The 288,358-nt window shown below is 41.6% G+C and overlaps 3 protein-coding genes and 2 long non-coding RNA genes across 13 annotated transcripts in view; 3 read left to right on the top strand and 2 right to left on the bottom strand.

Moving 5' to 3' along the window:
* Positions 1 to 344: 344 nt before the first annotated feature.
* On the bottom strand, positions 345 to 174,036 carry LOC307224435. 2 transcript variants are annotated; one of them, XR_013842515.1, is made up of 7 exons: positions 174,023 to 174,036; positions 14,601 to 14,838; positions 13,296 to 13,404; positions 10,461 to 10,839; positions 8,659 to 8,758; positions 5,349 to 5,425; positions 345 to 1,875 (listed from the first exon to the last, which is right to left on the bottom strand). It is a non-coding gene; the product is annotated as an uncharacterized lncRNA (long non-coding RNA). The 2 variants fall into 2 exon arrangements; XR_013842516.1 differs by having other exon boundaries at positions 8,659 to 8,763.
* Positions 22,966 to 67,058, top strand: SMARCAD1 (SNF2 related chromatin remodeling ATPase with DExD box 1). Of its 2 annotated transcripts, XM_079990759.1 has the most exons (24): positions 22,966 to 23,200; positions 31,722 to 32,060; positions 35,501 to 35,669; positions 39,400 to 39,556; positions 40,465 to 40,528; positions 41,698 to 41,789; positions 42,690 to 42,773; positions 43,698 to 43,782; positions 48,297 to 48,691; positions 55,761 to 55,963; positions 56,487 to 56,577; positions 57,068 to 57,167; positions 58,014 to 58,073; positions 58,249 to 58,324; positions 59,972 to 60,107; positions 60,415 to 60,552; positions 60,861 to 60,956; positions 61,133 to 61,250; positions 61,391 to 61,512; positions 62,869 to 63,057; positions 64,088 to 64,206; positions 64,845 to 65,027; positions 65,395 to 65,504; positions 66,526 to 67,058. In XM_079990759.1, exons 2-24 carry the CDS (start codon positions 31,808 to 31,810, stop codon positions 66,585 to 66,587), a joined length of 3,102 nt encoding a protein of 1,033 aa, XP_079846885.1. In that variant the 5' UTR covers positions 22,966 to 23,200; positions 31,722 to 31,807; the 3' UTR covers positions 66,588 to 67,058. The 2 variants fall into 2 exon arrangements, with proteins under 2 accessions (XP_079846885.1, XP_079846886.1); XM_079990760.1 differs by lacking the exons at positions 22,966 to 23,200; positions 31,722 to 32,060; positions 35,501 to 35,669; ... (4 more) ...; positions 43,698 to 43,782; positions 48,297 to 48,691 and adding an exon at positions 48,954 to 49,343.
* Positions 113,248 to 159,903, top strand: LOC307224237 (melanopsin). 4 transcript variants are annotated; one of them, XM_079990927.1, is made up of 11 exons: positions 113,249 to 113,724; positions 114,039 to 114,244; positions 134,814 to 134,950; positions 137,844 to 137,977; positions 138,339 to 138,542; positions 141,884 to 142,055; positions 143,270 to 143,428; positions 144,646 to 144,753; positions 151,632 to 151,806; positions 156,980 to 157,126; positions 158,512 to 159,903. In XM_079990927.1, exons 3-11 carry the CDS (start codon positions 134,823 to 134,825, stop codon positions 158,908 to 158,910), a joined length of 1,626 nt encoding a protein of 541 aa, XP_079847053.1. In that variant the 5' UTR covers positions 113,249 to 113,724; positions 114,039 to 114,244; positions 134,814 to 134,822; the 3' UTR covers positions 158,911 to 159,903. The 4 variants fall into 4 exon arrangements, with proteins under 4 accessions (XP_079847055.1, XP_079847053.1, XP_079847052.1 ...); XM_079990928.1 differs by having other exon boundaries at positions 113,693 to 113,724; positions 114,064 to 114,244; XM_079990926.1 differs by lacking the exon at positions 114,039 to 114,244.
* Positions 174,037 to 185,131: 11,095 nt separating the features above from the next.
* The window catches only part of PDLIM5 (PDZ and LIM domain 5), a 126,850-nt gene continuing 23,623 nt past the window's right edge, over positions 185,132 to 288,358 (top strand). The window contains exons 1-17 of one of the 4 annotated variants that reach the window (XM_079990793.1): positions 185,137 to 185,458; positions 190,821 to 190,956; positions 220,798 to 220,949; positions 242,070 to 242,112; positions 249,936 to 249,952; positions 250,795 to 250,809; positions 251,848 to 251,865; positions 253,546 to 253,718; positions 255,121 to 255,157; positions 258,871 to 258,900; positions 263,589 to 263,699; positions 265,015 to 265,119; positions 266,039 to 266,167; positions 267,893 to 268,102; positions 269,996 to 270,142; positions 271,549 to 271,686; positions 280,013 to 280,197. In XM_079990793.1, the coding sequence (XP_079846919.1) occupies positions 190,861 to 190,956; positions 220,798 to 220,949; positions 242,070 to 242,112; positions 249,936 to 249,952; positions 250,795 to 250,809; positions 251,848 to 251,865; positions 253,546 to 253,718; positions 255,121 to 255,157; positions 258,871 to 258,900; positions 263,589 to 263,699; positions 265,015 to 265,119; positions 266,039 to 266,167; positions 267,893 to 268,102; positions 269,996 to 270,142; positions 271,549 to 271,686; positions 280,013 to 280,197 (1,606 nt within the window). In that variant the 5' untranslated portion in view covers positions 185,137 to 185,458; positions 190,821 to 190,860. Of the gene's footprint in view, positions 185,459 to 187,376; positions 187,431 to 190,820; positions 190,957 to 220,797; positions 220,950 to 242,069; positions 242,113 to 244,617; positions 245,061 to 249,935; positions 249,953 to 250,794; positions 250,810 to 251,847; positions 251,866 to 253,545; positions 253,719 to 255,120; positions 255,158 to 258,870; positions 258,901 to 263,588; positions 263,700 to 265,014; positions 265,120 to 266,038; positions 266,168 to 267,892; positions 268,103 to 269,995; positions 270,143 to 271,548; positions 271,687 to 280,012; positions 280,198 to 288,358 lie in introns of all 4 variants that reach the window. The other 3 variants (XM_079990792.1, XM_079990794.1, XM_079990791.1) reach the window with 3 other exon arrangements.
* Positions 208,434 to 213,588, bottom strand: LOC307224461. The gene is made up of 3 exons (XR_013842548.1): positions 213,124 to 213,588; positions 211,056 to 211,166; positions 208,434 to 208,752 (listed from the first exon to the last, which is right to left on the bottom strand). It is a non-coding gene; the product is annotated as an uncharacterized lncRNA (long non-coding RNA).

Below are 288,358 nucleotides of genomic sequence, written 5' to 3' on the forward strand. Positions count from 1 at the left end.
GCATAGTAAAAAGCAAACGCACCAACCGAGTGAAGTCTCCTAAATAAAATTACATGACTATGAGACACATAAAGCTGCCTTATAGCAGGCCAGGCGATTGGTCCATCTATCTCTGTGCTTAATTGACAGCAGTTTTCCAGACCAGGAGCAGGTCACCAAGGGAGGCAAGGGCATTAGCAATAGTCTCCCAGCAGCAAAGTTTCTGCCACTTATCAGGAAGGGGAGGGACAAGACCGCAGGGTGGGTGGGGCTGTGCAGGTGCATTCATGGATTGGCTCTGCCAGGATGTCTGCAAAAGCTCAATCTCTCCCACTCCCAGTAAGCAGCCAAAGTTTCGCTGCTGCAGCAATCCCACCCAAGGAAATGATCACAAACCCCACTGGTTGATCCCCTCTTGCTCCAAGACATAAGAAAACCAGCTTTCCTGACCCTATCTGGAAATTCAGTTGACTTTGTACCTGCAGCATAGGTGCTCTATCACTCAGTTGTGGCCCTTCTCGACTGCCTAATCTAACGCTTGATGTGATAAGTGATCAGGTGGAGGGAAAATTGATAAACTCCGCAGTGCTTGCAATCAGCATTGTATCACAAGCCTTCAGCTGCTGAGATAAGAGACACCGGATTGGCTGTTGTCAGCAAGCACAGCTGTGCTTTCCCATGTATTTCACTTGGAGACCATCCACATGTTCAGAAGAGGAATGTGGTGAAGCTACTGTTTGGAATGCAGAAGGGCTATTCCCCCCCCCCATGGGCAAAACTACTCCTCTCCCTCTCTCTCCTGCAACACATTGCAAATTAAAGAAGATCTAGTTCAAAATTTTGCACTGAGAAACTCGGGTGAATTGGCCATAATATGGAAAATGTGTTTCAGTGTAAAGTGGTCCACACAGCTTTACTCAGAGTAGACCCACTGCAGTGAATGAACATGACCAAGTTAAGTCCATTAATTTCTGCCCAGGACATCCATACACACTGTCCGTGCTTGTGCCCCGGGGAGGTCACTTCAGGGATGCTAACACAGCAATTTGGCTTCACCCTGGAGGTGCACTCCATTGTCTCTCAAGACAGACTGATGCCAACAACAACAAACTATGAGTAAAGCTTAACCAAAAATGCATGGATTTTTAGTCATAAGTGGGTTTTTTAAAATGTACTAATAAATTAGATACAAAATGTTGATCAAAATACTTTTAATTGATTATTCTGTCTGATTAGTCAACCAGAACTCCCAACCCTGTCTGAAAAATGATCCAAACCGATCTTACAATACTTTCACAACAGCGTTTTTGAACTCCTTCTGTATTTTACTCCCTATAAACTCTTAAGATGCAACCACACACCTATTTGCACAGATGTAATCACTGTGTTTAAGGGGGCTTACTTCCAGGAAAACTATGCTTAGGATTTCAGCCTTAATTAGGAATTCTAGACTTAGGAGGCTAATTTTCTTGTACCTTTATGATTAACACAGCTTCCCTTCCCTTTACTAGAGTAATAAATGTCACACCACGTTCTCATAAAACTAAGCAGGTCAAAATGCATAGCGTAACTAGTAAACACACACTCTTTGTGTTTAATCATGAGGTGGATTCAGCTTGAGAACGCATGAAGTTAAAATGAATACTACAAACAACTCTTTAAACATCTTCTTGGTAGTTCCACTTCACAAATCTTATGGTAGATTTGAAGGAGGAGATGCTTTTCATTTGTAGAGTCAGGCTTTCCAGTCTCCTTTTTCTTAATGTATGTTGGGTTGTGTTTCCAAAAGCATTCAACCATGTGATCTTCAATGCTGGTTCATTTATATCAGATGAAGTGTGACTGGAAATAAAGCTCTGTCTTCTTTTTTTTAAAAAAAGGACAGTCGTCTCTGATCTATATTCCAAAAGGAAAATAGACAGGCGCATTATATTTTAGTCCCTACATTTCATCACGGCCCTTCTTTCTTCTTCTTCTTCTTCTTCCTAAGTGAAGGCTAACGTAAGGACAATTGCTAAAGAAGCAATCATAATATCCCTATACTAGTGAAATCCAGACTTACGGCTACTCAGGCCAGATATACATGACAGTTCCATTGTTCTCTATTAGCAGGATATTGTCCTAGCATAAAAACGCATGCAAACTTTGAAAGCTCTGAATATTTAAGGCAGGACACTAGTGGCTCATCCCAGTGGGAACTACCGAAAAGGGGAACCTGATTAAATTTAATGTCATTGTCACTTTTTTTCCATTGCTAAGAATTATATACGTAGCCATAGCTACCGCACTGTTCAGACACCATGACCACAATATTCTCCCTCAGAGGTTGGCGTCAAGGGCCGAATTGTTCAGTCAAAGAATGTAAATTCATTATGGGATGTGATTCTTATCAATTAAAAAGATTTGTCAGTATCTGATATATGTTTGTTTTGGGTGTGCATGTGTGTGCGTGCAGAAATCACTGTGCTTAAACCAGGAAAGCAATTTGTTTTCTTTAGCTGAGCAGCTCATTGGAAGTGCCTTTTGCAAAATGTCCAAGTTGCTCTGTGTAATTAGAAATAATAATAAATCCTTCAAGTCATGCACTTCAACACAACCACCTCACGGGAAGTTTGCTCTTATTTTGGCTGTTAGTCCTGCCTACTGTGAAGCAACACAAAACACACACAATATTTTTTTAAAAAAAATTACAGCTCTACAACAACTTATAAAAGATCAAACTAAAATGAAAGTAATAGATTCGGAGGAAACTACACATAAAATATGGAGCAGTAAATAGCTTCTCCATTCCTTCAGTACATGAAAATGTACATAAGCCTATCCTAAACAGAAAAGCAAATGTCCATTCTAAAACATTACTTGGCAAGGAAACATCTACAAAAGAAATTCAATTTCACATATTAGAAATCTTACAAACAGGATATATTGTTGACACATTGCTTTACTCCATGAAAATTTGCTACAGAACAGAGGGATATCCTGGTCCTACGAAGTACACAACAATGGCCATAAAATATCAGCTACATCAGACTTGCTCTGTACTGGAATAGAACAACTATTCTTTAGCTGCATGGATTAATTAGACTAATTTCCATCCGAAACAAGTTGAGCAAGCATGCCTCATTTACCACTCACTGAGATGCATGAATAAATAAATGTCTCTATCTTCCGAAGATGGCACCATTATAAAAAGGAAAACAAATAACCGGGTTGAGACTAAAAGATCTTTGCTTTTGTCTCCAATAGCTATGATGGGTAACGTTTAATGCTGACTCACACTTTCCATGGAGAGTAAACTCTATTGCAGCAACTCTAGGTTTGTTCACACATACAGAAATGTAGGGAATCTCTACATATGTACAAGTGTTTGTGTGAAAGAGTGTACAGGGTGTTGATTTGTACAGCTCAGCTATTATGCACACAGACTGTACACTCATTGAATGATACATGTGAATAACTATATGAGTGAACAGCTCAACTGTTTGCATACACAGGGACACAGATTGTACACTTGTTGAATGTAATGTGTGAACATTCCTCATGTTGTCACCCATTACATATCCCCCAGCAAAACCCCTTACAATCAAAAGTGAGACTCTGCGTTTGCAAACACGGAGTGGACAAGTTTCAAGGATATGCAGCCAATTTCAGTCGTACCTTGGTTCTCGAACACCTTGGTACACGTACATTTTGGCTCCCAAATGCCAAAAACCCGGAAGTAAGTGTTCTGGTTTTCGAACGTTCTTTGGAAGCCGAACGTCCGACACAGCTTCTGCGGCTTCCGATTGAGTGCAGGAAGCTCTTGCAGCCAATCGGAAACTGCGTCTTGGTTTTCGAACGGTTCCGGGAGTCATACGGACTCCCGGAACAGATTAAATTTGACAACCAAGGTACGACTGTATAGTTCCTCAACAATGTCCATCTGCAGCCTATTCCAGAGAGGTGCAATTCCAAGATTGGTATAACAATCAATCCCTCTTCCTAGGCAAGACTTTACTATTTTGGGTAACATTCCTTTCCCTTACTTGCTATGGACAACAGTTTGAAAACGGGGAACATGAGGGAGGAGTCCCTGCGTAAGAAATCTACCAAACCTCAGAAAAACATGTCCAGGGACTATCATGCTAGGTAATTTTATCTTTGCTATAAATTAACTGGAGAAATCAAAGTGTTTTTCTCTCCCACCACCCTTCCTTCCTGGCAATATCCCCCATGAAGAAATGAGAGAAAGGGCTTTTTATTGTTTGTTAGACAAAATAACAGTTGGAAATGGAGCAGACCACCCTAATACAGTACCTCTAGTTACGAACTTAATTTGTTCCGGAGGTCTGTTCTTAACCTGAAACTGTTCTTAACTAGAGGCGTGCTTTCGCTAATGGGGCCTCTTGCTGCTGCTGAGCCGCCGGCACGATTTCTGTTCTCATCCTGGGGTAAAGTTCTCAACTCGAGGTAACTCTTCCAGGTTAGCGGAGTTTGTAACCTGAAGCGTTTGTAACCTGAGGCATTTGTAACTCGAGGTACCACTGTAGTCTAACTCTACCCTCTTAAACCTTGCTTTCACAGCCAAGACATGGAGACTAACAACCTGCATGAAGAACAACTCTGTTTATTTAATTCAAAATCCCCCTTGGTCCAAATCACCATTATTGGAGTGGACTCAGAAAATAATTAAAAGCTAGGCCTGTCTGTCCAAAGGAAAGATCCCCCTCCCTCTCCCTCTCAAGGTCAGAGTGTTTCCCAACTCAGCATGCTTTCACTTCTCAGAAAATAAAAGGGGGGGCTGGGAGAGAATAAAGCCATCCCTGTCCCACTTTGAGATGCCTTGTTAATGGTGCCATCTGACTCAGGAAAGTGAGCTCATGTCCCAAATCACCCGAGGTGGAAGGGTAGGTAATAGATAAACAAACAAACAAAATTTCCCTCATTATATGGAGTACGCATAAAAGCTACGCACCCTCTTAGTTGTTTGTTTTTCGCCTAGCATTTTGGTCATATTTGAATTTCATTGTTGTATTCTTCATATGAATTGACACTGATTTCTAATCTCTGCCCTGTGATTATACCACTTAGGGGCTCCTTTTTATATATTAAGCAGTAAATGAATACGTTCTATTTTTTTAAAAAAAGAATATTTGTTGCCAATGCTGCTGCCAACCTCATTCCCACTTGATGAGTGTGGTGGCACTCTATAATCAGAGGCTGCCATGCCCAGGGAGATCTTTGAACAGTGAGTTGGCAAGCGTTTCAAGGAAGGGGTTAAGAAGCACCCAGCATGGGCTTTTTCAAGAACAAATCATGCCAAACCAAAAGATGATGGAACAGGTGCTAAGCAGAGAGAGAGAGAGAGATGTGCCAGGGCTTATACTTGCCTAGAAGCCAAATCTACTGACATAAAAACCTTCCCCTTGAATTCTAGGCTTGTAAAGACTGCTTCTGGTTCCTCAGCCTGGAGGAAAAGATAATCAGAATGGCCTTTTGTCTTGTTTTGTTTTAACTTTTTCTGTTATTACTTCATATCTTCCAAAGCTACACGGTGGCATTCAAAGCAGATCGAGGTCTTAAGTCCTGGCTCAAAGCAAGCTTTAGGAAGGACGGGGCCATAAGCTCTCTTCTGGCATTCACTGTGGCAGGGTCTTGTGGGAATGCGCAAGGCTAGCTTTGTCCCCTTGAGGACACTGGGCACACTAGCAACCTCCCAAGATCAACCAGAAGTCAGCCAGTCTGTGTTTAATGAGGATTTAATTTCAGGTAAATCTACATGCATAGATACTGCCTGAGGTAAATATAGGGTCCTACACTTGGGGAAGGCTTTGCTCTTCTTTCATGATCCGAGGCAGTATGTTGGAAACCACAGGGGGGAAAGGGCTTTTGTGCTCAGGTCCTACTTGTGGGTTTCCCACAGGCCTCTAGTTGGCCAGTGGATGAGATGGGCTATTGGCCTGATCTAGTAGGCTCTTCTTATATCCTTATGGGGTTCCTAATCTGGCATTTGTGACCAATATGGCACCCTTGTTGCCAGCCAAGGCCATGTGACCCTCCTATTTATTTTCTTTTTTAAAAAAAACAACAACCAAGGATTTTGTTGGATTCCTTTTTGAGGGGGTGGGGAGGAGTAGCCTGCTTTCTATCTGTGGTTTTATTTGGGCGGCGGGGTTGTAGGTATTTTCTAGGTGTTGTTGGAGGAGGGGGAGGTTCTGAGCGTTTTTCTCCTGTGAAACAGGTATTTCGTGCTGCTCACAATAGTCCTGGATCATAGGGATCGGTGACTCCTACCCTGCAGACACACACACACACGACAGAAGGCAAGGAGGAAAGAACATTTGGAAAGCTGGTGGCTACAGAATAGCCCCTTTTAAACAGCGTTTTTATTGTTTTTAATCTTATAAACTGTCTTTGTGTTATTACCAGTGCCAAAAGTGGCACACAACAGTTTAAAAACCAAAATGACCTAATTCTAAACAAAACAGTCTGACAGTAAAGTAAATGGGCAATCGAAACAAAACCTTCAATGACAAACCTGTGAATTCCTCTGCTTCTCTTAAATGGGCACTTTTGAGTCTACTAGGTATTCAAATACGCCATTAAGCTGATTACCCACCCTTTTAAATTCTCCCTCTCTCTGCCCCTGTCTATCAGTGCAATCCTATACATATCTACTCAGAGGTCAGTCCCATAGAGTTGGACGGTGCTTACTCTTGGGTAAGGGGGTATAGGATTGTAGTATCTCTTCCCTTGTCTCAGCTTACATCCTTCTCGCTCACTCCATTCGGCACAAGCTCATCTATAGTTACTTTCCTGAATTTCCTTCTCCCACTCCTGCCTCTGCACCTTCTTTTCAGTATGCAGCACCACACTTTACCCATCCCTCTGCTGCCACAGGAACATGGAAAAGTGCTTTGTACAAAGTCAAGCCATTGGTCCACTTAGCTGGGCGTTGTCCACACTGACAGGCAGGGATTCAAACCCAGGACATTCCAGAGATGGAACCTGGAATCATTTACAGCCCTGACACTGAGCTATAGTCTTATCACCTGAATCTCCCTTGCTGCTTCCCTATCACATCCCTTATTTATCTATCCAAACACAGAATATTCATCCTCTAGTAGCAAGCTGTTTTGTTAAAACCAGCTGTGAGTAGAAGACAAAGTATTGCCCACATGTTGACCACTGCTAAGGCATTGCTATTCCATCACCAGTGATCCAGTTAAGAATATTTGATTCTGGGTTTAATGGACTTGTGGGAGAGTGATGTTAAGAGTCTAGGCAGTCTTACTTGAGTGTAAGTCCTATTTAACCAAGTGGGTCTCGCTGAATCCATAAGATCAGGCTGTAAAAATGGTTCAAGTTTTAGTGATTTATGAATTTGGACTCAATCCTATGCACCACAGAGAAGTTTGTGTGTGTGCATTTATTTAATCCCACATATGTACTGTGGGATTGTGTGCTGTATGTGTGTCTGTTGTGCTTTGGGCAGGATTCCAACATTCCAGGAAGAAGGACCACATGATCCTTGCAGTCCCTTCCAATGCTACAATTCTATGATTCTGTGATGCATGTATGTGTGTTATGCGTGTCTGCACACAAGAGTGTGTGGGTGGCATGCTCACTTTACCCACTTTTGCATAGGGCCCCTGGAGGGTTGGCCAAGAGGCAATGTGGCCCTTGACCCCAATCCAGCAGCTGTTACTGATGAAAGAAAACTAAGATTAGGACAGAAAAGTCTTCTGGGAAATGTAATGTTTATTCTCAGTCTGAAATTCCTATGGCCTCATTTAGAGGGAAACAGCAATCCTTTGCATATTCGCCAATGTTAAACAAGTGCAAGTCAAAGCCCTTACTGACCTACTCTGAACCTAGTGATCAATCAGAAAAGCCTTCTTTTTTACATCGTATGTGTAATATTAATTTTCTGAAGTTATCTGTGCCTGGCTAATTCATAAAAAATAATTCCTTTCTGCCATTATGGTGGCAGAATGCAGTTATAAACAAGGCTGTGAATATGCCTTGGTTCTGCAAGAAAAGCACAGAATAGGAAAGTGTCTCCTGGGCATGTCTGCTTTCTTCTCTTTCTCTCTTTTCCTTCCTCCACATTTCCATGGGACCTGTGACAAAATGTTGCGCCTGCTTAGTGTTCCAGCCATGCAGCCAGCCATGTTCCCATCAGCATGCTCCATTCCATCTCTCCCCCTCAACAGATAGTCAGCATTCCATAGTTATGTTTAGGGTATTTTTCCTTATGATTTTTTTTTGGCCTTTTGAAAAAATTGGGGTTCCCCTAAGCATGCAGATGCCTCTCTCTTTGGCACTCATGACCTGAATTCACCACTGGAAGGAATGATACCTGAAAGTGTGAACAATGCCACTTAAATACTAGCAGTCAGCATGGATGCTACTGAGTAATACATTCAGTGGTTGTGGACAGGGCTTGCTGCTCCTGTGTCTTAGCAATTTCAAAATGCTAAATATTTTTACACATCTTCTCAATTTGTATAACTTAGGAACTATCCAGTTTCACAGAAACAGGATTCTTGGGAGCAGAATATTTTTTTAAAAATGGGGGGGGGTGCATGCAAGTATTACATCTGAGACGCTCAACAGAAGCAAAACACAAGGACTCAGTTTCTTTTCGTATTTGCAAAACTTGAAACAATGTGAGAAAAATTGATTGGTTTGACTTACATGTGGCAGAAGCAGTGTATCTTGCAACCAATGATCAAACCATCTTTTCAATCAACCATCCAATAAATATACGAAACATCCAAATTAAGTCCTAAAATCCCTGTGCTTAAAAGAAAAAACCCTGAGTGTCAATCCATAAATTAAGACTCTAATATAGTCAAAGGTGTATTTTAATTGCAACACATATTCTGTTTTGTTTTTAATAAAAATCAAAGGTTTATCATATTTATAAGCGCTTCATTTCCAGGGTGTAGAATTCTACCAGGTTAAAAGAAATGAAATAAAGCATGGAGTATGGACACAGCCCTGTCTACAAAGGCCAGCTCCAAAACCCTAGTAACCTCAGTGGAAAAGGTTGGTTTCTTTCTGCCAAATAGCTGTGTGATGTTCCCTGAAGCCCATAGCACTGCTGTTCTGTGCAAAGGAAGCCTGGCATCTAGTGGACATTTAGCTGCTGTGTCACAAACCCAGCACACTTGAACAAGGTACTTAGAAAGTTGCCTGGAACAAAAGGAGACCTGTGGCCAGGCTGGTGTTGTTGTTGTTGTTGTTGTTGTTGTTGTTGTTTTTGGGGGAAATCACTGTAGAAGAACCTCAACATAAGGACTAATAGCCTATTTGATTTAACTGTATTTCTTCCTAGAGAGCAATTGATAGAATACAATGTGCCGTATGCACTTAAAAAATAATAATTCTTTTTTCTTTCTTTCTTTCTTTCATAAAATTTATACACAGCTTGACTGTAAGCCCCCCCCCAAAAAAAAAACCTCAGTGGTTTACAAAATGAGTATAACAATAAAACTATCAGTAAACAGTTAAAAACAACTATTTAAAACATGCCCAATTAATTTTAGCGATAAACCAAAACCACACTAAAACACACATCAACATTCTATACAGGGTATAGCCACAAGTGAAAGGTTTAAGCTGCATTTCCATACACACTTTCCAGGAATAAAGTCCCACTGAAACTCAGTGGGACTCACTCCTGTCTGGACATGTATAGGATTGTGCTGTTAGGGCTCGCTCTCACTTCCACATGCCTAGAAAGCATGGGTATGAGTGGTTTTCCTTTTGCCCCGTTCCTCTTCCAGGAAAAACCCGCTCTCAAACAGCAATCTGCAGAAAACCCGAATTGCTGTTTGCTCTGATTGAGCGCTACAGAGCAATTTCCCCCTATGGAAAATCAGCAGGAGAAGAAGTAGTGTGGATACGCTTTGCAAGACTTAAAATACTTTTTTTGAAAAACCAAAGCTGAAAATTCAAGGAAGGTCTAGTACATGGGTGGGGAGTTGGGGGCCTTTCAGATTTCGTCTATCTCCACCTCCCAACAGCATGACCAATGACATAGGAGTTGTAGTCCAAAAACACTGGGAAGGCCACAAGTTCCTGGCTTAAAAGGAACCCTGCTGCAATATTATTAACCTTCAGGATGAATTTGGAAAATCCCCCTTTACCTTGGCATTTGTTGGCTGAAAAATACTCTTCCTAGCAACCCCAAGATCATTGGACGGAAGAAGTTTGTAACTGTAACCACTTTTCAAATGTTTTTAATTGTAATTGTTTTTAGGGTGTTTTAACTGTTCTGCTTTTTTTTGCTTTGCTTTTAAATTGCAAATTTCTTTGCCATCCTGGGCTCCTTCAGAGGAAGAGCAGGATGTAAATTCAAACAGACAAGGAAACGACATAACAATGTTAATAAACTTGTTCCAAAAACCTGCATTAAGGCTGAATTAGTAGCCAAGGTTCAACAGAAAACACTCAGTTGTCCATTTTTATGCTTGTGGTTTAAAGTGCTTCACCTCAGTGATACATATGATGGGGCCACGGGCGAGACTTTTCTTCCATGGTTATCCTCCTGTTCATTTCTTCATACGTTTCATTTCCAGCACATCACATCCACCGGCATGACCAAACAATAGGTGTTAAAGGATTGCACACCTCACTAACTCTTTCTTTTTTGTCCTATCGCTAATATGTGTCCAACCAAACGTTCTGCACTTATCCAAGTGATTACAAGACCACACATGGAATAAGATATTTCTGTTGTGGTCATATATGTGCACTCTGAGAATTAAGATACATGATTGGCATGTTCACATGATGCACCTGCTCCTAATGGATACCACTTCAAAGTGCAGGTGTGAAGGCTTCTACACATGGGTGGGTGGGTAGACTTCCCTGCAAATGCAAAGTTAGAATGTGAAGTTAGGATATCTATCTGCCATTTTGAAATATTTCATAAAGCAGTCACATAAAATACCAGTGGGGTACAGAAAACAAAAAAATAAGTATAAAACACACTCCAGAATTAACTGTTAAAATAACATCATAGCACCAGAAGGGGATCAAAGGAGAAAATTTAAATATTTCAGTTAGAAAAGGTTTAGGTATTTTTTTAAAGAGTTAAGCTTACATCTGAACAATTCGACTGGTTTGTGTGTACACACAGACACACACAGAGATGGTTGGTTTTTTTTGCAAATTAAAGGTGACATTGCTAAATGGGAATAATAATGTATAATTCTAGGATATGAATTTGAATCACAAACCTTTCTCCCTCTAGTGGACATTAAAGAGTACGTTTTTTAAAAATGTGGCTTTTCCTAAACATACACTCTACAGATGTGCATTTTGTAACTAAACACACACAGACATGCCGACCCTGTAAAGCAAAGGTGGAGAACCTATAGCCCTCCAGATATTGTTGGTCCCCAACCACTAACTGGCCCAACCAGCACTGCCAATGGTTGGGGATGATGGGAACTGTAGCCAGGGCATGCCCAGAAACTTGCTGCCTGGAGCAAAGGACAAGATGTTTCCCTCCCCACATTCCACATACAGAAACAGACTGGACTGAAAACTAAAACTTACAACACCAATAAAATGATGGTCTCCTCCACTGCACCCAAACCAGCAGGCTAATTTAGGGTGGGCAGAACATGTAATGGAGCATGCACAGCTCCGTTCTCCAACAGATGGGATGGTAAGGGGGTTTAGGAAGAACGTCCAAGGTGCTGCTGCTACCCCCCTCCCCCCAAAAGAAATCTGCTGCCTTAGGCAGTTGCCTCATATTACCTCATGGTAGGGCTGGCCCTGGCTGCAGAAGGTTCCCCATGCCTTGTTTTCAAAATCCAAGTTGAAGTGATATGGATTAAAAAGAAGGGCTATGCAAACAAGGGGCAGGCTTTAGTCAATGAAGTCAATGAAGTGAATAATCTCTCCTCGACAGTTTTAACTGCACCACTCTCTCCCACCACCATTCCTGCAATAGAAGTGAACAGCTGTCAGCTACTCTAAGTGAAGAAGAGTTTGGATTTGATATCCCACTTTTTCACTACCCGAAGGAGTCTCAAAGTGGCTAACATTCAGGTAGGATTCCAGGTGGAAAAATCAAAGTTAGAAACTGAACTATTAGAACCCAGCTCTAAGATACTTGCAAGAATGTATAATTTGCTGTTAAAATGGAATACACAGGATGAAACGGTCAAATCAGCCATGATAAAATGGGCACAGGACATAGGGTATAACATCATGTTTGCTGACTGGGAAAAGTTATGGACCACAGGTTTGAGATTTACGGCATGTAATGCCCTGAAAGAAAATATTATGAAAATGATATACAGGTGGTACATGACCCCAGTCAAGCTTGCAAAGATTTACCATGTGTCTGATAATAAATGTTGGAAGTGTAAAGATGCTGAAGGAACATTCTTTCACCTCTGGTGGACTTGCCCTAGAGTGAAGGTTTTCTGGGAAATGATTTATAATGAACTGAAAAAGGTATTTAAGTATACCTTCCTTAAGAAACCAGAGGCCTTTCTCTTGGGCATTGTTGGCCAGAGTGTGCAAAAGAAGGATCGAACCTTTTTTATGTACGCTACAACAGCAGCAAGGATACTCATCGCTAAAAGCTGGAAAACTCAAGAACTACCCACACTGGAAGAATGGCAGATGCAACTGATAGACTATATGGAACTGGTGGAGGTGACGGGCAGAATCCGAGACCTGGGAGAAAAACTGGTGGAGGAAGACTGGAAGAAATTCAAGGACTATTTACAAAAATATTGTAAATTGTATGATTGTTAAGAAAGATGTAAGATTAGCAAAAACATGGCTTCAACAAACTAGTTATAAAGAATATAAATTTAAATTCAATTGGAAGATGAAAAGATAAATTTGGGATAAGTAATATTTTATGATTAAGCTTCAATAAGAGTATGTTAAACCCCAAAATTAAATTAAATATTGGAAAATTATATTATATGAATTAAATTAAGTTAATAATTTGCTGGTAAAATTTATGTTTAGAAAGCAGGAACAAGAGATGTGAGGAAGTCCAAAATTGAGAATGAAATGTGGATAATGGAAAATATTATGTTATTATGTATGTTTTTTATTGGTTATACAAAATTTAATAAATATTATTATAAAAAAACCAACAAAGTTGCTAACATTCTCCTTTCCCTTCCTCCCCCACAACAAACACTCTGTGAGGTGAGTGGGGCTGAGAGACTTCAGGGAAGTGTGACTAGCCCAAGGTCACCCAGCAGCTGAATATGGAGGAGCGGGGAAGCGAACCCGGTTCACCAGATTACGAGTCCACCGCTCTTAACCACTACACCACATAGTTGTACTTCGGGATCCTGTTACAGTGATGCAAAGCATGGGGACAGAAGGCACGATATTCCAGAAAGTCCCCGCAATAAAAATAATCCTTCAATCAATACACATATTGATGGGCACCTTCCTTTTTTAAAAAAAAAAAAAAATTATTAACAGGCCAATCACATCACATTATCCAAATCACATTAGTTCCAAATTATACAGCCAAATTTTAAATTTTGTTGGGGGTACCCATACATCAAGCTCCGCACGAGTCCAAAACTCCGAACGAGTCCAAACATCACTTATATTACTGCTTTAATTAGACAGTTCTATCCAGTTCAATCCAGATAGTCCTTTATTACTTTCTTTCTCTTCTTGTTGTTATCGTATATTCCTTTCTTTGCGATCTCTGATAATTTTCACAAGCAGATTGAAAACAGGCATCCTCTGTGTCGGTTTTGTACTCTCCAAAGATCATATCGCTCAGGGACAGCCTCTGTTCAACGCTTCCATAAAAAAAAAAAAATTAATCTTCGGTCTGTCCTTTACTTTTCTCAGGCTTGCCAAATAAATCAAATGAATCAGGAGGCTCTGTCAGGTCAAGCTTGCGTTCCAACATTCATTCTCTTTTGAATGATCCTGATTCTCCTCCCCCTGTCCTTCTTTCTCCGGCAAGCCTGTCTTGGCGAGACGCCATTTTTAAACTCCGTCATAAAAATTTTCCTCTTTCTCACCGTTCACCAATCCTCTCTCCTGTTATAATCCATCCCACACAGTTCTTGAATTCCTGCTTGTGATTAGTAAAAACGCAACGATCTTATTTCTATCTGGGGTGAAGGGTTATTAATATCACATCGTGCAAAGAAAAAAAAAGTTTTTTCCTCCACCCCCCCTTCATTCCAAACATACAGTCTCCTAGTGGTGATTCATCAGAAGATTTACTTATCCATCCGTCACTCCCGGTCACAGAGATCCATTAATCAGCAGTCTTATCTCTTGAACATTACTTGATGTATGTGCTTCAGCTTCATTCCAATAGTATGTCTCCAATTATAATTCCGAGCTGAAGCTAACTAGCACGCGCTAATTGGAATCGGCGTCAGGAAGATCTGACTTCACCGAGGGCTCGTGCCAAGTGTTCGGCACCCCCATCTCTCGGATCAGGGGGTGCATTGTGAACATCGCTGGCAAGGCAGCGCCCCCCGTCTCCTGGGGGGGGTAGGAAGACTGCATACTTCCCATAGCAGCCCCTTAATTACCTCGTATGGGTCAGAGAGATGTTATTGTCGGCCATCTTCCAACGCGCCACCTGGTGGCCCCCTTTTGATGGGCACCTTCCATACTACCTGTTGACTAAGCATTCATCTGGATTTTTGCAGGGATACTAGACAATGTTGGCTCCGAATAATGGTGCCTTAGTCAGAGCAAACCCATTGAAATTAATGGACCTGTTAGTTGTGACTTCTTAATGCCAATGGGTTTGCTCCAAGTGTGACTAATGTTGGGTATTGCTTATTCTGATTTGTTTGTGGGGAGGGTAGATGACATTGCATCAGAGCAACTGTTACCAAACTTTCCGGTGCATTTCCCTGCCACACGCTTTACTCCCTCCCCTCCCAATATCCAGTATTTCTGGGAAAGTGAATTTGTTCCCAAGACCTCCCTGTCAATTGTAATTGTAGAACCTGGATTTCAAGTGCGTGATTGAATCCCCACCTGAAAATAATGACAGTCTAGAAGTGCCCCTATTTAGCAATACAAGTGATAATATGCACACTCTTGACTGCTGTGAATTGTAGAAGATCACAGCATGTATTGTATTTATATCCCACCTTTCTAACATCACAGAACTCAAGGAAACATGCATAGAGCTCCAAGGTGGTCTTCCCTCTAGACACTGACCAGATCAAGATTTGCTCGATTGCAGCAAGCATGTTGCACCATCTTTGCATAGCTGCTTTTTAGAACCTTAAGCAGGAGAAGATCCTAGTGAATCATGAACATAAGAAGAGCCTGCTGGATCAGACCAATGGCCCATCTAGTCCAGGATCCTGTTCTCACAGTAGCCAACCAGTTGCCTATGGGACACTCACAAGCAGGATTCGAGCACAAGAGCACTCTCAGCTCCTGTGGTTTTCAGCAACTGGTGTTCAGATACATTACTTGCTCCAACTGTAGAGGCAGAGCATAGCCATCACATCTAATAGCCATAGATAGCCTTCTGCTGCATGAATTTGTCTAACTCTCATGGCCCATGCTTCTCAGTATAATTAGCTGATTAGTTGAAACTCCAGCAGATGTTTTGCCTACTAAAAGTGAGATGTTAAGGAAGAGACCTGGAGATATTATTGTAAGTATTATTATAAGTCCTCTGGCACTTACCTCCCTGACTTAAGGTGCATTATAAGAAGATAAGCATTTCATCAATCACTTTGGACTAGTTCGGGCTAGTAAACATTCACTTAATAGAACATTAAGAAATAAAAGGGATGTTATTACCACTAGGTGTGGTTCTCTGGGTGGATGAAAAGAGTGTGGCACTGATCTTTGTTGGTAATGCAAACCATGAATGCAACTAGTCTGACATTATGGGAAACAGCAAACTCTTACTAATTTTACTGGACTGAGTCCAATATTTAAATATTTATTATTTTTGCTAGAAATCAGTTTAATGCAATTTCCTTATGTCAATTTCCTGTTCTTGGAAGGTAATGCCTAAACTTGTATCAGAGAACTGGTCCTGGCAAGGGCCGGTACATTTCTGTCCACACAGCATCCCTGGGGAGACTATGAAGAGGACTGCACAGTTGGCTTGGATCTTCACATGGCCATTTGAAACCCACAGATTTCAACTCTCTCAGAAGCACCCTGGAGAGATCAGATATGACAGCCTTTGCCAACCTAGTGCCCTCCAGATGTTTTAGGCTACAACTCATATCAGCTCCAGCCATCATACAGGACATCAAGTTGGTAAAAAAAATTAATCAACGAAAAGTTTTTGCAGTTATGAGAGGAAGTGAAATATGTTGGCTGATGTTTCCAGCAATTTTCAGAGGATAAAAACATAAAAGGAGCCCTACTGGCTTAGACCAAAGGTCTGCCTAGTCCAGCTGTGGCAAGGAATTGATAATAAAACTGCCATTATACAAATCTATGGTGCGACTGCATTTGGAGTACTGTGTACAGTTCTCCAGTCGCCTCAACTCAGCTCCCCTATGAGGGAAGGTTACAAAATTTGGGGCTTTTCTTAGTTTAGAGAAAATGTAAGAGGTGACATGACAGAGGTTTATAAAATTATGCTTCACATGGAGCAAATAGATGGAGAAATATTTTTTCTCCCTTTCTTATAACATTAAAACTTGTGGACATCAATGAAGCTGAATGTTGGATCCTTCAGGACGGATAAAAGAAAGTACGTCTTCATGCAGTGCATAGTAAAACCATGGAATTTGCTTCCCTGAAAAATAGTGACGGCCACCAATTTGGATGGCTTTAAAAGTTCAGGCAAATTCAGTGGCTATGTTCTACCTCCACTGTCAGTGGTGGTATGCGTCTGAATACCAGTTGTTGGGAATCACAGGTGGGCACAAGTGCTGTTGTGTTCATGTCCTGTTTGCAGGTTTCCCACAGGCTTCTTCTGGTTGGTCACTTTGAGAACAAGATGCTGGATTATATAGACCAGGGCAGTCCAACTTTCATACCAAGTAAGCCACAAGAGTACTTTGAGACAGAACCCATAGGCCGCACACTGCCTTGTTATGGAAACAGCGGGGCACGAGGCCAAAATTGGACACCTCTCCAGCCAAAGCTGGCTAAGTGAGGCACTGGGCAGAAGGAGTGCCAACTAGATTTTGGAAAGGCAGAAGGAGGGCTCAAGGGCCCTGGCAGAGCTCTCACACCTCTTTTCCAAAGCCCAGCACCTCGCTTAGCATGACGGCTGAAGGGGGGGGGGGGTAATCACATTTTGCCAAAGGGCACCAACAAAGGCCTCAAGGGCCACATGCAGTCTTTGGGCCACATGTTGGACCACCCTGACATAGGCCACTGGCCTTATTCAGCAGGCTCTCCTTATGAGCCCTGGGAAGTGTGGCATAATATTTGATGCATTGCTGCATAACCTCCTTGCATAGAAAACCAGGATGAATGCTCAATAAGCAGGTAATCTGGAAGTGACCACAATCTCTCTCTCTCTCTCTCTCACACACACACACACACAGCGCTGGGGGGGGGGGCGTTCTTCAAAGCGTGCTTTACAAGAATGATTTATCAACAAGCTGTACTGGCATTTGTTGGGAAAGGCTGGTGGTGGAATTAAATGGTTTCCCATCACCCCACAGACGACTGTAGGGAAGGCCCAATTATCATTTGTATGGCCTGTCTGCTGATTTTAATCCTAGAAGCATGAAGAGAGTTAGTTGTCAGCTTGGAAATTTTCAAGAGGAAAGTAAAAAGAGCACTCTTGAAACAAAAGAGATGAGATAGTATGGGACAGTTTCAACCTGAGGCCCTCTTCTGTCTGTACTCACCAATCGCTCACTTCAAAACACTTATGATTAAGGTATGGTGTGGTTGCCACAGCAACCTCATGTACGGCACATGGAGTTGCTCACCACTTTGCCAACTACAGATGTGTGAGCTAGTTTAAACATCTTTGTGTGTGTGTTTTAATTGGCAATCAAGTACAAGCCCATCTGCCGTTGACAGCCTGTCTTGTTGCTCACAATTTATAACACTAGATGTACCTCCCACCAATTCTATACAAGATTTGGAAGCAGGCCCTGACACGTACCTTTCAGATTCCACAGAAGACCCTGTGTTGCGGTTCAGTCTCCTGCAATAACTGGATTCAGAGCAATTTTTAAAAAATTCAAGCAAAGAAGTTACTTTTTTTTTTACAGTGCCAACTGGCTATTTGCAGAGAGGAAAACGAGTAACTAAACCATAATTGAAAGAGTATAATCACTGCCATCATCCGAGATTATTTTCCCCTCTATATCAGGGATTCTTAATCTGTGATCCATGGACCTCTAGGGGCTCCATGGATGGGCTTCAGGGGTTTTGTGAACGTGTGGAAAAAAATAAAACATTTTTTCCAGCTCAATAAAATAAATTGTATCCAACAACCACCAAAAAATGTGTATGTGCTTACATGAGGAGCACTGTCACACCAAATTATGGTACATATTGTTACACACCACCCTAATATTTGAGTGCAAGATTCCAAGGGCTTGTTTCCCTTTGGACAATGAGGCACAGCAGAGACTGAGGTGTCTTTATGGTATATGATTTATTTACACACATATACAACCTGAGTCTAGGTGGAGAGAGTTTAGAGCATTCACATTCCAAGAAGGTTTCTTGCTTCTCCCATAGTGGCAGTAGGTTTGGATCTTGGGACAGAGAAATCAGCCGTTCTGTCTCTTTGTTACAGCCTGTCACAGCTAGTCCACATGATGCTCTTTCTTCCTTGTCACCACTAACCGGCTGAAAAAGTATTTCTCCCCAGCCTACATCACCCCAAAAACCTAAAATCCTAAACCCTTTTTGTTTCTGCCCATTAACACACAGTTGGAGGACAGGCTCCACCCCACTTGCTGTCTGGCACTGAATGTCCTGATGGCTCATTTTGATTACTTTCCTGTGGTGGCTGGCACTATCGTTACTAGATTTTTGATGCCAGACCAAGTGCATCTGGCTTGGATTTACAATAGTATTTCATACTTCTGCTGTAAATGCTTTTATTGTATTTTAAATCTTTCCTTCTTCTTAACTGAAGTTGTTTGCATGAGTCTGTAAACTGTAAGCCACCCTGAGAGCTTTTTTTTAAGCAGAAAGTTATTGGCCATTGCAATCATTAACCAGAAACTAAGAGCAGCACTTGAATCTAGAACAGGTGGATACACTTCCTACCCTTGCCACAGACTTATCTCGATAGTTGCTACTACCTGGCCTAAGACCCTTGTATGAAAAACAGGAGTAATGGTGAGCTGTTGCTGTTAGGGAGCATCTGATAAAGATTTACATATTAAAAAATCATGGATGCAGTTGTGCACAATTCAGCATTTAACTCCTGTTAATTTCAACAATGCTCATTTTATATAGGATGAGTTCATTTGCACCCTAAAGAAGTGAAAAGTAAGTTACTTCACTGGTTTGGGTGATTTGTTAATGGGACTGAAAAATCTATCTCCAAGATAAAATTTCCAAATAGTTCTGCTGATCCCCCATGCATTTTCTCCTCATTTTGTTACAATGTCCCTTCTTTATATTTTTAGGACATCTTCTCCAAAAGACAAGTCTTCAGTTCTAACCTGTTGTATTTCAATTTTATACTAGCACCAACAAAAAAATCCAGAAATCGTTGGTTTCCCACAAAACAAACCTTTGACTGATGCACCTGATCCTTCAGTTGGTCCTCTGTTCACTTTGTTTGCCAGGAAGTCATCTCAGATAGTAATATTTATAATCATAATAACAGTGAGCAATTACAACAGTATAAAAGAATTGATCTCTCTACTGCTGGGTTTTTCAAACTTCCACTAAGTGTTGTTTTATTATCTAACAAGTTTTGCCTTGTTCACATTCTATTTATATGTTTTCTTAATATTTAATCTGCACTTTCATTGTGCCTTTACCCTTCTCCACACCAACGCTCTTCCCAGCATCCTGCCATCCTTCATTGGAGGCTTTTAAGCAGAGGTTGGATGGCCATCTGTCATGGATGCTTTAGTTGAGATTCCTGCATTGCAGGGGTTGGACTAGATGACCCTTGGGGTCCCTTCCAACTCTAAGATTCTATTATTCTATGGTCATACTTCAGAGTTTCCTGCTATACTTGGCAAGACAAAAGGTATCTACATGAAACTGCTAGGCCCAATACATTTTGGCAACTGAGGCTAACCACAAAATGGTATCCCCTCCCACACCAGGGAAAAGGGGATGAGTGAAAATCTACATCAGGAACAAGTGGGGAATAAGGATTTACATCGGGAATGAGTGGGGAATAAATATCAACAGCAGGGAGTACATTCCTTGGAGGCCAGTTCTATGGATCCTGCCACCTGAGGCAGTTGACTCACCTTACCTCATGGGTGGGCTGGTCCTGCTGTTGTAAGTTGGGTGTGATTACTATTCTTATAGGAATTGTAAGGTCCTATATATATATATATGTTCATAAACGTACAACGCAAACACATACGTAAGTATATAAACCATGTGTCTGAAATAGTACAGGAGAACAATCCTGAAGCCATTTTGACTCTCCCAAATTGACCTCAAATATTTCTCTGCAAGGAGGAAGAAAATGTGAAACGTTTTCCAATTGTCTTTGGACAGTAGGGGCTTACACCTCCCTGTAAATACAGTCTGGCAAGTATCTGTTAAGCTGAACACAAGATCAATATGCGTAAGAGATTCAGGAACTAAGTATTTACCATCTCAAAGGAATGGGCAGGCTACCCAGAAAAGGCAATCAGATAAGGTATTTTCAGATATCCTGGCAGACAGGAGAGAAGCAACACACTCAAATTTCTGCTGGGGACCACCTCCTTCTGTGATGTATGTATGATATTTTGGGGGATGGTCTTGAGCTACAGGGGAGGCAATTTCAAATGTCTATATAAGAGCTTGGACACAATTGTTCTGGTTGTTCCTCTCCTGCATGGGGTGAGTGGGGGACCCTGTTGCAACAGTTTAATAAAGATCATGCTTACTAGCTGCTTTGCTTCTCAATATTCTCTGTTTGGCCTCTGTTATTTTCTCCTACTGATAGAAAACCTACATAAGGACTCTATACGGGCTCTTGGATACCCCATAAGGGATAAAGGAGCAGTTTTTTCTTATAACACTATGCTGATGACACTGGATTCTGTTTCTCCATAACATCTGACTCCGGAAAGGCCATGCAGGCCTTTGACAGGTGCCTGGATGAGGTGGTGGGATAGATGAGGGGAAATAAGTTGATCTTGGACCCTGGCAAGACAGAGATACTATGGTTTAGTTGTTCCAATATCTGATAAATTGGCCAATTTATTGCCCTGGGTGGGGTTGTACTCCCGCTTAACGGTCAGGTACACAGTTTTGAGGATGCTTCTGGCCCAAGTTACCTCAGGAGCTAGAAATGTCTTTTACCTGCTGCAGCTGGTGCAACCAACTACAGCTGGAGAGCTTGACCACAGTAATTCAGTCACTAGTGACTTCAAGGTTGGATTACTGCAGTGCACTCTATGTGGAGCCTCCCTTGCACTTCATCTGGAAGCTGCAGTTAATGCAGAATGCTGTGGCACAGTTGTTGACAGGAGTAAGACCCTGTCAGCATATAATACCTCTGCTCACAGATCTATACTGGTTGTCTATTTGCTACCAGGCAATGTTTAATGTTTTACAATTAGTATATTAAACCCTTAACAGCTGGGATCAGTTTACTTGCCTATGCCCACTTCTACCTGTGGAACTGGCTGTGTTACAGCTGCCATATAATACACAATCTGCAAATGTATTTTAGCATGGCAGCACCTACACTTCTGAACTCCCTGCCTATAAGCATCAGGCAGGCACCTTCACTATATTTATTCATTGCATTTATATACTGCCTTTTTCTCCAAAGAGTTAAAGCAATATATATGGTCGTCGTCCCCCCCTTCATTTAATCCCACAACAGCCCTATGAGTTAGGTTTGGCTGAGAGGCAGTGACTGGCCCATTGAGCTTCATGGCAGAGTGGAGATTCGAACCCTGGTCTCCCACATCCTAGTCCAGCACTAACCACTACGCCACACTAGCTCTGTTTTCAGCACCTGCGTAAAACATTTTTTAGGCAAGCCTACCCAGACATGTAAAAGTTGAAGGTGTTTTGTTTCTTTTTTAGCTAGTGTTGATTTTGATAATCCCTTTGATGTTTTTAATACTTGTTTTAAATTATTTTTATCAGGAATTTTAATGTTTTATATGGCAAACTGTTCATTTTTTTATAATCCGATTCATTTTTGTTAAATAATTACACACACATACATATGCACACTATATACATATTACATACATACATAATCTTCTCTCTCAAGAAAGCACCCACAATCTCACATCTCCATGCCATCACATCTATCTATATATAAATAATCAAGCTCACTTTCCCTTCATTTCTGCTGTCTCCATCTTGAAAATTTAAAGGCAGATTTATGTGGATTTAAGGACTCCTTTAAACTCTTGCCTAGGACTTGGCAACCCAGAAGAAACCTTCGAGTCGAGGATCTCGGGCAGCCAACTGCCGCCACGCGGGTGCACCGTAAGGGGCTGCGGAGGCCTCTGAGCGGGCGGAATTAGCCAGCTGAATTTATTGAGTGCTTTTGGGGGCGAAGTGCGCGCGCGCGTGTACATATATGTGCACGCGCGTCTGAGTGCGCATATATATATATGCGTGTATGTATTTTGTGTGTGTGTGTGTATTTGTATTTGTTTCTCTCTCTGTATAATGCATATATCCCGTCACATGTAGGACACGAAGAGCCATGGTGGATAAATATCTAAATAAATAAACAAGCAACAAAAAAGCCGGATAGAGAAAGAGAGGAATGCTGGGAAAAACGAAGGGAACTCAGTGAGGTCATCACTAGGCGCCGCTTTTGGGGTACAATCCTCCCTTTCTTTCTCTCTTTTCTCAACGCCCCCTCCCCCCCCCCGCCCCATCCTCCCGGCTCGCCTCTCTCTCTCTCTATCCCTCTCTCGCCTTTCTCTCCCCTCCGTCTCTATCGTTCGCCTTGCCGAGCTCGCTGGCTGAGGCCGGCCTTCGCCGTCATTGTCGCCGCCGCCGCTGCCGCCGCCGCCGTCATCCCTTCGGCACAGCCCGCTCTTTCTCCCCCCCCCCCTTCCCCTCCCTTTTTGCCGTCGCCGCTGGCCGGCGCTCTGGAAAGGCTCGCGCGCCTCCTCGGAGCGGGGGCGGGGTAAGGAAGAAGCACCCGGTGTTGTTGTGAGGGGGGAGAGAGGGAGGGAGGGAGGGAGGGAGAAAGAGGGTGGGGGGGGCGGCGCCGGCCCCCTTTTCCTCCCCCCTCCCCCCATTCCCATCTTTTGTTTGCCTCACAGGCTATTTGCTCGACGGGGGGAGCGAGGTGGTTTGTGAGGAAATGTGCCTTAATCTGGGGCGGAATGTCTTCCTCACCCTGCCCAGGCGACAAAAGTGGCGTTTCCCTCCCCCCCCCCCCCTTTCTCGCGAGGGAAGATGGTGGAAGGCAGGACGACTATTGTGTGGGGAAGAAGGAGAGGCCGGGATTTGGAGGGCCGAGCGATAGGGGGGCGTTGGGATGTGTGTGTGTGTGTGTGCGGACTCTCGGAGCCTAAACCCCCGAGGCATTGGGGGGCCGGGTGTGTGTGTGTGTGTGTGTGTGGAGGGATTTAAGGCCGGCCGGATTATGGAGGCAGAAGGAAGCGCTGCCGAGCGAGTGTTTACTTAGAATGGAGGTTTTACCTCTCTGTCGAAAGCTCTACCTCTCTTTTAAATCAGAACCAGTGATGGTGGTGAAGATCCTGTGTGGCTGGTTGGAGGATGGATGGCGGCTAACAGGTTGAGGTTGAATCCTGACAAGACAGAAGTTCTGTTCTTGGGGGACAGGGGGCGGGCAGGTGTGGAGGACTCCCTGGTCCTGAATGGGGTAACTGTGCCCCTGAAGGTGCACAGCCTGGGAGTCATTTTGGACTCACAGCTGTCCATGGAGGCGCAGATCAATTCTGTGTCCAGGACAGCTGGACATCAGGTACGCAGGCTGAGACCCTACCTGCCCGCAGACTGTCTCTCCAGAGTGGTGTATCTCCCACTTGGTCTACTGCAATGTTCTCTACGTGGGGCTATCTTTGAAGGTGACCCAGAAACTGCAACTAATCCAGAATGTGGCAGCTAGACTGGTGCCTGGGAGTGGCTGTCGAGACCACATAACACCAGTCCTGAAAAACCTACATGCTCCCAGTACGTTTCCGGGCATAATTCAGTGTTGGTGCTGACCTTTAAAGCCCTAAACGGCCTCAGTCCAGTATACCCAAAGGAGTGTCTCCACCCCTGTCGTTCAGCCTGAACACTGAGGTGCAGCTCCAAGGACCTTCTGGCGGTTCCCTCGCTGCGAGAAGCAAAGTTACAGGGAACCAGGCAGAGGGCCTTCTCAGTAGTGGCACCTGCCCTGTGGAACACCCTCCCCTCAGATGTCAAAGAAATAAACAACTATCAGACTTTTAGAAGACATCTGAAGGCAGCCCTGTTTAGGGAAGCTTTTAATATTTGATGAATCATTGTATTTTAATATTCTGCTGGAAGCCACCCAGAGTGGCTGGGGAAACCCAGCCAGATGGGCGGGGTATAAATAATAAATTATTATTATTATTATTATTATTATTATTATTATATAAAATATTCCCTGTTCCCCCCACTCCTCCCCACGCTCACTCTTTCTGTTGCTCTGATGTTGCCGTGTGAGCCGGTTTCTAAAATAAATGTCAAGGTGTGTGGAAGCTTGAAGAGATCTTGCCAGACTTTGCATTTGCTTCTATCACTAGTGAGCAGCTCTCAGACATTGATGCTTCGGTTGAGATTCCTGCATTGCAAAACGGGGGGCGGGGGGAGTTGGACTGGATGACCTTTGGGGGTCCCTTTCAGGCAGATTGAAACCTCAGCCTGATAAAACATGAGGAAATCGCAATTTAAAAGTGCCCTGAGATCTATGGGTATAGGGCGGTATACAAGTATAATACATTTAACAAATAATAAATTTAATAAATAATAATTTTAAAAAAAACAGAAGTGCCCTAAAACTGCCTCACAGCTGGAATCCAGCATTTTAAAGTCAGTACAGACTAGGACATTTTCCATTTGTTTTGTTTGAATGCTCTATGTGTTAGGGAGGATGCTGCCTATCTGTTCAGAAGCAGTTACAGATAGGTAGCCGTGTTGGTCTGCCATAGTCAAAACAAAATAAAATTTTTTTTCCTTCCAGTAGCACCTTAAAGACCAACTAAGTTAGTTCTTGGTATGAGCTTTCGTGTGCATGCACACTTCTTCAGATAATAAGTTGAATTGCAACTTATTACCAAACTTAAAACCATGGAGAGACCTGGTCTGAACAAAGACATTGGATTCTTATCTCATTATACATGACAAAGCCATTTTTCACCTTCTCACCCCTTGCTTTTTCCTGTAAAACCTATTGCAGTCATTAAGAGTCGTCAACAGGCTCATCACAGCTATCTGCCAATCACCCAATCCCACCACCCTTCTGAGTAATACCCCTCCCCACCTTCTCACTATATAGAAGGGTCTGGTGACTTCTGTTTCAGTGTATCTGAAGAAGTGTGCATGCACACGAAAGCTCATACCAAGAACTAACTTAGTTGGTCTTTAAGGTGCTACTGGAAGGAATTTTTTTTTTTATTTTGTTCAGAAGCAGTTTAATATTGGTTTAGGACCCTAACTCTTTTCAGTAGGCACCCTTAGCTATGTCCTGTAGCTGTGGTGCTTTCACAAAAATTAACTTTATGCTATTTCTGTGATACCACGCAATACTTTGGGCTCTGCTTGGAATGTGTGGATTCCATCCAGTTGTAGAGTAAAGCCAGTTTATTGGTATTCCAAGAAGCTGAGGATGATGAGACAGCAGGGCTGATGATTAGAATGAATGGTGGAAGATTCATAAACAATATGACTGAATACAAGTAAGAGTTCATTTTCAGTCATTCTTCATTGTGGTGATGTAAGTGAAAAATACTGACTTTTCCATCACCATTGTGTTTTCTCAATGCCATCCAGTAGTGTTTTTTTTTGGGGGGGTGTAGACACTGGGTTGCAAAAACTGGAACCCTTGAAGGCCCACTGTGATCAGTTTGCTTGCACATTTCAGTTATAAAGTTGCTTGCGTATGTGCTGACTTGGAAACCATAGATTTGACGTAGTTTGAAATAGATGGGACTAGAACAACTTGAAGACAGTACCACTCTTTGCAGGATTGAGGCCTACCACATGTTCTAGTGATCAATGCCCTTCCTAGTTACTAAAATTTGTTTGGGCTGGGCTGGAACTATGGATCTCAGATAGTTACTGTCCAGTTACCTGCCATTAATGAACAAGATGCTGGAGTCTGTGATGGTTTATCAACTCCAGGTGATATTAGATGATGCTGATGATCTGTTTCAGGCTGATTTTGAAACAGCCTTGATTGACCTGATGGATTACTTGCATTGGAGAATGGATTTAAGGGGTGGAGAGTCCAGTCCTATGTGTTATTGACCTCTCAGTGTCTTTTAGTGCTATTGGCCTTGGTATTTTCTGAACTATCAGTATGGGTTGGGCTGAGGAGGCGCAGTGTTACTGTGGCTTCAGTCCTTTTTGGAGGATAAGTCTCGGAAACTGATGTTAGGGAAGCTTCCACTATGCATTATACAGTGGTACCTTGGTTTAAGGACAGCTTAGTTTATGAACAACTTGGATTAAGAACGCTGCAAACCTGGAAGTACAGTGGTACCTTGGGTTAAGAACTTAATTCGTTCTGGAGGTCCGTTCTTAACCTGAAACTGTTCTCTTTTTTTTAACTGTTTTTTTTTTTGAAAACTTTTTTTTTTTTTTTTGAAACTGTTCTTAACCCAAGGTACCACTGTACTCTTATAGAGTTCTGGTCGCCTGGTAACCTGAAGCATCTGTAACCTGAAGCGTCTGTAACCCGAGGTACCACTGTAGGTGTTTTGATTTGTAAACTTACCTCGCTGCCCGTTGAGTGTGTTCCATTTGTAAATTGAGTCTCCGGCTGCTGTGGGAAAGCATGCCTTGGTTTAAGAATGCTTTGGTTTAAGAATGGACTTCTGGAATAGATTAAGTTAGTAAACCAAGGTACCACTGTATCTGTTAACATATGTAGTGCCTTATAATGAATATGTATAGTGGAGCATCTTGACTCTCACACATTTAACATCTGCATGAAACCACTGGGGGAAGTTTCCTGGAGGTTTGGGCTAAAGTGTCATCACTATGCAGTAGACACTCTACCTCCATATCATTTCCATCTATTCATTCCATGGAGGTTATGGAACTCTTGCCTCACTGTCTGGGAAGTGGTTTAGAGCTGGATAAGAGTGAATAGGCTGGGGCTTAATGCAGACAAGGAAATACTGTGGGGTGGTAAATAGAGTTCTCTGGATGGAAGTTTGCTGCTGTTAGATAGGCTTGCACTCCCCTGAATGACGAAGTATGGAGTTGGGGAGTTTTGGACTCAGCACTAAATGGGAAAGTTCAGGTGGCAGGAGTGGCCAACTGCTTTTTACCAATTTAGGCTGGTGTGCCAACTTCGACCCCTATTTAGAGAGGAGAGACCTTGTCTTAGTGAACCATTCACAAGTGATAACCAAGCTGGACTACTGTAAAGCATTCTGTATGGGCCTGCCTTTAAAGATGGTTTAGAAAAGTCAGTTTGCAGAAAATGCAAAATACTGAGTATTGGTGAGGGCTGGTTGGTCAGTATGTGGTAAACCTATGATCCAGTTCAAAGTGCTGGTATTTAATTTATGCATTTATATCCCATCTTTTTCTCCAATGAGCTCAAGGTGGTATGCATTGTTCTCTCCCTCGTCAATTAATCCTCACAACAACCCTGTGAGGTCAGTGTTTGGCCCAAGATCACCCAGTGAACTTCATGCCCAAGTGAGGATCTGAACTCTAGTCTCCTGGGTCCTAATCCGAGACTCGAAGCACTGCACACCACCCTGGCTCCCTTAAGGCCTTAAATGGTTTGTGGTCAGGTTACGTGAAATAATCTTCAGTATTGGGCTGCTTGTATCAGGGTCTCTACTTGTGTGCCCATTTGTGAAAGCAAATAAGCAGGTGGGCACAAGGGATAGGGACTTTACGACAGTGGCCCAACACCTGTGGAACCCGGCTTCCATGGAAATACATAAACCACCTTCACTTTTTGCAGACCTTTAAGCAGGCCCTACATTTGCCATTTCATAAAGAAATGTTTTATTGGGTTGCTGTATATCATCATCATTTTATTTGTATGCTACCTTTCCATAGCTAAAACCATGCTCAAGGTGGCTTACAACATTAAAGGATTTACATAATTACAAACCTAACAAAAGTAGTAATAAACAATAAATAAAACACATCAAATATAGACAGCCAAACTGAACAATTGCCACATAAATCATGAATGATAATAAGATCTAAAAATAAGGATACGAAAAATAATAATAATCAATAACAGCAACAAAATCCCCCAGCAAAAACTCATAAACAATATCCCAACTGCATTAGTTTTAGTTATCTGATTTCATTCATACTGGGACAAATGTTGTTTGCAGTTAGTGCTTATGCTAGTTCTCTTTGTTTAGTAAAGTTAATTTTATGGTGTGTTGTGGGGTTTTTTAAGTCTCTATTTTTATTGATACTTATCCAAAGATATATGAAAGTTCATACCCAATACAAAGTATCTTTTTATAATACACCAGAATAAAAGAAATACTTTAAAAATCTAATCTAAAAGGAAACAGAATCACAAAGGAGAAGAAAGTAGAGGGAAAGGAGAGAGTGGGATGTGTGTGTGAAAAAAAAGGTTAAAAGACTTCCAGTTCTCTGTCCTTCATCTAAATATTGTATAGTATTCATTCATTAACATCCAACGGTGCTATTTTCTTTAAGCCAATATTTTGTCAATCTTCAAATCCAGATATGACAAGTTCATTTTGTCATTCATTCAAAATGTTCATAAGAAATTTCCAATCTTTAATAAATATCAATAATGATTTCTCTCCAATTAAACACGTTAACTTTGCTATCTCAGCTATGTCCAATAATTTTACTAACCATTCATCTATAGTAGGTAGGGCTGTATCTTTCCATCTTTGTGCATATAACAATCTTACTTCTGTAATCATATATTATAATAATTTTCCATAGTCCCTTTTCAGTTGTGCATCCTATTAATTAACCCTAAAAGAAAAAGTTATGGCTTCAATAGAATATTAACCTTTAAAATCTGCTGTATACAGCAGGTGTTTTATAGTTTTAAAGTTACTGCTGATTATATCTTGTGAATCTACATGTTGGAAATAATTTTGAGGGGGGTTGACCTTAAAAGGTAGCCTACAAATATTTTAGAAAGGTAAGTAATCATAGTATCCTGTGTTTCCATGCTTGCCATAGAATAGGGAAATCGTATTCTGCAGCCTGCATGGAAATGCAGGGTATTAATTGCTTAACAGGTGTGGATTGCCAACAGGCTGCTGGAGAAAGCGAAATCCATCCATTCTCTGCCAACCCACTCATGTACCTTGGTCACAGCTGACCAGGGTGGTGACTGAAGCATATGTGGCACACATTGTATAGTAAAAGGGCACAGGTGAGAGCACATAATAATGCCTGCCATATGGCAGCAATTGTGACAAATAAAATATATATGCCCTCTTCCATTGCATCATCAAGTAACCATCCTGCAGAGCTTTTCCAAGGTGAAAATATCAAAAACCCTCAGAGGCTTGTTGTGATAAATTTGTAAGGCACTTTAAGGGAAATATGGGCAATTAATAAAACTCTGGGGGAGTTTCCAGATCATCAGCTAATCAAGTTGTATGGGATCCTTTCAAGTTCTTGTGGACAAGGCACTTGAAGGTGTTTGGCCAGCTTCGTGCGCTGTTGATCCTTGCTCATTATGACTTATGAAAGCTAAACGGAGAGATTGACTTGGGGGTGGGGTGGGGGTGTCCAAGAAGATGTTAAATCTTCTCTTCTGAAGGTGTGTGAGAGATCCACCAAGGTGCAGGACTGTTTCTAGAAAGTGGCATTGGGTGACTACTGCCTGACTACCTGGCACTTGCACCATGGTGTATTGCAAGGTTCCATCTTGTCCTCATGCTTGTTAACATCTATATCGGCAATGGGAAACCTTTTGGACAGGGTGCCTGTCTGCCAAAATCCCTTTCCCCCCAATTTCAGCTGGATCTCCCTCCCATTTTCTTTTATGCCCAATGTTTCTTTGATCTTTAAAGAGAGAGGGGGAGACTCCAAAAGGCTTTTGAGAGTTTTGCAGAAGGCTTTGGGAGTCTCCCACTGCTTTTTATGATCACAGCAAGGCCCTCTTAAGATTATAATGTCAGCCTTACTACTATGAACTCCTCACTTAGGCTTCTTCACCTCTGTTTGGAGTCTCCAGACCACACAACGACTGCCACCTTTATTCCCTCAGGAGTTCTAATTCCGATAATTTTCTGCACAAGGCAGCAGTCACCACAGCTAAAGTGAAGCACCTTTAACCCATCCTTTCTGCTGCTGGGGAAGGGGACAGAGATTTAAGGATGGAATTTACCTTGATTGGATCATTTCCCCCTGTATAGGAGTGGGATGGGGTGAGGTGAGGAAGATCCAGCCTATTCAGACTTCCTCCCAAGCGCCCTTTAAAGAAGTAGGGAGGCACTGAAACAGCACTTTGAAGATAAGCATTTTAATATAATAGCCATGCCTCCAGTGGCAAAGTGCCATTTGAATCAAACTTCCTTTTCCTTGAAGGATGGGGGAGGCTGGTTCAAACAGTGCTCTGCTTCTCCTTTAAGCAGGTGTAGAAAGAGGGGGAAAGTAATGAGTGGAGATTTATTCCTGCCACCTAGACTGCTTAGCCGTTGCAGCCTGTGTCACTAGCAGATGCATGGCTATGCATGGTTTGGGAATAACAGCCTGGTGAGCCTAGTTGACCCACAGACTGAAGATTCCCCACTCTGATCTATATGAAGTATCTGAGTGAGGTCATCCAGGGATCTAGGGCACAGCATTATCAGTGTGTGGATGAATCCCAGCTCTAGTTCTTCTTTTTCATCAGAATTGTTGGAGACTGTACAGGTTAGCTTGGAGGCACTAGTGAGTTGCTTAAGAGCCGTCATGTGTCTTGGAAGTAAGTAGATGACCTGTTCTAGACAGGATTGCACTTTCCTTGAAGTAGCAGGTTTGAAGTCTGGGGATACTCTTAGATCCATCAGCATCACTTGATGCTGAGATGGCATCAGTGGAATAGCACTTCTTTTTCTAGCTGTGGAAACCTGCCATAGCCCAGAGTAGAGGTAACTGTGGTTGTTCCTTTTCTGTGCTGGCATTCTGGTTATGGAACTCCCCCTGGTCAGAAATGTGGTTGATGTCTACATTGGCAATAGTTGGAGATACATTAGTTCACTAAGGCATTTGGGAGTAGTTAATCAATGTTGCCCATTTATAATTGGAGACTGCTTTCTCCTCTTTTGTACATGGCCTAACTTTTTACTGTGTGTTTTATAGTTTCAATACATCTTAAGTTTTATAGGTGTAAACTACCCTGAGGTTATTCATGACCCAAGACAGTATAGAAATTTATTGAATGAATGAATGCCTACAAATAAGGATCTTCCATTGTATTTTCTTGCTCTATCATGTATCTCCCACCTCACCCTTTGGGTTTTGTTTTGTTTTTAGATCTCTAGCTACTCTTGATTTATATGGTGCTATCGTAAGCCCGAGGGATTTTAAATTGAACTCCATAATCTGTGACAGAAGTGGAAGGCCAATCATGAGTCTGCTTAACCTGAACCGCTTTCGCTTTGAAAGGAAGTCATGTGTGGAGGAAGAGAGTGCCCCTTCCCCTGGCCTTTCTGCAGATCAGGAGGAGGCTTCTTCTACTTCTTTGGATGCAGTAGATAAGGATACCACATGTTCTCCTCCTTCAAAAGATGGTGCTGCATCTGTTGGTGAAGAAAATGACAATGTTCCTGATCACATTAGTAAACCAGCCACCCCAGCATCTGATGTGTCTGAGAAAACTGGTGAGTTCTCATATATGTGATTTATAAATGAAGGGAAAGTCTATACACAACCAGTTTGATTTAGTCTGCAGTACTCGTGCTGATAGCTTAGTGTTTGATCTTCACTCATACAGCTGAATGAAGTTTTGATAGCAATGTGGCGGCTGTATCTTGTTATATCTTTTACAGCTCTTAATTTCTAGAGCAGTCTTTGAATTCCTCTAGTTATGTGCAGAGTATTCCTGTGGTTGACTAGACATTCATTTTCTCTGGTATCAAATATCATGTTCTCAAAAGCATTTAGGAAATCTGGGTTAATTAAGAACTTGCAAGAAAATCCTATAGGGCTTGACCCTCATAACTTAACATTCAAACTGCTTTGCCAACATCCTGATTCATTGACGTTGTTTTGGTAGGAAAACAAAGCAGACAGTCCTTTGATATTTTCTACATGTGAACATAAGCATTCACTGTTGCTATTACTACTGTACAATAGCTTTTGAAAGCCATTTTTATTGGTCAGTGATAATGTCGTCTCTCCCATCTCCCATTCCCTGAGCAGAGGGTACCACATTAAGAGCAATGTATGGTTGTATAGATACTTGCTTAGTCCTGTGCTAAGGAAATAAATCTAATCAAGATGAAAAGCTTTTCTACCCCACCCCAAAATATGAGAGAAAACTTTAGCTAGAGTTTATTATTAATATGGGATAATAAGCTGTTGCATAAAACAGACAATTTTCACGTTTATAGGTAAAGTATGCACTTAAGGTGCTTTTTTTAATGCAGTAGATCTTTTTGAAAAAGGAAACTTAGAAATGGATTTAAATCTGTCTCCATAGAAACTGCACAAATAGGGATGGTGTGGCCCAGTGCCTAATCTCTCCTAGCAGAAACTGGTCTGCTAGTATATGGTAAAAAAATACGAGGGGAGCAACAAATACAATGGGGGAAGAGGATAAAAGCCAATGAGGAGCAATATAGTAAATGGTTTTATTAACCGAATTAGTTCACCACATCTATCCCTTGTAACCCTTAGCTATTATCTCTCTCCCTTCCCCCCCGAAATTGCAAAAATCTAGATTGTAAACTCTTTTGGGGAGGGGGTGCTTTATTTATAAAGAAATAAAATGATAATTGTTTATGGATGAGTGGGAACATTTCCCCACCAAATGTAGAATGAGTTTGTTATGGGAATTACTTCAAGTGTCCATAGGTAATAATTGTATAGTCATATACATTTCATTGCTTTTGCTGAGTCAGGGTGGGTTTTTTTTGTTCAATGGAAACAACTGTGTCTGCTCCTCATTTGTTAGTGAGGTATCATCCAGCTTATTCCTTGGAATGAGCTGTTGTAGTAATAAGGCTTCAGAGAGCTATGACACACATTATGCAGTGACAAACCAAAGCTTTCCAGTGACTTTGTGTGGGTGATTCTGTCTCTGCTTAATAGTCTCTGCTTAATAACAAGCATTTTGCCCATGAGCACATCCCCTTTTCTCATGGCATTCATTAATGAAATGTGGAATCTTGTAACTAACTATAATTTATTGGTTTTGTTTGAACCAGGAAATTATGGTTGCTAACTTCAGGAAAAAAGCCAGAAACTTAAACTAACTTGAAGATTTTAATTTTTATTCACACATTCATATCCCACTTCTTAAAAATAATTTGTTATGGACAGCACAGGTAACGACCGATTCATGCGTGTCTGAATAAAATGCAACTGAACCTGGAAGTGACTAAAAAATGTCACTAAACACATCGCTAAAAGGGTGTGGCATGGCATAATGGGGCAGGGCGCTCTTATGCGTACTCCGCTGACAAACGTGGTGGCTGGAAATGGCACCTCAGTGCGAAATGATCATTGACTGTGTCTAACAGGGCAGCTTAATTTGGAATGTTCACACTAAATTTAGTCTGTGGACTGTATCTCAGTGATACAGCAGTATAGCTCAGTGATAAAGCAAACTCTTCTGAATGTAGAAGGTCTTGAGCTCCAGTTGCCACAACTTCACCTCAGATTGCGGGTCTTGGGGCTGGAAATACTTCCGTCTCAGTCATTGGAAAGCTGCTGCCAGACAGAGTATGCAGTACTCTCAACCAATTATTTTAGGCTAGATAGACTATAAATAAAATGCCATGGAAGTAATGGTCCAAGTGCCATAATATCCCTGAGTTTAAAGCAAACAAGCTAAGTAGAAATCAGAATGTCAGTTGTGCTATGGTGATAAGAGCAATGGAAAGTTTGTCTCTGTACTGTGGACAGATGAAGCAAATAACAATATATGGACATGCAAAAATAGCTATGGCTTTGGGATTAAGAGCAAGCTGCGAGAATGTTTGCTTCACCCCTTGTGCTGTCTTGTGCAGCTCTATTCCCTATTCTCTATCCTTAATCGGTACGATATCTGACTGTTGCTTGACCCTGATGAGTTTAATATGTCTCTAATTAGGCTTGGTGATGGTCATATGAAGCATTAAATATTGGTGTGGGGGGAGCATGTGGTGGTGTCGTCTGATTTCTGTAGTATCCTGGTTTTACTTTTAAACAGAGCAGGTGTGTGAGCTGCATTTTTCTAATTCAAAATCTACTGCTAAGTTGCAAGTTATTTCTTGATATTTTTTCGGGGGGGTGGGCGTTATCCCCCTACTCGAATAAATATATCTAGTTCTAAGATCCTGTTACCATATGGCAGTACAATTTTACTACGGCGGTGGGGGGCATGCCACAGCACCCAGTTTCAAAGTTTACTTTTCCAGTGTCAGTCACTTGCTCGGGGTTATAAAAGCTCAAGATTTATTGACGTTTCCATCAAACACCTCTCAAGCACTTTCAGATTATTTAAAATTTATTTCCAGTAAACTTCTGTCAGGCAGCAATCCTATTTTGCAGCTGCTGTTCTCCTGTGTGTGCTGCTGTCTTTCTCATTTTGCCCTCCAGGGTCAGAATGCTTTAGCCCTGAAACGGAGCCATGGATGGAACCATAATCTTTTCACTTTTGCCCCTACCTGCTTTTAGGGCTGTTAGCTGTTTCAAGCAAGAGCATAGCAGAACACAGAAGCCCCTTCTTTCCATTTGATGCCAGAAGACCTGTGCAGGCCACACTGTAGTTCTGAGCCTACGTAAGGCTGTGATTTTAGCCCATGTGTGTTCACACTTTTCTCAGCAGCCATTGAGTTTGGAGGCATGCTGAGTTTTAAGGATGCCACAACTTGAAACAGATCTTCAATTAACCACCCAACTATACCACCTTTAACACACACGTTTTCAAGGCAGTAGAAAAACTCATTAACTTAAATTACATAATTCTTAGACTAAACGTGCCCCCAAAGCACATTTCTAATTAATTTGGTGTAATCAGCGTGGCCACTTCTGATGATACCTCAATCATAGTAAGACTTGTACTCTTGTTTTTCTGTAACATGTGTCTTTTTTATCCTTTAAAATGCTTTGACAGATGATTCCAGTGTTCCAGAAACCCCTGAAGCAAAAAGGACAACACAATCATCTTTTTTTAAGTGTCAGAAAGATGTTATTGAATTGTCATCAGAAAGTGAAGAAGAAGTGGCACCAAAATACTCCCGTATAAAGCAATTTGCTGCTCCCAGGAAGGATGTGATTATTATGTAAGTCTTAGTAATGCCTGTTTATTTATACATATAAATTCCCTTATTGATACTCATAAATTGATATTAAGTCCATATTTCTGATTACTACTTTCTTACAAGCAAATATTTTTTTTGGGGGGGTCGGTATAAAAAACAATAAAGCTTGTTATCATTAACTCCATGAGAGCTCCTAAATAGGTTTCATTTCATTGCATGTTTAATTTGTATACCACCTTTCTTTATTGCAATACGCAAGGCATTTTACAAGCCAAAGAAGCAACAAAATATACAAAATCTATTTTACGACTGCCTGATCCAACGCATATGTCATAATAAGAAATATGGCTTAAAATAAACAGCTTTATCAAACAGCATGAAACTATTAATCCCATGGTCATGGGTTTGAGCCCCACATTGGGCCAAAGAGTCCTGTGTCGCACAGGGTTGTACTAGATGATCCTTGAGAGCCAGGTGACACTGGAGAGCCAGTGTGGTGTAGTGGTTAAGAGCAGTGGACTCATAATCTGGTGAACCGAGTTCGCGTCCCCACTCCTCCACATGCAGCTGCTGGGTGACCTTGGGCTAGTCACACTTCTCTGAAGTCTCTCAGCCTCACTCACCTCACAGAGTGTTTGTTGTGGGTAGGAAGGGAAAGGAGATTGTTAGCCTCTTTGAGACTCCTTAGGAAAGCGGGAGATCAAATCCAAACTCTTCTTCTTGTGGTCCCTTCCGACTCTGTGATTCTATTCTATTCTATAGCAATATTCAGTATTCCATTAGAATCTAATAGTGCACAATAAAATTGACTCTCAAAATACCATCAAATAATTAAACAGAAATTCACTCTCAACAATAACAATAAATCCTTACTAAATTATGATCAATAAAAATTACAGTACTTAAAAATACCACCATACAGTTTAAAAGAATTAAGTAACAAGGTTACATAACTTGTAAAATGATTAATCCCTCCCCACCCCACCAGCTCCTCTCTTTCTAATTGCTTTGCTGATCTTCAAGCCATGACCTGGGGGCAAGGAAGCTGTTGGACAGATGAACTTGATTGAGGATGGAGGAGGAGGGTCTTTGGCCCTTCTTCACACTTCTAGCCAGAGGAGCTGGCAGGGCACTGAGGTAGCTGTTTAAACGAGATGGAGTAGCAGGTGTTATGACTACTCACATCTCCATGCCTCTCTTGGGAGCAACCACGTATAAAGTGGCCTTACAGGTTACTATGACATTGAGAATTCTGGTGCCTTGGAACTGAAGGCCTGAGGGAAGGCAGTAGTGAGCAGGATGAATTGATAAGTAAATCAATCAATCCATCAAGGTTTTTGCCCTGTAACTCACTCCTAGGTTAGAACTATCCACTGAAGAAAATGAATGTTCATAGTAAGTCCAAAATTCATTCCATTTTCACCAAGTTTACCATTTCGTTAGCCAAAGACTGTAGGCCCAAGAACATATATTATTTACTTATTAAATTGGTATGCCAGCATTGATCTCAGGGCAGTTCACAGCATAAAAATACAAGAAAACAAAACACATAATAAAAACATAAATAAAACAATCATCCCCTCGCACACCAGCATAATGACAAACTGCCCACTCAAAAGGGTTGGTTGGATTGTAATATAATGATCTTAGGTACTGCAACATTACTATTTAACATATACAGTGGTACCTCGCGTTACATACGCTTTAGGTTGCATACGCTTCAGGTTACAGACTCTGCTAACCCAGAAATATTACCTCGGGTTAAGAACTTTGCTTCAGGATGAGAACAGAAATCGTGCTCCAGCAGCGAAACGGCAGCAGCAGGAGGCCCCATTAGCTAAAGTGGTGCTTCAGGTTAAGAACAGTTTCAGGTTAAGAACGGACTTCCGGAACAAATTAAGTTCTTAACCCGAGGTATCACTGTACTCAATAAAGTTCATAGAGTTAAAAAGAAGTGAATCTCAGTTATTGAAACAAGCATTATTTATTTTAAAATCTCTCCTGATTATAGATGCATTCCTCCTTCAATCTGAATTTTAAATGCATCCGTTGTTTTTAACTATGAAAAATAATTCTTGGTATCATTAAATAAATTCTCAAAAAATACTTTTTTATATGATACATGGAGCATTTTTTATTGTTTCCATAGAGCTTTGTTTAATTATGTACTTACTTTTTATGATCTTTAATTACACAGCATCTTCAAGAAAAAGATATTATAAATGACAACAACTTGATAATTAGATGAGCATTTTAACATGCCCTCAGGCATTCGGTTTTATAAAAAGATTTGGAAGATAATGTATTATGAGTTAAGTTTTCAAATAAATGAATGGAGTTTTGAAACTACTTTTTATCTCTTGTAATTAATGCATTTAATTCCTTTTCCCAAGGCAACGCTAAGGCAAATTAACAAGTGTTTAACACCTCTTGAAAAGGGCTGCTTCATTTTACTGTGGTCAGGTGTTGCGGTTCAGAATCAACTTCCTAGCTGAGTGTGTAAACTAGATGGTATTCGATAAGGCCTTATTTCTCTTTGTTAATAATTCTGTTATTGCTCAAGTGTACTTGAGTGACTCCTGTAAAGTATTTGCTGTGCTCATGAGATAGAGAAAACGAACTTCTCAGTCAATAACTAGGCCTTCCTAGTGTGTTCAGAACCTTTTTTTGTTGAACAAAGGAACTAACCTAATCTTTGTAAATAGCTAGTCACTTATGGCCATTAAGTGGAGCCACTTACGGAAGCATTAGGTGCTTCCAGTCCACATAATTATTGTCAGCCCACAGAAGCATCTCTTTTGTTGATCAGAGTCTGCTCAGTCTATGCAAGGTAGCCAGTGTGATGCTGTTGATCTCCCAGTTTCCATTAGCCCTGGCCAAACTTGGTCAAGGATGATGGGAATTGTAGTCTATAACAACATCTGGTCAATACCACATTGGATATTCCTGTACAACCACTTTTGTGTGTGCGACAGATGCATATACATATTGTCTAGGAATTCTTGTATCAACTGTGCTGTACAACGTATGTGATTTTTAAGAGCTTCGCTGTGTACCTATGAAATCTTATAAGCTATCCACACACTCTCTTGAGTAGATGTAACCTTAAAAGCCAGTAGGGTTGGAATACAGAAACATTGGCACAGAACAATGTAGAATATAGGTAAATTAGTTTTGACAATATTTTTGAGATTTCTTAGATGCAACTCAGAATGTTCAGGGATGGGTAATGTTGTATGGGGTAACTGGCAATTTTCTTGAAAGCTACTTTGACATCAGAAAGGCATAATCTTAGAAAATTAGGTTTCACCTTCTTACAGAGAAAATGTTGCATCTGCTGCAGCAGAATATTCCAGAGAGTAATGCAGATAAATTCCCTAGACAGAAACGTAGCCTATAAACAGCTCCTGTGTTGGGTAAGTTTTTATGATAAGGCTAGAGCTAATTGCTTGCTTTCCCAAGGCTCTTGACAGGGCAGCTGGTTTTAAAAGTTAGATTCCAAAGGAGTAGCCCTATCAGTCTTTTTGCAGTAAAAAACAATGAAGAGTGTTGTGCACCTTAAAGACCAGTTTTAAGATGGTATACCTATTCAGAGATTACAGTTCACTCAATCAGATGTGTCCATGAAATCCTATGACATAATAAATTTGCTGTTATTCCTACCAGTGCTACTGTGTTTATATAATTATAGAAAATGCAATACTACGGTGCTTGACTAAAATGGTGTAAATATTTTTACCATGCACGACAGCTCAGAGCCTTCAGATAGTGAAGAGGATGAAGGCAAGCCATCAAAATCTGTTAAGGAAAATGAAGAAGAGGAGGAAGAGGAGGAGGATCTGAACTATTGCAAACTCCAAACACTAAAGGAACTCTTTCCACAAAAAAGTGACCAAGAGTTATTACAAGTACAGTAATTTACTTTTGAATTGTTAGCTAATTTGAAAGGAGCACCAGTCATAAAATATTGTGAAGAATGAAGTACAATATTTAGTCTTAAAGCAGTGTTAGTGTTCACTTGGAAGTGAGCTACTTACTCTCACCTTCTCATTCTCTCACACACTGTGACTCAGGGAGTTTTGTTTTCAAATCTTGCATTTTCTGTGAACAGAGTAGGTGATCTTGGATAGGCAACTCTTCTATATATAGTAGCCTGAGAACTTAGTCTCTTATACTATCTACCTTTCATGAGTTCATTCGTATTAGTATGTATACTCTTGCCATTTTGCCCTATAAAGTATGATTCCCTCTCCCCCCCCCCCCCAGGGCACATAAAAATGATTAGAAATGCAATCCATAAAATAATAGCTTAAGTAAATGTTATTTAAGTAGAAGCTTAAAGGCTTGCTGAGCTGGTCCATGGAAAGCTCTTTGAAACTCATAGCAGCATATAATCATTAAATAGTGCCAGTGAAAGAATTGTAGAGTGGGCATGCAGAATGTAGCAGCTTCCTGAGAAGCTCTGCTTTCCCTCTTAAACAAGTTTTTGACCCATTGTGACTGTCATGATGCAGTTGAAATAATGTGGGCAATGTCTCCTAACAGCTCAGAAGGCAAATGGATTTCCAGTGTACTACAGTGTATTGCATAACTCCTCTCCCTTTATCAGTAGCAAGTATTCCCAGTTTGTATGGATTGCAGAATTCATATTTTTTGGGGTGGACAATTTGAATACAGAAGAACTTTCAAAAACCATGCATAGGATTTCACTGTAAATTCTTCAGAATATAATTGAAATTCCTCTAATTTTAATAAAGAAATGTTTGTTGACTTTTTTGTCCTTTCTCTCTCTCTCTCTCTCTTTCTCTCTCTCTAGCTGATATCATCAACTGCTACAATGGATGAAGCTATAGCTGAAGGCTTGAAGTTGAATGAGGAAGGTAAGAAGTACTGGTACTTTCTGTTAATAGTTTCCAAGCAGTTTTTTACCTAGCACTTTAGCATTGGCTGGCACAGAAAATGCTATGCAATTCCTTTTTGTTTTAACCACTCTAAATAATTTGATGTCATCTGCAAATACGGATGCCCAACTAGTTACCCTTAACCCTAGATTATTTATGATCAAGTTGCAAAGCACTGGTGCCCATTCCATCTTTGCCCATACCCATCTTTGGGGACCTAACTGTCTAAGGCCCTCCATTGCTGATTCATAAATTCAGATATAATTCCATCTACAAAGCATTTCTATGCCTAATTTTGCATATGTTCACATGAATATTGGTTAAGTTCCATTTTGTGTACTCCATTTGCTTCATATTATCAGGATCAGTTTGAAGGCTAGGTATTGGCAAATGCAGTCAGTGGTGATCTCACTTGTGATAGCATACAGATAAGTTGGCATCATCTGTGGAAGTCAGTTCTACTGAAGTTAAGGGGACTTGCAACACACTCTTGCACATATTAACTCAGAAGTAAGAATTATCTACATAGTATGGTCTTGGATTTTGGCTACAAGTTATTTCAACTGTACATCTCTTGCATGTCTCAAAATGGCATTTCTTTCCTTGTTTGTTTTTGCTCCTTGACTTCCCCTTCCATCCAATTTTCATTTTTTTAAAAACTGAAATTTTACATCTTTTTATAGCCTCTCGAATGTGTATCTTTTTTAACAGCAAACTTTTGTGAAAAACATTTTGGCTAGTCGTCCTGTGTATAAAATAATAGACATGAAGAAACATGCCTGAACATAAGGGCATGATTCCTTTGATTCTGAGCAAGTTTTAAAAGAAGGAGGAATTTCTGAACATCTGCTATTTTTTTTTTTTTTTGTCTCAGTGGGTTTGTGTGTGTGTGTTTGGTGGATGGGTGGGAGAGAAAAAACTGGCAAAATTTTATTTATTTTATTTCTTATGAACTGCCAACTCATAACAAAAATGTTAGTATACAATAAAATTTCTACATTTTTTACTGTTTGGTTAATTTGAAGTAAAAAAACAGTTTTTGTTTTGATTAAAGGGCATTTAGATTAATTGCTAAGCAACAAAGTGCTTTGATACTGGACTGCAAGAAGTTGCCAATTTTTTAAAGATCCCCTTTTTAATTTCAAAAGGCAGCTCTCGCAAAAGGAAACTTGAGGAAAGTGCCAACGATGGTACTGAAGATGAGGATGACCAAAATACGAAAAAGAAAAAGCTTGATCCTGTAAGTAGCTGGTTGTAACTTCCTTTACATACAGAACCCCCAATTAGCACTCGTTGAGTAAACACCTTGTCAAGATTTTCCATGTGTGCTCAGTTCCTGAGCTAATTATTTATGAGATGAGTGCTAGAGCATTGGAAATTAAACGTTCTCCTAATCATATCTCTTTCATACACTGAATTTTCTGTATTTAATGCATGACTTGGTAGCCACATGTCCGAGTTAGTTCACAGGGGGGAAATCACAGATGTTTGGGCAGCTCCAATTCATCTAAGCCATTTTGTGTGGCCTCTGACCGCTTTCTTTCTAAATACACAGATGAAGTTTTCAACCTTAAGTGTGCTGAAAATAATCTTTATGAAGACATTAATCCATATCTGGCTAAAATAAGTGCTGCTGATGAATCTGGAGGTTTAGCTGTATCTGCTACACCAGGGATAGGGTACCTTTTTTCAATCTGAGCACCATGTTACTTTATGGGCAGCCTGCCAGGGGCCACATTCTGGTAATTGAGGAAGAGTGAGCAGTGCAGCAAGTGTAAATTTTTAACATTTGTACAGTAGGCAATGTCTGAGAAACACTCACACACTCTTCTCTATTCACTACCCAGGCAAGTAAAAGGCATTATCAGATTTGAAGGACATTTCCAACCACACAAACACTTGAAGGAAGGTGTGAAGCAGGACTAGTCGGGGGGGGGGGGGGAGGTTGGGACAAAGTTGTGAAGGACAGTTAGGAAGGCTTGCAGGGGGCAGCCTTTGGCCCCAGGCCTGAGGTTTCTCACCCATGGACCACACACAATTGTGGTTCCTTCAAGTTACCTTTTTCATTCACTGGGTTGTGTGTTGTCTAGTTAGTGGCGTAGGATAAGTCTAAAATTAATGAATCTTTTCTGAACTGTAGTTGCAGAGTCCTGAGAATCAATGGGAAAAGCGTGAAAATCTAGTAAGCAAACTGCACAAAGAATTTCCGAGCTTGGATAAAGAGGTATGTTACATTCACCCAAAAATGTGTTGTATATAACCCTCTTACAAAAATTAGTCCACATTCTAGTTACTGTTATTAGCTCTCTTCCCTTTGCATAGGAATTTGGAATTGTGTAAAAGAGATGAAGTGACTTGATCATGAGTACTTTTTTTTTAGGATACTCCATTCCATTTTCCCCCATCCCCAGTTTTCCATTATCCTCCCTCCCTTCAGATACTCAGTGCTCATCAACCCTCCCTTTAAGCCAGTGATGGCCAAACTTGGCCCTCCAGCTGTTTTGGGACTACAGTTCCCATCATCCCTGACCACTGGTCCTGTTAGCTAGGGATGATGGGAGTTGTAGTCCCAAAACAGCTGGCGGGCCAAGTTTGGCCATCACTGCTTTAAGCTTTTCTAAAGTCTTTCGTACCTCTGCCAACATTGGGATTATCCCAAGCCTGCTGAAACTTTCTTCTTCTACATGAATAGTGTCATATTTGCTACATAAGCGTAGACACTTGGAGAATGGATTTATTGTTAGTGTAAATAATATATATAATAGTATGTGTAATAATTGAGCAATCTAGGAATAGATCCAGCAGTCAGTCCACATCATGAGCTAGAATAGACAGTTAATATTACAGTAGAAGATAGTGTTGTAAAGAAATAATGTGAGGCATTCTTGAATTTGGAGCTAGTGATCTGGAGTACTTTCAGCTTTAATTGTTGGATAAAATGTAAAGGTAAAGAGCAATTTTGTACTGGGCAGTAGTAGCCACAATGTATATTGTATGTTCTCATAGTTGCTGTAAATGAGAAGGTTCCTTGATTGTCTTCTTTGTTTTTATCTGAATAGATGTTTGTCTAGTTGTGATAATACATTGATATTCAGAGGCTGTTAATTCTGTGACTATATAGGATTTCTGCTTACTGTTTCTTAAATAGGAGCTGAGAGATGTACTTCGGGAACACAACTGGATATTTCAGGAAGCTTTTGAATCTTTAAAAGTATTCATGGAAGATCATGAGGGTAAAGAGTATTTCGTTTTCATACACACACACACACAAATATATATATATATACACACACACACACACACACACCTACACCCATATAGGCTTTATCATCCCAAGGAGTTACATGTCCTGTTGTAAGTAATATGTGAAATATTTTTAAATAGAAAAAATGACCAAGTCAGATGCTGATGTAAGAATATATCTTTTATTATCAATGATTCTGTGATGGAGTAAAAGTTGAGGAATTCTAAGTGATGTAAGGCTTGAGTGACAATTGTGGGCAGAACTATTGCAATGTATTTTCAATCCTGCAATCTCTTACCATTTGGTGAGAGCCTTGTGGATGTATGCTTAAGGTCTTCCTAGACCAGGCATCCCCACACTCGGCCCGCCAGGTGTTTTGGGACTACAATTCCCATCATCCCTGACCACTGGTCCTGTTAGCTAGGGATGATGGGAGTTGTAGTCCCAAAACATCTGGAGGGCCGAGTTTGGGGATGCCTGTCCTAGACAGACTTCAGAAATTGCTGTTCCTGCTTGTAGTCTCTCACTCATGTCAAGCAACACTCTGAAATGTTCTCTGACGTCCCACAAATGACTTCAGGAGAGGCTTTAGTGATAGAGGTTCTACTATGCAACAAAGAGCCCAAAATGATATGAGCAGAAGCAACTTAGCAGCATTGCTCTCTTCCCTGCCATTCTTTCTGTTTCTTTCCTTTTCTTCATGTTTTCCTCCCCAACTAGGGATCTAACATTGGGAAGGGTCACAGCTCAATGGCAGCACACATGCTTTTCATATAGAAGGTCCCAGATTCAATTCCTGGCATCTTCAGGTAGGGAATAAAACAGATTCCTGTCTGAAACTCTGGAGGGCTGCTGCCAGCCAGTGTAGACTGTACTGAGCTAGATGGACCAGTGGTCTGACTTACTATCAGGCAGCAACCTTTGTCCCTAAGAGTGGAGCTGCAGTGTAAGCATTCTGCATATTTCAACTAGCCACCTTCATCCTGCATTAATGTCATTGTACTGCTGCTATTACAATTAAAATATTTTAGATTGTAAACTGATGGAAGGAACCTGTTTAATTCTTTGTAGAATACTTAATAGAGACTGCCATACCGCACTGCCAAGAAGGATGCAACATTTTTCACATCCTCCCTTTCTTGATTGTTACTAAGCACTAATTCTGACATTCAAATGTACTGTTTCCTGAGCTTTGAAGTCAGTCTTGTTGGTGATCGCTGATGCCATTTAAGTAGACTTTCATATCCCTGCTAGAGAGCTGCCATATACTGCTGCTGCCACCAGCTTCTTCCCAGCCTTTTGGTTCTACCAACATATTCTCTGCTTGATTTTTTTAAAAAAACAACACCATCAGCAGATCAAATTGCTAGAAAAGCAACAACAATGAAAATGACTGCAATTTGTTATTTGTTCTAGAATATACTTTGCAGTAACCAGTTGAATGAGAGCTTTTTTGTTGTCTGATTTTGTGTTCAAAGCTGATTATTTTAGTTTTGGAGGCATCTTCAAAAATAGTATAGTGATTTCATAATGACCTCTGCTTATTGACTTCTGCTCCATTTACACAATGGGGTTTTCCTTCCCTCCCCTTCAGACTCCTGTAGTAATAATAAAAATAATTGATTTATACCATGCCCATCTGGTTGGGTTTCCCCAGCCACTCTGGGCGGCTTCCAACAAAATATTTAAAATACAATAAAACACCAAACATTAAAAACTTCCCTAAACAGGACTGCCTTCAGGTGTCTTCAAGTCAGATAGTTGTTTATTTCCTTGACATCTGATGGGAGGGCATTCCACAGGGCAGGTGCCACTATTGAGAAGGCCTGGTTCCCTGTAACATCACTTCTCGCTGTGAGGAAACAGCCAGAAGGCCCTTGGAGCTGGACCTCAGTGTCCGGGCTGAACGATGGGGGTGGAGACACTCCTTCAGGTATACTGGGCTGAGGCCGTTTAGGGCATTTAAGGTCAGCGCAAACACTTTGAATTGTGCTCAGAAACATACTGGGAGCCAATGTAGGTCTTTCAGGACCGGTGTTATGTGTTTTTGGCATGGGAAGCTGTACAGGAAGGCTTGTGTGGGCAAGGGTACCTTCTGCTTGAGCTAGAGGACCTTGGGATCCAAGCCCAAGTGATGCTTCCAAATAAATGTGTTTGCATTCCAAGCCTAGGCCAATATCCAGAAGGACCTTATATACATGTGCAAGTGCTTTCATGTGTGTCTCTCCTCCCTGCTCTGTGTTAGAGGTAGCTCCCGAAGTTCCCCTAGGACAGTTTTGGGAACCACAGTGATTTTCTCATGGCTCAGCACCTTTGTAAATCGGATCACGTTTTATATAAATAAAATGTTTTGGTTTATAGTAATGCGCTTAAAATAGTAAATTTATGTACCGAGAAAGTGTTTGGGAAAGAGGCTAGGCTTGAGCATCTTGATTATAAGTGTCTGGAAGATAATTGCAAATAACAAGAGAAATACTGGAACAAATTCGTTTATTTCCTGCCTTTCTGCTTGTCACTGGCTGGTTGAACTATGTAAAATGTCAGTATCCTGGACCCTAATTGTTACTGCAGCTGCTGCATTTCTGCAGTAGCCATGGGAAGTGTTCTATAACAACCAGAAATGGGTAGTACCAGATATTTTTTGTACTATGGGCGTGGGGCATCTCATCTCCTAAGCACTTTAACAATTTGAAACTGCTGGCTTATTCCAGCAGCAGGGGACTTAGGAATGTCCTGTGATGAACAGTGATGTACAATGCCCCCTCAAGTTCTCACATGTTACTGCTGGCGTTCTGCTTGCTTCTCTTTTTAAAAAATGCATTACTAACACTTCATTAAATAGAGGCATAATATTTTAGGTACCTTATAAAATGATGAGCACATTTAAAAGCTGAGGCCAGGATCCAAATACTTTCTTGTGTGAACACAGGAACTTGTAGCAGCCTAGTAGAATTTTTCATTTCAGCAGCATACTTACACACCTTACTCTCCATCATCCCCACAAACACACAATGTCACAAAGTGCTGTCATTTTTAAAAGCAGTTTGCCATATGTGTGAGGAGCTGCTCTTTGAGAAGTACAAGTCGAAAAGCTTCTTATAGCTCACCGTTTTTGTCCTGACCTTGCTACATTAGAACACACTACATTATCTATTCTGGCATCTGCAAAAAGACTCCTTTAACTTTTATTTTAAGTTTTGTGTGAACTGAATTAATTGCTGTGACTCCATAGTGGGTGTTCCACAAATACGCATTACCAACTTTTATTTAGGAATATAGGTGCTTGTTATATTTGTAAGCCATCCATATAACATAGTTCCCTAGGGTGGTTTATAGACCTACTGTATTAGAAATAAAAAAGCAGCCCACAGTTTAAACAGTAAAAACAATTATAATTAATACAAATTAGAGCAGGGAAACCTAGAGAACCAGCTTAGACATAGCAGCTAAAACTGTTTAAAACTGTCAAAAAGATAATTTGGTTCAAGAGTCTAAAAGAACCAGATAAAAGTAGCCTTTGTAATTAAAAAGTCTAGAAGAACAAAAAGATAAGCCTCTCTAGGGACAGCGTAAGAGGAGGTGAGCTGTCTGAAAAATACCCTTTTCAACTTCTGTTGTTAAATATAACAATGTACTGCTACTTGCATTCCATTTACTTCTAATAAAAGTCTTTAATGTACACTTATACTGTAATAATAGGTGAAATAGCTAAGCTGACTTTCCTAACAAGGCTAAAATACAAATCCCTTTTATTATGGAACTATTTACTGTTTTACAGTGAATTCTTCTAATATAATTGAATTATTTAACTCTCCTTTAAGCAATATTTCTTACAACTATGAAATATTAGAAAGTAGCAAGATATTTAGTTACATGACAGCTAAAACTATGTCTTCTCAGAAGCAAGTCCTATTTAATTCAGTGGGGCTAGGATTTCAGCCTGTTACCTTATTTCCAAAAGAACTGAATTTGAGATACTGAAAATGTTTCATGACTAAGATGTCTTTAAAAGTACAGAATTGCAAAAAGTGTTTTAAATAAGCAATACAGGCATGTTTTACTGTTGCTGAATGTGTCGTCATTACATTAAAACAGATTTGGGTACAAAATAACAGATCTTGCTTAAAACTATTAACAGGTGTCCTGTTCTGCAAGACATTAGTGAAAAGCAATGGCTGTTTAATGTCCTGATTTAACCAGTTAATATTTATTTAGAGCTTGAGAAGAAAATGTCTGTTCCTCCACCTGTATGTGATACTAACAATAATATTTAAGCTTTTAAATAGGATTGTGCAATGTTCTGTTATGATTGTCAGATATCAGAGCAGCACAATGCAGTCATGGGAATAGTGCCAAATATTGGATAAAATGTTTTTGAGTAAGGAAATGAAAGCTTATTCCATAAAGTAGGCACTGGTTCTGTGCAGCTCTCTCCCCCCCCCCCCATCATTACTGTCTTCTTGTAAGTTCTCTCTGTGTTGTTTTTTTTTAATGCATATACAGATACCCAATACCCCTCCAAAAGTGAAGTTTCAAATGGAAAGGGGGTCTCCGTTAATAACAGCCATTATCGCCAGAATGACACTAATGTGAAGCTCAAAGAGAAATCCTCCACACGAACTGAGAACGGCTTCAGAAAGAAAGATAAAAAGAAAAAAATCTGGAGTACTAAAAGGGACTCTCAAGATTTGGAGTACGAGTCTGCTTCGGAAGCTGGCAGCTCCCTTGATGAGGACTACGGTGGTAGTGATGATGTGATGGAGGATGGTTACAAAACTAAAATTCTTAGTTTCCTGCAAGATGCTTCACTGGGTGAACTCACTTTGATCCCCCAGTGCTCTCAGAAAAAGGCTCAGAAGATAGTAGAGCTCCGTCCCTTTAATAGTTGGGAAGCTCTGGTAAGTCTGCATTCATTCTTTAAAAATATATATATATACAGCAAGTAATATAGTCAAGGATGCCTTAAATCCAAAAAGACATAGATGGGTGGCCTTTTCCTGATTAGGCTAAAACACTATGCTCGTTCTAAGCCAATAGCATTTCAAATAGTGTCAGATGACCTAATTTTGAATGAATTAAGGGGTGATTTTCCTGAAAAACCCAAGCTGATTGGCTGGCAACACTGTCACTCACTCTTGAGCACCGAAACTTGGTTCATTTCACTGTAGAAGAAGAATTTAGAGCTTTCATTTGGGAAGCTGTTGTTTGCTAGCCTGTTCTGATCTGCTGCAGCTGAGAAACCATGCAGAAGGCAAGAATGTGGCAGTATTTCTGCTGCAACTACTTCAGAGAATCAGCAACCGACTTCCAGGGTTGCTCCATGATTGAAGATGCCAGGATGGATATTTTAAGCTACACTGACGAAACGGTTCCTTTGATGATTTTCCTGGTGGTTGTTCCTCCTTTTAAATCTTTATGCTCTGTCTTTTTAACACTGGTTTTATTAGCTGAGCAATGTGGCCATTTTATGGAGTGCTATAGCTTACAGTTTTCAAAAGCAATGTCAGAAAACCTTAACATAGGAAAGGAAAGAGTAAAACCTAGCTAATGGTGAGTACTTGGTACGGTTTCCCAGTCATTGGACTATTTATTTTTCAAATGTTTGCTATAATTGTGTGCTTCGAGCTATGTATGTTCCAGGAAAGTGAATAGCCTCTAGCCAGAGCAGTCTGATTTTGTGTTTGAAAATGCTAATAATTCAGAAGAAAAGTTGTGGAATTACAGTATTTTTAACTTTGTGATTTCTGTTTGATGTGGTTTTAGAGAAATAGTAGTAAATGGGCCCTTTTGACAGTTAGGTGTTGTACCGACTGTATTTTTTAAAGTAGTATTTTCAGGTGAGGGGGGGGAGTTGATGGGAATTGCATTTTTATGTATATGTTCAGTTTTGTTTTGTTTTGATTTTAAAAGACCCCTATTATATATGCTGCGTGCTAGTGCTATATATGCTAGTGGTCTTTTAAAATAATGGTGCATTTCATCATTAGTTCCTAGGATGACTTGGTCAAGTTTTCAAACTTTTATATTTTAAAGAGTGTACGCAAATTCACAGAAGTGCAGCTTTACTGAAATGCTGCTCCGGAGACTGTTTTGCCTGAAGCCTTTGACTTTGAACAGAACATCTGTCTGTTCTGAAACATGTCGAGCTTCGCCGAGACAGATTCTTTGCAAAAGTATTTGCTAAAGGGCTGCCATCCTCTGAAATAGTTCCATACAATTAAGCTGTGTGGGCCTGTTTGTATTAAACAATCCCTTTCATAAGAGCTCTTTGTCAGCACCCGGAGAGCTGCATAGTTGCTGTAACTACATGCCCACAGTTTTAATAAAATGCAGCAAATTGGAGATCTTGAAAGTTTGAAGGAGTAGCTTTTAAATGTGCTTAAGGCCGACTCTGCAGAGCAGGCCAAACGTTTTTGCTACTAAGTTGTAATGCTAAATTTGAAACATGTTTAATTCCAGCTTTATTTTGCTGAATGCAAAAGGTAACCAAACAGTTTTAGTCTACATCCAAAAGGCACATGTTAGAAGTATTTAATTTTATCTTAGTGTTTCCATATTTAGTCCATGTTTTTAAAATTTGCATGCTTCCTTCATAGTCTAAAATACCTTAATTCATGGAAACTGTAAATTTAGATTAGGCTTCTTTAATCTGTGTGTAAAATCATGAATTTAATTAGTGGGAAATGTGCCTAATTAGTGGCAAAGTCATTATTTACTGTATTTTTCCGTGTATAAGACTAGGTTTTTTTAACCAAAAAATTAGGTTTAAAATTGGGGCTCATCTTATCCACGGGTAGTGCTGAGGGGTATTTTCCTAATTTAGAGTCCCCAAAAATAGGGAGTGTCTTATACATGGGGGTGTTTTATACATGAAAAAATATGGTAAATATGTTGGGTTATATCCAAATTTCCTTTCCTCCAACAGAAGGGGTTCTCTCCTGAGGAAGAACACCTTTGTGTGCAGGTCATTTTGCCTGCTTATACTCTTATGTAAAGAAGACGTGTCTAAAATTTGTGAAAGGGTATTAGTGCTTATTACAGAGTAGTGGGGACCTCATCTGAACTATTTATAATTATGTGTAGCTTATTTTACTCTTCCGGGGGAGCGGGGAGAGAAAGCATGAAGTCTGTGAAACTAGTGTGTATATTGTTACTCTCCCCCCCCCCAAAAAAAAACACCTAATGGAAAATGTGAAACTTTTTCTGTTAGACAATATGCATGCAAGATCCAGTTCTCCGTAACAGTCCGGCAATCACAGGTTAAAATGAAATGTGTATACAGAGACCTTAGTTCTGCAGATCTCATTGGAAAGAATAGAACTTGGCTAAATTGAGGGCTTGATTCAAAGACTTCAGAGACATACACAAGCTTTGGGAAGTATTGAGCTCAAGCTACCTATAGGTTGGGGTGCTGCAGCTTGGCAGTAGATGCATTGCATGCAGAAGGCCCCCAAGCTGAATTATCTTACATCTTCAGTTGAATAATAATAATAAGAGAGAAACCTTGGAAGAACCAGTGGCATTCAGAAAGGGCAACAGATCTGTGCAGGGGGTAGGTGGGTGGAGGCAGCCAGGTACATTTGCCCCAGAACTCAGAGGGCTAAGCTGGCAAGGGGACCCGCCAGGGACTGGCTGCCTTTTTTGTTTTGTTTATAACATTACTCTAATTAAGACTGCTGCCCTGGGCCTCCAACAACCTCTGCACTTAACTATAGACATATGAAACTGACCTAAACCAAGTCGGATCATCTTGTCCAGTACTGCCCCAGAGGCCCCTGCTGAGGTTTTCTAGGTCTTTTGGTAGTGGGACTTTAAAATGCTGAATTGTATCCAGATTGCAGTTGTACTTATCAAATGGACAAACCTGAGCAGCTTTTGCATAAACTGCTTATCATATTGTTCATGAGGCTCAAGTTGGAAAACAGCTGAAGGTTCTTCTTGTTGTAACTTGGAAACAGATGTTAACAATCTGACATGAAACAAAATGGGTGGTTTTTATAGCAGATGGTTTCACTTGAGGTGCATTATTTAAAGATTATAAGTTTTATCTTTATGCCAACCTGAGCTTTAGGCATCTAGAATAATTAATAGAAATCTCCTGTTTAAAATAACTTTGTGGTTGTTTTTTTTAAACAAACAAACAAACACGCTTTTCTACTCCTGGTGGTTCAGTGTTGTTTAAATTTCAAAGTATTCTGTTGATGTTTAAACTTACTTTCAAAAAGACTTCACCACAACAGCCAAATGAAGCTACCGTGAATGTACAGAAATGCACTTTTCAAACGAGGTGTTCCTTTCTAATGGAAATTAGTGGCAAATAGATTAGTCAGAAATTTAAGACTTCTGCACTGTTTGCTTGCTTGCTTGCTTGCTGGGAGTTCTTGATAGGTATCACTCTTTTAATATTCTTCTCCCATCTGGCTCATTCTATCTCATTTTATTTATTTTTATACGAAAACTTTTAGCTACCCTTCATCATGCATGCTAGGGTGGGTTACAGTACAGTAAAACAACTGTACAAGTAAAGCAAATTCAACACAGCTTCCAAAGACACCAAAATACTGGGTTTTCTATAATAAAGCCATCCTCCTAGTACAGGGGTTTCTCCCCACATGTCCCCATACCTCCCCTTGCAAATCTACTTGTGGTGGTTGAAGAAAACCACAGAACAAATGTGAGGGGGAGTGAGGGAGAGAGAAGTACAAATGAGGCAACTTCTTTGGATACAACACAACGAATCACAATTTCGATGCCTTACTTGCAGCTGTAACACCCCCCCCCCCCCAAAAAAAGCGCCTGGGCAAACCAATGTGCCAAAAGAACAGAAGTGTCAGTGCCACTATGCATCTGCAGGAGGATATTCCACTGTCAGGGTGCCTACATAGAAAATGTATTTGTCCTAATGGTGGAGCAATGAGAAGGGCCTCCCATGATACGACACGATACGATACGATACGATACGATACGATACGATACGATACGATACGATACGATACGATATGATACGATAATCTTTATTGTCATTGTCCCATACAGAACAACGAAATTGAAAAAATCTACTTCAGACATTCAAAAACCAACAAGCCTGCTATCCCAGCCTGGTTAACCCCCTAGAATCTCTGATACCCCATAATTAAATACAGTATTTTGTGTCGGCTATAAATAATTCGTCCTAACAAACCCTGACTCCTCTCCATGGAGCACTCAGTCACAGTGTCTGCATGTGCCACCATCTTACATACTTCTTGCATCTTGCATGAAGAGTACCTGTAGGCCAGGCTTCCTCAGACTTGGCCCTCCAGATGTTTTTGAGACTACAGTTCCCATCATCCCTTGCCACTGGTCCTTCTAGCTGGGGGTGATGGGAGTTGTAGGCCTAAAAAATCTGCAAGGCCGAGTGAGGAAGCCTGCTGTAGGCTAATGCAGAGAGAGTTGGTCATTCAAGGATTTGGGTGTTCTACCACCTCATTCTGCTACAAGTGTAGACTATGCCATGCTTTTTTAGTACAAAGGAAACAGAGGAGTTCCTTTTTAGCTCATGTTGATTTTTCAGAATGCTTTGAATAGGCTTTATAAGCAAGCCATGGTTGTGAAGCAATCCTCGCAAAGCAAAATAAAACAAAAATACCTTTTCATTTTACACATTATGCATGAGATTAAGATGCTGTATTGTACTCATTTGCAATAGTGAGCCCGACAAAAGGCTATTATAGCTTTGGGATTAGGAAAATATTAGCTTGTTTTTCATTCTGTTCCTCATATCCTTAAATTACTTCCCTGTTTAAACAAGTATGGAGGGTGGTTCTCTGCTGCTAGAGGCAGTCTTAGAACTGTAGCCAGATCTGTGACAAGTATTGTCCATGTTGATTATCTTGACACTGAGAGGGCCTCCCTCATGCTAGGGAGATGCAGGAACATGAAGGCCATAACTACTCATGTCTGTCTTATGCCACAACAACCCACATTGCAAACTGGTGGCACAGCCTTCAGCAGATCAGAGAGGCCATCTACAAATACTTGGAAGGCTTGAGTCAAAGACTAAACCTCTTGGATGCAGCATTGAATAGCGTTAACTTTTTGTTGCTTCTGCATCACACTGTTGACTCATATCAAGTTTGTGGTCTACTAAGACCTTTCGTTCCTTTTCACATGTTGTTGTTGTTGTTTAGTCGTTTAGTCGTGTCCGACTCTTCGTGACCCCATGGACCAGAGCACGCCAGGCACTCCTGTCTTCCACTACCTCTCGCAGTTTGGTCAGACATGTGTTTTCACATGTACTACTGGCAAACCCAGTTCCCCATATTTTATTTGTTCAGCTGGTTCTTCCTGCCTAAGTGTAGAACCATACATTTTTCCCTATTGAAATTCATTCTGATAATTTGGGCCCAGTCCTCCAATCTGTTAAAGTAATCTTGAATCCTTATTCTGTCTTCTGTGGCTTTAGCTACCCCTCCCAGATTGGTATCGGCTACAAATTAAATGACCATCCCCTCAGTTCCTTCAGGCAAATCATTTATATGGACGTTGAAGAACAACAGAACCCTTCAGTACTCCACTTGTCACTTTTTTTCCAGGATCATGAGGAACCATAAGTGAACTCTTTGGGTTTAGTCAGTCAACTAGCTACAAATCCCCATAACAGTTCCCTCACCCAGCCCACATTTTACCAGCTTCTTCACAAAAGCAGGATTTTGTCAAAAGCCTCACTGAAATCAAGATACACTAGAAAGAACAGAAGCTGATTTGTTTAAAGTATCTAATGCTATATTTCAAAAATATATGAGTAGGTGCAAAAATTATACCCCGTTATACTTTCAGTAGCACATTAATTCTGTTTCTTGTAATTGAGAGAGATTGTTTTGAAGGTTTTTTTGTGTAAATAAAGATCCTTTATCTCTCATTTGGAGTTCAGCCAGGCACAATAAATAAAAGCATACACACTTTTTTTAAAAGTATAGTACAGCAATTTCAATGTAGTCCAGCTTATCTTTAGCTCTGTGTTGCCCTCTGCTGTTGAAACATGGATTTTCAGTTTTCTTACAATGTTCTAAATGTGATCACTAAAAATGATATTGGTGTCGAAAAATTGAGTGGGTTGGAGCCTTTCCATGAACAGAAGATAACTCCGAAACAATGGATGCACCTGCAAGAGAAAGAGGGGGAGGAGGCAACTTTTTCTCTTGCAGCCCCTCAATAGTTACACTGTCCTGGAGCAGCTTTTTAAGGAGCTGCAGAAATAGAGAAAGAGAAGGACTCCTAGTCCCTCCTCTGACAGAAGTGGCTTGTGTGTGGAACTGGATCAATGCAACCCCATATTTTTGTGCTTCTTGATGTGAGATAGCTCACCCTAAAAATGCATGAACAAATTTCTGATTATATACACAATGAATGGGATTCAACTAAGTTTTACTTGGATTGTACCCATTGAAATTAAGTTACGAGGTCCCCTAATTTAAGTGGTTCTACTCTGAGTAAAACTTAGTTGAATACCACCCATTCATATTTTGTGGGGGCAAGAAAATGGAGATAACATGCTATTCCAGTTTTGGTTTTTTAATGAAGGCAAAGGCGATCTGACAATCACCCAAACACCACCCTTCTAACCTCAACGTTGCCTGTTTTTCCTTTGTCTCAATCTCAAGCATTTTTAAGCTGGCAGCTGAGTTTTCCATCTTCACATTGCCTTTTCCTACTGCGAAGGAACTCTTTCAATGTAGGAGGGTTGCTGGGACAAAATATCAAAGTAATAAAAATGTGTTCACTGATAAGTAAATCTTCATAAGCTTTAGATGTATGCCTACCATTGCAATTTTAATTAATGACTATCATGGTATTTTGGATGAATAATTGAGTAATTTGGGGCACCAAACTACATTTGAGTTTCTTCAGGCTCAGTTTGATTTTGCTGTCTTTATGTTGAAGTAATGCCTTGCTCTCTGCACCCCCCCCCCCCATGATCTCTCATAGTTCACAAAAATGTGCAAGACCAATGGGCTGTCAGAAGATATTATATGGAACTGCAAAATATTACTAAGAGAGAGAGCCGTCGTGTTACAGCTAATGAACAAATGTGAAGAGATCTCAAATAAACTGACCAAACAAGTGACGAGGATCACTGGAGATAGTGGTAGCGGATGGAACATTGATCAGCCTTCCATTCTGAATTCAAGGTTGGTAGGATTGCTCTTAAGTGAATGTTACATAAGTACCATAAAAGAAAGGTGTATGTAATAGTTGCTAGAAGTTTGGGTTCCAAATCCTCAAAGTCTAGATGAGGAGACTGGTTTTGAAAAATGGCCAGCATCATGTTGCCCTATCCATATGAAGCAAAACCACTACTCTCATTCTCTCTCCTTGTGAAAATTGCATGTTTTGGAATAGCTAGTCCAGAGGTCCCCAACCTTTTGGCAAGTATCTTTGGTAATCAAAACTGTCATGAGCACCACTAAATAGCTATTTCACAGAAGAAGAAAACTAGTGATGCTTAGAACCCCCTCCCTAATGGGCAGAACACACATTCACATCCCAAATGAAAGACAGACCCCCCCCCAAAAAAAAGCAAGCCACCCAAATAACATAAAAGCTCCAAATACCTTATTTTAAAAAGTACTGTACTACATTTCTGGTAAACATCAGGTCATTAGGTTTGAGTTTCCATTCGTGTTAATGGTGCATTTTCTTCTTTATTATCAGCATGGAGCTTAAGCCTTATCAGAAGATTGGTTTAAATTGGCTAGCACTTTTGCACAAGCATTCGCTAAATGGCATATTAGCTGACGAAATGGTAAGTTGACATTATTATCACTTCAACTAGTCATTAAATTTATAACTGCATGGCCAGCGTGACATCGCTGCTCTGGCGAGCCAGAGTCGCACACGGAAACGCCGTTTAACTTCCCGCTGGTAAGCGGTCCCTATTTATCTACTTGCACCCGGAGGTGCTTTCGAACTGCTAGGTTGGCAGGCGCTGGGACCGAGCAGCGGGAGCGCACCCCGCCGCAGGGATTCGAACCACCGACCTTTCGATCGGCAAGTCCTAGGCGCTGAGGCTTTAACCCACAGCGCCACCTGCGTCCCCTTTAAGAACCTGGTTATGCGGTTCTTAAAGAGTAGGCTTTAACAACATAATATTTTTCAATACAAACCTCCATGCTCCAGTTTTAAAACCCAAAACTAGCTTGAGAAATATTATGGGCTAACATTTCATTGTTTAACTTTATCAGTACTGTAAAGGCAATAGTATTTTATTTTAAATTATCTCAACTTTTACACAGGGTTTAGGAAAAACCATTCAAGCAATTGCATTTCTGGCATATCTTTACGAAGTGGGTGATGTAGGTCCACATTTGATTGTAGTGCCTGCGTCAACAATAGGTAAGTGAGGAATTTATTTTCTTTTTTTTAAGGCTCCAATTATAAACAGGCTTTGTGGGATTAAAAATCAATAGCAGCTTACTTAAAGTAAACATGTATACTACATATTGCATTACTATAAAAGTAAAGGTAAAGGTAAAGGTACCCCTGCCCGTACGGGCCAGTCTTGACAGACTCTGGGGTTGTGCGCCCATCTCACTTAAGAGGCCAGGGGCCAGCGCTGTCCGGAGACACTTCCGGGTCACGTGGCCAGCGTGACATTGCTGCTCTGGCCAGAGCCAGAGCCAGAGCCGCACACGGAAACGCCGTTTACCTTCCCGCTGGTAAGCGGTCCCTATTTATCTACTTGCACCCGGAGGTGCTTTCGAACTGCTAGGTTGGCAGGCGCTGGGACTGAGCAGCGGGAGCGCACCCCGCCGCAGGGATTCAAACCGCCGACCTTTCGATCGGCAAGCCCTAGGCGCTGAGGCTTTAACCCACAGCGCCACCTGCGTCCCTTTGATATAGTAATTGATATAGTAATTGCATTACTATATCAATGTGCATAGCCTACTTTTTCATCAAGGAAGCTCAGGGCAGCACACAATAGTGCTTCCCCAACTAAACTCTCAATTAGATACGTTGGGATGAGAGATAACAACACTGGATGAGTTTCAGAGCTTAGTGGGGTTTTGAATTGAGGTGTTCTTCAATGAAGTCCACTCTTTTGGCTGTACAACAGCGATTGTAATCCACACAGTATTCTCGACTTGTAGTTTAGTAAAAACAAAACTGGGACTAACATTAATCTGTATGTACACATAGCATACTTCTGTAATTATTTAATTCATTTTTTAAAAAAAACAGATAACTGGATAAGAGAAGTGAACCTGTGGTGTCCTGAACTCCAAGTTTTATTTTATTACGGTAAGAAATTATATTGTTTCAGAGTAAAACATTTGTAGCTAAAATGCAGACAGTACGACTTTTTACATGTGGGTATCAAAACTCCCTAAACAACATTGTGAATTGCAGAGAAGTTTGAGGCTTTATAAAGCCATTCTCTAGAATTGGGGGAAAATGAAGTCTTATTTCTGTCTAGGCTCTCAAGAAGACAGGAGGCATCTCAGAATGGATATCCATAATAAAGTTGCAGATTTCAATGTCATTGTGACAACGTAAGTACAAGGACTGCGTGAAATTTAGCCACTTGCTGTTTCCTAATCAGGCGCTTCTTTCAAACTATCCCACATGCTGTTCAATTTAAATCTGCTAAGTCAGTCCCAAACATACCTATGCAGAAACCAGGCTGGGGCTGTACAGATGGGAGTAAGCTGGATTCTCATTGCCTAGGATCACATGTAACATGTTTTTTTACTCCAGTGGTATCCCCACAGGCACCCTTCCCCTTCTTCTGTGTACAGGCAGCTTTCCACTTGCACAGGGTTTGTGCTCCTGGCTGCCACACACATCAGCGGGACACATGTAAGTCCACCCTGTTCCACCCCTTTGCAGCACCAAAAATGGGGTCGACGGGTGCTGACTGTGTGCAAGTGGGTTGGTGCCTGTATAACAAAATGTGTATTGTTCGCTCCTTTGGGGAAAAGGAAAAGAAAAAGAAACATTACATTGGGGGAAATCATTACAGCGAAAAGACCTCTGTTCTCATGGCACTCTGTGCTCCAACCCCTCCCCACTCACAGGGGTCCCAGAAGGGCTTACATTGCGAGTTACTTGGCTATGTACAGAGCATGCAGAGATCGTATTTCCCTCCAGGAATATGTGCTATATAAAATATATTTCTTCATACACAATAAGTCGTTGCTCATAATGTTGGGTATTTTCTAGGACTGAGTCAAAAGTCATTATAGGATTTGGCATTGGGGGAAATCAGACGGTATTTTGGCAACATCAGTCTTTTTAAGCACATTGTATATAGTAAGTGCATGCAGAGGTGTTGTCTGTAATAGTTGAAAATTCATATAAAACAACTAATTGCTGGGTTTTGACTTCCTTCATTTGATCCTAATTTCAGAGTCGTGTGTTGACTATTGAGTGTTACTATAAAACAGTCCTGGCACTCAATACACAATTTACCACTTGGGGGTATCCTCCTATGTGTAGGAAATGAGCTCTGTTCATGTCATGGAAATACTGTTCTACATTTTGTGCTACAGCATTGCATGAGAAGTGAAACAAAAACCGAGGATATTCTTGAAAGCACAAGAGGTGCTGTAGCACTATGCTAACTCACTTGCCGAAATGTTTGCTGAATAGTACCAGCAGTTACTTTCCTTCTGCTCACGTTTCCTTGGATCTAACACAGGGTTAAGTTACTGTTGCCTCTAGATTCGGTGGAGGGCATTACGGTGAAAAAACGCAACCCTATGTTATCACAGCAGTGTCTCCTGGCCTTTCTGAATGTCAGAATATACTGTATTTGTAGTTCAATTTTCCCCTTCTGTGTTAAATCAACTTGCATTGGGGAAGGGATGAGAACAATCATGCTAGCTCTGTTACCATCCACCCTCCATGAGTTGGAAGAATAATTTCTGAAGCAAGGCTCCTGCACTACTAATGAAGGCTTCTTCCATGAATGAGAAGCCTACCATATTGTGGGACACATACACAAGTAGGAAAGGTCCCCTGCTGAAGAAGTCCCCCCCCAAAAAAAATTCATGGAGGGCAATGGGGGCAGATTTAACACACTAGTCTTGCTTCCCCTCTCCTCACGTGTTGGTTTTACATGAGATATATGTGTGAGAGGGAGAGAGAGAAATAAAAAATATATAGGGATATATGCTCATAGTTCATTCTCTTGATAGGTATAACTGTGCAATTAGCAGTCCAGAAGACCGCAGTCTGTTTCGTCGGATGAAAATTAATTATGCAATCTTTGATGAAGGTCACATGTTAAAAAACATGGGTTCTGTTCGCTATCAACACCTGATGACAATTAATGTAAGATTTTTATGCCCTTTACTACTCTTGGTACTTTCTTGTAAATGTTGTCTTAAGTTTTCAAGTATTGTCTCAGTAAAATTGTGTTAAAATGTGCATGAGTTGCATCCTGATTTTTGCTTTACAAAATTAAGCTGTAACTCTAGGCATACCTATCCTGGGTTTATAAGGGTAATGATAAACTGCAGTTAGTTTGAGACTATTTGATTGCTCAACAGTAAAATCATTCTCCTGTTGAAATGTCATTTTGAATAGATGATCTCATTTTATATCTGCTAATGGCTTTCATTTTTTTTTATGAAAATAGGCAAAAAACCGTTTGCTGTTAACAGGGACGCCAGTGCAAAACAACCTTTTAGAACTTATGTCGCTCTTGAATTTTGTCATGCCACGGATGTTCAGTAGTAGCACTAGTGAAATTCGGAGGATGTTCTCTTCTAAAGCAGTAAGTATACTTGAAAAACATTTTTATGACTTGGAATCTTGTACATTTTTCATAATGAGCACTGTCTTTATAACTTACGGTATCCTTGCAGACTACCTAAAAAGTCATTATGTAGTCTTCATGCATACCACCACATAATACCCTTGTTTTGGGCTAGTGGAGCTATAGTAAATGCTTTAGAAATCACAACCATTCACTACAAAACATTCACATTCAGAACATTCCTTTTTATTAAATGGTAAAACTCTTTCTCAGCAAACTTGATCGCATCCACTGTATGCAATTCAGCATATGTTCTTCCTCTCTAGAAAGCAACTGAGGAACACAGTGTATATGAAAAAGAGAGAATTGCACATGCCAAGCAGATAATAAAACCATTCATCCTGAGAAGAGTAAAAGATGAGGTATGTTTGGTGATTTGTTTTTGTTATTTTTAGCCTATACTGGTTGCTTTAGACTAACTTAAATCACCTGAACACAGGTTTCTTTGAACAGGAACAGCCTCCAGCTCAGTACGTGCTGGTTCTAAGTTCAAATGCTTGGTAGCCAAATAATTCAAAATGTTGTTTTCTCCCACCAGGTCCTCAAACAGCTGCCTCCCAAAAAAGATATTGTTGAACAGTGTGAAATGTCTGAGAAGCAGGAAAAGCTATACCAAGATCTGTTCAGCTACTTAAAGAAATCAATTGACAGTCATGGTGCGTTGGTGTTTACATCTTCCTCTGTTCCTTTTATCATATATGGAGCAGAAATACTGAGCTAGTCTATTGTTGTGGGTATATTGATAGAAAATATCCACTGGATATATACATATATATCATTTGTTTTGTAACCCTAGAAAAGAATTCAGAAATGGGCAATGTCATGATGCAGCTAAGAAAAATGGCCAATCATCCTCTTCTTCATCGTCAGTATTATACAGCAGAGAAACTTAAAGTGATGTCAAAACTTATGCTCAAGGTAAGGTGCTGGATTTTAATAATCCAGTAGGCTCTTGGTGCATTTTAATTTGGTTATTAACAAATTGGTATTTGCACCAAATAGTTATTGTTCAACTATGTGTCCTGCATTTGGTAAATTATATCATTTAATGTCTCAAACTATCAGTAGAGAATAGAGAAAGCTTCCTAAGGAAAACATTGCTGGAATTCTAAATGTGTCACAGATTGAGGGATGAAACAAGACAAAGGGTCCAGTTTTATGTGATCTGCCCACACTAGAGGAAACAGATGGGAAACTTTAAAAATAATTTATCTCTGTAAATGAAATTGAATATGTACCAAAAACATGAAAAGCACAAGTAATAGTTAGATGTCATTCAGCAAAATGCAACCAAATAAAAACCAGTAAGGCCAACCCTTTCTCTCCCCCTTCCCCAAGTTACAAGACTAAATAATTTTGTAGCACCTTAAAAACTGACAAATTTATTGAGCATAAACTTTGATGGACAATAGCCTCCTTCCCCAGAAACAAGAAGTTCTAAACTATGTGTGTGTGTAACTAAGGAAGTAAGTATAACATTAAACAATAACACTTTGTATGTGTTCGTTTTCTCTCCCTTTCTCTTCCCACTCACACCCCAGCAAATATCTCACAAGGACCATTCTTCACTTGAGCAGGTGGATAAGGGAGGAGTGAGGCAGTGCACTGTCCCCCTTTTTCTCCTGTGCCACCACTTCATTGTAGAATACAGTTGTTTCTGACCTTCGTTGTAAACTCACATCCTGCTGTTTGGATTATGATTGCTCTTGGGAAGCATGGTTTTCAAGGCATGTGTGGTATACATAGCTAACAAGGCAGGATTTGGCCTTGCCATTTCTTGGTTGCATCACATTTGTACAGAAGTTGACATTCCAAATCCAATCCCTAATCTGCCAGGTCTGAGAAATAATTCTTCAAGAGCTAATTGTACTCATATGAACCACACTGCAGGTAGTTTTATAACTCTGTGTATACAAATGTCACAATCTTTTCTCCAGCTCTAGGATTAGTCCCGATTTTCTGCTGAAAAGACAATCATAACATTTTTGTTATGATTTTTACCTTCCGTGTAGGCACGACACACATGTTTCCCCCCCCCCTTCAAAAAGCAACTATATTATCTAAGAGATGAGTGGGACAGGGAGGTGATTGTTGCCTATTCTTTTGGCTTATTCTTTTTGTTTCTAACATGTTATGACTATTGAATGTATCTAAAATTTTCTAACAGCAGATACACTCAAAAATCCATTAGTAAACTTAGAAAAGAAAACTTGATGAAATATTGGCAATTCCTAAATAGCTTGCTTCATTTTGATTTTTGATTATTTGTTTTAGGAGCCTACACACTGTGAAGCAAACCCTGACCTTATATTTGAAGATATGTCTGTGATGACAGATTATGAATTGCATTTGCTTTGTAAACAGTATGCAAATATTAATGACTTCAAGCTTGAAATGGATCTGATTTTGGATTCGGGAAAATTTAGAACACTAGAGCGCATTTTGTCTGAATTCAAAGAAAAGGTTTGTTCTAAAAGTATATTTTGGACATCCTAGAACATACACACGTCTTACTCATAAATGTGCTGATATCAGTTGTGCTGTGTTTTAATGTCACTAAATCCTGTAGAAAGCTGTTTGAGTGTTAGGCTTGGATGTCAGAAGACTTACCTCAAATTCCTGGCAATATGAGGATGGATGGGAGTCAGAAATAATCCTAGTCAGAGTTCAGAAGTCAGCAGATTCCTTCCCCTCCATCTCCCCACCAACACCTTGGCTTGTAATTAACCCTGGTTAAAGTTCTTGCCTGCTCCCCAATTTACCCCTTGCCTTTATCTGCATAGGGTGGCCTTCTCCAACCTGGTGCCCACTAGATGTCATGGAACTTTTAACTTGCATTATCCCTGACGATTGATCATGCTGACTGGGGCTGTTGGGGGTTGTAGGCCAAAACATCTGGAGGACCCCAGGTGGGAGAAGCCAGCAGGGACTCAGGTTTTCATCCTTCACCCTAAATTGGCACTCCATTGTCCTTGAAGAGTAGGAAGCATACCTATGTAACAAAAATGGACTCAGATATTGTTCAAATATTTGTTGAATTCGTTGGCTGTTGAGTACTCAGTCAAACAAGAAACATAAAGGCTTGTTTTTAAAACACCTGAACTTTCCCGTCTTGAGATCTAAAATACACATTGAGCTGCTGAAACTTGGTACTTCAGATCACAACATATTGTTGTGCTATGTAAGCCAGGGTAAAGTAATTGAATCCTGGGGCATTTTCTCTCTATTCCTGTGTTTCATTGTGAATATACTGGTTGCTCCAAGTATAGTCTTGCCTATGGCTTCAAATCATTACTTAGCACTTGTAAGTTTGCAGCCCGTAAAAAGGCCAGCATTCTGTTTATCTCCCGATTGTTCCGTAGTGTTGAAGAGAATTTGAATCTTACACAAGGTGGCTTTTTGTTCAAGTGCCTGAATTCTGCGGATATGTATAAAACAAACTTTCAGGTGCATGCATGGGTTTTCTCTTAAATACTGCTCTTCCTTCCTTTAGGGTGACAGAGTTGTCCTGTTCAGCCAATTTACTATGATGCTAGACATCCTAGAGGTTCTTCTGAAACATAAGCAGCACCGATACCTGAGGCTGGATGGAAAGACACAAATTTCAGACAGGTAGGTGAAACTTCCACAAGAACACAAGGAAGCATTATCAGGTCCAACTAATAGTCATTTCTGCCTCTATTCGAGCTTGACTCTGGGAAATGCTGGGGATTAGAGGAGATCTATAAAACAGCTCAAGTTAATGAAAAACTCTTGAAGCAAGATTGTGAAAATTTCTTCCCTTCATATAATGCATAGAATGAAAGGAACTGGAAATAATTGCTATAAAGCCTAAAACAAAGATAATAATTACACAGTGCACAGTTGATTGAGCTAACTGTAGACATGCTGTCTGGAAATCATAATATAAATGAGTAATGAGCGCCGAAGCATGGAGCCTATACATGGCTGAATTCTCTGTACCCCGACTAGCAATTGACAGAGCAGTGTTTATTCAGAATGAAGTCCCACTGTGTTCCAGCAGAGTTTACACTCGGGTTAGTGTGCATGGAATTGCAGTCTGAATGTCTGAACTGACTCCATTGAAACGTATTGTATGAAAGGAATATCCGTAGGGTATGATCTAAAATGGTTTGCTTGTGAGCATGCTTGACTTGAGCATACCTGTGTGTGTCAGCTCAAATAGTTGAAGGCAAAACAACAATAGGCTTGTATACTGATGACTGCTTTGCTTTCTCTCTTTTTGGTAGGATACATCTGATAGATGAGTTCAATTCAGATATGGGTATATTTATCTTTTTGCTCTCCACAAAAGCCGGTGGTCTAGGGATTAATCTGACCTCAGCCAATGTGGTCATCCTCCATGACATTGACTGTAATCCTTACAATGATAAGCAGGCAGAAGACCGATGCCATAGAGTAGGACAAACTAGGTAAGTTTTAGTTTATGAGGAGAAACTTTAGTTGCAAGTAAAATAAATTATCCACGATACACTGCATCAAGTATTCTAAATCTTTAGAAGAGATTTTTTTGTGTAGAGGTGTAAGCAAGCTGGTATAACTGGTATATTGTTGGATAAAACTTGAATTCATTTCCCATTAATTTTATATTGGGATATTATTTTTTCACAGAGGTGTACGTGATGAGAGACTTACAGTCTTCATTAAAAATAATTAAAGTGCAAGCACTGTTGTTTTCTGTAGAACTGCTGGAAATTTAAATGGAAATAAAACACTCATGACAAAATCGGGATTTACAGAATTGTATGAACAAACATGTTCTTTTTATTTTATTTTAAGAGAAGTGAAAGTGATACGGCTCATAAGTAAAGGGACTATAGAGGAATCCATGCTGAGAATTAGTCAGCAGAAATTAAAGCTAGAACAAGACATGACAGCAGCAGATGCAGGTAAGCTCTTGCAGCACCATTTTGAATATGCTAAGTAGAAGCAGCTCTGGGCCCCAAACTGTGAGAGAGATCAAAGAAATACAATATTTAGGTTCATTGTGCCAGGAGACCAATGGGGAAGAGAAATGAATAATTTATGGGCAGTTTAAGTTGTGACTTTTTGGATTAAGATGTTAAAAAGTAATGCAAGAAAGCAGAATATGCAGTTAAAGCAATATTTAATTTCACCAATTTGTCAACACATTGCAGCGCTAACAGCTGGTGCAATGGCAGATTCATCACAGTACTTTAAATGTAATGGATGTTGGAAAAGATCTCTTATATTTCTCTTCTTCAGACATACTTCTAAAACATTGTTTTGGAATAAGAATTCTAAAGGACAAGAATTTAATGGGGAAGGAATTTAATGGGAAAACAAGTAGCGTATTGCTGTTTGGACAAACTTGCGAATTCAGTTCCAATGCAACACATTCCTTGTACCTTATTTCCAGAGTAGAAATCTCATGTTGATTAAGGGATATCTGAAGCTTTTCCAAAGGCAGGAGCCTGGGTAATGTGCTCAGTGTAGCATTTTGAATACTAGCCCACTGCTTTGATGGCTTTCTTAAGCATTATACTATACCACTTTTTCATATTAGCTTTTTCACATCTAACTGGATGCTAGATGCTTGCAAGCCAGATATTTACTGTGCCACTTACCATATTGGATCATAGCTTATGCAAGCATAGTATCAGGCTCAGCACAACAGTACAAAACCTAGAGACTTGCATGGTTCGTGTCTCTGGTTTTGCAAGTACATATCCAAGCTACTCTTTACATCATTAGTCCTTAGCCATAATGTAACACCCAAATTGATTTGAGGTCACTTGGACCCCTCACTTTAAGAAGTCAGCAAGGTTGCAGAAGGGGATGGATTATTATTGGTTGCAGGTTTTTTAGCTGTGTAGAATGCTGATTATTTGGTTGCATGAAATGCTTCTTCACAAATACACCTCTGATGCATTCTTTTTTATTCTGCAGGAGAAGAAGGGGCCATTCCAGCAGATATAGCAACGCTATTAAAAGCATCATTAGGTCTCTAATAATAATATAAAGAAAAGTGTTGTAGATATCTTTTTAATTTGAGGGGGGAAATTAAAATGTGGTGCTTCAAGAATTTCTTGTTATTAAAAACATTTGTATGGACATTTATAACTTTTTGTAATTTCCTTGTATTACTCATGGTATAGTTTCTTTTCCTCCCCACTCTGCTACTCCGAAGCAAAAAGTAGAGTTGCCACAAAAATGTAGTGCATAAAATGCCACATAAGCTATCTTACCTATCTTATCCTAGTTTGAACTGAACTGCTAATGCTTAAAATTGTTCCATATTTTTGTAATTATTTCTACCTCCAAATATATATATAGAACCTGTCTATTTCACTGGATGTGTGGGGTTTTTTTTACATGTGCCTTATTTGAAATGCCCATATTGTTTGTCTCTCTGCTTGTTTTTATTTGAAGTACTGTAATGTTTTGTATCAAATTGTTCACAAAATAAAAATTGAACCTTGGCTGATGGTGTTTTGGTAAACGGTTTTTTGAAACCCAGAAGGAGTTTCATTTCATCTGGGAACATAATGTCATCATAAGTTTAAGTTCTTCAAATATACTTTTTATTAACTATGGGAGAGTTGTGCTGAGGTTTTCTGGGCAAGGAACTGGGCAAAGAATTTCAATTGCAGTTGGTTTTAGAAAGTAGTGGACAACAGATCTGTTCTCCAGAAACTTTGAAACTAGTGAATCACATTTTGTTTTGATGTCTTGTACAGATTAGTTTGTCTATAGATTATATAATAACATTTACTGACTTTTATTGTTTATACATAGTTATATTGTGGATAAAAACTTCCTTGAATTTTGTTGGGAATAAACAAGATTATGATAATTGTGAAGTGCTTAAAATGTTAGGTTGCTTTACAAAATACATAAAAAGGACAGGTTATACCCAGTGGGTTTGCAAGCTAATCTAAATATATGTTGTTACCAGGCTCCTATCTTTTCATTGCATGGATATGTCTCTTCCCAATTTCTTCCTCCTTCCACAGCCCCAATATCTCAGTCACTAATTATTTTCTTTATTTATGATATGTATTATCCCACCTTCAGAACCATATGAGACCTGCATAAGTCCACAAGGCAGCTTACACATAAAAACAGTGTTAGGAATATGAACAATAACTAACAGAACTCCCCATGACACATCAACTCACAAAACTTGTCAGCATGTCAAAACTTGGATAGCAAATATGCTGCCCTTCAGATTTTATTGGACTGTGGCTCCAGCCAACATGGGCAGTGATCAGAAATTATGGGAGTTGTAGTACAACAAGGCAATAAGTTTTCTGCCTTTGTTGTAATCCAACAACATATTGGAGGAGTGGGAGGAGACAAATTCTGTATAGGAAAGCTTTTTAATTTTTATTATGTTTTTCTATATGGTATGTTGGAGGCTGTCCAAAATGGCTGGGGCAACCCAGTCAGATGGGCGGGGGCACAAATAATGAAATTATTATTATCCCCCAAACTCTTGAAAACAAAATTGTGTCTCCCAACCTTTGGGCTGATGTTTGAAAAGGCCCTGATCAATTTCACCAGCCACAATGGGCAGGGTTCAAGAGGGCACAACTCCACAGCCCCTTGTCCATAGCATTGGGCCTCATAAACTAAAATTGACCCCACAGAGTTAAGGAAGACATAGCAATGGACACCTCTGCTTGAATTGGAACCATATTGGTAGCACATAAATTGCTCTGAAGTCAAGCAACTTCATCCTGAAAATTATGAAGCAAATTATCTCAGCAGGCTTCTGTTGGCTCCAGAGGCACATCTCCACCAACAGGTGAGACCAGATTCCAGTTGACCTGCAAAAGCGTTGCTGGACTGTTACTTGAGGACCCATTAGAGGCCATGAAAAAAAGAATTATTCGCTGCCCTTATTGATGCTGTAAACAGTGCTTGTTGGGCCTTGGAAGCAAGTTCTACCCCACCAGTGCTCTAGCTGTCATCCATCTTGTTTTATCACACAGAATTCACTAGAATACCAGAGGGCATTGTGGACTCTACAGCACTGGAGAAGGTCACTCAAGAGTGATTGTGTCAATAGTCCTTCAGAACTCACCATTCCACAGTGAGATGAGAGCCTCAACTGGATCACCTCTTTCTACTGGAAAATCTCCCAGAGCATTCAGTGATCCATCATCTTCTGTATGTCTCTGAGCACAGGCCATCTTAATTGGTCCTCCACTCTTGCAGAAGGAACAGTTTATGAAGAGGGAACCATCTGCAAAAGGCATCCACGTGAAGTCCCCCAGGACGCTTCCGGCTGTGTGCAAAACAAACCTTGTTTCTCTCACTGGTTACACCATAACTCCTAATGTCATGGTGGAATGCATGCAGAAGGCTCCGGGTTAAATTCCCAGTGTCTCCAGTTTAAAAAATTAGGCACCTGGTGTTGAGAGAGACCCTAGAGAGCCACTGCTAAAGTATACAACACTGGCTGAAATGAACATATAATACGACCTCTTGTAAGGCAGTTTTTTACATGTCAAAAACACAATATATAGATGAATGTCTGAGCTGTCAATTATTGTCTTTCAGGTCACAAACTGAGCCCAGATAATTTTTTCCTTTTTCTTCCGGAAATTTGCTTGTATATGGCTGACCAATGCTGGTCTCACTGAATGAGAGGAACCAGGCTCTAGATTAGGAAAGAAGATCCTCCTTAATTCTTCAGTGCAGTGTAACCCTTGCCCTTGATTCACATGGCCATACACGCACAGGAATATCTCCACATATTCCCCTGCCAAACAAATGGTTCGTAAAATGACCCTGGGGCAGTGTGGGAGAGGCCTGGCTTCAAAAATTCTACAAGATGCTCATTGCAAAATGCTACAAAATGTGGCCAGCTTCATTTCTCCCAGAAGGTGGCAGCATTGGAAGTAAAGTGAAGGAGGTCAATGGGAAGAAAGTGGAATTAATTTGCAAAAAGAAAGGGAGATGGTCAAGGGTGGTGAGAGGTGTAATCGAAAACATCTAGGAGGTACCAGTGTGTGGACTGTGATCATAGGAAGATGACTGAGGGCAGCCACCACTTATACCAATCTTCACCAGTCTGGTGCCTTCCAGATATTTGGGGCTCTGACTACCATGGCTATGCTGGCTGGTGCTGATTGATGCTGTAGTAGTCCAAACCATCTGGAAGACACCAGCTTGGTAATGTTGCAATTCAGTATTTATTTACTGCTTGTAATGTATGAGCACGGGACGCAGGTGGCGCTGTGGGTTAAAGCCTCAGCGCCTAGGGCTTGCCGATCGAAAGGTCGGCGGTTCGAATCCCTGCGGCGGGGTGCGCTCCCGCTGCTCGGTCCCAGCGCCTGCCAACCTAGCAGTTCGAAAGCACCTCCGGGTGCAAGTAGATAAATAGGGACCGCTTACCAGCGGGAAGGTAAACGGCGTTTCCGTGTGCGGCTCTGGCTCTGGCTCTGGCCAGAGCAGCAATGTCACGCTGGCCACGTGACCCGGAAGTGTCTCCGGACAGCGCTGGCCCCTGGCCTCTTAAGTGAGATGGGCGCACAACCCCAGAGTCTGTCAAGACTGGCCCGTACGGGCAGGGGTACCTTTACCTTTACCTTTAATGTATGAGCTCTTGGGCTTCCTTTAGTCTCCTGACTTTGATCCTTGGAGGGTGGGGCCGGAGGCAAAGGTGGGGCGGAGCAATATCTGCAGGTTTTGCCTTTGAAAATTAGGCTAGTCTTACACATACTTCTCCTTTCTCCATCCAGGCAAGCAAGAGGGATGGCTAGAGCTCAACGAAACATCAATTAGGCAAAAACGCTCCAGGTGGGTGCAAAGCAGACTTGCTGAGAGGTGTGGCCTGGGGAAGGGGTGTGTGGCTGAAGAAGTGTAGCCTGGAGTCTCGGGGGTCAGACAGAGAAGACTGAAGGGCCACATTTGCCGCCGCCCCAGCAGAGGTAGAGTCTTGCCAGAACTACTATATGCCTTATATATGTACTGTATTTTTCGCCCTATAGGACGCACCGTCCCATAAGGCGCACCTAGTTTTTTTGGGGGGAAATAAAGGGGGGAAAATTATTTCCCCCCCAGGCGCGGGGCTGGGGCGGGGGAAGTCCGAGCTTCCCCCGACCCCAGCCCCCAAACAGGCAGCTCTCTGCAAGCCGTGGGAGCCCAGCGCTGGCTCCCGCTGCTTGCTGAGAGGTCCGCGAAGCCTGGAGAGCAAGAGGGGTCGGTGCGTACTGACCCCTCTCGCTTTCCAGGCTTCAGCGAAATCCTGCATTCGCCCCATAGGACGCACACACATTTCCCCTTCATTTTTGGAGGGGAAAAGGTGCGTCCTATAGGGCGAAAAATACGGTATTTTGTCTCTGATCGCCTCTCACTGTGAATGCTTCTTTCAGCCTGACCTATATTAGAACTCAATTACTAGCATATCCTCCCCCACCTCCTTTCTTTACCTTCCCGCCTCCTTTCTCCCTCTTTCACATTCCTTTAGCACTGCTGCGATCTTTCCCCTTCGGTGTCCCACTTTCCCGGCTTTCCCCTCCCTTTCAGCATGCTCATCGTTCTGATCCTCCTGACGTGAGTTGCTGTGCCCCCCACTCCCCTTTTGTCTGCATTAAAGCCGTTTTAATAAGGTGGGCAGAGGTTAAGCCAGCAGAGGTCACGTCCATGTTAAAGCACTCACGTGGGCCCCAAAGCCTCATTCACTAATGGTGCAATCCCAGCAGAGTAGAAAATGGGGGGGGGGGGAGAGAGACGACTGTTAAGTGTGTGTTTTCCACCTCCCTAGTGTGCAGAAATAATGCTTCATTGCCGCGCCCTCTTTACCTTCCCCTGCATGCAAAGACAGGCTCCGGCAGATTGAATGGGCGAGACCAAAAGTGGGTCCAACTGTCAAGAAGGCGGTTTCTGCATCTGCTGCAGAGAGAAGTGAGGGGCAGATGGGACTCGTCAGCCTCGGAAAGTAGCCCATCTAGGGGATGGAAAACTCATCCTAACGCTCCACTGCCTTGCAGGACCGCTTCAGGAGAAGAAAAGGCAAAGGACTAAACACTACACAAATCCAGAGTGGAGTCCCTAAGATGGTTCGATGGCACCTTGTATGCCTCCTTCCGGCAACTCCAAGCTGGTGCCAACCAAATTGCTCTACTTTCCTTTAGACCACCTTGGTGAGGCTGAGAGGGGGAGTTTTGTCGTCTGGGCAGCCTAGGCCCTCCACACACACTGCCCATGTTTGTCCTGGGGAGGTCACTTCACCGCTGCTAACACAGCTGTTTGTCTTCAGCCCTGGAGGTGCATCTCCACCCCCATCTCCCTTATGAACCACCCCAGATCCTGTGATCATCATCTGTGGCTCTTCTTCGTGTGCCTCCTCCATGGGAAGTCCCAGGGGAGAGGGGAACAATACCAGAACAGGCCTTTTGTGTAGTGGCTCCCTGTTTGTGGAATGCTCTCCCTACAGAGGCTCACCTGGTGCCTTTATTACATAACTTTAGACACCAGGCCTGGGGCTGATTCAACAATCTATGGCCTTTAAAACTGTTGGGAGGTGGTATTATTTTTGTTTGCAGCTAGATTATGTATAGGGACGCGGGTGGCGCTGTGGGTTAAACCACAGAGCCTAGGGATTGCCGATCAGAAGGTTGGCGGTTCGAATCCCCACAATGGGGTGAGCTCCCGTTGCTCATTCCCTGCTCCTGCCAACCTAGCAGTTCAAAAGCACAAAGTGCAATTAGATAAATAGGTACCACTCCAGCAGAAAGGTAAACGGCGTTTCCGTGCGCTGCTCTGGTTTGCCAGAAGTGGCTTAGTCATGCTGGCCACATGACCCAGAAGCTGTATGCCAGCTCCCTCGGCCAATGAAACAAGATCACCGCCACAACCCCAGAGTCGTCCACGACTGGACCTAATGGTCAGGGGTCCCTTTACCTTTTTAGGTTATGTATATTTGTGCCTTTCTATTGCAAACAGCTCTGTGATCCTTGGATGAAGGGCAGTATAGAGATTTAATAAGTAGCAATAACCTCTGTCTCCAGATCCTACTGCTGTGGCATTGCCAGGGTCTCCTAGGTCCCAGGTTGGGGCCCTGAAATCTGAGGGTCTGGGATGCTAACCCTAAACTCACATGTGGTATTAATTCTTACTTGGAAGCAATGGGTGGGATAGCCGTTCAGGTAAGTAAGTAAGTAAGTAGAACATTTCACCCCACCCTCAGCACTGCATCATTGTGCATTGGTTGGGCATGGCTCTCTGCTATGAGCAGCTGTTCACATTCAGAGGCTCTGTGACCAGGACGGTGTGGCCTCAGCCTTTTAAAGTGAGTTTATTTGTTGTAGTTTTATTAAGTGAAACTAGTGCTTGAGCCTTCTCTGTTTTATAGTATATTCTGAAGGCAAAGCAGATGCTCTGCCACTGAACTTCAGCCTTTCCCAAAGCATTGGAAGGCACCAGGTGGGAAGAGGCTGCATCATAATCTGGACACATCAATGCAAGAGTACTCCTGGTACATGTTTTCTTCACCACTAACCCATAAATGCTTATTTCAAGGCAAAATGGTAAGATGGAGCCAGCAGAAGCGCTGTAGAGGTGGCAGGCTGTTGTGAGGAAAGGGCAAGGAGAGCTGCAAGGAAAAGAGTTAGTTATTTACCTGGGCGTCAGATGCTGATTCTCTTAAGATTTGCCTGCTTCTCACTATGGCAGAATGAATTATCATCACGCAGAAATTGCCACTCTCTGCAACTTTGCCTTTGGGCATATCAAACACACTTGGCAGCTCTTCTGTATCTCCTAAGAAAGACTGTTAAGTGGTGGGGTTTTTTTTAAGATCCCACAATAGCAAGGGAGAAGATATGCAGCCCCCGGATCCATTTTTTAAAATGGGAGTTATTGGGAGTCAAGTGTCATGAGCCAGGAATCGGCTTCACCTGCTGAGTAGCAGCCTGAAGGAGCAGATCAGCTGATCAGCCTTCTTGCTCCTGATGTGAACCAGCTGGCTCCAGCTTTCTTAAGGAAGGTTTCCAGCCTCAGTCAGTTGCTGGAAACGACATTCATTGTTCCTATCCAGACTTTGCTGCTTCTTCCTTCTCATGACCTTGGACCCTCGGCTTTCTTGACCCCCGGATCGTCTGACTACGTGAACTGAGATACACCTGACCTTAGGACTGGACTAAAGCTTGCATGCGGACTCTGCCTCCAGGCAAGTACCCCCTGAGACTCGGCTGGTTGGCTGGCCGCACAGGACTGTGACATAAAGTCTATGAGGAACTCATTTCCCATTCTCTTCTATACTTTTTCAAGCTACATACAAGCTGAGAGCTATGAATAGAAAACACTTGAGAGAGTACAGCTCTCTCCCAGCTCCTTGGATGGGGCCCACATTGCTTCGTCCAAGGAAGATGTTCCAAGCATTTTCATTTCTCTTTTTGCTTGCCTGCCCAAAGGCATGTCCTTTATATCATTCTGCGTCTGGTTCTCTCTTGTTGAATCCCACTGGGTTTCGAAGGGACATTTCCCATGTTCCCTTCCTTTCATTTTCAGGTTGTTCTCAGGTACAGAGTGGGCCTTTGGGATGGCACCATTTTAAGAGCTGCAATGTGTGAATACTAAACATTATCACCAAAGGCCACTTGATTGCAAAGGCAAATTCCAGTTGGAAACTTGAAAGAAGTTTCTCAGCTGTCATAAATCTGTAGAATGGGATGGCGAACATATGCAGAATGAGGGCCACATTCTCTTCTGAGGGCTGAGTTGCCAATGAAAATGGTGGAGTCAGAGAAAATGTGAGTGGAGCAATGGATGCAGCTCTTATCTTATCTTTGTATAATCCAGCCATGCAAATCATACCCTCCAACATTTCTCTGATGAACATATGAACGTCCTAAGTGCAATGTTTCAGGATCAAATCAGAAACTGAGACTGCTTCTGTAAATCTGGGACTGTCCCTGGAAAGTAGGGACACTTGGAGGGTCTGTGCAAATGTCAGAGGTTTTTACACACACACACACACACACACACACACACACCTCCCTCCATTCAGGCAAACAAAAGACATTATCACAGTTCCTTCAAAAATTTCAGATTTTGCAGTGAGGGTTGTGGACTGGTGAACATGGCCAGGGTCTTCTAAATCTAACCAGACAAGCATCAAGGAACACCAGAAAAATTCTTCAGGGCATTGAACTAGACACCAAAATGCAAGGGTGAGTAATTTAAAGAACAACAAAAGAACCTGTTCCCCAAAACATCACTTTAATGAGATTCTTATTAACAACAGGGGGTTCAAAAAAGATGCAAGATGACAGCCAGCCTCTTCCTTAGGCTGTGGAGAAAAGCTGCACAGGGCTGATTCAGCCAATTCCCCTTCTTTCTCCACAGCCAAGGGTAGGCCTTTTGGGGGAAATGTCACCTTTAATTGCATTTTCCGCTCTTGCAAATTAGTTCCTACAAACCATGTTTGTTTATGCTGCAGCCATCATTAGGAACAAACAATCCCTAATTGTCAGAGCACCCAAAAGGCAGCTTTTTCACAAAATTTCAGGCAATTAAAAGGTCATCCATACTTGGAAAGGAGAAAAGAAAAAAAATATAGTTTATTAGGGTTGCCATATTTCAAACAGTTGTTGAGATTTTTTGGGGCAAAATTGCCAAAAAAGAAGCCGGTTTTGAGCTATGTTTATGGGGAAAGACACTGCTGATGACATGAGCTGCCATAGGTCTGGATTATCCTGAACATTTTGCTGATTCCTGCCTGGACACTGGTGCCAAATGCAGTATTCTGGATGTGTCTGGGAAATTCCGGACGTATGGCAACCCTAAGTTTATTTTTATATAGCATATGTCTTTAAAGGTATTGTAAAAAAGGTCTTGCTCCCACTCATTTGGAGGACAGAACTCTGTGGTTACCTCTTTGACTGCATTCACACTCAATTACTCTGCATCCAGTGCCCTTCTAATGTTTATTTAGAAGGGGGTGTACTCACAACATTAACCACAATCCACATCTATCCTACTTTTAACTTCTATGATTTGATGAATCGTCAAACCAGCTTTGATCTGAATTTAAAAAAGGTAAACCTAGCTGTGTCTTAAGCTGCTTTGATTCTTAGCACAATTTTGTTTTAACATGTAATTAGCTGTCGTGTTAGGGGTGTTAGGAGATTGAGATTGCTGGAAGAAATATCAACAACCTCAGATATGCAGATGACACAACCTTGATGGCAGAAAGTGAGGAGGAATTAAAGAACCTTTTAATGTGGGTGAAAGAGGAGAGCGCAAAATACGGTCTGAAGCTCAACATCAAAAAAATGAAGATCATGGCCACTGGTCCCATCACCTCCTGGCTAATAGAAGGGGAAGAAATGGAGGCAGTGAGAAATTTTACTTTCTTGGGTTCCATGATCACTGCAGATGGTGACAGCAGTCACAAAATTAAAATATGCCTGCTTCTTGGGAGAAAAGCATTGACAAACCTAGACAGCATCTTAAAAAGCAGAGACATCACCTTGCCAATAAAGGTCCATATAGTTAAAGCTATGGTTTACCCAGTGGTGATGTATGGAAGTGAGAGCTGGACCATAAAGAAGGCCGATCGTCGAAGAATTGATGCTTTTGAATTATGGTGTTGGAGGAGACTCTTGAGAGTCCCATGGACTGCAAGAAGATCAAACCTATCCATTCTGTAGGAAATCAGCCCTGAGTGCTCACTGGAAGGACAGATCGTGAAGCTGAGGCTCCAATACTTTGGCCACCTCATGAGAAGAGAAGACTCCCTGGAAAAGACCCTGATGTTGGGAAAGATTGAGGGCACAAGGAGAAGGGGACGACAGAGGACGAGATGGTTGGACAGTGTTCTTGAAGCTACCAACATGAGTTTGACCAAACTTCAGGAGGCAGTGGAAGACAGGAGTCCATGGGGTCACGAAGAGTCAGACATGACTAAACGACTAAACAACAACAGCAAAAGTACCTCTGGTGTTCCTTCTAGGGTAATTTGTCCATCATGTGTCCCCACCCTGCACTCAGCTCTCACCTGTGGCTCCTAGAAGCTGTCAGTATGCAGCAGCAACCACACCTTGGGAACTTGGCTTCAACTGGCCTGTTAAACCAGGTGAGGGTGGCTGATGAGTCTCAAACCCTGCATGAGTTACGGACTTCCCTGCATGCGAAGACAGGCTCTGGTGAATTGAGTGGATGAGACCAATAGTGGGTCCCATGGTCATGAAGGCAATTTATGCACATGCTACAGAAGGAAGTGGGACTCATCAACCTGGGAAGGTAGTTCATCTAAGAGAATGAAAACGCTGATCCTAAACCTTCACTGCCTTGCGGGCTATCTCCGAGAGAAGAAAAGGCTAAGGAGTAAACTCTACACAAATTCAGAGTGGAGTCGCTAAGACAGTTGGCTGGTGCCTCATACTCCTCCTCAGTGCTGCTAATGCAGCGGCTTGACTTCACCCCCATAGGCACACTCCATTGTCTGTCTTGGCAAATGAATGCCAATATGTAATTAGCTATCCTTGTAGGGTAACCGCTTGCACATCACCCAAAAAGGGGACAACAGGAGACGTGGATTTGCATAAAATGGGGACTTACCAATTAATGTGCTTTGATGCACATTCATAAATAGTTATTCTAAATAGAAATGCAATGCATGTGACTATAGTAGGGAAAACTGTGGCCAGATGATCTGTATGCCTTCCAATCTGCTATGCAGGTGCTGTTGATGGGCAACCTCAAAGTTTCTGTTTTCTATACCCCTTCATATTTTTAAATCAGGCCTGGATCACCCCAGTGGAGGGTGGTCCATAAGGGTGAATGGCACACTGCCCAACTCACTCTGCTGACAGCCCCAATCTGTTTTCCTTCGACCATAGAAGCAGCCTACAGGGTGGTGATGTCTGTCAGCTTCCTCCTCCTGTTTTAGTTCTGCCCTCATAGATCTTAGCAGGCAGGAGTATGGGGACAAAGAAGAATAAGTTGGTTCTGTCTCTCATTGGCTGTGGCTGCGCCTATTGTTGGTCCCAGTTGGCATTGGCCATCACTGAATTTAACAGCCTTTCAAATAGAGAACTGTCTTCTGTAAAGCAAGGCACTTGTTCACTCAATACCACATTTATCTGTTCACTGCTAAAGCTCAGATGGTTTCATATGCTAGTATTAACATGCAGAAATGCATGTTAGTGATGTTGCTAAGCTTGTAATCGCTTGATTTGACATGTGACCTATCAGCTTGTAATGCCGTGCTATATTGCTGCTGGGGTTCAGCGAGGTCAAAAACAAGTAATATAATCAACAGTGGGCTGGTGTTCAGGTTCCAGAGTAGATAGATAGACAAGGATTCAAAAAGCCAGAAGTCAGCTTCCATAGAAGCAGATATTAACCCATGGACAAGTTGCCCAGACTGAGGAACAAAGTCAGGAGCAGCAGTTATATAAAGCCAGGCAGGTTGTTATTAGTTCCTCAGGATACCTGATCAGGCAAGACTAATATGCTTTAGTAAACCTCTGCCCATTACGTGGGCGTTGTGAAATAAATAGCAGACAAATAACTTACTCAGCCTTAAAGGTACTCTGGTGGTGCTGGGAGTAAGATACCTAAGCATTTTGGGGAAGAGCTGTGGCTCAGTGGTAGAGCATCTGCTCTGTATGTAGAAAGCCCCCAAATCACCCCCACCCCCCAAAAAAAACTCCATGTACGACTAAGAATATTCCCTTTCTGAAACCTTGGAAAGGCATTGGCAGTCGGTGCAGATAGATGGTACTGAGCTCAACTGGTCTGACAGTGTCCTATGTTATTATTCCCCATTTTGATTCTCCTGGTGCCTTATTGTTACAAAATGGACTATCATTTCTCCTAGAAGTAGAATTAAGTGGCAGAGATGCCCAAACCTGGCAGCTTTCTAAATAAATGTGCAGGCCTTATTTTTTTTATTGTTGAACAAATGCTTTGACAAAACGCTCAGTCACCACAAAACTAGAAACCAGCTGCTCTGTAGATCATGTAGAAAAAAATATTTAATGTAACCTCACCCAAACTCTAGTTTGGAATCAGACCACCCAATGAAGCAACCCTTTCTTTGGTGAATGTCTTTTCTATTTAGGTCAGTTCCCTTGACTATTTCTTGAAAATACTCTGTATTGTCCCCAACTGAGGGCAAGAGCCCTCTTATTCCCAAGAAGAACAGCCTTAAAATACTGAAAATAGAAAGTGGTCTCACTGGTTCACCCCAAATGTCTGGAAGAATAAGAATGTGGATGGGGAAAATTTATCCTTCCCTCATAACAATAGAACTTACGAACATCCAATAAATGTTGGAAGATTCGGGACAGATAAAGGAAAGTACTTCTTGCAGTGCGGGCAGGTGTGGGGGACTCCCTGGTCCTGAATGGGGTAACTGTGCCCCTGAAGGACCAGGTGCGCAGCCTGGGAGTCATTATGGACTCACAGCTGTCCATGGAGGCGCAGGTTAATTCTGTGTCCAGGGCGGCTGTCTACCAGCTCCACCTGGTACGCAGGCTGAGACCCTACCTGTCCACGGACTGTCTCACCAGAGTGGTGCATGTTCTGGTTATCTCCTGAAGTGAAGGCACAAGACAGGTGTTGATCATCATGTGAGCTGCGCACAGGTGGGCTGAAGCGAGCTGCCGACCAGTCCTGTGGAGCCTCCTTTTATGCAAGCTAGGCAGATACATTTTGGCCTGTGACCTTTACACATCTTCCATCCCGAGATCGTGGGGTGGTACAAAGCTATTTTGGCACCTGTTTCCACAGCGTCATTTTCCCCTTGCACAGTGTATGACGAAGGAGACGAAAGGTTTCAGGGACAAAGGTAACAGACAGGACACCGCTGACTGCTGAGACCGCAAAAGGTCAGACATAGGGAATGATGTTCCAGACAGCTGTGGCTTGTCTGGGGGGGGGGGGTTGCCCTGCACCCGAAGGTCACGTGTGCCAGCAGACTGTGGCTGCCTGCTGGTGGGGAGGTGTGCTCCCTCCGGACCCCACTCCCCACTCCGCGATATCCCTACATCTCCCACTTGAACTACTGCTACGCACTCTATGTGGGGCTGCCTTTGAAGGTGACCCGGAGACTGCAATTAATCTAGAATGCGGCAGCTAGACTGGTGACTGGGAGTGGCCGCCAGGACCACATAACACCGGTCCTGAGAGATCTGCATTGGCTCCCAATACGTTTCTGAGCACAATTCAAAGTGTTGGTGCTGACCTTTAAAGCCCTAAATGGCCTTGGTCCTGTATACCTGAAGGAGCGTCTCCACCCCCATTGTTCAGCCCGGACACTGAGATCCAGCGCTGAGGGCCTTCTGGCAGTTCGCTCACTGCGAGAAGTGAGGTTACAGGGAACCAGGCAGAGGGGCTTCTTGTTAGTGGCGCCCACCCTGTGGAACACCCTCCCATCAGATGTGAAGGAAATAAGCAGCTATCTTATCTTTAAAAGACATCTGACGGCAGCCCTGTTTAGGGAAGTTTTTAATATTTAACGCTGTATTCGATTGGGAGCTGCCCAGAGTGGCTGGGGAAACTCAGCCAGATGGGCGGGGTATAAATAATAAATTATTATTATTACTATAGAGCTCATTCCTACAGGAGGCTGTGATGACCACCAACTTGGATGGCCTTTAAAGGGGATTAGACCAATTCATGGAAGATAAGGCTATCTGTAGTTACTAGCCATGACAACTATGTTCTACCAGCACTAAGGCAAAGAGGCTCTGAATGCCAGTTGCTGAGAATCACACATAGGGAAGAGCACTGTTTTAGGCTTCCTACAGGTACCTGGTTTGCCACTGTGAGAACAGGATGCTGTGCTAGATGGGCCTTTGGCCTGATCCATCACGACTGCCTATGTTCCCAGTAATTAGGTAAGCTATATCAATGGAACCTGCTTCCAAATAAGTGTACTTAGTCTGGCTGAGTTTCCATCTAACTAGTGTCACCATGCCTAGAGAACGCAGAAAGTTTCAGCAAGTACCAGTAAGATTTACTTTGGTGGCAAAAATCAAGCCCCCACACCCCTATGTCTGATGTCGAAGGCTGAAGCAAAAAACAAAAACCAGCCCACTCATGAAATTCCTGACCATTTTCTTTACTCAGGCAACTGCTGTGTTCAATTTCTTTAAATTCCTGCTTTTCCCAGACACATTTATTGGCCTTACTTCAGACAACAGCTTTCTATTTCGATGGGTAATTCCAGTTTCATAACTATATATGTTTTTTTCTTATGAACCTCTCCAGGTAACTGAAATAGCACACTACTGGGAGTCACAAATTGTAGCTGCACATTTGCCAAAGAGACAGGACCTGGAAAAGTGTGGGGTGGGCTTTGTAGTTTTTGCTATAATGGCCACAAAGCCAATTTCTGCCATTACATAAACAAAGTGCTGCTGTGTTCCTTAATGGGTTTGTAGTTCAGAATATGCATTGAAAACCATTTCAAAATCACTACTGAAAAGATCTTAACAAGCCTGCTCACTTCTTTGACTATATGTAGGAACGCAGAAAGATGCCTTATACCAATTCAGATCTCTAAATCGTTATCCAGGGTTTCAAGTGGGGGGACATTTCCAGCCCTACCTGGAGGTGCCAGGAATCTGTTGCATAGAAAATAGATGCTCCATCACTGAGCCACAGTCCTGATCCAAAGGACTGTTTGACCTGACAGTCTAAACTCTAAAGAAATGCCCAAAATGTGATAAAAAGGTTTTTTACTTTAAAATTTCCACTTAGGCTGAAATTTGAAAAGGGGGGGGGGGTCCGAAGATGGAGGGACTGAGCACCCTGCCAGACTTATTGTCAGCACAGGAGAACTGAGGGCCAATAGCCATTCTTGCATCCCTCTTTCCTTTTTCGGTGGTTTCCTTTTTTTCCCTTGTACAGTTTCCCTCCCATTGGTATCCATCAGTTGGGAAAACAATTATGGCAGCTCCAGGGATGGTGTCATTTGTTCCTTGTTCCAGGGGAAATGGGAAGGCTGTGGATTCCACAGGCTGGCACCACCACTAAAAAGGCCCTCTCTCCATCTAGCTACCAGTAATGGATCACTTCTTGTATAGCAAAAATAAAAATAAATCCCCAAAGCACCTGCATGATAGAAAATACTCAGAATACCAGGATGAATGAATTTCCTACAGATCTACACAGTCAAACTCCAGGAGCTTCAATATGGAGCCTTCTCCTTACTATGAAAAATGCCAAGCTAGTCAATAAAAATTTGTGAGTCATTCAAATTTATTTTCCAAAAATCACCAGTCATCACAAAAGCTAAGCAAGCAACCAACAAAACAAATTTGGGTCAGAGTGATGCACATCAATTTATTTCCTTCCTGAATTTAGCAGAACTGAAATGAACAGTTGCAAAATTATGGAACACAATATATTTTCAGCAGTTGATGTCAATACTTGTCTTCTAGCTTCAATACATTGAATTTGGAATTGAAATACAGGCTGTGGGAATCATGTCAAAGCTCAGCAGACCAGTTCTATCAACCTCTCTCCTCAGAAGTAAAAACCAAAAAGAATCTTGTGGCACAATGAAGATTAACAAATTTATGATGACATAAGCTTCATGGACTAGAGTTTGTTGGATGCATAAACCTTAGAGCCCCTCAGCAGTGCAACTCTCATTTAAAAATGGTCAAAATTAGAGTGAGTGAGAGAGAGAATTTCTCAGTCAACATGAAGTGCAATGCATAAAAAATCTCTCCTGAATGTAGGTGTCAAAGCACTTGCTCAGTCAAGTACATCTAAATGCTTGTTTACTTCCCATTTAGTGTTTTTTAAAAAACTGTTTCCAATGGGGAATCTGCAGAGATGCTGTTCATATCCTTTTTTTACAAATGTACTTCCCATGCATTTCAAAGATTTCCTATAGTAAATTTGCAGTTAAACAGACTGCAGAGAGAGAGAGAGATCTGCTTTTTAATGGATTCACATAATAATGACCATAATTCATATTAAGGTAAAGGTAAAGGTACCCCTGCCCGTACGGGCCAGTCTTGACAGACTCTGGGGTTGTGCGCCCATCTCACTTAAGAGGCCAGGGGCCAGCGCTGTCCGGAGACACTTCCGGGTCACGTGGCCAGCGTGACATCGCTGCTCTGGCGAGCCAGAGCCGCACACGGAAACGCCGTTTACCTTCCCGCTGGTAAGCGGTCCCTATTTATCTACTTGCACCCAGAGGTGCTTTCGAACTGCTAGGTTGGCAGGCGCTGGGACCGAGCAGCGGGAGCGCACCCTGCCGCAGGGATTCGAACCGCCGACCTTTCGATCGGCAAGTCCTAGGCGCTGAGGCTTTAACCCACAGCGCCACCTGCGTCCCATAATTCATATTACTGGGATGTAAAATTTGGGGAAATTGCCAACAGATGTTTGGGTCACATTTGCACCCTGCTTATTTTCTAAGGGTGTGATATACACATGAATACAGTGTTCTTCAGCACTGGGACCTCAGATGTTGTTGGACTACAATTCCCATAATTCCTGACCAGTGGCCGCATGAGCACAGCAAAAACTGCCAAGTTACAATTGGGGCTTACCCAAGACTGAGGTGAAGGAGAAGATGGTGTCTCCACACATAGAAACACACACTTCCATGTACAGTACCAGGCTTTGGAAATGGGGCAGTTAGGATCCATTTATGTCTCCTAAGTTATGTACGTAAGACATTCAGAACATTTCAAAGAGGTTTCCAGGAAAGGATCAGGCTACTTGCTTACCGATCCCTTTGAAGGGTGTGCAATCATTCTCCCCTAGTCTAAGTGGTATTTGCTTAATTTATTTGAAGATAACTAGGTTAATATCCTAAATTCCTAAAACTGGAAATGATTTGTATTGTGACGTTTGAGACCAATGCACTTAGTAACGAAATAAATGATTTCTTACAGCTTAAGCACCGGGTTAATGTGATCCACCACTGCCCACTATTTCATTCTGCAGCAGATGGTTATCGAGAATGAAAAGGAGAATCCTATAATGTCTCATTCTATATGGCAAAGCAGGCCGAGTGTGCTTCTGAAATGCTGCCGAAATCCTTAAAGCAATTTCTAACATTTGTACAGTGCCCTTAGCATTTTGTTTTATCTCCACAACAGTATGCTTTAAAAGGAGGTTCCACTGAGACAGTGATTTGCCCATGGCCACCCAGTAAGCTCTATAGCTAAAGGCTGCCTCACACTTCACTCGTATTGTAAATAGGTTTCTCCTGACTTTTGCTTCAAGGCAGGCTCCCAATTCTATGCCTTCCCATGGAAGCTGACACCAGAGGAAGTAAAGATTGGTTCTGAATCTTAATGGGAACTGATGCTGAAATCCAGAGTTCTAACTACACAGATGAAATGCTCCTACCCAGAAGCTGCTGTACAAAACAAACAAAAATCCAGTCTCCAAATTTATTTTCCTCCTTCAGTACAGTGGAACCTCAGTTGTTGAATGCAATCCATTCTGGAAGATTGTTCGACTTCCAAAACATTCGACAATCGAGGCGCAAAGGGCTGTTGGCAATTTCAATGGTGAAAATTGAGAAACACACCTCGGAGGCATGTTCAAAAATGGAAGGTTTTCAGCATTCGGGTTCTGAAACATTCGGCTTCTGAGATGCTGGAAAACTGAGGCTCCACTGTAGTTGAATGCACTGTGCTGTGGTAGGCTGCAGTCACGGGTTGTAAGTGTTTGCCCAGGCTTCGTGTTTCCTTTGGAAATGAGGCAAAACGGAGACACTGGTGTCTTTATGATCTATGTTTTATTTACATATATATACAACCTGAGCCTAATGTGGAGAGATTCAGAGCACTGACTACCCAAAAGGGTCTTGCTTCTCCCATAGGCACAGTCCTGGATTCAAATAGGAATCAACCATGCTCTGTCTCCTTTCTGCATCATAAAAACAACCCATTTGGAGTGAATTTTTTCCCATTTTGTTTTTGTAGAGGCAAGTGGTTACTCACGTCCTCCCCATTTTAAATTACATCTCCTTATGCCATTAAGATGCAATGTGATGTCTGTGTGTCCTTTTTTGTCAAGACAGAAGAATGAATCAGCTTTATCCTGACCATACTATCATGGATGTGTCAGTAAATGTTATGGTTAGTGAGCCACTGGTGTGTGCTAATGATTCTCCACGGCCTTTGCTGTTCCCAATCTCTTTGAATGTGGACAGGAGGGGAACATTAAAGAAGATGAGAACATTAATTAAATGGCATACTTTCTTGATGAATTCTGAGGCTCTCTTTATTTGAAAGCACCAACTAAATCCAGAGGAAGTCAGATGGATTAAAATTAAATCCCAAGATTTAGTTGGGCAGATGTTCGTTTTGGAAGGTTTGCAGGCTATTATTGGATCAGCAAATCGTGGTACAGTTCTGTACAGGCTCCTTTTTCGATAGGCCTACAAATATTGTCGAATCACTACCCTGACCCCACCTCACCTCATCTCCACTTCCCCCTCCCCTTCAATATCAGTGGTTAACGGACAAGCCATATTATTCTTAATGCTCATTCCAGTGCAATGCTTCTGAAACAAGGCTGAAGACAGTTCATTCATCTGCAAGAGGTTTACCATAAAGCCTGCATTAAATCACAGCATTTGCATGGAGGGGAGGGAGGAGAACTTGGAAAGTGTTTCTGCTCCTGTAGCTGAATTTTAGCAATAATTTATCCTTTGAGATATACATGGAATTTGGTGCTGTGAACAAGACGTTTTTGGCCATCTGTCACCACTAACTATGTAGGGAGCAGAATGAAAACATTGGGCTTGCTAGGTGTACAGGGGCAGAGCAAATAGCTACGTGTTGAAGACATGTACAGAGCCATAAACGCACAAGGTGCATGGTGCATAGAGGCATCTGATGCATAGAGGCAGTCAAACTGGACTTTACCCACCCTGAGATTGAGTTTTGGGATGGCAAGAGGAAAGCCAGGTATGCTGCAGGCAGCTGGCTGTCCCATGATGGACCAATGCCAATGTGAGGATCATCTCAATGGAAGGCACCACAAAGGATATTCCCTTTGGTGTCTCCCATTCTGTTGGAAAAAAGCCCTGGGTGTTCCTGCAGCCCCCTCTGTCCAAGTGTCCTCCAGTATGTGCAGCTCTGGAAAAGGCATTTCCCTTCTCCAGTGTGCTCAGCGACATATACCAGATGGTATATGCACACTAATCTTTTAGCATCACACAGCAAGAAGCGTGACACATCATACGACTAATCTACGTATTTATTTACACACTATGTACAGATAAAGAATTATGGCATCCTCTCACATCAGCTCTGAGAGAAAACATGCACAGGTAAAAGTGAAAGTACACTACAAAGTACATACAGCGGAAGAGATAAGACTGTCTTCCGTTTCCCAAACTCTTCTCAGACAGGCATGTGATTTACACCAATCACAAATGCATCATCGGAGGAGCGAAATTGCTAACAGATATCACCCCAATGGAAGTGGAAAATAGATGCAGGAAGGACCCCAAGAGGCAAGGGAAGTGAGGATCACCCAACATGAAAGACTAGAAGAGGAAAGGAACACTTCCAAGTCAGACCTGGGATAGTCCGACATTTTCTGTGGGGGCAGAGGGGATTAACAGCTACTTTTGTATAGAGAAAAAATTGTTGTTGTTCTTTAGGTACGCTGATTAGGATTATGATTTCCCCTCCCTGATTTTTAGGTTGTTGGTGTTAAATATGAATTATGTTTTATACCTGTACTTGAGATTACCGTATTTTTCGCCCCATAGGACGCACTTTTTCCCCTCCAAAAATGCGCACCGACCCCTCAGTGCGCACCGACCCCTCTCGCTCTCCAGGCTTCAGGAAGCTATCTGCAAGCTGTGGGAGCGAGCGGGAGTTCCCGCTGGGCTCCCCCGGCTTGCGCAGCGCTGCCTCTTATTCCGAGCTCCCAGCGCGCTGAGCAGTCATGCCGGGGCTTTGGGTAGCTCTGCGCAAGCCGCGGGAGGGCTCCCACGGCTTGCGGAGAGCAGCCTGTTCTGGGGGCTGGGGTCAGGGGAAGCTCGGGCTTCCCCCGCCCCAGCCTAGCGCCTTGGGGGGGAAAATAATTTTTTTTCTTTATTTCCCCCCAAAAAAACTAGGTGTGTCTTATGGGCCGGTGCGCCCTATGGGGCGAAAAATACGGTAATAGGTAATAATTTATATTACAAAACTCTGCATTTTACTGTGTATTTTTTCTTCTTATAAATAACATCTCTCTAATTGTTTCAGTTTTTTGTTCTATATAGATATAATGTTATGTATCGACATGCAGCATGGGATTCAAGTAAGCTGGGTCCCCCCTGTACCCCTAAATCTGCTCTGGTTTAGGGGGATGCTTAACAGGTTTAGGGGCATGCAGGAGGCATTCTGTGTGTGTACTTGATTCCCTATGTTCAGAACCCACTTAGTGCTATGTTGAACACCACTCATGTTGTTTATTATGGTCTGTGTTGTAATACCATATTAGATAAAGTCCAAGCATCCCCTGAGTCCAGTATTCTGTTTCTCACAGTGGCCAACTAGATATCTCTAGGAAGCTCACTGTTATTGTCATCTGTCTGTCTTGAGAGGCAATGGAGTGCAACTATGGAGGTGCAGTGAAACCACTTGGGAATCACAGTGCCTGCTGTGGCTGCAGAGACCAGTAACGTGTAACTGCTGCCTCCCACGTTGTTTTTGATGTGTTAGCATCACTGAAGGGACGAAAAAGTTTGCTTTGCTGGGCAGGTTGGGTCAACAAGTGTTTTCTTTTTCTTTTCCCCTGACAGCAAATGGTTAACGAACGACAGCTTATGATTGGCTGGGGTTCCAGGAGAGGGGGTTGAAAAGGAGAGGATTTGGAGAGACAGTTTTTAGGTTGGGATAGAGGTTGGGAGAATAGGTTGGGAGATAGGAAGTGAGAGGAGAGAGAGAGTTGGTTCTGGGTAGAAACATCCACTCTGAGAAATATATCACAAGCTAAAGAAAGGAGACTCTGAGCTTAGTGTCAAGGACAGTGTGTGGTATCCTGTAAGAATAATTAGGCTAGGAATTAACTGGGAAGCTGAGGCTGAACCAGGAGAAATAGAAGCTATGAGAATTCCAGTCAGGAGGGGAGAGATTCTTCTAGAAAGAGAAGACTCCCAAACCAGTTAAGAGGAGTGTGGTGATCCCTTGGGTCTGTTACTTGGAGTACCTTAGGAGTAGGGTTGTCAAAGGGGTGTGTAACTGACAGGAAGTACCATATTGTTTAAGAACCAAAGTATTAAGTGGCACCAGCTGTGCAACAACCGAGAAAGAACTGAAGTGAAATAACATTATAATCTGAAGTATCCTATGTTTTACCCACTTTGTGTCATAAACTTCCTCTGTTTAATAAAATATTTCTTGTTTATTTGATCAAATTCTGCCTGAGACTACAAATTATTAAGTTTTCCCTCACACAAGTCCCCCACAAAATAATCTGGGGAAGTTTGTAGGAATTCGTGGAATTGGTGTTCTGTGAGGTGGGTGCACTAATATTTAAGTGAGGGCAGGCCCAATGGCGCCAGGGGTAAAAATGCTGTTGTGTCGTCGCAACCTCTCTGGGGCTCAAACCTGGGCAGTGTGTATGGAGGTCCTGGGCTGTGCAGATTCCAAGACATCCCCACCCCTGGCCTTGCTGGTGTGGTCCAAAGGGAAGCAGAGCAATATGTTTGGCATTAGCTTGACTGCAGCTTGCTTTCTTAACGGCCCATCACCTTTCCTTTGTTTTATTAATGGTTGACTATGTCATCAGGAGGGGACGCAGGTGGCGCTGTGGGTTAAAGCCTCAGCGCCTAGGGCTTGCCGATCGAAAGGTCGGCGGTTCGAATCCCTGCGGCGGGGTGCGCTCCTGCTGCTCGGTCCCAGCGCCTGCCAACCTAGCAGTTCGAAAGCACCTCCGGGTGCAAGTAGATAAATAGGGACCGCTTACCAGCGGGAAGGTAAACGGCGTTTCCGTGTGCGGCTCTGGCTCGCCAGAGCAGCGATGTCACGCTGGCCACGTGACCCGGAAGTGTCTCCGGACAGCGCTGGCCCCTGGCCTCTTAAGTGAGATGGGCGCACAACCCCAGAGTCTGTCAAGACTGGCCCGTACGGGCAGGGGTACCTTTACCTTTACCTTTTATGTCATCAGGAAGCTAGCCTGGCTTATATTTTAATGCTTGCTCTGTCCATGAGTTAGAAAGGTCTGGCACCCACAAACCCCTAATGCTGTTTTCCATTTTGTTTGTCCAAAATCATCTGCTAATCAGTTTCATTGGAAACTCTCTGGAATTATTGGAAAGGGAGAAAAATCTATGTTTGTCCCTTTTAGTTGCCCTATATCTAAAATGAAAATTGCAAACTTTTGAATATGTGAGCCAGGCCCGAACAGAGGTAAAGGAAGAAAAGGCAGATGATAAGGTATACCTGCAGCCTACAGACTGGTGGGGTGGGAAGAGTGGAATACAAAAGGAGATTGTCAAGGACTTAAGGTCAAAAGGTTCCCTGGTTGCTGTCTGTCTGCTGGTCTCTTCTTTAATTTTCTTAACAAACTGTAAATTCCCTTGTTGCTCTCTAATGGATGCCTTTTAGGTTATGTTATGAATTGACACTGAGTTTCCCCCTGGCACATGGCCCTTAAAAATGCATTGTCTCGATATGGTTTCTCACTTTAAAAATTAATAGCAGAATTATCTGACCTCTGGAAATGTCAAGAAGAGAGTGACATATAATTTTGCAGGAAAAGAACATGCAACAATAAATAATCTCTGCAATGCATAAAGCCCAACACACTTTGATTAATCCCTGTTTCTGTGAACCATCCGATGTCAAAGGCTTCCCTGGATTTCAAACCAAGGAAGCACTCGTTTTCTTAAAGAGACAAATGTGTCAATTCCCTCATGCATTCTGCAAAGTTTTGTGATTTCACGCATCCTCTTTTTTAGCTGTAGTGTTCTTAATTTTTCACCCTCCATTTAAAAGCAAGTAGGATATAATGGAGGGACACGGGTGGCACTGTGGGTTAAACAGAGCCTGGGACTTGCCAATCAGAAGGTCGGCGATTTGAATCCCTGCGATGGGGTGAGCTCCCATTGCTCGGTCCCTGCTCCTGCCAACCTTCTTAGGATATAATGGAAGTGCAGCATCTCATTTGTCCATATGGACTAAAAGGTAAAGGTAAAGGTACCCCTGCCCGTACGGGCCAGTCTTGACAGACTCTGGGGTTGTGCGCCCATCTCACTTAAGAGGCCAGGGGCCAGCGCTGTCCGGAGACACTTCCGGGTCACGTGGCCAGCGTGACATTGCTGCTCTGGCGAGCCAGAGCCGCACACGGAAACGCCGTTTACCTTCCCGCTGGTAAGCGGTCCCTATTTATCTACTTGCACCCGGGGGTGCTTTCGAACTGCTAGGTTGGCAGGCGCTGGGACCGAGCAGCGGGAGCGCACCCCACGCTGGGACCGAGCAGCGGGAGCGCACCCCGCCGCGGGGATTCGAACCGCCGACCTTTCGATCGGCAAGCCCTAGGCGCTGAGGCTTTTACCCACAGTGCCACCCGCGTCCCTTATTGGACTAGTCTCCAATAAATCAATCAACAAGTTGGAAGGGAAGTTGGAGGTGATCCAGTCTAACTCCTTGCTCAGTACAGGATCTGTGATGCAGCAGGATACAACCACAGCATCCCTGACAAAAGGCTGTATAGTATTTGCCCCACATTGCATCAGAATGCAGCAATCTCCAGAGTCCAGAAGCACTTACTGCAATGATATCTCTCCTAGTGTTCAGCTGAAATAGACTTCCCAGCAATGTCCTCCCTTGGGTTCTGTGTTCTGGAGCAGTAGAGACATCTTTAAGAAGGTACAGGCAGGATTGGGTATTGTGGCTATGTGTGACTCCTGAGACAAAGATGTACAACTGGGGAGTTCATGGTAAATTCAAGAGTTTCAACCTCATTTTTTTTCTTGTTATTATCCCTAACTTTCATGGCTGCAAAGATATGGGGGAAATCAGGAGTTAAGCAATCAAGCAAGCAGTAAACTATGGAGCTTTATTATTATTTTAAACTTTATCATTATTTTTAAGGCACATGGTATAAACTGTGTGATGTTTTAAGTTGCAATTCTTCTCCCCCACTTTTTTGGAATAATGTCAAAATAAGGATATTCGGGGGGGACTTGGGGTGCTTTCAGGGTGCCATTTTTTTGGGGGGGATTAAATCACATGCTGGCAAATTCAGGTTGATTTATTAGAATTGATCAGAAGGTCTTGTGCAACAACCCACCCACCCCCAAGTTTGGACTTTCAATGGGAAGTGTGAGAAAATGCTTCTTTTGATGCATCATGAAACCATACCACAAACAGATAAGAACAAATGCTTGTTAATAGCTAGCATTGACTAACCAGGCTGAATGCTGAATAAACAGGAATTCTGGGAGCATCACTGAACATGTCCTCTAATTGACAGCTAACAAGGAGTAACATTACGAGGAAGCCAGAACGGGGGAGTCCCAGTCAACCCTTTGCTCCTCCTGTATTTCAAATTACATGCAATTTCATTTTTATTTCACGTCCAATTTAGCCACAAAAGAATTGGACCCAAATCATCTCATCGTACATAAGCATTTCATAGCATAACAGTAAAAACTCTGTCAGTGCTATCCATATCTACTCATTGAGCTCAGTAGGACATAATCCCAGGAAAGTAGCCATAGGATTGCAGCTGTAGTGACATGTGGTTAACATTTCACTGAAGAACATAAGAAGAGCCTGGCTGGATCAGTAGCAACCAGATCCCTGTGGGAAGCCCACAAGCTTTAAATAAGCATAGTAACAATACATCCATATGCAAATTAAATAAGCAACTAAGCATTATATTACCATCTCACTGTAAATGAAATATATCACCATTTCAGTAATATTCGATCTGATCAGCTCTGCAACAGCAGCGGGGTGGGGGTGGGGGGATGCATAGACGAAAGACGGAAGTAAAAGAAGCAAAATCATTTCCAGTGAAGTAAATTGCATATGAAAATCAATCAGCAGTGGCAAAGTTATCATATAACACTCATGGAAAAGTAATTGGCATATTTTTTTTCATAAGCAAAAGTGGCGTGTGGAAAGCAGCTTTGCTTCATATGCAATTAATCCTCATGAGTGTATATATGGATACCGTGACACTGAATCAAATTATTCAGACATGCTGGGTGAAACAGAAACATTTTCAGGTGACACGGTATCACAATTGTAGGTGCCGATATGATTTCAATAGGAACAGAGTTCCAGGGTATTTGTGCCATTATGCTAAAAGCAGGTATATATATAGGAATCTGATTAAATGCTTTGAAAATGACCCCTGCTACTGCACAGATTTCTATAGTAGTTCCCCCCCCCCAAGTTAGACCAGAATGGTATAATGACTTAGATATAAACATGGGTTTCTCCTTGACCCGTGGTGTAAGAAAGAACTGAAGATGGAAAGGTTAGTTCAGCACCTCCTTATATGTATGGAGAAGTAGAAAGAAGATCTGAAGAGGAATTTAAAGTCCAGTTTGTCAAGGATATTTGCTGCCCGCTGGAGAAGGGTTTCCAGATGGGCATTTGGGTCTTTTTTTGTCTCTGTCTGTCTGGTGCTGTTGCCATGCAGTGAGGCAAATGTGTGAAGTAGTACATCACATCTTTCCCCTGCAATATTCACCTTCCACATATCACCAGGGACAAAGTGGTGGTGTTTATCTTTTTGGCTGCCCTTGCTGGATTCAGTCTATCCTTCTCCCGCTTCCTCCTCTATCTTATACCATCTGTTTACCCAGGAAATGGTTGTCTTGTTTTCATTTCAAATGCCTGTCTTTCTTTCTTGACCGTGCTTTAGCTTTACAGCCTATTTCCCAGATGGCTGGTGGAGATCAACAGGCACTCAGTTGAACCTCTGTTCACATCTTCCTCCACACTGTGTATAATGGGGCCCTGCTTCCTGGCCCCACCGTTCCCATCCCACTTCCAGTGTTTATGAGGTCTGCTGTGAGATGCCTTCTCAAAGAGCTACAGGTTCTCCATGCAGTTGAGAGCACCCCGTGATTCAGAATCCTGATCTCATGGACCAATTACACCTGCTCATTTAAACACACATAGCCGCCCTCTGAACAGAGAGATACAGTATTACAAAACTCGGTCAACATAGTCCTGCTCCATCCTCCACACATTAGATCCACACATGGAGAGCTATATGATTAGGGATCACGTCTCATTGCAACATATCACTGGTGCTCTCTTTTGAAGAGGGTGGTGAACCGCCAACTACAGGCTTTCCCACCCCACCATAGCTGCCCAGCAGAAAAATGTATTGAGTTTTTGCTAATGTGCTGAATGTCCATCCTAAACCTGATTAGCACAGGTGGTCTTCAGCAGAATTTACTGAAGTCAATTGCTTTTTAAAAAATGTAAACTTAAAAAAAATTATGTGCAGGTCAGTTTAAGGTTGTTGGCATCCATCCTTCTTGGGAGACAGTGGAAGAGTGTGCTTTCCTTACTCCTTATGGGGAAGACTCCTAACGGGGTCCTCGCTGCGAGATCACATTCATCCGGTGCTATACCAGCTGCACTGACTCCCGGTGGAGTACAGGATCAGGTTTAAGGTGCTGGTTTTAACCTTTAAAACCCTATACGGCCTAGGACCCTCATACCTACGGGACCGCCTCTCCTGGTATGTCCCACAGAGGAACTTACGATCTTCAAACAAAAACATCTTGAAGGTCCCAGGCCACAGAGAGGTTAGGGGGGGTCTCAACCAGAGCCAGGGCTTTTTCGGCTATGGCTCCAATCTGGTGGAATGCTCTGTCACAAGAGACTAGGGCCCTGCGGGCCTTGACATCTTTCCGCAGGGCCTGCAAGTCAGAGCTGTTCCACCAGGCCTTTGGCCAGGGCACAGCCTGACTCCCTCCTTTGGCAATCCTCACAGAACTCTAGCCCAATGGTTGCCTGCAATTTGATTTGAATTAATTTTATAATGAAATGATTTTAGAATGTTGTATTATTTTATTGTTGTTAGCCGCCCTGAGCCCGGCTTTGGCTGCGGAGGGTGGGATATAAATAAAAAATTATTATTATTATTATTATTATTATTATTATTATTATTATTATTATTTCAAGGGTAAAGTCAAACTGTTGGAGAGTTACAGCGCCTGCAGTGGCTGTAGAGACAGGAGAGACAGGTTTTATTGCAGGTGGGGCAGATGAAGGCGTCCAGTTTTGCTGCCGCAGGTTTACCATGACATTTCTTCTGTCTGCACTCCTCCCAGCAGTCATTCCTCCTCTAGTCACTGCTGTGGATAAATGACCTGACTGTCCACCAAAAGCATACGAATCAATCTGGCTAACCTGATTCAAATACATGCACACACACACACCACTCACACACAAAAACAAATCTCACTACAGCTACCCAAATACAACCAACCACAACCGAGGCCAGTTCCCAACCTCTCTCACCACCAAGGAAGCACAACAAGCAAATAGTAAGAGAACCCACACAAGTAACACTGACACAATATCCCACACATACACTAAGTAGAAGACTGGAAATATAACCACCCCACCCCACTCACCCCCCCTTTTCTTCCTAACCTAACATTGTATGTAACACTAATGTCTCACAACAAATGAAACTGAATTGTAGAAAGCACAACTTGAAAAAAGAGACAACACACGTGTTTTTGTACACTAAGAAACTTTTAATTATATATATATATATATATATATATATATAATCACCTGTCTCCAGGCACATCTTCAAGTGATTCACGTATGGTTGGGGTTAATGTTGGCAGCCTTCATATCATGTTTGCAGACTTCTTTGTAACACAGAGTTGGTCTGCCAGCAGGCCTAGTGCCTGAAGCACTAGGTAAACCCCTTGGAACTAGGCTGGGGGTAGGAAATCAAGCCAAGGGATAAAGACTTAAAGCTCATCCTTCTTTAGAAACAGCAGGTGGGCCATTAATATAACAAAGTGCCTTGACTGCATACAGTAGCTGCTCTACAAAATCAATTAAATATCTGTAATATTGACTTATCAGGAAGTAAGCGCCGAGAGCTCTTTAGCATTTGCATCAGAACCTACCAGCCCTTTTTGACATTATATTTTATGTGCAGCAGCCATTGCACCACAATTCCTTGCTGCACTGGGAAGGTAATGTCAGGAGTTGACATGAGAGGAGACCATTTTGCCTGCTGCAGAAACTGGTTCAGTGCTGGCATGAGAGGGACCTGTGTTATGGTCACAGAGTCATCCCTGTGACCTTGGACTTCTGATATTACCTCCATGATGTGAGATGGAACACCACTAAAGTGAATTCCACACAGTCAAGGAAATTTCAGAAGGAGCCCTAAAAGAATCATAAAAGGTAGGAGGAGGAGGAGGAGTTTGGCTTTGATATCCCACTTTATCACTTCCCTAAGGAGTCTCAAAGTGGCTCACAATCTCCTTTCCCTTCCTCCCCCACAACAAACACTCTGTGAGGTGAATGAGGCTGAGAGACTTCAGAGAAGTGTGACTAGCCCAAGGTCACCCAGCAGCTGCATGTGGAGGAGCGGGGACGCAAACCCAGTTCACCAGATTACGAGTCCACCACTCTTAACCACTACACCACACTGACTCTGAGATATGATCAAATGAATGAAAGTTTTGCTGATAATGAACAAAGTTTATGGGTAGAGAAGATGAATCCTAAATTTATTTCAGCTGACAAATTGTTCCATGACTGGAACTATCTTTGACCTAGCTTCCTACATGGCCTATTAAGCCAACGTTAATCAATGAGAACTAATTGTGGTTACTCATGGGCCTGTGAAAGCTCTTCTCCCCATACTGTGCAAATCGATGTAAGCATATGCAAAAGCAGCTGAATCGGAGTAATTCAAATGATACCAGATCTGCTCAGGCTGCTATTAAAAAAAGATACAACAGATATTACTCCACTTCAGAAATGTTTCGTTTCATTCCTTCACCAAAGGAAAATCTAACTTGTTCCTTAAATGTATATGAACATCTTTTCCAGTTAGAGTATGGAAGGGGGTTCCTTTTGAGTCTCAGACCCCAGCACATCTGATAAAGGCCTTGAGCTATAATTGTCTGTCTGGGGCGGGTCTTACAGCCCCTTGATCCACCAGTCATTTAAGTCTTATTCAGTCATTTTAAAAAAAAAGTCTGATGAGTATTTGTGAGGGATCTAGGTTTCTGCCCTTTCCACGTGTGTTCAGTGAATGCCTGAACAGAGCTTCTGCACATACAGCTGTAAATGGAAGCAGTCTCAGATGTTTAATGAACACACGTGCTGAGGGAGAGTAGGAGTTTCCTACTGCAATGCCGTTCCCTCCCCTTCTACATGCATAAATTGAATACTGTTGTTGAATGAGTGAACAGGGCACCAGTCAGAAGGGGGATTCCTCAAAGACCTTCCGGGGTGAAGAATGCCTATTATGGCAGCTCAGGTAGAAGGAGAGACAGAATCATCCCTCCAAGGAACTCATTAATTAGTGCAAAATTCAAAGCCAGTCAACAGCAACAAAGGCCTTGGCTGTTTTCTTTTTAACTTTTCAAACCAAATACGTTTTAAGTAACTTTTTTTTTTTGTTAAGAGAACACAACAGATTGATTTTACAACCAACCATGAAATTAGACAAATCCAATAGTTTTGTGAGAAACTGTGTCTGATCTAATTAAGATCAATGTAATGGGCTGCTTGCAGCCTAGAAGCAAATAAGTAATTCACTTTAATTTGATTGCATTTTGATACAACTCTGGGGTTGTGTATGTTTCAACTTAGAAATATTTGTCACTAAACTACAGTAGTTCAGTTTGACATAGGATACTCTCTAACCTCATTATTTTTGTCCTACAACTTTACTAGCAAACAGCTTTATTTCTCGTATTATTTATTGTTGATGTTAGTATAATGTTGATGTTAAGGTAATATAATTTCTATTATTTATCAGTAATGAAACATTGATAGTATTGTTGTTGTTGGAATCTGCCTGCCTCGAGAGACAATGGAGTACACCTCCAGGGGCGAAGTCAAACCAGGAGTAGCCAGATGGAGGTACTCTGGATTTGTGTCAGGTCTACCCCCTTAGAATTTTCTTCGCTAACAATATCTAGAAGGCTATTGTGAGAACAGAATGTTTGACTGGAAGGGTCTTTGGTTTGACCCATATGGGCTCGTCTTATGATTCTTGTCTCTGCTCTTAGGAAGCCCAACCCCTCTTCAATAATTAATAATCAGGCTGTGCTGGTCCAGGGGGGGAGGTTACCGTGGGGCGAGGTCCAGGACCTGAGTTGAGGGTTGGCAGACAGTCCTCCTCGGGCGAAGCGGGGTCCACAGAGGGAAGCTGGGCAAGGACAGGAACTCTGGGGGAACAGGACTGGATGCTGGCCGAAACAGCTGTTCAACGATGTTGCTCCCGCAACCTGGGACCGGGCTGACTGGCCTTTATCTTCTCTGAGGCCAGGGGCGGTCCCGGCCCCCAGGAGACCCGCCTCTCCTGGCCTTAAGGCGAGCACTCCTCCTGGGAGAAACCAGTTCCCTTCGCCTCTCTGCCCTGAGCCTCTGCAGTTCAGGAGAGGCTGAAGGGTTACTGGGCCCAGGGGGAGACTCACCTGTAGGCACTGAGTCCTCAACCACCTCTGGAGCCAGAGTGGATTCTCCTGGTTCCTGCTCCTGAGGATCCGGCACAGGTGCAGGCGCTTCAGGATCAAGGCCCTGCCCCAGCTCAGCCGGCCCTGGAGGCGGGGACTCCTGTGCAGGCTGGGATTCCTCCGGTTCAGCCTCTGAATCGGATTCCCAGGCCATCACACAGGCAGAGGGAGGCATAAACAGCATCCTTTGATCACCTTCCTCCCCACACATCCTTGTTCTAATTTCATTATATCTAATACCCAAAAAGTAATATGATAGAATAGGCCCAAAATATGTGTTCTTTCCTGTCCTACTTCCCAAAATGCAACCCTTACACTCCTTTGTACACATTTATAAATAAAAATGTATTTGTTGGGAATACTAACACAGAAGCCTTTTCCTCCCCCCGCACAGTTCCAGAGGATGAAATGCCTAACACCTGAGAGTGAGATTATTGTCTCAGTACCTGGTTCTCTAATCGAACAATTGTGGAGCATTAGATGAGAAAAGGACATAATAGCACTTCTAACTGTGTCAAAGTGCTGATCCGCTTACCACATAAGCTGTGCAGCCATTTCTGCATACTTCAGCCAAAGTTATGTCTATTTCCCTGCCGACGGGCTTCCCAGAAGCACCTGTCTGGGAAACAAGATGCTGGACTAGTTCTAGCAGACTCATATTATGTTCTTTATTTCACTTGAACCAACCCAGAACCTCTGATAGTCATCTGGGACCTCTCTCTGTATGCCTATTCCATAGGAGGTCTGGAGGGTAGTAGTACAAGAATGGGCCTTTTCAGTGATGGCTCCCTGCTTGAGAAATACTCATCTCGGGGAAGCTCACCTGGTGCCATCTTTTTCTGTTTTTAGGCACCAGGCAAATACTTTCCTTTTTATTTGTGTTTTTGGCCATTAATTTGAAGGGATTCCTCTATCAATGGGGCGGGATCTGCAAGACCTGTCTTTTGTTTGGAGAAATGTGGTTTTAAGGTTGTGTTTGTTCTAACTGGTTTGAATGCTTATATTGTGTTTGCAAGTAGCTTTGGGTCATTATCATTATTAACCCTGCAAAGGCACTTACGTATATGCCTTATCTAAGTATTACAGTAAAGCATAGGAGCTGAAGTAGCCACTGCAATCTTCCAAGAGCAGCTCTGCCTTGACATTTTTTGAGTGATCTCAAGGGATCTCTGATCTTCTGAGAATTCTTTCCATGTGCATTTCTTTGCTCAGGTAGGCATAAGCAAAACACTTCTTATCTTCTGCCCAGATTCTATATTTGTGTTTTGGTTTTCCACCATTGTGGCTGCTGATTCATCATCCCTCTTGATATATACCCTACAGGATATCTAATCTGACCTCAGTATGCCCTTTTGCGACCAATATTGCTTCAACAATTCATAGCCTCAGAAAGGAATTGAACAATATTTTGCTGGCTGATCAACTTGAGCAGCTACAAGGCCAGAAGCTCAGCTGTGAGTGTTGAACTTTAGCTGCAAACGTTGAAACACTGATTCTCCCTGACTTCAGAGGCTGGTGGTAAAGAAGCAAATGGTTCAAAATAAAATGAAAGCTAGTGCTTAAAATTAAAAATATTTTGAAGAGTGAAACTTCACTATGCTACAGAAGAAGCCTTTGTCTTTTGATTCTCTAATGACTTCTGCTAGACTTCAGTTGTTATCTTGGCAGCCCCAATGAAATTTCTGTGTCTGGGCATTGCCAAATCACCTCTGGCAATCCCAACTTCCACCTTAGCTGGGATTGTGGCTCATTTCCCAGTCTGCCACCTCCGCCCCAATTGCCTCTGAGAGCTGCTTTGTCCCTTCTCACACAGGTCAGCCCAGCCCTTGCCTCTCCCATGGACCCCCACCCTGCGGTGTCTTTCAGTGTCATGGGGTGGTCACTTCAGTGCTGCTAACACAGCAGTTTGACTTCACCCCTGGAAGATCACTCCATTGTCTCTTGATACAGATGAATGCCAACAACTTGCAAAATTCAGTTAATTGCAAAATTTGCTATTGCAACTTGCAAAATTCAGATAAGTGCAAATTTTGAAGGATGGCTATGCTTTGGTCTGTGCATTGTTTCAGGAATTGAAAATTAAACCTAGTTCACCTTTAACTGTGAACTGGTTTGGATGTCTCCCCCATCTCTAGGTAGCCAATATCATGCCAGCACATTGATGGGCACCAGTTCATTGACCATTGGCCATGCTAGCTAGAGTTCAACAATGTCTAGATGGCATCATTTGGCTGTCCCCAGAACCACTGTCTTGTCATTGTCTTCACTCCCATTGATCCGCATTTGCTTGTAACCTCTTAACAGTGCTTTTGAGTTTTAGAAAAAAAATGATGGAACGTAACACAGGATTGGATGTAAGAACTCGTTTGGCAACTAAATAAGCCAGAAAACTGAAGGAGAATTTTGGATGAGGGTGAAAAAACGACACAGCATATTTTATAGAATTCTCTCTGTGTGCCAGTTTCCCTTTGTATGAAAGAGACTTGGTTTCCTGCTCAGTGAAATGTTGGCAGTTCCCTTCTTTTTCTCTCACTGTAGATGAATTCATTAGCTTGCTTTTTGGTCTATCTCACTATTGCAGCATTCATTAAGCCTTCCCAAAGCTGTGCCCAGCTGGTTGTTGGTATTCAGAGTGCAGCCTGGCTCTTGGATTGATCCTTGTGTTACACTAAAAAGCTGTAATTTTCAAAATGACAGCTCCTATTAGGTGGCTGCTTGCTTTAACTAACTGTGCAGTGCTGGACATACTGAACATAGCCCAGGGAAAATTAACTGCATATTAAGTCTCACTGAAATAAGTGTCCAATTTAAAACTTTATTATGATTTATTTTTGGTGGGAACAAGTATTCAGGCATTGTGAAGTAACTGTGCACTGCCCCTTAAGGACAACCCAGCCTGCAGGCTTGCCTCCATCTCCTTCTCATTTCAACCTAGGAAAAGCCCTGCTGCAGTCCTGGATAATGAGTCCTGCCAGTGAGTTGTATAGAACTCTGTGTATAAACCATTTAAGTTAGAATCAGCATGGAGGCTGCCCATTCTTACACTGTATTTGGAAATAATTTCAGTCAAAGATTTCATAAGTTTCATATTTAATCATGAGTTTGTTTTGTGAGTTGTACATCTCTGGCAGGAACAATTACGAAGGTGAATAGTGCCACATTTTATAATAACAATTTAAATGGTGATGTTGTTCATATCGCAGTAGGAAGATGTATAATTTGATCTGAATAAATCCCATGGTAAATGTTGATGGTGTTTGGGGTGTGTGTGTATTACTTCAGTCATTGTTGAGCATCACCTTCAATGAGATGGAACTTTGGCCTAGTTTATTTGGTTAAAAGAACATCTTTATAAACTATTTGTCTTCACTGGGAATAGCGAATGCATCCTCTGTAAATCTGTTCTTTGGCTTTACAAAAGTTCTGCTTGTGTTGGAAGCAGCTGTATCTTAAACCCCTAACTTCCTATTTAGCATTCTGCAGAATGGGACAGAAGTACTATCTATCTTAGTGCCCAGCATATCTCCACCAAAAGGAGGTCATTAGTCCTCCCTAAAATGGCCTTAGAGGATTAGACAAATTGATGGTGATGATAATAAATGTTAGACCAATTCTATCATAGAAATTAATACTCCGCCTTATAGGCTTTGGTCCTTTGCACACACACCCATAAAATATTTGAGGGAGCTGGGTGACCCCAAAGTTGATGGGCATTGCCATTCAAATGGTGTGCATGTGCCGCATCTTCTGATTATGTGGGGTGGAGCTTCCCTGCCCCCCCCCCAAATATTTGATTCAAGTTGGCATCCCTGCTCACACTTCAGATAGTAAAGCTGTCTGGGAGTATACTAGATCCTTGTCATAACTATGCTCTTGCCATGGTTAACAGCATTCTTGAGCAGCATGGTGGCCTAAGAGAATACTTAGTTCTGAGCTTTATTGATTAGTTTATTGAACTCTCTGTGTGTGAGTATTTACACAGCACGTACAGGAGCCGGTTGTGCAACAACGTAAGGCTAACTCAGAAACTTTCCATGAGTTCTCTGCAGACAACAGGCCACTGATTTTATGTTACAGGAATTCAGGTGGCAAAGTCGTGGGGCCTCTTTTCTTTATATTTCACAATGAACAAAAGACATTTCATAACCTTTACAAATAAGGAAGAGGTGGGCCAACTTGTGCCACCGGCATTCTGGGCTATCTGGCATTGTATAATTTTTGTATTCAGCAATGTCTTTGTACTTAAATTGCTTAACCCATGTAATAAACAATACTTACATTGGCATTGTTGTGTGCTGCATACTTTTCCCTGAGGGGGGAGCTGAGTTTTTATTGTAAACCGAATAAACATATAAAAAAGTAAAACAAGGAACAAAGAACTAAGATGCTCTCTTTTGTATGCCGAAGGTCCCAGCTTAAATCCTCAGCATCTCCAGGTAAAATTGGGACCCTGGAAACCATGGAGAAATGCTGCCAATCAGTGTTGACAATACTGAGTTAGTAGACCGATAGTCTGATTCAGTATAATAGAGGAATCTCCTATGCTCCTGACAGAACTGCTGCTTTTAAAAATGGGGCGGGGGGTTTCACCTCTAATGCTGTGGCCTTCATAGCTAGAATGACTTTATTAGGAGTGAGATAATTTAAAACAAGGGACATAGGTGGTGCTGAGGCTTAAACCACAGAGCCTAGGACTTGCCGAACAGAAGGTCGGCAGTTTGAATCCCCGCGACAGGGTGAACTCCCGTTGTTTGGTCCCAGCTCCTGCCAACCTAGCAGTTTGAAAGCACGTCAAAGTGCAAGTAGATAAATAGGTACCACAACAGCAGGAAGGTAAACGGCATTTCCGTGTGTTGCTCTGGTTCGCCAGAAGCGGCTTAGTCATGCTGGCCACATGACCTGGAAGCTGTACGCCGGCTCCCTCAGCCAATAAAGCGAGATGAGCGCCGCAACCCCAGAGTCAGCCACGACTGGACCTAATGGTCAGGGGTCCCTTTACCTTTACCTTTAATTTAAAGGCAAGAACAAGCTTAAGGATCCTGGCTGGCCCTGTGGGAGGAGAAGAGAACAGAGGGAGTCTGCATGACCTTGAGGCAGAATATTGCTCTTTCTTGCTGATGCATGTTGTATCATGTCATGCCACATGCACATTGGACCAGCAAATGAATATAGTATTGGAACAGGAACACAATTCACTTAGTTGCTTGCTGATATCTAGTCCTGATAGTCAGTTGATGTTATTTTCTAAAGCAAAACTGAAGTTGCTTGTTCAGTGGCTTTCGATGGGTAGATTTTTCTTCAGCAAGATTGTTCTAAATCTCACAGTATATAAACTCAGGGATGCTAAGCCTTATGGTGCCTGTCCCCTTTACGTTCTGGGCAGGCTTCTCCAATAAGGGGGCTCCGTCAGGTATTTTGTATCAGCTTCTCAGCTGGCATGATTGGCTCTCATTTTAGAAATAAGCAAAACTGTACTGTTTTGCTTCAGGGGACTTGTTCGGAGCCTCCAGTTTGCTGCTGGAGTGCTAAACTGATAGCACTCTGCCGATGTCCCTATCCTATAAGTGCCAAAAAAAGAAAAACATCATCACAGGATTTTAAGAACCATTTGTTTCGAGCAAGGAAAAAAGGAAGAGATAAAATCTTCCCAGCATTATACTGGTGCTAAGTGTTTATAGTGAACAGTTGGAATTTAGCCTACAGGGTTTGTTGCTTTTGGTGTTGCTGCTGAGTGGACAGAAGCTGGGCTGCTAAGATCCCTGCAATGCACAGTGAAGTCAGTGCGATGTGGGGGGCTGGAATATTGAGTCCTATTGAATTCAGTGGGGCTTTCTACAAATTAAGTGGGTTTAGGATTCCAACCCAAGTCATGCTTAGCATAACCCCATTGAAATCAATGGAACATAATGGCGCACTTAACTCCCACTCATTTCAAAAGGTGTACTCTAAGCATAGCCAAGGCTGGATCCAATCCATTAATTGGGCAATGCATCTGCCTCTCGTTTAATATCAGTGTCTTATCAATGCATCTGCCTTTCATTTAGTATCAGTGTCTAAAATAACATGTTCTGCCATATGATCATCAGAAACTGTAGGTCAAGCTGATCTTCATTTTTTTTAAAAAAATGCTATGCTTCCTGCTTGTATTTATGCAGTGTTATTCATTTGCCTTCTGTGAGGCTTGATAAAAATTTAAACCTGACAACCCTTTTAAAAAAGCAGATTCAAATATATCTAGAACACAACTGGAAACTCAATGGGGTAGAACTATGTGATTAACATTCATCTGATTAGCCTTTAGGGCTAAAACAAAATCAATGAGTGTCTGTTTGGTTGATGGGTTTTGGACAAGGAGGTAATTTTTAAGGATCGTTCCAATCAGATCTGCATCATTGCTAAGACATTTTAATCACCTTCTGCAAAGACATGATGGCGATTATGAGCGTTTACTATGGAAAGTGTTTTGCTTTTAAAATCACCCAGCGGAAGCTTGGTCCATTGTTAAGTCTACTTGTAGGACTCTTCTGACATAAATCCATGCTTCTACAAATTGCCAGAAATCAGGAGCTGTGATGTCATACCTCTAGCTATGCCCACTCAGCCATGTATTCTTAGTACTGGCAATCAAGTGAATGATTTATTCCACCTTCCTCGTACTTGTTACCTTGGCATCAACTTGGAAAACATAACACAACCACAGCCCTGCACATGATGCATGTTACACTGAAGCATTGGATTACTTTTATATGGTAGGGACTCTGCACAATGTAAGACTAGGGGAAAAATAATGATTGCAAATGCTTTTTACTTTTTGGTGATATAATGGGGAAGGGTATAATTTATGTGCCTTTTTGTGGCATCTACTAACTTCAAATTGTTAACATAACCCAGAAGCTGTGGCTCTTTGAGGAGCTGGGTGGGGAACTGCTGTTTTGCCAGCACAGGTAGGGCATGCCTTCTATAGGATGGTTTCATTCTTTCCTGGTGTGCAGCTGGAATGCAGATGAGGTCCCTTGAGAAGGTAGGTGCATTTGAAATGGAGTGACCATTGCAATCGCTCAAGCTGCGTATGAGAGAAGTAATTTGTCACAGATCTTTGCCCTGCTGCTAAGCTGTTGGACCAAGAAATTGTCACACCTCTTGAAAAACATTCATATGCAACCACTTCATTTGCAGCTAGATCTGCTACTATTTGCAAAATGTATACGAATGCATCTATAATAAACACTGGGGCACTATCTTAGATAACTATCAAAGGAATAATTACATGAGAAATATTCATATGCAGTATTTCAGATGCAACTATAGCAAATAGTTAAGAATATAAAGACATAAGAAAAGCCTGCTGGATCTTTGCCTCTTTCACCAAAGTTGTACTCTGAGGTCACATTTACTAGAACCCAATGGTTTTTGCCCCACCGTGAGTTGAAAGGCAGCACCCCATGTTGATTTGATTGCCGTTCTGGGCATTAGTACAATACTGCTCACACTTATAAGTCATACATTAAGACAAGCACCCTGCACATCAGCTTATTGACTAGATAGAATAACTGCTGCTGCTCTAATCAGTTAATGCTCATTGCAGTCACTCCAGCTGGATATGAGGAGAAGTCATTTGTTGCAGATCTTTGTCCTGCTGCTAAACCGTTGGACCAGGAAATTGTGGCACCACTTGAAAAATATTGATATGCAAGCACTTCATTTGCAGCTGGAGCTGCTACTATTTGCAAAATGTATATGAATGCATCTTGGCAAACACACATCTATAACAAACACAGAGGGCACTATCTTTTTTAAAAAAATAAATCATCAATTAGATAACTATAAAAGAAACAATTGCTTGAAACAAAAACAAAAATAAATAAATCACTTCTTAGACTACATAGCTATATTAACCAGCTGTTTCTATTGGACCAACACCTTGGCTTTTTCATGATTTAAAGCACTGCACCAGAACTACACCAGATGATTGCAGTGTCTGGAGGGAGACAATCAGGTTGTGTATCCAGAGCAGGAATGACAGCTGGAAGGAGTGCAGAGAGAAATGTCATAGTGCATCTGCACCAGTGAAACTGGACTCCTTTATCTGCACTACTTCTACAGCCACAGCAGGTGCTGTAACTCTCCAATAGTTTTCCTTAACCCCCGAAGGAATCCTATTCCGTAGACAGGCGGATGCCAATCAACAACCAACACAGACACCTGGGTCTTTCAGGAGTCTTCAATAGAAAGTCTGTGACCTCTATCCAATATATAAAATTAAAAGCAAAGGCATAAAACCTTCTAACAGTATAGAGACAGGAGCTATAGTAGTAGATTTAGCAGCAGGACCATATTCTGATGGATGCTTAGAAATCCTGCAGTGCTTTTTGCAAGATGAGGAGTGATAGCCCATCATTCTGAACAAATTCCACTGGTGGTAACTTTACTAAGCCTTCAGACAGTTACTCTGTTCTCTTCATTGGACAGAGTAGTCTCCCACCTGCCAAAATGCACCCCAGTGAGGACAGCTTTCTGTAGCTGATGAAATAATACTCCTTGCTAAATTTGCTAAGTACTTTGGAGGTCTTCAGGGGTGAGAGGTGCTATAGAAATGGAGACTCCTTCCTGATTCGCTGAACTTTCTTTTCCAGAATGAAAATAAAAATTGAAGGGATGTTGTTCAATATGTGAACAAGAGTGTGCACACCTATGCACATGTTTTACAACTCTAAAAAATCTGGAATTGGATTTTATTAATATACACATTTTTTCCTCACGTGTTGAAGCATGTGACAGTGAGAGAGCGGGGCAGGCAACATTCTGAATCCAGAACTGTCAGGGAACTGCCATCGGCTCAGGGGCGAGAGGGGAAAAGCCGAATGGATTACAGAGAGCCCCCAAAGATCGTGGGAAGCAGCACTTCCTCAGCGGAGGAAGGTAGCCATGCCTCTAATGGAGAGGGGATGCAGAGCTCGGAGGCGGCGAGGCAGTGCCAGGACACCTTGCCTGGGCAAAGCGGGGAGGAGAGAGGTCCTCCGTTACCCATGCCTTCCTTGCACAGTAGGCTTCCACGCAGAAAGGGGAGGTGCAGACTGGGTGTCAAGAAACTACTCTGCTGGGGAAGGTTTAAGGACCGCCCACTCTCAGATTCTGCCAGTGAATGAGCAAGACACGGGATAGAGGCGCTCTGCTTTCCAAAGGTTTTTAGCACCGATAAGAAAGCTTTAAAACAGATTATTGCAGCATATTGCCTGATTGGTCTATACCTCTAACAAGAACTCTCAATCCATTAGGGATAGGGACCCTCCAGTACTCTGTCTTGCCCACAAGATTCTCCTCAGGCCACACTCCCACTGCTCCTGCTCCACACCCTCCTTGACCTGCAATAACATCCTTCAGCTGTGAAAATGCCTCTGGCATGCCAGGTGGAAGACGGAAATTTACCGTAGGTGTGTGTGAGTCATTTGGTAAAAATGCATACTAGTTGCACTCCACCTTTCATCTTGCTTTGAGATGCTATTTCCTTCCCTTCAGCTGGGGTGGGAACCTGTGGCCCTCCAGATGGTGTTGGACTTCAGTTGGCATCAGTCCTAGGCAGTGTAAGCCAGTGGTAAGGGATTAGGGGATGTGTTGTCTCACAACTTCTGCAGAACAAGTTACCTCAGCCCTGTTTCAGAACATCACTGGTTGGACAAAACATTACCACTGGACAAGAACATTGGTGATACCCAATATTACTCATACTTATAGTAGAGTACATTGTTTCCTGCTTGGCAGGGGGTTGGACTCGATGGCCCTTGTGGTCTCTTCCAACTCTATAATTCTATGATTCTATGATTCTATGACATTAATGAGTTTAACTAACAATGAATTTCACCCCCCCAAAGGAAAAATCTGTGGGTAAACAAATGGCTATGATTTCCTTAAAGTTATCTTGAAATCTGCCTTCACGTTGGTAGCTCTGATGTTATACTTCAGTGCCTCATTCTGTTTGTTGATACTTGATCAATTAATTTCCCATTTTGCTATATCTAAAAGGTCTAAATCATCTTGCAAATGATAACACTTATTTTTTAAAAATATTTTTTTTATATAATAATTATAATAAATGCAACTTTTTACCACATTATTGCTTCAAATACCCTCCTTCGCAGGGCCAGCCCAAGACATTGGGCTGCCTGAGGTGAAAGGCAAAATGGAGCCTCTCTCCATTCCATGTCCATATGCTGACCAGGCTGGCCATAAAGCACTGACAATCAATAAATGTTCTCCAGTACACCTGAGTGCAGCAGGTTTTCTTAGGGGACATAGAGCAGGAAGTACACACCACCTTCTGTCTAAGGCAGCTGCCTCACTCTGCCCAATGGTAGGGCCAGGCCTACCTTGCCACAAAGCTTCAAGTGGTATTTTATTCAACACATCACAGCACTGTTTATAAATTTAAATTTCAGAAAAATCTTCCTGGAATGATGCTAAGCAAATGAGGAAAAATCTCGATGTAGAAATGGTTCGTTCAAAACATGTACTTTTCCAACTTGAAGTAGCTTTGAACAAACAATGAAAATAATGATGAATGGCTCTGAAAAGCAAAAATGTGGATCATGGGGATCAAGGAGACAGATGTGAAGTAATGCCTGAAGCCTGAGGAACATGCCAAGGCACAGCTGGCTGCAAAAGGGGAAATTTAATGGAAAGAATAAGCTGTCAAGTCAAACAGTTGATTGGAAATAGCTTTCAATAACAGTAATAATATATGCTATTCTTTCTTACAGTACAATTTGTCTACTCAGAAGTAAGTTCTGCTGAATTCACTTGCGATTCCTTCCAGGAGTATTTTTGGACTCCAACTCCCATCATCCCTAATCATTGTCCAGTCTGTCTAGGACTGAGAGGAATTGGAGTCTACCAACATCTGGGTCCCCATACCAGGTTTATATTTAAACTTTAGCCCTATATCACTCATCATTCACCCTTATTTTATCTGTAGCCCCCTTTTATTTACGTCCAAAAGGAAATCCAAAGCAACAAATACAGCAATAAGAAGCAAATGATATGAAACTGTATATGACAATTCAGTTAATCACAAAATACATAAAACAACAACAACAATTTATTTATACCCCACCCATCTGGCTGGGTTTCCCCAGCCACTCTGGGCGGCATCCACAAAAGATTTAAAATACATTAAAACATCAGTCATTAAAAACTTCCCTAAAATGGGCTGCCTTCAGATGTCTTCTAAATGTCTGATAGTTGTTTATTTCCTTGACACCTGATGAGAAGGTTTCCACAGGGCGGGCGCCACTACCGAGAAGGCCCTCTGCCTGGTTCCGTGTAACTTCGCTTTTCACAGTGAGGGAACCACCAGAAGGCCCTCGGTGCTGGACCTCAGTGTCCTGGCTGAGTGATGGGGATGGAGACGCTTCTTCAGGTATACAGGTATAAACAAGAAAGGAATAATGAAATAATAGCCCATATTTTAACTAAAAATGCACACATATCCCTTCTCCAAAAAGTCAGCCTGCAAAACCATTCAGATACAACATTCAGGAAGACAAATGTACCCTACTGCCAGTGGAAGCCAATGGCTGATAAGGATAAAAAGGGCCACTGCATACCAAAAAAACCCTTCATTTCACAACAACCTCCTACACCACAGCTGAATACAGAGGCTTCATATTTAGTACCTTTTAAAGTGCTTCCTGAGATTGAACTTTGTGTGAACTTTGCAGAATGGAGACAGTTCAGTAACCTGTTGACCTCATGCCACTAAAAAACAGACATAGTGCACTGACTTTAAATCTTCATAAATAGGATGGCAAAGAAAAGGCAAAGGGATTATTGTGTCCATCAAAGCTTCCCCTTTGGCACTATAGTTGTGCTCTGCAAGCAAGAGAAACTCTAAGTTGCCTTTTATTATATTGTTATGGTTGTGCAGATTTCCCAAGATTCTTAAATTTAATAAATGCTAGACACTGGATTTAGCAAAGTGCTAAAATATAGGTGAGACCAATTTCCTGGGACCAGGAAGCTACTTGACAGAGGGCCCACGAGGAAGTGATTAACCTAACAAGAGAAGGAGACAAGTGATCAGCATAACTAAGGCTGTGCGCCAGCCAGCAATTGGCTGGGTAGTTTGGAAGGCGGAAATTGCCAAGGTTACGGGAGTAATTGCATAGGAAAATTGTGCCTTTTGCACCAAGTTTGAAATGGCTGAGGCTGAAGGGGAGGGGCTGCATTTGGCAGGGAGGAAGGACAAGGAGTTGGGGACTGAAGGGAAGCAGACATTAGATCTGGATGGAAAGCAGGAATAAAGAGATGGTGCTTAGGATGGCTGCGTTTCCAAACTGAGCTGCTCTGCAGGACTCTGAGTATATTTCAGCTGCTGTGAAGAACAAGTTGCTCTTGAGATGACATTGCTGTAAGATCTGCAGCCCCTTCATCTAAATTCAAGCATAAATATGTGTAATTAAACCATATTTCTTAAAGGCAGCCTCCACTGCATCTTACTTCTCAATGGAAATGTGACCCAGGGTGAGTCCCTGGGACCCCTTTGTATCTTGGCAGAGATTGAGGGAGTGGTGTGAAACCTTTGTAACAACAATAGGTGCAAATAATGGTTGTACAGTTAAGAGTGGCAGACTTGGGGTTCTCAAATGTCAGTGGCGCCCTGTGCAATGCTAAATTGTGGGGCACCTCCCTCTTCTGCTCTGTTCTACAGCATTGTTGTGGTGCCCCCTGGAGCATGGCACCCGGTGCGGCCAAACCAGTTGAGCTACCCTAAAACCACCTCTGAAGTTAATTATTGGATCTATAAACATTAAGTACATAGAGCCCGTCCACACTATACATTCAAAACCTAATGCTTCCCCCAATGAATTCAGGGAACTGTAGTTGGTCATGGGTGCTGGGAATTGTGCTTTAAATGTGCTTTAAATGTATGGTGTGGATATGACAGAGAGTGATCGACTGGCCAAAGGTGACCCAATTAACTTCATTGCTGAGTGGGCATTTGGATTTAGGTCTCCCTAGTCCTGCATTCTGCTATGCCATTGATATATGCATAAAAATGTTAGGAAGATAATATTGCCATTGTGATATGTGTTGCTCCCAGTCCATTACTCTACTGTATATGTAAAGTGAACATAATAAGTATAGATTCAACTATTATTTCAGACAATGGATAAGATTAATGGATAACTTCCCTAACTAAAAATAGCATGACATCAAACTTTACAAGACATTTGGGCAAAAAGTGAGACATATGATGATATCAAAATGATGGATTTATTCTCTCCTAAAATCTCTCTGACCAAGTTTTGATTGGTTCAGCCAGTATCTTTGGACTTTTAAATCTCTAGGGACTTGTTATTTTCCCAGGAATATGATTCGATGGTCTGACTTTTCTTGCTAGGAAATAAGATGTTGAAAATAAAATAAATACTGGGGTGAAACAACAAACACTTTCCACAGTTCTCATTATCTGCAAAAAGAATATCTGCAAACTTTACATCATGAGACACTTGGGGTTTTGTATCCAGCTGCTCCAAGTACACTAAATGAAATCAATGGGCTTACTCTGGGCATTGTTATGAGGCACAGGTATCACCCCACTTAGGTGGGGGATATGTCCCGGGCCCCCGAGTGCATAAGTGAAATTGCATAGAGTGAGGACCCTCAAAAAAGCCTCTAAATGTCTATTTTCTCCTGCTCTCTCTCCTATCCAGAACAAAATAACTAGAGTTAAAGCTCTGGGACCAGCTGGAGGCTGGAGGATGCATGGGAAAGCAGCTGCTGCTGCTGCTGCTGCTGCTGCTGCTGCACTACCCCGCATATCAGCTGCTAAGTGGAGTGAGTGAGAAGCCTAAACAAAGCCCCAGTATGCCTCAGGTCTCTTCAGGGCTTCCTCCACCCTCAAGATGTCCTCTTCGGGCTCTGGGGTCTCCTCGCAAGCCACGAGGACTCTCCAGCTCTCTCCCACCATTTTCTGGTAGGATTCTATTTATTTATGTATTTTCCAGCGCCGCAGATATATGCCGCCTTGTGTGAGTAGAACACAACTAAGCACCTGTATACATCAGATCCACGTATGTATCTACCATGTTTATAGATCCAATGTACACTTTTGAGAGGAATGGAATCTTTTGTGGGGAGTAAGGACATTTGTCCATTAAAAATGTGTGCGCACCTTTAACCGTTATGCCCAATAAAGAACTTGTCACACCAGGAAATAGAAGAAGATTGATTTATTACTCAGAAATGAAAGAAACAAGAGGATATTTGTGTTACTTTAGACAGCAAGGTTGCAGGTATGTGGGGAGCAAAATAATCATTCAAGGCATACTCACACCTTAGTCCTAAAGTGTAATAGAGTCTTGAACTACCCCAAAGTCTAGAGAAAGTGAGCGTAGTGATGTCCCACAGTAGTCACACAAAAAGAAAGAAAAAGAGGGTAGGGTATACCTGACATTTGAGCAAGTGGAGCACAAAGTCAGGAAGTTGCTATGTGCCATCTTCAAGAGTTAAGCTTCCCCCACAATTTTGAAATCCTGTATCAGCAAGGCAACAGAGTCTCTCACCAATTCCTTTCATCTGTGCGGTTCAGCATAGGGTAGGGTTGATCCCTGAGATCCCTGAAGAGCAAAGAGGGGGTTCCCTTTGGAATTGTGAGCTGACTAACAATTGAAAACCTGTAATTTAAGTATACCTTGATTCTAACTTCTACGGACAGGGGCTTCCTTTGAACTATTGTGTCTTCATTCTAGTGTACTACAGTGGTACCTCAGGTTACATGCACTTCAGGTTACATACGCTTCAGGTTACAGACACCGCTAACCCAGAAATAGTGCTTCAGGTTAAGAACTTGGCTTCAGGATGAAAACAGAAATTGTGCTCCGGTGGCGTGGCGGCAGCAGGAGGCCCCATTGGCTAAAGTGGTGCTTCAGGTTAAGAACAGTTTCAGGTTAAGAATGGACCTCCAGAACGAATTAAGTACTTAACCCGAGGTACCACTGTATTGTGTTTTGTGAGATACATTTGAATTGAAGAGGACATTGCCTTAATTTTGGGAAGACCACATCTTTATCTTTGCAGTTAAAGTCATAAAGTAACTTTAAAAGATTTTCATTTTCTGTTCCTGCTAACAGGAGATTGGTAACTAGATATTTACGGCAAATACAAGGATTAGTGTTCCGACCTTTTCTGCAATCTATATGATCAGGGTGTTATCATAAGTGATAGGAGCTTGCACCAGGTTTACATATAGCTCATGAGTTTAATTTTATACAGTGGTACCTCGGGTTAAGCACTTAATTTGTTCTGGAGGTCCGTTCTTAAGCTGAAACCGTTCTTAACCCGAGGTGCCACTTTAGCTAATGGGGCCTCCCACTGCCGCCATGAGATTTCTGTTCTCATCCTGAAGCGAAGTTCTTATCCCAAGGTACTATTTCTGGGTTAGCGGAGTCTGTAACCTGAAGCATCTGTAACCTGAGGTACCACTGTATTAGGTATTTATTTCTTGCATTTATATCCCAGCCTTCTTCTCCAAGGAGCTCATGGTTCTCCCCTCCTCCATTAATCCCCACAACAACCCTGTGAGGTAGGATAGGCAGAGAGACAGGGAGTGGCGCAAGGTCAACCAGTGAGCTTCTTGGAATTTGAGCCCTGGTCTCCTAGGTCCTCCTAGTCCGACACTCTAACCTGCGCGTGCATGAAGCTCCTAGCAAACGGCTAGAACCAGCCATAGCAAGCCAAGGGCTGGGCTAGAACTTCGCTGCCTGGTATGTGTGTGTGCGCGCTGCTTTTCAACTCGCAAGGAGAGTTCCTCATAAGCGAGAACCTTTTTTTAAAAAACTGTTTCGCTCTCAGGCGGCCCAAGGGCTAGAGCGCTTGAAACCACCTCGTCGTGTGACATTGACACAAGAGAAGCATCTGGCGCTGGTGCTTGAGACTGAGCACGCCACGCCTCACGTCCTTCCGCAGCGGCGGCGGCGGCGGCGTCTCCCTCTCTCCCTCCTCGCAGCTGCTTCTGCCCTCATTTGCTTTCCCGCCTGATGGGCCCTCGGGGAGTTTGGAGGCGCGCGAAGCGGCGCGCGCGCAGGAAGGGAGGGGGAGAGAAGTGCGTGGAGAGCCCCAGCCGCGCTTTTGCCTCTCATTTATTATGATGACCAGCGCGCTGGCGAGGTTAAATAGTTGCCAAGGCGCCAGCAGTCCGACTCCATCTCCTCCTCTTCTCTCTCTCTGTCCGGGCGGGAACTAGCGACCTCACACACCAACTGCTGCGAGAGGAGAATCACGTTGTTCGAAACAGCTTCGCCTTCCTTCTCCCTGAGGCACTTTTCTCCCTGGCCGAGCAGCTCGAGGCGGCGGCGGCGGCGAAGCCGGCCACGGAGGTCCCCGCCCCCCAGCCCCCTGAGGAATGGAGTCGGGGGAAGAGTGAGAGGGGAAGCGGGTGTCGTTGGCTTCGCTCCTCCGGCGGCGGCGGCGGCGCGGGAAGCATGGCAGAGGCGCACGAGCAGGTAAAGGCGAGGCGCGCGGGCAGGTGGGAAAGGGCATTCGGGACGAAGAGGCTTCCTCTTCCTCCTGCGGGACCCAGAAATGGAGTTTTCCTCCTCGGATACGGGCACGTAGGTGGGCCGAGGGAGATGCATGGGGGGGGGCGACTTTCTTTCCCCACCCACCGGCCTCTTCGTGGGTCTGGGGCGGGAGCGAAGGAGTTGCAGCGTGCCGAAGAAGAGCGCCCCAAAGAGCCAATCTCAGGGGCGCGCTGCGCTGCGAAAAAAGGGTCTCTCACTGCGTCTTTTTATTTAATGCATTATATATTTATTTAAAGGGACTTGCCGCCCTTCTCTCTTCAGTTTCAAAACCAGATGGTCAGAGCAGCTGGCGTCGAAAGGCAACAATTAACCACAAGGACCAGGTTTCTGCGAAGTTCCTAACATCGCAGCAGACTCCCAACAAGCTGCACACACTCTTGGCCGCACCTGGAAAACTTGTTCCACAATAGCACAGGGCATCTCTGTGTGTGGTTGCTCAGAAGTAAGTCCAGCTGGGTTCAGTGGGTCTCCTTTCCAGGTAAGTGGATACAGGAATGCACCCGGACAGTGCAATTCTAGCCATGGCTACCTGGAAGGAAGCCCCATTGAGTCCAGTGGGATTTACAGGATCACAGCCTTATTCTTTTAGTCTTTAAGGTGCTATATGACTTAACTGTCAGGGGTCCTTCACCTTTACCTTTTTGACTCTTGCACACTGTGCATTTGTCTTTACTGGTAGGATAGAATCCCATCTGCTCTCATTTCTACTGATGGGCGATTAGAGGTGTTTCTCCTGAGCTGGGGATTGCTTTAGAGGGAACTTGGGCAATTTCTTAGGGAAACAAGGTTTGCGCCACTTGGCTTCATAGCTCAACATTTGCATAGACTTTTATAGGGAGACTCTGCTCTGCACCCTTTGTGAGTTGTAAATCATTTTGAGGAGGAGTCTTTGGAACTTGGTGGTGATGAAGTGGCAAAGTGATCGAATTGTTGCGTGGCATCACTGAGCTCATCCCTCAGACTGGCTGTGGTGTCCAGTTCAGTAAAAAAAACCAATCATTACATAAAAAGGACATGAACATTATTCAGAGCGGATTCATTCATTCATTCAGAATTGATTTTTATGCTGTATTTGAGAGCATTCCTAAAAATCCTCTTCAAAGCAGCAGAATAAGTGACTGCACTGTGGTCCTTAAGATGTTGCAGGTTTCCCACTTCCATCAGTCCAAGGCAGCATAAGAGGTGATAAGGGATGATGGAAGTTGTATTCCATTAACTTCTGTGTGTGTGTGTGTGTGTGTGTGTGCAGGTTCTCCCTTTTTTTTTAACACTCCCCTTCTCCAAAGAATGGCTTGCTCTTTTCCCCTGATTTTAAATAAAAAATTGTGATTATGTGATAATATATTTTTTTTTAAAAAAAAAAAACCCACAGGAATATTCACTAGGAAAACTTAGATGGTTTATGGGTCATGTCTGCAGCACAGAAGAACTCCTGTCCTAGAGTGGCAGGGACAACCCAGTCAGATGGGCAGGATATAAGTAATAAATTATCATCATCTGACAGGCTAGTGAACCATTGCAAGTCCTTGTGTCCATGTTGTGGTTTATAAAGTTGATGGGAGGATATGAATATTTTTGTTGTTTAGTCTTTTAGTCATGTCCGACTCTTCGTGACATCATGGACCAGAGCATGTTAGGCACTTCTGTCTTCCACTGCCTCCCGCAGTTTGGTCAAACTCATGCTGGTAGCTTCAAGAACACTGTCCAACCATTTGTCCTCTGTCGTCCCTTTCTCCTTGTGCCCTCCATCTTTCCCAACATCAGGGTCTTTTCCAGGAAGTCTTCTCTTCTCATGAGGTGGCCAAAGTATTGGAACCTCAGCTTCAGGATCTGTCCTTCCAGTGAGCATTCAGGGCTGATTTCCTTCAGAATGGATAGGTTTGATCTTCTTGCAGTCCATGGGACTCTCAAGAGTCTCCTCCAGCACCATAATTCAAAAGCATCAATTCTTCGGCGATCAGCCTTCTTTATGGTCCAGCTCTCACTTCCATACATCACTACTGGGAAAACCATAGCTTTAACTATATGGACCTTTGTTGGCAAGGTGATGTCTCTGCTTTTTAAGATGCTGTCTAGGTTTGTCATTGCTTTTCTCCCAAGAAGCAGGCGTCTTTGAATTTTGTGACTGTTATAGAACCCCTAAAATGATTTATAGACTAGTAAGCTGGGAATAGCATTAATTGATCTGATGGAAAGTAGCTATTAATAACTATAGTGATTTTTTTTTAAACCACGATTGAAAACAAACATTGTTCAACTTATAATGAATATACAGTCGTACCTTGGATCCCAAACGCCTTGGTACTCAGACGTTTTGGCTCCCAAATGCCTGGAAGTGAGTGTTCCAGTTTGCAAACGTTCTTTGGAACCTGAACGCCCAACGGCACTTCTGTGGCTTCCGATTGAGTGCAGGAGCCGTGTTTTGGTTTCTGAACATTTTGGAAGTCCAATGGACTTCTGAAACAAATTCTGTTCAACTTCCAAGGTATGACTGTACCCTCTTAGGTTTTCTAGAAGTTCAAAATCTAAGGGCAGCATTACTGGAATCATTATTATTTTTTATTAAATTTGTATATCACCCTTCATCTATAGATCTCAGAGCAGTTCATAACATAAAAATACAATATAAAAGAACAGCTTTACAAAGCCTCACAAACCATCATGATGATTCTTTTGTACTTTTTAAATGGTGTTTTAATTTTTATTGCATACGTATTGTTGCACATTGCCCTGACAATTTATGAGATGGTGGGGTTTAGATACTTTTATAAATAAATATCAGCAAGGCTGCAGCTATGATCATTTGATTTAAACTATTTTAATGCTGTATTTTATGTTGTTCTAACCCACCCTGGGACCTTCTCATGAAGAGTGGTTGATAGTAGTAGTAGTAATAGTAATAATAATAATAATGATGATCATGATGATGATGTAGACTGTGTGTTTAAATAGGCACTCTAAATAAGAATATGTCTTTAGATTTCTACTCTGTCCTGTCACAAGCATTTTTCATATATCCTTTCATGTTTGTTTTTAAAAAGAAGAGAGATGGATGTTGCTTTATGCATGACTTAGAGCAAAATTTCTCTATTTTATAAATTACCCTGCCAGGAACAAATCTAGGTTTATTCTGTGGACTCTCCAAGGAGCCAGCTCTCTGATGTCATATTTGAATTTCAAAAACACCGTACCTAAAATAAATAGCAACATATGAAAAGGCCCAAAGTGCCAAGTGAGCCTCCTTTGAGAGCCGCAGACAAGTGGTTAATTTCCACCCCATTGTGTTCATTGAATGGGCTGGAAGACCTTCCCATTCTGCTCATCACAGGAGTCTCTACCCCTATGCTTTGTGTGAGTTATTTGTGCTGGGAATCAGTGTTGAAATGTTCCTTTTCTTCATAAGGTTTTGTTTCCTTTGGGCTTTATCCCTTCACATTTTATACTTTCCTTTTTTTAAAAAAATAGATATTTATTAAAGTTTTTAACAAAATACAGCAAGAAAGAAAAAGACACAAAGCAAAAAAATACACAAAGCACAAAAATAAGTAAAAGTAAAAATAAAAAAGGAAAAACAACCGTTATTCTTTTGCTAACTTTAAAGTTCATGTCCTTCTTTTCCTGACCTCCTCACACCTTCCCTTTTTGTATTCCCATTTACAAAATCAGATCAGCAAATCCTTACCCTCTTTTATTTATCTTAACTCTATATCTTAACGTATCAAAATTCTATGTTTTCACCCATTATCAATTCACTTATTTGCATACTCTTTTTAACTTTGTTGCTAATACCACTTATTTTCAATCCAACATCGTTTTAACATTCATTAATTTTGTAATACTTCTGCAGATAGTCTTTAAATTTCTTCCAATCTTCTTCCACCAACTCTTCTCCCAGATCTCGGATTCTGCCAGTCATTTCCGCTAATTCCATATAATCCATCACCTTCATCTGCCAACACATTTTATACTTTCCTAGGTTCACCAGGCTCAGTTCCTTCTCTTAACCTTTACTTTCATTTCTTTTAAAGGGTAACCACTGGCAGGTTAAAACATTTGTCATTGTTTTGTCCCATGCTTGAAGAATCAAAGAGCACAAGAAGAATCCTCCCGGTTCATACCCAAGGGTTCGTCTAGTCCAGTATCCTGTTCTAGTCATCCAGTTACTTCTAGGAAACCTACAGGGTTTGAAGGCAACAACTCCACACTGTCCTGTCTACATTGCCTCTGAAGTTGGAGCTTCCATTTACTTATCATGGCTAATAGAGGTTGATAGGCACCCTCCATCAATATGTCTAATTCCCCCCGTAAATCTATCTAAATCAGCAGCTATCACCATGTCTTGTGGTAGCAAAACTCATACCGTTTCCCCCTGAAGATTTTGTTTGTTTAAAGGCTGTTTAGGAGACAGGCTTGGACTGAGTTGGCTGGAAGATTTTGTTTGTTTAAAGGCTGTTTAGGAGACAGGCTTGGACTGAGTTGGCGAGATCTATGGACCAGCAAGATCACTCTCTGCTTATATAAGAGAAAATGCACATAAGGTTTGTCACGGGTGGTGTATGACCTTGGTCAAAATATTTCGTGTTACTTCCAAACTAGCTCCAGAATATTAACATGTCTGTGGTGGCTTGGGTACCTATTTCCACCTGTGGTGGGGGTGTACTCCAGTGCAGAATCTTTGGTCTGCAGTATTCCGGGAATCTGATGCCAGATTGGCTAATTAGAAGCAGCATTTGGAGAACTGAGCTCTAGCTCCCCTTTAGTATGTGATCCTAAAAAGACACTTGTCCAAGGAAATTGCCCTGTGTGGAGGCTTTCCTGGGCAGGTGGCATACTGAGGCTGTTGGTTGCTGCTGTCCTAGTATAAGAATCATTGCTAGTTTCCTACACCAAAGTAAGAAGGTGTTTTAATCTAGCTGTATCCCATATACATTTGTGGACTGTTCTTATAGCTCTGGAGAGGGGATGAAAAGCATTTGTGTATGAAGGAGTCCCTGATATTTTAACTGGCATGTCTTCATACAATAGCACTCCAAAATTATCCGTCTCTTTTTAACATTAAAAATATTGTTTGCTCGCAAGACTTCTGTAGATGGACTGGTCCATATTATCTTAGCTTGTTGCAAAATACAGCTTAAAAAATCTTCTGTTGCTGCTGCTAATGAGAAAAAATAAATTATTCAGTCCCTTGGAAAACTTTAAGCATACCAGGGTTGGGCGATGGTAATCTCTTAAATCTTACCAGTATGATTAATTGGTCTTAGTTCTGCTCCCATTCAAAGATAATAGAAAAGGAAATCTTTACATATCAGAAGATAAGACTGCTGGAATTGTGGTTCTGACAGAATGAGCATGGTGAGAAGTTTGCCATTTAATTAAATAAGAGAGCTATGATTTTATCTGTGAAACTGAAATGGCAAAAACTGATCAGCTACAATACATTCTACTTTTAGAAGCATCACTGTGGTCTGTTCACAAATGGATGTTGGTAATAATCCTTGTTAAATTTAAGGACAACAGGTGAGGGAAAGCTGTGCGAAAACTGCCAGCAGTACAATCAGACAGTGCTTAAAATACTTAGGCTCCCTCTGGATTCTTAGAAAAGCTGTCATTCTTCAGCCAGACATGCTTGTTAGGCACCATTAAGAGTTGGCTGCTAAGTAGTGCAATTCAAAGCATGCAGTCAACAACTTGCCATTACAACTTTACAGTATGATGAAATTTTTTTTGTTTGGCATCGTTTCCAGGCCTTTGACCATTTTGGTTGCCCTCCTCTGGACACGTTCCAGTTTGTCAGTGTCCTTCTTGAACTGTGGTGCCCAGAACTGGACACAGTACTCCAGGTGAGGTCTGACCAGAGCAGAATACAGTGGCACTATTACTTCCCTTGATCTAGATGCTATACTCCTATTGATACAGCCCAGAATTGCATTGGCTTTTTTAGCCGCCGTGTCACACTGTTGGCTCATGTCAAGTTTGTGGTCAACCAAGACTCCTAGATGCTTTTCACATGTACTGCTCTCAAGCCAGGTGTCACCCATCTTGTATTTGTGCCTCTCATTTTTTTTTGCCCAAGTGCAATACTTTACATTTCTCCCTGTTAAAATTCATCTTGTTTGTTTTGGCCCAGTTCTCTAATCTGTCAAGGTCGTTTTAAAGTGTGATCCTGTCCTCTGGGGTGTTAGCCACCCCTCCCAGTTTGGTGTCATCTGCAAATTTGATCAGGATGCCCTTGAGTCCATCATCCAAGTCGTTGATAAAGATGTTGAATAAGACCGGGCCCAAGACAGAACCCTGTGGCACCTCACTAGTCACTCTTCTCCAGGATGAAGAGGAACCATTGATGAGCACCCTTTGGGTTCGGTCAGTCAGCCAGTTACAAATCCACTGAGTGGTAGCATAGTCAAGTCCACATTTTACCAGCTTCTTTACAAGAATATCATGGGGCACCTTGTCAAATGCCTTGCTGAAATCAAGGTAGGCTACATCCACAGCGTTCCCTTCATCTACCAGGCTTGTAATTCTGTCAAAAAACGAGATCAGGTTAGTCTGACATGACTTATTTTTCAAAAATCCATGCTGACTATTGGTGATCACAGTATTCCTTTCTAGGTGCTCACAGACTGTTTGCTCCAGAAGCTTCCCTGGTATTGATGTCAGACTGACTGGGCGGTAATTATTTGGGTCCTCTCTTTTCCCCTTTTTGAAAATAGGGACAACATTTGCCCTCCTCCAGTCTGCTGGGACTTTGCCTGTTCTCCAGGAATTCTCAAAGATGACTGCCAGTGGTTCTGAGATCACATCTGCCAGTTCTTTTAATACTCTTGGATGCAGTTCATCTGGCCCTGGAGACTTGAATACATCTAAACTAGCCAAGTATTCTTGTACTATCTCCTTAGTTATTCTGGGCTGTGTTTCCTCTGCTGAATCATTTGCTCCAAATTCTTCAGGTCGGGCATTGTTTTCTTTATCGGAGAAGACTGAGGCAAAGAAGGCATTGAGGGGTTCAGCCCTTTCTGTGTCCCCTGTTTGCATTTCACCATCTTCTCCTCTGAGTGACCCCACGGTTTCTTTGTTCTTCCTTTTGCTACGAACATACCCATAAAAGCCTTTTTTGTTGCTTTTAACCTCTCTAGCAAGCAAGTTTGAATAAGAACAAAACAATAATATGTGTGTCTTAAGTACTAATTAATATAAGCAGACATTGCTCAGTTATCTGATCCTAATGGTAAATATTTGTCTCCTAGCTCAATCTGCCTACAGCACTGGAATAACATTTTTACAATTCCAGTACAACTGCATAGTTTGTGCCATTACGCTTGTGCAGGATCAGTGTGCCCTAGTCTAACATGCTGCATTGCTTTGTTTAAATTTATGTATCCAGTTCCTGTGCTTTCACTATAGAGTTATGATGATGGAGTTGCACATCCTCTCTAATAGTATCACAGAGATAAGTTTTTTATGCAAACATTAGCTCTTAGTATCTTATATTGAACTCTGTATCTACCTTAATATGAAAGTAGGGGGCGGGGATCGTTCTTTCCTGGTGCTCAGAAGAGTCAGGAGGATTTTTATTGTCTTACAGAATGAATCTCAGTAGTCAAGAACAACTTGTGATCTGTGTAGTCAAACACAACACATGAGTCATGTATGGCAACCCAGCAGAGGTTTGACAAACTTTCTATATTTGTTGCCTAATTGAACTTCAAAAAGAAAAAGAAAAAAAGAAGGTTTTAAACACTTGGCACACTGCTTTGGGTAGTTGAAAGGCTAGATTCTGCATATTGAGTCAAAGAATGTTTGCAGAGGTTGCTTTAAAGTATTATGCCCTTATTGTAAAGCTTTTGTACAAAAGACATGTTTCCCCTTTTGTACTTGTCTGTTTATTTGGTTTGGTTTCTGACCTCGACTCTTTTTATGCTGAAGTTCACATACAAGAAGCAGCTATATTAACCTTGGGAATAGTCACATGGATTGGTTTGTGACCCAAACCTTGCTGATAATATTTGGCAGATAGGAATGTAGATGGGGAAATGACACATTTCTAGAATAACTTCAGTTTAGGGTCCTGTATTTTCCTGCAACACCAATAAACCATGGTTTAATTATCATGAATAAGCCCAAGTCTTGGGTTTCCAACATTTCTTCTCTCTTCATCATTTGTGCGTGAGAGTAAACTATAGTTCCATGTAACATACACACTTAGAACTGTGTTTTGTTCAAACTCTAGTCTGTTAACAAATCTGGTTATCAAACCATTTTTTTATTAAGTGGAATTCTTGGCTTGTTTGCCGTAACCTAAACCATGGTTTAGGAGATCTTTTGAATTTAACTTGTAATTTGCAGTGAGTAGTTTATATTAGTTAAGCCAAAGTAATTGGATTTAAGCTTATGTTGTCCCATTGATAGCATTAGTGCAAAGGGATGATATTACTTTACCCGGGTTGTAGATCAGGATGAATGAAAGCTTTTCTGCTAGGGTTTATTACAATTTCTGAATGGAGGTTAAGAGAAACAACTGGACAATGGCCAGCAAATCCCACTGTATTTGCTGTTCTTACAGTTTTTTGAAGTCAGTGGTGGAGCTAGCTGCTCTGGCACCTGGAGGGGGGCAGGGCGAATCACCCAGGGGGGTGATCGGCGCAGCGATGGGCACCCCTTGGGGGCGATCAGCACAGCAATTGGCACCCAGGGGGGTGCGGCGATCTACCGAGGGGGGATTTTGTCACCCTCTCTCAGGGATGACACCCGGGGCGAGCTGCCCTCACCGCCCCCCTTCCTATGCTTCTGTTTGGAGTGAGCTATGACACTTGTACTGGCTCAGATTTGAACCATTTGCCTTACTTAAATCATAACCATTGAAGTTAGTGAAACTTTTAGGTATGTTATGGGCTACATGTTATTTACAGACAAGACTACGAGAAACTAAGCCAGATATACCTTGTGGAATTATGTTGGGCTAGACTGAGTTAAATCAAACCCTGGTCACTTCATTAGTCAGACCATTGGTAAATTTGGTATTATCTACACTGTCTTGCTCAGACTTCCTGTTTCAGACAGAAGTCTTTCCGAGCCCTAAGTGGAAACTCCAGGGATTGGATCTGGGGCCTTTTTCATGTAGTGTATCAATGAAGTACTCCCCCACCTCAGATTGTCACCCCCATGCCTGAACCAGTGTCCTATCAAATTTTAGCACTTTAACTTATACTCTCCCCCCCCCCAGTATTGTAAACACTTCCTTTGACATGTATCTATGACCCTGCATGCAACACTTGAGTTTTTTTTTAATCTGTTTTATTATTAAACAAACAGTGGCCAGTACAAAGGTTTATCTAACTCTTTCCCAGCTTTGATCTAATGGAAATAAAGGCTCAAAGGAAAGCAACTGCAAACTTGCTTCAAAGATTGCTTCTGTCTCCAGAGATAGCACAGTTTCCAAAGCTAAATACAAATGAAGCAGAAATATAAACAGCTCTTTGGTTATCAAATTAAAAACTTTCAGACGTCTGCAGGCTTATTACTTTTAGTTCTTAAGCTCTAAATAATTATGTTGCAGTTTTTCTGTTGTTGATATTGGCCAGGAACCAAAAATAGTGTGGATTTCTGCACATAACACAGTGGCCCATTTTGTATGTGGTTTCAAACCATCGGTTAGCAGTATGTGTAAAACTCTTGCCAGTCCTGCAGTCTCTGACTTCTTCCTCAAGTGCAGGCACAAGGAGTCTGAATGTGTCCAATTCTGCCCCAGAAGCTAGAATTTGTCAATGGCTATGTTTGTACAGTATGTAAAGCTGTATGGTTAGTATTATAAGGTCAAGCTACAGTGAACTTGTGCTTCTTTTTTATATTAACTGCAGCTTGTGATGTCTGGGCTTTGAAAAATTGCAGTTTGTCTGTAGTGAGCTACACACTATACATAGTTATGATAAACTAGTTAATACAATTTAGGGTTCAGGAATAATGCTGAAAGAAGTAAAAGCTTCATACTTCCTTGTAGCTGCACTGGACTAGGGGAAAATGAAGAATATGAGCCAAAAACACCTTGTAGCTCATTTTTGTTTTGCTAAACGACAGTTTTGTATTGTGTGCAAACTTGGTCATTATATCCAAACTTAGGAGAACACCGGTTAGTTAAAAAGCTTTGGATTTCTTAATGAGTATGAACCATGGTTAATGAACATAACTGATGGTTTGATGTTGGCTTTCTTGAGCAAATCATTGTGTCCACACTCATTTCTGTAGTGCTTAGCAATAGTTAACATTAGTGTTATCAAGAAGGTACCCTCAGCAAATCTTGATACAAAGTGTTAGGGATGAGACAGTGCCTAAGACACAGATGGGGAACCTTAAAGTAGAAGTGGGGAACCTGTGGCTCTTAAGATATTGCTGCGCTGCAGCTCCCATCAGCTCTAGGCAGTGTGACCAGTGGTCAGGAATGTTGGGAGTTGTAGTCCAGCAACTTCTGGAGGTCCATGTGTTGTGTATCCCTGATCTAATGTGTGTTGAGCCCACCCATGAGGCAAGGTGAGATGACCACCTCAGGGATCAAGATCCACATGACAGCAGATCCCAATGCAGATCTTTATTCCCCATCTTGTTTCTGATGTAGATCTTCACTTACCCCATCTTCCCCGGTGCAGGGGGCAGGGGTTACCATTTTGTGGTTCGCCTCAGGCGCCAAGGGATCTTGGACCAGCCCTGGTTGAGCTTTATCCTTTTAGGGATTAAAACTCATACCCTGGATGTTGACCAGAGGAGGACAGAGAGTCAGTGCAGATGTTGGAGTACTAGCATAATGCACTGACAGATTCTCAGCCCACTTACAGGACATGCTCGTTTTTGCATAAACTATAGTTTCCAAGTGGATTTCAGAATGTGTTTAAGACACTACAAATGTAAATGAAGAATGTAGGGACTTCACAACATAGAAATGATTATGCATAGTGGGTAGGAGGTGTTCCTGGCTATTTCTGCACCTGTCATAACATTATTTTATCCCCTGATTGATCCTTTGCATTTTGAACATAGAAGACATTTTCAAATGTTCTTTCTTGACAGCTATATTTCATTTTCAGCCTCTCCCCCTCAATTCTCTCTCACTTCTGGGCAATCCACTATTGTTTTGTCATACCTTTTACCCAGAGCATTCATTAAACAGCTGTGTAAAGTAACAAGCCACATACCTAGTGCAATCCAGTGTCTTTAAACGCTGCTTTCTTAACTCAGTTGAAGCTGTGCTACAGAGAAAGTGCAAAGAAGATGATGAGGGATGTGTGAATTTGAAGTGACTGCTAAAGAGCCCTTAAAGACAGCTACTACACACATAAAACACTAATGAAAAGCAAGATGAACACCAGTAAGGTGTCAAATGGAATAAGAATTTGTCTGCGTGCAAAAAGAGAGAGAAGGAAATCCAAATTGTCACTGGATAAGGGTATGTGCTAGCTTTAATTTGGACATGCACAAACATCTGCACACTGGCATAATAAAACAACCTGATCTTATGTATGATTACCACCAAACAATCACCAAATCCAGTGAGGCTCACCAAGTATAGAACCGCAGCCAAAATCCTTTTGAGGCCTTGGTGGGAGAACAGTTATAAGTTAAGAAAATCATGGTTATGAATTTGTACCTCTTATAACAAATGCATCTTTCTCAAATAGATGCCTTGCAAATATTTGCAATGAGCATGCAAAATTCTGCCTTCACTCACCTTCGCCCTTTCCTCTTCCTTCAACTTCCAGTTTAGAATTCAGAGTTATTTTTATTCACATGCTGTGGTAATTGCATTATGGGAAAAGCTGGGGGCTGAGTAGATTTTCTGTTTTGCAGTGTAATTTGCAAATCCATGCTTTTTTTGGAAGAGATTGTCACAATCGTGGGCCTGTTCCCCTAATTGTTTTGCCTGCTGTTTACAAATAGAACCATCGCAGAGAATAAATCCTCATTCCTTGTGATACACTCCATGCTGCATTAGACCTTTGATATGCCTACTATTCATTGACTACGTAACAGGATTATATACCATTTATCAATTTATGAATTGCATGTGTTCTTATGTAAATGCATTTTTATTATAATGTATTTTTGTTTATGCTCTTAAATATGTTGTGACCTAGAGTCATTTTTTGTGTAACGAGCAACTAGCAAGCTACAACAATAACAATCTCAAGGCACGTTCTAAACTCACAACCAGCCTTGGACATGGAACTGAAGAAGTCATGTGCTTGCAAGGAGGATGAAAACTAATTTAGGGATAAGCAGATGGAATCCTTTGTGAAGAGCCTGTCTGTCATGTGTAGACCCAGGAACCAGCAGTCAAGATGGCCTGAGTTTTACAAGAAGTCACTTTGCCTTTTGTCAAGATCTCTTGTTCACCTGTTCTTTCTTCCCAGACATATCAGTAGACCTACAGAGAAAGTGCAGAATAGCAAAGAAGTGCTTGGCATTGGGCTGGGAGTACTGAGATCCATTCATGAATGAATTTAAGGGGCTTGAATGGTTCCTTGTTGCTCTGGAACAAGTTGTCTCCTGCCTGGGAACCCTCCACAGAACTGCTGATTACCTGCTGCTGCTACCAAATTTCTTTTGGTGGTGGGCTTCCTGGAAAGCTATTGCCATCTCTGTTTGTGGAGCTCTGGCTCTGGGTCACAGCCATCTGCCACCACCTATTCATCTCTATTTGGCTTTAGTCAGGCTTCAAGGACTTTGTCGTGCTGCCTGTAGGGCTCTGGCTAGCCAAATCAGGCACCAAGCCAGCTCTCCCCAGCTGTTGACAGGGATAGAAAAGGGGTTATGTTACTGTTCGCCTGCTTAACCCCTGTGCTTCTTTCTTCTTGACCTACATTTGACTCAAGTAGGGCTGTGCATGGTGCAGCCACATCAGCACAGCTGAATTTGCATGCATGCAATGCCACCACTTATTATTTTGCATTGGTTCAAGTGTTCCTGTATTTAATTTAAATTTGCACTCTAAACAGTAGGATCAGGTTCTTACAATTGCAACTTCACACTAAACATTCTGGACAGAACATTTAAGATACACTCTTTGCAACTTACTTCTAGATAAGCATGTTTATGGCTGAGTAGTAAAATAGTGTATTTTGCTGTATATAACACGTCCCCATGTATAAGACAACCCCTATTTTTTTGGACCGCAACAATTTCCTTTAGCTTTTTTTTTGGGGGGGGGGGAGATTTCCCAGAGTTGTTGAGCTTTTTTTTGGGGGGGGGGTCACCACCACCAATTGCTCTACAGCCTGCCTGCCAATGTAAATCGCACACATCGCCACGGCCACCAATCGTACAAACGATCGCTACCAAAACTCCACCTGCCCATTCGATGCAACCACAGCTGATAGCATGCATGCCTCACAACTGCCATAAATCACACACCCAATTGCTGCAGCCAATCGTCAGCAGGCCTTATCACAGCAACCAGTCACATGCCCAATTGCCGCTGCCAGTCTGCTGGCTGCTGCCACCAATCACCCATCGCCCCTCTGCTATCTATGTATAAGACGACCCACAATTTTTGCCTACTATTTTAAAGGAAAAAATATCGTCTTATACACGGAAAAATACGGTACTTCTACTTTCTATATGTGATCTACTTCATGAGCTTAGATTTCAGTATATTCTAAATCTGAAAAGAAATGCTGTATGTGTGAACTTTGTCAAGTCTCTTAATGTTAACTCTGTATACCTAGACCATGCTTTGAAGGACAAACAGGTGAAAAACAACTGACCCTGTTAGAGTTCATTTTGCTGAAGTCAATATATTTTAGCTTCATGCTCATAAAAATTCATGAATACTCAGGTTCTGTTGAATGTCTGATTGACAGGAATTGGACAATAAATGTTTAAATGGCAGACCTTTCCAAATGCCATGGAAACTCATAAGTGAAATTTATTGTTGGCTCTAGATAGCACTTCCACAAAGTACTTCTATATTATTAAGGTCATGATCTGATGCACAAACTATAAACATACCTTCTGCTACAATTAATCTTCAATAGATGTTAAGTAACCTACATGCACTAATGTATGCCAGAAAATGTTAAATATTCTTCAAAGATGGTGAAAATATTAAGTGTTGGGTGTTTTTCTTTGATTGCTGCCATTTAGTGAAATAATGCAATTCAGACTTAAGCGTAATCAGCTTTTGGCAGAGCTGACCCTAACATGAAGCTGGCTGAAGTGATTAATTTGGGTGGCACCATGAGAATTGGAAGAAGATCACAGAAGTCAGGAAATGGTGTCTGAATGGTACATCAGATGCTGGAATAGCTCAGTTGGTAAAGCAAATGGATACTCGTAGTCTCAGGGTTGTGGGTTTGAACCCCATGTTGGGCAAAGATTCTTGCATTGCAGGGGGCTGGGCTAAATGATCTTCATGGTCCCTTCTAACTTTACAATTCTATGATTCTTTATTTTTAAAAATGTTGGTCTACTAGACTGGGGGCATTTGGGCTGTGCTGCTGTGGCACAATGTTTTGATTCAGCCCTAGCATTCAGCCAGTAGAAGGAAGGGCCAACAGTGTAGCCATAAGCTGCTCAGGCACAGGAAATGTTATAAAAGGGAAAAACAGATGCAGCCACATCAAAAGCCCTGCTCTATGATACTGTGCAGCAGGCTTCTGATCTCTTTGGAATTTTCTGGAGAAGCTGTGAGAAGTGAGAGGGAAAAGTTCTAGTCCTGCATCCCCTAGTGATCCATTATGGTCCAGTTGTTCCTCATAAATTGTTGTTAGATTTGAAACTGATTTAATACAGAGCGTTGACTTCATGAACCTTCTTCCCTCCAAAGTATTGTCTACTTCATCACTGAGCACATGATTGTTCCTTTTTAAAAAAAGGTTATTCCCAATGCAGCAATCTCTCTCTCTCTCTCTCTCTCTCTTTCTTTCTCTCTTTCTCTCTTTCTCTCTTTCTCCCTCCTTTCCTCTACTTGTCCACTCCTTCATCATGGAAAACAGGTCTACTGATGCAAACATCCAGCTCTTGTAAAACAATGGGAGAGAATCTTTGTCCTGAAAATGGCCGGTGGGCCATACTGGATGTGGAAGACATAGAAGGTTTTTCCATAAAAGCTCATTATTCATTACTGAATATGTTAGTCTTAAGACATGTAAATTAGCACATTGCAGGAAACCAAGCTTCAAAACTCACATGCTTCTAAGGTGTTTGATTGAATATGCAGCTTAGTTTCTGGAAATTTATCAGCAAAGTTCTCATTGGCTCATTGGATTATAATAATAATTTATTATTTGTACTCTGCCCATCTGACTGGGTTGCCCCAGTTTTACTCTGAAATTATTACCCTAAATTTCAAAAAAAATACAATTCTAAATTATCTCTGATCTGAAGAGTGGTAAAAACAATACACTTTGACAAGCCGTCAGAAATAAGGTAATAAAAGAAATCACTTTACTGTCACATGTGCATTTGTGGGGCCCCAGAAGTGGTATTTTTTTAAAAGTGAGAATTGGGATTTTGATGGCCGTTTTAAACCATCATTCTGACATGATGATGATGATGATGATTTAGTGCATCAAGTGGGGCTGTTTGGTGTTTCAGATGAGTCATATGTTCCTGTTCCATCAATTCAGTTGCTGTGCAAGGACAGCTCCTGAGCTAGGAAAATTGGGAGGAAGCTGTGCAAGTGGGGGAAAGGGGAACATCGTTGGTTAGATGGTCCTTCAGTTTCTTGTTTATTTAGAAAGTGTATTTAGAAAAGTTATGTCCAATCCTTCCACTAAACAGATACAGTGCTGATAATGGGTTGCACATTGATAACAGGGCTAGGGAACCCTTGGGTCAATTTTCAGGAGAACTGAGTGTGTTGGAGTGCTCCATCCTTTCTTCTCTGCATCAAGCCCCTTGCAAGATCTTCCCCTGAACAGTGCACTCAACGTATATGCATGACAACATTTTGTTGCAGAACCTAAAGTGTGTGTGTGTGTGTGTGTGTGTGTGTGTGTGTGTGTGTAACCCTTTTCCTGAGTTCCTAAATAAAAAAGTGTGTTAAAGAGGAAGAACTCAACAAACAGGAAAACAATAACATCAGTAGGTGCCTTCTTTTATTTGTATTGATCAGCTCTGTGCACCGTGATGCTTTGATGCGAACCACATTTATAGCTGTCATGTTCTATTAAATACAAAAGAGCTGAATTCAGAAAGAACCTCACACATTGATTCATGAGCGTCAATATCTGAGGGATCCTGGGGTTACTGCTGGGTGATATTGGTTGTATAAATTGAGCTGTTCTGTTCATGCCCTGCTAAGTTGAAATGCAGTATTAATTGGTATCATTTGTTAATTACAGTTATATCAGTTTGCTTGTCTCAGAATAGAGATAATGCTTTGCAGCCATTGTCTCTGTGTGATCTTGTGCAGCATCATTATTCTCATTGAACAGGTTGGTAATTGAAATTTACCAATTAACTCACTGAAGCTTTTGTTGTTATGGTTGTTGTTTTGTTCCCTCCTTTCCCAAGTCCGAGGCAGCTGAAAGAAAATAATAATAAAAAAGTATTTATTTTATTTAATTGCATTTCCATCAACCACACTCTTTGGGTAGTTTGCAAAAAAACGTAAAATATAAAAATGCAACCCAAGCGTCAGAATAGCATACAAAAACAGCACAAAAGGCATAAAAACAGACCAGCACAATGTCAGGATAAAAACTGGAAAGTAATTTAGTGCCCGTATCTTACTGCACTAAATCATGTAATTAAAATGACTGGAAGAGTACAAAAGAAATTCTTCACCTGACACCAAAAAGCCCATAATGTAGGCATCAGGTGATTGTTTCTGGAGAAATGATGGTCACCAACCTGGATGGCTTTAAAACAGGATTAGACAAATTATGAAGGATAAGGCTATTAATGACTACTGGTCTCAATGACTTTTGCATTCAGGTCCTGCTTGTGGGCTTTTCATGGACATCTGATTGGATTCTCTGAGAAGATGCTGCTGAGTAGATGGGCCTTTGGGTTGATTCAAGGCTCTCCTCACATTCTTAACTAATGTTTTATACATTAAAAACCAACATTAAAACAAAGGGAGTTGCTTGATTGTTGCATTATTAAGAGCCACAGCAATAAGACACGTTTCTGCTTAAAAGCATTATAATAGTCTATGGGTGTGTTTGTGTGGTAAAATGAGTTACTATAGTAATGCTGTAGTAACTCCTTTTTTTAATCATTTTTATTAAGTTTCCCACTTTAACAATCCAATCAAATCACATTGAATGTTCCAAATTATAAAAATACATATCAAATAGTCCAAATATTCTGCCTAAATTATAAATTTTTGTTGGGACTTCCCATGCTTCAAGGTCGGGGGGGCTCTGATCATCTCATGTCTCTGCTGCCTTGAATAGTCTTTCCAATAGTTCCTTTAAATCTTCCTGTTGTTAACCTTCCTTCTTTCATGGCCTCTGAGTTGTTTCCACAAGTGAGTAATGCTGTAGTAACTCCTGATCTCCGTAATCCACTACTGAAATCGTATGGTAGCAGAATGTTTGATTCTTCTATTTCTGTTGCTCCTTGCGCTACTCTTTTAAAGTTATATGGGTGTGGGAAGTGTGTGCCTGTGCATCTGTGCTAATCTTGCTATGAAACAGCAGCATACATCACTGAATTCCCAGCATGTTCTGGCAGAAATATGTATGTGTAGGGCTTTTACCGGAAGTGCCTTTTCTTTGCGTCTTCAACAGCTTTCAGGGTGTCCTGGTCTTTACTTTTTGAAATATGGCAACCTAGTTGTGCATTCATGATATTGGATTAGGCAGCTACTGTTGCACTCCAATAAAATAAATTCATGAACCAGGGTATCTTGTAAATATATGTATTGGGGATAAAGACTCCTTGGTTTTTATCACTTACATCTGACATAATTTGCCAACCATAGCTTTTTCATTGTGGTCTTTAAAAGTTAGCGTTTTTCAGTTTTGTTAGTATAAACAAGAGCCTTACACAAATTAGAAGTCCTAGGGATGGAATTACATCATTCATTCATTTAATTTCTATCTTGCCCTTCATCCAGACATCACAGGGCAGTTTACAATATAAAAATACATACCACAATAAGAAACAGAAACAATACCCCCCTATATTATTATAACCATATGGAGCAAATTCTATGATTCTTTGCAAACAGGGAGAGATAGCAAGAGAATGCTGTGATTGAACCCTCTCCTTCTCAGCCACTTGTCAACTCACTCTCTTCCATGCTTTTATCCTTGAGATATCATAGATTCATAGAATTGGAAGGGAACACAAGGGTAATCTAGTCCAACCTCCTGAAATGCATAATTTTTTTTGCCCAACCTGGGGCTCAAATCCAAGACCCTGAGATTAAGAGTCTCGTGCTCTACCAACTGAGCTATTCCAGTATGGCCTTTATGTTTTATGTCTCAGTGAGAAAAGCATCTTGGAAGTGGTTGTTTTGCTTCCTATATCTGCCATTCCACTGGTCACTCTGAAACTCCCTGTTCTTTCCCTGCAACAGCTTTGCTTGCTAGAAAGAGACCGTGAGGAAAAGAATAGCAATTTGCCACAAAAAGGTGTTCTCCGCTGAGATTTTATATATATTATATGACTGAAGAGTTTTCCATTTGTGGTATTGAAACCTGAAGGTGGCAACTCCATCTAAATGTTTTTTACATGATGTTTTGATTGATGTAGCAGCCACCAATCTAGTCTTCTTCTTTTAAATCATTCTTTGACAAATTAGAGTGTGTAAAGCTTTCTGGCATGCAAGCAGTCTGCTGACAAAAGGTTTTTAGCCATGAATGCATTACAGCGACTGTGATATAAAGTAGAGGTTTTAGCACCTCTGTGTTATATTTTGGCTCCCACACCCCTTTAAGCTTCATATTTCAGGTATCTCTGAATGGGAAAATACATGGATTCCTCAACTCTCACCACTAGCATTTTTGTGCAGTGCTCTAGGTGCTTATAGAAAGGAAGATACAGACTCCTTAGGGGTGTGTGATTTTTTAAAATAAAAGATATGATACAACTGGCTGCATGAGCATGTGCTGTGTAGTTATCTTAAAGCTGTCTTAATTTGGTTCTGGTTCAACCAAGAAGGGTTTAGTATCTAGTTTGGCACACCTTAACTAGTTCAGCTTACATGGGGGAAAGTAAGCATAGTTCATGTTAGGAATGTGAATTGCAAAGTAAGTTGAAATAAGTTAATGTGCCTAATTCTTTGGCAAAACAACTATAACTATTCTGGCCTTTAGGCCAGAGAATAGAAATAAAAGGTTTTGTCACCAACATTAACAGTTACAGAGACGGAGTGGTCATTATGGCATGGTAGAGGCACACCAGAGATCTTACCGCATTTCTCTACCGAGCTTTTCATCTTTGCAATAGGCAGGGAATTCCAACAGAGTAGAATTCTGGAAACGAGTAGACTGTCTTGCTTGTTGTTTTCCAGCCCATTAAGAGCTCTGACTATAGAAGTTCAGATGAGCCATAAAACTATATTATTCAAACATAGCTTTATCCAGATACTGGGTTTTTGTGTGGTCTGTATTCTGTTTGAAGCTAGCAAGTATACTACAACATCATTAGTTAGCTAGTCCTGTCCTTATTCCACATCATTATTTATTCTTTCCCCCCAAATTTGGGTTCAATGATGTAAATACGTTCAGGTTCTACTCCAGTTAAAAAAACCCCAAAGAGTTTGCACTAGTTTTTAGTTCCCTGCTGATTAATTACATATAATTTTCATATATTTGTGGAATACTTCACTTATTACAGTATTTTCTTTTATTTGAGATAGTGGGTCCCATCACTTTTTATCATACCTCTGATATGTTCACCAAATAACAGGATAGTTTGGTCTGATTCACTCTGTATAGCTAGGTACGCAAGATGCTCTCTAGAAAGATGGGTTACAAGCTTCCTCCTGACCCATTTCCCCACCTCTCCTCCCATGTACCAGCCTGATGTCTCTGATACCTGGTGTCTTCCCATCAACTCTGATCATTGGCCATGTTGGCTGGAGCTGGTTGGAGTCCAGGCATCTGGAGAGCACCATGCTGGAGAAAGCTGCCATATGCCATTGCATATGGAAAATAATGTCTAAATAAGGAGACCCCTTATTTGGGATACCTCTTACCGTGGATGTTGTTGCACTTAGACACATTTAACTTGTGTGCATTTAGCTTTATGTGCTTGGCAAAAAGGGGAAAGGGGGTGGGTGATCGGAGTGGGGGGAAACTTTGGCAATCCCACCTGCTATTGAACCTGATATGTTTTAGCTTTACGTGACTTTGTAAGTTGGCAGTAGGGATACGGGTGGCGCTGTGGTCTAAACCACTGAGCCTCAGAAGGTTGGCAGTTCGAGTCCACGTGAGCTCCCATTGCTCTGTCCCAGCTTCTGCCAACCTAGCAGTTCAAAAGCATACCAGTGGAAGTACTGTAGATAAATAGGTACCACTGTGGAGGGAAGGTCAGTGGTGTTTCTGTGTGCTCTGGTGCTCGCCATGGTCCTCCATGTGCTAGTAGCGATTTAGTCATGCTGGCCACATGACCCAGAAATCTCTCTGTGGACTAACACTGGCTCCCTCAGCCTGAAAAGCAAGATGAGCATCACACCCCATAGTCGCCTCTGACTGGACTTAACTGTCCAGGAGTCCTTAAGTTGCGTGTTGCCTGTATTTCATAATAAACTCATACCAGCTGCACTGATATCATAATCCATAGAAATTAACCATGTAAAAAGTCCAGACCAGCACCCATTGTTACATATCCATTCCAAGGGATTATTGAAGTGTGCTTATATGAGAATAACATTTGTCAGCTTTTCTGTTGTAAACTCTCCTTTCCATGGTTTTTTTTAAAGCTATAAATATTTGATTGACTAAAATACTGCATTTATCTGTGGTAAGTAATGTTGCATGGCATGTTTTAATCATTTCAATGAAAACACATAGATTGGGGTGACATTTTGTTTCCTCTTCTGTTCCTTCCCCCTCTCCCGCTTTCAGACACAGAATATGGGAACTCAGCACCGAATAAAAGTAGATGTTCCTGATTGTGTTCTTTACACTGTAGGCTCCTGTGTTCTTGTCATTGGTTCTATTGGAATCACAGGAAATCTCCTTGTCCTCTATGCATTTTACAGGTATGGTTTTCTCAGGCTGGGGATAAGTTTGAATAGGGTGTTTTTTTTGTACTTTTTAAATGAAAGGGGGAAAGCAACAACTTGAAGGGCTGTTGAGGTACTGATGTGTCTCTGGTCTCGCCTCCACATGCAGGGAGATATGGCTCTTATACCTACCTGCAAGTTGAACATTCAGGATCAGGGTATATCCCTGCTTACTGCTGTTTGATGATTAAAGCAGTGGTGCTGTATTCAAAGGGATGGTGGGAAAACAAGAGGCTGGTTCAAAAGCCTGCTTGGAAATATAACCAACAGGCACCAGAAAGCAACAAAGTGAATATGAGAGAGGTATGACTAGGCAGGAATGGGAGATGTGCAGCATTTCAACTAGCACCCTGAAAAGCACCATTATACCAGAGAAGGGAATGTACACAGGATTGCAACCTCTCTGTGAAAAGGATGTGCTTTATTTTATTTTATTTTTAGAAAAATACCAAATTACTGGCATGCCCTATCTGTTCTAGCATTAATACTGCCAACACAAGTAGGTATTTGCACATATAACTATGAATAAGGTTTTTAGACTGTCTATATTGTAGTGGAATCCTTGATGAAATTCACATTCCAACTTTCTATTATGTTTTTGTTACCTCAATAATATACAATGGTAAACAGAAATACAGTGGCCAAGTTAACCATTCATATAATAATTTCAGTTTTGAGACTTTCTATTGTGAGAGATTGAAATGACTTATTTTAAAAACATTTTCTCTGATTCCATATAGGAGGTCAGAATTTGCCAGGTAATGGTTTTCCTATTGCTGAAACAAGTTGCTCATTATCTTTTAACATTGCTCTGAGCTCAGCCACTGAAAATGAAAGCATGTTTTATTTTAACATCTTACTAGTGTAACATCACAGTGTCACACATAATCTTCATGAAAAGCTACCATAAAAACAGTGATAGACTGTTGTGAAAATATCACTAGAAATTGAGGGTGATACCTCCTAGGTTCTAAAATTGCCACAATATTTTGAGCCAGTGATGGGATGTTCTTTTGCACAACAGCCTTGTTCTGCATGTCACGTGTTCTGTTCTTTTAAATCTCGTCAACATTTCCTCCCAGCAAATCACACATTTACAAAATATATCTATTTAAGTGGGAGAGAGACAACTTGAGCTTGGGATATTTTAGAATTTGAGTTCCAAAAGTAGTAGCAATGGGGGCAAATGTACCTTCTGAACATTAATTTGTTTATGACTAGGTTGCCTTCCAGATATAAGGGAGTTCAGGCGCTGTGCCCTGATATTCTGATGAACTTTCTGTGGACGTTGACAGCTGTGGCTTTGAGTTCTAGGTGAACTGAAACTGCTGAGTAATTCCACATGGATCACTGAGCAGCAGTCAGATAGTAATGACTTTTGCTCATGCTTAGACAAGGAAAGATTTGACCTAGTGACCTAAAGAAGCAGTACTAGAGTTCATAATTTATTCTCTATTCTTCTGTTTTGCCTTTGCCTGCTAACGCTGCAGGGTCTGTCAAAAACAAGCACAACATCAAAGAGTAGTATATCATGCCAGCATCTGTAAATATGTGGCTCAGGAGCTACCCAGGCTACCTGCTGAAAAGATGTAATGTGGTATGAAAGCAATGGAGTGTTATGGAGCAGGTCTATAAAAATAATTTACTGATAGTCTTGGTAAATTTTCTTGTACTGTGATTTTCTGTACAGGTAGGATTCAGAAAATCAGGGACATTTTTTGCTTCAGGGGAGAGTATCCCTATCTTTTAAGGTGAATGAGAGCATAAGGTGATACATAGGAATTCTAATGTGAAATGATGCACCAGTAGCACCCATGGCAAATAAATGGTGGATGGTTTTAACAGTTGCGCCAAGGGATAGTTTAACCTACCAATTTTGCACTAATGTTTCCAGTTCAAAAAGTAGATTCACACATGCCTACAACATACTCAGGTCGATGCCCCCCTCCCCAATTTCTTTGTAAGTATACATTACATATAGACATTCAGGCAAAAGTTCAATTTCCATTCAGTTCTTCATGCATAGAGAGAGCAAAGCAATGAAAAGCAACTTGTATTATCTCCATGTTAGCAGAAATGATCCAGTCACACACATACACCTACCTATATATGTGGTGGGATAAACATTTCCCAAGATAGATAAATATGTAAAATTCTGCTAAGCTGAATCCAGTATAAAACTACCTTAATGGTGCTTTGAGTCTGAAACAGAAGCGTGGAATAAGTTTATACAGCATTGCTGTTACAACATTTTAGTACTATGATTGTCATGGTGATACTATGTTTGAAGCATCCGCAGTGTCCTGTTCTGTGGATGCTTAAGGCTGTGAAGGTAAGCAAGTATATTGTACATGGTTTGAGTAAGGGGTGGTATAAGAATACCTGTATAAATTAATGAATGAATGTCCCAGAAAGTTGAGGCATGTGGAGTCAAAACAGGCAAAGTCAAGTGAGTCACTTCAAACAATGATCAAGTTCAAACCAAAATAGGACCTTGGATAGCTCCAAGTGGATTAAGCTCTCTTCTAATAAGGTAACTGTAGGAAAATATTGTCCACATGGAGAGGAAAATCCAGCTGAACCTTTTTTAGGCTGATAAGCTCCCTGGTATGGTTAGCTCAACAACCCTGGCTGGGTTGTTGAAGAGGTCCTATCTAATTTTGGAGTCCTTGACATTTGTGAAGAGTGGGGAGATTGAAGTGCTGTAAGGAACTCATCCTCTGAGTCTTGAGTATGGTGACAGGGTTTATTTAGCAAAACTAAATAAATGTGGTTTATTTTATTTTATAAACTGAATTATAATTAAAGATAAACTCACTGTTTTGCTTTCTTTCACCTTTTTTGGGGCACCATGATGATGCTTATTAAGCAACAAGCGGCTGAGGACACCGGCAAACTATTTCATAATGAATTTAGCAGCAAGTGATTTTCTAATGTCTGCAACTCAAGCTCCAATCTGCTTTCTCAACAGCATGCACACAGAATGGATACTCGGAGACATAGGTACTTTTCCAATGCTGTTTTGCACATGAACCTCTCCCTATTTCATGCAACTTGTCTTTGTGGCATGAGAAGGTTGTTGAAATCTATTTGCTGTTATAGACAAACTGACCCTGTTTTAAAAGTTACTGAGCATATCTGCCTTTTTGTCACTAAAGTCAGTTCCTCCTTCCTTCTGCTTCTTTTTAATAAAACCGCCTGTAAAGGTGGACCCAGCAATACAGTGTCCCCACCCCAGTACCATCATAATATATAAGCAACCATGTCAGTCTGTGAAAAGATATGCACGATTGTTTTGTTTTGTACTTTCTCCCTCCCCGCATTTCAAAAATGAAAATCTTGCACTCTCTTCTTTCTGTTTTAGGCTGTAACTTTTATGCTTTTTGTGGGGCACTCTTTGGAATAACTTCAATGATGACTTTATTAGCTATTTCAGTTGATCGCTACTGTGTGATTACTAAGCCTCTGCAGTCTATAAAAAGGTCTTCAAAGAAACGCTCGTGCATCATCATTGCCTTTGTCTGGCTCTACTCGCTGGGATGGAGTGTATGTCCTCTCTTTGGATGGAGTACGTTACTTACTCTTTTCTTAATGTATATACTGTCTTGTGTGCATTGTCTTTGCTTTCTTAAATATGTGTGGGACAGCCAGGTGACATTAGCAAATGGGGTGACAGTTATCATTTCTAGGGCATTATTGCCAATGAGAAATCTGGTTCTTTTATAGTGGTGGAGTCCTTATTTTCAAAGTGAATCAGCTGGCAAAAGTAGATGAACAGGTTTATATCAACACTTGTCCTAGCTAGCAGAACCGGTAGGTGTTCCTCAGGTTCCTCATTAAGAGAGCTGCTGCATCAACAGAATGCTTAAGTGCAATCTGACTTACTCTGCATCTCTTAGCTCCGTAGCTCTGTAGCTCTGTAGCTATTTGAAAGAAGAGCAGGGAGAGGAGGACTTTAATAAAGAATGGGGGAAGCCTTACAATCTATTTGAAAAACTATTGTAAACAATGACACACATTGGTAGGATTGACATAAAACTTGTAGTAAAAATTTGAACTATGGAATGATAAAGGCTTTACAGGAATAGAGTTATGAAAGAGATGCAGAGGGGGAAATCGTTATATTAAGATCCACAACAGGGTGGGTAGGGAAATCAATGGGGATTTTATGTTTGTTTTTATTTTGCCTGTATATGTAAAATAGAAAGGAAGGAAGGAAGGAAGGAAGGAGCGAGCAGGAAGGCATTAGCTGCAGGAAAATAAGGGACAGAAATCTCAACGTGTCAAGTTATTTTTCATGGGCAGTCTTGCAGCTCTGTGAAGTATCCAGGCTGTAATTGAAACACATTTTGAAACACATTTCCTGTGAACCTGTGGATCCTCTTCCTTTCCTTTCACCTGTATCTATTAAATTGCCATATTTATATAAGCTGCTTTGATAGGCAGGTAAGGTGGCTCTCAAGATCCTTTCCATCTCTACAGTTCTATGATACTTGCACTGGGATAATCCCACAGAGGTCCCACAGTTAATAAGTCTGACAGCATATATCTAGTAGCATAGCTGTCAGTGTTGCCAGAAACTCTGGTTGAGGGCTCTGTGCAGTCAGGTGTGGGATAAGTAAGAGGGATGGAGTGCATCCCATGAAGACTGGAGCAGCAGAATGGTGCTGTTCCACCCACCGCTACCTTCACAGCTGGCACATGCCAGTGAGGAAGTGATGCCCTTCCTCAAGGTTGTATCCAGTACTGAATGAGCAGCATTCTGTTTGTTCAATGGGACTTTTCTTTCTGCTTGCATGCCCCCAAAATCTTATCCAGAGGGAGCAGATTTTGAGGGTGCACAGGAGGCTGCTGGAGAGAGAATGAAATTGCATGCACAAGCAGAAAGATGTTGCACAAGTTGAATGGCAGAGTTGCACACAACCCAAAGCTGCCACTTCTCTGTGGAAGCTTTCAGCTTCCTCCTGCCCCCACCTCACCAGCTGCCACTGGTTGTATATGGAGGGAAAACCCTAACAGCTGAAGAAGCCTGAGGGATTTTGTTCTCGAGTTCTGCTGTGTGTTCCTGCTATGTCTATTTTGTTCTATTGTTAGAAGTGTTTTTAACCTGATTTATATTTTTTTTACTTGTAAGCCACTCTGGAGTAGTGAGAAATGTAACACCCATAAATGTAAATATATGACAGATAATACCATAAATATTACAAATATTTGGAAACTAAAGATATTTATATCATTGTAATATCATTATAAGAAGCACAATTATTATGCACTTATTATGCACATTAACCTCTCAGTTTAACATCCCCTATAGATATAGAAAGATAGATTTCCAGCATATCTTTTTGAAAGTTCAGGGTTGTCGAATCAATGATTTATGATTTAATTTAGAACAAAAGCCCCTGCTAGAAAAGCCTTGAAAGACCCATAATGAAAATGGCATTAACCACTGGGACATGCAGAGCAGCCTTATTAATAAATGCTATCAAATTTGTCTATGAAAAAGGAGTTGACCCTATCTCTATTTGCCAGCATCATTTTCAGAGGGTTTCTTGCCTCCCAGGAAGTATTCAGCGTGACCATGTGAAGATTTTAAAAGGTTGCTTGTGGAAGATTGGCAGTTTTCTGATTACTTGTGCATAATACATTTGTTCGTAATAAGAATTGATCTTAATAAGGCCCAGTTGGGTGACTGAATGCATGCCAGTTTTAGATAGCAGAATCATAACTGCCTTTTCTAGGACAGACTTGAACTCTTCAGCAAGAAACCAAACATACTTCTCCCTGAGACTGAAAACTTTTGTGGGGGATGTACCATCAAGCTTCAGACAAGTGTTTGCATGGCTAGCAGGTGCAAACCCATGCACATTGATTCTACATGTCTATTCAGAAGTAAGCCCCATTGAGATCAATGATATTTACTCCCAGGTATGGGTAGGATTGTGGCCTTAGACTATCACTCTGTGTGTCACTTACCTTAGAGTAAATCCAACTGAACTCAAAGGGGCTAACTGTCTAGTAGATATGTGCATAATTTGATGCACGTTATTGATTTTATTCAAATCGGGGGCAGTAGACACAGTGCCCTCCAGATGTTGCTTGAATGCATTTTCCATCACCCCTGATCATTATCCATGCTGGTGGCAGTTTGGGAGTCCAACAGCTTCTGGAGGACACCATATTAGCTGCTCCTGATTAAGATTACAGTGGTACCTTGGGTTAAGTACTTAATTTGTTCCAGAGGTCCGTTCTTAATCTGAAACGGTTCTTAACCTGAAGCACCACTTTAGCTAATGGGGCCTCCTGCTGCCACCATGCCGCCGGAGCACAATTTCTGTTCTCATCCTGAAGCAAAGTTCTTAATCCGAGGTACTATTTCTGGGTTAGCAGAGTCTGTAACCTGAAGTGTATGTAACCTGAAGCGTATGTAACCCGAGGTACCACTGTATTTTATCCTTTAAGAACCACTTCTCCCCAGGCAGCTCACAAATGAAAGATCAGAACAACACACAACAAATAATAAATTTAAAAGCAGCAGTTAGATTAAAAGTGAAAGCCAGTCTGCAGTATGAAATGGCACAGCCAATGAGAATTGAGCCTAAGACATCCTTTCTTACAAGCAACTGCCACTGAACTATTTCTGAGTAACTATGCATAACAACTAAGTTATGCCATTGTGCCATTATTCTATTATGGCAAAATGGCTAGAAGCTGTCTTTCACAAGAAGTGATCTCTGGCCCTTGAAAGCTTATACCACAATAAGTTAATAGTGTCACAAAATTGTTTGTTATGTTTACTGCAGCAGACTATAACAGTCTCCCGTGAAGTAGTGCTGCTTTTTCTTAATTGTCAAGCTCCTGCATCTGTTCTTTTTTATGCATTGTATTAATAATCATGTTTATTCTCAGGTTCCTATATACCTGAAGGTTTGATGATATCTTGTACATGGGACTACGTATCCTATTCTCCAGCAAACAGAAGTTATACCATGATGTTATGTTGCTTTGTGTTCTTTATCCCTCTGATAATAATCTTCCACTGCTATCTATTCATGTTTCTGGCCATTAGAAGTACTGGCAGGTAAGCAGAGCACTGAAAAATATTCGTATAAATAGATAATTATTTTGTAGGCTGTTTCTTCTTTTTAATCACAGTTAACTTGCTGCTTATTTTTCAAGACTTTGTTGAGGATCAATGTCAAGAGATATCTATTTTATGGGAATTACTTTCCTTTCTGTCCCTGATGACTTTTGACTTGGGCAGAGCAATCCAAATTCCTGATCTGCTGGAATGAAGGGAGTATGGGTGAGACTTCTGGAGGTGTCCCCTCAGCCTGGCTGTGCCTGGCTCTATCAGTAGGGAGACTCTACAGCAGACATCCCTCTGCTGACTGCCCAAAACACAGATGGGCAGAAGCTACTGTCAGCAGAACCCTTGTCAGCGATAGTCAGGAAGTGGGTGGACCTGAGTCAGCCAAGGAGCTGCTGGACCCTAAACTGGTCTAGCTACCAGCAAACTGTGGTGAGGGGCCCAATCCAGGCTTGTTTGGGTGCAGGAAACATGCACACTTTCCTTCCTCTCCACCTTCTTCTACCTTGGTTGGCATGACCAGTGGGGTGGTGGTGTCTGGATGCGGTGGTGTCTCTGCCACTCCACTGAAACCTACTGTTGCCTACCAGGAGTTAGAAGTCTGTCCTTAATTGGGCAGTCTTTTTAAAGGTGTTTGGACTTATTGGTTGGGTATATTTATTGTATCGGTCTAAGAGAATGTGGATACAAAGGAACTTAGGTAATACTTTTCATTGAACCATTTTCTGTAAATATGGAAGAATCCTAGCTTCATAGAACTAGGCTGGAATAGTGCGAATATGCATATAACAATTCCTTGTTCTCCTTGCATCTTTTGCAATACTCCAAAGTTCCGCAGCCCTCTTCATTGTGAGGTGTGCATGTTTTTGATGCAAATCTTACCATGTGCAACAGCCACTTTACAAACCTTACGAAGAATGTAGGGAATGGAAGGAGCAATACGTTGTACTTCCTGTCCTGCTCTCACCCACCCCAAAGCTGCTACCAATGTAAGCTATCTCACAAAAGTTCATAAGACCAGTATATCAGGTGGGGGAGGGGAACTAAATATAATTAGGAGAACACACATACGCGTTCTCTGCCTCTTTTTCTGAAGTGCTGCTTTAAGAGAAGCTATGCACCATTGCATTTACTGCTAGTAATGCCTTTCATACGCTGAATGAAGTGTTTATTCCTTAAAATACCTCCTGCTGTTTCTTTCACAGGAACGTTCAGAAGTTAGGATCAACCTATAACCGGAAGTCGAATGTTTCACAGTCAGTGAAGAGTGAATGGAAGTTAGCAAAAATTGCCTTTGTGGCTATTGTAGTGTTTGTTCTGTCCTGGTCCCCATATGCTTGTGTCACTCTGATTGCGTGGGCAGGGTAAGTGGCAAGCCGCCAATGAAGCAGTTTCAGTCAAGGGTGGATAAGGATTATGTGTGTGTAAGCAATGCATCCTGAAACTTCAGTTCGCTTGAGGAACATAAGAACTTTTTCCTCTCTGGTTTGCTCTGTGAATGAGGCATAATTGTAATAAATGCTACCATCTATAAGGCTAAACATCTTTACAAGTGTCCCCCCACTTAGGCGTAATAGACTCACGTGCGACCACATATACGCATGGTACCAGGAAGTAAATGAATAATTAGATTCAAACCTGGGGATGGTGGGAGAGACCTGGGGAGTCCTCATTGCTCACAAGGAAACCCTCCCTGGAGCCCAAAGAGGATGTCAGTGATGGCAGAGGATGCCCCAAAGAGACGGGAGGTGCACCAGAGTTTTGTTTAGGCTGCTAAGCCTCCCCGCCGAACAGCTGATGCTCGCAATAGCGCAGCAGCAACAGCAGCTGCCACTTCTCCATGTATCCTCCAGCCAGCCCCAGAGCTTCAATTCTAGTTGTCAGTATTTTTGTATACAGTGTTTTTGGTCCGGATTGGAGAGAGAGCATCAGAGAGGGCTTTTAAAGGTTGTTTCGAGGCTGCTCCCCAATTAAGCGATATTTGCTTGTTGTATAAGAGCCTGGAATATAACCCCTGCATAAGTGGGGTGGACAACTGTATACAGAAGCTAGAGTAAACACCTAGTTAGAGGTGAATTACCCCCCCCCCCCCCCGGAATATTCCTGCAGAGAAAATGGAGTGTGATGTGCCATTCTACTTCACATTAAAGTATCTGATTTTCTGCCTGTTTTCCTATGAAAAAATGTCCACCCTCACCTATGCAGATTTGTAGATAATTGCTTGTGCATGTAATAACCCACACATTCTGATTCAAAAACAGAATGCTGCAAGCAATTGCAAAATGCCTACCGTCTTTTGTTTGGAACCTATAATGTGATATGCAGTGAAGAAGAATAAAAGACACCTAGAGTGCACTTGATATTGGGCATGTTTTCATACTTCTGGAGTAATTGCTCTTCTCGCAGAAATCCTGAAGTTTAATACCAGAAAAAAAAAAATCAAATGTGGCCCTCCACCCTACAGCATTTCAACCTCACATCAGTCAGGAAATATTCAAACTATTTTGTGCTTCGTTGTATGTGTTGGTCCTTTTAGTTATTACCCTTGTATTTTAATGCTGTGTTTTTTTCTTGTTTCTAGCTACGCCAAGACCTTAAACCCATATTCTAAATCTGTGCCAGCTGTTATTGCCAAAGCTTCTGCGATCTACAATCCCATAATCTATGCAATCATTCACCCAAGATACAGGTAGTGTGAATACATCCGTATGATAATATTTTATACAGAGATATGTATTGTTTTGAATGAATTCACCGTTGGATGGTAAAGAGAATGTATTACTTGAATCACTGCACTGTGAGTGTTTCCTTCCATTTGGATGTGTGTACATTCATGGGCACTCATTCTGCAGAATAGAGTTCCACGCTGGGTATTTGGTGAAGAGTGTGTCACAGACCTTGCAAGGCCAGGCAAATTCCTAAGTATAGAAACCTAGTAAGCTTCTAGCCAGGCCATTGGTCCATCTAGTTCAGGGGTCAGCAAACTTTTTCAGCAGGGGGCTGGTCCACTGTCCCTCAGACCTTGTGGGGGAAGTGGACTATTTTTTTTGGGGGGGGGATGAATTCCTACTGTATGCCCCACAAATAACCCAGAGATGCATTTTAAATAAAAGGACACATTCTACTCATGTAAAAACATGCTGTTTCCCGGACCATCCACGGGCCAGATTTAGAAGGCAACTGGGCCGCATCTGGCCCCCGGGCCTTAGTGTGCCTACCCATGATCTAGTTCAATTTTGTCTACACTGGTCAGCAGCAACTCTGCTACACTTCAGGCAAGAGGCTCTTCCAATCCTACCTGGAAATGTGGAGGACTGAACCATCTGCATGCCGGGCATGTGATCTAACACTGAGCTAGAGCCCTTCATTAAGATACTTCACTAAGATTGTACATTTCACTCCTCCCTAGTACAGGGCTGCATGATGGCCTGGTGCATACCTGTGATGTAATCAGAAAGCCTAGAAGCCTTGACAGCCATCAGCCTTCTCTGCTTCCCTATGGCGTGGTCCAAGATAAATTGGGGCAGGGAGCAGCACTTTGTACCATTAGGTTTATACAGTGGTACCTTGGTTCTCAAACGCCTTGGTACTCAAACAACTTGGAACCCAAACACTGCAAACCCGGAAGTAAGTGTGGCAGTTAGCAAACATTTTTGGAAGTCGAACATGCTCCTATTTGAGTGTTATGCTTCTGTTTTGAGTGCCACACTTCCGTTTTGAGTGTTACGCTGAGGTCTGTCTGTTTTTGCTATTTATTTTGTGTTTTTGTTTTAGCGGCTCTTTTTTTGTTTTGTTTTTCTGACTGTGTGGAACCCAGTTCAGCTACTGACTGATTGATTGTGTGACTGCAGTGCATTGTTTATTGCTTTAATTTTATGGATCAATGGCCTTGTTAGATAGTAAAATTCATGTTAAATTGCTGTTTTAGGGTTTTTTTCAAAAGTCTGGAATGGATTAATCCATTTTGCATTACTTCTATGGGAAAGCATGCTTTGGTTTTGGAACAGACCTCCGGAAAGGATTAAGTTTGAGAACCAAGGTACCACTGTATTAGGTTCTAAGGCTCTGAATGCTTCTGTAAGGATCATGTGAATATGACTTGAAATCTTTTACTCCAGTTTGCTATCGCTCCTTTTTCAGTTCAGCAGCCAAGTCTGGTTAACAGTTAAAAGACAAGTAATTTGTAGCGTCGAAACACAGTAAAACTGAGTTTTCTGCTGAGCTTGAAATTGCTTCTATATTCAGAAACTAATGGATTCTCTTAAAAAAACTTTACAGTTCAGGTATCTCCCTTTTAAACTCCCCCCCCCCCCCCCAGGATGTGTTCCTATTTTCCCAGTTGCTGGGAGATTTTTGAACACAGAATCTTTACTAGCCCAAATACTGCAATGCATTTTTCTCCCATTTAGGGAAAAGCAAGTACAAGAGCAGAAACTAGAGGGGCCTCCATTATTCTTAACTCTTTGCCATGACTAACAGAAACAACATAAATTGTGCGCAACAAGAAAATATATGCATGTTTGTTTGAACTGTATATAGAATTGGTTTGCCTTGGTGTGTAGATTTTTTATTCTTTTTTATCGCTTTAAGTTGAGAGTGGGGAACATATGGCTTGCAGACCAAACTTGGTTTTCCAGGGATTCAAATTTGGCCTTGAAGGGCATTTTCCTCAAACTGCACCTGACAGAGATACGGCTGCCAGTGCACAATCAGAAGCCTTAAAGCATGGATAGGCATACTAAGGCCTGGGGGCTGGATGCAGCCCAATCGCCTTCTAAATCCGGCCCAGGAATCACCGTGTTTTTACATGAGTAGAAAGTGTCCTTTTATTTAAAATGCATTTCTGGGTTATTTGTGGGGCATAGGAATTCGTTCATTTTTTTTTTCCTTTTCAAAATATAGTCTGGTCCCCCACAAGGTCTGAGGGACAGTGGACTGAAAAAGTTTGCTGACCCCTGCCTTAAAGTGTGCTCTGAATTGTTCATTGGCAAAGGAAAGCAGGCTGCTCATCATCTGGTTGAGCTGAAGCCAGGCAGCTTGGTTGCACAAGCAAGTTTCCCATTGGGAAGGGTGCTGTTGTGCTGAGGTGTTGCTTGCAGGCATGGAGTGGTTGCCCACTGTAATAACAGGATGATGGACTAGATGGGCTATTGACCTGATCCAGTAGGCTCTTCTTATGTTCATAAATGGTGTGTATGTGTGTGAGAGAGAGAGAAAAGGAAGAAAGGAAGGAAGAAAGAGATTCTGATTCTGTCACAAACAAACACTGGCATTGCACCATCTCCAGAGTTATTAGATTCAAGGAATCATGGCCAATAGATAAATGACTTTGTTTTACTTCTGTTTTACTAAAAGGAAATGCTGCACAAAAGTTTTAAACAATAGATACATGATTCTGCCACAAGGTGGCAGCATAAATCATTTGTGTGATTTTATCCTTGGCAGCAAAAGTAACCACTTAACAATCTTTTATAAAAGGTTTGTAGTATGCTAACAGCATTCTGTGACACATAATGGCCATTCTTTTCATCACATGTTTGGGTTAATTTCTTCGTAACTTTTTGTTTGTTTATCAAAGCATTCATGCATTTCAGAATGCAAAGTTTCTTAAATTTGGGTATAGCAACAACAACAACAACAACAGTAATAACAATAATTTATTATTTGTACCCCGCCCATCTGGCTGGGTTTCCCCAGCCACTCTGGACAGCTTCCAACAAAGATTAAAAATACATTACAATGTCACATATTAAAAACTTCCCAAAACAGGGCTGCTTTCAGATGTACCATTTATTTACGTTGCCATCCTATATTCCTCTTAGGCCAGCTGGATGGATGCAGGAATAATTGAAACATTAAATTTGAATTGTGAGAGCTTGATATTTCCTAAAATGTTCGGCTGATTCTATACGTATTGACTGATGCATCCTAGTTTTATTACTACTGATGTCCCACAGATTCCTGCAGTGATTACGCAAACAATCAGTTGCAGAAGTTCAGCCTTTGGGCTTCTCTAAACAACCTATGTATCCCTTATTCATCCTGATTTGTTTCCGCAAAACTTATGTGGAGATTAGATTATATCATATCTTGTCTTCCATTGAGCATTTGTTCTGGTGTGTTTGTGGGGCTATTATGAGACAACGGTTATTCTGCACTCATCATGGTTTGCTTGCAGGTTGTTCACTTGGTCATTTGTTTTCCCCACACTTTTTGAAGCATTTCCCCATCACATTACAAACCACAAAAATCTTGTTCTTTTTAAAAGGGGTCTTATTGCACTTTAACCCTCTTTAATTAAGCAAACCTAAAGTTATGGTATGTACTTGAATCCCTTCTGTAAAATAGTGAGGTGCTCTTGTGTTTTTACTCTATTCCATCTCCCAAAGAATCAGGGCATGTAACTATAGTTACCGCAAAGCCCCTTAAAAATAAATATTGGGATGGATCTAAAGGTCTCCTTTCACTCACAGAAGAATTATTTTATATCTTGAGCTAGAGGGGGTTGCACAATACAAGTGACAATCTCAGTTGGCAAAGCATGAGACTCTTAATCCTAAAGTTGTGGGGTTGAGCCCCATGTTAGACAACAAGATTCCTGCATTGCACGGGGGATGGACTAGATGACCCTTGTGGTCCCTTCCAACTCTACAGTTCTGTGATTCTAAGCTCTGCCTGTGCAAATGGAAGAATAACTTGTTTATGGAACAGACACGTGATAGCACTGTGTGAATAAATGAGCTCAGAACAGGTGTAGAGGGGAGAGAGGCTAGTTACATAGACTCATTTATTTGCAAGCAATTCATACTCTGATATTTGCATAAGCCATTCTTCTGTTAGTTCTGATTAATGAAAAATATGTAAATACAGTTGTCTGGGGGCTTGTTCCCAAATGGTGGGAAGAGGTTAATTTGTCACGCAACTTCTTTGGAATGAAAACCCACCCCACAAAGAACTAAAGACACACTCTGTTCCATGCACAGCCAGCAGTCAATTATTCTTTAGTAGCTTACAGACCATTTTTGCCTTCACTGTAGAATGGTGCAGTGGTTAGAGCGCCAAACTATGACAAAGGGAAACTGAGTTCCCTAGGAAGCCCACTGCATGACCAAACCTCCTCTCTTAGCCCTGTCCTCTACCTCACAAGAGCATGAAAGAGAATGCTAAGCATGTATGCTGCCCTAGGGCTGCTTGAAGGAAAGCTTGAGATTAAAATGAAGTCAATAAATAATACGTGGATAGGAGGCACAGGAAATGTCATTGATAAAAAGTTCATGTACAAGTTCATTCTGTTTCTGTAAAGCCCAAGGAAGTGACTGCTTTAGATGAACTTAATTTTAAAAAACGTGCAAAGTAAGAAATAGTGATGTTGTAGTCCTGGGAAAAAGGGGTGTATTATTCATACACCTGACATATTAAGGTAACAAAGCTGTGAGCAGAAGCTTTGTTTGTTTTATTTTTGCAGATGAAGTGTAGCTCAGTAGCAGAGCATTTGCTCTGCATGCATAAGATCTTTGGCTCAGCCTACAGGTAGAGCTAGGGGCATGGGTGGCGCTGTGGGTTAAACCACAGAGCCTAGGACTTGCTGATCAGAAGGTCAGCAGTTCAAATCCCCGTGACAGGGTGAGCTCCTGTTGCTCGGTCCCTGCTCCTGCCAACCTAGCAGTTCGAAAGCATGTCGAAGCGCAAGTAGATTAATAGGTACCGCTCTGGCGGGAAGGTAAATGGTGTTTCCGTGCGCTGCTCTGGTTCGCCAGAAGTGGCTTAGTCATGCTGGCCACATGACCCGGAAGTTGTATGCCAGCTCCCTCGGCCAATAAAACGAGATGAGCACCACAACCCCAGAGTCGGCCACAACTGGACCTAATGGTCAGGGGTCCCTTTACCTTTACAGGTAGAGCTGGGAACATCCTCTGCATGAAAATCTTAGAGAGGCACAGCCAGTCAGACTAGCCAGTAATGAGCTAGATGGACTAACCAGGGGTGCCACGTCCTGTTTCACCCTGCCTTGCCAACCACCCTGCGAAGTGGCAGTGGCTGCAGTTTCCAGCACCAGCACTGATTGCCAGCCAGATCTCATGGGAAATGGGTGGTGGGGCAGATAGTGGGTGCCCTTAGGGGCTTCCACTGTCCGAGGTGGTTGCTTCACCCCACCTCATGAGTAGGCTGGCCCTGGGACCAATGGTCTGAACTCAGCATACAGCAGCCTCCTCATTTCCTAGGTTTTGGATGAGTGGAATAGATAACCACCAGCTTACGATGCCTTGCAAAAATTAAAGATTTGCCTGCCTTTTGTTCATGAACAGTGGGGTATGTGAATGAAACAACATACATGTTGGTGATCTTAGGTGAGATAGCCATGCAGTGGAAGTTGCTCCCAGTACCAGTCACCACATGGAAGCCAAGTAAGGTTCAGATAGTTTAATGTTGCAGAAAATAAGGCTCAGTAAAACAGTTCTGGATGCAGATATAGACAAATAAGTTCCAGCTTGTCGACTTTTGCAAATGCAGATATATATACAAGTACAAAATATATCTGTTGCTCTAAATAACTCTTAACAATTCAAGATGTAACACTGGACAAGTAATAGACTCAAGACAGACTTACCCACTCACTACTGAGCTGACATACATTGATCACAGATATAGTCAAGGCATTAGGCAGTTGCCATAGCAACTGGCTCTACTGACCATGCACCTGCGATTAGCTCATCAATGGGGTAATTTATGCTCATGAATGAAATTAACCTCTTCTCGTGTCCAGTTACTCCAACAACACCCACCAAGGAGTCACAGCCACACTGAAGTTTGTTGTTGCACTTTGATTTTGCTGATTCTCAATAAACAAGAAACAATACAAGTTAGAACAATATGCTTCCTAAAGTCCCAGTCTGTTTCAGCATATTCTTATGCTTTCTTCCACCTTGTAGATGTTGGCCCTCTCCAGATTGGCAGCTTGCTCCCGCTGCTGTTTTGTGGATGCATTCTTCCACATGTCCTTGATGCAATAATAGCGCATTTGTGGTAGATTCATAGTGGCCCACCATCCATGCATCATACTGCTTTATCAGTTGTTCTTCAGTGTATCCCTAGTTATCATACTTTTGCTGCCTGGCTGGGCACTCTTGCATTGTAGCACAACAAAAACAAGGCAAAAGGAAGTCTGGAACATTTCTGGTATAAAATGTTTCAGGAAGAAGTTACAGGACTGATTGGAAATGAAGCAGTATGTCCATCTCAAAACATTTTCAAGCTTTTTTCAGCATTGAAAAGGGGATTGCATGGAACACCCCCACAATACCACCACCCGCAATACTGCCACAAGAACAAATAATCATGAATAGACAATAAAAAGGACTTCTGGAGATGCCTATAGTCTTTGAACTGGCTCTTACATAGATGGGGTTAAGAGAACCAAGACTTAACTCTTTTCTATACCATACAGCTGGGTCTCCTGAAATGTGCAGTCTGTTGTTTCTTTCTAAGTATTCTCCAAACTCTGTTTTCATTCACTGCATATATTTTTTTGCTGTTTTGTTTCACAGTATTTTTTATTATGTCTTTTAGGAGAACTATTCGAAGTGCTGTCCCTTGCTTGAGATTCCTTATACGGATCTCACCAAGTGATCTTTCAACAAGTTCTGTGAACGAGTCGTCATTCAGGGCTTCTATGTCCAGCCGTCACTCTTTTGCTGCCAGGAACAAGAGCAGTTGTGTTTCTTCCATTTCTGCAGCAGAAACTGTAAGTTTGGCATGGGTGACCGTCTCCCAGGTCTTATCCTTTTGCTTCACATAAAGGTGGCAGACTAAACCGCTGGATGGCATGCACCAACCTGAGTTCACTATTAGAAGGAGTGATGATAGGAAAACTCATATTCATTAAGCACTTCCAAACCTCATTGAGAATCCTTGGGGTCCCTTCCAATTCTACAATTCTATGGTTCTGTGATATTAGTGGTAGAATCAGACATGTGCTTCATTTTATCCTTTAAGCAGCCACAGGATTCCTTGCTCCCCACCCCCTTGCAAAAAGGTTAGCATGGCTACACACTCACACAAACACTTACATTGCAAGGCTTTGTGTGCCTGATAAAGTTTGTCTGGTTAAAAAATCAATCTGTGGGGAAATGGATTGACGGGGTGGAGTGGGGTGATTGCCACAAAAGCCAACTAATTTGATATTAATATAACATGGTTTTTGTGAGAAACGGGAAGAACCAATTTCTCCCAAGCTTGGTTCTTTGGGCAAAAGTTTCCCAAAAACTATGAAATTTGCGGCAGCTAGACTGATGACTGGGAGTCGCCGCCGAGACCACAAAATACTGGTCCTGAAAGACCGACATTGGCTCCCAGTACGTTTCTGAGCACAATTCAAAGTGTTGGTGCTGACCTTTAAAGCCCTAAATGGCCTTGGCGCAGTATACCTGAAGGTGCGTCTCCACCACCATCGTTCAGCCCAGACACTGAGGTCCAGCTCCGAGGGCCTTCTGGCGGTTCGCTCACTGTGAGAAGTGAAGCTACAGGCAGAGGGCCTTCTCAGTGGTGGTGCCCGCCCTGTGGAACATCCTCCCATCAGATGTCAAGGAAATAAACAACTTCCTGACTTTTAGAAGACATCTGAAGGCAGACCTGTTTAGGGAAGTTTTTAACGTTTGATGTTTTGTTGCTTTTTAATATATTCTGTTCGGAGCCTCCCAGAGTGGTTGGGGAGACCCAGCCTGATGGATGGGGTATGAATATTATTATTACTATTATTATTTCACAGATTTAAGCTGCATGCAGCCTTGAGACTCCTTTGTTTGCATATACCATCAAAAAGCATCCTTCCGTTATAGTTTTCCCACAGCAAACTAAATGAGGGAGATTTTGTTTTTAAAAATGAATTACTACAAGAGATTGATTGGTCAGTAAACTCTGGCAGTGAAGCTTCACATTGTTCATGGTTTGGAAAAGAAATTATTTTAAGAGGAAAAGGGGTTTTAAGCTACCCAGTTATTCATATACTGGAAACCTGTATATGGGCTTACTGGTAAAATACTGCAGGGCAAGTTCATTAAGAAAGATGTGTAAAAAAGAAAAAAGTTGATAGTGTTCATAAAGAAAATATGAACAGACCATTATCCATCAAGAAAAAAAAGTTGTATAAAAAAACACTTTGAGAAATAATTGCAGTTATGAATAGTTTATAAATGAGTGGTCTTTAGAAAGTTTTAAGGATTGTGAACTTTGACTGTGGTTCTGCACTAGGTTGGTTTCAGTGGCTCTGTACATAATGGAGTGCAGGATTACAATGCAGATCGGCTGAAATCCAAGGTTCCTGAATCCTAGAATTTAAATACACCCACTGAGACAAAGCTGCACCAATATATACTGATACAGTAGGGATGTGAGATGATTTCTCTGTTTCAAAAAAAACCTAATCTATCAAAGTTGTGGCATATTGTGATAACTTATCAGCCATGTCTGTCTTAAGGAGAATGATTGCAACACGAAGGCAGAATGATCACTTGCCAAGGTTGCTGGAGCCTCTCCTCTCACCATAAATTATAGACCAACCTGCCGTAGAAATTGCTGCTCTAAAATGATTTCTTACAACAGACATGGAGAACCATTGGCCCTCCAGATGCTCTTGGACTGTAGCTTCCGTAATTTATTTTTACATATGTGTGTGTGTGTGTGTGTGTGTGTGTGTGTGTGTAAAAATAAATTACTGAATGAATAAGTTTAATGAATCTTGCTAATTCATTAAAAAAGAACAATTGTACATAAAAACAGTGTTAATCTCTGAACGCACCCCTGAAGATACAAACAGATCCACCATAATAATACAGTGCCTCTGATAACCCCTCCCACTGTGTCAGTCCAGGAGCATACCATGGTCAATGGTACCAAAGGCCACTGGGATATCGAGCAGGGTCACAGTGTCCCATTCCTTTCATAATAAAGGTCATCCATCAATCGGGCTCATTGGAGTTGTTGCTTGTCTAGAAGTCATTAGACTCCATCTTATATATAGCTAGGCACCAACATCCTGGAGGCTCTGATTTCCTAAAGGGACCCCTGACTATTGGGTCAAGTCACGGACGACTCTGGGGTTGCGGCACTCATCTCGCTTTACTAGCTGAGGGAGCCGGCGTACAGCTACCGGGTCACATGGCCAGCATGACTAAGCCGCTTCTGGTGAACCAGAACCATGGACAGAAACGGCATTTACCTCCCCACCCCCACCCCGAGCAGTACCTATTTATCTACTTGCATGTTGACGTGCTTTCAAACTGCTAGGTTGGCAGGAGCAGGGACTGAGCAACGGGAGCTCACCCCGTCGCGGGGATTCAAACCGCCGACCTTCTGATCAGCAAGCCCTAGGCTCTGTGGTTTAGACCACAGAGCCACCCGCATCCCATTCTGATGTCCTATGCAACCTTAAAGCCCAATTCTATGCATCTTTACTCACAAGTCAAGTCCACCAAATTAAATGCAATTTCTCTTTCCCAAGAAATGGTATATAGAATTGTAGCTTCCAGGGTTTTTTGCTCTAATTCAGCATTTGTTCTATGTGTGATAGCTCCAGAATAGCTACCAACAAGGGGCATATTCTACATTTTCTTTAAGAGAGAGGGGTGTGTTCTTTTAATATATTCTTTTGCTTGCAGGACTCAGGTCGCTCTGTTTAATTTAAAGGGGACTGGCAGGAAGACATCTGTGCATGAGGATAAAGGATCACACAGAGAATTAGGGCATTTATCTGCAGTGACCTGCCTTGTTATGAGAATCAGTGAAAGTACTTTGCCAAAATAAATTATGGTAGCCATAACATGGGCTGCTTGAATAAAAAAACAGTCATGCACTTAACTACTTTATTGAATTTCTTTCTATTATTTCATCCTATACTTAATTTTCTTTCCAATCACCAAGCATCAAACAAGATTTTAAAGTGTTACACAAGAGTGTCTTACTCCATGTTTCTTATCCGTGCTCAGGCCTTGTAAAACATGTTTCCTTTCATTACAATGGATAATGTTTTAAGGTCTCAGTCTTGTCTAATCCTTGCTCACAGGGTTCCAATAAACAGACTTACTGGTGCAGCTCTGTTTTTAAAGCTTTTCGAGTCAAGCATCTGTGATGTATTTCAGTCTAACGGCATACGTTTTGCATAGGTAAGATCTTAGGTTCAATACCTGCCATCTCCAGGCAGAGCTAGGAAAGACTCCTGCCTGAAACCTGTAGAACCCCTACCACTAGATATTACTATGGGAGGAAATATAAATATATTAATCCCTGTGGGCCCACATATGTAGGCGAACAACAAAAGAAAATGGCTGGGTGCCTAGATTCAAAATGTGGGGCTTTGCACTCTCTCCTGCAGGGAGAGAGCCCAAGTAGCAGAGATTAAACTTACAAAAATTAAGCAGCAGTATAGCATTATGAATATAGGTTGTTCAACCTTTTTACCCCATTCAGCTGCACATAGCAGCTGACCTCTATCCTACCCCTCTCACAATGTGCAGACCACACACTGTTAAGTATACTTTACTTACAGATCCAAGGTCTTAGTCATGCATTGTTCCATGGAGCAGCAAGGATAATACAAGCAAAATACTCTTGGGTAGACAATACAGAATATAGTTCTAAACAGGTGCTGTAAGCTTGGGAGCAAGCTTACAGATGTCCTCCTTCATTGGTTGGTTACATGATGCAGAGAGGAAGAGAGAAAAAGGAAGAGTAAAGAAGCTTCACTTCCTCTCCAGAGGAGAGGGCACATGACCTATCTAGCAATGCAACTCTGTGTTCCTTAATCCCCTGCTGCACTAACCAGGAGTCATGCATGGTTATGTTTAGGGTTGCTATATTTCAAAAAGTAAAATTCCTGACACCTGCAAAGTTGTTGAGCTTTTTCTATTGTAGGAAGACCCCAAACATTTAAACTACAGTTCCCATGATTCTTTGGAGGATGCTTTAAATGGTGTGTATGTAATCCTGGTTTTAGTTTTGTGGGAGGTGGGGAGAGGTCTGTTCTTCCTCATGCTACTCGGTCTGCTTTTTTTTTACTGTTCGTATTTATATCTTACTGTTTACATCCTCTGTGGATGGTTCGATTTTTGAACTAGAAATATGCAATATATGCAACTCCGTACTTGCTGAAAGACCTGAGGACCCAGTGTGTTGTAGTGGTTAAGAGTGGTGGACTCGTGATCTGGTGAACCAGGTTCGCTTCCCCGCTCCTCCACATGAAGCTGCTGGGTGACCTTGGGCTAGTCACACTTCTTTGAAGTCGCTCAGCCCCACTCACCTCACAGAGTGTTTGTTGTGGGGGGGGGAAGGGAAATGAGATTGTTAGTCGCTTTGAGACTCCTTAGGGTGGTGATAAAGCGGGATATCAAATCCAAACTCTTCTTCTTCACTTCAGCAAACACATTTCATAGGGAAATCTCACTATCCTATGAGGAAAGGTTGATGGAACGTATTGTGCTTAGTCTACAGAATAAAAGATTGAGCTGGAGTGGGATGAGTATATGATAGTATTCTTAAAAATGTAAGAAAAGCCTGCTGGATCAGGACAATGACCCATCTGCTCACGCATGTTTCCACGCCCTTGCCAAATCTGCTGTAGAAGCCCCACAACAGGCTTAGGGCAAGTGCAAGGGAAGTCCTGCTGCACAAGTGTAAATCTTTCTGCTGGTGGTGTGGCTGCTTAGCACTACATTTGATACAAGCCTATGATTCTACATTTCGGTAGTTGAACACCTCATGTACCCTTGTTCCCAGTGTAGTGCAAGAGCAATATATATATATATATATATATGTGTGTGTGTGTGTGTGTGTGTGTGTGTGTGTGTGTGTGTGTTGTGTGGGCAAGAGGCAAAATTGCAGCCTATTGATTGTTCGTGTATAAACATCTCACTTTCCTTTTTTAGGCTTGGAGTGACATGGAGCTTGAGCCTGTGGAAGCAGCCCATAAGAAACAGCAACCCCATCGAAGCCGCTCTTTCTCAAAACAAGCAGAAGAAGAGACTGGGTTGCTCCTAAAGACCCAGAGCTGTAATGTGCTGACTGGAGAAAAGGTTAAAACAGCAACCATTTTTAATTCTCCTTAATAATAAAGTGACTGATCCTCAGCATATGCATACAACCTGGACTCTGTTCTCCCTGATTATTCCTACCCAGCCCATTACAGTGATGTCCATATGTTACTGTATTAGAAATGGTTTACTAATCCATTTCAGTATGCTTTTGTCTTGTGTTGCCCGAAAGGGCAAGGCAAAACATATTATCCAAAAGTCAAATCAGATGCTCCTCCATATATAGGTGAGTCCAACAATCATATTGCTTCTCCATAGTGCTTTGATCTCCAACATTTCCATTCTCTGTAGTTCATTTACTGAGTTTCCAGTAAAGTTAGCTTTACCTCCCATCTCCTTCAAATCCCATCTTGGGAATTGATACAAAATGGTGGGACCTGCTTTCTTTTTAAAAAAGAAATCTTGTCTTTGAGGGGGAAGATGAGAAAGAAATTCCTATTTCTCACTGACAGTGGGAGACTCTGGCAACTTCCACCTTCATGAAACTGAAAAGGGTGAGTACCGAATGCATCATCCATTGATGCAAAGAAAGGAACTGATGGCTTGTTGGCCACAGTTCAGTGTCATTTTCTGAAAGGTTCCTTTGCACAGTTGGAAACTTCAGGCAATGACATTATGGCCCGTGTGCAACTTGCACACACTGAATCCAATTCAGGTAGCGCTTCTGCGTTCCTTGTTTCATTTTGCCACAAAGGTGTAATGTAGATTAACAGTAATTATATTCATTGTCTTCTTGCATCTATATTTCCCATACAGGCAACTCCCACTTAAGAAAAACAAGTGGGGGCCCCGTAGCAGATAAAGAACCACAGGAAGAATGTTTAGTTTCAAAATTCCTGGGTGAAAATTGCTCTGCTGTCCTCCAAAGTTTAGCCTTGACAAAAGAGTTAGTGCAGTTCAGCTTCAAAAGTTGGTTTTTTTTTAAAAAAAAAAAATAGAGCGAAAGATAAAGGCTGGTATTCATCTTCCCATCCTTTCTATCTGTTTATTTTATTTGATGAGATTTATTATATTGCTTGGATGAACAAAACCTTCGGGGGGGGGGAATCAAAAGTTTTAAAGCAAACATACACAATAAAATTTCATGTCTGGGGTGGCATTTCTAAACTGAAAACAATGCAATGAAGACAATCCCAGGATGTTAGTGAATATTGCACAATTGCACTCAGTTGCACAAACATTGTTGGCCCCATACACTCCCAGAGGCCAAAAAGCAGGGGTTGCCACTGTCAGCTGAATGGGCCAACTGAATATGACAGGTATGTAAAATATGTAGCAACTGTTCTGGAAGGACTGTGTGATTACTGCTGAAGAAGGCTAAGTATGGAATACTGATTCTCTCCCCATCCCCATTTTCTTTGTCATAGGTTGCATTGTCCTCCATCAGTCTGCATGACCCGTTTGAGAGATCGTTTGGAGAGAATGCCCCAGAACTGCTGCTCAAGCCTAGTTGTTTGAGAACATCATCTCTTCCATTTGGCTTGAATAGTAGCAGCACAGAAGAGAATGCAGACACTTCTGACATGGAAGTTCAAGAGGAGCAAACAGATGGAAGCCTCAACTCATTAGTGAGCCCCACCATCCCACAAATAGTTATCGTTTCTACCTCAGAGACCACCCTCTCTGAGGGGCAAGATGAGCTGGAAAATGGACAAGCAGAAAATTCCGGTGTATTATTTTCTCCAGGAAAGAATCACCTGTTGGACATAGGAAGGCTTAGCCCCTCTACCAACCTCATTGAAGCAATTGAGAAGCTTCTGTCCTAAATATGGAAGAGAACAACTATTTGGTCTTTTTGCTGCTTCTTTGCATTATTATACCAAAAAAAGGGGGGAGGACCCACATGAAGAACTCTGAGCCTTGTAGATTAAGCAGATAACTTTATAAATATATTTTTTTGTAATGCAATCTTTAGCCCTTCTTGAATTTTATGCACTTTGCAGAAGCAAAACAACAGCAATAGATGCTGAAGGCGCAAAGCATCCATAGCGTAGATAACAAGTGTTTGCCAACCAAAACACCTAGTAAATATTTCTCTGTATCTGTATTCAGGATAAGTTTTCATGCTTGTAATACCTTTCCAAGCAGTTCCATTGCTGGAGTGCCCAGCAACCACAAGCCCTGCTGTATTTCCAGATACTAAGATTGGTTCCGGAAAGAAATATCAGCTATGCGTTCCTCAATAAACCTGGTCCAGGAATTGGTCGTTCTCCACTACTTTAGCCACCAACTGAAAGATGGTAGATCAAGTGGAGATGTTTGAGGTGGCACAAGCAGCCATTGTCTAGCAACCAGAAACCAGTTGACTTTTTGTCCTGACTCAACACAACAGCTAGTTTGCCATCTGTTCTTTGTAACTGAAGCTATGACTAGAGGAGGAAGAAATGAAAGTAGCAAGAAGATGAGCAACCCTTAAGACTAAACTTCCCATTTACTCACAGGTTAAATGAGCCCACTTTGAAAACAATAGCCCTTGGGAATGAGGCCAAAACTATGCACAAGAAATGTAATATAGCTTAGCACTTGTTAAGTCCAGATGTAAAGATCAGTGTCAATGCTTCTCAGTCACAAGGGAAAGTGAGACTGTTGTGCAAAGCTAATGCAGTCATTCCTGTCTTATCCCCATAGGGTGTCAACAGTGGCAAAAAAAGTCACCTTAGGTTGTGGTTAACAATATGTGTCAATAGTAATGAACTCACTGTTGAATTCTCACAATAAGCTTTACTCACGAATAACAATAAAACCACTTAACTGCTCTAGTACAGTTGTCTCTTTAGGATTGATTGCAAGCTTTTCATGTTTCCCCTGGGAGCTTTTTTTTTAAAAAAAATAATCCACAGATTTTGCTCTAAACGAAGAAACAGGGACAACTGTCTATTTCAGCCTTCAGAGCTGCATGAGGAAGATGGAACAAAATATGGGTGACCTACAATTAGTTACAGTTCTATAACTTATAATAATAAAAGTGGAAATTTATTGGCTCTATACGTATAGGCATCCATAGGTTCAGAAACAATACCTGTTTGGATCAGCAATTCCCAAATGCGGTCCAAGTATTGACAGAGTTGTCAATGTACTTATCACTAGGGAAAATATCCTATAAAGCTGCAAACAGGTCTTTTATCACTTATACAGTGCTTTTGGGGGGTAAATAATAATAATAATGAGGTGCTAGTACTCATATTTTGGATGCCAGCACAAAATAACTGGCATGGGCATCAAAAAATAAATAAATGCTGGTATTCTACGGTGAATACTATCATGAAAAAGCACTGCACCTATGTCGCTATAACTTTATTGTGCACTCTGGTTCTTTGATAGTTGACAAAACGGCAGCGCACCTTCAGCAACTTTGCTGTGCCCTTCCCATTCCCTCTCCTAAACTGGATAGATATATGATTGTGCTCACTTGCAGTGCTTTTGATGCCTTCTTGTGAGGGAACTGGCTTAGCTCTGGTGCTGCAAGCCTCGTTAGGGGCCCAACAGTATTGGAAATAATCACCCCACTTTCATCTTTACCCATAAATAATAGCCACAATAAGAATATCCTTATGTTGAACAATAATGGAAACATTCGGGCCTCCTTTTTGAACAATTTGTTCAATTATAAAGCAGTTAAAATGGGGTTTTACCATCATTTAGGTATTCTGCTTTGGCAAACATCCTTCGGTTGGGAAAGGCTACCTTAAGGGGTATCCCTGATCAATACTATCTCTGATATATTTGACTCTAAATTGGAAAATAAATTATCCGGACGCTGTGTTCCTTTCCTGTGCTATTTCCTTCATGATCATCTCTGCTCTACTGTCAGTAAAATAAGCCAGCTACAAAACCAGATTCCAATTTCCTTTCTAAATTCTGATGAGAAAATGCTTCCTAAACAGCACCCTGGAGGTTGAGACTGATTGCATCATCCCTTGTAAGTAAGGATCAGAGTGAGCGAGAGAATAATTAAAAGGAAATTGATCGTAGATAAGCTTCAGCAGCTGATGAGGATTTATTTTTTATGATGCGCCACTAGACCAGAGTAATTCCACATCTATTTAATCATCAAGAAATGCCACAGAAATCAATGTGATATACCTACATACCATATTTTTTTTCCATGTATAACACCCCATGTATAACATTTTAAACATGTATAACATGTATAACTGGGGGGGGGGGGAACGACTCCAAATTAAGAAAATGGGGGGAGATTGCCTAGAGTTGTTTTTAGGGGAGATTGCAGGAAATTGTTCACCCGCTGCCACTCACACGGGTTGCAAAAGCCAGCTATCATTTGTCCCATTCCCATTGCAGACAGAAGCTGCCAATTGGCCGCCCAATTGTCACGACAGCCAATCAACACCAGCCCTTGCAGCAACAAGACTAATAGCCACTGACAATCTCTGGCTCGCGGCAGCAACCAATCTCATATCCCACCAATGCACTATCAATGTATAAGACGACCCCAATTTTTAACATCATTTTTAAATTAAAAAAACCTCACCTTGTACACAGAAAAGTATGGTATATATCTTTTGCTGATCTGTACGGAGGCAACCTTTGTACAGTCCTTACTGAGAATGGAATACCTAAGTCGACCAACCAGAAACTTGGGATGCTCCACCACTTACCTGTGATCCTTCCCTTATACCTGTGCTTCCAGTGGAGGACACAACTTGTCTTGAGATTTTTACAGGTTGCAATGTAGTAGGAAGCCTAATCCTAAAACTTTCACAATTGAAGACGATTAGAGTTCGATTTGCAATGTTGTGATGCCCCTCCCTCCCTCTTACACACGAACATTCCTACGTACAGTTGCTCCTAGGTCCATTAGACCAACTATCCATACCTTTGCAAATGTTTGTTTGCCTTTGCAAATGGCAAAAGGAAAGTGGAAAAGTAGCTCTAGATTCCTCTTCAATTAGGCATATTTTATGCCTGCTCAAAGTAGGTCAAATATACTTTGAAATTACGTGGCCACTAGATGTCATCAGCGGAGCGGCTTTCAAAGTAACTACTGTTCACCAGCATTGCTACTGCTGATAAGTTGGGGGTTCCCCCACCTCTCTCTCTAAAGATGCCCATTAACTTTTGAAACTTATTTTTCAGACAGGTTGACCAAGATTTTAAAGTTAAACCATATGCCTTCTAATGCAAAATGATGTCAAAGAATCAGAGGCAGTCCACAACAGGCTTTGCCATCTAGTTGCTTGAGCAATTCTTCACATGGATAAACCAGCTGCTAATGTCCATGCCAGCAAACATGCGAATCAAGCACCCAGAGCTAGGGAAACAACTTAAGGGAAAGAGCTATTTTGTCTAGTGCGTTGGGCTGCAACTGGTGGGTCGGGATCTGCTACCAGGTCACAGTCTGATCTAATGTTGCTCTTAACAGCAGCACTGCCACCATACAAATATATGATAAAAGATTAAAAACTGAGGGCCCCCCCAATGTATGTTTGGGTTAAAGGTGGGTCCTGAGTTGGTAAAGGTTGAAGGCTATTGATCTCGTGCTCAGTAACAATCTGTGTAGTGAAGAACCAATCTCAAGCATTGGTTCCAAGCCTCCCAGTTAACAAACAAACAAACAAAAAACCCTACTTAGCATGCATGTTAAGCACAGGGAAATGGACAAGAAAGGAGAATGGAGAGCTGAAATGTCTAAGCACGGTGAGCCAAGGAACATAACATACTTGATTTTTATGTACTGGACAGCGGGCTGCTGAAATTGTGCAAACTGGCTCCATCCAAAAGTATTTCATTTGAGGTGATAGAAATGCTTTTATCTCTGATACCGAGTGTGTAATTAACAGCCCATTCAGACATGCAAGCCAGCACTTAATGTGGCAGCTATCAAGTTATGAATGTATGCATTTGGTCCAAGCTGAAATATGCAAGAATATACTTACATAAATGTCTGGCAAGAGACATTTCGAATCATACAAGATTGAGGGAAATAATAACTTTTAAAATATTTATATTCCAGAGCTATCTTGGCCTGGAAGATACAACCCTTTGACAGATGCTTGATCATTCAAATCAGCTCTTGTCAGAAAAGATGTTCCAGCCTTGGGATTCCTTCATGTACGCTTGCAAGTCTTGGCTCTACATGTGATGCTTCTCACCCACCTGTCTACTCCTTATTAGCTTAGTCTACTCTGCTTCTCCATCTTGACCTGTTTTATGTGCTTTCTGCCCAGAGGACTTCTGGGAACATTTGAGGTTTGGCCTTGCCCTCTCTGCCATGCTGACTTGCATTGAATAATACAGTTGTACCTTGGTTTGACTTCTGAAAAGTTCAAAAACCAAGGCACGGCTTCTGATTGGCTGCAGGAGCTTCCTGCACTCAATCAGAAGCTGTGGAAGCCATGTCAGATGTTTGGGTTCCAAAGAAAGTTCGCAAACTGGAACACTCATTTCCAGGTTTGCAGCGTTTGGGAGCCAAAACGTTCAAGTCGCAAGGCGTTTGTCAGCCAAGGTACGACTGTACATGAAAAGCTTTGTACTTTATTCATTCAGCGTTTCCGTGGGTAAGTGTCCTTCCCCTAGTACGAGTAAAATCTAGTTTTCTCACATTAATGTAGCAAGGCCTGGTCTATACATGCAGCATATGAACAAAGGAAGCTGCCTTATGCCTCATATCTTTCCCAGTCTGCACCTATACTGGAATTGTTTTTAGATGTATTGATTGGTTCATTGTGTGTTGGCCGCCCTGGGCTCCATTAGGAGGAAGGCTGGAATATAAATGTATTAATAGCTAGTCACACCATTGGTCTGTCTACCTCAGCATTGCCCACACTGACTGGCAGTGGCTTTCCAGGGTTTAAGATGGGCAGCTTTCCCAGTGCTTCCTGGAGTTGTGGAAACCTTCTGCATGCAGAGTAGATCCTCTACAACTGGGCTATAATACAAGGTGGCAATGGGGGGGGTTTAAATGTTATCTTACCTGTGCAGGAGCTGCTCACATAAATCTTGCTCCCACAAAGGGCCACAGAGTGTTGACTTCTGGGAAGAAAGAATGGCTGCACTACTTCAATCTGCACCAAGATATTCTATTTTCAATCCTTCCCTCCTGGGAAAGACTCCTCTCGAACAGAAGAGGGAGAGGACCAGCATCAGATGCCATAAAGAGCTCAAATTTCCCATATGAACCAACCCAGACCCGAGAGGAAAGGGGCTGCCTAATTAGATGTCTTAATTCTTCCCCAGGTGGCCAATCTACTGACAGAGAAAATATACAGGGCCTCCATCTCCCCTCCTCTAGATAAGAAAAACCTGAAAATAGATCTTCCCTGATCCTCTCATTATTTTGACCTCCTGTTGCTGCATTAAAAAAATGAGCTACCCATCACCTCTCATTTGGGAGAAGTAAACACCCTTAGGATCACGCTTTTAGGATTATCAAAGTAACTAAGATGTCAGCAAAGAGTGATACAGGAACCGGTTGATTTCCTTCCTGCCTCTGATTTGCCTTCACATATTTCATCTCTACAAACGAATAATGACGCTGGCTATTAACTCTCTGGCAAGACATGAACGATGATTTCTATATTTGAAATGTTAACCATGGGAGTGTCTCATTTGTTTATTTGTTTCTGTTCTGGGACTCAGATCACTAAGGGCTCTTTTTATCCTGAATTAAAATTCTGGGTGTGGTGGGTATGAGCAGCAGAGGCACCAGAGCTTCCTTGACTTGGCACTCGCTGTGCCAAACCTTTTTTAAAGCTTTGGGAATGTGACAATCTCAGGTTCCTTATGAGATGGGGCACCTGGGAATGGTGCCGTCTCAGGCCACATGTGCCTAAGGGACATGCCTTCTGACTGGTGCCACCAGTAGAATGCAAGCCAAATGTTTCTGACCTGAGTCCATGGGGCATGAGGCCAGCTCAATCAGGAGGTGGGGTGAGCTTTCTTTTATTTATTCATTTATTGCAGGATGTATAAACCACTCTACTGTCCGAGAACACATTCTGAGTATGATGGACAGAAATAGAAAATAGCATACAAAACAGATCATGGTATTAAAACATAAAAACCCACAAGAATTAAAAGCAGCAGAAATAAAGTAGACTAATTTCAGAAGGCTGGTGGGGGAGCGGGGAGAAAAGTTTCCAGCAAACTCTGATAATGTGTTGAAGGAGCCCAGGGCAGGAAACACAAAAATAATAATAAAATCCAAAGATGTCTAAAAACAATTCCAATACAGATGCAGACTAGGAAAGATCTCTCCTTGGGGGGGGGGGGGGAAGGTCTTTGGTAGGTGGTGAAAAAAACAGCAGAGACAGTGCCTGTCTGATATTTAATGGGAGGGGATTCCAAAAGGTTGATGTCACAATACTAAATTTCTATATTGTGTGGAATGGACTTTGCAGAATGATGGGGTTTGCTTCACTTTTAAGGGTTGTGCAACACAGAAAACGCAAGATTGAGTAACAGCATGCTTTACTGCAGGGGAATGTGGTCCCATCAATGGATCTCCATCCACAGATCTAAGTGGCAGATGGCATGAGGACTGTAGGGTGAGAGATGGTATCTCACATGCCTCATCCTTATTGTGATCCATTGGCTGAGAGATAAGTAGTCACAAGCTTTTCTTTCACATTATCAAGAGTTCTTGCTGCTGGATATTAGTGAATACTACCACATACAAAAAACCTCTCATGTGTTATCGACAGGGACTAAGTTTAAAAACACCAAAAATCAATTCACAGTACCTCAGTCCCATCTTTGAGAGATTTGCCACACCTTACACTTGACGTCATTGTGATTTCAGGTGATGACAGGTGAGCAACCCTGCCCACCAGTCACATTTGGCCTGCAAAGTCAATCCTGATGAGGATCTGACTCGTGGAGTCCAAATGATTCCTTGCCCCTGGATTGGAGCATCTGAACTCTTAAGTCTAAGCATTCAAGAAAGAAGTTGGTGGTGAAGTATGAACAAGCTCACAAGCAAGTCTAGAAACCAAGCCTTATGAGGAACAGTTGAAGGAGCTGTTTATGTTTAGCCTGGAATTGAGAAGAGTGAGTGGAGGTAGGATAGTCATCATCAATATCTCAAGGGCTGTCACATGGAAGAGGGAACAAGCTTGTTTTCTCCTGCTGTGGAGGGTAGGACCCGAACTAATAGCTTCTAGTTACAAGAAAGGAGATTCCAACTAAACAGGAAGACCTTTCTGACAGTGAGAGCTGTTCAACAGTGGGAGGTTGTGGACTCTCCTTCATTGAAAGTTTATAAGCAGAGGTTGTAATGCCATCTGTCTTGGATGCTTTAGCTGAGATTCCTGAATTTCAGGGGGTTGAAATAATTGACCCTTGGGGTCCCTTCCAACTCTACAATTCTATGATTCTAAGAAAGTGCGGAGATAGGGCTAGTCTTCAACGAGATAGGGTAGGCAAAAGATGACGACGATGGAATCATATGGATACAAAACAAGAGAAGGCTCTGGAGACCAAGGGCTGGGCTGCAGTATGCCAATCATTCTAAAAATTCTTTCCAGGTTAACAAAGCCTCCATAAAATCTCACAATAAATAAATAAAACAGCTCATGATCCATTTATTCATTTGGTGGTGACCTCCCTCCTTTCGCACAGCAGTTCTGTCAATCATCAGGATTGGCCCCCACAAGCTTATAATCCTGGTGCAATGTTACTGCTTTTGACGCTCATAGTTTCAAGCAATCCTTTTGCGTTAGTGGAGAGACAATCTACAATTCCTCCCTCTGTAATTAAGCTTCGTGTAGAGAAAGGTCAGCAATGAAAGGGCATAGCTTCTGTTTTGTTTTTAGTTAGTGACATTGGCTCTCTCCATAGGCCTATATGGGAAAGACATCTGGTAACCATTTGTCCATTATGTTTTCATGATTTATTAATGCAGATACACACACACACACACACACACACACACTGGTGTAGAACAAAAAAGGCAAAACACAGAGCCAGCCAAAACAATAGTATGCTCCTGGATGCTAAAACAGAACTATTTTCAATACACATAGAGCAAAACTGCAACAATTCTTTTCACCGTAATTCTGCCGAGGGCCTGTCTTATGACTTGGGATGCAGCTGCACAACAGAGAAGTGTTCGCACATTACACTGTGTTCCTTCCATCCTTGTGGAAGAGCTGTAGAATGCAAAAAGCCAAGGTTCAATTTCTAGACAGACCCTTGTTTGAAATCCTGGAGAGCTGCTTTCTGTCCATGCTCACATTATTGAGCCAAATATACCAGTGGTCTGACTTGCCATAACTTAGCTTCCTATGCTGTTAGAACATACCCCTCAACTGCCCCAATTAAATTGGGACATGCCATTTTGTGGGGCTGTGCTCTCCACATTTCTTTAGCAATTTGCAGATTTCCTTTTTAAAATAAATGGCCATGAAAACTCTTCAGCATTTTAGTGTAAATTTATCCAAATAGTCAACACTGCATGCAGAAATGCGTTTAAGGCACACATTTTTGCAGTTTCTCATAGTATAATGCATGCTTATATATATTTTTTCATTGGTATGTTGATTTCGATGCATACTTTTCGTTAATACATGCACTTTTGGAAGCAGTCTTTTATTGGAGAACTGCATTGCAAAATTCAGACATGTGCAACTTTCAAAGGATTTTGGTTCTCATATTGTTTTAGAAACTGCAAGGTCAGTAGATTCAACTTAAAATGCAGCCTTCATCAGATTCCCCTCCCCTCCCCCCATTCCTATGTGCAAACCAGTATGAGTAAAAAAGAGGGGGGGGAGTGGCAAAGATTCTTTTAGCACACATGCAACCTGTATCCAGGTTAACTAACACACCTCAATATTATCCCCTGCAAGTTGCATTTTCTGAAGAGACCAAAGACATGGAGACTATACAGTAAAAGAAAAGAAAAAAGGTAAAAGACCCCTGACAGTTAAGTCCAGTCCCAGACGACTCTGGGGTTGTGGTGCTCATCTCACTTTACAGGCCGAGGGAGCCGGCGTTTGTCAACAGACAGTTTCTCCGGGTCATGTGGCCAGCATGACTAAGCCAGTTCTGGTGCAACAGAACACCAAAATCAGGGCAGCGCATGGAAACACCATTTACCTTCCTGCCGCAGCAGTACAGTGGTGCCCCGCAAGACGAATGCCTCGCAAGACGAAAAACCCGCTAGACGAAAGGGTTTTCTGTTTTTCGAGGAGCTTCACAAGATGAATTTCCCTATGGGCTTGCTTCGCAAGACGAAAACGTCTTGCGAGTCTTGCGATTTTTTCGCTTTCCCCCCCTTTTTCTAAGCCGCTAATAGCCGCTTAGCCGCTTTGCCGCTTTGCCGCTAAGCTGCTAATAGCCGCTAAGCCGCTAATAGCTCTAATCCGCTAAGCCGCTAATAGGGTTGCTTCGCAAGACGAAAAAACCGCAAGACGAAGAGACTCGCGGAACGGATTCTTTTCGTCTTGCGAGGCACCACTGTACCTATTTATCTACTTGCACTGGTATGCTTTCAAGCTGCTAGGTTGGCAGGAGCTAGGACAGAGCAACGGGAGCTCACCCCATTGCGGGGTTTCGAACTGCCGACCTTCTGATCATCAAGCCCAAGAGGCTCAGTAGTTTAGACCACAGCGCCACCTGCGTCCCATAGTAAAAGAAGCCCCAGTCTTTCTCTGCTCCTGACATAAGAGGTTGCTTTTTGGGGGGAGGGGGAAGGCACCACTATAACAGCTGGGGAAAGTTAGAACTCCATATGCTCTGTAGTTTTGTCACATGTAAAAAGCATTTGGGGGAGACAGAGAGTCACACAGGGCGTTTCTTCTTAGTGACTGATTCCCTTCTATGTCTCTAGAGTTTGGGCTGGACATCATTGCATCTTCCACAGAATTTCTTCATTGGACCATGCAAACAGTGATTATTCTGGCTGTAGAACCAGATTACTGACATATTCATTGCAAAAGCTCCCTGGCAACATCAACAGAAAATATAAAGACCAATAAATAAATGCTCAATATCAGGATATTTTCCCTAAGGTGCAAATTAATAAGACAAAAAATTCTTCCACACCTATGATGTGCAGGTGTGGATAATAGACATTCCCATTGCATTCCAAAGTATCCCAAGACTCTGGTTGACCTTGGATGAACTCTTTTGGGGAGGCTTGCAGACACTTCATTATATTCATTGTTGTGGCATCTGCATGAGTACAATTTAAGCTAGGAACAGGCAGGTCTCTGGCTTGTAGGATCTACTTTGTCTTTTACTACAACCCCAAAATACACCAGCTGGAGCCTGGTGCAAAAGACATAGACGTAGAATTAAAAAATTATGAGCCCAGGAATCAGTTGTGAGTGTCAGAAATAAACACAATTCACAGTTCTTCCACACAAAAATAAGACTCCTGGTTGCTCCAAGCTGTTTTCACTTTAGCAGTATAATTGAGGGTTGGGGAGAGTCCTGTTGCTGCTATTATTAAACACTTTGGAGTCAAGAATTATTATAAATGCAAATATTAAATTAGAATCTCTATGCAGTGTGTTAATCTGCTAGGAATATCCCTTTTAGTACTTATTTCTCCTTTGAAGGAGTATTATTTGAATATTAGGGACAACTGCCCCTACCCACGTTGCTCACCACCCCTGCCTAACCTGATTATACTTCGTCGAACTTCCACTTCCCTAACAGCTCGCACCAAACCAGCCCTGCCCTTCCCATCCCTTACAAACAAGTGGAGATGTTTGCAAAGGCTTTTCAAAGCTCTGTGGGGTTTTGAAAAAGATGGAAGAAAGTTCCCATCTGCCCATCACCTGATGGGCAGATGGTTGCAAAACCTTCAAATATCCTCCTCCATGCTTTAACTTCAAACCTCTGCAGGGGGTTGAAAGATAAATAGGGGGTGGGGAGGGAACATTTGCAAGCCTTGAGAAAAGCCCACTCTCAACACCCATCAGCTGATGGGGGTGAGAGAGTACCTTCAAGCTCCCCCCACCCACATTTCTCCTTCAAACCTCCTGTTGTTGAAGGCTTTCTTTTCATGGTTCTTTTCCATCTCCTGTCCCTGCAGCTGCACCAGCCAAACCACTCTCTGAAGTAGCGTCTCTCTCCTGTTAACGCCACTCCAGTAACAGCGGATGGACACTGCTCCCAAGAGGGGTTTGGCTTTTTCTGTGGAGAGGGCAGCACCACTTCAGAGAATAGTTGGGTTTTGCAAGGCTCCTGGCTCACCACACCCTTGTCAACCTCTGCTGCCTACTCCATGGCGCTCTCCCCCCCCCCCATGTTTTTTATTGGTTTTCCAAATTTGTAACAAACATAAACAAAAAAGAAAAAAAAACATTACAATATAAAAAACAAACATACAAACATTTATCCTAACTATTATAATCATATTTTTATTACCATTATTGAATGACTTCCTCGAATCCCTCAAGCTAAGTTTCCAGATAACTCATTGTAGCAGTTTTCCAATAAAATTAACTTGATCAATTAACATATTTCTTTCTTATCCTATTCACTTATATCCATAATATTATACAATTTAAAACATATAACTCCTAAGCCAATTTGGTACTCACAAATGGTACTACTTATGTTATCTTAGAATATTTTGCTAAATAGTCCTTAAATTTCTTCCAATCTTCTTGGAATCTCCTCCTTCTGTTCGTGGATTCTGTGGCCTCTGCCAGCCTCTGCCGTCCAAGCACCTACTTTCTTCCTTATTGGCCTCCACTGCGCAACCGGCTACCCACCATGTTCGTCTTCCTGATGTACCAGTATTTGGCAGCACCAGCTATCAGAGGCCATGCAAACTGCAGTGTGACAACTTTTCTAAAAAAAGAATAATATTATACAGTAAGAAATGTAGGTGCATTAAAGATTGTAAGACATTCGCAGACTATGTAAATCACACTATCTCGTCTCGCAATCTTTTTTGGAGAAAATCATAAATGCCTATCCATTATTCTTTTGCGGTTCTGCCTCTCAATTAAGCCCTTTGGCTTGGGAGGGGTGCATATAGTTCTCTGTGCGACTCCTGTACATTTTAATATTTGTTGTCAGGAGATCAGAGTTTTTATTGCCTTTTCCTACCCTAAAGCGATGTTGTTATGCAGGGAGTTGCTGACAGTGGAGCTCTATGAGAACCTGAGCAGCGAGGTGCAGCTTTGTAAATTAGTGTTTACTTAAAATATTTCTTAACCACTGTTGATAAAAAGATTTCAGGTGGGGTGTGTGTGTACAAAAGTGTGGAAACAATTCACACAACATATTTGCAAATGGGTAAGATGGGGCCAAAAGTACATGTAAATACATTCAGGAAAACCCCTTTCCTCTGGAGATTCACTGAACCTGAAAGCTGCTAATCTTCAGAAGTTGGGCAGAAGGCTGATCTACTGGCAGATCCCTGGGTGATTTGCAACAGATCAACAATGGTTTCTGACCATTGTTTAACAACAACAACAAGGCTTTCCCCCTTCCATCTACAGGGTGAGTCTTTTAAAAGAGGCCCCATGGAACATGTGTACAGTGGTACCTCAGGTTAAGAACTTAATTCGTTCTGGAGGTCCGTTCTTAACCTGAAACTGTTCTTAACCTGAGGTACCACTTTTGCTAATGGGGCCTCCCGCTGCGCTGCCGCCACGCAATTTCTGCTCTCATCCTGAAGCAAAGTTCTTAACCTGAGGTACTATTTCTGGGTTAGTGGAGTCTGTAACCCGAAGTGTCTGTAACCTGAAGCATCTGTAACCTGAGGTACCACTGTACTCTGTATCCATGGGGCCTCTTTTAAAGGACTCGGGCTGTATTTTAGTCAACTGAGGTGAAGAAAGTTGCGTATGTGTCAGGAATGATTTTGTGTGTGTTGCTTGTGACTGGTTTGTGGGCTCAGCTCTGCCCCTGAAAACAAATTCCTCAACGGAACATGTGCTCAAAGGCACATTATTCCTTAATGCAAACGTAACAAATGTGGCACAAGGCCAAGTGCAAGAAAGTGACTGAGAAGAATATACACTTAGGCTGCGTACACACCATGCATGTAACGTCCACAACTCCCCCCAAAGAAACCTGGGAAGTCTATATTCTGCACAATCACTATTTTGCACTTGGCTTAGGATGGTGGATCTCAAGAGTTCTAGTGAAAAGCAAAGCAAATCCCAGGAGCCTGAAAGTTACCCACTCTTCTTCTTCAAGTAAAATAAGAGAAGAATATGCCTCCCCCATTAGTTTGTTTGTTTGTTTGTTTGCCCTAGCCTGCATATATTGCTGTACAGTACTGCATGTGTATGAAATGTAGTTAAGCTCTGGGTTGCAAAGCACAGACACATTTACAAATTCATGTGTTTGTGTGTGTTTGTGACCGACAAATTCCAGAGCAGGCCATCCTGTTAGACTGCAATGGATTGCTTTGAAGTCATTTCAGCACCAGGTGGCGAAAAAAATCACCCTGCAATCTGCCCCGGTCCTGTCCTTTATTTTGCCAGAACAAAGATGGCAACCCTAGGATAACTTGTGCCCATGGCAAGTAGCTGTATTGGCGCCCCTGGCAAAGAGCTATGCGCCCCTGGCAAAGAGCTATACGCCTGGACTTGTGCCCTTGACAGGGGCTGGTTTCACAAACCCCTGGGTGCACAACTGTATCTGGCAGCTGCTACCTATCATGTGAAGGAGGCTGTGAGGCCTCCATCAATACCTTAATTCCCCAGTCCTCAAAACAAGTGCAAACGATCAACAATGAAAGCAGCAGTGGGAAACCTCTGTCCCAGCAGATGTTACTCCAGTTCTTAGCATTTCTGACTATTGGCCATGCTGGCTAGGACTGATGGGAGCTCCACAATATCTGAAGGACCTTTGGCTCCCCTTCCTTCCGCTAAAGGTTTGGGCCTGCCCTGTCAAACTGATAGCAACAATTGTGCCTTTCCCAAAACCGGGCTCTGTAACCCAAACGCAGTATAAGAAATAGAAATGAGTGTGTGTGTGTGTGTGTGTGTGTGAGAGAGAGAGAGAGAGAGAGTGCTTTTTGGCAATTCCTGATGAACAATATCTGTCTTAGGAATAGCTATTAAGTATAGCCATGCTGTTATCCAAACCTCATAACCTGTTATTAATTTTGGAAGCCTCAAAACTTTACAACCTGTTATTATTTCTAAGGAGTTGGTTTATTTTTCCCTGTCCAAGGCTCTAAAAGCTATCCCATTCCTTTTCAGTGTCATTAAAGGAGAAAATAAAACCCCAGCAGAAGAGCCAGTATGTTCCATGGAACCCAAGTACTGGGTATATTTATAGAACGCACTGCCTTGCTCCATAGGAGTCTGTTAGGATGCTTCTAATTCCAGAGATTGTTGGCCAGTCTTTTATCGATCCAGAACGACTGACATCACTCCTGCTATCAGGTTGGGCTGATTTCATGTTGGAAACAGGTAATGCCATTACTCTCGTTCTCCTTGAATTAGCTCCTGTAGTCCCAGACGACAAACAATCAGGTATTCAAAACAGGTCACAAAATTTAACTGGGCTCAGCAAGCCCAAGATTCTTGGTGTACAAGCATCCTCTGGAATTGGGAGATGACAAATGTTCCTCAGATAGATGCACATAAATGACCACCACTGGGGATATCAAGCTTACAGAAATGGGACAGAATGAATTCATGAGAGAGGAGCGTGCCAGTTTTAAACTTCAGGAAGGACAGGTGAGTCCCACACTTGTCACCCAAACCAGCTCCTTTCAGCTTGTTCCTATTACTTTTACGGACACATGACATGGGATACTGCAGGATGAATAAGACAGAGGGCTGTCTTCCAGATAACCTGCTTGTTCAGTGTTGGTGCTGATTTGTTTGCACAAAGTTTGCACAGAGTTTGTAGGATGTCCATTGTTTCTTGAGCATTCCTTTTTTTTAATTCTCACACATGAGTAGACAACACTGTGTCAAGCAATTGTTATTCCACACTTTCCAGTGCATTTTCTCATCGCTTTCCTTAGTGCAAAAGAAAGGGTGTTGTTTTTATCTTTTTGTAAAGCAGGTTTTTCTGCAAGTGCCCAATTCATTTTCATTGTGCAACCTAAGTTTGCTTGTATATGACTGATACAGCTTACACACCATGCATTTAAAGTGCATTGCCCCCACCCAAGAATCACAGGAACTGTAGTTTACTCCTCACAGAGCTACAATTCCCAGCACCATTAACAAACTGCTGTTCACAGGTTTATTTGGGCAGGGGAAAGTGCCTTAAATGTGCTCTAAATGCATGGTGTGTATTCAGTCAAAATCTCATCTCAAGGCTTCCCAAACACTGACAATCAGCTGATTGTTGGGGCTATGGAAGCACTGTACATACCTTTTTGCCCACATGGTGTGATCTCAAAGCTTCTTTCACCTGATGTTATTAGCCACCTATCAAACTTGGCCCACAGGTGTGTGTGTAGAAATATGGATCTGGCCCACCAGCCACATACAGTTTCTCATTCTGGACTTAGGGCTTGTCCACTTTTCAGCATTATACATACAGTATAGCTGTTAATCCACTCCCCCTGCAATTGAATTAAATGGAGGTAGTCCACACCTGCAAATACCTGAAGATGTATTTGCAGAGCAACTTGGGTTTCTCCCATTCATACTAATTGGCATCTCCTTTTGTTTTTTGTCCCTGACTTATAATTTGTTGATTCTAGTATTCCGATTAAACATTGACAGGGCATGCATGCAGATAAAAAATATATATGCATGCATTAAAAAATATTCCCATGCAAGATTTGTGCAAAAGCAATTGTAACAATTGCAAATTTGCAGTTTTCTGGTTTTGTACAAATCTGGGAGAACAAAAGAATAAGCTTCTAACATACTCTTATTAGTCTATGCATGCACTTTTCAGAGATTGCTGCCCATTATATCCGTTGCAGAATTTTTTAGTGTGGTTTGTTTGTGCAGTTTTCTGGTATGCAAATTCAACGAGGGCACTGGAAATGAGCGCAGCCAGAAAAAAAATGGAAGCACAGAGGAAGCAGTGGGCAAGGAAAAGGAAGTACCGTAGCAGAAAGTGACAATTGATCCAACCAACCGAAATCACAGAAACAAATCTTCTGCGACCCCCACATGGAGTGGTTTGGAGTCTGATTCCCATAATCTATCAGATTATCCAGTAAACCAGACTTTACGGGGGCAAGCATTGAGACTGGTGTGGTTTAAGAGTAACATCATGCAGTCTCTGCAAATCAAATGTGAACGCAAACAGCTGCTAACACACAGTAAATACTAGTGTGCAAAAGCCCTTAGTAAGAGTAAAAGGTAAAGGGACCCCTGACCATTATGTCCAGTCGTGGCCGACTCTGGGGTTGCGGCACTCATCTTGCTTTATTGGCCAAGGGAGTCGTCATACAGCTTCCAGGTCATGTGGCCAGCATGACTAAGCCGCTTCTGGTGAACCAGAGCAGCGCCGTTTACCTTCCCACTGGAGTGGTACCTATTTATCTGCTTGCACTTTGACATGCTTTCGAACAGCTAGGTTGGCAGGAGCTGGGACCAAGCAACAGGAGCTCACCCCGTCATGGGGATTTGAACCGCCGACCATCTGATCGGCAAGTCCTAGGCTCTGTGGTTTAACCAGTAAGAGACAACCCTGTGAATGCACACATATATGTGCAGCATCATTAAGAAATATGATAGATCAGTCTGGACAGTCCCTAGGGACTAGTCATGTTGGAGAAGCAGGTGTGGAACATAGGAAAAAGAGAAAGAGAAGCTAGAGACCAAGATGGCACAAGTCTACTGAAGAGCAAGACCAAAGCATGGAAACAAGGTGGTCAGATCTTGTATGTTCTTTCCTCCTCCTTCCCAAATCTTTTTCCTTTTGTGCTGTGCATTTTAGGCTATAAGCCTTATCACTGATACTTATATGCTGCTCTGAATGCCTTTTTATTCTGGCTGAAGTACAGGGCAAAAAGTCTTTCAACAAATAAATAAGTTCCCCCCAAAGGAAAAAATTGTACCCTAGGAAGAAATGTTTTATAATGCTTTATATTTGCACCCCCACTCATATTTGCAGACGAAACTGAGGTTATTTTTTCTTAATCCTGAAGTTGATGTTTGTGTGCTTTTCCTTTCCCATTCATATTTCCATATGATATCCATGGAACCTTTGGAAAGCAGGATGAGGCACTGTAATGTCTGTGTGTCTGTGTTGGGGGACGGTGGGCGGGCACTGCCTCATATTCAGGGGTTTTGGGCGCACTGTTACTTGTTATAGTGTGCACTGATGATGGTGGGCTTGAGCTCACCCTGCAATCTGAGATAATTGCATGACCTAGATATGGTGCCAAAAAAGAAAAGAACCAGATCATAATGTCATCCTTTTGGCAGCATGATAATTTATTTTAATGCTAAGAGGGCATGTGGAGGGTGTGCTGGGGGCCTACGATGGGGGCATTTCAGGTGTAGAAAGAGACATGAGGGAGATACTGTACATACAAACCCTTAAACGGGACTTGCTGCTTGGGTGAGCTGGGCTTCCCTCTCCATTGCCCTTCTAATACACTTTAAACAGACTTCTAATACACTTTAAACAGTTCCCCAAGAATCCTGGGAACTGTAGTTTGTTAAAGGGTGCTGAGAGTTGCTAGGAGATCCCTATTCTCCACTCAGAGCTAGTGTTCCCAGAGTTCCCTGTGGAGAGAGACTGGTTGTTAAATCACTCTGGGAATTGTAGCTCTGTGAGGGGAATAGGGCCTCCTAGCAACTCTCAGCACCCTTAACAAACTACAGTTCCCAGGATTCCCTTAGAGAAACCACAACCACTAAAGTGGTATAACAGTGGTTTACATGTAAGGCATACCCTCTGACATTTCTCCAATGAAAATAGGGACGCCCTATTCCATAATGATAATTTTACTATTTATACCCTTCCCTTCTGACTGGGTTGCCCTAGCCACTCTGAGCAGCTTCCAACGTATATAAAAACACAACAAAACATTAAAAAAACCCTTCCCTATACAGGATTGCCTTCAGATAGCTCGGGGGTGGGATAACTCTATACCCTCCAACACTTCTTCAATGAAAATAGGGGCATCCTACCATATCCTCCAATATTGCTCCAAAGAAAATGCAGTTGTACCTCGGATTAAGAACTTAATTCGTTCCAGAGGTCTGTTCTTAACCTGAAACTGTTCTTAACCTGAGGTACCACTTTAGCTAATGAGGCCTCCCACTGCCACCACATGATTTCTGTTCTCATCCTGAAGCAAAGTTCTTAACCCGAGGTACTCTTTTTGAGTTAGAGGAGTCTGTAACCTGAAGCGTCTGTAACCCGAGGTACCACTGTAGAGACATCCTAAGGAAAAGTGGGGCATTCTGGTATCAAACCAGAAATCGGGACAGCTTCTCTAAATCAGGAATGTCCCTGGAAAATAGGGACACTTGGAGGGTCTGGGTCTGGTAAGGTGGTCTGAGTCTGCACACAACGCAATATTCTCTCTCTGCCAGGCACGAGAGACAGGAGACATCTCCCCAACAAGGAAAAACAAAACTTGCAAGCTACATACTGGACAAGACCTTTCAATTACCTGCTTTTCAAAATGCTAATCCAATTCTATTTTACTTGGATTTGCATGTGGCACTTGAGTGATGCAAATGAATCTCTGCCAGGCCCTGTTCTTGCAGCCATCTTCAATGATATGAAGGGGCAGCAAGCCCCTCCTCAGTTGCTTCAAAGCACATAACTTTGCTCATCACTATTATGTTGGCTGGGAAAATCAAATTCGCCTTCCCCATCCCCCCCCCCCCCGCACGATTAGCATTCAACTTACCTGGATGCATTTTCCCTTTCTGCTGGAAGACTTGGGCGTTCTTCATCACTATTTCAGTCTCGGCTGTTATCCATTAGCTACATGTGCTTTCCTTGAGCTAGAGACACATCAGTCCAATGAAGGTTTCGCTTTCTGCTGACGATGCACAGATCAATTTTACTGCAAACATGGTATTTAGCCACCAAGGCAATGGGTGTTTTGATTAACAGTCTAGCTAGGGAAACCGATTTAATCTAGGTGTTTATATTCAGTTCAAGATTTTTTTTTGGGGGGGGGAGGGGAGGGGTTGAAGCAGCCTAACAATGTTAAGCATTTCACACATAAAAATGTAGGCCGTTTCTCTTCCCAGCTCTTGTCAGCTGAAGTTTTATTTACTGTGGGAATGTAGATTTCAGCCCTTCTCATCTCACACCAGTGAGTTCAATAGCCACAAGGGCTGTGACTGTTTAGAATTACCCCCCCCCCAAAAAAAACCCTATTTTATTTCTTCAATAAAAAGTGTACAAAATGTGACAAAATAGACAAAACTTATTTGGTTTTAAGGTTATTTTTATTTTAATGACGTGTTTATTGAGTTTTGTAAAACAGCAGCATACTAACGTAACGAAGAACGTAAGAAAGAAGTTATATGAAAATAAGCAATTGAAATTTCATTTGTTTTTAATTGTTTTCTTTTTCTAAATTTTTGTATTTTTTGTTATTTTTTCTTTTTTTGTGTGTGTCTATGTGTATTATTGAAATGCTAATAAATATTTATAAAAAAAAAAATAAACAGAAGCTTCAGCACACTTTTGTAGACATTTTAATAAAATAGTTTCTGCAAAGGGGCATTTTGGACATCTGGGTCCCATATTGATAAGGTAGCCTTGCCATACATAAGTATGTGTCACTGGGGGCCTACGAAGCATATAAGCAGAGACCATACAACATCAAAACGGTCTCATTTTGTAGCCCCTCTTAGAACCCTCCTGTGATAGGTTAAATACTCAGACAAGGCAATTTCCCACACCCTCTCAAACCAAACATCTCTAGAGGGACCCAATGCAGACTGGCAATTTCAATTCTGGCTACAGCCAGCAGCAGAGCTAGCAGATCCTTGTGAACCAGGGTGGGATTTAAATTGCTTTCGATGGCCACGAGAGCTAATACCAGATCTGGAGTTAAAAATTGGTTTGCAGTCAATGGACTAGGGAGTCTAGGCTAGTTCCCTAAAGGGTCCAAGAACCCTCCCATCACTTTCCCAAAGCCCGCCTGGCTTTTGGAAGGAAGCAGCAGTCCTCCAGCCTCCTGCCTCCTGCCCAAAGCTCGGGAAGCTTCTGTCTGGTTTAGGGAGGCGTGATGCTCATGCGCGTGATGCTGGAATATCAAACAAATGACAACTCTTCCCTACCACCCCCCACCCCAAATCGCCCTTGTAAACTGGTGCTTCTGGCCCTAACTGTTCCTCTATGGAAAATTTCACTGCATGGCACTGAAACATACACCTATTCAGCTAAGTTTGTATGGAAATAAGTTACAGATCAGTCTGCATTTTGGCTCTTTGTGTGTGTCATGTTCCTAGTTCAACACTATGAGCAAGCCACAAAACCAATTATGAGTACTAATAGCCTAAAATTGCAGTCAGATATCAACCAAAGTGCACCTTTACCTTGTGTAAGGCATTTATGATACCTGCTGGCTGTTGTGGTCTAAAAACCAATGCATTCACTAGTTGCCAAGCCCAGTTATTTTAATGCTGCTGCTTACTAATGCCTCTTGGCTGCCCCCAGGGAAGATGCTTAAATAGGAGCCATGCTCCTCCTTTACCACCATGGCATTAGCCTAATCATCTATTCTTTCTAAGCCTATCTATCATCATATATATATCCAGGCAAACAGATATTATATAGTATGTGATTTTTAAAAAGTTCCATCCATCAGCAAAATAATGGCATAAATATACCAGTCAAATGAATTGTTGTTGTTTAGTCGTGTCCAACTCTTCGTGACCCCGTGGACCAGAGCACACCAGGCACTCCTGTCTTCCACTGCCTCCTGCAGTTTGGTCAAACTCATGTTGGTAGCTTCGAGAACACTGTCCAACCATCTCGTCCTCTGTTGTCCCCTTCTCCTTGTGCCCTCCATCTTTCCCAACATCAGGGTCTTTTCCAGGGAGTCTTCTCTTCTCACGAGGTGGCCAAAGTATTGGAGCCTCAGCTTCAGGATCTGTCCTTCCAGTGAGCACTCAGGGCTGATTTCCTTAAGAATGGATAGGTTTGATCTTCTTGCAGTCCATGGGACTCTCAAGAGTCTCTTCCAGCACCATAATTCAAAAGCATCAATTCTAAATGAATTAGGTAATTTAATAAGAAACAAACATTTTGCTAAAGGACCAACTGGAACATTTAGTCACTGACCTGCAAGGGTTGTTACGCTATGTGCACATGCGCATAGCAATTGAGAACATGATGTACTAAACTATTCCTTCTTAACTAGCTTGACAGCTACCTGCCCTTTAAAAATGAAGCAGTACATTCACTCCTTGTTGCTAAAGCAATGGAATTAAACAGAGCAACTTGGCTTTAGTTTTAGAAAGAGGACGGCTGAGGGATACACTTCCTCTCTCATTGCATGTAAGGCCTTGTTGGGATAAGATAGCCTATGTTTCAAACCTCATGAGTGAGACTTGTTAAAAATAAATAAATTGAACAAACAACATCTCTGACTAGCATGAATAATAATAAATAACTGACCCTGGAATCCTGACCAGATTCACTTTTACACTTTTCAATATATTCATAAGTACAAAATCCCTCCTTTATTCCAAATCTGCTTTTCAGATACAAACTTGTGAATTTCCCTGCTCACATTTAAGTAAACGTAAGCATTTCTAGGCCTAAGGGATATATTTAAGCACATGCTTATCTTTTCTGCTGAAATCTGCATGTTTCCACTCAGGCTCATATGCATGTTTGCTCAGAAGTAAGTCCTATTCCATTCAGTGGAGCTTACTCTCAAGTAAAAATGCATAGGGTTCAGTCTTAAATACAGTTAAGTTTATAGTTATAGTTACCATAGTTATAGTTCCCAAATCTGATGTAAGCAGGCCTTTTGTGTGTAGGCAGCCAAGGTGTGTTTGCAGAATTCAATGGATCTCCAAACACATTTTATGCAACTGCTCCATTCTTCCTGAAGCTGCCCCATCCTCATCAGAATTCCTTCATTTGGTTTGATCTCTTATTTTTCTTGAATTCTTGAAGTGTTGTTTGTCCCACCTCAACTCTTTCTGTGTAGTTTTAGAACAACTGGAAGGACCAGTATTTTGTCTGATAAAAATAAATTGATGGCTTTAAAAATAAATTAAAATCCTGGTTGTCTCCACCTCCCTGATGTCTGATGCTATGTATTCCTGTCATACGTAAGGAATAACTTTCACTTGCTTTCCAGAACTTGCTTTCCAGAACATCAAATCAAATACCTTTATTGACATCACAACAACAAAAAACCTGAGTTTACATATTTCTGAGCACAGTTCCAAGTGCTGGTTATGACCTATAGAGCCCTATATGGCTTGGGTCCAAGATATCTGAAAGAGCAGATTCCCTCATACAAACCTGCATGGGTTTTGATATCTACAGGGGAGGCTTTTCTCTTGATCCCACCACTCTCACAGGTATGCTTGGTAGGGACGCAGGAGAAGGCTTTCTCGGTGGTTGCTCCCAGACTTTGGAACTCCCTTCCTAGAGAAATTAGACTGGCTCCCTCTTTGTTCTCCTTCTGCAAGCAGGTGAAGACAGGCTTTAAGGAACTGAGAGGTTTTAAGGAAAGGACTAGTGTTGTAATATTTTTATTGTAATGACCTGTACGTTTTAAATATCTCTTTTAAATATATATATATATATATATATATATATATATATATATATAAATTCTAATCATCTTTAATTGGTTTTTTAAATTATGGCTCCCCACCCCAATGTTTTTAACTGTTTCTATTTTAGTTGTAAGGTGAAAAGGCAGGATGATGATGATGATGATGATGATGATAATAATAATAATAATAATAATAATACACAATGCAACGGCTTCCATGCAGCTCCATTGAAACTGGCGGCTTAGCAGGTGTTTGCCTGTATGAAATAGCATGTAAGGCATGTTCAGACAGGAGTTTTCTGTGCTCCTGATTAGACCTTTAAGTCCACAACTGGAAGCGTCAGATGTGCTCCACGAAGGGAAGGGAAGGATCTTGTTTCACTCACAATGGGAGACCAGTCATGCAAACTACACAGCCCACCTTGGTACTATGTTGGTCTCTGTCAGCCATGGAGACTGGCGGGGGTCTAGTGTCTTCTGAAGCAGAGAGGTAGCTTGCTTAATTACAACAGGCTGGTACATCAGACAATGGATTCCTTTCATTCAGCCAGGAGATGATGAATGCATGCATCACTGTGGGTGGTAAGGAAAGGCTGACATGACCAAGCATGCTGGAAACAGAAGTTATTTTTCAAGCATGGCAATCTAGTCTAGTACAAAGTCAAACAAGACATCAGTCAGCAGATTCAGGACCAGGCCTGCAATTCTAGACCATTATAACGGGCAGGTAGGAGAAACTGCTGTAAACACACTTGACAAGAGCAAATGCTTTGTGTTTATCATCCATTTATTTTCATCCCATCTTTCCTCCAAGGAGCTCACGACATGACCCGTCCCTTTTTTCTTAACAATATAACCCTGTGAAGTAGGTTGGGCTGTGAGATAACAAATGGCACAAGGTGAGCTTCATATCTGAATGGGGATGTAACACTGGGTGTTTTCTGCCCCAGTCCAACCTGCTAACATCCTGACTCTGCATCACATAATTCATAACCATTTACAATACAGTGGTACCTCAGGTTACATACACTTCAGGTGACATACGCTTCAGGTTACAGACTCTGCTAACTCAGAAATAGTGCTTCAGGTTAAGAACTTTGCTTCAGGATGAGAATAGAAATCGTGCTCCAGCGGCGCGGCAGCAGCAGCAGGAGGCCCCATTAGCTAAAGTGGTGCTTCAGGTTAAGAACAGTTTCAGGTTAAGAACGGACCTCCAGAATGAATTAAGTACTTAACCCGAAGTACCACTGTAGTCTAAAAATGAAAGACAAGGCAACACCATGTTATTACTAGATCCACCCTCTCCAGAATGCTTTGCCTTAAGAAAGCCCCATCCTTCCTTTCTCAGAGCAAGACAGGATGGAAGAAGAGCCTCTTGAGGGGCTTCTCTGGACCTGCCTGGGCTAACAGTGCGCAAAACAAGTGGGGACAGCAAGTGCCAGTTCACACACACACACTCAATCTGAGACAATTGTCTCAAATCATGTTCGGACTGACCTGAACATTGGGCACATGCAGTTTCAATAATCAATTTTATTTTGTGATGTGATATCCATTCTTGCATTTCAAAATATTTGAAGCTCCATTGTTTAGGTGTATGAATGCTATTGTGCATTTTATTATCCATTGAATTCAAAGGCTACCATCTCTGTTGAATTCTGTTGATTTTAGTGGGGGAATAATAAAATCAAAGACTTAACTATTAAGGTCCTCTCCAACTCTTTATCAAGTCCAACCCCCTACAATGCACAACTCTCAACTTGATCATGCCAAGGAAGAGTTCACTACTTCTCATGCACTTATTTTCTACAGTCAGACAGCTGTTGCCACCATAAAGTTCTTCTAGATATTTAGTCAGAATCTCCTTTCTTGCAAGTTGAATCCATTGGTTTGGGTCCTACTCTCTGAAGCAGGAAAACAAGCTTGCTCCATCCTCCACAAAGACAGCACTTTAGATATTTGAAAATGGCTATCCTATCTCCTCTTGGTCTCCTCTTTACCAGGCCAAACACACCGAATTCTCTCTTTATGCTTGGTTTCCAGACCCTTGATCATTTCAGTCACCTTCCTCTGCACAGTTCCACCTTGTCAATATCCTTCTGGACATAGTATTCCAGGTGTGTTCTGACCAAGGCAGAACAGAGCAGGACTATTCCTTTCCTTGATGTGGAGAAGTGCCCTGTACCACACTGCTTTTAATGGGTCTCGTTCCCTAATAAATTGCACCTAGACTTGCTATAGGCCGACCTGCTCTTCTTGGGCATGAGCTCCTCAAAATTCAACGGGATCTACCCGGATGTCCACCGCCTGAGGCAAAACAGGAAGGTGCTCACACCACACTGCCCATCCTGCTACCGGACCCCCAGCCTTGCTTCCCAGGGCAGCTGTGGCTTCCAGCAAGATCGCACAAGGCGGTTTTGTAGGACTCTTGCCAAGATCTCACTGGAACCCAGAAACCACCACAGCAGCTTGCAGGCACCCCTTAAAGGCAGACCCCGCATGGATTGCCCCATTCTGGGACTTTCTTCCTTTAGAAGTAATTATAGAATTACACCGCCTTAAATCGAAAGGTCGGCGGTTCGAATCCCTGCGGCGGGAATTTGCATACCAGAAAACTGTACAAACAAACCACACTAAAAAATTCTGCAACGGATATAATGGGCAGCAATCTCTGAAAAGTGCATGCATAGACTAATAAGAGTATGTTAGAAGCCTATTCTTTTGTTCTCCCAGATTTGTACAAAACCAGAAAACTGCAAATTTGCAATTGTTACAATTGCTTTTGCACAAATCTTGCATGGGAATATTTTTAAATGCATATATATATATATATATATATATTGGGACGCAGGTGGCGCTGTGGGTTATAGCCTCAGCGCCTAGGACTTGCCGATCGAAAGGTCGGCGGTTCGAATCCCTGCCGCGGGGTGCGCTCCCGCTGCTCGGTCCCAGCGCCTGCCAACCTAGCAGTTCGAAAGCACCTCCGGGTGCAAGTAGATAAATAGGGACCGCTTACCAGCGGGAAGGTAAACGGCGTTTCCGTGTGCGGCTCTGGCTCTGGCTCTGGCTCTGGCTCTGGCCAGAGCAGCGATGTCACGCTGGCCACCTGACCCGGAAGTGTCTCCGGACAGCGCTGGCCCCTGGCCTCTTGAGTGAGATGGGCGCACAACCCCAGAGTCTGTCAAGACTGGCCCGTACGGGCAGGGGTACCTTTACCTTTACCTTTAAGTATGTGCGCAACGCCAGCTAATAATAGGGCCCGGGCGCGCTTCGTTTTAAGTGGACCGTGCTTTAAAGTTGTTATTTAAGGGAGACCGTAGCCTTACGTATACTTTGCTAGCGTCAGTTACTTCCGAAAAAACGTACGTTAGAGAGAGGGGGGCCGGGGGTCCTGGCTGTTCAGCAAGTTCTGCTGGAGCTCGGCTTCCCTGCGCCGGGTCCCGCTCTCCCCGCCCCCCTCCGGGCGTCGCGCGTCTCTCAGCTTCCCTCCCCTCTCAGCTGGCGAGAGAGCTTCGCCGTCCCTCCTGAGCCGGGGAGGGGAGGAGCCACGCGAAAAGGGGCGGAAGTGCAAACAAGAGCCCGAGGAGAGCGAGCGAGCGAGCGAGCTTCGGCTTGCCGTCTGCTCCCACACGCTCGCGAGTTTGCTGGGAGCGCCTGCGCGTCGTCGGTCTGCTGCCGCTGCTGCCGCTGCCGCTGCTGCTGCCTGTGCGCCCTGAACTCCGCGCGCCTCGGAAGTGAGTGGAGGGCTTTTGTCTTTTGCGCGGGAGAGAGTGGGAAAAGCGGGCTTTTGCCCGAGGGGCCCCCGCGCCGCTTGAGGAGGACGAGGCTCCCTTGCAAAAAGGCAGCGGGGAAGCCCTTCGCGGAGGGCGACGCCTTTGGCCAGGGCGTGGGGCGAGGCAGGGGCTGCTCCTCTTCCTCCCCGCGGCGCCGGCTCACTTGGAGCCGTGAGGGCGTGAGAGAAGCCCGCCGCGAAGGAGACCTGGGTCGGCAGCAAAGTGCGTGCAGAGGAAGGGAATCAAAGCCGGGAGGGAGAGTTCCGCCAACGAGGCTCGAGTGCCGAGAGGCAGCCCTCAAAGTCCGGAATATAAGACATTCAGAGATTTCTTATTTCTTATTTCTCTTTCCAGTTCCACCCATCCACTACCTCGACTTTATCTTTTCAGAGAGGCGCACTCTTGTCCGTGGCAATGGGGTGAAGTCTCAGGAGTGTCTGTCTGCCTGTCTGCCTCTCCCCTCGCCCCCCTTTCAAAGACCGAGTGTGATCGAGTAAACGGGAAGTGAGCAGCCAGCTATAATCTTGTTTGTTAGGTGCCTGCGCTGCCTCTCCTTGGGGTCCTTTCCCCAGCTTCACTTTCCCCTTGAAAAAGAAAATCACATTTCATCAGCAAGACTTTAGCTAGCCGTTCCTGCAGCCTGCTGACTAACCTGTAATCCGGACGTGGCAAAAGACAGCATGGAGGGGGAATGAGTCTTAGGGAACACATTCAGGGCAGGGCAGGTTGAAGGGTGTGGGATTGTTTGATGGCTCTGTTTTTCTGGCCGTTGTCAGGGCTTTGGTAACTAGGCTGCAGCCAGATAGAAAAAGTAGAAGTCCCCTGTGTGTGTGTGCACATACATGCACACCCACATGATATATGGTTAGTGTGGCTTGACCTTTAAGGGTAGGGCTTTTTGTTTTGGTGCCCTGTAGCTGCCATATTTTGTGGTATCCTTAAAAATATAATGCAGTGTAGCAGCCTGTTCCTTGCTAATTTAACTATACAATCTTCATGGGAACAGATGCCCATCTGAGACTTTAGGGGAGCAATGAGATGCAACTTAAACATTCCAAAAATGTTGCGTTGGCAACATTAGCCAAGTGCGAGTCTTTAAATGTCAAAATGAGCATCTAAAGTCTCTTGAGGGGAAACGATTGCAGCTTCAATGAAACACGGAGGTGAAACAGAGATAGCAGATGATGGCGCTAAGCTAGTCTTTAGTACTTGTGTTGTGCATACAGTACATTAAACCAGATAACTACCACCATTAATGCATTAATTTCCAGAATATGACATCCTCAAGTATAGACATGCTGTGTATTAATTGCAGAAAGGGGCAGTGAGCATGTTCTATGAGTGGTTGCCAGTGGAGGTTAAAGCACATCGCTAACCTCTGACATTCTGTGCTTTGAACTCCTGCCTGTAGCAGTGGGTCTCAGGTTTGGTTTTGGGGCTGGCAGAGAAAGAGAAGGCTTTTTCGCAGTAGTAAGTCGCTCTCTTGAAGGAGGTGAGATACCAGTAGTCTTTCAATTTGACAGCCACTAGAAGGATGCTGGTCCAACTATGTACTTGTGTATATGTATTTAGAATTTTGCCTTGATACAGTGTGTCCCTCACCCCTGCCTTGGGGAGGCTTGTTGTGCAGTTTGAGAAACTTTAATATGAATTGTTGTGGTATGCTAAACCATATTTGGGCAATGTTGTCAATGCAACAATAAAAAATGCTACTCGTTTTGTAGTTTTGCCACCCCACACCACAGCAGTAAATATTATTCAAGGAAATAAGAAGTATCCTTTATAACACTCCCCAAATCACTTGGGGTAAATGCAGTTCCACATAAATACTAAGTAACTTTAGTATCTTTCCATACCATGCTTTGGTTTCGTTTTACAGTCTGTGCAGCCTCTCAGCCTTTCCAAATCGATGGGAATGGATAACAGCTTCTACGTAAGGCTCAGTTACAATATTTTATCTCATGTGGTGCTGAAACACTTCGCTTGAACTTTGAACAGCAGCAACAAATCTACCATTAAAAAAAATGCCTTAGGCTTCATATGCAAATATTTCGCTTGCAAAATGTTGGTTTGTGTTATGTAACTTCTGCTACCTACTACTTTGTGTGCTTTAGGAGTTAGGTAGAAGATTTCAAGGGCTGTTTTTTTTTTTACTGCATTAACTTTAACACTTGCTGTAACTGTACTGTAGTGTTCATATGCACGTATTTCTAAATTCATAAAGTCTGAGAAACCCTTTTAAAAATGAAAAATGATATAATTATTCATTTTAAGAATGTATTGTTTTATTGATTCCTTTTATGCAGTTTTAAAAGGAAGTTGCTTTGACTATTGGTCTATAACTTTATTGGTTGTTTAATAACAATAACAATAAATTCAGAGAGCTGCAGATATTTCACAGCAAGAAAGCCAGTGATTAATTATTCATAATTATTTACTATCCTAACCTGATATGTGCTAAGGTACATGCATATGTGTGCAGACCCCAATTCCACGTTTTGCAGTATCATTTCGGCCTAAGCTTAGGGTAACAATTGAATAACCCTTGTGATTTGTAATTATTGTGTAACAATGCAATTCTTGTTGCATTGTATCATTTCGGCCTGAGCTTAGGGTAACAATTGAATAACCCTTGCTATTTGTAATTACTATGTAACAGTTAATGCAATTCTTTATTCTTTCATCTGTGCTCAGATGTTTGCTTTTGCTCACCTTAAGGCAGTGGAAATAGAACCCTTCCTTATCTTGGGGTGACACTAAACATTTAGCTTAATCCTCCATGGTTTGACTGAAAACAAATAAGTGGCATTCAAGGCTTTGGAGAAGCTAGACAGCAGAGGTTCCATCTTGATGGCTTGAGGGCGGTTGCGGAGTAGGAGGAAATGGAACAGCCGCAACCTAGAATCCTTTATGTGCCATGTTTTCAGTTCCATTCTCTTGCGCCTTTGAAGCATTTTTCCTTCAGAAGAGAGAGACTGAGGCAACACCCAGGGCTGAGTTCTGAGGGGACTCGGCCATGGAATCTATTTTTGGAACTGGGCTGAGCAGGGTTCATGTATGGCATTTTTCAGTGTGTACACAAAGCATCTTGCATGTAAACCTAAACACCATATGTGTAACATAGGAAGCTTGCTAGGGGCACATTTTGCTAGCAAATTTGGACTTCTTCCTGTGTGTCTCTGTGTGTGTATGTGTAAAGGACCCCTGACAGTTAAGTCCAGTCACGAACGACTCAGGTTGTGGCACTCATCTCGCTTTACTGGCTGAGAGAGCTGACATTTGTCCACAGTTTTTCCAGGTCATGTGGCCAGCATGACTAAGTCACTTCTGGCAAACCAGAGCAGCGCACGGAAACGCCATTTACCTTCCCACCGGAGCGGTACCTATTTATCTACTTACACTTTGACGTGCTTTCACTTTGACGTGCTTTCAAACTGCTAGGTTGGCCAGAGCTGGGACTGAACAACGGGAGCTTGCCCTGTCGCGGGGATTCGAATATTTATATGTATATGCAGTATCTAGCATCTAACCTTTAGCATAGGAGCTACATCTCTCCAGTCCCCACCCATGTTTAGAATGAAAGAGGAAGCTTTCTGAGCAAAGATGGCTCACTATTCTATCTGTCATTCTGTTGTTTTCCACCTTTCTATTGGTATTGGCAACACAGAATAAGAACATAGCAGTAGAAGTGGAAAAAAGCACCTCGAAATAACACCTAGCACTTGTTTATTTTTATTTATTAAATTTGTATACTGCCCTTCATAGGTGGATCTTGGGGCCATTGACATCATAAAAATACAAAATATAAACACAAAATATATAGTAAAAACAAGGAAAAAAAATGAAACAATAACTCCCTCCACCCTCTTCCCACAAACACATTTAAAAGGATGTAGGCAGCGTATGAGCAAAATACTCAGGGGAGGGAAGCTCTCACTTTGTGCTAGCCTTGGAAGCACACAAGAACATGATGCATCTCTATCTCCAGGTGTTGAGGGCTGTCTGTCGCCACCCAGAAGCTCAGCAGAGAGCGAGAGAAGGACAGCCCCCTTGAGATATTCTTTCTATTTGTGAATGACTTACAAAGTAAGCGCCCATTCCCTCTCTACCCTGAATCCTTTGCAGTGCTGGAATACGGATGCGAGGGGTTTGTTCCTTTGGTCTGTGGCAAATGGAAGGTTCAGGGAAGGGGGAAAGAGAGAGAGATCTCCTTCATGCTCATCTGCAAATAAAATTGACAGGAAAATATTCCTCGTTCACTAGTGGCTAGGCTACCTGGATAGGGATACTACATTTGTGTAACCCTGTGCGATACATGCCTTCCTGCAAAAGGATTTCAAAAGTGCAGCACCATTCCAGGGAAGTCCCTCTTTCTAGCCTGGTGTAATGTAGACTACAAACTTGTGGGTTCCCAGGGAAAGGTCTTTGAAGACCTTGGTGGGGAAGTGGTGTTCCATAAGATACTAGTCTTAGCGCAGGCTTCCTCAAACTTGGCCCTCTAGATGTTTTGAGACTACAATTCCCACCATCCCTGACCACTGGCCCTGCTAGCTAGGGATCATGGGAGTTGTAGGTCAAAAACATCTGGAGGGCTGAGTTTGCGGAAGCCTGTCTTAGGGATTTTAGAGAGAACTGGTCGCTACTGCAACATTTCATGGTTCTCTGTGACTGAGCAACCATCAGTTACGTGGTAGTTGCCAAACAGTCTCTTAAGAGAAGTTGAGTTAGAATTCATTGTGGTAATCCAAGCAGGATTGCAAATTCCCTGTCATGCAGGAAGTGGTGCAGCTGGACAACCAGACAAAGCTAGCAAAAAGCACTCCTGGCACAGATGCAACCAGCATATGAGGAACACGAGGTGTACTTCCAAGCTGCAAGGTCTATTTTTAGGCTGATATTTGCCCTGTCCAAAACTAGCAAGTACTCATCTCCTTATTTTACTAACGTCAGTGTTTCTCTTACAAAGGTTCTAGTTAATTGGTTAGTCAGCTTTTGCAGGGTGATTTGCATCAGAACGTTTTCTGAGGCCCTAGAGTATGGTCTACTTTAGCAGGCTTGTTTTGCTTGTATTTAGTAAACAAAGCTAAAAGCTTTGAAACTTCCAAGCTCACTTAGTATCTGTTTGCAGTGTTGCATCCATTCATTGTTACTATTGACCTTACGAAATACCCCCCCCCCTGAAAATTCACAGGCAGGGCTTTGGACGTTGGTGACTCTCCTCTTAGAGACTTCAAAATGTTAATATCTGAAGGCCGTATTGCAATTGTTCTTTGTATGTGAGTTTCTTCAACTTTCCAAATAATCTTTTAAAACTTATTTACAGGCATTAATTCTCTGGAATTAGACCTTGACTTCCAGACACCATGAACAACTACAGCGTTTCTTTGGTTGGTCCAGCCCCCTGGGGTTTCAGGCTTCAAGGTGGCAAAGACTTCAACATGCCTCTGACCATCTCTCGGGTGAGCCTATTTTGCCTTTTAAAAACCTTTTTGTTCCAAAAGCTGCAGCAACATGTGCCACTTGAAACTAGTGAAAAGGAATATTTGGTAACATTATGTGCCTGCTGAATGAAGAGGCATTCAATTCATTTGGGTGCAATTTGGGCATTCATCTTGTTTTTAAGAGAAGTAGCAGTGTCCCGTCTTAGAAGTGGTAGTAATGGCCTTCAAAAGTTTATTAACTGACATCGTCACTAATTAAAAGAGTATTTCCTGTCCTTTTGTATTTGTGTCAAAATTAATATTTTGCTTGTGTTCTTGCTTTTTATCAGTTGTGGATCTGAATTTCGACATGGTAGGAGAATACACTTGAATGTATTAGTTGTGATAGACATTCAGGTTATAAAATGGCAAAAAGCAACAGCCAGAACCTGATTCCTGAGTGGTGCACTTTCCTTTCCTTTAGTGTAATTGAGAGGTGGAGAGAGACTTCTGTGGGAATGGGACTTAAATTAGGACTGGGGGTTTGTTAAAATGACCAGGTCTTCTCATATCCATTCTTTGGTAGGTAAAGGTAAAGGTAAAGGACCCCTGGATGGTTAAGTCCAGTCAAAGGTGACTATGGGGTTGCGGCACTCATCTCACTTCAGGCTCAGGGAGCCAGCGTTTGTCCACAGACATCTTTCCCGGTCACGTGGCCAGCATGACTAAACCGCTTCTGGTGCAACAGAACACTGTGACGAAAGTCAGAGCACACGGAAATGCCGTTTATCTTCCCCCAGCAGCGATACCTATTTATCTACTTGCACTGGTGTGCTTTCAAACTGTTAGGTTGGCAGAAGCTGGGAACAGAGCAAAGGGAGCTCACCCCATTGTGCAGACTTTCTGATTGGCAAGCTCAAGAGGCTCAGTGGTTTAGACCACAGCACCACCAGTGTCCCCCCATCCTTTGGTAAAAGTAGTCAACTGACTAGGAAAATGCTGTTGAATAATGTATATGTGCCCTGTGAAAGGGCAACCCTATGACTTCTTACCCAGAAAATAGTTTCCTGTTAACTATTCCAGACTAGAATACTTACAACTTTCTTTTGCAAAGGTAGCTCAAATTATTTAATTTATTTTATTTAAAAATATTTAAAAGGGCCCTTGTGTGTGGTGATGGTAGAAAGAAATGCTTCCTGACTTCATAAGATCAGAGAGAACAGGTGGATAGCACAGTCCAATAGTCTTCAATGTTTTTTAACCCTGGACCTTCCTATAACCCAAGCATGCATTTGGGAACCCATGATGGTAATGTTTGTGGTAAGTCCTCATCCACCAGTTGAAGGCCAATGGCATAGACAACGGAAAAACAAAGGAAATGGGTAATATAGCAGAAAGAAAATTCGAAGCAAGCAGTTTAAGATAACACATTAGGGGAGTCAACACTTGGAAAAATGTGTTCTCCAAAGCTGATTATGTTGAGGAGTTCTGAGCTGTCATGGAGTCTCTAGGTTGGATCTATTTTGTAAGTTGTTCTTTTAAACTAGAAAAAATGTGTATTACCATGCAGGGGTCTTTAAAATATCCTAGGGTAAATAAAGGGACTGTTTTCCCCCCATTGCATTTCTTTCCTCTGCTTCCTTAAAAGACCACATTTTTAAAATGGTCCAGCTAACACATTAATTCCCAATACATAACCCACTAGCATCTTGTAACAGCAGTGCTGCCTTGGGCTCCTTTGGGAGGAAGGGTGGGATATAAATTTAATAATGCAAGTCTCATGAAAGCAAATGCAATTTATGCATCATGTTTATGTGTGTGTGACAGGTCCCCAGTGGATTGCATCCATATTAATAAGTATGAACTAGGACTACAAATACATTATACACATACACACACAGTCCAAATGTAGATTGGAGTTAATGTTCAGTGTGTGTTCCTTTGTACGGCATGTTGGAATTAACACACTTCATTCTGGTATGCTGATCAATTGCTCCTCTGATAGTATAATGGAACTGTGTTGTCTTATGGGTACATCAGAACAGGGTGTACAACACAACACTCTTCTCTTCCCAGTAAAGCCAGAAGTGCTAGCTAATTAAATGTTGATAAAGAAATGCGCGAACAAAGGAGCAGAGCTGTTTATGTGCCCTTTACCAAGGTCCTGCTGTCTTGTTGTGACCTTCTTGGGTTTGGGGAAAGTCATGCGTGCAATTCATTCTGTACTGCGAGAGCAAGTTATTTTTATGGCTTTGTATTGGGAGCTGGCATCCCCATACTGCTGCGTACAAAGGGAAGCTTAAAAATACTTTTCAACAGCACTTTTAAACGGCGACTAAATAGAAATTAGTTCCTAATGGATTTTATTATTAGCAAGAGCCATCCATAAAAGCAAAAGTCATATTCAGTAAAGCACCAAGAGTTTCCTTCATAAAAACCGCTGCACTCACAGCTTCAGTAGAATTGGTAGCTGCCTGTTTGAAATGGAAAAAATGATTTCAGCTTTCAAATGTCGGGTGAAGTAAGCTCAAGCGAATGGAGAAGGCTTTGATCTGAGCTAATTGCAAGCTACGAAACTTTAAACAATTTGCCATCTTTACCTTCACGGTTGCCATAGCAAGCCTGCTATTTTCAACCCGGTTTATGGTTCTACAAACTGGATTATAGGGAAGACCCATGGAATCAGATTTAATTTAGGGCAGCCTTTCCAAACCTGGTGCCCTCCAGATGTGACGGGCTATAATGACTGTCATACCTGGCCATTGGTGTGCTGGCAGGGGCTGGTGGGAGATGCAGCCCCAAACATCTGGAGGGCACCATGCTGGGGAAAGCTCATTTAGTGACTAACTTCCTAGAATGGAAGCAGTAAAGTAAAGGTAGTCAGCAAGGAAGAGAGAGAGAATTGGAAAACATTTAATGGGAGTAAAAAGCGGACGGGAACAAAACTGTGAACGGAATTAAAGGGTATTTTAGGAGTACCGTTACATTAAATCACCTTATGCATAATGTCTCTTTAGATTAGGCATTTATTTATTTTGAGTATTTATGCCCACCTACTAAATGAAGTTGTCTAGGTGGCTTATGATATATGGCTTCAGATACAGTAACATAAACAAGAAATATTATAGAAGTAACAAAAAGCCATCATCGTCCCCTCCCCGAGCCCTCAGTTATTCCGGTTGTCATTCTGCTTCTGAATCTCTGGAGCAGATCTTGGAGGAAATGATCCAGACTCGGAAATGACAGCTGAAGTAGCCAGATGCTGGTCCCCTGCAGAGCAACCTCCTCACATGTGCTGCTGCTGTTTTGCCTTGCAGTTCCTGGCTCTGTAGGTAGATGCAAAACAGGAAGCTGCTTTATACTGAGTTAGAACATCAGTCCATCTAGCTCAGCATTGCCTGTACCTTGGGTTAAGAACTTAATTCATTCCGGAGGTCCGTTCTTAACCTGAAACTGTTCTTAACCTGAAGCACCACTTTAGCTAATGGGACCTCCTGCTGCCGCCATGCCACTACTGTGCGATTTCTGTTCTCATCCTGAAGCAAAGTTCTTAACCCGAGATACTACCGTATTTTTCGTCCTATAGGGTGCACCGGCCCATAGGATGCACCTCGTTTTTTGGGGCGGGGAATGAATAAAAAAAATTATTCCCCCCCCAGCCGCGGCTGCTGCCCCAAGCCTTGCACACACTTGCCCGAACCCATAGGACGCACACACATTTCCCCTTCATTTTTGGAGGGGGAAAAGTGCGTCCTATGGGGCGAAAAATACGGTATTTCTGGGTTAGCAGAGTCTGTAACCTGAAGCGTCTGTAACCTGAAGTGTATGTAACCCGAGGTACCACTGTACTGACTGACAACAGCTCTCCAGGGCTTCAGGCAGGGGGCCTCTCCCAGTCCTCCCTGGCTTTTCCTAGGGGTTGAATCTGGAGCATGGAAGCTCTACCACTGAGACAGATACTAGCAGAACAAAGCTTCTGATGCTGTTCCATCTGCCATTCTCAAGACTGTGAAGGAGGTGCAAATGGGCACGAGGCAGTTTTGCTCCTGAAAAGCAAGCACAAGAACCTTAGCCAGTAGATGTAGTTTAAAAAGACTATTGAGTACTTCCAGTATAGTATTGTGATCATTGTTTCGCAGCACTTTTTGTTGAGTAACAGGATGAATTTTACGCTTGAGGAGTATGTATCAAATCTCCAAGGAGGCCTCTGAATCCCCCTTCTTTTGCTTCATTTTCAGGGGGCATATGTGGGTATCCTCCCTATTATAATTAGTTGAGCATTCCTTGTCTCCAAGGGGAGCTGGTTCCTCTGTGAGTCCAGTGAACATACGTTCATGCACCACAATTGCTGGACTGGGATCGAATTATACCACTATAGGAAAAGCAAACATTTTTTCTTGCTCGGCTTCATTCTTAAGTAGGTTGCAAATCTGGACTGTTTAAAATAAGAAGCTTTCAGTTAAATGTCAAATGAAGGTAAGCTATATAGGTTTAAGATGCCTTTCATATCAACTGAAATGCTTGAAAGAAGCGTGACACAGATTCCTGGATCTGTTGTGCACACCTCTCTCCTCACTCCAATAGACTTAAATACTTATGTCCTCTTATGAAATACGTGTAGCAGTAAACTTTGTAGAGTTTGTTTGCTAGGAGTGACTGCCTATAAGCACAACCTAGTGGAAAGAAAGCTTAATTTCACACCTGTAACAAAACAAATGAACGAACGAGTGGAAAGTTGCAGATGCATATGTTTACATAATATATTTGTATGTTTTGACCCCACTTCTCTCTCTCTCTGTCCTCCACTCTTCACACACAAACATGGTAGGTTTAGCCACTCAGTAGTTGTATATGTGCTCTCCATACTTCACTCATAGCTGCTGAACGTTCCACTTATCCGGATATAGGAACACTCAACTGGATGATGCTGTTAACCATGCTAACCTGATGGAGAGGGGGAGAATAGTAGGGTGAGTGGCTTGTGGCTGCAGAGGAGATGGAAGGAAGGAAGGAAGGAAGGGAGGGAGGGAGGGAGGGAGGGAAATGCTGCAGTGGGAGCTGGGAAAAAACAGGGAAGCCTGATCACTTCTTAGATATTCCTTTTTCTGTTCTAAAAAGCAAGGCTTGAACATTTAGGTAGGTGGTGACTCCAAGCATGTGTTCTGCAAGTATTGGCTGTGCTACTGTGGGAAACCTGGAAATAGTGTACACTGAAGCTTGTTTGTATTGGGACCAGAGATAGGTTGGGCATATAGCAGCTCAAGAGATCATACTTCAGCTGAATAGTGGGTGGCACTACTCATTTGTCTTTGTATCAATAGAGGGTTCTCAATGGGAAAGCTTCTGAATGAACTTGCAACCTAATTTGCTCTGTGCAACCAGTTCCACACTAGTTTCAGGGGGAAATAGGACCTTTCTGGGCCACAATGCTGGGGAACACATGAAATGGTGGTGAAACTTGGCATGCAGGGGAACAGGTGCCCAGTCTGTATTTTAAAGGGCAAAGAAGCAGTTTTAATGTGCCCTTTCCTCTACATTATACTGCTTGTTACTAGTTATCTACAATGCAAAATGTAGCATGAGAAACCATCCTAACTGAATCTGTTTCTACCTTATATTCATTTCAAAGAAAGAGCATTAACTGACAGGCAATAACAAAGAAGCAGATGGCTAGTTGCAAAACATCCAAAATGAGCCTTTGGGCAAGTTCCACACAAGTACATTCTGTTTAATGTAAACAAGGAAGAATTAGACTTTGTTTTTCTTATTTTCATACTGAACTCAGAGGGCTGTCCCCACCATTTTGAAGAGCTATTTTTAGTTGAATCTGCTTTCTCATTATTCATTTGTCGATGGTTATCTTTAAGGGCATTGTGAGAAGAGACAGGGAGTTGAAAGGTTTGTTTGTTTTTCTTGGTTGAGTGCCAGGAGATAATATGGGTTCCTAACTTTTTTGAAAGGAGGGGAGAAAGCCTTCCATCCTACTATCCATATAAGGAAATGCATGACAGAAGATTATCTTTTGTTAGCTTAAAATAGTGGGAAAATTGGTATTTCCTTGACCAAATAAAATGTTTTTCATAGTTGGCTTCTGAACTTTAGGAATGCAGCAAAACCCTGTCAGTTTACGCCTTAAATGGATGCATGAAGTAAGGTCTAATTGTTTTGTCTTGTGTCTGAAGATATCTTTAATTTTAAAACTTGCTTAATTTAGTTTACTGAGAGTGTCTATTCTGAGCAACAACCTAATTTTTTACTGCATCATATGATTGATGTACGATACCAATGTGCTTGTCTGCTAGGCAGGAGTGAAACTTTCCCCATCAGAGAAAATCTACATTCATCCATTGGATTCTGTTTGTACTTATGCTCTGTGTAATCCCTTGCCACCTATTTATCTCTTTTTTATTGATTGATATTTTGTACTTTATTTAAAAGCATCAAGAGTCTGGCATACTTCTTTTTTTACCTACTTACTTAAGTGTCCACTTCACAAAATTGGCTCAGACTCAAGACATGACAACTTAGCCTGCAACAAACTTGTTAATCCTTCAGGAGCCACAAGCAGGTCTCTTTGTGCTTGCTGCAATGGACTAACACAACCTCTCTGGAATTAGACACTTGATCAGGAGCTCCAAAATTTCCCAGGTGCCTCACTGCCAGAGCACTTGGTAGTATTGCCTTAGGAATATGTACCATTTTTTTCAGTCTTTACTTGGCTGTTTTGTTGGTTTTCTTTGCATCCTTTAATGCTCTTAGAAAAACATGGTTGTGTCATTCTTACTTTTATTCCGATTTCCCTTGCACATTTGTTTTACTGTTGCATCATATTGGCTTGGCTCCCAAGTTAACTAAAGGAAATTAATTCATGGAAGGAAAGTTTCTCATCCCTTCCTTCCCCTTGCAGTCACCTGCACCCTCTGCAAAGGTGTTCATATGAACAGTGGCCTGAATGATGTGGAATGGGACATGGTGGGTATTATGGGCATGGAGAATTATCCCAAAATTAGGGAATTTTCCTATGTGGACTTACTGAGTTCTTTAACTTCTATTTGGCGATTCATGCCATTGTACTGATGTTGTGAAGATAATCCACAGGGAGCCTGGAATTATTTTGTCATATGCATTCTCTCCCCACCCCCAATCAGTCAAGTTGTAATCACTTCTTCAGGATCTCTTTAGTGACTCACCTTTAGTGTTATAGCCTTAGCTACTTTACATAATTTTGTCATGTATGGATCTTGCACCCAGCCCAGCTTTCTAGATGTGCAATGAATATGAATTTAAGCTCAGAAAGAGCCCATGACTTTTATTACATAACACTCTGTGCATGTTATGCTTAAGTGCTAAAGCAAACACTCTTTACATGCAACCCAAAATATCTTTTAAACATATGGTCTCTTGGCTTATATAGCTTCTTTGTTCTATGTCAGTAATAGATGGGGGTTGAGGGAATTGGTCTTTCCCATTTTCTATCATGTGCTTGGCAGCACTTCTGCAATATACACAATTCATTTGTGGCTCATGGTAGGTAGAGAAAAGGGAGCACTTTGCCTTTCAAAATTAGTAGAATGTATATGGGTTACTCAGATATGCAAGATTAGTCTTTTGGGAGCTGCTGCTCAAGGACATGATGGTAAAATGGTATTTTATAGGACAGTAAAATAGTGTTTTGTGTTTTTTCCCTACTTGCATTATAGTTAGCAAGCTGCAACACAGACATAACAAACTGCATAAGACAAGGAATTGATGTGAAATATTAAAGTTAACCAATACAATAAAAACAGTAACTAAGAGCCACCATTTATCAAACTGATTATTCCAATCATAGTAAGAAGTATTTATTACAAAGGGAAATTGAAATAAATGTAAGCAAGCTGATATATTATTATAGTATCCGTGATCCATCAGCACAAAAAATGAGAGTTTGTGTGGTGCTGTGTTGTGCAACTCCGGGCCATCTACATGAGTTCAGTACAGTGGTACCTCGGGTTACAGATGCTTCAGGTTACAGACGCTTCAGGTTACAGAGTCCGCTAACTCAGAAATAGTACCTCAGGTTAAGAGCTTTGCTTCAGGATGAGAACAGAAATAGTGTTCCAGCGGCGCGGTGGCAGCGGGAGGCCCCATTAGCTAAAGTGGTACCTCAGGTTAAGAAGAGTTTCAGGTTAAGAACGGACCTCCAGAATGAATTAAGTTCTTAACCAGAAGTACCACTGTATAGCAAAGTTTGGGCACAATCAACCTGTGCACCAAGTTAGGCCCTGTACAGATCCCAATTTGTCCTGGCAAGGCTGCGTCTCCTAGGCCATGTCCTCTCACCCCCTCCTGGCAAGTAGAGATGTGGCTGTGAGAGAACAAAAGGAAGCTTAAAAGTGTGCTTCCAATTGTTTGTTAGCAAGCAAGTCTTGCTGTCTTCAATGACTAGGAACTCTGCAGGGCCCTGCTGTCACCACTGATGGACATTGGCGGCAAACCTTGCTTGCCAAAGAACAATTCAAGGTGCTCCCATCTCTAGTCTAGCAACCAAAATTGGAGCAAGACCGCAGCAGCTGTATGTATCTTAATTGTGCCCTTCCATGTCATTGGTAAATTAGGTCATGTTGTTAAACCATTGGTATGGTAATTCTTTTTGCTGCCTTTGGGTTAATTTTACTTCTGGGACTGAGTTCCAGCAGTCATGAAGTGTTGCAAGCTTGACATTGTAGCAGACAACTCTGGATTTAAAATATGGAACAGGCCACTGTTCCTTTGGCTTCTGCTTCCCTCTCTTGTGGATGACAAGGCAGTTTGTAGAATCATATGGTGCTGCCATCATCCTACCCCAACTTAGCCCATGTGGTGGAGTGTAATAGAAGTAGCATCTTACTGAACCAAGGCTGAACCAAGATGCATGATTGTCCCCCATATGACTGCATTAAACAGCAATAAAACATGTGAACCAGAATCACTGTAACAGAGCATGTTGGGTATAACCATCACTGGTTTTATGCAATCCAGAAATTTTCCCTCTGTCTCCTCTGACATTCCAACAGATTTGGGGGCACATATCTTGAACTGCACACTTATTCCTACTTCCTTTGTTATTTGTGGAAGCCTGGCTATTGTTGTTGATCTTTTGGTTAACACAGTACAGATACTTCTGTGGCTGCAGCATACACGATAGACGTTTCAGACTTTTGGAGAAGATTGTGGGCTATAAGCTAAGCCAGTGAGGGTTGTGGTAATCATTTCCAGCTTTGTCAGTGTGGTGCAGAAACTCCAAGTGACCTTCACGATCTTTCCCCTTTGTGGTATGTCTGTGTTTCCCAGTGTTGTTAAGTGACATTCTGGTGCCTAACCAGATGACACATTTCCTTTTTTGGTATTTTGTAAAACAGCTTCTCAGATGAACTTCAGGAAGAAATAGTAGTGGTTTGCATTTTTGTATTGTGGGTGCAGAAGCTGAAGGAACGGGTGTGTTTCAAGAAAAACTGGGTATTGGGACTTTGAATAAAACTATGCTGTCTGAGTGTGGATCACATATCACCTTATGCTTCTGTCATAGAAATATACTACACCAAGGAAACTGAGTGGTTTCTAGGAGGTGTGCTTACTGCTGTGTTGGTGCAAAGTTGCAAGTTGTGAAATTGCAGTAAAGTTGCCTGCAGGTAGACTGGCACAAATTGGGGAGTGGAATCTTTCTAAATTTAATTGTACATTATACAGTGGTACCTCGGGTTACATGCGCTTCAGGTTACATACACTTAAGGTTACAGACTCCGCTAACCCAGAAATAGTGCTTCAGGTTAAGAACTTTGCTTCAGGATAAGAACAGAAATCGGGCTCCAGTGGTGCGGCAGCAGCAGGAGGTCCCATTAGCTAAAGTGGTGCTTCAGGTTAAGAACAGTTTCAGGTTAAGAACGGACCTCCAGAACGAATTAAGTACTTAACCTGAGGTACCACTGTATAGTGAACTGAGCTCTTTCAAAGAAGTTCTCAGAACCAAACTTTGCAACACTTCTTTAAAAAGTGGAATGAGATCCTCTTCCAGTGCCTCTGGCCTTTTGGACTGTCCCAGTTTCCTCATAGAAGATTTCCCCCTCCAGATTGAACTTTTAAATCGAATGCTGATCATGGCAGGATTAAGTGTCATGAACTTGTTTTGATACTTGACCTGGGTGAGACTGCTGCCTTAAGTACTTAATGAATAGCCTAGGTCAGCTCCATAACTGTGCAGAATTAAGTTGCTGTCTGTCACTGACATGGCACCGAACATTCTGTTATCGTTTAAAGCCTTTGTCTGTCAATATTTTGTTCTAGAATTGAATTAGGTCATGTGAATCCATGTTTGCTGGTGAGTTCAGTTATATATGAAATATACTAAAGTGATTTATATTGGTAATCATTTGTATATGTATACTCATGGTATTTTTTCAAGTGCACATATGCAGTGTTAGAAACTCAGATATGTATTCTAGGTGCCAAATGGCTTCTTAAACCAAGGTTACAGTCACCAAAATGGAATGTTTAGTTGCCATTTTGGGACAAGACGGCTGTAAAGTCTTATTTTTCAAAACAATGGGCTGACTGTGATTGATTCTCATTTAAACATCTGTCTATTTCAGATGACAACCTTGAGCTAGTTTAAGGGCTTTGAGAACTTAAAGAAGAAAAGTCACTTTTCCCAGGGACAGTCCACATATATATTGGCCTGTTCTGACCTCTTTCTCTTAGTGGTGATTGCTCCTGCTCAGGCTTCACAGAAATAGCATTTTGGTTCCAGAAATTCATTCCGATTGTGCAGATAAAATATAACTGATAGAATTCTACAGGATGGGGTATTAGTGTGTACAAACAGTCCAGATCCAATGATTACCAGGCATGTATCTCCAGAAGGTGGTAATGTCGGGCACCATCTTGGCGCCCAGGCATCTTCACTTGGTCGAAAGTGGTCAAAAGCCAGGTTCAAAATGCACCTGGCTAATTTTGAACACTGCACCTATGGTCTTCTTAGACTTTCTTAATGGATGTTAAGTATTGAGAAGTGACTTTTCACACAGCTGCCCTATGTGACCTTAGCACCCCGACTTCCACTCTCAGTGATATTCTGCAATTATAGCACTGAAGACTCTTGATATTTAAGGACGGATTGAGGTGCTAGTAATGCTATAGTGTATCACAAAGCTGCATCTTTTTTGGAGAGTTCTTCAAAGCTGTAGTGCTCAGCTGCTGAATACAGTACTTTCATATATGAAGTAACTAGTTCATCTGCAGATAAGGACTCTGCAGTCCTTCTATGAACTTCTATGAACAATAGAGATGTTGGTAGTGGGAGAAGACTATCACTTCCATTCACTCCTTGTGGACTTCCCAGAGGCATCAGTTGTCCACTGTCTGAGGAAGGACGCCAGACTGAATGAACCATTGGTGAAAATGTGACTAAATGGCCTGTCATAGAGCAAGCTTTCATTTTGGAGTGCTGCCGTGTTGGCTCAGCTTGCAGTGTGAATCATGAATCAAGCAGACGCCAGTCTGAAGTTGGTCTGAAGATTGAACCAATGCACACAGGAAACATTGATGGCTACAGAGAAATAGGAGCCATGTAATAAACTGTATTGGTGCAAGATTGGAGCCTACACTGCTGCCATGGCACTCTACTTGGGGACAGCATGGAAACTTCATTTGGTTCTGAATATGATGGCTAGACTTTTGTGGGTGTGGGTGTGTGGAAAGGCAGATCATATCATGCCAGTTATGTTTCAACTTCATTGGCTTCCAATTTGTTTCTGGGCTCAATTTAAGGCTCAGGGATCCAGGGGTGGGGGCACATGCCAGTGGGTGAGCAGGTCAAGAGGCAACAAGGGGAGCAACAGATGTGACTCCTGCCTTTTGTACAATAGACTGCATTCCAGTCATGCCTAGTCATAGGTTTCTACACTTCCACCTGTGTCTCTATCCAGGCAAGCAAGAGACATTAGCATAATTCTAGGACACTTTCCAGCCAGGCAAAAGCACTCAAGAGCGTGGAGCAGGGCCAGTTAGGCATGTGGCCTGGGGAAAGTCCCAAGAGCCAGGGAGACTTGGACTACCACTTTCAACCCTTGGGCTCATGTATCCCTACCTCTGATGTAAAGAACCACCTGAGGAATTGACTCTTTGCCATAAGAGGCTGCCTGAGCTTTGCAGTTCAGTTTCTGAAGCATTCCTCATTGTCCCTTTGCCAGTGAAAATACAGCTGTTGGGAAGCAAAGACAGGGTCTTCTTAGCATATGGAAAAGCGATTGTGTTAAGGTGGACATTTTTTTTTTAGTCGAGCTTTTTATGTTATTGGTCTGCTGCTGATGGTGTGGTTTTTATGATGCTGTTTTACTGTCATTTTTATTGTCTTTAAGAAAACAACATTGTGATTTATATTTATATCATAAGCCTTTGCGAATTGGATTTTGTCGCATGTAAATTCAGGATATAATGTCCAAATAAATAAAAATCGAAGTCAAGGTTAGTTTTACAGTTTATCCAACACTGGGAATACTTTGAGCTAAAATCAAGCTAAAAATTCTTACTTCATAATTTTCAACATATTTGCTTTCCCCCCAGCTTTTGGCAGCTAATGGAGAATTGCCTTAGTTTTGACTTGTTCAAACAGCAATGTCATGTTAATGATAGCTGCCAATCTGATAAGATGGTGGTTAGCATCTTGCTGAAAATAAAATGCTTTCTGAGGCGGCTGATTTGATTCATATAGAGAAAGCCACACTCAAAATAGTTGAATGTGGTAGATTTTGATCTTGTAAACAAACAAAAACATTCAAACAAACAAACAAACAAACAGAGCTAAACTTCCGTCTATTAACTGTTTTCACTTTTCCATGACTATAGCACAGGAGAAGTTGCCAGCCTTTTTGGACCAGAAGGCACAGCTTAGATTTTGAGAGAGTTCTGGTGGCATCTTTCACAAAATAATTGCTCTGTGCAGGTGCACCAAAACACGAAAATAAGAGACAGCCACCATGACAACCTTATGGGAAGTCAGCTACGTCCTGCTTGTGCAGATCACACAATATTGATATCTTCCTCTCTCTTGCACACAAACACTCTGATGCTGTTGTTAACCAATAGCAGCAGGGAACATTCCTCAGTTCCAGGGAACATATACAAGGTAGCCACACGGCACTCGCTCTCATTTCACAGAAATTGCTTTAAAAGTACCTGCACATTTTGACTCATAACTTTCTTTCCAGGAGGACTAGAGACTTACTTAAAACAACAACAACTCAGAGTCTGGGGCAGCTTCCCAGGGCCACCAGTAAAAGCCTTTGCCCACGAGTGCTGGGTTGGCAAGCCCTGATATAGAAGTTGAGGAGAAAGCATAAATATGACAAGTGGTGGTTTGAGTGTTCTTTGTATCTGCAACTTTGACTTACTTTTAGACAAACTCCTCTCCTTTCACAGTCATTGCAGCTAAAGTCTCATGCATCAAGATACAGTGTCCAGTGAAACAATTTTGCTACTAGCTTGCACAGAGCTGGGTTTCAAATATCCATCGGGGTTCAGCTTCTTCCGTCTGTGTGCAATTCTAGTGTACAGCTGGAAGGCTATGAGCACTATTTCCTAACTTCTTTCTTTTTTGTCATCCTTAACAAATACCTTCCATTTTTGCCAGAAAGTAGATGCTGTATGCAACAGTTAGCGCAGCTGAAAGTGTTGCATCAATTCCACCACCCACCCCGAATATTTATTTGTTGTATGCTGGGTCATATGTAATTTTATCTTTGAATGCAGTAACACAATACCACAACTTGGAAAGTGTGCATTTTACTAGCATGCCTAACTTCTCCAGCAGTATAACGTGTGAAATAACTTTGAGCAAACAAATTAAAATGGAAGTTTGCCCAAATTTTTAGGAGTGTGAAGGTACTGGGATACTGGTTTCCTTGTGCTTCAATAGTGGTGTTTTTTAAAAAAATAATAGACAGAGTTTTACTTATTTATGTAGTTATTGGAAAGTTTTGGTGACACATCATCAGGATATGTTTAAGTTGCAGTGAATTGCATTAAGATTTAGTTCAGGTGCTATGAAGTCCTTGTACTTCATAGTCATACTCGGCATAAATTGTACAGGTTGTGACACCTAGACTGGTAAGTGGTGCTATGCAGCCATTGCTCCAGAACTGCTAGTTAGCAATTATCCAACTGCATGTGTACGAAAATCTATAAAGTGTTGTGTGTTTCTCATGCCTTTTATTGTCTTTTCTTTTTAATAGCCTGGGAAAAAGCGCCTAACATTTACTGGATTTTTAAAAGCACTTTTTCCCCCCTTAGCTTCCCCAGTGTGTCTCTTACTGCAGCGTATCCTGTACGTTTATGCCCATATGCCAAACCAATGACATGCTCCACATCATTTTACTGCAATAATCCATCCAGATGCTAACTAACTCCAGGCCATTCCCATAAAACCTCCCACTGCAAACCGAGATTGCTTTTCCATTTCGGTTATGCACATCAGACATAGAAAGGCATCAGACATCAAAAGCATCAATCATTAAGTCCTTTCTCTCCCCCCCCCCCAGCTTTCTGAAAACAGTGCTTGATTTACCTTGCAGAGTGAAATTGTTGGCCATGAATTGCCCAGGCTTTACTGGAATAAAATAAGCGTCCATTTTAGAAACGGTAAATCTTTAGCTGCCTAATGCTGGCTTTTTGGTTGATGGCAACTAATTGCTACTTTGCCATCCCTGAAGAGGAAAGGTCTTATCCAAACACCAGTGATGTGCATGCACAGAAACAAGCATTTATATGTGGGTAATGGCAATGTATCAGAATGCTGAGTAGTGGTGGAGAGGGCATCTGGGAGCACTGTTTCAGCTGGCCCAGGATGCAGGGCGACTAGATTACTTGACATGCGCATGCACACATGCTGGCCCTGGTATCTGAGTGTGTAGTCATATGCCTTGGCTGCACCCCCACAGGCTTCTTTGGTGCTCTGCTTGCACCTGCTCAGCCTGCGCTCTGTTCCAGTATAGAATCACTGGTACCTTTGGGGCTGAGTAGGAATTGTTTGCCTACCTGCAGATTGGTCAAGGAGGTTTGTCTAGTCTTCTCTTTACCAAATCTGAGAGTGTTGAGGGGATGTTAAATAATTTGGATGCGTGGTTAAATTGGTCAAATTGTTGGCAGGGCAGATACAGGAAAGAATAAGGTTAGATAACTGTTGACTTTCCTTAGGTACTTTTGAAGGTGAAGGGCTTTTCCGGAAACCAGGCAGCTACCTGGTTTGTGGAGCCCTTAGCCTGGAAATGGAACATTACATCTACCCAGAGTTGTGGGACAGAAAGGCCTCTGTAGTCAGCATCAAGTGGAGCCCAGGGCTATTCCCTGTCACGCCCCTTGAAATGGGTAGGTTTCTGCCCACCCAAGGTTGAAGTTAAGTTAGGTTCCCACTCTTCTCTTTTCTCCTATAGGTACTGTAAATAAAATGTTCAGCCCATTACATGTGTCTTGCCTCTTTATTCCTAGGTTAATTTAGCTTCATCAAGGCTACTTCATCCTGTGCCTTCAAACCCATAGCACTGACACCTTAACAATTATTTTAAAAAGAGTTAAACATTTGTTTTAATTGTAAACACTTCTCATGCGGTATTCTTTGGGGTAACTCTAACCTGCAAAAATGTGACATACTGCATAGTGAAATTGTGCTAGTTATGGAGAGAAATGTGTGATGGGCTTCATGCCATAAATTTCTTTGATGCAGTAACTTCCAAATTTTAAACGAGCAAAGTATATGCATTGAAAATTCAGAGTAAAGTACTGTTATGTATGCTTCAATTCTACAAATTAATGTCTGGTATGTGCAACAGTCTACACTGGAACACCATGTCCCCAGATTCCAGGAGTGTGCATTTATGACGTATATGACCTCTGATCTATATCACTTTGGAATCTTGGTTCCAAAGTTTGCTTAGGAGTGCTGTAATCAGTAGTGGATGCTGAATGTGCTACTTGTTTGTGCCTGGTTTTCCGTAGCACTTACTACACCCTGGTTCACCAAGCAAGCACTATTTAAAATTTGTCTTAAAGACTTAAAAGCAGAGTATAATATTCTGTTTTTAGATACTGTGTTTTAAAATATAATTGAAAAGCACTTCTGCATATGATGTGTTGGAAGTGGGCATAACATTAAAATATTCTTTAAAGTATATTAACTTTAAATTTTTGTCTTTCTTCCAGGCATCTGTTGTGTGTTTCAGTTCCTTGTAATCTTATTTGCACATCTGGACATAAGCAGAAATTTTTACTAAAAGCACGATCCAGGGCTTTTGGAAAAAAATAAGGAATATATTTTTTAAAATCTGTAGGGTCAGTTCTCTCACTTGGGATGAGAGATGAATCTAAAGGTTCATTACGTAGCTGAACTGAAACTTAATATGCAGGGTAGTGTGTAAAAGTGAGGTGCCAGTATAGGCTCTAAATAACTTCTGCCCTCCTCAGAGCATTAATGTTGAGCCTTTCTTGTTACTACTGACAGTAGAGTACATGGCTTTGCAGAATCTTCTCTTGTGCTTGCTTTTGCATGCAAAGACCAAAAACAACTCAACTCACCAGTATAGTTAAGCTTCATTTTTCTTTTTAATTGGCCAAACCATTATGGAAAAAGCAAGGTTTAAAGTAAACTCTGCAGGCCCTCTGTTTTGTATTCTGAGGACCTTAGCTACAGAGTTAAAGTATATACTTGATTTCCCGCCCCCTTGATTCAGTGACGTAGCAGTGTTAGTCTATTACAGGAAAGAGAAACCATAACGTCCATAACATACCGCTAGGTGTACCAAAGCCCTGGAGTGCACCTGACATAGGTTGGGTAAGCACCCTGAAGCGTACATTCTAGATGCACACATTTGTTTTTCAACATCTGAGCTATCTGTATCCACTAATCTTTTCCAAAGATTGCCTCTTTAACTTGCTTTAGTAGCATGTTCTCTAGATCTTCCATCCCGTGGCCTTCAACAAGGTTGCAGGAAGCAACTTAGAGTCATGTGTGCCCATTCTGTGCTTTAAGGCTCTCAAGAAACAGCCTTAATGAATGTGTGTCCTACTTGACCCCATTGCGGACCAGGTTCAGCAAATAAGGTGTTGCAGAAATATTTATGCTAATGTTGTTCAGAAAGGTGGCTCCCAAGTTATGCAGGAAAGCCAGGAAGGAATCTGCACGTCTCCTAGTTAATGGCTGTACCATCGTAGGTAGACTTGTAGATTAGCTTGTAGATCAGCCTCTTATCACCCTGGGGCTTTTGGGATGTGCTGAACGATACCATGGCCATATTTCTGTAGCTGTTGGGAGTTCTTAAGGGCACCAGATTGTGAAAGGCTGCTATAAGATCCTTCTCACCACTGAAGAATTTAATTAGTTTTCACATCATTATGCATCTCTTTTCTTTTGCTGAAATTATATTTATTTACCACCCTTCATCCAAAGATCTCAGGATGGTTCACAAGATAAAAATACAAGATAAAAGCATAAATAAATAGAACAGAAACAAAACTACTTCTCTATCCCTACTCTGTTTTAGTGACAACTTTGATGGAAGACAGTAGTTTCCTCCTACGATCACCCATTCCTCCTTCCTCTTAGATTTAGCCTCTTTTACTGTGCCTCCTATTTCTTTGACTTGATGTTGTCAGCTCAACCATAATAAATAAATTCTGTCCGGTTTTCTAGGAAAGGAATTTTGAATTATTTATTTATTTTGCTTTGAAGTTTGTTTCCACTGTACTCCTCAGCAGTACTCAGAAAGCAACATCTGTGTCTCTTTTGAAGCTAATCGCAATGTGGTAGGAGGCTTGTAATGTCCGTGAGACCTGAAATTATGATGCATTGTTCAGAACATGGCAAGGGACATAAAAGCCCAAGGCAGCTCCAGGATACATTTGTCATTCTTAATGTTGACACATTGCAAAGCAAAACTTCCAGAGTTACTGTTTCTTTATCAGCATAAGGCCCTGTTCTTTGCCTCTTTGATGCTTTCCTCACCCTAATCTTGTTTTTCAAATGATCTCCCCGGTCCCTGCTTCTTAAAACCAGTAGCTTTTAATTAAAAGGAGTTAAAATGTCATTATCGCAACGTGCTGCTTTCCAGGCTCCATCACTAAACATGATGTTGGATGTTTCTGGAGGCCTCCACAAGATTATCTTAACCGATTTAGCTACGATTTGTGACAGTGATATGAAGCTTTTTTAGGCTGTATGCTAAAGCTGGTCCCACTGAATTAAGCAGAGCCCATTTGGTTTAACTTGGATAGAACAGAAAACAGAACTGAAACAAAATTTATCCAGTTACATTTTTAACATGGAGGAGCAAGAAAATGAGAGTTTTGACCAGTAGTGATGCTCCAGATTTTCACTGACACTGTGCTGCTGCTGCTGTTGTTTTTGTTCTTTTTAAAGGCAGAAAGGTTCAGAAAGGAACTTCCAATTATTTGAACCACCTTTTAAAATGAAAGTTTTTTTAGCCTGTATGTTCATAGTGACAGCTTAAACTATTCCAGCAACTACACTCAAATCTCTGCAAGGCTCAATTTTCACACTCATCTCTTCCTTATTTGGACACTGTTTTTCTCTCTGCTTTTTCTTGGATGTAAAACCTCATACCACTTGTCAGGGCATGAACCTATTTGTCCTTTTGAGCTTTATTGTAGTCACTGTATTTTAAAGTATATATTTTGTCTCCCTTGTGGTGGAATTCTTCTTAATGCACATTTAAGGTTTTGATTATTATTATTTTTTACACTGCAAGCTTAGGTTGCTGTTCCTTTCTTTTTTGTAGATACAAACTGTGTACATAAATATATATACACTGCCTATAAAACAACCCAATTACTGCTAGGGCAGAGGTTAAATGAAAGAGTGTTTCCAGCGGTTGTGGTGGTCATATAGATGATGCAATATTAAGAGCCTTCATGGTTTGAGAACAGAACGTCAATTGTGCAATGTTACTTTGATGCAATCAAGCACTCTTTTACAGACAAAACCCAACAAATCTTTAGTTGCAACCCAAAAAGTAAAGAAAAATTCCCTTTCTTGAAAAAGTGGCTGCGAAAGGATGAAAGCCCTTTAGGAGGAGGCTTTGTTGTTGATGTTTCCCAACATCTATCTTACGAAATACATTTTTTTCTCTTATACAAAGCCTATGGGCTTTTTTAGTTTTGTGTGTAGGGTGGTTTTTTTGTACAGCTTGCTCTTATGAAATACTCAGGTGGAGTAAATGAAAGGTAATGCCTACAATGAAGGTAAACGCAGGGCTTGTGATTCTTTCTTTCTTTCTTTCTTTCTTTCTTTCTTTCTTTCTTTCTTTCTTTCTTAGTTCCTAGCCCTTGCAGTTGCAGAAGTTAGCCTTAAGTGCATGTGATTGAATGACTGCTTGTAAAATCTTATAAGCAGACAGAATTGTGTTCTGGAAACAGGGTTTTAGTGTTCTTCATAATGCTTTATCCCTCTCCATGACTGATAGAAGCACAATAAATTATTTGCTGTACATTATTGCAGTGTGTGGATATGCTTGCTGGAAAACACATTTTTTTGTTAAAAGCTTTAAGTGTATATCAAGAACTAGGGGCAGTTTGAGCTTTTTCCATATGCAAACACAGGCATCAAGCTGCTATTTTTGTATTAAACGTGTAGCCTTTGCACCTCTTAATAGGAATTAGTCTTGGTCATTTTGTTATGAGGAGTTTGCAGGGTCATGTTTTCTACCACTGGCGATTTTCTTTCTGTATCTTTCTTAAGAATATCCACATGAGTAATAAAAATAACCGTGTAGACCGCAATCCCATATGCTCCTTTTGAACTCAGTTCAGCTTACCTCTGAGCAGACATGTATAGGATTGAATACTCTGTAGATCTCTGACTGTGCTTTGTAGGATTTTCTGGCAATAAAATATTCCATAAGCCATTTGTTTATGATAGTAAGCCCTGTAGGTTTTAAAAGGCCAATGAATGAATGCTTTCAAAAAAACCCTAGACTGCCATGAATAAAGTTTGTGCCACAATAAATTATGTCACCATAAATTGTCAGAAATATCCTTTTTTGAGCTTTCTTGCAAATAAGCAAGCACAAAAGGAGTCCAAGTTAGTAGACCAAAATTACCTTACATCTCAGACCTACTTGATGATTCTAAAGTGTGCTGCAGGGAGACTCCCCTGTCTTTCATTTTCTTTTTTTTAATATGACCATTTCTAGTTTCTCCATTATATAATCCTAAACTGGGCTGCAGTCCTGTACAATAAAACAGACAAAACACTATATTAAAACCAGTTCAACCCAACTTTACAAAAGCAGATAAAAATACAATAAAGAAATAACCAGGGAGCCACCATATGGGTTCCTCGCTTGCAGCTGTGATAAAATTCCTAACAATCCACAAAAGGCCAAATAAGGAGATGAGTTTTCACCTGATGAAAAAATGACAACAGTTTCACTGCTAGTTGTGCTGCTTAAGGGGAGGAATGCCCTAGTCAGGGTGTCAACACTGATAAGACTCTGTTTCACTACTTAATTAACTTTTCTTGATGGTGCAGCAATGAGAAGCATACAGTGTCTCTTAGCCTAATTTACCGGTTCTGAGAATAAAAGTGGGGAGAGACTATCCCTTTAGCTGGATGGATGAAAACCAGAAATTGACCAGTTTGTTTGTTTTTTAAAGAAAAATCTATGATAGCAGCTTGGGGTTGAAAAACAAGACATGCTGTCCTAACATCACATTATTTTATTTGTGAATTGTTTCCCATATAGCATCTTGTATAGAAAGAACCATATACATGCAAAGAGGTTTAAACATCCATGGCTGTTAAAACTCGGTGTGCTACAAAGTCAAGGGGTAGAAACATCAGTAGGAGATTTCCCAGTGCATATAAAGGGTTGCAGTGGTAGCACTTGTACTGCTACTTGGGATTTGGGTAGATCCATGAAAAATGTAATAATAGTGGGAAATGAGGGCCGCTGCTATTAAAAGCAGAACCAAACTGAGGATGCAGAAACTGGAGCCTTTCTGTTTTGCACATGGCATTCCTGAGAAAGCACAACTCCTCCCTTTCAGATGAAATGGAAAACAAATAAGTGAGAGCTATTGGTGTCCCAATAGTCAGATCAGATCAAGAAAGAAGGAAGCTTTCTTCATAATACAGCTGATGTTGAAACATTCCTTCCCAAACCTCCAGACAGCACTTATGGTTTTTATTGCTCTAACTTTCTTTTTCCTTTCCAAATACCCCAAATTGCCTTGGGTTTGTTTTGATATCTTGCCTTTTTTATAGAGAAGGTTTCAGTGAAGTGCAGCTAAGTTGATCTTGTGAAACAGCTTCTCCAAACAGCCCCAAACTGTGAATGAGTATCAACATGCTCCCCCCCCCCCACAGACAATAGAATCATAGAATTGTAGAGTTGAAAGGGATCCCAAGAGTCATCTAGTCCACCCCTCTACAATGCAGGAATCTCAGCTAGAGCATCCATGACAGATGGCCATCCAACCTCCAAGGAAGGAGAGTCTACCGCCTCCCAAGAGAGGCTGTTCCAGACCAATTCAGTTTGTATCCCTAGCAGCTGTTACAATTGCTGTTGACTTAATCTCAGTATGAAATAGGGAAGGTTTTTACTAGTGTGTGTGTGTGTATTTCTATACACAGAAGTGGGTTGTGGAGCTATCCTTGGAATGGTCACAATTTTGATCCTTCCCAAAAGGTACGTTTTTGTTTTAAAAGTAAAAATACAATTATCAATTAGAGTCTGAAATAATATATTTAAGATACACATAATGCATATGGGGGAACAGAATGTTTGAATAGTCTCCAATCCTTTATTGTTATGCAGCAATAAAGACCTGGAATAAGTAGCACATCAAGTAGAGTGCCTAGGCTGAAACCTTTTTTCCTGAATGCTGTTTCAAATTGGTTGTTGGTCCCAGAGCACGGTCTGTAGCTTCTCAGAGCTACAGTCTTGGTGAAGCTAAGCAGGTTTGGAGCTTCCCTGATAGAGGACAGTCTGGGAATCCTATGTGCTTTGGTTGAATGGAGGAAATAATATAAATTATTTTTGTATGTCTCTCCTGCCTATATTAAGTGGTGCAGTCCCACCAGACTGTGCCAGATACCTCTTTGGAGCTATTATATAAAAACTAGCAGTATAGATTTTTTGGCATGTTTTCTGGAAGGCAAAGCAGAGTGGGCTGTGTGCTCACCAAATCTTGATTATCCCAATGGTCCATAGCACTTCATGTCCTCTATTTGCAGGGAAGAATCGCTCTACTGTTAGCTCTGTTTAAATACTCGACACTTTATAAAGTAGTGTTGCTGTTGATTTAGGTACCCTTGGGAGAAAATGACAAGTCTGTAATTATTCACATACTTTCAATGCCAGTATTATGGGTGAAGTCTTCACTGCCAACTTCTTCTTCGGTACTCATTTGCAAACTAGGAATTAAAGACCAAATTTAAATCCAAAGCAAAATTACATAGATGGATTACAGAACAGTTGGATATACTTAGTATGTGATAGAAAGGATGATGCAGCCAGCTATTTAAAAGGTGTGAACCATCCCCATCTAAGAGCAAACTGCATGCAGCTGAGTGGGAATAGCACTGGAGCCACAGAGAAACAAGAGCAAGGCATCACATGCTTCGTGGGTTGAACCCTGAAGTACAGTATACAGAAGTACAAATCTTTTTTAAAAAAACAACAACAGAAGGCGCACCTACCCCCCCCCCAAAAAAAAACAGCCCAGTGAACACTGAGCATGCTTAGTGGCCTGCAGGAACCACAGAGTGTTGAGTGTCAACTGACAAAGGAAAATCTGAAGGCGGGGAAGAAATAATGGCCCTGCTTAAGCTCAGTCTTTAAAGCATGACTGACTGCAGCTCTGAGCAGAAGTACTCCTGTTATGGATTGAAAATACACTGCAACAGGCTGTTGTAGGTCATACTTGTAATGTAACTGCTATTTAAATTGGTGTGGCTGGTGGAAAACTGAAGCCACAATTGTGTGAAAAGTCATACCTGCACTTTCGATAGAAAGCAACCAAGCAACTTTGCTGTGAGTATATTTCATTGTGTAGCCCTATAATTGTAGCAGAGGTCTGCTTAATAAGCATGCTACAGGAAGCTAAAATTTCTTGGCCAGATCTTCTGACTACAAATTTATCATCTTGATGCAGCTAGGCAAGTAGAATGCATGAAGCGTATTCTGAAATCCTTATTACTGAGAGCTGACATACCGTGGCATGGTATGTGTCTAATGACATTTACAGTACCAGCAAATGTCATGTACATTTTCATGCTGGGCTTTCGGCTCAGGCAGGCTCTTGTGCAGCACTAAGTAAATGGCACCTTTGTGAAACATAAGCTGTTGAATACCAACAGCACTCAATTTTTGCAGCACCATCCACTGGGGGAACCAAACATTTCCCCAACCAGTTTGCTCATTTGTGACTCATTTTGAGTTTTGAAATGAAAGCACATTGCCGTGAATCTGGAATTGGGTACAAGTTAAATTAAGAGAATGTGAAGGTAGGTATGATATTGGAATCTCCAAAAATATCATTCTGATTGGACTATATTTGCTTGCACTTTTTTCCCATAAACAAGTGAAGTTATTCTCTTTAGGTTCATATAATTAATAGGCAGGCTTTAATAATTCTCAGAGTTATATAGGTAAACTTGTTAGACTCTACCAGGGGAACAAAGTCTTTGGGGTTAATGGAATGGCCCAAGGAACAGAACTCAAGCATACACATTATCCACCAAACTTCACATCTGACTCTAGCTGAGTCTTACATTAGATATGCGCTAAACTCTTAAGGGGGTCTCTAACCTGCACAATTGGAAATCTTGAGAGAAAAACGCTAGTGATTCTCAGGACCCTCCAGAAGGCACTTAGACTCTTCTGAAACAAATAAAACATAGGCAGCCTGATAAAAAAAACAACAACCAGGCAGCCACTTCTAATTCCTGTAAATATAAAAATTAGACAGGGCAGGAGGCATCGGTGAGTGTGCAATAGTGCTGGTGGCTTCATATTGTGCTCTCTGATGTATAGTCAGTTGGCATTTCCTGCAACATAGACTCTCACCATCATGTACAGTTGACATCTCCCCCCTGCTTCTGTATACTAAAGGCAGTTAGACTATACATGAAGGTAAGAAAAATGCTCCCAAGAAATATAATTTCCAAATAACAACCCATTGTTATATGGAGGGTAGTTTATGGGAAGAAAAATATGTGCAAGATCTTATTTTTCAGCACTAATCACTTGCATTTACTATATAAAATGAACATACAAAATAATATGTTTGAGTGCAAAGTTTAGCAAACTTCACTCGAAATCAATTCCCTGTTAATTAGCACTATCAACAAGAATGTAATCCTGCTTTCCATTTTGACAAGATGAATTTTTACTGTAAAATTAGCCAAAGCCACATTTTAACATAGATAACTCCCAGCAGGCTACTTTGTCTTGCTTATCAGAGGGATATCAGCACATATTTTTTAAAGCCACGAACACTTTTTTTGGGGGGGTTGAGCATTTCAGCGCAAAGCTGAAAAAGATCTGCTGCTTTGCACACATTGATTTAGACAAAACTCTGAATCGTCTAGTGGTTGGTGGAGGTGGCGAAGGAGTGGGTGAATTTAAGCATGAGAATATAAGGTGCTGGAGGAACATCTACCCTGATCTTGGTATGATTATAAAATCAGGAACATTGTGTCTGCACTGACTTAAATAGGAAAATAATATTGCTGTAAGGAGGAAGGTGTGTGGCAACAACCAGTTTAGAAATAATGAATCTTTGACTCATGTCAAAACTGTTTGTAGAAAGGGAACCTTGCTTGTCCTTTGGGGAGGAGGAATCCAGAACATTGCAGTGCTATCAGGTTATAAGAGGATACAAGAGAAATAAAGAGGGGATCCCTATATATAGCAGTTGGCTGAGTGTGCAGTTTCTTCTATGAACCATTCCAAATCAGACATCTAGCATGCACTCTGCCAAAAAGCGACATGTGTTCACCAAAAAGAGCAAGCAGCGATAGCAACACATCTTGAGTGCCTTTTCATAGTCTTGCAGCTCAACTATACCACTGACTCTTGGATCTGCTGCAGAAATAGAAATTTTGTAGGACCGTAGTTAGCTAACATGCTTTCAATAAATAACCTCTGACACTTTTTTTAAAAAAAAAGTAGAAAAGCTTGGATTAATTGAAAGAGCCAGGAACAGTTGCTGCATGAAACAATGAGATTAATTTCCAATAAAATACAATGTTCAAAAACAGGCTATAGGGTTAAGGAAATGCTGGTGGGGGAGATTAGGACAATAAATGTCTCCTCAGCATCTTCCGGACCATAGCAAGTACATCAGAGGTTGTTTCACAGTTATCTCTACCCTTCTTGAAGACACACAACTCTCCATCCAGACAGCCAAAGACGCTTTAACAGGGACAAATTCTAGCCAGATGAAAGATAGCTCAGTTGGTAGAGCATGAGACTTCTGATCTCAGAGTTGTTGGTTCTAGCCCCACATTGGGTGAAATATTCCTACATTGCAGGGGGTTGAACTAGATGACCCTTGTGGCCCCTTCTAACTCTACAATTCTATGATTCTGACTCTTATGAAAGCTTTGTTCCCCTAGTTTATGAAGGTGACCCGGAAACTACAACTAATCCAGAATGCGGCAGCTAGACTGGTGACTGGGGGTGGCCACCAAGACCACATAACATTGGTCTTGAAAGATCTACATTGGCTCCCAGTACGTTTCCGAGCACAATTCAAAGTGTTGGTGCTGACCTTTAAAGCCCTAAATGGCCTCAGCCCAGTATACCTGAGAGAGCGTCTCCACCCCCTTCGTTCTGCCTGGATGCTGAGGTCCAGCGCTGAGCACCTTCTGGCAGCCTTCTCGGTAGTGGCGCCCACCCTGTGGAACGCCCTCCCATCAGATGTCAAAGAGATAAACAACTACCTGACATTTAGAAGACATCTGAAGGCAGCCCTGTTCAAGGATGTTTTTAATGTGTGATAGTTTAATGTAGTTTTAATCTTTGTTGGAAGCTGCCCAGAGTGGCTGGGGAAACCCTGTCAGATGGGCGGGATACAAATAATAAATTATTATTATATTATTATATCTGTTTTGCCTTTCCTGCCCTCCAGAACTGGAAGCTGAGCTAGCTTAGCTTGCTGCTGCACTTGCAACAATTAAAGAATATAGTCCCATGGAAGAGGACGGACAACACAGATAAAAAAGACTGGCATGGGTCAGCTTCCTGCAAGTATCCCCAAAAGCTGAAAGGGCTTTTTTTTCTGATGGAGTCCAAGCTTAGACCTGGGAGTCATTGCATGACAGAAGATATGCGTGGGGAGATTCCTGTGAATAGAGCTGATTAAGTGTTATGACACAGGATAAAAGCCAAGGCATAGCGACAACTCCACCCTTCTGCTGTATTATGAGAGAGGTGCTATTGGAAAGTTTCTCAGGAAATAAGAAGAGGAGTACCTGATGTGATTAATGCAGGGTGTGATTGCTGGTTGTAAGGCTGCAATGCACTTGTATGAACTGGCTCATTCCCACATAACATTAGTGTGATGGTGCTGCCTCTGTGGGCACTAATGAATACGGATGGAGTCGTGCATTTAGATGTGACCAGCAATATGCGGAATGGCCATGTTCAGGTTTCTTGCACAAATCAGTTGTTTGTTTGTTTGTTTGTTTGTTTCATTTATGAAACTCCGAAAACTCTACAAGGAAAACATGCGCAGAATAATTGCACACATAAAAACTACTAAAGTGATTGCATGTAGGAATGTGTGTGTGTGTGTATGTATGTTGAAACAACACACATATTAAATCAATTCAAATTCAATACTATTACCAACTGGGAAAAAAATTATCTACTCAGAGGGTTTGTTGAAAGAGGAACAACTTCAATTGGTGCCTGAAAGACAATACAGAAAGTGTCTGTATGATATACAAGGGAAGTGTGTTCCTCTTTTGCGCTGTGGGGGCATTTCTACTTGCTCGCAGTGGCTTAAACTCTTAAAGAAGTTTGTTCATGTGTGCACAAAAATGCAGTCATAAAAGAATTAAGAGAAACGGCATTTATTCGCAAGGCTGAATAGAAGAAATCAAAAGACAGAGATTAACATTTTCATTTAGCATTGCTATATTTGAAAGGAATTGGCAAGAGCAGAAACCCAAAAGTGAGACTGATTTATCATTTGTGAGTTGAGTTATGGTTAATAGCTGGGAAGTAATGGTTGGAAATGCGAGCAATGGAAATTTCTCCCCTCCAAGACCGAATGCTCTTTATGCGAATGGGGCAGGGGTAATTAATTTATCAACAGTGAGGTCTGTGTAGCAGTACAGCAGTGCAATAAATTATTAGAGAAAGGCATGGAAGCCCATGCCGTGAGACACTTGAAACTAGGCAGAACAGAAGCATATGCGAACATACAGAAGGGAATAATCCTACATTGGCAGGCTGAATGGAAAGGATAACTTGCTCTTTCCATCTTTATATTCTTTTAAGATTTTATTCATGTTCCCAGTGGGGTTCTATTCATTCACTTGCTGCTGAATAATTACTGAACTATTTTCATTCTCTTCAAGTAAGAGATGCTGATTTTGCCCTTGCCGGTTAATTTGATCTAAATTTTAAAATGTTAAATAGTTGAGTTAAAGGGCATGTATTTAGACTTAATGTTGAGGTTCTCTCTGGCTGTTGCTGCCTAGTAATACCAATATATACCTTAAAATGAATTTTGATCAAAATAAAAGGGTAAAAAGGGTTGTATGTTGGGTTGTTGCTCAGCAAAACAGTGGAATAGGGAGGGGACCATTTTTGGTGAATCCCTCCCCCCCCTGCAGTCCCCACACCCCCTAAATCTGCTCCAGAGGAGTTTTTGGGGGGGCGGTTAATGCAGAACAGATTGGGGGAGGAGGATGCAGGGGGCTTGCATAGGGGAAGGGAAATCACTGAGAATTAGGTCTCATCCTATTTTGCTGACAGAAGCCTTACTGCACAACATCAGTTGATAGCATTTGCAACGATCTACTAAAATTTGTTTCCTTGCAGTCAGATTCTTGAAGCATATTATTACTGCAAGATCTGCATTTTTAAATGTGATCTGTAATTATTGAGCTCTACAGAGCATGCCCTCCTGGTTGCTCCATTGCCTTCACCTGTGCATCTTGAGGTGGTCACCGAGAAGGACTTCTCTTCTGTTTGTTCAGCCTTTAGCATCCCCACCCTCACAAGGCGCCAACCGTAACAACATTTCGGTGTCTGTTAAAAGAGGTGTTTTTTAAATTGAGCATTTGCTGATTTGTATCAGTCAGCTTTTAGTAGTACAGGTGTTACTCAACTAAGTCACGCACAGAAAACAAAATTGGGCGTGAATCCTAAGATAAGTTAACTTGAAGTAGGTCACTGGAAGGAAAGTTTCCTATACGCTGTTTCCAATACCATCCTACATTTTTCAAGCGACTCCCAATTTTTCAAAGAAACTTTTCGGTGGACAAAGGTGGCTACAGAGGTGGGTGAGAAACTTTCCTTCCACAAACTTCTTCCATATTAACATTTCTTAAACTCCTACGTTGTTAGACATAAGGAGTTTTTGGACCTATTTTAGGTATCTCCCACTTGTATTCTCAGAAAGCATCTTTCCCCATGTCTGATGTAATATAATAGAGTATGAAGGCTGCTCCCTGGAACTGCCTGGAATATTGTTTGGGCTTCCATTTACATAATCAATGCAGAGATAATGCATGGCTACAGCCATACTTTGTGCTGATGATGGCGGCAGCTTTGATCGAGTTTCTGAATCCACTTATCTCACTTTCAGTTTTGTATGTCATTTTGTAGTGCTACTTCTTCACTTATAACTCATGAATAACCTTGTCATGTTGAATGAAAAAGGGTCTACAGTTCTAGATGCAGTATGCTCACAACATGAGAGTGACCTCTCTAAAGAGATGCAAGAAGTTTCTGGTTTTCACTAATGGTTTCAGTGAAGGTTATTGACCTGCCGTGGGCAAGTGCAGGCATGTTTCCTAATTGGTCCGGGGAGTTGGGTGTGTATTCACAAGGCCCTCTCTAATCTCTACTCCACTGACAACTTTATGGATGGCTTCCCATTCCCAATTTTGTGTGGGTTGGTGATGCCGATTTCCCTAGATCTGTTTGCTAACAACTCTAGGTCCATAGCACTAAAGTTGCACTTGGAGGCATGGTCCTCAAGATGAGGAAGGGGTTTGCTTTTGAATCACATAGTCCTACCAGCACATTGCTGCCACGAGACAACCTATGCTGAGTACTACCTCAACATAGTATAACAACACAGTATAGTTGTAGAGCTTGCAGTTCTTGATCTCAGGGTCACAGGTATGAGTCCCACATTGGGCAAAAAATTCCTGCATTGCAGGGTGCTGGACTAGATGACCCTCACAGTCCATTCCAACACTACAGTTCTATAATTCTATGACTTGTTAGCGTTCTGTACTGATCATTGTATGGTTGTAGCACAACATGACCCAGTTAATTACTGACATGCTGGAAGCTAATTTGTGTAAAGCTTAAGTGAACATTGCCAGTGGTCAAATAATCAAATAATCCTTGCCCTCCATCAATTACTGTTGGAGCTGGACTTTAAAGTACAGACTGAATGCTCTTTCCTAGAGGCCACCATGCCCTGCTGGGATCGCGTGACTTGATCTTTACAATGAATTTTTATTGTAAGAACATTTGTAACATTTGGTTTTTGAATGACCACTTAGAAACTTCTCAAGTCTGATTAACTCTTGGGGTAATGCTCTTGGGTGGTATTTTTTTTAAAAAAACTAATACTTATATCTTTGCATTTGTTACCTTGCAGTTGAGTGATGGAGGCAAAGCGGCTAATGCAAACGTGGGAATAGGTGACGTTGTTCTCAGTATCGATGGGATAAGTGCCGATGGCATGACTCACCTGGAAGCACAAAACAAGATCAAGACCTGTTCAGGCAAACTGACTATGAATCTGCAAAGGTAAATGCTTGCTTTTTTTTTTTTTTTTTGAAAAAAAAGATGTAATAACTCTTACTTCTAAGGAAAACCCACACATTGTTCTTTTTGTATGTTGGAATGCATGTATATCAACCTTTGCCTGCCTGGTAGCACCCTTTGATGTTTTGCGATGTAATTGAGTTATGTAGCTTGAAGGGGCATCATTAATTTTTTTAAATTATTTTACTAAAATGGTTGGGTGTATTTGTATGACCCAAACCTGTCAGATCACCCTGTAGAGAAATATATCCTGAGCTTTTAGCTTGCTAATACAGAGCTAAAATTTCACCTAACTTAGTGATATTTGTAACCTCTCCTCCTTATACCTCCTTTGAAACCTTGTATCTTGTCTTTGTTTTTATGTCCTAAAGGCAATGAACTAGTATACTCTGAACCTATAGAGAATGAACCATCATTATCAAAACCACTACCCCCACAAAAAATCTAAATCTGCTTCTGTGTCCAAGTATGAGACCTGACAAAAACATTTGATTGCATTACCTATTGGTTATAAGTGTAAGTGTCCTCTGTGTGTGTTTCCATCCAGTGATTTGGTTTAGGAAGGAGCGATAGTGGTGATAGAAAACCAGAGTTTTAACTTGGAGCTCAGCCTAAGACCAGTTCTCAGTAAGGAAGCTTCAGCCTTGGAATATGAACAGTACCTAAAAAATAGAAACCTGAGAGCATCTCCCCTCTTCATCACTGAGTTGACTATAGCTCATCCTGCACACCTGGAAATTAGGTTTTAGAGTGCAGGGTTTAGATTACAGTAATATAGCATCTGGTACTTGTCACTGCAAACAGTTTATTTGTTCTGCAGGAGAGCGCATCCTGCAGAAATGGACCTTGAATGTGGTGGGACCTTCCTTTATGTATCAGACAACCACTATCTCTGTTATCTTTTAGGTGTTTGTTGAGCCTTTATAACCAGCTGGGATAGCCATCTTCACTGAGAAGCCTCGTTGAAGCCTCTTTCAACAATGCTTCTCAGTGAAGATGGCTATCCCAGCTGGTTATCTGTTTTGGATTTGAAATTGATATTATACAAGTTGAATTACTGCTGCTTTTTATGTTGTTTTGTTTTTGTTTTTATATGTGCACATGTTTTTGCATATGACAGGTTTGCAGGAACGATTTCCTCATCAGAGTTTGGGGGTGGGGAAGGAAGTGTGTGGAGCAGTAATAGGTCAATATGGGGAGTAGAATGTGGCAGCAATCCTGGTTTTTAGCTTTTATTTGGTACCTAAATTGGAAGATCCTTGGAGCTTTCCACTGAGTTATTCCGATAGTGAATGAGTTAGTGTTTCAGCTTCCATACAGGATATGAGTCACTAGTGTCTGCTACCTGACAGCTGGAGGCAAAGTCAGCTTATCACAGGATTAGGCGAGCAAAGATCAAATAAATTGTCCTTTGGTACCAGACTTGGTATCTTAGCATTGTTTAAGGGGGAGTGCTGCCTTGTGGGTTTGTGCCAGTTTCCAGTCCCATATTCTCCATCTGTTTCTAATCCTCTTTGGATCCCAGAAACATTAGACAGCGTTGTCTCAATACCAATGCCTATCACATATTTTCCTACTGTCATGGTTAGTAGCAGAAGCAACAAAAGTTTTGTGGCACCTCAAATTTTACTATGGTGCAAGGTTTTGAATGCTGGAACCCACTTAATCAGATGAGTGAATTGCTGTTCTTTGTCAGGAAGTTTGTGTTACTGGCAAAACTGCTTTGTGAATGGTCATTGTAATTCTTTTATATTCATTCAAGCCTGAATTGTCTCAGTCTTCTTCATTTCATTTCCCTCTTTCCTCCACTTATTGTACATATATTTATCTACACCCATGTGCATATAAATCTGCCAGTTTACGATTACACTTTTTGCATCTTATGATATAGACTGTAGTCCATGAAAGCCTACAATATAACATTTTTTTCGGTCCTTAGGGTGCCATAAGACTAATATATTTGCTGTAATAAACTAACCCCTGGAAATGGTTAGTAGAAAGGATACTTAGGATTGCAGGATATGCTGTATCCAGATAGATGCATGGGGGCCCCCATGTCTGCTGTATAGCAAGAGCTATGGAAGTCTGTAGCTTCCTTCATGTGTTATGAATAAGACCTCATGTGTTGAAGAGGAAGCTTGCCCTTACCCTGACCTTGTTACTGAACCAATGTCCCAATGTTGACACCATGCATGTGGATGTCCCCAAATAGGAAGCCTTTAGGTATAAACCTCAATGTAAACTGGGGCCCTGCATGATGTATCTCTATGCATGTAGGTTTCTGCTCTTGGTTCCAGCAGTGACTTTTGGGGCTCCAGACTTTGAAAGCAGGGCTGCGCACACAGCATCGTTTCCTCTTTATCATGTGTAAAGGTAAAGGTAAAGGGACCCCTGACCGTTAAGTCCAGTCGCGGACAACTCTGGGGTTGCGGCGCTCGTCTCACTTTACTGGCCAAGGGAGCTTGCGTTTTGTCCGCAGACAGCTTCCGGGTCAGGTGGCCAGCATGACTAAGCCGCTTCTGGCGAACCAGAGCAGCGCATGGAAACCCTGTTTACCTTCCCGCTGGAGTGGTACCTATTTATCTACTTGCACCTTGACATGCTTTCGAACTGCTAGGTTGGCAGGTGCAGGGACTGAACAACGGGAGTGCACCCCGTTGCGGGGATTCGAACTGCCGACCTTCTGATCAACAAGCCCTAGGCTCTGTGGTTTAGACCACAGTGCCACCCGCATCATGTGTAGACCCCTTTAATAAGCATACAGTTTCAAGGCAGCTTCTGTTATGCTGTTACTAGAAAACAGGTAAATGACTGCAGCGTATGCCAGAGATTTCGGTTTATGCCGAAATAACAGCAGACAGCACTTTCATCAAAGGAGTGAATTGGTGTGAACATTCCTAAACTGCTCTCTCTGTCAGATATATTCCAGCAGTTGCCTGTTAAAATGCACAAGTTCCATCCTCTTTCTTTTTAACACTTTGAACTGTTAGAATGGTACTCTAAGAGTGAAGGGGGATGTTGACAATGTTTTCAGCAGCTGCTTCAGCTACTGGTACTACCTTTATTAGCATCAAGAGTGTACCATGTTTTGAACAGAACACAGCAATGACATATTCCCAGTCCAGAAGCCTTGCTCACATCAGGTTGATAAGATAAGAGTGGAACTGAAAAATCAGGGATGCAGTGAAGTAGGAAACTGGCACAGGTAGTGTTCTTGTGAACGCTTTCTGCTATATAATTTGCTTTGTTTATGGTTTAGTTTGTTCTCGTCATCATGCACATGAAATCTATTTAAGGTTGTGAGCATGTCCATAACCGTCTTTCACAGCACCCTAACTTCCCCAATGGCTTTGTAGGATTATTATTATTATTTTGCTCCCTGGTATTTGATTTTTTTCCTTTTTCAGTTGAAGTACAGACTTGTTTCCCATGAGAACGGATGGAAACCAGATGCAATTTTTTGGACAGACTTCAACTCCAAGTCATTTAACACACACTTGGATAAATTATTTTATAAGCTACTGAAAATAAATGTATTAAACGGTACATCTATTTCCAGTTGAGTTGAATGGGGATGATACTTTACAACTTTTCTTGTGGAGAGACCAGTAATAGAAAGTATATAGAGCGCTGCAGTTATATAAGCCACACCCCCCCCCATTCCATGCACCCATCTCTTTCTTGTACGTAATGTGAAACAGAATGCCAATTGAAAGCTTCTTTTAAAAAACAAGCATTTTGGTACTGGAGAAATTTGAGCAAAGCAATCATAGTCATGGGGAAAGGGTTACACAGACCCACCAACCACAGTTCAAACTATTTCTCTCCCCAACTCCCTCTGAAAATTTGGTTGTCTTTATAAACAAAAAAGAGCATCAGGGTTCCATTACACTAATTTGTGTGGAATGTACTTGGCATCTTTTGTTTTAGCGTTAATTTGGAGAAGAGCCTATAGGGGAGCTTCTCACCATAATGATCCTTCTCATATTTCCTATAACAATCCTTCTCATGTTTTTTTCCCTTTCCTTACAAACCATAGTCTCAATATTAAGCACAATTATGTGCATGCAATCCTAAGTACCTAGTTATTCCAGTCTTCATCAATCATTTCTTCTGTGTAAACCGTATAGTATGCCTGCTCTGCTAAAAATATTAATCTAAACTGTGCACAGGGTGGGGACAAACATGTATTTATTTGGGGGGAATGAAGCTATTGGAGATGTAACTATGATGATAATGATGATGATGTCTAGCTTTGTGTCTCTTCCATGTTATCAAGAAGGGGGGTGGGAGAGCATTCTAAGAAAGGTAATCTTTAAAAGAAGCTAAGAGTGGGAGGAGCTACACTGATAAGATTGTGGCTGATATTTTTTGTCATTTCCATTTATGAACTGCAAAATTGCTATTCATAAACTACCCCCTTCCCAAAAGTTCAAGAGATGCTCAAACGCTTTCAGGGGAAATGAGAAGGGTGAATCAATGACCTCTTATTTAAAGGACAAATTCCTCTTGTTTTCTCCTCTACACTTCGTTTTCTGGAGAGAGGAACTGTTCCTCTTTATTACATTGAGGACTTCTGTTTTCTGCTTCTTCTTTCCAGCTTCATTAACTTAAAAGATATCAGTAAAATGATATGTAGTATTCGCTGTACGTTTCTCCCACTTCTTTCTTAATGAATTCCTGCATCTACTCAAACTGTAGACTGCAACAACATAAACTATCTGTAGGCGACTGTGTGCCAATAAAAGTTATGGCATGTTAAAAAAAATGCAGAAGGGTTGTAATTTAACACAATGGTTTTCCGTTGTGGCTAATTCTATGACACTAGGATGATGTTGGGCCTTGACATATATGTGTTTGGAGGGTGTACCCCAGAATACAGCCAACATTCATGCAAAGGAATTTTGGCTATCTAAAATGCAGATAGTAGCAATTGCCCAGTTTAAATTTCTTGACTTGCCAGATGAAGGGATGCTTTAATCCTGCACTTGGAAGCAAGCCTCCTTGATGTCACTCGCTTTGAAGTACTTAGGCTCATGATATGATAAGTTGCTAGAGTTCCTAGTACTTGATCTCTTTTGCCTAAAATAGTCTATAAAGTTAATAGCTTAGGGTTTTGTTTCTGGTTTTGGTTCAGAAATAGGATTTATTTACATCAGAGTTATTTTTCTATTTTTATTCTGCCTGATTTGGTTTAAAATGCTAGTTGCATGATAAGCACAGTATTAACTAACTGGCTATTTCCTCCTCTCTCTCTCTCTCTTTTTAATGCCAGTGAGTATATTGGCAGGTACTACACTTCCCTTGAGGGGCTGGCAAAAGTTGATGTGAATTAGTTTCCCAGATGAATGCAATTTTGTGGAATTTGCTATACTTCGGAATTCCTAAAACTTTAAATAAACACAAGGGGCAGAATTCTTGATTCCAGCTATGTTTAACCCTCGGCAGACAGCACTTTGCCCTGTGCTCACAGTTTTAAAAACCTCAAAGGATCCTGCAAGTAAAATGAATTTGACACAGCTAAGCCCCGTAGTGAAGTTCAAAAGCAATCGTGCTGGATAGAGATGGAATGCTGAAAGCTGGAAGGGAGGTGAAAAAGTCAGCTATTTTGACAGGATATGCAAAACTATCAGGTGGAAGCAATGTGGAATTCATCATAACAGAATGGTAATAACATTTCACAGCAGTCTTGTAAGGCACTTGCCAACATGTTGTAAAAGCTGTTGTGCCTTTGCATTTATCAACTTTATCTGTAACAAAGATTAGCCTATTTCGCAACATCCAAAATGCAGGGTTGTATCCAACTAAGTTTTACTCAGGGTAGAGCCATTGAAATTAGTGGCTCAAAGTTAGCCCTGGCTATCAATTTTAGTGGGTTTACTCAAAGTAGAACTAACACTTGTTTTGAAACCATGGCTCTCCTTTGTTAGTATAGTAATCATATCTGGTGTTTAGATTTTGAAAATTCATGTACATATACCAACAACCACTATCTCGTTTACCATGGGATGTCAAATCCTTCATTCTTTACCTTTAATAAGGCAGCCCCCTAATCCTAATTCCCAGCTCTTCCAAAACTCCCAACTTTTTTATGTTTGTGAATTTCTCATAAAAACCTTTGAAATGAGAACATTCTGCATCCCAGACAATACCTGAGATACTTTATATTTTTTATGATTGCCATTGAGCCATCCAGTTACTGCCCAGTGATTAACTTGCTAAGTGCACCAAATGACAGCACAAAGCATTCTTATTTCTGAAATGCCAAATGGCTTCCCCCTTCAAAAAACAAACAAACCTCTCAATATGTGACATCCTTGTTAAGTCCCATAGAAGTGAAACTGCTGACCCATGACAGCAATGTTCCAATTCTCTTTCACAGGCAGGCAAGACTACTTCCTATTATGAAGCGAAAGCATCTCTTCTCCAGTTAGCTGTGGAATGCAGGATTAGCCATTCCAAAGCGACTCTGTTCCCGTATTTAGCCACCAGACTTGCAGCAATGACGTAAAGACTTGATTCACCTGACATCCTAATACAGTAGCTGCCTTTATTTCCTTGATGATTGACGTTCAGTCATCTGGAATGCAATTTTCAAAAGAGCCATAGCAGCTGAAGGGGTGTGTGTATCGCTGGTGTAGCCTGTTCCCTTCCTTTCTCTTCTCCCCCACCCCCATTTTACACTGTCCTTCATTGTGGAACCTCATGTGCTTGAAGGCTTATGTTAAGAGTTTCAGATGTTGCACAGTGCTGTAATTCTAGTTTACTTCATCTCTTCCTCTAACAAATGCATAACAGAAATCCAAGATTTGGGATGGGGGTGGGGGAGACACCCGAGCTGAGTAATTTGTAAAAACTGAAATAGCAAAAATTATACCAGCTGTGTAAATATGTCCCCCAAATCTACTTAACTTGCAGGAAAAAAAAACCTGGCACTTACTGCAATGCACACACGGGTGTCTGCACACATCTCTTTCCCAGGTGGTGTCGTTGATCTTCTGGTGCAATGGATGCCTCCCAGTGGCGTAGCGTGGGGGGTGCAGGGGGGGCCGGCCGCACCGGGCGCAACATCTGGGGTTAGGGCAAATCCACGGGTTAGGGGGCGCAAATCCACGGGTTAGGGGGCGCAAATCCACGGGTTAGGGGGCACAAATTACTTGCCTTGCCCCGGGTGCTGACAACCCACGCTACGCCACTGATGCCTCCTCAGAGTTTTGGCCTTCAAAATAGCTGAGGAACTGTATAAACTGTATACTTATTTCATATGCTCTGTACAGCTTTTTTTGTGGGAGGGAATGCTTTGCACATACATAATGACCCTAATGTTACTCCACCCAGATTACAGATCAGGTCCACACCTCAGTAACAGCAACAGTACTGCAGGATTGGGTGTTCTCAGGGCATTCAATGGGCCTCTGCATAGCTATCTACAATGGTGAAACCATCTTTTAAAAGAAAAACTATTTGTGACTACAACCTAATTGCTACAACCTGCTGAAATATATTGTACTGTGTCGAAGTGATTTAGTTAAGGCAAAGTCTGTGCTGGAATGTACATGCCTCTTTCTACAGACTAATTGGTGAGGTTGGCATTCATTAGTTACCGCTCCTCCCTCTTGCCTGGCAAGCTCTGTCGTTCTTACCTCAGGGAACTGGAATTCTTACTGGATTACATTCTAAAGGTGAGCTTTTGTCATCAGGCTTTTGATAAAAGGCTGCTTTTTGAAATTAGTTACTAAAGGTTAGATAAAAGTCTGAGGTAAACGTCTTGCAAAGCCACTTCTGAAGCTCTCCAAAATGTGCAGTGCTACATGTGGTCTTTGTGCCACAAGTTTTAAAATGGAATGTTGTGATATTTTCTTAACTTGTAACCAGTAATTGGGATGCCTTGGACAACATAGCCTGGTTCACATGTAATGCTGAACCATCGTTTGTTTAGCTTAGCAGTGGTTGGTGTTTTTTTTTAACCTACTCTGGACAATTAACTATAGTTTATTTATGTCTAGTCAACCAGAGTATGAAACAATGGTTTGAAGCTGACTTACAAATTTTGGCTTGTGATAACCATGGTTTCTAGTTACATAGAATAACCATAGTTTCTAGAACTCACTGTTCACGGGTTTCTGTTTTGTTTTGTTGCACACTGGCTCAGAAACTTGCATAACTACAGAGGTGTGAGGTAAGAGTATCTTAGAAAATGAAATCAACATTAGGTGAAACAAACCACCATTATTTTGCTCTCTGTGAAACTGAGCCTGCTTTCTTCCAACAAACAATGGTTTAAAAAGCAAATTAGCATTGCATTCAAATGTAGCCCACGTGTATTAAATTTTTGTGTTACCGCTTGTCCTTTTTTGTTTTTTTAAGCCACTGAGGTTTTATTACAATCAAGTGGAACACACACACAGAGTTAAATAATAACACTGATACCTCTTCCATGGTGAATCATAAAAAATGTGTTGTCATCACAGAAAACTAAAATTTACTATAGCATAGACAAGGATCTTTTTACTGCTTACTCTCCATGTTCCCAAAGTCTTGGGTTGGCCATATCTTCAATCTTGTCTTAAAGAATTTACAGAAAACCACACCTTTCTTCACATGTTTTAACCTTACTTTGTCCAGATACACTAGTTAAGTGATGTTTACTTACTTGTTCAGTCTGTTGCAGACAGATAGATACCACCCCCGAACTGGATTGTATAGAAATCACCTGTGAGGAGGAGCAAGAGTTTATAAATCACCCAGAGGTTTTATTTTGCACTTAAGCTGTATACAAATTTTGTTAAATTAATATTAAGAATGGTACAGTTTAAACATTTTTAGTGCCTCAGTCCTAAAAGTACACAGTCCAAATTAGATCTTTTGCTGTCACTCAAGAAAATTCTCTTCACTCCTTCAGCCAAACTCCATGTGCTTCTTCTGCTAGGTTACATTTCCAACAATCCGGAGGCCTGCATGTGCAGCTTTTATTACTAACTATGGGTGGAAAGATTTTGTGAGCATGTTTGGGAAGGGAAGGAAGCCTGCTTACAGTGGATCACATTGTGTAGACAGCAATAGAATAGCAGTAGCGTGTGCAAATGTGTTAAATCATACCAGGTCTGCTCCCCATTCTCTCCACCCCTTTACTCCCACTTGGGAAAGATGAGTCAGACGGTCTACCTAATGCATAGCTCCTTTAGCACAGCATTCAGCCAGCGTTGGGATTTGCCAAACAGAATTTAGAACGTGGCACTATTGTCCTTGTGCATTTATTTTAAGCTCTGCCTGTTGGGATAGGGAGAAGATGACAAAGGGAAACAATGCCAGTTTGGCCAGCATTTATCTTAACTTCTTAAAATAATACAAATGCTTTGGGTGGTGGCGTGATCCCTGGTGACATTTAGTCTTGTTGGTACTCTTTTCTTAAAAATAGCTGCTTAGTACCATGCAAAACACTGCACTTAGGCTGAAGGCTCATTGTCAAGCTGTAAAATAATATACTGTGTTTCTAATGAAATATTTTTCTTTTAGTTGATGATTGCATTGAATACACACTTGAATACATACTTGCCTCGGAATACACAGTTTCCAGTAGAAGCTCATACCCTCTAACATTACTCTGATGAAAATTGGGGGGGGGGGTCTTTTTGTGTGGCGCTGCCACTTGAGTCAGCAGCATTGCACTGAGTGCCAGCGCTGACTGCAGGCCCCAGCTCATCTTCCTTCCCAAGCTCAGCAGCAGCAGCACTGGAGGGGGGAAATGAAACATTCCAGGATCAAATCAGAAGTTGCAATGACTTCTGTAATTCCAGAATGTCCCAGAAAAATTGGAACACTTGAAGGATATGTAAACCCTTATACCATTTTTTATTTTGGTGTAAGTGTAACAGCAGTAGTCTAGATTTTTCCTGTGACCCAATCCAAGATGGGGTTCTAGTGTGGGAAATACAGCCTAGAAGATTTTAGGAAATTTCACAAGCTTAAGAGCAATTTATTGATGGAGTAGCTACTAAGATGGTGGAGTCAGAAATGACAAGTGCCGTGGGAACCCTCAGCATTTCTTGTTTTTATCTGTACACTGTCGGGGAGAAAGTCTTACATTATTAATAATAATAGTATAACAACAACAATAGGTTCATGCCCTGTTGGTTCAGATTCACCAAATTTGGAAACACAAAAGGGAACATTTCTGGTATGAGTGAGGAAAACTGAAGTTGCTCCACACATACAAACTCAAATACTTGTGGGTGTAGGCTACAGTACAGTGGTACCTCAGGTTACATACGCTTCAGGTTACAGACTCTGCTAACCCAGAAATAGTGCTTCAGGTTAAAAACTTTGCTTCAGGATGAGAACAGAAATCATGCTCCGGCGGTGCAGCAGCAGCAGGAGGCCCCATTAGCTTAAGTGGTGCTTCAGGTTAAGAACAGTTTCAGGTTAAGTACGGACCTCCAGAATGAATTCAGCACTTAACCCGAGGTACCACTGTACCTGGGTCTCATTTGAATGGGGAGAAAGTGGATTAACAGCTAAATGTGCTGCATTATGAACAAGCTCTTTATTTCAAACTGCACACAATTCCCAGCCCAGTTTAAAAATACTTACTAGGGAATAAGCTCAACTGAATGGGATTTAACTTCTGAGTAAGCATGTATAGAACTGTGGTGTCTGAGTGTGTTCATTTTTAAGGAGAGCCATACAGTAGTTGCAGGTCCAGTGTATAAGTGCACAGTAGCTGGCAGGGATAATAAAGGAAGGTATGACGGAGGCATCTTCAGATAGGTTTCCTCATGCTTTCTGCCTGAGGGAATGTGCTGGCACATTTCCATGGACTTGGTAACATAACCTTTACGAGAGACATGCTAACTAGGCTAGGAACATGTCTGAAAATGGAAGGGAATTAGTTGCAGTCAAAAGAACTATCATGCCCCTGAAAATGTGAGAGCACTTCTCAAATTTGGATGTTTGTAATCCATATTTTCGTTGTTCGGCTTAGCGGTGCAAGTAGCACTTAGATATTCAGTCATTGCATAGTCCGGATGGTGTAATACCCCATAGAAATTTCCAAGTGGGTTGGAGGTGTTAATATATCTAGCAAACTTCGTACCAAGAAAATATTTCCTGAATGACCCACCGGAAGCAACTTTTGCTACATAGACTTCAAATTATAACACAAAAGCTCCATCGGGGTTTAATCTCTGGCCGACACACCACCTATGAAATTGCACAAGTATTTGCTTCTAGTATTCTTAAGTTTGGGAGAGAAATAGCGCTTCACACCCAAAATACTAAATCCTAATAGGTATGATGATGTCTGATTGAAGTACAGTGGTACCTCGGGTTACACACGCTTCAGGTTACATACGCTTCAGGTTACAGACTCTGCTAACCCGGAAATAGTACCTTGGGTTAAGAACTTTGCTTCAGGATGAGAACAGAAATCGTGTGGCGGCCCCACAGCAGCAGCGGGAAGCCCCATTAGCTAAAGTGGTGCTTCAGGTTAAGAACAGTTTCAGGTTAAGAACGGACCTCCGGAACGAATTAAGTACGTAACCAGAGGTACCACTGTACTCTGCATTGGGACCTGGCTATCCAGCTGGCAGTGTTTAAAACTCTAAAAGACTTAGACCCCAAATATCTGACATAGCCTTCCCTAGAGACCCCACTTCCTCAGATGTTAAGATTGGCAGAGGGTACCCTCATGGCAGTTCCACCGCCTCCTAAAGTACAGGGAATGGGGGCCCAGGAGAGGGCATTCTCTGTGGCACCCCTAAATTGTGTAGCTTCTCTCCTCTGCATCTCCATTACACAGTGTTTATTGCACTCTGAAGACACACTTCTTTGTGCTGGCCTTTTGATACTTAAGGTTTTTGCAGGATTTTCCTCTATATATTGTCTGAGTTTTCCTTCGTTTCTGTTTTCTTTGATATTGTTTATTTGGCTTGCTGGTAACTTGTAACACAGAGCAACTCGAAGCAACTTGAAACATACTTAATATTATAATGGTTTTGTGTTTTTAACATTCACACAAACGCAAACAATTCATAAAATATATATAAAGCCACACCTCCCCCACCCAGAACAACTGCAGGACGTTTTGGCAGCAAACGGACAGCAAAAACTGATTACATTGTTGAAATCCACTCTGGTATTTTATTATGAAGGTCAGAGAAGAAACCCTTTAAATAAATAAATAACCTTCAAGAAGTTAGGGAATTCTCAAGTTCTAGACTGTCTGGACTTGAAAAAATGGTTTGTTTGTTTTTCCAGCCCTTCCCTCAGGGGAATTGTTTCATTCCATCACATTTGGTCACATCTTGCGTTCTGCTGTACTAACTGGCTACTTTGCAAGCACAAGTTTCATTCCCCAGTTGTGTTAAAACACTGGTGATTTGAACCATAGCTATAGGTGCATTGAAGGAGGAAGCCATGTTGGTTTCCTGGCCGTAAGCCCCTGTGTGAGCAGAGGGCTCACTAGAGAATTCACGTGGGGAATTTGAATTAAGCTGCTGGATTTCTTTCCCAAAGCTGGGAATCTGCTCTTCTTGACAGCAGCAGAATTAATGTGCGAAAGCTATCGAAAGTTGGATGATGGATCTTTTGTTTTCGAAAGAATGTGTGTCCTGACCTAGCTGAAATAGTACTCCCCACACTCGTTTCCTAATTCAACTGCAGCTAACACAGCAGTTTTGGGCCCTCTGCTATATACAAGCTGTAAGTATTGTCTGTCACTTGCTGGCAAAAGGATCTGTGCTCAACAACTTTGCTCCAAGGGGTCATTGAAAAGGCCATGATGTACTGCCAGTGAAGAAGGAGTTCAACTTACTCAGAGCAGCTCTTAAAGACCATGGCATTCAAATTTTAAGTTCTCGAATAACCTCCTAAACACTCAGTTCCGGGGTACCTAGGGTGCCGATTTTCATCATGACATCATAGCAGACCAGCCAATGGCTTCAAGTGATGGACAGGCAGAGCTTGGGGGCAGAGGAGGAGACGCCAAGACTGATGAGGTCAGAGGGATGATAAGAGAAGTGGAGGCACTTCAGGGAGAAGGCTTGGTACTGATGCATTCCCTTTTGCTGGTAATATCCACTTCTAAGCATTCATCATGGGTTTACCAGGCAGCATCTTGAATTACTACTACTAAGGCTTCATTTCACTCTTCTTTCTGTTTTCACTAAAGAGCTGTTGACCGCACCTGAACCATATAACCACTGATTACAGGTTTTCTGTTGCTAACTTGCAGGCATCCCTTACAGAAGAATGTGGCATTCTGCCATTGAAAAGCACTCTTTAAACAGATTTCAAGGAGATTTCTTGGTTTACAAATAGCCGCTTTTCCTTCCAGCATTATCCAAGTAAGCAAGCATTTACAGCAGGCATAGGCAAACTCGGCCCTCCAGATGTTTTGGGACTACAACTCCCATCATCCCTAGCTAACAGCACTAGTGGTCAGGGATGGTGGGAGTTGTAGTCCCAAAACATCTGGAGGGCCAAGTTTGCCTATGCCTGATTTACAGCGACACTTCGTACAGTACTTGGAATCCCATCAAAATACATCGCAGTAGCCCTAATAATGAAAATAAAGATGCTTGGTGTTTAACATTGCAAACTACATTGGCCTACCTTATGCAAGACTATTTTCCTAGACAGTTATCTCTTCCACGAAGGAATAGCACACATATGCCATAGCATTTGGTGCAGGTCAACGTTGTCTTTTACAGTGTATACATGCAGTAGAGTACATAGCAGCAGGTACATTTTGTTTGATTGTTTAAGACTGTTTTGTATTGCTTTATTATTTGCATTTCTAAGTATTATGCATAAAAACAATGCTCAGAAAATGGAGCAAAACAGTAAAAAAAAAGGATCATAAAACCAAAGAGCCAGTGTGGTGTAGTGGTTAAGAGCAGTAGTCTCGTAATCTGGTGAACCAGGTTCGCTTCCCTGCTCCTCCACATGCAGCTGCTGGGTGACCTTGGGCTAGTCACACTTCTTTGAAGTCTCTCAGCCTCACTCACCTCACAGAGTGTTTGTTGTGGGGGAGGAAGGGAAAGGAGAATGTTAGCCGCTTTGAGACTCCTTCGAGGAGTGATAAAGTGGGATATCAAATCCAAACACCTCTTCTTCTTCTTCTTCTTCTTCTTCTTCTTCTTCTTCTTCTTCTTCTTCCTGACACTGCCTTTAAAAGACTGCTGAAACAGAAAGTCTTAGTCATGCACCTGAAGTTCCGCAAGGAGTGTGCCTGTCAATCTCAGTTGGGAGGGAGTTCCACAGGCTTGGTTCCACTACCCTGAACATAGTTAAAGCCAGCTGTAACAATGACAGTGAACAGTTTGAATGTTTGCTAGAAGCTTTGTATGGTTGCAATAATTGTCAGGCGTTAGAGCATGGGAATTGACAGCAGTGCTTGGGAAATAGTGCTTGGTATTGGAAAAGAATATGAACTGAGCAGATTGCAAGCATACTTTCCAGAATTTTAAGAAAACGAGGCAAGTAAAGCTGTTATAAATTCCAGATAAAACAACTCTAAAAAAAATTGTGTGTGGAAGGTGCTCCCTTTTTAAATTTAGCTCTTTAAAGACTTACCTCAAAGGCAAACCTTCCCCGGGAGTGGTTAACTGCCTTTAATGCGCTGCCATGAGTTTTAGGCCATGTGCATTCCAAGCACACTGATTAGAAGGAACGTTATAATTTCCTGCAAGAGAAATGTGGAAAGGAGAAAAATGGTTTCATTAGCTGAGAGGAAGAATAAGTAATAAAAATATTTAATGCTCATTGGGAAAGATGAATGATACTTAGTTATACCTGGGCATCTTTATATCACTGTAATTAAAAGCAATGAAAGGCACTTTACTCCCAGTTGCTGAGATACTTCAACTAGGATGAAAGGGCAAAACTGGCTTCCATTTAATAGCTACGATTCTTCACATCCTCCTTATTTTAGTACATGGAAAAGTAATTGCTTGTACAAATAAGCAAGGTCCACTATAAGTTTATATTCCAGCTATTCTAGGTTTTATTTGTACAGAGCATATTTGGGTTATTTAAAAGGCATGCGTAGAAATTAAGTTAAAAGGGCAGAAAGATTATTTGCTTGAGCCCTATGTTCTAGCATGGCACACTAACATTCATATGCTAGTTTTATGTGGCTCAGTGACTAAAATCCTTTTACCGTACTTATATTGAAATAATTGTTAATTTCCAAATTGAAACTGTTGCCAATCCTTTGGTCCTGTTATATGTTCTTGGTTTACCTTTTCTAATTAAATTGCTGCTGATAATCAGCCATACGTTATGTTTTCCCCACCTTTAACTCCATGGATGGTTTTTGCATTTATAGGCTGTGTTTTAAATGCAATGCTAAACCATGGCTTAGTGTTACGAAAATGAACAGTAGAGAACCTGGGCTTGTCTCTTACCCACATGTCCTATATTGTCCTCAATTAGGTTCTCTCCCCCCCCCCCATTTTATATTTTATATATGTTGTGATGGTGGAATCCAATCTGTATTAATCTTAACTATGGTTTGTTGAAACAACCCAGATTCCTAAGGTATGGTTTGAAGCTGGCTTGTTTAAAAAAACCATAGTTGTTAGCATCCATTGCTTGTTCAGGATTGGACATCGCAACAAGCTGCTATTAATAATGGCTGCTGTGGAGGATAAGGAAAGGAGTATGTGTGCCCAAGGGGCACTACAACGCATTCACATATTCTAAACTATGCCAGCGATCAGGAATTGAATTTGATTTTTTACACTGTTTTTTTCAAGGACTAGATACTGCCTGTCAAATCAAATGCTAAGAAACTTATGAGGAGGAAAAAACATAGTTCACAAACTAGATTAGCGAGATGGGGGAAATACTCATTGAGCAATGTCGTTGTGAGTAATCTTAAATCAGTTTACTGTGTCATACTATACACATGTGAATGCAACACTGCAGGTGCATTGTGAGGTGGATGGATTGAAAGTGTAACAATTTTTCCAAGGATTTGTGGGCAAGTTCTAGCAGAGTTCGCAGTTTTTCCAACTCTTTAAACTTGTCAGTATTTGACAATTCCGCCACATGGTGGCAAAAGTTTTGAGTCTTGTCTTTCATGTAGAAAGAGAATAACATTGTGACTGGCAGACTGCCACGTTAGCCAGAAATCAGTAATAATATTTTTCTGCTTAGTTTTACCTAATCTAGTTGTTACTTTCCATTTTCTCCTTGTTCCATCTGTTTTGATAGCGACGTAGGTATACATACAGATTAGATTACAAGATGAGAATTATTCACCGTAATGGTTCTATGTAAGCGGACATTAGTTTGTGTATTTTTAAAAGTGATATACCTTCTTTTAGGAATTGTGAAAATGGAGAGAGTTCATTACAGGGAAAGCCTGGTCCTGCCCATCCAGATCTTGAAGATGTCAAGCAGTTCTTTTAAGGAATTCATCATTTTAAGCTGCTGAAGAGGACCTCTTTTTTTGGGTCAAAATGCATTTGACAGATTTAAATGTTGGCTTTTAATTTTACTAGTTAATGGCATCATCATGTTGGTTTGTGTGTGGTAGCTATTTAGAAGTTTGAGTGTTATATTTAGAAGCAATATGATAATAAAGGTGTGAATCAAAAGGTTTTGAGCGTGCTAAGATAAATAAAATTTTGTTCATCTGTAGTTACAAGTGTTCTGATAATTCTTTACCCTATTACAAGGTAGAGTGTCTTGGAAAACCACATGATGGGGAGAAAGTATGAAGATATATAATGTAGATGCTTTCATTCTGTATGGTTTGCTATAGTCCATCCTTTGCATATCTGCTTACTTTATGTAATTAGCTCACAGCTTCTACCCTAAAAACTAGAAATTGGCCTCAGGCCTATTCCTCCCCGCCCCCTTTGTCAGCCACCACCTTTCTGCATTCATCACACTATTGTTTCCCCAGGTTCCTCCTTTTCAGTGTCATCTCCTGTTGTCTCCCCCACCTCACTTCCTTTACCATGTTCTCTGTCTGCTCACACTCTTTTCTTTCCATCAATCTCTCTTGTCTTTAAGCCCTGCTAGGCTTTTTCACAGCTGTACTCTTCCTCAGCTTCCTTCAGACCTGTCTTCTCCATCTCCTCTGACTAAGGGCTCTAGTATTTTCATCCAGTATGTGCTCTGTTTCCCTGCATCTTGGTTTCCTTTCCTGTCCTTTAACTTCTAACTTCCTGCACTCTACCTGGACTGTGTTTTCAGTGTCCCCTACCTTGCCCACACATATTAGACACTACTAGGGCAACATGTGATGGTTGTTCTTAGTCAACCACACCTTTCACTTCAGCTCACAGAAGTGGAATATTGTTTTTAAAAAAGAAGTTCTGTTGCTGACCCTTTTTCTTCAACCGACAATGCAACTTCATCACAGTTACTGCTAAACCTCTATTTGTATCACAGTAATAATGCTAGTGTGGTTAAGGTAATTGCTTATGAATTATTGTATATGCTGCTGTGAAATTCTTGGAGCAATTACAGAAGGGAGGAAGGAATGTCAGCCTAAAAGTGGTGCAACTGATCTATAAGGTTAGTTAATGTGAGATGAGGGGGCATTGAGCCAACTGCCCTATCTCAATAAGCTTTATGCCTTAGTGAGGAGTTGAATTCAGGTCTCACTTAGCTAAATAGCTGCCCTCTAGCTGGCTCCCCCCTCTTCCCACTTCTTTTAGTTGCTTAAAAAAAACCACAGTTGAAATTACTATAACCCGAAACAATGCAGTTATTGGCAAAGCACAAACATTTCCAGATAGCTGGATAACTTGCCAGAGCTCTTCATATTGTGTTAACCTATTTTTATGTCTGAAATAAGCAGGAAAAGGTGAATAAAACAAGAATGTAAAGAACGAAGAGTTTGCTGGTCTAGATTTCCTGTAGCAAAGAACACGTTGCCTCATTTTTCATATATGGCTGTGCTGAATGCTGGTACATTTTGAAGTGATTTTACTGTATCTCCCTCCCCATCACACAGGAAAATAAGAGTAAGGAGTGCCTTGTTGTGCCAGCTACAACAGTCTTATAAGTTCTCACAACAATGAGACCTGCATTTATTGGTGCTTAGTGAACCTCCTATTTAAAAGTGCATGATGCAACCAACTTGCTGAAGCTAAGCAGGTTTCGGTCTGGTCAGTTCCTTAACCAGCAACACTGTGTATCCTGCCTTGAGTTCTAGAAAACCAAGGCAGGACAGAGATATAATGTGATGTGTTGGTTGTTAATGGCACCATGGTGCCACTCGTTAAAATGCTTTATTATTATTATTAAACTTTATTTTCTATGATAAAGTACACGAATAATTTCTCAGTGCTTGTAGAGAAGCACTTAAATACATTTTCAAATTCTTAAATGCTCATCAACTAATCAGTGAATTATAATGAGACATATGAAAAATGTCTCCCAATGGATATTGTGGTTTCTTTCCCAGTAATTCATAAAGGTGCCTTAGTTCTGTGCAGACATAACATTTCAGAATTCTTAACTGAGGTTAAAGGGAGTCCTAGTGGCTGTGTGTGAAAGACAGGAGGAAAAAACCACCCCAGTTTCTACTTCTGCTAATTCTTTTCACATCTGCACCGGTGTTAACACTGCAGTGTTCTAAGGAGTTTCTTGTACTCTGGTTAAACCTAACCATTTTTATTAACGTTGGTGCAAGCATAATGCTGCACTGCGCTGAGTTTAGGAAATGGAGGGGAGGTGAAATCATGTGACTCCTCTCTAGTCCATCACATTCCAGCCAGGAGCCAGGACAATGATGACGTGGGAAGGACTTGCAGAAGTAGCCACAATCATGTAGTCTTGGTAGTCAGACTCTTTTCACAGCAGCATGGATTTCTTCTACACCAGGGAAGAATGGGGTCTGTTCATTTTTAACACATCAGCAATTCATTTGAATTCACGCTTAACATAATATACATGGATATTATTGTGCCAAAGCTTTTTCCATCGTTAAGTGTTGCCCGTCTTTATTTTTCCCCTCCTCATCAATTTTCACAACCACAGCAATTTTCTCATTCATATTTTGATGACCCAACTGATTTTTATATATGGTTCTATGTTCCATCTTACACAATACCCTGAACTGAGTAATAGCAGTTAGAACATTTCAGGAATCTCTGGGCAGATAGTTATTTTCCAACCACAATGTGTTAAGGGGGAGGGTGGTGGTGGTAAGTAATTGAATCCCAAATTTATAAGAAACATACTGTAAGGCATTCAATTTTATCACCGGAATTTGTTCAATGCCATGCCTTGCCTGCACAAATTCTGCATTTTAGGTTCAGCTGCAGAGCCATAGAAATGCTGCTTTTTTAATAAACAAAACTGGTATGTGCAAATAGCTGGGATAGAACTGGTTTGAAGCAAACCTCTCTTGCATGTCTGTGGGAGATTTGTTTCATATTGGGATTGTGATGTCTGCATGCCCCTCATTGAGCCTCACCCAGCCTCATCTCTCAACTCAGGGCAAGTTACTCAAACTCAAAGAGAGAGGAGCTCCTAATCCCCATAATTGCCCAGTATGTTGTGTGTGCTGGTGGGGTGGGGGCAATAAGCCTTTATTTAATACTCTGGCAACCCCTCTGCATACAGGCACTGCAGCCATAGGGGCCTGGACCATATCTTAGGATATTTATGTTGTAAGGATGACATCAAATATAAACATGGTAATTTGAAGTGTTCCATTTGCATGCAGAAAAGATTTTTTTCTGCAATAGGAGAGTTGAGATTTAAGATTCTAGTTGAAACTCTAGACGCTGTAGTTTGATTACCTCCACTCCATTGTGCTAGACCTGATGAAAGCAAATATGGGAACAATACATGTTTTTCATTTTATATGTACAACTATGGAGAAAGCAACCATTTTCATCAGCTACAGCTATAGTTGAAGCTTTGCCTTTGTTTAAGTTTTGCTTCTATGTACTTAGGAAGTTGTTTAATACAGAACCACACTGGCCCTTCTAGCATATTCCTAAATGGCAGCAGCTCTTCATGGTTTGACAGAGACTGTCCCAGCCCTACCAGAGATTGGACCTGGGACCTTCTGCATGTGTTTTACCACTGAACCATGGCCATTTCTTCATTGTATTTCTATAATCTGACTACTTTGCAATTGCATGTTAACACTGATTTATCCAAATGTTTATTTTGGGGGCCATGTAGTCATGTTTCATTGGATGTTCCCACTGGATGGTCTCTGAAACAGGAGAACAAACCTGCTTCTCAAAGAAGGCAAAGGACTCAGCTACACTGGCAAAGAAAAAGTGCTTTATATGCCTTGTACATACATAATGACACTGTGACACCAGATAGCGCTGTTGAGTTCCGTTTTTGCCAGCCTGATTTCACATGCAAAGTTTACAATGCATTTAACTGAAACACCTCTTTGAACGTATCTAGATCCAGCCAAAGTCTTATTTGTTCTTAGCGTTAATTAGTATGGATTCAGTAGGGAAGAATGAGACCCCTTTGAAATTGTTTCTAACCATATCAGATTCCTCCCATTCAACCACCGATTTTCCTAAGTGTTTTGCCTTTCTGGGAATCTCTAAATTCTCCTTGGGTTTTTCTTTACTTGCAGTTCAGTGGCAAAATGTATATCCAATATCCAATGGGAAACCCAACCTGTTGACTATAACTGGATGATAGAATACATGTGTTTTTCCTGTATCTGCCACCACCATCTTATAGACTGTGAACTGTGTGGTTTCTGTTGGCTAACCCATTGGAGTGTGGTGCTGTGTCATAATTTAAGCATGTAAATGTTTATGTTTCAAATGCATCCAATATACTCCGAAGACATTCTTCAACTTTGGGATGCAAATGCTTTGCTATTCAAACACTAAGTTAAGCAACTGATTTCTTGTGGTTTGAAATAAGACTATGGATTCTAAGAAAACTAATACACTGTGTAAAGCTCTGTGGGTCCACTGACAAATACCACTGATTTGAATTAAGCATTGCTTAAATCAGTGGGATCCCCAACTGCTTAGTTTTGGTTGGATTGTGCTGTTAGAGGCTATATAGTGATTTAGAAGATTATTGAACTATGTGTAGTAGGTTTCTTTAGAATTTACATGGCCTGTTCTTTTTTCTTTCTTTCAGAGCACCTTCTGCTCCGAAACCTGATCCCATACCTGTGCAACAGGTAAGTCCTCCACTTCAAATCCAGGGATGTATCACTGTAACCAATTAACTCCTTGAAATCCTTCTCTTAACATGTATTAATTGAAGAGCTCTTCCAGTGCAACAAAAATGGTGTTTCAAGATGTTTATCTTGATCTGTAAAGCCCTATCTTTGCATTCATTTTGAGGATGACTGGGTATGCTATGCAGGCCATAGCCACTTACGCACTAGGATAATATGGGAGTTCAAAGCTGGGCACAAAAGCAACAATACCAAGGAAATACCTGTTTCAGTCAGGACCAAACTATGTTAACATTATGCATATACTACCTAGCCCGTTGTTCCCTTACTTTTAGAATGTACTTAACCATGTACAAAGCCTTCTGGGAGATTATGGAGTTCATGTGTCTTTGTAATAGGAACTGAGTGTGCAGCTGTGTTTTATGGTTTTTTTTACTGAGGATACATTTGCTGTATCTTCCTCACAGACTGCTAAGACTTCAGTCTCCAAAATATAGGGGGCCTGGATGTTAAGTCACAGTTCGTACGGTAGCTAAAAAGAACTCTGGAAAGGCAGAACTTCTTGAAAGGGACATACGTGTGATAGGCGACCTAAGGTTGTCCCTGTCTTTTTTAGTAGTTGAATACTCCTTTTCTGTCTGATTCCATCTCACTTTATTAGACCTGAGTTTCATGACTAGCTGAATAACCCCCCCCCCAAAAAAAAAACCCCACTAAATGTGGAAATGGTAGGTGCTTCATGCCTCATATTGAGATTCCCTTTGTAGAACAAATATGCAAATTTGCCTTTTAATTAAACAACCCAAGGAGTAGTGTAGTGCATCCAGCAATTTCTGTCTTATTGCTAAGAAGAGCCCTGCTAGATCAAAGACCTATCTAGTTGAGCATCCTATTTTCACAGTGGCCAACCAGATGCCCATGATAATCCTGCCATCAGAGCCTGAGCTCTAAAGCAGCCCTGATTGCAATTCCCAGCAACTGCTACTCGCAGGCATACTTCCTCTGACAGTAGCGGCAGAACAATTGTGGCTAGTAGCCGTTGATAACCATATCCTCCTTGAATCTATCTACCCTATTTTTCGCTCTATAGGACACACTTTTCCCCCTCCAAAAATGAAGGGGAAATGTGTGTGCGCCCTATGGAGCGAATGCAGGCTTTCGCTGAAGCCTGGAGAGCGAGAGGGGTCGGTGCGCACCGACCCCTCTCGCTCTCCAGGCTTCAGGCAGCTATCCGCAAGCCTTCTGAGCGCAGCGGGATTTCCCGCTGCGCTCAGAAGGTTTGTGGATAGCTGCCTGTTCTGGGGGCTGAGGTCGGGGGAAGCTCGGGCTTCCCCACCCCCAGCCCCCAGTCCTGCAAGCTCCGGGAGCGGGGTGAGGTTTCGCGCAATCTTGCCGCTGCTCCTGGACCTGAGGGGGGGAAAAATAAATTTCTTTATTCCCCCCCCTAAAAACTAGGTGCGCCCTATGGTCCGGTGCACCCTATGGAGTGAAAAATACGGTAATCCTCTTTCAAAGACATGCAAGTTGGTGGCCATCTCTACCTCTTCTGGGAGTGAATCTCATAATTCAGCTATGCACTGTGGGAGGAAGTTTTTTCTTTCATCTGTCCGGAATCTTGCAACATTCAGCTTCATTGGGTATCCCAATGAGAGAGAGGGGGGGAAAGAGAATTTCTATCTACTTTCTCCATGGATACTTCCATTCACCTCCATCGTGTGCCCTCTCACTTGGCTTTTCTCTAAATTGAAAGGCCACAAATGTTGTAAACGTTCCTCCTACTGTATAGCCTTCTTTTACAAACTTCTAGGAAAACAGTTGGGCCATTCCCTTTATAATTCCGGGTGCCCCTTTCTGACTTTTCCTCTAGAAGTGTGTAAATGAAGGCTATACAGAACAGTGAACTATTTTAAAAGTCGCGAGGACCTTGGATGTGTTTAAGATAACTTTTTAACACACACAACCCTGCACACACTTTGAGCAGCACAGCCCCATGTGATATAGCAAACTGCTTGTGAAAAATCACCTTGAATCAAAAAGAGGTTGGCAGTGATTCACAGGGAGATGGTAATTCAAGAAACACAAGTCCAGAACTCCCTTGGTCACATTAGAAAATAGCAAAATGGTTATTCAATACTGGCCGAAAAATGAAGGTATTTATGTTGGGCTTTGCAACTTCCACTACTTACCTCTGATTCTTGCACTGGGTGAGTCTCCTTTATCTCTTAACACTCGAGCCCAATCAATTATGAATATTTTTGGTCAGTTCCCAGCTCATGCGTGTTCAACTTTTTCCCCTCAATAGTGCATGCCACGTGTGTGATTAGAACTAGTGCTTTGCGGGTAAAGCTATGTAATGGGCAATCCTTCATTGGTCATCAGTTTGTGTTTCAAGATGAAACTGCAACAGATGACACTTATATTTTGCATGCCATTTGTATGTGTGCGTGTGTGTCCGTGTGGCTTTCTTGTGTATTTTTGTGTTGTTGTTGTTTTTATTTCACATAGGTAGAGCCTAAGGAACTAGTTAAGCCTGTGCCCATTCCGTCCGCAGTCGTGCCCAAAGTTTCATCCACAACCAACATAGCCTTCAATAAGGCCCCAAGACCCTTTGGGTCTATGTCAGCTTCCAAGATCACATCCATTCCATCGCCATCATCTGCCTTCACTCCAGCTCATGCAAGTTTTTCATCACATGCTTCCCTTACACCACTGGCCAATGTCACACCTCCCACTGCATTCACCGCCTCCGGACTGCATGCTAACGCCAAGTCTAATGCTGACCAGCGTTCACCTGAGCTGAGCGCTGCTAAACCTGCAGTTAATATCCCATGGCAGCCCACACACAATGCATCCTTGAACACCTCTTTCAACGACAATGCCCAGGAGGTGGCAGAGGGACAGCGAAGAGGATTCAGAGAGAACCAGGGTGACAGTAAAGAGCAAAATGGGTAGGTGGTTTCAGGAAACCTTTCCCCCTTTTTTGGTGGCCTTAAAAAGGGTTTCCTAGGCAATTTATCAACCTGTCTTTCTACCTTTTTGTTTTCTAAACAAGCTTCTCAATGAAATTTGGCTGCGTATCCAATAACTTACTTGCTTTTGAGTCACATTAATTGTAATGGCTTTTCCAAAGGAATCCTAAGGACTATAGTTAGGTGAGAGTTCTGGGAATTATGTGTTGGAGACACCTCAGTCCTCTCACAAAACTGCAGTTCCTAGTGGTCCCCGGGGCTATGAAATGACAATTGAGCAAGTTCTAAGTATGTGGCATAGACAATGTTGTTTTGTGGAAAGGTTTTGTGGACATTCTTGATTTCATCAAACACTGAGGCATGTGACTTGCTTCTTATTTTAATCCTTTCACAGCAGTTAACCTTGTACTATTTTACTGAGACCAGGTGTGAAGATCTTGTGGTTCTCAGCTTAATTTCATGCAGTGTGGGTGAGGGATAAGGAGGACTCTAGCAGAAATGGGAAGCAGGCCAAAAGGATGGAATGATGGAAAGAGGAGATAGGGAAAGTGCTCCAGGGAAATCATTAGTCGAAGAGGAATCTGCCATTTCACAACATGAAGAGAGATAAAAAAAGAGGGCACTATATTGAGAGAGAATGGTCGGCCGTCTCACCCATCATTTTTTAAAAATTATCTATACAGTGGTGCCCCGCAAGACGAACGCCTCGGAAGACGAAAAACTCGCTAGACGAAGGAGTTTTTCGTTTTCTTAGCCACTTCGCAAGATGCATCTCCCTATGGGCTTGCTTCGCAAAATGAAGCTTGCCCTGCAAGCTCCGGGGATAGCGGGGAAGCACAGCGCGCCTTCCCCTCTGTCCCCGGACCTGGTAAAAGCAAGGGGTGGCGGGGAGAAGATTGTGGGGCAGGCAACGGGGAGAAGCAATCTTCTCCACGCTGCCCCTTGCTTTTACCAGGTCCGGGGACAGAGGGGAAGGCGCGCGCCTTCCCTTCTGTCCCCGGACGGTCTCCATAGGAACGCATTGATTGATTTTCAATGCATTCCTATGGGAAACCGTGCTTCGCAAGACAAAAAACTCGCAAGAAGAAAAAACTTGCGGAACGAATTAATTTCGTCTTGCGAGGCACCACTGTACCACCTTCATTTGAGGATCACAGGACGGTTTACAATATTATAACACAAAAATGTATATCATAGTAACAAACAAACAAAACATACACAGTTTAAAAGGCCATAGATTGTTTAATTAGCCCAAAGGCCTGGGAGAAGAGGAAAGGTTTTGCCTGGTGCCTAAAGCCTTCTTGGGGAGAGCAACCCACAAACGTGGAGCCACCACAGAAAAGGCCTATTCTTGTGTTCCTGCCCTCCAGACCTCTCATGGAGGAGGCACATAAAGAAGGGCCTCAGATGATGATCTTGGGGTCCAGGTAAGTTCATATGGATACCATCAGGGCTTTTTTCATCTGGAACTTGGCAGAACTCTCAAGTGGGTTTATGGTGAGTTCTGGCATCTCTTTTTCTAGAAACATTGCACTGGTAATGGTTCATATACCATTGGCATGCAGCCCTCAGCAGATTGTCCCTTAGAAAATATACCCTTTATAGGAAAATATGTTCCCCATCCCTGCCAGGCATAATGAGATGGACCAAGTTCTAGGAGAAGGCGTTTCACACCGAGAGGTAGCAAACTAAGCCTTTTTAGCCCACTTTAAAGTCAGCTCCACTCTTATTTAATGTTTGTAGAGAAAGTTCATAAGTGCTTTGAGAGATAAAAGGTTTGACCTTTGTGTCTGGAATGCCCACCCCGGCCAGCACATTTACTTCAACAGAATGCCTACAATGCAACCCTTATGCATCTTATGTTGCACAGATGGCATAGCAATTGTTACAACTCTCATGAGCAGATGATGCTATAGTTCCACACTATCTAAAATAAGAGGGAAGAGTTCCTGACAACTCAAAGCAAACAAAAACATAAATATATCTTGGCAAACCATTTGTAGCCTTCCAGGAAAAGCTATCTTTTGCAAAGACATGGGAGCTGCCATTCAGCTGTGGTAATTAGCATTCAAATACAATTTATTACAACGAAAATGGCTTCATTCTGCCAAGGCTCAGGGCTGTCTCTCCCTCCCACCCCCTAAGTTGAAATCTGATGACAGGCTAAAAACTGCTTTCTAACTAGTAAATTTAGCAAACAGTGAAAATTCTGGTCATTAGATTATATAATGCTTTGCACGGTATAATTTTTAAGAAATAATTTTAAGTTGCTTCATGTACATGATCTCCAGGAATTCTTACAAGAATATGATAAAGGATATCAATACCATTATCTTCATATTGAAGCTATGAAGGGGCTCTGACTTGCCTTGGGGTCACATGAAGAGCCTTGAGCTTTGTACTTTCTTGTTCATTTCCCCAAAACTGTTTTATAAATAAGTGTTATGAATAAATAACAGAACAAATATATATATATATTCTAACTTCCCTTAAGGTAGCATACATATCCATTATATTCTTCACTGCAAAAATCTAGCTGCCTAGCAGTCTAGCTAAGCAATTCTCCAGTTTTCCAATATTATTCGAAGCCTAGTTTCTGATATTATCTAGCGAAGTAAAAAAGAAATAGCTGTAGACTTGTTGGGCTTAGCTGTACTGAAAACATTATGGTTTCAAATGATGCTCAAGCAATTATTAGTGTGACAAGAATTTGCTTACACATGAGAGATCTAGTGCTGATTAAACAGCAAGATGTTGCACTGCCCTTTTTATAAATATTTTTAGACCTCAGTAATACAATCTGTTTACTGGAGGTCTTCCTAGTCCGCAACACGTCACATCTATACATGCAGTGCACTTTGAGATTAAGTACAAGCATGCTTTTGTGTATGACTTGAGGCCATAGTTCTAGTGCAATTGCTTCCACACATTAGAAACTAATTCAGGTAACTATTTTCAGAGGGGTAGCCACGTCAGTCTCTTAAACAGCAAAAGCAACAAAGGGTCTTGCTGCACTAAAAACAAACAAACAAAAACTTAAAAAGGAAGGTAAATGAATGGGCAACTTGTCAGTGTTTAAAATGAGAGCAAGGATAATGTGCAAAATGAACTTCCAGTCATTTCTATACAGCTGAAAATGAAATTACAATTCTAAATCAAAATGTGTCACATGAAGTGTATTTATATAAAGAGACCTTTGAAATTACACATTAACAGCCATTACTTTTATATGTGTTAGCAGAGGAATCTTGGCTTCTCTCTCGCTGGAGAGCAGTTTCACTGCCAGGATGCCACTTAAGGCCCCTGGAAGAGTCTTTGGTATTGCCAGCAGAAAGCTTTCAGAAAGCTAGCGAAGAAGTCCTGCTAGTAGTTTTTCTATCTGTCATCTATCTATCATCTACCTACCTACCTACCATCTATTTATCTGTCTGTCTTATCATCTATCATCTATCTATCATCTATATCATCTACCTATCTATCTCATAAAGCAATACAATAAAAAAGCAGACTAGTCTAAAGAAAAACCAGAAAAACAAAGGGAAAACAATGCAATGTCTTCTCTCACAGGTAGATCTTAACCCAGCCATCCCCAACCTGCGGCCCTCCAGATGTTTTGGCCTACAACTCCCATGATCCCTAGCTATCAGGACCAGTGGTCAGGGATGATGGGAATTGTAGCCCAAAACATCTGAAGAGTTGAAGGTTGGGGATGCCTGTCTTAACCCTTGTCTCACACAGAAATAGGTGGACCCTCCCAGCTTTCACCTGGGAGCTTCCCTTTCTTCTCCCAGCCTCCCACGCTGGGAGATCTTCCCTTCCTTGCCTCTCACACAGGGCCAGCCATCACCTTCATCTGCATACAGTCCCTTCATTAACCCAGCATAGAGGACAACAAAAAAACAAACAAAGACAAAATAGAAGCAAAAGTACTGCTAGTAGTTTTCCGGTGGTGGTAGGACCCAGGACAGGACATTTCAGGGTGATGCTTGGAGAGTAGATCCAAATCCCTCTTGTTCCATAGACACACCTACCTATTGGGCCTGAAACCACTCCAGCCCTAGAGGTAGAATTGTTGATTTCCCTTCCATTATACCCAGTTAGGCTTTCCTTTTAAAAAAGAAAAAAAAAGAAAAATGGGTGGTGGCAGGGGGAACAAATAAAGTCAGCCCCTACTTCCTGCCCCAAGCATAGCAAGCTGCAAGGGCCTTAGGTGTGGCAGAGCAAGCAGCACAGAACTTCAGCCTTGTCATGTGTTTCCCTGCAGTGTTCAGATTATTCCAGTACTTCCTACAATAGGTGTTCAAGGTAGGCTACTCTATGATCATTATGTGGCTTACCTAAGATCACTCTGGGGAAATTCATGTCTGAGCTGAGATATGAACCAAGGACACACACACACATCATGCATGTTCTTGATCACCGTGAACCAAGGACACACCCACAGCATACATGTCCTTGATCACCATGCCACATGAGCTCTGATTAGCAAAATGTCACCCAACGTCCCAAACCCCCAGTGGGGGGAAAAATAGTTCACGTGTGTGGGGATAAGTCCTGAGAAGACTTATGTTCATCTGCAGCATGGGCTGGCTTGGTTTTGAAGTTGCTGTGTGCCATTCTGTTTTTTATGTTTATTGTCTTGTCAACAACCTATGCATGAACATCGTTCTCTTAGCATCAGACCGATCACCTGATGCCGCACTGAACAAAATGTGTTCTTACAAGTTTGCTGACATATTTAATTTAAAAATGTGAGGAGGCACTTGGACTTTGGTGACCCTGGCATATGTTCAGGATGCAGCAGTAGGGAAGTCAGTACAATAAACATACGAATTGCTCTTTTTTCTTTTGCAGGAAGCCACAGTGACAAAGTTAGTATCAGTAGCACCTTGAGTGGAATTGTGTTTTCATGTTTTTTAAGAAGTAGCATGCATGACGGTTGTGCTTTATAATTCAACATCTGCAAGACAAATGCAGCGCTTATTAAAAAGTGATTAACATTAATTGTTTGCATTTTTACGCTGCACACAGTATGCATTTTTTTACCAAATAAGAAGTTTTGTTGCAGTGTTTCATTTGTAGCAATAATAATAGCAATAACAGAAACAATAATTTAATGATTAATTTTACTGTTATAAAAATTGTAACAATTAGACCTTTTATCCTACAATCCTATGCATGTCTCCATGGAAGTAAGCTGCATCGAGTTCAAAGGGATTTACACCCAGGCGCATATGTTTAGGATTACAGCCTCAAGCATGTTGCAGTTAAACTTGAGATAGCTAAAGATTTGTTTAGTACCCATTTTTCCCTACCTGCTTCCCCTGCCCTACTTTCCTGGCTAGAGTCAACTAAAATCATTACTATATAAATTGACTTTGTGAAAAGAAGCGAGTGCACTCTAACTTTAGCTTTGCCTGTGGCACCATCTTGCTACCAAACTTGGTAACTACTAGAAAGGGCCAACCAAAAGGACATGCTAACCTTTGCCATTCACAATACTTGCTAGCTTTTAACGTAATAGGTTCATGATTCTGGGTGAGCCTGTTATTAAATCTTACTGATTTTGATTTACTCATTTGCTCTAATTTCCTAATTAATTTTCTATTAACTTTTTCTTGCTTCACTTTTATATGCAATTTCTTATCTGTACTCCGCCATCCTGGAATCTTCTCCATTGTCTGTCTGTTGTTCTGTCCCTCCCTTCCTTCAGTAACCCTGATGAGGTGTAAGTACTTCACTAATATAATTTGCCTCTTAACTACTTAAGCATGTTTTTCCTCACAACAGTAAATAAAACAATGCTGTATTTTGTAGCTATTCTTTGTAATTAACCCCTGGATTTCTTAGGAATAGCTTGCTTCAGTTAACAAGAAAAATGATTGTAAAGTTAACATCACACAGTTGTATAAGAATATACAAAATCTTTGTGCACACAAATTATGCCCCAGAAGACCCATGTTAATACTATGAACTGCTTATTTGGAGAAGGATTCCTACCTCCTCCTCTCCCATTTTGTAATATTTCTTGATGGTAAATTTAATTGTGCATTGCACACATATTGAACCAGTTGCTCAAGGTAAAGGACACCTGGATGGTTAAGCCCAGTCAAAGGTGAATATTGCTCAAAGGGGGGCTATTATACATATATCTAAGGACCAAGAGTTTAAAGCTTCTATTTTTAATACTTTAATACTTCTATTGCAAGTATATTTCCAACTAGTCTAGGTTATGAGAAACAAAAATAGAGAAAAGTAGCAAGAAAAACAGTTACTGATTATTTATGAACTGCCTTTTACATAACCGTCCAGGGGTCCTTTACCTTTTTTACCTTTACGTGTGTATTGGGTCTGTTTACAGATGTATCACTAGGGGCAATGAGTCCACAAGACCCTGTGCATTTTTTATCTTTTGTAAACAGTCCTATTCTTCACCCCATACTGACACATTGTAGCACATATGGCAGAGATTGTATGTGCACAAGTAAACAGTTCACAGTACTGACCATTTCCTTTATTTGACCATGTTTGTGTATATCTGTAATGGCATCCTTCTTGCTTGGGACAGAAAGGCAGGGTGAGAATGCAAAAATAGAAGAATGGGGGAAATATATATAAAATCTATTTGGTTATCAAATACAACAGAAACGTTCAACTGTTTCCTCTTAATTCTTTTTGCCTTCTGTCTCCTCTCTCCCCCTCTTCCTATTTCTCCTTATACTGGACTCTTTCCATACTTCTGCCATGCCCTTCAAATGCATAAAAGGCAAAACCCACCTAAACGGTAATAGCCAAAAGCTCACCTGTATGTGTAGTTCAGCAGTGTGTGCATGCTTCAAATGGAGCTTTTATGTTGTATGAGAAAGATAATGTTGACTTATTCATAATCTACAGATGCTGGAAAATGTTCTCCATATGCACAATCAGCCTCTGTATTAACAGATAAAGGGAGGGGGCAGCTTCTAAATCAGACAAACTTTGCTTCTGGCTCCTCATAGTCTTCATCTTACTTTTGAGTAATGCTAGAACAGAGGTGGAGAACCTGTGGCCCTCCAGATGTTGTTGGACTGCAACTCTAATCAGGCTCAACAAGCATGACCAATGGCTGTGGATGGTGAGAGTTGATTTGGAGGGCCACAGGTTCCCCACCACTGTACTAGAGATTGAGGCAGTGGCAAGTCAGTATTGCATGTGGCAAAAGCAGTGGTTCCTTAAGAGATGGTTCATGAGATGCAAGGTAAAGGTAAAGGGACCCCTGACCATTAGGTCCAGTCACGGACAACTCTGGGGTTGTGGCGCTCATCTTGCTTTACTGGCCGAGGAAGCCGGCGTACAGCTTCAGGGTCATGTGGCCAGCATGACTAAGCCGCTTCTGACGAACCAGAGCAGCGCACGGAAACGCCGCTTACCTTCCCGCCGGAGCGGTACCTATTTATCTACTTGCACTTTGACGTGCTTTTGAACTGCTAGGTTGGCAGGAGCAGGGACCGAGCAATGGGAGCTCACCCCATCGCAGGGATTCGAACCACTGACCTTCTGATCGGCAAGCCCAAGAGGCTCTGTGGTTTAACCCACAGCGCCACCCTAAGGATAAAACAAATGTGCAAAATTCCACTCTCATTGGTGACTTGTTTCTTTTTTAAAAATGTTTCTTTTTAACTTGTGCTGTGGCTCCTTTGCATGCAAGGCCCTGGTACCTAGATTTTAAAAAGAGCACTTTAGACGCTGGACCCTGAGAAATGCTGCATGAGTATTTCGTGTGTGCTGTGTGTCTTGTATAAATCTGCTAGTGTAGGCATAATAAGGAAGGTGGTTAGCATTAGAAGCATTCTAAGCAATGTTTACGTCTGGGGATCATGGAGCCTCCCTTCTTTACTTCTAGAGGTGCAAAGCAAGAATATGATATCTCTTTAAGAGGCTAATGTGTGAACCAAGACAAGAAAAAGAGAGAAAGTGTTGCTGCACATTTTATAATGTTATCTGATTTTCATGCATTTTGTAAGGTAGAAGTTGATTGCAAATTACATCATATACGACCATTGCAACAAAAGGGCAGGACTGAATCTTAAATGGATTTACTTGCAAAAATGAATGATACATTTCAGTGAAACTAATTTTGAACGCAGGTATTTAGTGTCTCTATCTCAGTCAGTGGGTTTGTTCACATGTGATGCTTAATCACAGTTCATGTCTTAATTATGATTTAATGCAAACAAGCAGTGTACTGTGGCTGTTTTAAAAACCATGTTTTGGCACTATAAGCCAAGTACAAACTTCAAGGATTTACCATTTGGAGACAAACAAATGTGAGCCAGGGTTTAGATGGTGCAACAAGCCAAGGTATGTTAACTGTGGTTTAAAATGACGTTCAAACTAGCTTAGTGTAATAATAATGGCAATGGCAATGATGCTGTTTACATTTTATTTCACTTACTGGTGTTCCATCTTTTCTCTATTCTGTTAGTCCACCTCGGAAGCATGTTGTGTATACAAATACAGAGTTTTACCACCCACCCACTCACAGCAACAACAGCAAGAAACGATTGATTGAGGATACTGAGGATTGGCATCCAAGGACAGGAACTACCCAATCACGTTCTTTCCGCATCCTTGCACAGATCACTGGCACTGAACACAGTGAGTTCCACTTTCTGAATGGTTGTGGCATTTGACATTGTCCTATATCATGTATTATGGAAGCTCCAGCAGATAATAGCCAAAAAATAAAATAAAAAGCTGTGTATTTATTTCTGTGGGTCCTGTAGCAGTGGGTACAACAGCAGTGCAGTGTGTGCTATGCAGTAGCACTTTTGGAAAGTGAGGAGAGTTTCCAAAGTACTTTGAGAGTTGGGTGGTGAAAGAATAAAATTTCCCAGTGGGGTAGGATGAGTCCCTTGCATGAGTCTAAACAGCTCTTTGGATCCCAGCTACCAGGAGAGTTTGCTTAATGTTTTCTATTACTTTTGCCAGTCTTTGAAAGTTACACTCTGAAAAAGTTTTGTTGTTGTTGTTGTTGTTGTTGTTGTTGTTGTTGTTGTTCTAAATAATAGCCTGAGTCTTTCCAGGTATGATACCTGTAAAGCTTGGTAGTTACATAATGTGATAGTTAATTTCTCAAATGAGATTATTCCATACATTTAGTCAACCAATCACATTTTACAAATACTTTTGTTTAAAAGAGAGTGAGTGAGAGGGAGGCTGCATATATATACCATGCATTTAAAGTGCAACAGACTCTTGGGAGATGTAGTTTGTTAAGGGTGCTAGGAATTACAGTGGTACCTTGGGTTAAGTACTTAATTCGTTCCGGAGGTCTGTACTTAACCTGAAACTGTTCTTAACCTGAAGCACCACTTTAGCTAATGGGGCCTCCTGCTGCCACTGCGCCTCCAGAGCATGATTTCTGTTCTTATCCTGAAGCAAAGTTCTTAACCTGAAGCACTATTTCTGGGTTAGTGGAGTCTGTAACTTGAAGCGTATGTAACCTGAAGCGCATGTAACCCGAGGTACCACTGTATAAATCTTTGAGGGGTAAACCACAGTTCCCAGAATTCTTAAGTGTGTGTGTGTAATGTGCTTTACATGTATGGTGTGTAAGCAGCCAGACAGACATGTCAGAAAATATTGGAGAGGGGTGTTTTTGATTAAAAATGGTGACAGAAAAGTGGTAAAAAACCATTCGTAACAGTTTAACAAGTGGTAATTGGTTAGGCATATTGAAAAGCTTGAAACAATAGTTTTACACTTCAGGACTAAGATTTATAGATTAAATCATTAATAATTATAAGATTAGTTGAACATTGGAGTGAGCTGCCCATAAAGAAAAATGAACCTAGTAGGTTTCCTTTAAAAATAGGGCACCCTACCTAATACACTTGTGATTTTAGATTTAGATTTAGATTTTGTGATGCTAGATGTCATTATTTTTCATAAAGGAAATTAGGCTTGGTGGTTCTCTGGATTATGGCAGAAATGTAAAAAAACAAAAACGTCTGCGGTGTTCTGATGGAAATGTAATTAGTGGTTTATTTATTTGCAGTGAAAGAACCAGAACCTGATAATTCAAAGAAAGCAAAGTAAGTTATTGATCTGAAATATAATTTGATTTGCTGCATGTTTTATTTTTGATTAATAGTGTGAAAAAAATTATTCATGTAGGTGCAAAGTTCAAGACATGTTTAAAGTGTTTGCACGTTGTTGTAGATAGCACCGTAAGACGCCCCCTTTTAAACTCTTGGCATTCTTTTGCAAGGATGAATTTTGCTATAAAACCTGGCCAATGTTCAAATTTTCTCAGGCTGTGTATAGAAATGGAAAGGCAGGAGCAAGAAAGCAGAAAATGAGATTTATACTGAGTTTTTAAAGGTGCTTCACCTTGAATATTGGGTATCCAGTTCGTCTTTAGATTACCTTCATAACTTCATTCGGTCCCTTTCACTCATTAAGCAAATGATCCTTTTCTCAAAATCATGTGGTAGTTACTAAACTTTGGCCCACTTTTCATAGAAGTGGCATGAGAATGTTTCCAATTACGTTGAATGTTCACTTTGATAAGCAAGTGACATTACCAAGGAGGCAGGCAGGTGGGATTCTAAAGATGCCCAGTTGTTTGAACAAATGTACATGTGTGGTAATGCTTTCTCTGTAGCCTGTACCCATTCTGTCATGGTTGGGATCCTCTTGGTAGACCACTTACTCCAGCTTCCATTAGTCCCAACCAGCAGGGCCAGTGGTCTGGAATGATAGTACAACAGCATTTGAGGGACCAAAGCTTCTCCAGCCTTTGGTCTCCTCTATAGACATTCAGCTTTCCCAAACTTTACTATAAGGAATACAAAGTGGTGGCATCTGTCTTGGCCAAGGTAGGTGGGCAATGGGATCTGTTGGATTACCAAGTGGAAGCAGAAAGCTTTACACACCCTTTTTATTGTCTAAACTTGTATCTACTGGATCAGTTCTGAATCAGATGTAGTTGTTCTGCCCATTACTAGTTCATAACAGAACAGATTTTCTACAACCAGTCGCAGCAGACTTATAAGTGCTTGGGATGTGTGGAGTGTTTGTTGTGACTTTAGCAGTATATCAAAAGGACGGTATTCCTTGTGATATACTGGCCTTGCAGTTTATGGTGCAATTAAAGGCAAATATGTTGGCAGGGCTGTGTTCAACAGAGTTAAACAGATGCATGGAGTTGGCATTTGAAAAACAATCAAGATTCTGCACCAGGAAATGCTAATTTTTGTGACGTCTGTAAATAATGCAGTTTGAAGATTTGCATGGCTTCTTATATTACACAATTCTGATTTAGCTAGCCATGGGAGGGACAAGGATAATAAAGACCCTCCCCCAACAGCTGAAAAACCAGACTTTGTTCTGGCTTTTGAGAATTCAGTGGGTATTAACCACACATTGTGAAGTGCCTCTTGTCAGCCTTAGGTGCCAGAAGTTTGCTTTCTCTTAAAACCCTTTCACTTCTCTGAAATTTGCATCCCAGTGCAAGTACAGTTAGTGTAAACAGAGTTGCTAAAAGTGCATAGAATCCTGCATGCTCAGGTTTTTGCATGCAGTGGGCTGCGATGCAAACCTCTTTCCTCTCTTATCTATCTCTTCTGTCACTTCTTTCCACAGGGAAAAGGTTCCCCTTCACATCATAGGTCCCAGATACACAAAATTACGTGACTGGCACCATGGCGTCTCAGCACGTGTCCTTAACGTCCAGTGACTTGCCAAGCTTTAAAAACAAAGCACGTGTCCCTTCCTTCTTCCTCTTTCTCATCCACTTGCTTTGCAAATAAAGAAATGAAAACCATTAGCTTTGATTACATGAGAAATTCTAGCCTTTTCTATACTATTTTTTCTAACAGTTTCCTACTGATGTGTAAAGAATGAGATGAACATGTTCTGTTTTAAAATCAGTATCTAAATAGGCAGCCAGCACACAAGTGGCATATAGAATATTCTAAGTAGCTTGGAGAAGAACCTGTTTTTGTCTATTGCAGAGAAAGAATAGGCTGCAGTAGTTCTAACATGAAAAAGGGACAGTACATTAAGAAACCATTCTGCTAATTCTGTACAGCTTTGTTTGAATTTGGTGAAAACAGTTGTTAGTTTCCTTATATAGCTTCTTCAGAATCAGTAGTAGGTGCATTTTACAGCGGGATGTAAATGTTTCAAATGCATTAAAGGAAAAAGAGGCCATTTTGGGGATTTTAGGAGTGTTAGCATAATGCAACTCTTCTCAACTTGAGAGAAATGTCACTGTGCATACATGGTTTCTAAACTCTCCTTGGCTATAAACCTAGGAAAAATAACACTGGAACAGGGCCATGTATAACAACCAATGGAAATAGTATGAGGTAGCGAGTGTAGGTTTTATTTATTATGGGGTGGTTTTTTTCTTTGTCCTTAATAGCAGATTTGATGGTGCATATTACTCTGTAATATAATGTATTATAGCAAATACATATTGATTTAATTTATGCTTTGTGAAGCTTGAAGAGTATTTAATAAATGTTACCTTTAAGTTAATTTCTTCCCTCTTGCCTTATTCTTCAAGTCTTTTTGAACTCTGTGCATAGCACACATGTTGACAGTATTGACAGTACTGGCAAAGAAGGTCACTATATACCTGTAGTGTTTTTAGAAAAAAATATGTTTAAGCAAATTTCTTAGAGAAATGCCTGAATTTTGTTCCCTACACTCAGCTGAAGACATGGTGCAATTAAACGGTCATACTTTTACTGATAGCAAATCTGCAACTTGTAGACAACATAGAAGTGCAGGCAGTTCAACTCAAGCTAGATGGGATAAATGGCTAAGTGGCCAAACAAGTGGCCAAACACTTGGCTTGGGTCATGAACCAGCCAGTTGACTGAGCCCTTCCTAATCTGCTCCCAGCAGCACTGCAGGGGAAATGTAGACTTCTCCATTCTGACTAGCAAGCTATCAGCAGAGTATGTCCGTCTGGCACAAGGACCCCACTTCCTTGCAACTTCATCTTGAGCCAGCCAGGAGTGAGATGCCATCCCTCACCTGGGCAGCTGCATTAAGGAGCTTGCAATTAATCAATCCTACCCATGATATTAGCCCACAAGCCACGACCAGTGCCAGTCAACCAAATTGTAGCATTTGACATAGATGGAAAAGAAGAAGAAGGAAATAACAAAAGAGCCCTGCAAAAGAGTGAATTAGTGTGGGAGGAATGTTTTTACTGTATTTCTCTTTCCTCTTGGTTTTAATGTATCTGTGTGGGGTTTATTGTCTATTTGTTTGGTTGTAAGTCGATTTGGATTGCCCTGGACAAGATAAAATAACTGACTGGCAGGCTGAATGAATGAATGAATGACTATCCATCCCAACTGTAGGGAACATGAGTTGCTGCAGAGTTGAAGATGGGCAAAGAGGAAGAGGCGGAGGCACCTTTTACAACAATGTCAACTCTTCCTCTTCTTTGCTGCACTGTGTTCTAAGCATCATTGTCAATGTACTGTTTTCACACATGATTTCCATTCCAGAGTTACATGGGAAGGGCAAAACCCGGTGAAGCCACATTTTCCTACTAGCTTTAAGCTCTGCTTATTTTTTTAAAAAGATACCTAATTAGGATCCTCCTTCAGGAAAAAAAAACATTTTTATTTATAATTACAAATAAAGCAAACAAAAGAAAGCCTTGAACCGCTCCAGCTTCAAAAGTTTTCTTCTGCATCATTTACTTTGTGGGGAATGGAAGTTCTCCAGAGTCAACTGCCTAACAATATTTTCAGCTCACTATTTGTTGACTTATCTCTAGGGCAAGTCAAATAGGAAATGGAGATTTGAGGTAACTGCTCACTTGTTTGACATTAACAGCCACGTGTGCAGAAAACTTGAAATATGCCAGGGCAAGCTGTTAAACTACTAAGATGTGTTTCTGCTTTTTTTTGTTACATTATAGAATTTTTAAAAAACCAATAGTGTGCTATTTGTGATCAAATTCTGTTTGACTCTTTCAAAACCACAAGCTGTTTCAATTGGGGGGGGGGACACCTCAATCTCAGATTGGTTTGATTATTACTTCATCGTTTTCAAATGAACTGAATTGTCACGTTTGTTGATGTAATAAAATGACACATCTCTGTTTAATGCATGTGCATTGCACCGTAGAGAGTAGTCTTCAGGAATGTTCAAAAACACCACTGTGCTGTGTATTCATTTAGCTGTAAACTAAATGTAAACTCACTTTTGTTATGTGAATGTATTGTGGCTTTTATGTAATATTTACAGTGAATTTTTTTGGCACTAGAACGTTTTACCTTATTTTACAGTTTTGCAGATGTTATTGTCAAGAGTGTTTTTCCTCTGTTTTGGGGCCCATTTTGTAGATTGTATATTCATTATGACCTAATCATAGGTTTAATTTTCATAATAACTATCTCTTCAATAACCAGCTTGGTTCATAATCAAAAGAATGCCCTATAGCAGCTAAAGAAACTGAGCTATGAAGTCAGTTTCCAGTTCAAATTTCACCTCTGTCATGAACTCACTGGGTGACTAGGCAGGCCGGTCTTTCTCATCCTCCTCTGTCTTCCCATTTGGTATATGAAGAGTAATAATCATAGAAATGTAGAGTTGGGATGGACCCTGAGGGTCATCTAGTCCAACCCCCCTGCAACGCACAAATCTCAACAGGATCATACATGGCATCCAACCTCTGCTTAAAAACCACCGAGGAAGGAGTTCTCCATCTTCTGAGGGAGTCTGTCCCACTGTGAAACACGTCTTCCTATCAGAAACCTCTCCCTGATCTTTAGGGAGAATCTCCTTTCTTAAAACTTGAAGCTATTGGTTTGGGTTCATTCCTCCAAAGCAGAAGAAAACAAGCTTTATCCATCTTCCATGTGACAGCCCTTGAGATATTTAAAGATGGCTATCCTTTTTTCTCTCAGTTTCCAATTCCCTCAACCATTCCTCATAAGGCTTGGTTTCCAGACCCTTGATCACTTTGGCTGCCCTCCTCTGCACGTGTTCCAGCTTGTCAACATCCATCCTAAATTGTGGTGTCCAGAACTGGACGCAGTGTTCCATTGTGGTCTAACCAAGACAGAATAATGACTAGGGCCACATCCACACCATGCACACAAAGCACACGCTTAATAAACTACATCTCCCAGGATTATTTGAGGGATGCCATGACTGTTTAAAGCAGTATCATGTATGATGTGAATCTAGCCTTACCCTTACAGGGTGATTGTAAGAAATTTTTCTAGATAATGCATCTGAAGTCCTTTGAACACTTGCAAGTCTCATACAGATGTTATATATTACCATTATTTATTACTAGTCTAAAACAGTTCCAGGAGTCACTTCACATAGGGTTGACATATGTCCTCTTTTTCCAGGACACTTTCTCTTTTTCATGGGTAAAGTCGTCATAGCTATCCATAGTTAAAAGTAGAAGATGGCAAATGTGTCCCTTTTTCCCTTTAAAATATGGCAATCCTACTTCACCAATTCAGAGGGATGAAGGTGGAGCAAAGAGTAGTCATTTCTTATACAACTGGTTCTTCTACTTCTCGGTAATATTTGAATAACCAAAGGTGGAAGATGTGGTGGTGCTCTGTTTCAAAGGTTACAGAGAAATGCTGGGAATTCTCCAGATGTAGAAAGCTACTGCAAAACACAATGGATGTGCAGAATCAATAGTCCCTTGGCAATATTATCCAAAGGAGAACCATGTTAGTCTCTTGCAACAAAAACAAATTTATTGTTGCCTAAGCTTTCATGGATATAGCTTCATGCATCTGATGACGTGGACTGGAGCCCACAAAAACCTATACATGATAAAGATGTCAAGGTGCTGAAACACTTGTTTTTAATGATAATAGGCAGTGTTCACTACCAAGAGCAACATTTCTTGTTGAAGGCCTGTTGAAATGAACGGCTTTTGCTGAGAAAGTTAAAAGTGAATATTTTATAGTTTGTCACAAGCCACTATAAAAACAGTATAAAAAAAAGTATTCTTCTCTGGCAATTGCTCAATTAAATGTTGGCAATTAATCTCAATTACAACTGTGTTTTGGAGAGTTCTGGTGGCCCTCCTTATTTGCAGGGTTTGATACAGGTCAGAAGCACACATAGCACAAATCACTCTGAAGACCATGTTTACATTTATATTAATGCAGATAGGATTCATTGCTTTGACAATAGTTGTAACACGTCTTCTTTTTCTTTCTCCCCTTCCCCCTAAAGTTGTAACTTGTTCTTTTCTGTAATTCCATTTCTTAGCTGTTCCCCCTTTTTGCTGCAACCCCAGCACCTAAATACTGATCAATTCTTATTGTACGTGGATTTGTGTTGCATTTGACAGTGTGCAGTGCATCCAAATCTCACCCAAACTCCCCATGCTTCTATTTTGACTACTTTGAATGGCTGGAAAGCAGCTTAAATTGCTCCAAGCCCATAACTTTTGTCATCACTTTTGTGTAGTCCAAGAAAAACTTTTTTTTTCCTGGCACAATGAGCATTCAACTTACCTGGATGCCTGACCCCCTTCTGCTAGAACACTTGAAAGTTCTTAATAACTACCAGATTCCATTTCATTCTCAGCTGTAAACCATTAGCTCTGTCTTTGAGCTACAAATATGGGTCTGATGCAGGGTTCCCCCCCTCCCCTGGTGAACGATGTGTCAATCAGTTTTACTGAAAAGATGGTATCTAGTAGAGATGTACAATTTCTGAGAAATTTTGAAGCTTTTGAAGGGGGGGCATTCCTCCCAGGTTTGCTTGTTTTTTAAAATAAAATTGGGGGGGGGGGAGTTGAAAAAATGCAGTACTTTAAAAAAAGTATTCTTTATGCATCGAAAGTTGCTTGACCTAAAATGGATTATATATACTTGTACCACATATCTCAGTCCCTTCTTTTCCACTCCACCAAGACTCTTGTCTCTATCTTGTTTCCTCCTTTTCTTCAGTCTCTAATTGCTATTTTCCCTCCCCCCCCCGACCTTATCTCTATTTACGGAGTTCAGTGGCCAGGGCTGTCTTTACCTGGGGGTGCAAGGGGTGTGGGGCACACGGGCACCAAATTCTGGGGTGCGCCAGGCTCCCGCCGCTGAAGCCACCTAAACTCTTAACTATCTACCTGTTATGAAATAATAAATAATTTTGATCAAGCCAGAAAAACAAAATACCTATATATCTAGGTATTACCGAAATACCTACTGTTTCACTAAAGGACTTTCAGCTTTGTGCGCTCATTTACCAAAGACACGCCACACCAGCGGCGGTGCTTGTCATTCACAACAGCAGCGTTTGTCAGACTCAATGACGGCGCTTGTCATTCTCAATGGCGCCTTGCATGCAAAATTAACTCTTACATCATAATAAAAGTTAATTTGGGGGCTAAATTAAATTTGGGGGCGCTGGGTGGATCTTTGCACCCCAGCGGTGCATAAGCTAAAGACTGCACTGTCAGTGGCAACAGCACACAAATCTTAATTCCCCCCCAGCAATTCACATCTGGATGCTTGTTAGTAAGTGGTGTAGATGGCTGGCTGTAGCAGACCGGGGTTGGGGTGGGGTGGAGGGGAGACAACTGCACTGAACAGAATTAAGGGAAAGGGGGAACAGATGTACTGATGCAGGCATTTTCCTATCTACACTCCCATTATCATCCCAGTATCCCTTTTGAGCTGGCACCCACAGCACATTTAGCAAAGGGGGAAAAAAGAAAAAAAGTGAGAGAGATAGTTGGATTGAGACTTACATCCTGCTTTAGAAACTTTGAAATGGGTGGTACAGTATAGAGATCATTAAATTACACCACACTGATCTCAGTGGAACTAAAGTGTGGCTAACAGAGTGATCCATATTGCTTGCTGCTGCAACCAAGGCTCTACAAAACATGGAGCTCGCAACAGATCTGTAGCCCACTGATTCATGGCAGCTGCAGTGGAAAGTGAGGCTGGTAGATAAAATCTGAGCTCCGTGCCAATTTTAGGTAGTAATTTGGACCATGGTAGACCTGATGCTGTCAAGTGCTGGCTGTGGGAGCACTTCAGGAACCCAGGCCAGCTAAGCCTTGCCCTCAGAACACCCCTTTTGGGTGCTTTCTGCTGGACTGTGCTGGCAATAATACTGCCAGTGAACCACCTTTCAGAGAGCAGAAAGGGGCATCTCTTCCAGCAGGATGCCAGCTGAGCTGGCTGAAGTGGGTGGAGGTAAGTCTATACTCAATCCAAATCCCCCTCAGCCAAGCAAAAGAGGGGTTTGGATTGCAGCCTTGCTTAGTCTAGGTTCGGTGCAAAATTAGTAGCTCAGGATGTATCTTTGTGTCCTTTGGCTAAAGCAATCCCCTTGCCCTCTGTTATCAAAATAATTGAACTGGTTACTGAAATTCTGAACACTCATACGAGCATTTCCTAGAGGTTTAGCAACTCTATTTTATGGAATGTTAAGCTAGATATATAGCCTCAAAACGTGTGACTGGTTACGTAAATTGTGTGTTCTCTGTTACTATTATGAATAAAGCATGTCTACGGAACTAACTAATGGACTGGAAACCCAGCATTCCCATACAGTAGTTACCCAGACCTGCGAAATACCTGATGTGTCAGAACAACCACCGTTGCCAGCTCAAAGGTCTGTTTCTCTGTCCTTATTCCATCCATTCATGGTTCACTGACATGACTAAACTTTATTGTGGAAAACCGTTTTGCACCACACATGAATGCACATGACACTTGAAGAAGTCATTATTATTCTCAAGTAGTTCATCAGACTTGCACTAAATTTGATAATTAAGCAAGCATTATCCTTATCACAATTGTCACTGCTTAATGGCACTGCTTTATCACTGGACCAGTGGATTCCCATTCCCTATTTTGGAAAACGATGGACCCAATATACTCACTCCCCATGAATGGTACTGGGCACAGCCAGCACTCCTGTCTGTTATGTGCATGGGAAGCTGTTAATTGCGAGGGAAGCATTACAGTGGTACCTGGCAAGACGAAATTAATTCGTTCTGCGAGTTATTTGTCTTGCAATTTTTTCGTCTTGCGAAGCACGGATTTTGGAAAAGCTTCAAAAATCACCAAAGTCTTCAAAAACCTCAAAAAAGGCTGCCACACCGCGTGCTATGAGTTGCTCCTTGAAGTCAAGTCGCAACTGCACCCCCTGAATGCACGGTTTTAAGAAAAAGGAAACAAACTTGCAAGACAAAGGAAACAAACTTGCAAGACGTTTTCGTCTTGCGAAGCAAGCCCATAGGGAAATTCGTCTTGCGAAGCAACTCAAAAAACGAAAAACTCTTTCGTCTTGCGAGTTTTTCGTCTTACGAGGTATTCGTCTTGCGAGGTACCACTGTATTGTGAAATATTTTTTTGCACAGGGCAATGCACACAGCAAAAAGCAGGGTGCTGTGGCAAACTGGATTGCTCTTATTCATTAATTTTAAGAGAAACAACAACTTAAGAGCTAATAGTGCGAATGAGATATTGAAGTTGTATATGTGTATTCCAATGGCCAAAATAAAAGTTATTTCTGTATTGGACTATGATTTGTTCTGAATGCCCTTGCCATTTTTACTGAAACTTCCATTATTTAATTTCAAGTGTGTTTTCAAAGCATGCAAAACATACTCCGCTTTTAGGATCTCCCTATCACTGCTACGAAACAAACTTGAAAATTCTCACCAAGGTCTGAATTGCATTGTGAATTCAGCTTTGACTGTTCCAAATAAGTTCTAGAAAATGCTGCAACCTTCTGCTTTGGCAGTGGCTACCTGTTATTGCCAAACTCTTGTAGACTTGCTGTCACCCCAATGGATTAATAGTTTTGTGCACAAATGTCATCTGTCAAATCACATTTAGATGTAGAATTTAACATTTTCTTCATAAACTTGACTTATTCTCTGATTTTGGGGGTGGAATTTAAACAAACTGCTATCTATCAGGGGAGAAGCAACTTCAAATACTTCTGTGGTAACAGATCCAGCTCTTATCACTATTTCTTCAACCAATCTTCCTGGTCCTAATCTTTCTACTACATCTCACAAGAGGTAAATACTTGCTGTTCTTTACTGGATTATTGGTTTTGAAAGCTCTTCCTTTGCCTTATTTACTTCCTGTTAATGGGAAAGTGAGTTATCCCAGTTGAATAACACCTTCATATCCATCAGTGGTGAACCCGTCTTATCCGAGGGGGCGGGGGGGGGGAGAGACATTCCCTTGACAGAAAACTTTTAAGGGCTGTACGTTGGTGGTGGATAAGGCCAGAGACAAAAAGTGAATGGGGCAGTAGGTGCAAATCCTACCTTGGAATATTAGGCAGCATTCCAGCCACGCAAAATTTCAGACTTACCCCCACCGCCTAGCTCTTTTCTTTCCAGACAACCATTACCACAGTTCAAGGGCACATTCCAGCTCAGGCATGAATTGCAGCCAGTAAGGGGTATGGCTTGGGGGAGAGTGCTGGCTGTGTAGAGTCCCAGCTTAGTTACACAGGGCTGATGTTCCCCACCTCAGACATAGCCAATCCCAGAAACTGCCAGCACAAATAACAACAGAAACTGTGTATCCTTATTGAAGTCTATGAATTAGACTTCTGGTCAATCGTGTGTACCTCTCAAATTCCACCTTGGGTCTCCAGTTGTTTTTGGACTACAACTCCCTCATCATCCCTAGCTAGCAAGGTCAGGGATGATGGGAACTGTAGTCCAAAAGCAGCTGGAGACCCAAGGTTGGGAAACACTGATCTAGCCCAGCATTTTGTCTTCTTTGTCGACAGACAGATATTTGCGGATCCTACATGAGCAGAAATTGGTTGGAGATAGCCATGCCTGTAAAGTTTGTCAAATTAACCGTGTAGTATGGGAACTTAAGCCAACTCCAGATACATTTGTGCAATTGCTGGGGGTGGGGTGGGGTGGATACTAAGAGAACTTCTGGTGTTAGAAACTTTGTCATTTTCTTCTTCAGAGAACTTTTTTTCAACAATCCATTGGAGGCCTTGCCCAAGTGTGCACCATATCCACCTGCTACTGTTCATATTTTAAGTGATAGCAGCCAAGTAGCCATTGTGTCCAAAACGGCATCAACCTACACTAGGTAGTTTCATACTAATTTATTACATTCTGTTCAAAGCATATCATAAATTATTTTTAAAAACTGTTTATCACTTATTCTCTGAAGCGCGCAAAATGCCTGTCAAACTTTGGTGAAGAACAGTGAATGTTAGGTTTCCTAAATTTTCTCTCTGCCTGCCTGCCTCTTCTCCCTCTCTCCTCAACTTTCTCCACGGTCCAACTTCCCTACTTCTGAGACCTATCCTACAGCTCTGCTCTACCTCAGCTAGTTGCTCTGCCCTAGCTTCTGCCAACCTAGCAGTTTGAAAGCATACCAGTGCAAGTAGATAAATAGGCACCGCTGCAGCGGGAAGGTAAATGGCATTTCCGTATGCTCTGGCTTCAGTTACGATATTCCATTGCGCCAGAAGCGGTTTAGTCATGCTAAAGATGCAAAAAGATGTCTGTGGACAAATGCCAGCTCCCTCGGCCTGAAGCGAGATGAGCACTGCACCCCAAAGTCGCCTTTGACTGGACCTAACTGTCCAGGGGTCATTTACCTTTACCTCTACCGCTACCTCTACCTCAAGTGACAGTCTGTATTCAGAATTAGTGAGAAGGGGGAGGTGAGGTATTTCATTCTGCTCAGACATTCAATGTGATCAAGAGATGGAAGTTCAAAATGTTTTTTTTACGTATGGTCCACTTTTGCTGGGGGCAACAACAAATGTCTTTGAAGCTCAACCAAAAGCAAATGCTACTTGCTTTCATATCACAGCATTTGTGTTTTCTCCATCACTTCCTGAAAAATTCAAACAAGTCACAAACTATTCTGAATTGGTTCTGGTCTAGAATGTAACTGATGGCAGTGCAAATGCTTTCTATCGGCTAGTCTGAGAACATGCAATGCCCTGAGAAAAGATAGTTCAAATGTTCCTACAGTAGATATTCTGTTGTCCACAAGATGGCAGCAGGGCTCAGCAGAAACCACAGATTTTCTGATCAATAGTTCCCATGAGCATCAACATAAAAACCAAATCTCTGCTTGCAGTGGTATTTCGTTAGACACCCAAGTTAAAACAGCTTCTGTACACGTACCTAATCTTCAGTGATCCTGCCATCTCTCCCATCAGCATGTATAAGCATTTTCGTTGTAAGCCGGCTAGAGGTTTTCTTACGCTCAAACAGTATATAAATTTTGTCAAATGGATATAAGGGGACATGTTCTGTATGACTGTTGAAATTTGCGTTGTGTGTACTCCAGACATATGCAGTCTGGTTGGTATAACACTGGAAATGTTGGCGCACAGGCTTTCTTAAAATCCTACACTGACTGATCTTTCTGAGTTGTGTCAAGTGACCCTGACTCAGTATAATTTTTAGTTCTCCCTTCTGACCATCATCCAAGTTCTGTGTTAAGTATGGTAACATTCAAGTTCAGGGAATGAAATTGGGCGTATAATTTTTGTCAGTTACGAGCTGGAGGAGCGCCATCTCCGGGGAAGGAAACCATGACTGCCTTCGCATTCTCGTTATCCAAAGTTGACTTGAGTTATCCAAAGAAGGGGGGGGGAGGAATTGGACATTTGGCAAATATAAACACCGGATATTTGTATACCACAGGTCTTTTGAACAGATGTAGTTCATTAAAAACCCCCGAAAACCCTATCGAGCACTGTAACTGTTGGTTACGCCTTTTATTAGGTAACATTTAAATAAATAAGTATGGTATTTGTGTTTAATGTATCATAATTCTTGTTGAATTAAGGTCAAGTAGGATAAAAACTGGTTCTCCAGAGCTTGCCCCAGCTGCTGCAAGGTTGGGTGCAAATGAAGCTGATAATAAAAGGAGCCAACCCCTGACTAGCACAGTGGCAACTCAGACATTTGAGACACTTATGTCTCCAATTGCTCCAGAGGAATCAACTTTGACAGTCCAGACTGGGAAATCTGCATTGGTGCCCCCTCTTCCTGGAAGGTATTGAAATCCTAGAATTTTGAAGACCGAATTACTTCCTGTGCTTTTTTTTTTTAAAGGGAAATAAGGCTCCCTGTATTTATTTTGTGTGTGTGCAAAAGCATGACGAGGGGGAGGTGTTGCTTTTATCCATAAAAGTTAAACTGTAAAAGTAAATGCTTTTCTTTCTTAAATCCCAAGAATACATTGCAGAAAAGTTTGTCCAACAAAAACAGAACAAAAAAAAATAGTAAATATGGACGGAGTGACATTTTCAATAACAGTAAGTTTTTGGCCAGGTAAACTGGCCACAAGGGAATTATTGGAAGCTTAACCCTAAGCAATAACAGCAATGCTGCCACACCTCTTCTGATTGTTCTGGGGAGTCTAGTAACTTTGAAAATATATATAATGTTTCTGAATACTAATGTTGCTCAAAATAATCTCATACATTCCCCCCAACCCCAGTTGCTGTTTTTATGAGGGGTCAGCTAATTTTCTTTTAACATCTGAAGTGAGTTATTCATTACAAAATTCAAGCTCTGTGTCCCAATGACCTGAAACCAAATACTCCATGCTTAAATTCATGGAAGACGATCAGAGACGATCATGCATCAAATTTTCTTTACAATTGCCTAATAAAAGCCACCATGCTGATTTGAAGCTTTAAATGAATTATGGAGATACATCTTAAGAAGATCAAAAGGAAGGTCTAAACCTGATACAAAGTTTAAGCTTGCTTAAGCCTATTGAAACCAATGGACTTCAGCAACCCCATTAAAATCAGTGGGGGCAAGCATGCCGCATTCTGTGTTGGATTTAGATTTGGATTCTCTATTGATGACAGAAACTGCTTCAGGCTCAATAACATTCTTAGGGAAGAAAAAGTGGAAAATGCATAAATTCAATCAGCCAGGCCTTGCTGACTTTTCCATACTGGATTAGTAGTGCAGGCTGAACTTCATTTTTGAATGGCTACAATTCCAGTAACTACATATCAAACAAAGATGCACTTGGATATTGTGAGAACTACACTATTGACTAGTCCAACACGTTCAGTACTGCCCTCCTGGTTGGTCGGGAGACTCAAAGTCTTTCTCCAGCCCGAACATCACAGCGACTGATGCCTCAGAGACGTCAGCACACTTCAGGATCAGCAGAGTGTTAGCAGTCAGCGTGACAGACTCAGTAGTGCAGCAATATTGGCTAAACTACTTTATTTACATATAATACACTTGGAGCATTCTGTCTCAGCTCCTTCCTCATCAGCATCAAAGAGCAAAAAGAGAAAGAACACAGGACAATAATTCTACATCATGGAAACACAGTAATACAAACATCCTGTCTCCGTTACTTCCTACTATGTGGAATGAAAACATACACCGTCATTTGATAAAACAATCCCATGACTGCAACACGGGGCAAGAATCCTAACATATACACACACAAACAATGCTGCATTATTGCTATTAGATTAGTCCAGGCAGTCTGTAAGGAGAATGTGAAGGCAACAGTTTTCCTGTTTTGTCTCAATTAAAATATGAGAGCCGTCACCACTGCATGGGTTGAACATGGTCAAACTCCCATTACAGAGCCAACTTTAAAAGTCTCTGAAGCAGTTATGAAAATTTCATTAATGAAATTGTACGCTAGGTGGCTTAAATGTCTCTCCCCCCCCCAAAAAAAATCATAGAATCATAGAGTTGAAAGGGACCCCAAGGGTAATCTAACCCAATCTCCTTAAACGCAGGAATCAACACGTGGTCGCCCATCCAATGTGCTAGCGGTTTTGTTGCTGCTTTGCTAGGAATGAGCTTTGAAATTACTTCTCTAAATGTGTCTTGTATATTTTCTTTCTCATTTCCTTTTTCTCTGTCCTTTCACTTCCTTGCTTTTTCTCCATTTGAACTGAAGCTTCTACCCTATGAAAGAGCCACTGGAAAATCTACTGGGAAGTAATGTAACGTTTGCTCCCATCCCCTCTACTTTACTTCCAAAGGTGGAATCATCACAAGTTAAGAGTGCTGCTGCTGCTGTGTCTGCTGCAGTTGCTGTACGGAGGTCTGGAATATCTTTGTATCTCATGGAGGGCGGGAGGTGGAATATGTTCACTTGCAAGTGGTGAAATTCAGTGGTACTAACTTAACAGAGCTGGTTCAGACGTGATGCTAAAACATTTTGCTTTAGTATTCTTTCTCTGAGGTAGCTGCAAAGATCGTTTCAGAAAGTTCTACATACGTTTTTAAAATACTGCCATTTGCCATGTTGTCTGAACATGGATAAACTGGCTGGTTAATGAAAACAAGCCAAATTCAGATGACAATGTTCAACTACTGTTAATCTAAAACAAGTGGAAGCTGCTATCACCATCATGGCTGCCCAGTAAGAAACCAGAGGGTCAAGGCTCTGTTTGTTTTGCTTTAGTACATAGTTGTGTGAATTCAACCAGCGTACTAGCATTTTACAATACACTCAAGAATCATGGACATAGTATGGGATATTATTTGTCTTTCAAAACCCCACATCATTTCCCCAACTGAGTGAATTAATTACTTGAACATGCACCAGAGGGAGGGAATATATTTTTTAGTAATATAACTCCTTTCAAATATACACAGCAGAAGCTGAAAAGATATGAATTGTAAGTTAGCTCTGCTCATTTATTGAACACATCACACAAACCAAAATTCAGTCTTTTACCTTGGGGTTTTATAATGGATGCAGAATCCAGGATGTGTCACTCTAATTATTTAAATGAACCCATACAAGGTGATTTGGATGCACTTAGCAGTTTCTGTTCATTACTTTTGAACAACTATCCAGCCCAGCCTTCTAATTTTGATATAGTGATGTGTCCAAAACTTGGAATTATCTGGTTCAACATAGAATTTTGCATGCCTCATAATTCTCAAGCAGCAATGTTATTTCCCTCAAAAAGAAATATTTGCAATGAACAGAGAAGCATATGGGAAGAGGGTTTTTTGTTTTGTTTTTGGCTTGCTATAAGTTGAAGCTGTCATGAAAATACAGGATAGAAGGATAGCTAGTAGAGCTTAGTAAAACCTTTGCAGATGCTATTATTGGCTGCTAGGATTAGAAAGCTTCTCAGAGCCTGGTGAGTCAAATTTGGAGGCTGCACATCTTTCCTTTTCTCAAAGGCTCAGGAGCATTGTATATTACAACCAGAATCATGAGTCAGTTTAAAATTATTAGGGGACAGGGGCGGTGTTAGGGGGTGACAAAAGGCCCCTGAAGCCTGGGTCTCCTGCCTCTGTCCCAAGCCCTTAAGTACTTGTCAACACCCCTGTTGGGGGGCTGTGAGTAGAGGGAGCATTGCCTTAGAGTTGACGACTCATTTCTGAATTGCACTGGATAGTTCGCCTCTCACGACTGTAGCATGTCTAGTTAACCTTCTACTTTGTGAGTAAACCAGCTGCCAAAGTAAATTCTCTTTAAATGCTTACCAGACTCTCTGATCACAGTACCTATCGTTCACTGTTGGATGCCCTTCTCATTACTCCTATTATCAAACCACCAACTCTGGAAAGTACAAGACCATCAAGACAATCAGCAAGTGCTTTCGAGATGCAAAGAAACTGGAGACCGTAAGAGTGTGCGACAGGAATGGTTTTGCACTCCTTTGACTTCTTATCTTCTAACTTGTTAATGGACTGTCATGAATTAATTCACACTTACGTATACCACTCATGTAGTACTTAGCTCCAGCAATGGAGGTCTTCTTGCGGTTTATTTTCACTAGTACTGATCAGTCACTATTAGCAAAATATCCATTACAACCTAATAGAATGGGACAGGGAATCTTGCTGCATGGGGGGAAGCTTTGCTTTGTGTGTGTGTGTGTGTGTGTGTGTGTGGAGGTGGGGGGGGGCACAGAACTGTTAATCACTCTAAAAAGCTGTCATTATAAATTGTGCAGGTTGGTGGTGGCCCTCCAACTCGTTTTGAATTTGTGATGTGCTGCATAGCACCGAACCTTTTCCCTTAATTTAAAAGAGGTGTGACCTTTTTGTTAACCGCAAGGCGGGAAAATGTTACCAGAGTGGAATCAATCGTTTTGAATGAGGTACTGGCAACAACTCCATCAGTGAAGAAGCCACATTATTGTATTATTGGAACAGAGAGTCTCTCTTCCTCAGATATTCACTGACTTAATCTTATGAGGCTGTTACTGTCGGTAAATGGGGAGCGAATAAATGGTTTTATACACATTTGACAGCTACTCCATGAAATGTTTCATGTTTCCTTGTGGGGTGGGACATTTTGTTCTGTGTCATACTTCCTGACCACAACTATGGTAACATTAGACCTAACTTTCCTTGGACGCTTTATTTAACCTACAAACCAGACGTCTGTGTTTTGATGGTTTAGATGCAACTAGCTCATTTATTGTGTCTAGCAAACTAGTTTCCTCTAGCTTGGCACACATGGACCATTTCACTATTAACGTGCCTCAGGAGCAGGCATAATTCTGAATATCCCAAGTCACAGTATACAAAGGATTTTGTTTTGTTCTATCATAAATTCCTTAAGAGCAATGAATGTCTGTTATGTATTCCACAGCCAGATGAGTGTCCCCCCCCCCCATTTTTTTGATGCGCAACTTTTCTTTTGGTACTTCATAAAACTTTGTCCTTGTCCCTCCCCAAATCTGGGTTGTTATGCCAGTTCTAGGCCAGTTTTATAATATATGAAAGTACTACCATATGTCTTTCACAATAGTGAGGTGCAGAAAAAGGTTGGAAAGAGGGAACGTTTTCAAAAATCGTAGGCATATGAGAAAATATTATGAAACTACAGGAGTATAGGGTTTCACGTTTCAGCAGCACAGTCAGTTGAAAGCAGTCAGTCTTCAAAGGCTAGTTCTATCATTAAATAACAGGAGTTGTTTTTGTGCTAGTGTAGCTGCATATGTGCTTCCATACATAATCTGCTTTCATACAATTGACCGCTGCCATATACTCTAGTCATGTGTCGGTTGCCTGTGGAATATCTTTGAATTGACCCATCCAGTGCAGAAAAACAGGGGCATGACACGAAAAGTTTCTTTACTTCCTGCACCTCTGAAAACGGGAAGAGTGGTTGGAATGGACGTACCCTTTAGACTAGGACACGAGTGGGGAAATGTGGCCCAGTCAATTGCTTTATTTACCACCACAATTTGGCTACCACTGCCTGTATGTAGATGCAATGCAAACTCTCTGCAAACTGATTTGCTAATTAGGATACGGACTCAGAAATGTGGTTTTTCTTCCTCTTCAGAGTGTGTACTGGGGGAAGGGCGGCTGGAGTCTGACTTGGGGATAGGGTGGCAGTGGTCTGTGAGGACCTGTACCAGCCAGGAGGCAACAATCAGAGCAGCAGAGAAAGCTTCAGAGCTGGAGGAAGAGGAGGCAGAGGCAGGCCAGGCAAGTGAAGGGCCAGGTGCTTGCCCACCCTCTTCTGCACCACAATCTCCCAGAACCAGGAGAGAAGTGAAGTGGGAAGAGCAAAAGCAGCTTCCTTGCAGGTGTAGTCTCTGACTAGGTGTTCACAGCCCATTGGGGAAAGGTACATAAATTGGTGGAGGGGGGGTGGTCACCAGTTGCCGCACCTGTTCCACAGAGCATGAAACCTGGGAATAGCTCCCTAAGCTCTAGATTGGTGTGTGTAGGTCTCCAGAAGTGACTGTGTTATCTTTCACAATAAAGAGTTCATTCTCTGCTGTGTGCATTCTTTGGATGGGTAGCGCCTTTGACAAACATGATCAAATCATAATTTTTAATAAACTTGAATTGAAACCATAGATTAAAATGGAACTGGAAACTGTGATTATGGGGGAACTCTGGTTTCTGTTGGTGCACATTTAACAAAGGAAGGGAGGAGAATTTGCTCGGAGAGGGAAGGGGGAAAGCATATGCTCCCTGGGCTCCAATTTGAAAATTTTGTAGGGACTACAATCTAGTTGCAAAGTCCATTGGTCATGTAATGAAAGAAGGCAGAGAGAACTTTGTGCACATCTGTCCTAGGGATGCATTTCCCCGGGAACTTAGAAGTCCAAGGGTAGATATCTAGGATTTTGCTGCAGTAGCAGCCCAAACACAGGTAGGTGGCATTGTAAAACATGCAAGTATAATTCGCTCTGTTACTTGTACCAGGCAAGTGGCTGCCTTGGCTGCCTTTTAAATTGTGAATTTCCAAACTCCCTCTATTAGCACATAATTGACACCTTTCTAGGATTGTAACACTAATGATTTAGTGTTATGGAGGAAACCATGGTGTGTTTTGAGGAAACAGATTATGCTGCTTCTGGAAAAGAATGCTTTGTGCTTGATGCAACTTGGATTCCCACTTCTCACACCTTTATTGCGTGTGCCCTTTTTAACAGAATCCAAGGCAAAAAGAACTTGAATAGCATTACCCTATTTGTTCTTTTTTACCTCTTTGTGAGCCTGGCAGTTCCTCCTTTTTCCTTATAAACCATTGGAAACACTGTTACTTTTAGCAACATAAACATTTACCTTTGTAATTTACAGCGGAAAGTTTTTTTTTTTTAAGAGCAGAATAGGATTATGGGGTGGAAAGTAAGAATTTCTTCTCCCTTTGTGTCTCCTGTGACCTTGGCACCAAGCATTTTTTTTTATGTTGCCATCATGCAGGCATTTTTCCTCCAAACATTTCTGTTATGCCTGCAAACATTATGAAATGGCAGGTTTATTTTTACATCTGTTGATCTCTGTTTAACATTCCAGAAACCACAAATTAGAGTTCAATACCTCCCTCCTTTTACTGGTGATAAAAAGGTAGAACCATTTTAAATACTTTGTGCATTTCTCTTTGTTTTTAAAAAGAGATGCCTGAAACATAGCAAAAAGTTGATTTTCATTAGAAGCTAATCCTTAAAACAGAGACACGGCTAAGGCTGCAGTCCTAAAGCAAAGGTAGTTAAATCATTGTTTATTATTTATATATACGTATATAGATATAAAGTATCTTTATAACAAAAGTCGAAAGGGAAGCTTGATTGGCAGTGGGGGAATAGAATGTTGGGTGGAGCTAGAGGGAAGTGACTTGTACAGAACATTAGGAAAACGACGGTTAATTATGGTTGAGTAACATGAGGGCTAGCATTAGGGGAATATGGGGCAAACAGATATATATATGAATACAGTTGTACCTTGGATCCCGAACGCCTTGGCTCCCAAACAAATCAGCCCCCAAACGATTGAAACCCGGAAGTGAGTGTTCTGATTTTTTAACAATTTTCAGAAGCCGAATGTCCGGCATGACTTCCGCGGCTTCCAATTGGCTGCAGGAACCTCTTGCAGCCAATCAGAAGCTGCGCTTTGGTTTCCAAACATTTTGGAAGTCAAACGGACTTCCGGAATGGATTCCGTTTGACTTCCAAGGTACGACTATTTGTATAAAGGAGTGAGAATAGTTGCTGGAGAGACAGTATGTTAAGTCAGAATGCTAGAGTTATAAGAATGCCTGCATCTAATAAGTGTTTGTTCTGGTTCTTGTGTTCACTGATTAGACATCTATGCCACAAAGGGGAGTCTCGTTTTAGAAGGAGAGTCTTGCTGCTCTCTAAATCAGTAGGTAGTAGAAGAAGATACCTTAGGGAAAGCCAGGACTCAGTAGAATAGCGTAAAGGATTGACCTATAGTTACAACCCAGCAACAGGTTCTAGAAAGAATCCTACTCAAATTGTGTTTCCCTATTTTCATAAGTGAGGCAGGTGGTTATGGAATATGATCTTTGTTGTGGTGGTGGCCTGACTTTGGAATGCTCTCCTGCAAGGCTCATCTATTTGCACTTTTCAAGTTTCCCTCATGAAACATTGATGTAAAGTTTGTCTGAGCTCTTACGCAGTATGACTGACTTTTTCCTTTAATCTCCCTTCCCCCAATATTTTGCTTTATCTGTCAAGTCTTTCTTCATATTCTCTTTGTCAAATGATATACCATATAAGCACAGTCTCTATCAGCCTGCATTGCAGTTTCCATGGACAGATTGGCAATAGTGGGCAAAAATGTTAAATTTTAGGGAGTGTTGGGAGGCAGAATAAAAGCAAACACCCCCTGGGGGGGGGGGGGACGGGTTGCTGTCAGGCAAAGGTGAACCACCCTTGATATAATGAGAATAAAATTTGACATTTAATGTAGAAAACAAAACTTGAAGGATTGAAGAGCACAAGTCTTGCTGAAAAATGGTTTTGCTTACAGAGGGTACTGAACCGTATTTAAAAGTTAGAGTTAATTGCTTTGTGTGGTGAAAAATAAACTGTTTCTGTGTAGATTTACTTATTTCTGGAATTAACAGCACTATGGCCAGTGCTTAGGGATCTGTATGGGCAAGCTGTCTCACTAGTGGGGGATTTTTGACCAGGAATGTTTGCCTGCTACTCTCTTCTTCAATGCAAAATGATAGTAGTGGCTCTGAACTGTAGGCTTCCTGATCTAAAGAATCCAGCAGATGTCTGGCCTCTGTAGTCTGCCCTGGGAATGACCGCCCCACTGTTTTGCTTAACTTTCTGAAGCACTTCTGTACATTAGCTTCTCGCTAATGTACCAAGTTGCAATCTAGGCAGACAATGGTGCAAATTTGCCCATGTTGAAGTTCATTCCTTTTCACAAAAGAACACCCTAACCTATACTGCGTGATGTGTAACCTTTTAAATTTCTTGCACCAAAGGGAGTTCCTGGATTGCAGCAGTTCTCTGTCTTGTCCCCATAAAAGCCTGAGAGAGTTCATTGTTCTTCAAGAATAGGTAGATGAGGAGGAGGGGAAAAAATCTTTAAAAATTATATGTAGAGATCTACTTTACAGAATTAATACTAGCTTGGGGAAATGCAATACATAGGTTAGGCAAGTGCTTTGCATATTTCAGCTCTTCTGTATCTCATTAACTTTTACTTAAGTGGCTCTATTGCTCTAATTCATTCTTCATTAGTCACTGTCGCTAATTTAGCTTTTTACTAAATTTAATTAATTCTATTTTCTGCATGTTCAAATTATATTTCCAGCTGCAATGCTCTTAACAGTTAGTGAGTTTGATTTGATCTCTGGAGGACTTGAAGCAGGTTTCTAAATCTTGAAGCTGAAAGCAAAATATCCTCATATGTAACCTCAGAAGTCAGACATGGGAAGTATTGATTTCAGGCAAACTGTCAGCATAGATCTCTGCTGTGAATTGAAATGAGATGAGAAAATCATACCCTTACACACCTTCCCCCCTCCTCAAAGTGATTCACAGATCTCTCACAGAAGGCTATTGACTGGTCTTCTGTTGATGATACCACACTGGTCTGGACCACCTAATTTACCATTCTTAATACCCCCTACTGGGTGATTCACTGAGGATGCAATAGAGGCAGAGAGAGATGCTTTTTTCACAGCCATCAGTGCCATCCAGTTGGAAGGGCTATGCACTCGTGTCTCTATTTGATCAGATTCACACCAGAACATGTGCCACCTGCTGTAGACAGTGTCTGGCCTCCTTTATCTTCTGAAGGTTTTCGGTAAACCAAGCAGCCTCCCAAACTTCCCATGGCAAGAGAGGGGGTTTAGGAAGAGTCATGTCAATGACCCTTTCCATCCACTATTCCACAGAAAACCAGGGTGTTGACATGTGGGGTGTGAGCCCTTTTGTCTTTCCTGCTTTAGGGAAGCGCTTCATCATTTCAGGCACTTTTTCTCCCAATCTGTCTCCGGTATTGGAAGTGAGCTGAGAGAAAAGTACCTGAAGTGACAGATCTCAGGGAGGCGAAGTGTCGAGAGGTAAGCTCCTCTCACTTGCATGCCTCTTTGAATTCCTTCCATTTCAATGCACAAGGGACAGACACATGAACAACAAATATGGCTGCCCCATCGTATCTGATTTGGCCCTTTTGGTTACAAAGAGAAAGTAAGAGAATCTGAAGGGATGCAAGATGGGGAAGGGGCAGCAGGAATAGGAGGGCCGAGGGGAAAGGGGCCAGAGCTCTCACAGCAATTACGTCTCCCATCCCACCTTCAAAATTTCCCTGATCTTTTACTAGCTCTTTTGATAAAAGGAGTGTTGGTTGTTTCAGCCTAAAACTGAAACTTAATTAGTACCAACCTATCATAGATAAGAAAATGAAAAAGCACATGGTGATGCATTAAATAATATGTTCTAGCCTGCCTGCCTTGTGTCTTTTAAAAGAAGGACATGGGAAGCTGCTCTATACTGAGTTGGACTCATCCATCTATCTTTGTCTTGGGGTGAGGAGCCTTTTGTCCTCTAGGTTTTGCTGAACTACAACTCCCATCAGTCCCAGCCAGCATGGCCAATGGTCAAGGCTGATGGGAGTCAACACTATCCAGAGGCCAAGTAACTGGCAGAATCTCTTTTCTTGTGGACGTTGGGGATTGAACCTGAAATCTTCCGCATTCATGGCACATGGTCTCCCCCCCCCCCCCGATTCTTAAATGCAATTTGAAAGGCTTTCTTAAAACTACAGATCAGGGAAATTGTATCACTTAAAGGAACTTAAAAGTCCTTTACTACTTTTAATGGTAAAAGATGCATTCCTTTGAGGGAGGTACCCAGTTGCCAGGGGGGCTCATTCTTGAGCTTTTTGCTGGCTGTGTTAAATGAACTTGACAGATGAGCAACTTTGCGTTAGTGTTTCTCAATATTAATGTGGGATTTTCTTCCCTCAAAACACTGTCCCATTAATCAGTCTGACTGATACACAGAATTATGCCAGAAAGCCGATTGCTATGGAAATTAGCGCTTTTTAAGTCGTTGTGCTGCATATTGACAGCATTTCCATGATTACTTGAACGTGATGCAAAGATTACCACTGGGAGGAAGCCCAGAGGGAGTGCAGCAGCAGAAGAGAAAAATGTTTTCTGATTTGATGAAGTACATCTTACAAAAACAGTTCCAACAGTTATTGGTGTGTGAGACCTGCTGCAAATGTTGACAGAGAGCCTCCTTCTAAGCTCGATAGGCATTGGAGTGAGCCATAAATCAAAAGTTTCATGAAAAGGCCACTCTCCACTAAGGCTGCAGCCTTCCCTTCCATTAAAATACCCATAGTTTGTTGCATTGCAGCTGTATGGCTTTATTTTTTACTGTTATCATTCATCTTACATATAGCGTTCCATTCTGTGCTCATTTAATTTGTGTGTAATAACTAGTGTGGTATTGTGAGTGAAATGTCTAGGACCAAGGGGGGTAGTTTTCAAATCCCCATTCGGTCACAAAGTTCACTGGGTGATCTTGGGCCAGTCGCTATCTCTTAGCCTAGCCTAGCATGACTTACAGGTTAAAGTGAAAGAGGAAGAACCATGTACTCAGACCCTAGATGCTCCTTGGAGGAAAGATGGTATATAATTGTAATAGTAAGTAGCAGCAAAAAAATAACAGACTTAAAGCATTTGCTAGTTTCACTTGCCTACTGGAATAGCTTCAAACAGAAAGCCTTGGGTGCATCTGACCAGTGTTTTGATAACAAAAACACTGACTTTTCAATAGTGACATCAGCCACAGTGCAACCTGGAATAAGCTTGTTATTTCCAGAGGTGTAAGCTTATCTTTTAAAAGTATTTTTCCTGATTTGTTTGTTCATTTGTCTTGGGCATTTCAGAAACACTATACCTTAGCATTATGTACCAATTGTGTAACTGATCTCAGCATTTTGCTATTTCAGTGTGTGCTTGGGTTTCAAAACATTGAAAATGAGAGCCGTCACGTTCCCTGAGTCCGAATTGTCATAAGACAAATACATTGCTGTGTGTGTTGGATATAATGAAAGATAAATATTTTGGAATAGAGTTTTGTAATTTCAGATAAAAATTATCCTTCATATTTATGTAAATCAAGAGCACATTCATCTAACTTCATTTACCCTTGTTTTGTGAATGCTTTAAACTAAGGGATAATATTTTGTTTCCAAATAGTGATTCCCAGGAGCAAACACAGTTTACTGCTTACACTGCTGCCACAGTAAGGAGCATGCCTGAAACTCCAGAGAATGGCACACGTGGACCAGTTCCTGCCAATCCAGCATCTGTGCCAGCTGTCAAGCCAACAGGACCTCAGTATGCAGTCAAAACCTCAGGCTGGCAATCTTCTAATCAGCCAGGTACATTTACCAACTACTATTTGCTCAGTTAAAAATGCAAAAGGAGTATATGGAAAAGGTAAAATGATGAGGATAATTCCTGTTTGTAAGTTCGAGTTTTTAGTTGCCTTACTTTGCTAGTGTGTTAAAGGATATAATAAGAGTAGTTACGCGAGTGGCGCTGTGGTCTAAACCACTGAGCATCTTGGGCTTGCTGATCAGAAGGTCAGTGGTTTGAATACCCTCAATGGGGTGAGCTCCCGCCACTCTGTCCCAGTTCCTGCCAACCTAGCAGTTCAAAAACACACCAGTGCGATTAGATAAATAGGTACCACTGTGGCGGGAAGGTAAACAGCGTTTCCATGCGCTCTGGTTTTCGTCACGGTGTTCTGTTGTGCCAGAAGTGGTTTAGTCATGCTGGCCACATGACTCGGAAAGCTGTCTGTGGACAAATGCCAGCTCCCTCGGCCTGAAAGCAAGATGAGCGCCACAACCCCATAGTCGCCTTTGACTGGACTTAACTGTCCAGGGATCCTTTTTTATAATAAGAGTATGTGGCATCATTTATACAATACATACAAAAAAAGCCACCCTTCTCAAGTATATCAGTAATTATTAATATGATGCACTTATACAGCCAGTTCTGTGGAGAATAAATGTTTCCACTCCTATATTTTTTCCTGCAGGAAACTTCTACTTTGACTATAACATAGAAAACATTTAAAAAATGCAATTCTCAAGGTACATAGGTCTGTGGTGCCATATTGAAAAGGGAGTGGATGTAACTGCCCTGTGTGGATGTGCCTTATGGAGAAAAATTCAGAACTATACTTTAAACATACAGAAGCTAACATACTAAAGCAGTTTAAAATTACCTCAGCTTTCTAAGCATCTGGGTAAAAAGGCAAAGGTAAAGGGACCCCTGACCATTAGGTCCAGTCGTGACTGACTCTGGGGTTGCGGTGCTCATCTCACTTTATTGGCCAGGGGAGCTGGCGTACAGCTTCCGGGTCATGTCGCCAGCATGACTAAGCTGCTTCTGGCGAACCAGAGCAGCTCACGGAACTGCCGTTTACCTTCCCACTGGAGCGGTACCTATTTATCTACTTGCACTTTGACGTGCTTTTGAACTGCTAAATTGGCAGGAGCAGGGACCCAGCAACGGGAGCTTACCCTGTTGTGGGGATTCGAACCGCCGACTTTCTGATCAGCAAGTCCTAGGCTCTGTGGTTTAACCCACAGCGCCACGCGCGTCCCTTAAACATCTGGGTAGGCTTGCCTAAACAAGAATGTTTTCAGCGGGTCCCGAATAGCTTGACTATCAACCATCTTGAATACAGGATAGGGTCCCCTTACCTGCTTCTCCAATGGTTCAAGTTGTAAAGCTGTATTTTCAATGGCACTTTAAAGGGATTTGTCCTTTCAGGGGAGGCAGGGAATGTGCTTACAAGTTAGGGGGAAAATCTCAAAGTAAAAGAGAGAACATAAGGTGTTAATGTGCCATGTATTTTTAATAATGCAGCCTTTTGAGCATATGGCTGTGTTGCAACCATTTAATAAACGAACAACTCTTTGGGCTTCAGAGTTGTGGAACTTCAAAGTATCCTCAAGGTGGCAATAAATCATCGTATCTATGCCCCGTTGAACTCACTTTTAGTGGCAAAACGTGAGACGAAGTTAAGGCTGTTTACAAAAAGGAAAAGACGATAGCCTGCGTTGAATGCTCTGTGTTCTTTTCATATATGCTACATTTAACAAAAATGCAGTGTTTGACCTTCAGATTATTCTACTTGGTGGTGGAAAGTTAAGAGTGTTGAAAGTTTTAGTATGCGGTCTTCCATAACTGGTTGATTTTTATTTTTTTTAAAGCATATGTTCAGAATCACATTTCAGTACTTTTTCTCTCTGATATTGCCGCTGTCACTTCTGCTGTTGCCAGCTCAACAGCAAGGGCCACAACTGTGTTAACATGCTCTACAGAAGAGTAAAGATTCTTGCTCCCTGCCTGGAGCTAAGCTGAACTTTACGAGTGCAGGTGTTTTTGTTTGTTTTTTAAAGCAAATGATTGTGATGATGGGAAGCACTAAAAAAATCCACCTTGAAAATTGGGAGAGAGGCATGGTGAATTTTAGAGGGATTTGAGGGCTGGTCCCTATCAGAAAGGAATTTTGCAAGGTGGTTTTGGGAAAGAAAATGCCTTTGAAAGCAGGGATTGCACTAGTAACAGTGATGGTAATCCTGGCTTTCAAAGGATCTCCCCGGTTGGGTGGAAAAGAGTATATCCCATTCCATCCCGGCAGGCTGAAAAACGTCCTTTGAAAGTCAGGATCACGCTTGTTGTTACTGACACACTGTTTGTTTTCAGGAGCTTTCTCTTGGTTCCTCAGCCACCTTATAAAGTTATGTAACTGGTATGGACCAAGCCTGCCTCATCTCTGAAATTTGCCCCATCTCCAAAAAAAGTGGCAGAATAAAGAGGACAATGGCTTAGAAAAACTCAGGCGATTGGATTTGACACAGCACTGCCGCTAATTTATTTATGTTTATAAAAAGATTTATATGCTGCCCCAAGATGGCTCACATCATAAAAACATAAGGAGAAAAATTTGAATAATCAGGGCTGATAAAAGGAGTGACATTTACTGCTCATTATAAAGGCCGATTAAAACAAATAAGAGACTATCGTAACAACTAATATAGCTATATTCTGCAAAATACCTTTCATGCCGGGGGGGGGGGGGAGAGACATTTAAGAGAAGGCTGCTCAAAAAAGGAAGTTTCTTAAAACCGTTTTAAAAACCCACAGTTAAAGGCTATGCCCATCCCTGAGGGCAGTTGTTTCCACAACCTGGGTGCCACCACAGAAAAGGCCCTTTCTTTCAATCTTACTAACCAACTTTACTTCACACACAGCCCCATGAGCAGGGCCTCTTGAGGCACATTTCAAAACTGGATAAGTTTGTGTCTTTGCCGATGGTCCTTCAAACAACCCTCTCCCAAAATGTTTAAGCTGTAAAGGTTAAAACCTGCACTTTGAATTGTTCGCAGAAACACCTCATAAAGCTATTATGGTTCATGACTGATCCCATCATTCTTTTGAGTTGATTCTTATCTCCTACAGCCTTGTTGGTGTTTGTTTGTTTGTTTGTTTGTTTGTTTGAAGTTAACACATTATTTTGTTTCCTGAGGCAGACTTCATCATCACCATCATTTAATTTGTATGCTGCCTTTCCATAGTTAAAAACCATGCTCAAGGCGGCTTACAACATGAAAAGATTTACATAATTACAAACATAATAAAAGTAGTCATAAACAATAAACAATAATTAAAACACCGTAAAAAGTACACATTATAGCATCTAAAAATAAAGATACAAAAATATGTATAAATAACTGCAACAACAACCACCACAACAACAAAACAGTGAAAGCCCCTAAACAATATCCTAGCCAAAGAGTGTATTCAGCAGCCTTAGCTTTTGTAGCTGGAGTCAGTCCGGGCCCCGCCTGCCAAGTCAAGTGGAAAAGGCCTGCAAGGCATGGAGCAGGTCTTCCAGGACTCACACCCAAGATGTCTTTCTCAAGATAACTTGAGAGGCCTCTGAGTAATAAAAATAAGCCAAAAGACACAAAGAAATATAATGGTTTTTACAATCATATATCTAGCCATTTGCCTTCTAGGTGATTGGGCAGGGAAGGCCAGGATTGGTTGCACTTTAAATCAAGAACTAGAGTTTTAAATTAGTGTTAAAAAGGAAGTTGGGCTAGTGCAGAAAATTAACAGAAGGATGACTTCAGTGACTGTGGGAGAAAGATGATTTTGACAGAGCCTCTGCACATTGTTTGAAGGTGGGAGATGACTGACAAGAGGGAGTAGCTTTTGAAAGTGTACTTTCTAAAAGATGCTGTGTGTGGGGGGGGAATATAATGTGCCAGTTCTTCTTAAGTGAAAATAACAGCAGTCACAAAGGGTTGTATCTAAAGGCATTCATGCAGATGAAATTGTCCATAAAAAGGTGAGAAAAATCCACAATGGAAGCATAACAGTGCATTCATCAGCTTGTTTATGAAACTTGTTGGATTACTTGGTGATAAATACCACCTGTGAAGCATTAAGGAGATTTATATACTGATCCTAGAACACATTTGGAAAACTTGAGCTTTTGTGGAAATCTATACCAAGTACAGGACATGCAAAGACTTCCCATTATTACATTTGGCTATTTTTAGCAGCAGATACTTGCTCCTCATGCAACTGCAACTACTTCATGAAATATTTAAGTGCTTTTGTCCAGGTTTTGCAAAATAGTTTAACTGCTAGGTAAAAATAGGTAACTGATTGTCTGGATCTATTTCAGCCTGGCTTCAGGCCCAGTCAGGGCACTGAAACTGCCTACTTTGAACAAAACTTAGTTGAATCCCACCCTAAGACTTGAAGACTTTTATCACAGAAGAGGCTCCCTTCCAAGTTACCTACTGATTAGTTCCTTATAATATAAAGCTTTTTTCCCCGCTCAGTCTCCAATATTTCATGCTTTTTGTAAGGACTTTACATAGCGTTCTCTAATATTAGACTACAAATAATATACTGAGGTGGGTACCCTGTTAGTGCTGCCCAACAGATGGATGCCCAGGAATCTCTCCAGTTGCATCACTGATTCCATCTGTTCAAAATGAAGTACGATAAAAGCATTCTGGTATTCTGTTTTCATGGGAAATATCAGCATCAGTATGAAAATACAGTTGTTTTGGAACTGACAATCAATGCATAATAGCAGCCCTTTTGTGTTCAACTTTGTCAGTTTCTGCTCCGACATCTGATACTCTTTGTTTAAAGATGTTTCTGGTCACAAGTGAATTCAGAGCCTGCCCTGAAAATCCATACTGTTCTAGTAACTTGGAAAATTTCTGAAACCAGAAACTACTCGGAGCTGGTACCATCTGTTTCTTTAAGTCACGTCTTAGGAAGTCTATCTTCACCCATTTGAAATAATCTGCACCAATAATTAGATATCCTAACATGTGTTAGGCCAGAGATTGCCATAACACATAACTGTTCTTATTAAATAAGCAGGGGGAGATTTTAATACCCCAACTCACATGCCTATGAACTCTTTCTGTTCTGGTGATATTTGCAAAGCCCTCGATTTATGTGTCAAAAACAAACATTGGCAGCACTTTTGCTCCAAAGACGTTTAAAATGACCATATTGATCACAGGTGCCTAAAATTCAGGAGTCTAAGCATTCATTTTTATTTTTATTTTTATTTTTATTTTTATTTTTATTTTTATTTTTATTTTTATTTTTATTTTTATTTTTATTTTTATTTTTATTTTTATTTTTATTTTTATTTTTATTTTTATTTTTATTTTTATTTTTATTTTTATTTTTATTTTTGTAAAGCCCAAGATCCAGAAGCAGAAAAAGCTGTTACAAGATAACATGATTTTATCTGTTCTAAGTCTATGTACTATTTGTATAACTTTTTTTCCTCTTACCGTAGTAGACCACTAATTTGGATTTAGCATTATTAATGACTAGATCATTTTCTTTGCAGAAGGCAGTAAATAATATTCTCATAATGCCTTGCAGTGTTGAGGTTATATGTTTACGGGCATAGGGAGACCTTAGGAATATAGAAATACTGATTATGCAGCGCTGGAGCTAAATCATCATTATTTTTTAATCAAACTAAAATACAGCATTGTTGGACTCCTTTAAATGATCAGACCTAGACCTGTTTCAGCAATTTCACTTCTGCATAGATTTTTAAATCATTCTCTGGAACCTGCCTTCCCTTTTTTTGCAGAAGAATAAAAGAGGATGTGATTAGGCATCTCTGCAGTCAACCAATATAGCAAATGTAGGAATAGACCTTAATTCCCTACAAACATTGCATAGATAGTTCAGTAGCAACATCAGAGGAGTTTCATTCTAACAAATGGACAGTCTGGTATTAATAATTCTAAATTGTTTTTCTGTCACGAGGTGGCATACCACAAACTCTCACAAGTTAACTAATGTGAATTCCGACACAGCCAAGGAAAGTATATTGTGAAACCACAGCAAAGCTATTCGTAAATGTCAACTGTTAAAGCTGGGGTATTTACTTGTGATGTGAAATGTCAACCTTTTGAAATCACCGTGGCAGTGGGGTTTATTTTTGGTTTTTATTTCAGGTTTTTTTTTTAGGATTGTGCAAATATAAATGAAAATATGTGAAATTCCTGGGACCACTGGAAGATACAATGGGGGCTATATAATATTTTGGGGGGTTGTATGTATTATTTCATTGGTTTATAAACTGGTGTGGAAATATTTAGCATTATTCATATCTAGGTTCAGGTAGTGGGAGAGCTTTGAAATGCTTGCATTGTTTGCTTCCACAGCCCATTTGCTGCTCCTATGGTGTCAGATGCAGAGGGGATGGATTAATATGTGCCCATATCCTCTTGCTCTTCCCACCCACTTCTGGCAACAGTACATCCTTCCTTAGCCTCTAGCCAGGCACGTCCATGACCCCAATAATTCTGCAATGAGGCTACCCTGTTAGGTGGGATCTGCCGCTATGGGAAATTTAAGGGAGAGAACCTTTAAGCCCTATATGGCCTAGGACCCTCGTACCTATGGGACCGCCTGGAGGACCTTACAGTCTTCAAACAAAAACATCTTGGAGGTCTCGGGCCACAGGAGGTTAGGCTGGCCTCAACCAGAGCCAGGGCTTTTTTGGCTGTGGCCCCAATCTGGTGGAACACTCTGTCACAAGAGACTAGAGCCCTGCGGGACTTGACATTTTATTATTTATTGTTATTTTTTGTTGTCTTAGCCATCCAGAGGGTGCATGGTTCCAAACAATATAACATTTTGAAATGGCAAAATAAGAGGTGAATTAACCCCACTGCTAGAAAGCATTTGCAGCGCTGCAGCACATAGAGACATGCCCCAGGATCAATGATTGATAGAAATTCACCATACGTTATTCAGAGTGCATTCAGACAGTCTTGTAAAAAACAAAAAGTTCTAATTTTCCCTGCTACCCCATGACAAAGAGCGATAGCAAAAAGCTGTTGAGGGTTGATTAGTTAATTAGGACATGATTCTCCATTGCAACAATATACCTCTGCAAAAGAGGTGCTATCAGATCAAAACGGTAGCATTTGACACCGACTTCACATAGGTTGCTATGATTAGACGAGGTGCAGGCAGTTCAAAATCAGCTCAGGTGTTGCTACAGTGCTTTGAAAAGGTGGGGGATAAAGAGAGAAATATGGTCTGATAGTAAATGCACCTGTGTGGGTGTGGATATATATAGGATAGATTCAGTAATGCAATGAAATAATCTAGATCTAGACTTAATACATAACTTTGATTTCACTTCCTACTTATTAACAGGCAAAAAATAAAAATAGTTTACAAAGCTAATTCAACTACAGTGGTACCTTGGTTTAAGAACAGCTTAGTCTATGAACAATTTGGATTAAGAATGCTGCAAATCCAGAAGTAGGTGTTTTGGTTTGTGAACTTTTCCTTGGAAGCAGAACATGTTTCACTTCCTGTTGAGTGTGTTCCATTTGTAAATTGAGCCCCCCGCTTCTATGGGAAAGCACACCTTGGTTTAAGAATGTTTTGGTTTAAGAACGGACTTCCGGAACAGATTAAGTTTGTAAACCAAGGTACCACTGTACTAGTTAGCCTTGCTGAAGTGTAGGGGACTACAGTAACCTCTGTTAGTCTCTTCCATCTGTCCTTAATTAATTTCCAGTTAGGACCAATTTTGCATGTGTTCATTCATGAATTTGTTTCCACATTAAACTGGTTTTTTAAAATGGGGGGGAATCCATCCAAAAATTCATATTAAAATATGTGTTTTATCTCATTGAACATTTTTTTAAATGATTTTATCCTAAAATATATGTTTTTGACACTTGGTACAGTTTGTGAGTCGAGGAATGTTTGTTCCAGGCCATTGTGCTAGTTTGGGAGATGGGAATCAGTTCAGTTCACTTAAAATTGCAAACTGAATGAAAGTCTCTTCCATTCCCTAGTTTAAATATAGTTCAGAGACAGGCTAGTTGATTTACAGTCAGCACTCTCATCTCTCCTTTAGAAAATGTTGGCAGAAGTAAAATGGAAGTGCTGTTTAGTAGCAAGGATAGTACGGTTTAAATGTCTGGGGAAACC

This window comes from Podarcis cretensis (assembly GCF_951804945.1).
Source record: "Podarcis cretensis genome assembly, chromosome: 9".
In the NCBI taxonomy this organism is placed as follows: domain Eukaryota; kingdom Metazoa; phylum Chordata; class Lepidosauria; order Squamata; family Lacertidae; genus Podarcis; species Podarcis cretensis.

Excerpts from the sequence above, each read along its gene's own strand:
- SMARCAD1 (XM_079990759.1), top strand. The coding sequence starts at position 31,808 with ATGAGTCTGCTTAACCTGAACCGCTTTCGCTTTGAAAGGAAGTCATGT. Across the intron at positions 32,061-35,500 it reads TGATGTGTCTGAGAAAACTG|ATGATTCCAGTGTTCCAGAA; the intron begins GTGAGTTCTCAT and ends ATGCTTTGACAG. Across the intron at positions 60,553-60,860 it reads GGATGTTCTCTTCTAAAGCA|AAAGCAACTGAGGAACACAG; the intron begins GTAAGTATACTT and ends CTTCCTCTCTAG.
- LOC307224237 (XM_079990926.1), top strand. The coding sequence starts at position 113,704 with ATGGCAGAGGCGCACGAGCAG. Across the intron at positions 151,807-156,979 it reads CCATTTCTGCAGCAGAAACT|GCTTGGAGTGACATGGAGCT; the intron begins GTAAGTTTGGCA and ends TTCCTTTTTTAG. Across the intron at positions 157,127-158,511 it reads ATGTGCTGACTGGAGAAAAG|GTTGCATTGTCCTCCATCAG; the intron begins GTTAAAACAGCA and ends TCTTTGTCATAG.